Genomic DNA, 288,358 nt, shown 5'->3' on the forward strand with positions numbered 1-288,358 from the left:
ATATGATCCAACAAGAAGCCATCGACAAGAAACTCACTTCAAATATGATGACATTGTTGTAAAGAATGGAAAAAGATATCCCATGCAAACAGTAACTTAGAAATGCAGGGTGGTAATTTAATACCAGATAAAGTAGACTTCAGAGAAAAGAAAATTCCTAGAGACAAAGAGGGACATTACATAATGATAAAAGGATCAATCCACCAGGAAGGCATGATGATTCTAAATATATTTGCACCAAAAAGAGAGGCTCAAAATACATAAAGCAAAAATTGATAAACTGAAAGAAGAAATCAACAAATCTACAGTTATACTTGGGGATTTCAACACTTCAGTTTCAGAAACTGATTGCCAGATAGAAAATCAGTAAGGATATAAAACTGACCAACACACACACACACACACACACACACACACACACACACAAAACTGACCAACACAATCATCCAACTGACCAACACAATCATCCAACACACCATCTAATTGTATACAGAACATTCTACCCAACAACAGCAGAATAAACATTGTTTTTTAAGAGCCCATGGAACATATACCAACAGAGATTATCATAGGTCATAAAACAAACTTCAACAAATATAAAAGAATTAAAATAATACAGATTTTTTCTAACTTCAATAATACATATTTTTTTCTAACTTCAACCTAAAAACATTAACAGAAAAACGACCAGAAGAGTTCCAATGACTTGGAAATTAACACATTTCTGAATAATCCATGGGTATAGAGGAATTCTCACAGGAAATATAAAAACACATAGAATTCAATGAAAATGAAAATGCAATAGGTCAAAATATGTGGATGCAGCTATAGAGGCCCTGAGGGAGAAGTTACAGTCCTAAATCCTTACATTAAAAAAGAGCAACAGTTTGAAATCATTGCTCCCACTTCAAAAAACTAGAAAATGAGAGAAAAATAAACCCGTAGCAAGCTGAAGGTATGAAATTAATAAAACTGAAAACAGAAAAATAGAAAAAACAAAAAACAAACAAGAAAAACAAATAGCTGTTTCTTTTTTAAAAAATCAATAAAACTGACAAAGTTCAGGCGAGATAGATAAAAATAAGTAAGACACAGATCATCAACACCAAGAATGAAACAGAGATATCAGTGTACATCCAGCTTCCACTAGAAAGATAATAAGGGAAAAATACAAACAACTTTATGTCCAAAAATACTAATGAGCCAGAACAGATGGATCGATTCCCCAAACCCAGAAACTATTAAAACTCAATCAAGATGAAATAGAAAACCTGAATAATCCTATAACCATTAAAGAAATTGAATCGGTAATTTAAAAGCTGAAAAAGAAATCTCTAGCCACAGATGATTTTACTAGAGAATCCTAGGCCGTTATACACAAAAATCCTCAACAAAACATTAGCAAATCAAATCCGGCAGCATTTCAAAAAATTATACACCATGACCAAATCCAATTTATTCCAGGTATGCAAGACTGCTTCAGCATTTGAAAATCAGTCAGTGTAACCCACCATTATCAACAGACTAAAGCAAAAAAACCCAAAACAAACAAAAAGTATGACTGTATCAACTGATGCAGAAGAACATTTGACAAAATCCAACACCCATAAATGAAGTGTTGGTGGAAGAACAGATACCAAGATCAGTGGAACAGCTAAGGAACTCAGAAAGAGACCCACACAAATATGCCTAAATGATTTTTTCAAAGATGCAAAAACAATTCACTGGAAGGATAGCCTTTTCAACAAATGGTGATGGAGCAAATGAACTCTCAGGCATTATCTCAGAGAAATAAAAACTTAACGTTCACATAAAAGCCTGCAAAAAATGCTGTTTTATTTGTAATAGCCAAAAATGGAAACAACTCAAATACCTTTCATAGCCTTCAATAGGTAAATGCTTAAACAAACTGGTATATCTGCACCATGGACGACTACTCAGCAATAAAAAGGAATGAACTATTGATACATGCAACAACTTGGATGGATCTCAAAAAAGATATTCTGAGCAATAAAAAGCTAATCCTCAAATGTTACATACTACCTGACTCCATTTAAATACCATTCTTGGACAAAATTATAGAGATGGATAACAAATTAAAGATTAGGGACTTGGGGAAGTGGGAAATAGTGGTAGTCACATCAGTCTACACATGTGATCAAATTGCATGTAACTAAATATATGCACAGCACATACATGAGTGCATGTACAACTGTTGAAATACGAGTAAGGTTAATGGACTGTATCCGTGTCAATTTGTGATACTGTGTAACACTCATGCAAGATGTTTGGAAAAATTTCCATATGGAAAAATTAGATGAAGAGCATATGGGAGTATCTATTATTTCTTAAAACAGGATGTAAATATATAAATGATCTCAAAATAAAAAGTTAAAACAGGGGCGCCTGGGTGGTTCAGTCAGTTAAGCATCTGACTCTTGATTTCAGCTCAGGTCATGATCTCAGGGCTGTGGGACTGAGCCCTGGGTCGGGATTCTCTCTCTCCCTCTTCCTCTGCCCCTCCCCACTCACGTGCGCTCTTTCTAAAAAAAAAAAAAAAAAAAGTTAAAACAAAGGAAGAGAGCTTCAATCATGATCATAACTTTCTGCACTGGAACTTGGCAACTTCAGTTTAGAAATCATCAGTCATTCACCTACTCAATACCTATAGTAGGCACTGTGCTAGGTGAGGGATTCAGAGTGAAAAAAAGCAGTCATGGACCTGGTCTCATGAACTTCAGACTGGGAAAGAGGAAAATCGCTCATGTATGAAAAGGTCATTACATCTCAGTCATACACATGAGAACTGGACTCAAATTTCTAACAAGAAGAGTAAGGTAAAGTAATTTCTAGAGTACTATTTGCTCATTAAAATTATTATGTATACTTTTTAACAGAATGGAAAATTCTTGTAACATTAAAAAGAACATAAAATATAAACTCATAAATCCATTAATATATGATAATTAATGACAACGTGTTTTTATATGAATAAAGTTTTATTGAATTTTAGATAATTAGAAAGAATAAAGAAATGCAAGATAAATGCTTTCTAAACAACATCTGATAGTATCTTTTCTGTCATGGTATTTTCACTCTTCTTTATAAAAAGTATAGACATTCATTTATTTAAATTTTTACAAAGTCAAGAACCATCACATGGAAAAAATAAGTAATGCTAACGTAAATTCAGCATCTCATCAATACCGAAATGGCTGCAATGGTTAGGTTCTGAGCTTAGCCCTCCTGGAAAACAGCGTACGCAGCAGCTGCTGGTTTCCATTTATTAAAACGGGTCTGAGAATCAGGAAGCCGCTCCCTGTGACGACTATTTTTGCAAGAAAAGAGGGCAGAAGGCATGGTGCGAAGAGGGAGTGAGAGACACCCCGGGAAAGAAATGATGCTCTTATCGAACCACGAGGTTGGCCTTGTAAGTAATTCAGAGAACGGTTCTGGGACGAAATCATTTCTGTGCTGCTTAAAGTGTGATTAAGGCGAGACAGTCCCCAATACAAGTATGCCCAGATCCACACAGCACAAGACACGAGTGGGGAGTTTGTAAATTATCTGCTAAACTCCAAGGCCAGCCAAGCCAGGTAATTAATCACAGAAGGAGTCTCTTTACAGTGGTGTAAAATGCATCTGGGCAGAACTGCAACCCTGAGCTGTGACAAACATAGGGCAGACCCTCCCAGGAGCATACCTGAAGGCATCCCTTTTGTCTTAATCTTATCTCTTTTGCAAAAAGAATTATTTTGGAAACAACAACAGAACCACTCCTGCCCTCCCTGTAACAACCTACTAACCTCCACTTGTCAAACAAGAAGAAAGTTATCTCCCTCAGGACAAAAGGCATCAGGTGCTGCCTTCATTAAGGGTAGCCTAGTGTGATAGCCAGGGAGCCCCGGCCAGCCCTGCTCGGAGGCTGCCAGGAAGGCTCCAGTCCCTCACACCTGCCTTCCTGGTCCTACGTGGCCCATTCAACCCAGCTCCTTCTCTCGCGCGATGGGCCTCCCGCAGGGCCCCACAAACACAATCACTGAACGTGCTGTTAATAATAGTCTTTTCTTTCCTAGCCCTATGCCTCTCATGTATTTTTTTTTAAAAAAAAACAATAGTTTTCTTTTAAAAAAATATTTTTCCAGGAAATAATGAACAGTAATTGTCATGGACCCAGAACAGACCCTAGAAAAACGCAGACAGGCAAGAATCTGTCAATATAGCAATATTCCAAATATGAAATTCATGGTTTAGGAAGACATAAATAAATAAATAGGAAGGGGCTTCTCGGAGAAGTTTCTTTTGTTTTCCTCCATTTCTTACTGAATTTTGTTTGTGTAAAAAAGTTTTGATTCTAGGATACAAGAGCCAGCCCTGTTGGGACCAATATGAACCATTCATGCCATTAAGCCCTCTAGATAAAAGAGGGAACCGTGATGATCCCAGGGTTGCTCATTATTTTTTATAAAGACAACTATATTTTTAAATAATTTCATTATTTAAACTTGACCTGGCACTTCAGTCTCTTGAAAAATTATTAAGTTAGGCATGAATTAAAGAATAAGCCCATCTGGACTGTAGTTTGGGTTTTAAGTGCTACTCTGCTCTTATATCTTTTTTCTTGGCTTGGCACATCTTTGAGATCCAGTTTTTTGAACAGAATGCTGGGACATCTGTGATGGGGAAACGAGTCTTCAAGATGAAGAATTCCAGTTCATGTCACAAATTTCACTGGCCAGGTAACAGCATTGCCTTTTCCTTTGTGCTTTTTACTAGTACCCTTATAAGGAAAGTGTTTCTTTCCCAGCACTTGCTCACGAACCCCCCCCCCCCCCCCCCCCCGCATGGGGCACTGCACTGACCCTGTTCTGAACACTCTATCCACCCAGGTACTATACCAGGGACCCAGCCCGACTCTGGGCTGGTACCATGACAGGGACAGCACCAATTCGCTCGAGTGTTGCTTGGCTGACGGTGTACGAGTGTGTGTGCTGAGGCCGAGGCTTCCTGCTGACTGAGCCATTACTCCTGGACACCACCTGCGGGGATGACCCTCTGTTGGCTGTCACTACTAGAGTCTTATGTGGAGCTGGGACCACGTGGGTCCCATTAGCATAGATGGATGGGATGTTGGCATTGCCTGAGTGGAGAGAGAAAGACTGGCGCAAGTCACTGAAGTGGTTGAAGGACTCCGTGTTCCTGGGAACTTTTGGATTGTTGCTCCAGTATCGACTGTTGTAGGTATTGGAAGAGGTCAATGTGTTGTTCTCTGAAGAGGATATCTCGGTGTGAAATGCTTTGGCAGAAGAAGAACATTTAGGTGGAAGATCATCCTCTCTGAAAAGGAATAAAAATAAAGTTGTCATCAGGATTTACTTGAATGTCACCCTACCCTCCTGCCCAGGACTCTTTCGTCTTCTGCTAAGGCCAGTATGTCTGTGAGATACAAACCCTCAGGACAGACCAGACTATCATGAAAGCAAACACATCAGCCCTGGTGGCTTCGGCTCTGACACTCATTCCCTTTGAGACAATGCTCAAGAAAAACGTTCCCTCAGCTTCTCAATAGCCAGGGGTAGAAAAAGTAATGTCAAATCTCTCAGACTATACCTTCCAATATAACTGGAAAAAAAATGTGTGTGAATATATATGTGTGTGTATGTATATATGTATGGGTATCTATCTATATATATATATATATATTTTTTTTTTTTTGCTCTAAATAGGAAAACAGACCTTGAAGAAAGACACTAAGCTTGTTGTGTAAAGAATTACAAGAGGCTACGATAAGTCACTAAATTTAACTTAAGATGTTAACTAATTCATTCAACATTTATTGAGTACCAGGCATTCTACCGGATGTTTCATGTAAAAAAAAAAAAAAAAAAAGACACGCTCCTATACCCCAGAAGCCTATGGCCAAACGTGAGTGCCAATCAATGCAAGAACATCTCCAAGTCTGAAAGGTTGGACAGGGACGAGAGTCAACTTCTGTGAGAAGGTCTTGAATCAGATCAAGTAATTTAGCAAAGAGGTGGATGTTTGGTGCTGGAAGAGGGTGGAGGCTTGAGCAAAGACCCTGAGGCATGAGCAGCTACTGAACAGACTGGAACACCAGTGACCATGGAAGCGGTGAGAGAGGAGCAGGGAAGCAGGGGAAGGTCAGATCCTGAAGGGCTGTGTGGATCATGCTAAGGACACTGGAGTCATTAAAGCGTTTTCGACAAGGATATGATGTGGTGCCATGTGAGACAGAGCCTGAACTCCCCTATCCCCACAATATGCCAAGAGTCACTTTTCTTTAAAGATGATTTTCACATTGTTTTCTGAAGATGTTCGGACTGAACTGTCTCTCACAGCAAGCCATACTGCTTTGGCCGAGCTGTGTACACAGGTACGGGAATGCTCGTGGGGTGTTCCTTCTAGCTTCTGTTATAAATGCCAATGTCAAACACATTTCCTAAACTAACTTTTCTTCTGTGGCAGCCACCTTAACCCCACCCATCTTGGAACTATGGAAGGTGAAGGAATTCTTCACATGTGTCCTCCTAGTTGGGCACATATTGGACCCTCTTCCCCTTTCATGATCCAGTAAATAAAGCTGAGCAGTATCGTGAGGAAAAGCGATATAATATACGAGAAAATATGACGTGGCCACTTGAACTATCTTGGCCATCACAGCCATTGGATTAGCAAAGAAACCTTAGCTGCCAAAATTAATAGAAATACAGACACTGGCCATGTAGGACAAATCGTCTGACACACAAACCTTATTTCATTAGGAATTTCTTCTTCTTCCTCCTCTTTATGTTTGCTTCTCCAGTAAAAGAATGCCCCTAAAATTAGTGCAATGCAAAAAATGATAATAACTGCACCAGTGCCAATGGCTCCAGCTATTAGTCCAATGCTCCTGGGCTGGGCTGCAAAATATATTTAAGGTAGATTTAAAGAACAAAAAAAAAGAGAGAGAGAGAAAGAGAAATAGCAGCATACACTCATGCAACTTCATAAATATGTAAGTTTACCACTGAATCGTCTTAAAATGCACGAAATTGCCTAAAGTGTTGCGTCCTTATAAAAGTAAACCCGGGTTAAGTGTCTGCGTCCTCGGTGGCTGGGACTAACACACAGTAGGCTCACAGAAACTTGCTGAATGAGCAAACAGTGTAGGACTCACCACTCAGTAGAGCCACACTTAGAGCAGAATAGGCCAGAGATGCTCACCTGTCTGATCTGCCCAGAGGAACCCTGGCAATCAGTGGGATAATGCTCACCTCAGCCCACCCAGGTCACTACTTTTTTAAGTGGAATTCAAATAACCCAGAATTCTCAAATAAAGAGAAAATTTCTGCACTGCTTATTTATGACCCGGCCACCTAACAATTAAGCAGTTATAAAGGGATAAGGAGAAAATAAAAGAAGGTCTTGCCGCGGCCATGAGATCATTACAAGTTTTTATAATGTCAATAGTACTATGCAATCACTTGAAGACAAGCGACTGACTTGATTCTAATGACCCTGAGGAGAAAGACATTCTGCCATAAAGATGTCATATTGCTGAGGCTGAAAAGTATACTAATACATTTATAGAACATTTCAATAATTAATAAAACCAAGAGAATTTCTATTTTATCTTCAAACAACCTAAAAACAATTAAGAGAAACTCTTCATTCCCTGGTTTAACAAAGATCTTGGTGTTCCAGAATTTTATATACTCACGTGAAATAACCTGGAGATCCAACAGACAGGTGCTGGTTCCGATGGCATTTGAAGCCACGCACTGGTACAGGCCTGAAGACAGAGCACTGATGTTCCGGATGGTGACTGTCCCCTGGACCTGGTCTGTCACAAAAATCATAATCAAGTGAGCAGGTAGGGGGAAAAAATTTGGAAAACCAAAGAAATCAACAGGAAACTACAAAAATAAACACTGAAGAGTCATCCATAGCCTTTGCCGAAGAGATTCTCTTGGTTCATGAAAAGACTAAAATCACATCGCATGAAAGACCCGAAGACATGGAGGACTTTCCTAAGTAAGTGCAATCTTACAACTTAATCTGACGATTAGTCTGAGGTCCTAATTGTGGGTAGCCCTTCCTGAGGAAACAGTGGCTAAGGCCTGTCCTAGAGAATCTATGATCAGTAACACCAAATTTCAATTCCTAGGAAATGCGACAACCTAAAGATGAAGCTAAACTCATTACAGTCATGTTCACTTTATACTTGATGGAGAAAACATCCACTCTGTGCTCAAGGGTGTCGATTGTTACTTCCAACAACTATTTTAACTATAAGCCCAGAACTTCCATGAAGCAGACACCAAGATAAGCCAAAGGTTTAGTGGAAGAAATTCTAGTTCAGGAAATGGGAGAGGAAGCTGGGGAGGGTGGGAGAGCCTCTGACTGCAATGCAGGTCTGGACCCTGTGAAGGGGAGAGACAAGGAAGGAGGGCCAGACAGGGAACATCTCAGATTGCAGCATCATGTTAGGGAAGTCTCCATCAGGCTGCGGGGGAGGCCCTGCGCTAAAATCACCTGTTAGAGGAGTCCCACACCTTGCAGGAATAGGACTGCATTCGCAGGCTCACTGTGCCCAGTCACTGGTTGGGAGCAGCCCTGGTGAAACCTGGTCTGGGTGCAAAGCAGTGGTAGATTCTGGAGGAAGCAGTTGGGGCTGTCAACTGTGTTCCCCACAGCAGGGGATGAGCAATGCATTTTCAAGACCACCACATTGATATTACTCAGAAATGTTTCAGTAGTTCATATTTTATTAATTCATCAACATTAGCATAGATTATTTATTTCTTGTAAATAAAATGCAAATTATAGTAATAATAAAAAACTAAGATTAATAGTTGCTATTACTATGTGCCAAGCATTGGTTAAGCTTTTATAGTATTAATCTTTACAACAACGCTATGAGGTATTATTACTCATCCCACTGAACAGGTAAGGAGACTGATAAGGTTACACAGCTAGTCACACAAAATGGGAATTAGACGGTGGGCTGTCTTACATCTAAGCTCTAGGCTTCCCTGCCTCCCTCAGGCAGAACATAACACATCCAGTCATCTCAACCACTCAAAATAGCTGCAAATCTAGAAGTGGAAAGCGTCCTGATGGCACGTTTCTGGCACCAAGTCCATGTGCTCCTAGGGCAACACCTGGAGCTCCCCCTACCCAGGGCTATTCTTCCATGAAACTAACATTATCTTGTTTCTGCTGGCAAGCTTCATTTCTATCTAGAGCAAAGGCTGAAGCAGAGAAGATGGGTCAGCAAAAGCAGACCTAACCACAGCACTGAATGCATTTATTGGTTAAGTCATTTAAGATATAATTATGTATTGAGCACCTTTCTGGAATTAACTTAAATAAACAAGCCAAGAACATTTTTTTCTTGCTTTTGTTTCTGGTTTTTAATAGGAACATTTTTTTTTCTTTTTATTTATTTTTTTTAAGATTTTATTTATTTATTTGACAGAGAGAGTGAGAGAGCACAAGCAGGGGGAGCAGTAGTAGGAGAGGGAGAAGCAGGCTCCCCGCCAAGCAGGAAGCCCGATGCAGGGCTCTATCCCAGGACCCTGGATCATGACTTGAGCCAAAGGCAGACGCTTAACGACTAAGCCACCCAGGCGCCCCTCTTTTTAAAGATTTTATGTATTTATTCATGAGAGACAGAGAGAGAGAGGGAGAGAAGCAGAGGCAGAGGGAGAAGCAGGCTTCCCACGGAGCAGGGAGCCCGACTTGGGACTCAATCCCAGGACCCCGGGATCACGACCTGAGCTAAAGGCAGAGGCTTAACCAACTGAGCCACCCAGGTGCCCCTAATGGGAACGTTTAAAGGGTCAAATCCACATTAGATGGGTATCTTATTTATTCAGAACATGACGCTCAAAGAATTTGGACATTTGAATTGTACTGGACACACCAAATCAATATATTTGGTGGTTACTTTGCACTTGTGTATTATTTCCTTTTCCTTAACAAACAACTCTGAGGGCTACCAATGTGTGAGAGCCTTTCAGTGAATTCACTCAATAGTTGGGCCAGTCTGGGAGGAAACTGTTTTCTCCTCCTGTGTTTCTGACTTGCTTTCCCAGGCCTTCATCAAATGCCCCCTTCAGCACCATGTGTTCTCTAGTGCTGGCACTTAACCCCATTTGGTGTCATTTCTTGCCTACTTGTCTCATTAAAAGAAGAGGCAGTGGGGGCACCTGGGTGGCTCAGTCAGTTGAGCCTTCGACACTTGATTTCGGCTCAGGTCATGATCTCAGGGTGGTGGGATTGAGCCCCTCATCGGGCTCTGTGCTCAGTGGGGAGTCTGCTTGAGATTCTCTCTCTCCCTCTGCCTCTCCCCTGCTCTTTCTCTAAAAAAAGGGGGGAGGGCTGGGTTCATCACTGCATCATCATCCTTAGAAGATACCTGGCACACAGGAAGGTGCTCAATAAATACAGGAGTTACCTTCTCTTTAGGGTCTACTGTGTACCGTATGTACTGTACTAAGAGTTTTACATCTGTATCAGCTACTTGTCAAAATCCTAGGTTTTATATAGAGAACAAACTGAGGGTTACCAGAGGGGAAGTGGGTGGGGGATGGGTGAAATAGGTGAAGGGGATTAAAGAGCACACTTAACCTGATGAGCCCTAGGTGATGAAGGGAATTGTTGAATCACTGTATTGTACGCCTGAAACTAATATAACACTGTATGTTAACTATACTGGAATTCAAATAAAAAGCTAAAAAAAAAAAAATCCTGTTTTATATTCCCTACTTTTCAAAGATGAAAAAGCTCAGTGAAGCCACACAATTTGTTCAAGATTACACAGTACAGAAATCTATAAAATCACGTCTCTCTGTGTCCAAAGCTTATAGGCCCTATACATACGCTTGGTTTTCTCGTAAGGCATTTTAAACCATAGTATTCCATAGGGTGCATCGGCAGGATGTTTCCTAACCATGCAGTGTTACACTGCAGCGAGTGTTAAACTAAGCCATCTGCCCAACTCCATCTTCAATACATTACCAGATGTAACCAGGCAAGAAAACCATAATCTCTGGGCAACTAGCCCTACAATTCCAAACACTGTGGTGCTGTCTTCCTAAGCCCTGAAATTCTAGGAATTTGATCAGCTCACACCAAACCAGTAATGTTGTTGACCTTTTCACAGAGATAATTCGGGAAACTTTTAACAGCTGAACAAAGCAGCATTCTGACATGTAGAAAGAGGTAAACTTTAAAGATTCTTGCTTTTAAAAGGTTATTTTTAAAAGGTGAAGTCACTGTTCTTCCTTTTATCTCTATCAACACAGACAGCACATGCAGATTGATGGAACAAATTCTTCCTAACTGAGGCTGACACAGCATGCTAGAGCTAACTCAGAATGTAACCAGGGAAGGAGGCACATTGATAAGAGAGGAGCAGCCAGAAGCAGGACAGGGCTGTTTGTGTAGTCAAGGCAGAGCGGACGGGAGCCCCTCCTGAGCGAGCACCAGGCTGCTTCCAGCCACAAGCACAGGGCTCTTCCTCAAATGAAAAGGACTAATTCTTCAACTCAATCTGTCACTTCACTGCGTCTGCTCTGGTGCAGAAGTAATTTGTTGAACTGAAGTTAGAAAACAAATGTTCTTATAATCTTCTTTCTTTTAAGGATAGAAACTGTGGAACCACAGTTTGGAAAGCACACGTGACATCAGAGCCCACGGTCAGTTCCCAAGAACTATGCAGCTGGCCTAGGATGCCCTTCAGAATTACAGTGGAATAAATACAAGTGTCCATTTCCACGTCCATCCTTTTTCCTTAGGCCAGAACCATATTTCTGACTGCCTCGGGGATGGCGCGCTGACGGAGAGCATGTGTTCTAGGCTCAGACAGCCTGGGCTGGGATCCGCCCTACCACCTACCAGCTGGTTTCCTCACGTGTGACGCAGAGCTACCGCCCTAGCCTCCATACTGTGGGTCACTGTGAGGGGAAATGAGGTAATACGACAACAGGCAGAGTATGGCGCCTGATACAGCTTCGGTACAGGAATGCCGGCGACACTTGGGAAACTTACATGTATTTCTGAATCACATGGAAAATCAGTCAAGAAATTGGGAAAATGTTGGATGTCTCCAAATCCCCAACAGATATTAACACTCAGGATCTGAGGTTGAGAGACAGGAATTCCTAAATCATGAATTATTCTATACTTTTATATGACTTATGTACTTTGGAGTAATGAGTGGCCATAATAATAAACAGTCAATCATTTCTTATATAAAAGTTCCAGAAGTGGGACGCCTGGGTGGCTCAGTTGGTTAAGCGTCTGCCTTCGGCTCAGGTCATGATCCCAGGGTCCAGGGATAGAGCCCCGCATCCGACTCCCTGCTCAGCAGGGGAGCCTGCTTCTTCCTCTCCCACTCCCCCTGCTTGTGTTCCTTCTATGCTGTCTCTCTCTCTGTCAAAAAATAAATAAAATCTTAAAAAAAAAAAGTTCCAGAAATATCCTGTAAGAAAAAAATAATAATGAATACATGATTTATTGTTATTTGAATTATTAGTACAAAAGTATATACTTCAATACCATGTAAAAATGATCTCAACCTGATACATTTAATAATTAAAAAATAGTAAAAAAGGGAACAATATCACAAAATAAATGCCAAATTAAAATCTATTTAAAATTTCAAAGATATCACAAATACTTAATATTTAAACTGTCATTCTAAAAGAAAATTTTAAAACACTATGTAGCATTGAGTGTACTATCCGATAATCTTGATCTTTTTTCATGCCAAATATTCCAGACATAGAAAATTTTATTTCATTTTTGTGTTGATATTTGTTGAATTAAGATGTAGATGAAGAAAGGACAGGGAAAGAATCTGTCCCCATTAAGAGACTATCCAAAGTATCTTTGAGGCACACATTAGGATACATGCTGCTTCCTATTAGCTCTTTTTTTTTATTTAATGATGAAAATATTTTGTCTGTTTGCTCTGCTTTCGCTTCGCCATTGAAACAGATACCACTATTGCCAATTCAGATTTTAAATTCATTTCTGATTTCATGTCAGTGTATTTCCAAACCAACATTCCCAACTTCTTCTCTTTGCATTTCTGCTATTGAAGTATTTACAAAGAACTGAAGTCCACAGCAAATATTCAAACACTGGAAAACAATGATGAACATTACTGGGCAATATGTGAATAATATAATATTTGGAACCCCCAGTATTAACATTACATAGAATCACACATCAAAATTACCAAGCTAAGGACTTCTTTTGCTTTTAAAACTTGTTATTTCCCAAATACCACTCACATGGCATGTGTATAAAATATACTATGTATATAAACTTATTAATATTTACTTGCAAGACTGACTCACCATTAACAACAGACTGGGGCACAACTACACACTTACAACATGGCAACAGCTACAAGCAAGACCGATTAGATCAGATCGTGACTGCTTCTCTCCTACTCACTTCTGTCCAGGTTCCCAGAAATGTTGACTCTGGGTGTTCTTGCTTTTAGTTTGACGTCAGCGGATTCTTTTGAATCAATGTATCTCTATGTTGACTGTTAAGCTTTAATTCTCAAAGAATAGTACTTAGTGCTCAAGAAATGTTACCTTTTATCATTATCTTGGCCCCCAGAGGACCACTAACTCACTCACTACCTTCCTTAAGCAAATCTCTAAGTATTCCTTCTCTGAGTTAATACAGTTGTTATTCATTCAATGGGCCTAAGACAGAAATCTGAGTTAACTCTGACTCTTCTCTGAGTCCCATGTCTTGTTGATTTTTTGTCTTCAGTCTCTCCTGAATCCTACCCCCCACACCACCCCGTCCCTTCTCCATCCCCATCACAAGGGCCTTAGTTCCAGTCCTCTTCCTTTCATGATGGAGCTATTATCAAAGTCTCACATCTATGACCAGGCTATCAATCTCACACCCTGACTGCAGCAGCTGTTTCTAAAATGCAGATCTGGATATCTTTTCTTGCTGGGATGCCTGGGAACACCCACAGTCTCAAAGACAACGTCCAAACCCCCTGAATGCTTTACAATGCCTTTCACAATCTGGATCTGAACTTTCCAACCTCCTCCCTCACCAAACCCTCATGACTCTTTATGTCAGCTTCATATATTTTTCTCACTTAAAAGCATCAAACTTTTACATTTGTAAGATTTTGTATGCATGACTCCCTCTACTAATAATATCCCCTTTTACCTGGTAAAACTTCTACTCATCCTTTAAGATGCATTTCTGTTCAGGAAACTCTTTCCCTATAAAGTTATTCCTAGACTCTTTGGGGGAGAAAAAAAGTTAACAGTAAACACTTTTATAGCATCTGATATTCAGTAGTACTAAAATTATCTGTCTATCTCTGTCTCCCCCATTAAACTGTGAACTCTAGAATAAAGATATGTCTCTATGTTTCTATTTCTCTACTTTCCCAAACACCCTACCCTTAAGTAGTTACACAGAATAAGGGTTGTGTCTGTGTGTACATATGCATACCCAGGCACACATACACTCAAAGAATGGACAACTGTATAAACAAACCAATATAGCTGTGACAATTACTGGTATTTAATTTTTAAAGAGGGAGGACTGAACATTGCACGGGGCCTGCTTCTTTATGTCAGAGGGCAAAAACAAAGACGAAAAATTTGCCTTCAGTCAGAATAACATCTTGATAAGGAGGAAATAAGTACCTATTTATTCAGCAGCTGAAGTGCGTGAGAACTATTTTACTCCCCATGAAAGGATTATGGAAACACTCACTGGGAAGGGAATCAGCAGTGGCAATTCAAGGAGAATCAAGATTCCTGAGGCTTCAAATGTGGCAAAAGAATGGGAGTGCTTTCTATGTAGACCCTGGACAAACTTGGTAACATGACAGTGTTGGACTATAGTAATGTCTGAGACACTCTCCTGCTCCATCTAAGTTCTCCATACTAAGTTCTGCAGAGTTCTCAAGCAAGCAAAAAGCAGGAGAGTTAATCACCTCTCCTCACTGTATTAAATTATGAAAGGATGAGGACAACGGATGATTCCTTAGGAACAATGAAGGAAAAAGGCATGATTAAAAAAAAAAAAAAAACCACACTGAAATAATCAGTAGACAGTATGGAGAAAGGGCAAAAGAAAAAGCTTGGTAGATAAAAAACATAAAATATTAGAAATTAATCAAATTATATCCATTATCACAATTCACATAAATGGATCCAATCAATTAAAGAACGAGGCTCTCAGACTGTAGATTGAAAACCAAATTAAATCCAAACACATGCTGCTTACAAGCAATACACCTAAAACTTAAAATATGGAAACCTGAAAGTAAATGAACCATAAAATAGAAACATACCAGCAAAAATTAACCAAAGAAACCTACTGTAGGAATTTTAATAACAATTAAAATAAGGCAAAAATGCATATTAAGCATAGAAAATCAGGGCGATATAACACTCTGTAAGCAGATAATGACAAATACTGAGGGTACGTAAAAAAAAATTGGCAATAACTGCAAGGACAAAGTGACAAATCCACAATCCTACTGTGTGACTTTTAAACACATCTCTCTCATAAAATAATAACTAAAACAGATAAAATGTTGGTGAAGATAAAGAATATTTGAATAATACAATTAACAAGTTTCTCATTATATACACAGCCATACCTTGTTTTATTGTACTTCACAGATAATTGAATTTTTTTCAAATTGATGGACTGTGGCAACCTTGGGTTGAACAAGGGTATTGGTACCATTCTCCAAGAGCATCCGCTCACTTTGTGTCTCTGTGTCACCTTGTGGTAATTCTCACAATATTTCAAACTTTTCCATTATTATTATATTGGTTATGGTGACCTTTGATGTTACTCTTGTAATTGTTTGCGGGTGCCATGAAATGCACCCATATAAGACAGTAAACTTAATGGACAAAGGTTTTGTGTGTGTTGACTGCTCCAGTGACTGGCCATTCTCCCATCTCTCTCCCTCACCCCAGGTCTCCTTCTTCCCTGAGACAGGCTAATTAATAACCCTACTATGGCTTCTAAGTGTTCAAGTGAAAGGAAGAGCCACACATCTCTACTTTAAATCAAAAGCTAGAAATGATTAAGCTTAGTGAAAAAGGCATGTTGAAAGCCGAGACAGGTCAAAAGTTAGGCCTCTTGCACCAAACAGTCAGCCAAGTTGTTTGTAAATACAAAGGGAAAACTCTTGGGGGAAATTATAAGTGCTACTCCAGTGAACAAATGAGTGACAAGAAAGCAAAACAGCTTTACTGCTGATACTGAGAAAGTTTTAGTGGTCTGGATAGAAGATCAAACCAGCAATAACATTCCCTTAAGCCAAAGCCTAATCCAGAGCAGGGCTCTAACTCTCTTCAATTCTAGGAAGGCTGAGAGAGGTGAGGAAGTTGCAGAAGAAAAGTTGGAAGTTAGCAGAGGTGGGTTCATGAGGTTTAAGGAAAGAAGCCATCTCTGTAACATGAAAGTGTAAGGGGAAGCAGCAGGTGCTGATGGAGAAGCTGCAGCAAGTTCTCCAGAAGATCTAGCTCAGATCATTCATGACGGTGGCCACACTAAACAACAGATTTTCAATGTAGTCAAAATAGTCTTCTACTGGAAGAAGATGCCAGTTAGGACTTTCATAAATAGAAGTCAATGCCTGGCTTCAAAGCTTCAAAGGACAAGCTGACTCTTTGGTTAGGGGCTAATGAAGTTGAAACCAATGCTCATTCACATTCTGAAAATCCTAGCACCCTTAGGAATTATCCTAAATTTACTCTGCCTGTGCTCTATAAAGGGAACAACAAAGCCTAGATGATACCACATCTGTTTACAACATGGTTTACTGAGTATTTTAAGCCCACTGTTGAGACCTACTGCTCAGAAAAAAAAAAGATTCCTTTCAAAATATCACTGCTTGGGGAGCCTGGGTGGCTCAGTCGTTAAGCGTCTGCCTTCAGCTCAGGTCATGATCCCAGCGTCCTGGGATCGAGCCCCACATCGGGCTCCCTGCTCCACGGGAAGCCTGCTTCTCCCTCTCCCACTCTCCCTACTTGTGTTCCCTCTCTCACTGTGTCTCTCTCTGTCAAAAAAAAAAAAAAATATATATATATATATATATATCACTGCTCACTGACAATGTATCTGGTCATCCAAGAGCTCTGATGGAGATAGACAACACGGTTAATGTTGTTTCTGTGCCTGCTAATACAACATCCATTCTGCCAACCATGGATTAAGGAGCACTTTTGACTTTCAAGTCTTACTATTTAAGAAATACATTTCATAAGGCTGTAGCTGCCATAGGTAGTCATTCTTCTGATGGATCTGAGTCCGGAAAGGACTCACCATTCTAGAAGCCATTAAAAACATTCGTGATTCCTAGGAAGAAGTCAAATAGCTTAACAGAAGTTTAGAAGAAGTTGAGTCCAACCCTCACGGACGACTTTGAGGGGTTCAAGACCCCAGTGGAGGAAGTAAGTACAGAGGTGGTAGAATTAGAAGTGGAGCTGAAGATGTGACTGAACTGGGGCAATCTCATGATAGAATTCTTAAAGGATGAGCAGCTGCTTCCTATGGATCAGCAAAGAAAGTGGTTTCTTGAGATAGAATCTACTCCTGGCAAAGATGCTATGAAGACTGTTGAAACGATGACAAAGGATTCAGAATATGACATAAACTTACATGACATAACAGTGGCAGGGTTTGAGAGAACTGATTCCAATTTTGAAGGAAGTTCTACTGTGGGTAAAATGCTATCAAAAGAGCATCACATGCTACAAAGACAGCATTCATGAAAGGAAGAGTCAATCAATGTGGCTAACTTCATTGTTGTCTTATCGTGAGAAATTGCCACAGCCACACTAACCCTCAACCACATCCTCATCAGTCAGCAGCCATCAAGTCGGAGCCAAGACCTTCCAAAAGCAAAATGATAGTAACTCACTGAAAGCTCAGATGATGGTTGGCATATTTTAGAAATAAAGTACTTTTAAATTAAGGTACATACATTGTTTTTTTAGAGATAATGCTATTGCACACTTGACAGACTACAGTATAATGCAAACATAACTTTTACATGCACTGGGAAACCAAAGAATTCACTTGACCCATTTTACTATGGTATTTGCTTTATTATGGTGGTCTGCAACTACACCCACAATATCTGTGAGGTGTGCCTGTATCTCCATCCTAGCACCTGTAACTGGACATCACAGCTCTTACTATCCTCTGCTTCACTTGCTCCACTCAAAACACACTGGCCTCTTTGCTGTTCATCCAAAACATGAGGCGCACTCTGACCTCAGGACTTTCAGATGGCTGTTCCCTCTGCCTGGAATACTCTCCAGCCCCCATATTCACAAAGCTCATTCTTTCATCATTTTTACATCATTTTTAGAGTATCATCCTCTTGGTGAGATTTACCCTAAGCACTTTATTCAACATTGCAGCAGAACTCATGCCCCAACGAATCCATTTTACCTTCCTCCATGTTTCCCCCCAGAAGGCATCATATGGTAATAAATTGCGATTTATTGATTCGTTACATTCAGTCTCCACCCACTAGAAAGTAAGTTCTTGATATCAAGGAAAGAAGCATTTCTGTTCTGTTTTCCACTGCATCTCCAGCAGCTAGAACAGTGTCTGGAACCTAGGAGGTGTCCAGCATATATTTGTTGAATGAATAAATGAACAACAGAATTAATATCAGTATACAAAAGTATAAAATCGAAAGCTTGATTTAACAAGATTGATCCAAAAAATAAAGATGAAAAAGCATAAATAAACAGAATTAATAATGAAAAAGGGAATATAAGTTTTAAAATATACAAGAAAATAATACTAATGATAATAAAAACATTAGTATTTATTAAATGCTTATTCATGCCAAATGCTGTTCTAAAGGTTTTACACGTGTTTTCATTTAATCTTTATTCCACCCCTGTGAGGGAATTAGTATTATTGTGTTCATTTTACATGTAAGAAAACTAAGGCACAAGGTCACATAACCAGTCATCCCCGGAGCCAGGATTCCAAATCACGTCCTCTGACTCCAGAACCTGTACTCTTAAATACACTCTCCTGACTTCATAGAATATATGAACAACTTGATGCCAATATGTATAAACTCAGACAAAAAAAGATGTTTTCTAGAAAAATGGAGAAGAGGGGTGCCTGGGTGGCTCAACCGGTTAAGCGTCTGCCTTTGGCTGAGGTCATGATCTCAGGGTCCCGGGATCGAGCCCTAGATGGGGCTCCCTGCTCAGTGGGGGGTCTGTTTCTCCCTCTCTCCTTCCCCTCCCCAATCATGCATGCACTCTTTTTCTCTCTCTCAAATAAATAAAATCTTAAAGAAAAAAAAATAGAGAAGATACAGAAAATCTAAGTAAACTTATATCCCTAGAAAAATATCTACCAACAGTAGTCAGTAGTCAAAAAGCTACCAACAAAATATAACAGCAAGGCAAAGATTTTATAGGCAAATTTACAAAATCATCAAATAATCTCCATCTTATTCATACTATATCAGAGTATAGAAAAAGAGGGAAAACTGCCTAACTCATTTTATGAGACCCTTATATAATCTGATACTAAAATTGAACCAGGGCAATGGAAGACAGAAAAAAAAAACAACCATAAGCCATTCTCACTTATGATCACAAACGCAAAAATTCTATTAAAATGTTAGCATACCGAATGGAGCAGTTTATTAAAAAATAATCACAATCATATAGACTTTATTCCAGAAATGCAAGGATATTTAACATTAGAAAATATATTAATGTCATTCACTCATTGGCATTTTGGGCCAGATAACTCTTTATTTTTTCTCAGATTTTATTTATTTGAGAGAAAGAGAACGAGTTGTGGGGGAGGGAAGAGCAGAGGGAGAGGGAAAGCAGACTGCGCTGAGCATGGACCAGAAATAGGGCTCAATCTCACAACCCATGAGATCATGATCTGAACTGAAATCAAGAGTTGGATGCTCAACTAACTGAGCCACCCAGGTGCCCCATGGGCCAGATAATTCTTTATTGTGGTGGCATCCCTAGCCCCTACCCACTAGCCGCTGGTAGCAACCCCTCTTGTATCAGTTGTGATAACCAAAAATGTCTCCACCCGGTTGCGAGCCACTGAGGCAGGCGTTGGTGAACTGTGACACGGGCCCAGACACTTTTTTTTATTTATTTATTTGACAGAGAGAGACACAGCGAGAGAGGGAACACAAGCAGGGGGAGTGGGAGAGGGAGAAGCAGGCTTCCCGCGGAGCAGGGAGCCCGATGCGGGACTCGATCCCAGGACCCTGGGGTCATGACCTGAGCCGAAGGCAGACGCTTAACGGACTGAGCCACCCAGGCGCCCCACAGGCCCAGACACTTAATGAAACCTGGGCCAGTTGTGCAGACCTTAGAAGCACGGGCCAAACAGTACTTCATATTTCCTAAGAACAAAGACATTCTTTACATAATCACAGTACAAGTTCCAAAGTGAAGAAATTTAACATCAATACAGTAGTATTATCCAATCTACAGTGTACACTCAGATTCCATCAGCTGTACCAGTAATGTCCTTTATGGCTCTCTCTTCCCCTGTCCAGATTCTAATCCAGGATTCTGCATTGTATTTTCTTAACTCCTTAGTCTCTTTCAATCTGGAACAGTTTTGTCTTCAGCTCTGTTTGATGCTTCCTCATGACTGGATTCAGATTATGTGTTTGTGACATAGAATACCACAGAAATGATGCTGTGTCCTTCTCAAGGCATACATATATTAGTAGGCACAGGATATCAGTTTCTAACAGTATTGGTAATGTTCACTTTGATCACTCAGTTAAAGTGGTATCAACCAGGTCTCTCCATTATAAAGTTATCTTGTAATTAATAAGGAATCTATAGGGGCACACTTTGGAACTATGTAAATATCTAGTTCCTCATCAAACTTTTGCCCACTATTTTGACACCAATGGTGATTTTCAATCTCCACTGTTCCTTCTACAAACATTAGTTGTCATTCTAACTCTAAGAAAACACATTTCCTTCTCTCCCATTTATTTATGCATATCAGCAAGGATTCGGGGATTTTCATTTTATTCAATAGATTATATATTTATTTTAATTTTCAGATTGTCCCAGATTTGGCCAGAAGGAGCTCCTTCAAGCTAGCCCCTACACATAAGGACAATTCTAATCCCCAAATATTATGCCCCTGTCACTAATTTGACTTCTAGAGTGCCCTTCCCTGATGTCAAATATTCTTTTCTCAGAGAATACATGTTGAGTTTATATTAAACACCTGCAAACATATTAGTAAAGTGTTTTTAAAATCTGTTATTTTGGTATTATATACTATTTTGAGATCTCTTTATTAGTATCAGTCCCAAGAGGTAAATTTAAATAAAAAATCTGATTCACTTAATGTGCATTATTATGATAAAGAAAGTTATTCAAAGTAATTCTGATAACTAATCCAGAGTTTGAATTACAAAAGCCAAACATTTTCTTCTTTAGCATTCAAGTTCACTTTCCTACCTAAAGTACTGAAAAATATTTAAGTTGCAAAGAAGATACCAAAAAACTTGACTGATACATTTATTCAGAGACAAAGAGATGTGATAGGCTCTTTCTACAGTGTATTTCTCAACTTACATACAAACAACCACTCTTAGCATTCATTTGTAATTCCAAACTCAGCCCAATATTTCACAGAAATGTTTTTAATATAAATCATAGAATCTTAGTGCTGATACAAAGAACCTTGTAAATGATTATTTAATCCCCTTATTTTAAAAAAAGGCTACACAGGCCCAGAGAGGTAAACTGTCACTGAAATAGATACTGGAAAAATCTGGAATTTAAATATGGTTTTCAGGATTTTAACACAAGAGCTAGATTAAACATGCCACTTACATGTAAATAGTGAGATTAACAAGTTAGTTCACAAAAAAACCTATTTACCCCACAGTGTGGCTGAAACATTTAGCAATTTAGCAATCCATGGGGAACAATGGTATTGCAGTAATCATTACCAGAGTAAGCCAAAAGTTATTATGCCCCTGTCACTGAGAAGTTTTTTTAAATAATTAATTTTGGGCTGAGTAAATTAAAAAATGATGGAAAGGTCCATTAATATTTCTGTTGGGATTCTTACAGAAAATTTACAGGCTCTTACAGGGCTGGTGGCCCTGGTTCTTTCACATGCTACCTTTACCACACAAGTTAGGACTTTGCGTTTCGATGACAGCCATCGACCATCAATACGATTCAAGCTTATCAGCCATAATTCAGGTTGTTTGGGACCCCCCTTATTAACTGCCAACTCTTTAACTTAAGATTTATACACCTGCCCTGAGAATGCTACAAGAAACCTACCCTGTATCACAGATGATGCAACACTCAAGGCCACTATATTTTATTTTCTTGGAATAGAAGATTTTATATATAATTCTATAATTTTCCCTCATTCTATCAGTTTTCCTCAAATTTTCTAGAGTATTTCCTTTATTAACCAATTTAAATCGCTGGATTTACATGTAGAAAATCACTGATGACACTCATGTCTCCTCCTTCTTTACCTGTTTGGTGTGATCAACTCCTGGTTCTCCCATGATCTGAGGTCTTTTCCTGTTCTCTTTCCCATCTTCTTCCTCTAACTAGACTTGAGGCTGAAAACAGGATGACTGACCCCCCATGATCATGCTGATGTTTCTCATACTAAAAGAGGCAACTGTGCCTCAAGAAGAAAGTGGCTTCTCAGTTATAAACTTCAAGGATTATTTTACTTAACAATACAAAGAAGGTACCATTTAGCTATTTTAAATCTTCACTGTAATAGAATGGAATGTCCATACATAGTTACCACTGGATGAGATACATAAAGGCAGCACATGAGAGAGAAAATGTTTTATTCTCTTTAAAGTTGAAAACACAAAATGATTTAGATAGCTTTTTCAGCAGTTACAAACACAGTGTGTTATTTTCAAAATCTATTAAATTTAATTACTTCATGAGTCTTAGAATTTTAATTTGGCATGGTAACTGATCAAATGAGTAAAGCAACACCATACATACCCTGAGTGGCTGTTGGAGGTAGCTTGAGGGTATTGTCTAACTTCTCCCAAAGGTAAGTTGGCCGAGGGATGCCTTCCTCTGAGCTGCAGAGCAGGATGACATCGCTGCCGATATCCTGGGATCCTTGGATTTGGCAGTGTGGGGCAGAAGGGGGAACTATAATAGGAAGAGTAAGGAATAAAGATGCATTTACTGTAAGCCAACTGATGACGGAGAGAACATCAACATTCAGGGCGCTGGAACCTCAGAGAACAATGTTTGTAGGACACATACCAGAAGACTACCTCATGAGGGAAGCCCGTGGCTTGTCAGGTACTATTCACGGGGCTTGGGCACAGGTGCAGGACCCCCAACTTCGGCTCACAGGGGGCAAACATGTAAAAGGGGCTAGACCCTTTCATTCTATTTTCAAGGAATCTTATGGTCTTGGTTTCACTCTCCTTCCTCTAAAGAAGAATGTTTAAGGTCTTTATGCCCACAGATGGCCTTCAGAGACATTAGTGAGCACACACATGTATGCAGCAGCATGATTCACAGAGGCCAAAGGATGGAAACAGCCCAAGTGTCCATGGATGGATGAACAGATAAATAAAATGTGGTACATACATACTATGAAATATTATTCAGCCTTGAATAGGAAGGGAATTCTGACACATACTACAGCGTGGATGAACCTTGAGAATATTATGCTAAGTGAAATAAGGCGGTCATAAAAAGAGAATTATTCTACTTCTGTGAGGCACCTAGAGTAGTCAAATCCACAGAAACAGAAAATAAAAAAGTGGTTACCTACGGCTGGTAGGAGAAGGAAACATTGTTTAATGAGCACAGAGTTTTAGTTTTGCAAGATGAAAAGAGTGCTGGAGAATGGCTGCACGGCAATGTGAATGCACCTAACACCACAGAACCATATGCTTAAAAACTGGCCAAGATGGCAAGTTTCATGTTGTGTGTATTTTACCACAATTAAAAAATATTTTTAATTCCTGAAAGAAGCCACTTTTAGAAAAGATATTTCAAGGAAGAGCAACCACTGACCAAGGCAGCTACTCTCTGAACAAGGTCCTTTGTTACTTTACAAACAAAAACCAGACAGGCCTAATTTACACTATTCTGCTTTGTAGTGGGGGAAGTTAGAGTGAGGTTCATGTATGTCTACTGCTTGGTCGTAACTCAGTGGACATGTTAAGGCAGATAAGGACACAAAGGACACGAAATAAAAAATTACCCAAAAAGGGCAGTAAAGGAAGAAGGTGGTGCTCTGCAGTAAGAATGCAAGCAAATAAAAATATAAACTAAGCCCACAGCTTGGAGTCTCATGCTGGGGTACATAAAAAGTAAAGTTTAAATCCAAGTGATGATGTACTTGCTAATGACTTTTCAACAAATGTGTTCAACCTTTCAAAAATGAATGTATGAATGCATAAAAGATAAGTGCAGTAGACAGAGGAACCAGGAAAGAAAGCGGGTGGGGGCAGAGAGAACAATGAAAGGGTGTAAGGTAGGAAAAGTAAAAAATCTCAGAGAATCATAATTGCTGTGATGGGGTAAACCAATCTCCTCAATTACTGCCTTCATCATTGCCATCATGATGCTGTCAAGGAAACCCAAAATAATTCTTTGAAGGTAGCAGTAACTATAAGATAAATTAAGGCACTTTTTTTCTTCCTTTAAAAATTGAAAAAATAAACTTAGATACTGTGGGAAGATAGTACCTAACTTAGAGGTATAAACGTCAGAAAAACATTGAAATTCCATCAGTACTCTGTATTCAGTACTCAAGTATTTTTAAATCTCCATATTTAATAAAAATCTCTGTGTAATTAAACATTCTATATAATATAAATATACAATATATAAAATATAATGTAACATACATGATATAAAAATAATATAATTAAAAATTCTACGATTTTAACCATATTACAGTATTTCTAGGATAGAAATCCCCAACCTGGTCCTTAGTTTTCTTATTTTGTTTGAAGATTAGGAAAACAAGGCACCAAGGCTATATAGCATATTGTCACCCAAAGAGGGAAAATGGCAAAAAGCCCCAGTACTGATATTCTCAAATAACTCAACAATGGGAGGGAAACGGAAGGGCAAAATTTGCCAAGGAATAAGGGAGTAGATTCTGAGACATGAATAGGTTGGAGGACAATCAACAGCATCAGCCTTCTCTACCACAAGTATGCATTTAGGAGGCAGTGTTTTATTTCAGAGGCAGAAGTGAGAAATAAAACATGTTTAGAATGGACTTAATTTAGTATGAGATAGTCTAACTATACCGTATAATGGGAGAAGTACCTGGTTGAGACAAGAGATCTACATTTTAATCTTAGCTTTATTGTTCATTGTCTATGCCACCTTGAAAAAGACCCTAAATCTGTATGGTCTCAGTACTAAGACCAAATTGATCAAATAACTTATCATTCTTAAACTTTTCAGAGTAAAAGGAGGTCTTACTGAAATTATACCAGGACATTAGGTGTAAGCCGAGAACTGTGGGGAGCCTACTCAGTGTTACGTAGACAATGAAATAATCATTTTCTTCTCACATGTGCTGAAACTTCTACTTCATACTCGGAATAAATGATTCTTGATTTAACTTGCTCTCAATGATAAGTCCTATCTCATAAACGCTGGAGAAAAGCGAGAGGCCGCTTGTGATAGTATTTTACACCCTTTCTCCACTTTCAGAACAAATCATTTAAGAAGCTTTAGAGAGCCACCAGAAGTGGAGAAACGGATGTGAAGATTATGTGTAAAAAGCAGAGAGAAGCAGAGTCCAAAGAGGGCAGACAGGAGAGGAGACTGGAAAAGGACATGATCAGAGCAAGTGTGTAGAAGATGGGCAGAAATAAATATGCTCAAGAGAAAAGTCGTATCATGAACAAAGCCAAGATGCCTGGAACATCCTGTCACTCACCTAAAACTGTGAGACCAGTGACCCCAATGTTTCTGCCCCCTCTGTCTGGAAGGTTATTGACCAAACACTGGTAGGTGCCTGTATCTGACAGTTGAGTGTTATTAATGAAGACAGAGACGTTGGTGGCTGGCATGGTGCCTGTAAATCCTACCCTACCATGGAACCGGGGGGCACCATCAAACATCTGTCCACCCTGATACAGAATGACCTGAAAAAGAAAGCAAAATAAATAAATAAGCCACTACACCCCCTTCTAGACACATAGCACATAACAATAACTAACTGGTAGATAGTAGACTGCACCAAACATTGGAATACTGTATTTCTCATCTTATAGTTGTCACCCGCTTTTTACTATAGCACCAGTGCATAGGTATATTCTGGGATTCTAAATTCTCATATCCCAAGTTGGAATAACACTGTTCCCTTGTCTAAGTCATCACAATACAGAAAATGTCTTGAATGCAATCTTACTATCAGCCCGTAAGTATTTTTATTCAAATAATTCCAAAATAAAAAGTTTAAAAAATCAGCACTGCCATTCTCAGGCTTACTAGGGTGACAAAATGATAGATCATAGTCATAGCCTGAATATAAATGAATGTCATAAAAGGGAAGAAGAGTTGTAGGTCTATGACTCTTCTTTCGTCAATTTCTATTATCAAAGTTAACTATTCATGAGACAGGACTCAGGATGGTGTTACAAAAAGCCTTGTGGGCTGAGAATGAAAACTTGGTTCTATTTCAGCTCTATCTGTAAATGTTTGAGTAACTACAGTCAAGTCTTTCCTTGCCTCCTGAAATGATAAGGTTGAATAAAATGATCTCAAAGGCTCAGTCTAATTATAATAAATTCCATGGTTTGAAGAAACAAAAAAAGCTCCTATTAAATATACATATTTGAATTCATATCAGAAAATTTAGCTTATCAGATATTTTTAGGCAGTAATAAGCTTACAGAAGCAGTAAAGCTTCGTAACAGTAATAAATTATCTTTGGGAATAAAGGTATAATCATGATTACTATTCATTAATTTTCTGAGCATCATTTTCTGCAATGGTTAATACAAATTATGGGCCTTTTACCCGTAATTGGGTAGTAGCTTCTGTTTTCATGTACCCTAATTTATCTGAGACTCTTTGAGGCTGGCTAGTATGCCTGGCTGTGTTTATTTTAAAACACTTGTGAAATTAGCCAAATAAATCAAGTACTACTATCTAATTTTACTTCCTTAACATTATCACTGTCTCTAAAACATACTCTCATCCACCTGTGTCAGTGTCAGTCCCTTCCTGTCAAAGTATACTTTGCTTTTTCTGTCTTGGTATTTCCTATCAGCAATGCCTTTTGATAAAATTCCAGGTTCCTACATAAAATTCTCAGAAGGAGTCCCTTGACATCTGTTAAAAAAAAAAAGAAGTCTCTTAAAAAGAGGATAATCTCTTCTGATAGTTGACTAATAACACAGGAGTAAGATTTAAAACAGCACAGGCTCACTGAAAGTGCTACCTTATTCTAGAAATCAAATATGTACTCAGGATGGTTTTCTACCCACCTCTTCTGAAAAGATCAATGTTTGAGAGGTAGCATGGAATGAAACAGAAGTACCTGCTCAGGTTGGTTAGCATTGGAGAGAGGAATGACCATCCAAATGACATTGAGGTTAATGAGGGCAGCGCTGGTAGTGAAGGTACAGGGCAGGACTGCCGTCTGGCCCCGGGCCACCTGGATACTCCCAGGGCTCTCGGAGACTTCCAGGGAAGCTGCGACACCTGCAGAGGAGAGAAGAAAGGTTATGTGCTCACCCTTTCCCAACAGACCAAACCTCTTGAGAAAAGGTTTGTGTGTTACGTTATTAGGAATGTAAGCAGACTAACATGACAGTCTTACTGAACAACTACTGACCAATCACTGACTCAAAATAATAAAAATTGTTCATCCCTTTATCTCTTAGAAACCACAAATGAAAAATTTTAGCAGCTACTTACTTTATTTTGTAAGAAAGTAGTAGCTGGTATTTGGCCAGATTCAAATACAACATGGAAGAAGATGACTGATAGGGTTTGACCAAAATTGCAATGGTGAGGAGGGATGAGAAATTGATTTTTTTAAGAGCATTACAATAGCACACTTAAAATTAAATGTTTACATATAAATCTAACAAAATATGTGTAAGATCTATATACTAAAAATTATAAAATGCTAATGAAAGGAACCAAATAAGACCAAAAATGGACAGATATGCAGTGTTCATGGATTGGTAAATTCCATTCTCTCTAAAATGATCTATAGGGGCGCCTGGGTGGCTCAGTCGTTAAGCGTCTGCCTGCGGCTCAGGTCATGGTCCCAGGGTCCTGGGATCGAGCCCTGCATCGGGCTCCCTGCTCCGCGGGAAGCCTGCTTCTCCCTCTCCCACTCCCCCTGCTTGTGTTCCCTCTCTCGCTGTCTCTCTCTCTGTCAAATAAATAAATAAAATCTTAAAAAAAAAAAAGATCTATAAAGTCAGAGCAATCCCAATCAAAATCCCAGCAGTCTTTTTGTAGCTATTTACTAACTAATTCTAAAACACATGAAAAGGCAAAGAACTAGAATAGCCAAAATAATATTGAAAAATAAGAACAAATTTGGAGAATTCACACTATCTGATTTCAAAACTTGCTACAGAGCTATAGTCAAGACAGTGTGGAACTAGCATAAAGATAGACCACCAGATAAATGGCACAGGATTGAGAATTCTGAAACAAACCCTTATATTTTTAGTAAAATGCTTTTCAACAAAGGTACAAGACAATTAAATGGGGGAAAATAGTCTTTTCAATAAATGGTGTTGGAACAAGTCAATACTAATATGCAACAAAATAACTCAGACCCTTACCTCAAGCATACACAAAAATCAACTCAAAATGCATCACAGACCTCAACATAACAGCTAAAGCTATAAAACTTCTAGAAATAAACATAGGAGAAAATCTTTGTGACTCTGGTTTAGTCAAAGAAGTCTCAGATAAGTCACCAGGACCATATAGCATAAAAAGAAAACAAATAAAAAGTTGGATTTCATTACAATTTTAAAAACTTCTGTGCTTCAAAAGATTTAATTAAGAAAATAAAAAGCCAAGGTACAGGCTGGAAAAAAGTATCTGTAATTCACACATCTGATAAAGGACTCAAATATAGAATATATAGAGAACTATTACAACTCAATAATGAAAAGACAACCCAACATCAAAATGGATAAAATACTGGAATAAACATTTTGAAAAAGTAATAAGCACATGGAAAGATGCTTAACATTATTACTCATTAGGAAACTGCGTATTAAAACCACAATAAGATACCATTACATGGCACTGGAATGGCTGTCATCAAGACAAAACCAAGTTTTTATAAGGATGTAGAGAAACTAGAATCCTCATTCATCGCTGGTGAGAATGTAACATAACAACCCAGCAATTTCACCCCTAGGAATCTACCCAAGTACAGTGAGAATATACATCACACAAAGACCACGAATGTTCATGGTAGCATTTCTGATATCACACCCCCATACAGAAATAATACAGATATCCATCAACTGGTTAGTGGACAAAAACAAAATGTGGTATACCCATACAGTGAAACATCACTCAGAAATAAAAAACCACAAGCTACTGGTACAACATGGGTGAGCTTCTCAAAACCATTTTGCTAAATGTAAGAAGCCAAGCACGAAAGACTATATACTGTATGATTCTATTTACGTGAAATGCCCAGAAAAGGCACATCTAAAAAGACAAGAAGCAAATCAGTGGTTGCATGGGGCTGGAGAGGAGGGACGAGGGATTGCTGCAAATACGTTCCATGGAACTTTCTAGGATGATGGAAAACTTCCAAAACTGGATTGTTAGATGGTTGTACAACTCTATAAATTTCCAAAAAATAACTGAATTTTAAATGTGTGAATTTTGTGGAATGTAAATTATACCTCAATAACACTGTTAAAATTCAAAAAAGAAAATAGTTATCTGCCAGAGCCAAATCCTGGGAAGTGAAAATCAACTGTTATCTCTTCTAAAAAGAATGCCTGTCCCCCTGGGACTACAGAACAGTATGGGACTAACAGGAGATTAAAATAGGCCAGGGAGATCCAACAGAGAAGCTATTCTAATCATGAAAAATACATTATGCCCATGGCGGTATCTCAAACTGTTTTACTTTGAAGTGATATTATCTTTTTTTTTTTTTTTTTAAAGATTTTATTTATTTATTTGAGAGAGAGAGAATGAGAGAGAGCACATGAGGGGGGGAGGGTCAGAGGGAGAAGCAGACTCCCTGCCGAGCAGGGAGCCCGATGCGGGACTCGATCCAGGGACTCCAGGATCATGACCTGAGCCGAAGGCAGTCGCTTAACCAACTGAGCCACCCAGGCGCCCGTGAAGTGATATTATCTTAATTCTCCAAAAAAAGTAACACAATAGCACACCAGTATGATTACAATTAGTTTAAAGAAATAAATCTACATAACACCTTCCTTCTGTAGAACCTCATGTTCTTCACATATAGTCTGGTGATTTCTCAGGAGTTAAATTTACAGGATAAAATGTTTCATAAAATATGCCATCTGTGATAGGATACAAAGCAGTTGATAACATCAGGAAAAGTCTCTAGGGAAAATAATATTAGGGAAAGTCTCTAAGTTTCAAAAAGGAAAACTGAAAGAACCTCAAGTATTAGGAGGCAGACAGGGGAGGTTTATCATGGAACAGGCAATGAACCCGGGAATAAGCGATCTTAAAGGGTAGAAGAGGGTTAGGGGAGTGAGTCTGTTACAATGATTATAACAAATGCCACTGGAGATGGTTTTAAGAATAAGTGTAGAAGCCAAACTGGCAACCTTCTCCAAATAATACTCCAAGAAGTGAAGGGAATATGTCCCCTTTAAATCAGACAGGATACTGTGTACCCTCCACCCCCAATTCACTTATTTCAAGCTGAACTCATGCAACCTTTCATACAAACTTAAAAAAAAAAAAGGCCAATGTAAACGGAGAACAAAAAAGAAAGATGTTGATGGGAAAACTACCAAAATGTAACAGGAATAAGTAAAGGAAGAGTAAACTCCTAGGCCAGGTGGGAGCTGAGGGGGAGGGAGATGGTCTGGCAGCGGAGAGCAGGCCCTGGGGTGGAAGAAGCTATCAAAGTTTGACTTCATCTCCTTCACGTTTCACAGAAGATGAACTCAGAAATCTCAAGTACTGAGATGGCTATTAGAAGAAATATTCGAGACGAGGGGGAGAGATCTAGTTTGAAATCTGGCACTTTCATCGGCTTAGCTGTGCGGCCCCAAGTACATCACTTCATCTCTGATGCAGGGGCTTCATCTGTACCATAGGGCTAACTGTTCCATCACATCAGCAAGAGGATACGATAAGGGCAGTATCAGATGCCAACAGCTGATGACAACCAGCACTGCAAGTACTGCTACCAGCATGCGCTACATGCAATGCTGCCCGTACGCCTAGCCCCACAGTCAGCACTCTTTATAAACCTATGAGTATGCACATACGTGCACACACTCATTTCATCCACACCCCAATTCCTTTCCTTAGTAACCTCCTACTCATCCTTCTAATCAGCTCAAGTGTTACTTTTCACAAAAGAGCCTTTCCTGACCCCTCAGCCTAGGTCAGGGTCTCATAAGGCAATGTTCCTTCCATCTGAGCACTATCCAAACTTATAATCACACTTTCCTTAGTTTTCATCTTCGTTTCATTTCATTATTTAACATATCTTCACCAGTATACTGTAAATACATTGAGAACTCCTTTATTTTTTTTTTATAATTATGTTGTTAGCCAACATACAGAACATCACTAGTTTCAGATGTAGTGTTCAATGAATCATTAGTTGCATGTAACACCCAGTGCTCATCACCACATGTGCCCTCCTTAGTACCCATCACCCGGTTACTCCATCCCCCACCCCCTCCCTTCTGTAACTCTCAGTTTGTATCCTGGAGTCTAGAGTCTCTCATGGTTTGTCTCCCTCTCTGATTTCTTCCCATTCAGTTTTCCCTACCTTCCCTGTGGTCCTCCACACTATTCCTTATGTCCCACATATGAGTGAAACCAGATGATAATTGTCTTTCTCTGCTTGACTTATTTCACTTACAATAATCCCCTCTAGTTCCATCTATGTGCATGCAAATGGTATTCATCCTTTCTGATGGCTGGGTAATATTCCATTGTATATATGAACCATATCTTTATCCATTCATCTGTTGAAGGACTTCTCGGCTCCTTCCACAGTTTGGCTATTGTGGACATTGCTGCTATGAACGTTGGGGTGCATGTGCCCCTTCTTTTCATTACATCTGTATCTTTGGGGTAAATACCTAGTAGTGCAATTGCTGGGTTGTAGGGTAGCTCTATTTTTAACATCTTGAGGAACCTCCGTACTGTTTTCCAGAGTAGCTGTACCAGCTTACATTCCCACCAACAGTGTAAGAGGGTTCCCCTTTCTCCACATCCTCACCAACATTTGTTGTTTCCTGCCTGGTTAATTTTTGTCATTCTAACTGGTGTAAGGTGCTAACTCATTGTGGTTTTGATTTGTATTTCCCTGATGGCTAGTGATGTTGAACATTTTTTCATGTGTCTGTTGGCCATTTGTATGTCTTCTTTGGAGAAATGTCTGTTCATGTCTTCTGCCCATTTCTTGACTGGATTATTTGTTTTTTGGGTGTTGAGTTTGATAAGTCCTTTATAGATCTTGGATACCAGCCCTTTATCTGTAATGTCATTTGCAAATATCTTCTCCCATTCTGTGGGTTGCCTCTTTGTTTTGTTGACTGTTTCCTTTGCTGTACAAAAGCTTTTTATCTTCACAAATTCCCAAAAGTTCATTTTTGCTATTGTTAACCTTGCCTTTAGAGACGTGTCTTGAAAGAAGTTGATGTGGCTGAGGTCAAAGAGGTTACTGCCTATGATCTCCTCTAGGATTTTGATGGATTCCTGCCTCACGTTGAGGTCTTTTACACATTTTGAGTTTATCTTTGTGTATAGTGTAAGAGAATAGTCCAGTTTCATTCTTCTGCATGTGGCTGTCCAATTTTCCCAACACCATTTGTTGAAGAGACTGTCTTTTTTCCATTGGATATTCTTTCCTGCTTTGTCAAAAATCAGTTGACCATACAGTTGAGGGTCCATTTCTGGAGTCTCTATTCTGTTCCATTGATCTATGTGTCTGTTTTTGTGCCAATACCATGCTATTTTGATGATCACAGCTTTGTAATCTAGCTTGAAGTCAGGCATTGTGATGCCCCCAGCTTTGGTTTTCTTTTTCAACATTCCCCTGGTGATTCAGGTTCTTTTCTGGTTCCATACAAATTTTAGGATTGTTTGTTTCAGCTCTGTGAAAAATGTCAATGGTATTTTGATAAGAATTTCACTGAGAGTGTAGATTGCTCTGTGCAGCATAGACATTTTCACAATGTTTATTCTTCCAATCCATGAGCATGGAATGTTTTTTCATCTTTTTGTGTCTTCCTCAATTTTTTTCACAAGTGTTCTGTAGTTTCTAGAGTATAGATCCTTTACCTCTTTGGTTAGGTTTATTCCGAGGTATCTTATGGTTTTTGGTACTATTGTAAATGGACTTGATTCCTTAATTTCTATTTCTTCAGTTACATTTTTAATGTATAGAAATGCAACTGATTTCTGTGCATTGATTTTGTGTCCTGCCACATTGCTGAATTGCTGTATGAGTTCTAGTAATTTGGGGGCAGAGTCTTTTGGTTTTTCCACATAAAGTATCATGTCATCTGTGAAGAGAGAGAGTTTGACTTCTTCTTTGCCAATCTGAATGCCTTTTATTTCTTTTTATAGTATGATTGCTGAAGCTAGGACTTCTAGTACTATGTTGAACAATAATGGTGAGAGTGGGCATCCCTGACGTGTTCCTGACCTTAAGGGAAAAGCTCTCAGTTTTTCCCCATTGAGAATGATATTTGCTGTGGGTTTTTCACAGATGGCTTTTATGATATTGAGGTATGTTCCCTCTATCCCTATACTTTGAAGAATTTTAATCTTCTATAAAGGACTTATCAAACTCAACACCCAAAAAAGGAAAGGATGCTGTATTTTGTCAAATGCTTTTTCTGCATCAATTAAGAGGATCATATAGTTCTTGTCTTTTCTTTTATTAATGTGCTCTATCACGTTGATTGATTTCCAAATATTGAACCACCCTTGCATCCCAGGAAAAAATCCCACCTGGTTATGGTGAATAATCCTTTTAATGTACTGTTGGATCCTATTGGCTAAGATCTTGTTGAGTATTTTGGCATCCGTGTTCATCAGGGATATTGGTCTGTAATTCTCCTTTTTGATGGGGTCTTTGTCTGGTTTGGGGATCAAGGTAATGCTGGCCTCATAGAACGAGTTTGGAAGTTTTCCTTCCATTTCTATTTTTTGAAACAGCTTCGGTAGAATAGGTATTATTTCTTCTTTAAATGTTTGGTAGAATTCCCCTGGAAAACCATCTGGCCCTGGACTCTTGTTTTTTGGGAGGTTTTTGATTACTGCTTCAATTTCCTTACTGGTTATTGGTCTGTTCAGGTTGTCTATTTCTTCCTATTTCAGTCTTGGTAGTTCACAAGTTTCCAAGAATGTGTCCATTTCTTCCAAGTTGCTTAATGTGTTGGCATACAGTTGCTAGTAATAATTTTTAATAATTGTTTCTATTTCCTTGGTGTTAGTCGTAATCTCTCCCCTTTCATTTATGATTTTATTGATTTGGGTCCTTTCCCTTTTCTTTTGGATAAGTCTGGTGAGAGGTTTATTGATCTTAATTCTTTCAAAGAACCAGCTTCTAGTTTCGTTGATCTATTCTGTTTTTCTGGTTTTTATTTCATTGATTTCTGCTCTAAACTTTATTATTTCTCTTCTCCTACTTGGGTTAGGCTTTATTTGCTGTTCTTTCTCCAGGGCCTTTAGGTGTAAGGTTAGCTTGTACATTTGTGATTTTTCTAAGTTTTTGAGAAAGGCTTGGATGACTGTTTTTCCCTCTTAGGACCGCCTTTGCAGTATCCCTTAGGTTTTGGACCAATGTATTTTCATTCTCATTAGTTTCAATGAATTGTTTAAGTTCTTCTTTAATTTCCTCATTGACCCAATCACTCCTTAGCAGGATGCTCTTTAACTTCCAAGTGTTTGAGTTCCTTCCAAATTTCTTCTTGTGGTTGAGTTCCAGTTTCAAAGCATTGTGTTCTGAAAATATGCAGGGAATAATCTCAATCTTTTGGTATCAGTTGAGACCTGATTTGTGACCCAGTATGTGGTCTATTCTGGAGAACGGTCCATGTGTACTCAAGAAGAATGAGTATTTTGTTGTTTAGGGTGGAATGTTCTGTATATATCTAGGAATTCCATCTGGTCCAATGTGTGCTTCAGAGCTCTTGTTTCTTTGCTGATCTTCTCCTTAGATGATCTGTTCATTGCTGTGAGTGGAGTGTTGAGGTCTCCTACTATTAATGTATTATTATTGATATATTTCTTTATTTTGGTTATTAATTGGTTTATATAATTGGCTGCTCCCATGTTGGAGGCATAGATATTTACAATGGTTAGATCTTCTTGTTAGATAGACCCTTTAAGTATGATATAGTGTCCCTCTACATCTCTTACTACAGTCTTTGGTTTAAAATCTAATTTGTCTGACATGAGGATTGCTACCCCAGCTTTCTTTTGAGGTCCATTAGCATGGTAAATGGTTCTCCATCCCCTCATTTTCAATCTGGAGGTGTCTTTAGGTTCAAAATTAGTCCCTTCTAGACAGCATATGGAGGGTCCTGCTTTTTTATCCAATCTGAAACCCTGTGTCCTTTCATGGGAACATTCAGCCCATTTACATTCAGGGTAACTACTGAAAGATATGAATTTAGTGGCATTGTATTGCCTGTAAAGCCCCTGTTTCTATAGATTTTCTGTTTCTTTCTGGTCCGTGTGATTCTGGGGGCCTCTCTTCACTTACTAAATCCCCCTTAATATTTCTTGCAGGGCTGGTTTGGTGGTCACACATTCTTTCAGTTTCTGCCTGTCCTGAAAGCTCTTTATCTCTCCATCCATTCTGAATGACAGCCTTGCTGGAGAGAGTATTCTTGGCTGCATGTTCTCTTCATTTAGTACCCTGAATATGTCTTGCCAGCCCTTTCTGGCTTGCCAGGTTTCTGTGGACAGGTCTATTCTGATGTTCCTCCCTCTATATGTAAGCAACCTCCTCTCCTGGCTATTCTCAGGATAGTTTCTTTGGCTGTAAAATTTGCAAGCTTCACTATTATATGTCGGGGTATTGATCTATTTTATTGATTTTGGGAGGGGTCCTCTCTGCTTCTTGGACTCGAATGCTTGTTTCCTTCCCCAGATTAGGAAAGTTCTCAGCTATGAATTGCTAGAATATACCTTCTAGCCCTCTCTCTCTCTCTCCACCCCCTTGGGGATCCCAATAATTCTGACACTGGAACGTTTCATGGCATCATTAATCTCTCCAATCCTTTTCTCATGTGCTACTAGCAGCCTATCTCTGTTTTCCTCAACTCCCTTCCTTTCCATCAGCTTATCTTCTAGAACACTAATTCTTTCTTCTGCCTCATTTACGTTAGATGTTAGAGTATTCAGTTTAGACTGCATCTCATTCATAGCATTTTTTTTTTTAAGATTTTATTTATTTATTTGAGAGAGAGAATGAGAGAGAGAGAGAGAGAGAGAGAGCACATGAGAGGGGGGAGGGTCAGAGGGAGAAGCAGACCCCCCGCCGAGCAGGACTCGAGCAGTCCGATGCGGGACTCGATCTAGGGACTCCAGGATCATGACCTGAGCCGAAGGCAGTCGCTTAACCAACTGAGCCACCCAGGCGGCTTGATTAGATCTCATTTCTGCTCTTAGAGATGCTATATTGTCACTAAATGCTTTTTTTCAAACCTAGCTTTATGATTGCTATCCTGAATTCTATCTCTGCCATCTTCTCATGTCCATATCTATTAGTTCTGTGGCAGAGGACATTTTCTCTGTTTCTTTTCTTTGTTGAGAGTTCCTCCTCCTAGTCATTCTGTCAAGGGATGGTTGAGTGAATGAGCAGAGTCCAAAATATCAACCAACACCCAAGCAAGATGCACCCTAGCAAAATCTGGAGTGGTCAGAAGCCACCACCACCAAACAAAGCCAAAATGAAACACAAGAATAAAATTTAAAAATTAAAAAAAATTTTTTTAAGGTGGGAGAGGGACAAGGGTGCTGTAATCTCTCTCAGTGTGGACAAAGCAGGGTGTTTCAGTTGTTCCTGGGTGTATTTTGGTCTGTGTGTTAGAAGACACTACATCCCAAAATTACAAGGAAAGTAAAACATGTATTTATATAAAGGTAAAATTGAATAGAGTGAAAAAGGACTAAAATAAAGCATATATCTATAAAAAATATATGTGTGAAAAAAATAAAAGTTAAAAAGCGACTATGAGATACAAGTTGATATAATAAACATCTAGTTGAAATGAGAAGGTAAAAAGAAAAAAAAAAAAAACAGGAAAAGTGTAAGAAAAAGAAAAAAAGGAGAATTTTTATCTGGGAAAAATAAACAAGTCATGAGGCCACACCTGGAGCTCAATATACAATTTTCCCCTGGCATTGGGATTTTACAGGCTTATGGGATCCATAGGATTGTCGTCCACCTGTTCTTCCAGCCTGTCTTCTGGGGGAGGGGCCTGCCGTGCTGTTTCTCAGGTAACCCTGCCTGTGCGGAGTTGCCCCGCCCCCCGTCAGGGGGATGGGCTCTGTGGAAACGGGTCCTCTATGTGGCTTTTGTTCCCTGGGGGCTTTCCACGCCTCTTCAGAGGACCAGACCAAAAATGGCCGCAGCCAAACCTCTGGCCCAGAGCAGAAAATTCACAGTCTGGCCTCTTCAATAAACCCTCCAGGACAAACAGTCTCCACTTCTGTATGCGCCGCCGAAAACCGCAGTCTCCCACAGTGCGTGCCCACAGCAGCTCTCTCAGAGATCATCCCAGGGATCCCGGAGTGCCACCACCCTTAGAGATTCTAAAACCGCAAGCAGCCGCCGGCTCATGCGCATCCCCGAAGCTCCTGGATCATGCCTGGGTGCTGCTCTAAAGTCCATTCTGGCCGCTACCAGAAGCTCTGGCGAGGTTTTCCCGGTCACAGGCACAAGTTCCAGATTTTTTCAGGCTGCTCAAGAGAAGGGCAATTGCGTTTATGGTTATTGGAGCTCAGAGTCCCTTCCTGGGCTCACTGACCATAACCTGCTTCCTGGCTCCACAACTCAAGCACTCTACCAGTTCAGGAACCCCCTTTTGCTCTGTGGTTCCTCCTATCCCGAGTCCACAATGCCCTACCTAGAATTCTGCCTTTTCATTTCCAGAGCCCCTTTCAGAGAGGGCTGTCTCTCACTAGAGCAGATTTCTAAGAGTTCCAATTTCGTGCTCTGGTGTTATATCACTTTCCAGGAGCCAGCTTATGGAGGCTCCCTCCCCCTTCTGTTTATCTTCCAATATCTCCCCACAGATTCATGACTCCACACATCTTACCTTGCAAAAAGCAGTCGCTTTTTTGCTTGTAGAGATCCAAATATATATTCTTACATCTCAGGCTGATTTCGTGGGTTGAGTTCAAAATGATTTGATAGATATCCAGCTAAATTCAGGGCACCAGTTGAAACAGGGTCCCCTACTCCTCCCTCTACCATCTTGCTTCCTCCGAGAACTCCATTATTTTAAGACCTTAATAAAGAACTCAATAAATACATCTTACTGAATTGATCTAATTCAATTCCTTCAGTTTCCACATAAAAGAGTACATACAGTATCTGTCTAGTCTTGCCAAAGGTCTTAAGGTTAGGACCTCTGTCTTCTGACTTCCAATACAGTATGTTTTGTACTATGTCAAACTCTTCCACAGATCATATCTCAGAAAATAAATGACAATGTTATCACTTCTATTAAGATTAGAGTGAAGGGTTACTTCCTTACCAATAAAACTGATACTGAGCAACAGAAGCTCAATTTACTTATAAATACATCTCTTCTACTCTCAGTCTCTTTTAGATAGAAACATCTAACATAAAAAGGCTGTTACGTTCTTTAGCTACCAGGATTCTCTATGGAACAGAATTTTAAAAGAAAGTCATCCAAGACCCTACAACATCATCTATTAGGATATCAGATACCAAAGCAAGTTGTACAATACACTAGCCTAAAGGACTCACGTAAAGAAAATGGTTGAAAACCGGCTATCTAACTTTCAGAACTACACCACGAATAAAGAGGTCAGGAGTGAACATCTGCAGAGAGACTTTGAGGAGGCTTCCTTGTTAGAGCTTGGTGAGCTGTAAGTCCCAGCCCTTTCCCACCCAACAACAAGGCCTATGTTCATGGAATATGTCAGGGCCAAGAACATCTGAGAGTTCCCAATGGATCAGATGTGAAAACAAGAAGAGCTGGTGCAGGGCCACCTTTGATTCTGTCTTAAGACGGCTGGCTGATGAGACCTCACTAGAAGGAAGCTGGGGGTAGACCTCTGAATTCCTAGAGGGTGGATCACTGGCATTCTGGAAACTACACATATATTTCCGTCTATTAATTGAGATTTTTCTGGTTTTGCTTTATTTCTAAACTCAGAGTGAACAGAAAAGTTGTGTAACCTGCTTAAGTTTTCACGTAGGAAAAGGAGAACTGGATCTTGAATAAATTTAAAGAAATCTGGAAGACAAAGCTGCTTTGGGATTGTGTCTCAGAATTCCTATTTAACATACTGACTAAACTGAGTACAATTGAAAATTTCTTAGAAAGAGTAAGAAGGAGAGAAATGGGTATTTTTCACATTTTAAATGATTAATTTTTTCTATCTTATTAAAGAAACAACTAAAAACCCCATTTCCTTTTAGAGTATATTTCCATGTTTGAAATTCTAGGCAGGAATTTAAACTTTAATGCTAAATATTAGATTAAAAATTCATTTAAAATACCTTACAATTTGCAATATTTACATGATAAATGCGTAATTTAAGAGCTCGTTTGGCAACATTTTTCAGGCTTGCATCTTTTCTTAGTACTCTCACCCAAGAAAAATTAAGTCAACTCATGAATTCTGAATGACGCTAAGCAATTAAATAAGAAAGACATAAAGCACATGGCCCTGTTTCCTCTGAGGAGCCGAAATCATAAATAACAGTTGTCTATACTCTTTCTTTAGGCCCCTGTTTCCCAAGATTTAAAGCCAAAAGAAATTCACACTTTTCTCAGACCAAGAATTACCCGTTAGAGGAAAAGAAACTGGCAGCACAGAATCCTCAAAAATCCTAAGAGGGATCATCCACACTACACTGTAGCCAAGAGAACAAAGGACATTTTACAGTGACCTGCAGACTCAGGGAACATGAAACATCCCTAGCAAATCCATCAGAGCCGGAACACCTGAAGTTCAGGAGGAGGACTGGCACAAGCAATCCAACTGCGATTTCAAAACACTGAGTCTGTGGAGCATGTACTCATGTTTCAGGATCAGCCCAACTGCCAGGCTACTTCCCTTTGAGAATACAGTCAGCAAAGGATCAAAAGGATGTGATGGTATTTTGGGAGGACTATGTTGCCCTGTCACCCAAAATATTAATATCAGCAGTCACAAAATGCTAATTGGCTTATATGATTCCCCTGTGATTTCGTAAGTGCTGTTTCTTACATATAAAAAATGTAATATAAAATTCATTTAACCCATGCAAATTCAGTTCTGTAGTTCCAGGAGACTAAAATAAATTTCAAAAAATAAAAATTCTACACTCCTTGTTTTCTAAAGGAAACTATGGAATAGCACAGATCTTTAATATTGCAGTGATTTTTAAAACAAATCACTTTCCCTTCATACTGTAAGCAAATTCTAATTAGATGAAATAATCTACTATTATAATTGTTATTATATGGTTTTTTAAAACTGCCATCTGAACTAAAAAATAATGTTTGTGTTAGCTGACATTAAATTATATTTTGGCCATCAACACAATGATGAAGAGTAAATATCTGGTTAATTTGATCAATGTAGATGGCTTTATTATACACTGGTCATCTACATTAATCAATTTGTAGGATCACTGCCAAATCTCTACTTCATTTGATGCCATATCAAATGATATACTTTATTGTTGGTATACAAAGGAAAGCTACTGTAAAATTATATATCCTTATCTTCTGGTTAAAGCAGGGAATACTCCTACATAGTCTATGACTCATGGCATTGCGGTCTTGTATTTTAATGGTTTTATGGTTCAGCTTCAGGTATTATTACAGTGCCTTCTCATTAACTTCTCCTTTTCAACCACAAACATTCCTTAGGGACCATACCAAGGGCAAACAGCATGCCAGGAGACCTAGGTATTGAAATTATTTCCTCAGAGCAGACCCCGAGATGAGACAGAGGGAGCCCAAAGCCCTGTACTGAACCAATGCTCATGGTCTACATTATCACTCCCCTTTGTCACTTTGCAAATAATCAAAAAGTATATACATCTGCCTACTTGGCCCCTTCATGCCATGCCGTATCTATTATGTGAGTGATATACTCAACAAGAGCTCCTAACACTTGAGGTGAACTTGATCAGAATCCTCTACAGCAAGTCTCCCATTATTACTGACCTCTCCTGATTTCATATATGGCTTAGGGAATAGGTATTTAAGAATTCTCTTACAGGGGTGACCACAGCCTGGCAAGGCGACAGATCATTTACATACACATTTTGTTTGGCCAATATTATATGACTCAAAGTTTTTCAATACTTTGAATTACTTACAATTAAATAACACAAAACTCTAATAGATTACCACTTATCTTGAAAAACTGTAAACGTTAGTAACATTGGGCCTGCATTTCACATGATAATTAGTGCTGCCCCGGTTAGACAAAGCATGAGCTTTCCACATTGCCAGAATCCCCACAATCCCCAAACCCCTATTACTCTACAATATGGCCCACTTTACTTAGTTAGGATACCTGCCTGACTCCTGTGGGCATCTGTGTTTGCAAACCCTTTTGTAAAACTAAGTGAGTAATGTGATTATAATTAAGTGTTTAAAGAAGCAAGACACAAAAGCAGAACCAGGTTTTGCAATGTTATGATGGGACATGATATTATGACAGCACCAAGACCACAATTCCCTTCAGGGAAAGCAGAATGAGACAATTCCTTACACATGGGTTACCATGGTTTGTGACACAGGATCTCATTCACATCCTGGCTACAAGTGATTGCACCAGGAATGGGCACCTGACCAAAACTGTCACCTACAGCCTGGACAGTTATTTGAGAGATAATTGTCATATGATCCTTGTCAAAAGATACTACCAAATACAATGGTGTCTGGCAAATCCAATAGGACCTTCCTTCTTGGTGGGGAGTTTGAAAAAGCAACAGCATGTGAAGAGAGAAGAGCTAGGTCACTAAAGTAGGAATAAAGAAGGACATTAAATAATGATAAAGGGGTCAATTCATCAAGGACATAATGGTCTTGTGTATGTACCTAAAAACAGGGCCTCAGAGTACATAAAGCAAAAACTGATAGAATTGAAAGGAGAAAAAGAAAAATACCAATCATAGTTGGAGATTGGAACACTTTTCTGTCATTAACAATGACATAGAACAAATTCATAGAATAGATAAAAGTCAGTAAAAAAAATCAGTAAAATACAGAAGACCTAAACACTACCAATAAATAATTTAACATAACTGAGATTTTTAGGACACTCTACTCAACATCATGGAATGCACATTATTTTCTAGCATACAACATTCACCAAGATAGACCACATCCTGAGTTACAAAATAAACTTTAATGAATTTAAAAGAATTAAAATCATACAAAGAATGTGAATTAAATTAGAAATTCAATGATAGAAAGAAACCTAGAAAATCATCAAATATTCATGAAAATCCACTTCTAAATACCTCACTTCAAAGGTGAAATTACAAGGAAAATCAGAAAATATTTTGAATTACATGAAAATGAACATGCAACATATCAAAATTTATGAGAAACAAGCACTACTTAGAGAAAAAATAGTAGCATCTAAATGCTCATATAAAAAGAAGGCTTATAATCAACAATCCAAACATACACCTTACGAAAGTAGAACAAGGGATGCCTGGGTGGTTCAGTTGGTTAAGCATCTGCCTTTGGATCAGGTCATGATCCCAGATTCCTGGGATCAAGTCTTCATCAGGCTCCTTGCTCAGTGGGGAGTCTGCTTCTCCCTCTGCCCCTCCCCCCTCTCATGCTCGCACGTGCGCTCTCTCTCTTTGACAAATAAAATCTTTTTAAAAAAGAAAGTAGAACAAATTAAATCAAAAGCAAATCAAAAGAAGAAAAAGTATTAAGAATAGAATTCAGTGAAAATAATAGAGTAAATCAATGAAATCAAAAGCTGCTTCTCTTAGAAGGTCAATAAAATTGATAAATCTCTAACCAAACTGCTCAAGAATGAAAAAGAGAAGATACAAATATTAAAGAAGGGACATAACTACAGATACTAAAGACAGTGAAAGAATAATGAAGGGATATTATAAATAACTTTATGCTAACATATTTGGTAACACAGATGAAATGAGCAAATGCCCTGAAAGGCACAAAATGCCAAAGCCCACTCTAACAGATATAGATGGCCTGAAGAGCCCTTGGACCATTAAAGAAAATTAATTTCATTTGTAGTTCAAAATCCCCCCCACCAAGATAACACCAGGCCCAAATAGCTTCATCAGTGAACTCTGCCAAATATTTAATGAAAAAATAGTGCCAATTCTATATATAAATCTTCCAGAGAAAAAAACCCTCAATTTATGAGGCTAGCTAACATTACCCTAATACCAAAATCCAACAAAGACAATACATGCAAAGAAAATTACAGACTAACATCCCCTCTAAACATAGACATAAAAGTCCTTAAAATATTAGCAAATTGAATCCAGTAATATACAGAAAGAATTAATCATGACAGGGTGCCTGGGTGGCTCAGTTGGTTAAGTGACTGCCTTCGGCTCAGGTCATGATCCTGGAGTCCCGGGATCGAGTCCCGCATCGGGCTACCTGCTCAGCAGGGAGTCTGCTTCTCCCTCTCCCGCTCCCCCCTCTTGTGCTCTCTCTCTCTCTCTCACTCTCTCTCTCAAATAAATAAATAAAATCTTAAAAAAAAAAAAAGAATTAATCATGACAAAAGTAATGTTTATCCCAGGAATGCAAGGCTCACTCAATATTTGAAATGAATATAACTTACATATCAACATACTAAAAAAGAAAACTATATATATAATTTTTTTCAATAGGCACAGAAAAATTGACAAAAATCAGTATCTAGGGGCACCTGGGTGGCTCAGTCAGTTAAGCATCTGCCTTTGGTTCAGGTCATGATCCCAGGGTCCTGGGATCCTGCCCCACATGGAGCTCCCTGCTCAGTGGGGAGTCTGCTGCTCCCTCTCCCTCTGCCCCCCCCCATGCACACACATTCTCTTTCTCTCTCTCTCTCAAATAAATAAAATGTTTTTTTAAAAAATGAGTATTCATTATAAAATATTCATTTTAAAAAATCTCTTCAAACAAGAGAAGGAACTTCCACAAACTGGTAACAAGCATCCACAAAACAAAACAAAACAAAACAAAACAAAACAACAGCTAATATCATATTAATGATAAAAAGACAACTTTTACTAAATGGCTAAAGTTGCTTTCTTCTTATGATCAGAAACAAGGTAAGAATGCCTGCTCTCACCAGGTCTATTCAACAATGGAGGTCCTGGCCATTGCAGCTAAGGCAAGAATAAGGGGGAAAAGGCATATAAATTGGAAAGAAAAAAAAGTAAAATTGTATTTATCTGCAGATAACACAACCCTACAAGAAAGCAACAAATTCTAATTAATAGCAAGGTTGCAGAAGTCAAGGTCAATATACAAAAAAATATACAAAAATGTTTTTATACAATAGCAAAGAAATTTTGAAAATTAAAAATTTTAAATAATACCACTTATAATAGCATCAAAAGACAAAACATTTAAGGATAACTTTAATGAAATATCTGTAAGATCTATATAATGAAAATTAAAAAACTTTTCTGAGAGAAATTAAAGGACCTAAATAAATGAAGAGATAAAACACAGCCATTAATCAAAAGACTTAAATACTGTTAGATATCAAGTCTCCCCAAAGTCATCTACTGATTTAGTACAATTCTAATCAAAATTCCAGTGAACTATTTTGTAGAGATAGTCAAAATGCTTATAAAATATATGTGTAAAAGCAAAGATTAAAATAGCAAAATTTTGAAGGGCACCTGGGTGGCTCAGTTGGTTAAGCGTCTGACTCTTGATTTTAGCTCAGGTCATGATCTCAGGGTCATGAGATGGAGTCCCACACTTCAGTGGGGAGTAGGTTCGAGGATTCTCTCCCTCTGCCCCCACCCCACACTCATTCTCTACAATAAATAAATAAATCTTTTTTAAAAATAGCAAAATTATGAAAAGGAAAAAAAAGTTTGAGGACTTGTCATATCCAATTTTAAAATGTACTATAATGCAAGGTAGCCAAGATAGTGTGATATTGGCACAAGAACAAACTTAGAGAGTCCAGAAATAGATCTACACGTATATGGCCAATTTATTTCCAACAAAGATGTCACAGATGTTCAGTGGGAAAGGATACTGTTTTCAAAATACAGAGCTAGAATACTGGACCTACAAATACAAAAATATTAATTTACCTTTACCTTATACCTTTATATAAAAGTTAACCTGAAATGGATCAAACAGTTAAGTATAAGAGTAAAAACTATAAAATTTCTAGAAGGAAACACAGGAGAAAGTCCCTATGACTCTGAATTAGGAAAATACTTCTTAGGATACAAAATGCATGAGTTATTTTTAAAAATAATAAATTAGACATTCAAAATTAATAATTTCTTGTTTTCAAAAGATACTATTAAAAAAATAAAAATACCAGCCATATTTTGGTAGAAATTAATTTCAAAACACATTGGGGGGGGGCACCTGGGTGGCTCAGTCAGTTAAGCGTCTGCCTTCGGCTCAGGTCATGATCTCGGGGTCCTGAGATGGAGCCCAGCATCAGGCTCCCTGCTCAGTGGGGAGTCTGCTTCTCCCTCTCCCTCTGTGTGCGCTCTCTCTCAAATAAATAAATAAACTTTAAACACACACACACACACATCAAGGACTTGTATTTATAATACAGAAACAGCTCCTACAATTCAATAAGAACCTAATTTTTTTTTTGAGAGGGGGAGAGAGAGTGAGGGAGAGAGAGGGACAGAAAGAAGGGGAGCATGCTTGTGAATGGCAAGGAGTGGAGGGAGAGGGAAAGAGAGAACCCCAAGCAGCCTCCACACCCAGCACAGAGCCTGACATGGGGCTCGATCTCATGAACCTGAGATCATGACCTTAGCCGGAATCAAGAGTGGGATGCTTAACCGAATGAGCTACCTAGGCACCCCAAAAAACCAATTTTTTAAAGGCACCATAGAAGACATACAAATGAGTAATAAGAACATGAAAAGATGTGCAACTTCATTAGTCAACAGAGAAATTAAAACCACATTGAGATATCACCTCAATGAGTTAAATTAAACTGAGTGACAATACCAAGCGTGGACAAGAATGCAGAGTAACTCAAACTTCTACAGCTTTCTAGAGGGACTGCGAAGTGGTGCAGATCTTTGGGGATATTTTCACAGTTTCTAGGTTAAGTAAACACTTAACCATACTAACCAACAATTGCAATCCTAGGTATTCATCAAGAGATGTAAAACCACAAAAACACCTATATGCAAATTTTCATAGCATCTTTATTCACACTAGCCAAAAAACTGGAAACCCAAATGTCCATCAACTTACAGATGAATAAAACAACTGTGGGAAGTTACTCATCAACAAAAAGGGACAAACTACTGACAAATGCGACACAGATAAATATCAAAGGCAGTATGCTAAGTGAAAGAACCCAGAAACAAAAGACTACAGACAATATGTATCCATTTTTCAAAAATTCTGTATTATGGAAAAGATAAAACTGCAGCAGCAGCAAACCCATCCGTGGTTGGCGGGAGGAAAGTGGAGGCAGAGAGGGGGGCAGGCAGGGAGAAGGACCGCGTGCAGCACGAGTGGAGTCTTTGGGGGTGACAGAAATCTTCTACATCACAACTGTGGTGGTGATTAGAAGACTGTAAACATTGGTCAAAACTCAACAAACTGTACATCTAAAACGGGGCAGATATTGTATATAAATTGTACCTCAATCTGATCTTTTCTTTAATTAAAAAAAAGGATGTTGGGAAGCTCTCAGCATCATTGAAATGGCTAAGGAAACAAGCTCAAGGATAAACTTCCAGGAAAATATCCAAAACTATGCTGTAGAATGGGCTTGATGAGAAAACTGCTGCAGCTGTCCCTGTCACCAAACCCTAAGTGCAAGGACCCTACTGCAGTGACTAATGAGGTCAGCTCTCTATCTGGCACTCAGCCCTGCAACACCATCACCCCCCAAAGCCATACCCTTCTGCAGCTATCCGTGGGGCTCAGTCCAGAGCCCGTTTCTCACACTGTCCTCTTCCAAATCATGGTCTCACCTCTGTGCATCTGACTAGAGAGCCAAAGTCCAAGCTACAAAAGAGGCTGGAAATTTGAGTTCACACTTCTAACAGTGGGAAGTGGACACATGACATAAGAATTTCTCCAAATACAGAAATACTATTCAAAATAGGATGGCCGGACAGTAACAGGACAAACAGTAAGTGAAAACATTAAAGGTTGTTTCTTTCACTCTTCTCCCCTTCCCCTTCTGAGCCTATCTTGGTCAAACCCTCTCTCGTTCCTGCCCTCACAGGCTTCTGCAAGGTGGAAAGCTGAAACTACTGAAGACAACAAGCTTCCTGTCTCTAGTGAAAGCCTGCACTTGGCGAGGAAACTATGCTGGGGGAGAGGAGCTGGGAGGGCCCCCCTCCACACTTGCGAGAGGAGAGAGAGGGCTCCTGGGAAGGGCATGGAAGCTGGCCAAGGTCCTGGAGAAGAGGACCAAGGGAAAGAGCAGTGCTTCAAAGAGGATGGCTGCTCTGGACATCAGGCCCCGTCCTTCCGAGGCTCCTTCTGCTCTGTGAGCACAGAGGCTGCAGGGCAAGACTTCAAAGGACCCTGGTGGTTCAAACGTGAGGAATGTAGTAACTACTGCATGGAAGACCAGAGGGGTCCCCCGTGTTTTGGGTCTGTAGGAGACCTTGCTGTGGGGGGGGGATCCCAGTAACAACTGATAGTAAATTTCCTGCCACAATGGTAAGAAGAGCTTCAGATTTGTATTCAACTGGACCTAAAGAAAGTAGATGAATGGACAAACCTCATAAACCTCTGTGGGTCCTAGGAATGATAAGCATAATTTTAAAATAAATCTAATGCCCTAAGGATTATATGAAGGACTTTTAAAAAAAAATCTCTGCACTTTCAAATTTCAGAAATCCCTGTCCAGAGACAGGGCAGGGCATGGGGAGAGAAAACTGACATTCCGTGGGCTATGTTTTCAGTGTTTCCGGATTGCCATTTATTACAGGGGTAACCCTCTGGCCAAATCTCAACTTGCCAGTGACTAGCCATTTTCAGGGGGGAAAAAATCAAAATTCTTTGTTGTTTAGTTTTCTGAAGAACTTCTGAATATCTAGGTTTTTAACCTGGACAATGACTAGGGTAGGAAGAATGTACCTTTCTTCCCTGGCTTCAGTTTTGTTTTGTTTTCTAAAGAAATTACAGAGTACTTTATATTTTGGTAGGCCTTTCTGACATCATGACACTATAGCTGAATGCCAGTATCAGTCTGGTTAGCAAACTGAAGATTTATACTGGGAAATACTAACTAGAATTTTCAGATGGTGAAAGGCCAAATAAATGGCCTCTACTGTTAAATACAGCCATATACTCTCAACTTCACCACCTAGTTGAACACAGCTCCACTCGGCTATAATGAGCAAGCGCCAGTTGTTTAATGAAGCATTCATGTGATAAAAGAGGCTAAATCAACAAGTAGAGTTATTTATGAATAAATAAAGCCATCTGAAACCATCAGGAAGGATGTTATATTCTGAAACCAATTAAATTCTTTTTAAAAAAAAATGGCTCTACTGAAATATTTTATTCTCATTCACCAATAACACTGCCTCCTTCCAAAACTAAACACTATTTTTTAAAATTTTCTTGATCTTGTGAATTTGTCATTACTAGTTTAACTTTTAACTAGTTTAAAGCATTCTCCAGTGTATACATTCTTCAGGCATGAAAAATAAAAAATGTGAAATATGGAAATAGGAAAAACAAAATGAAAATAAACAACCTCCTGAATGGGAGAAAATATTTGAAAATCATGTATCTGATAAGGGGCTAACATCCAAAATACATAATGAACTCATACCACTCAATAGCAAAAACACAAACAATCCAATTTAAAAATGGGCAGGGGGGGGGCGCCTGGGTGGCTCAGTTGGTTAAGCGACTGCCTTCGGCTCAGGTCATGATCCTGGAGTCCCTGGATCGAGTCCCGCATCGGGCTCCCTGCTCAGCAGGGAGTCTGCTTCTCCCTCTGACCCTAACCCCTCTCATGTGCTCTCTCATTCTCTCTCTCTCAAATAAATAAATAAAATCTTTAAAAATACATACATACATACATACATACGTACATAAAAATGGGCAGGGGCACCAGGGTGGTGCAGTCAGTTAAGCATCTGACTCCTGGTTTCAGCTCAGGTCATGGTCTCAGGGTTGTAGGATGGAGCCCCAAATCAGGCTCCACACTCAGCGCGGAGTCTGCTCAAGACTCTCTTTCCCTCTCCCTCTGCCCCTTCCCCTGACCTGTGTTCTTTCTCTCTCTGCCCCTCCCTCCCTCTAAAATAAATGAATAAATTTTTAAAAATTTTTTTTAAGATTTTATTTATTTGACAGAGAGAGACACAGCGAGAGGGGAATACAAGCAGGGAGAGTGGGAGAGGGAGAAACAGGCTTCCCGCTGAGCAGGGAGCCCGATCAAAATGACCCTAGGATCATGACCTGAGCTGAAGGCAGACGCTTAACAGACTGAGCCACCCAGGCACCTCCAATAAAATTTTTTTTAAAAATGGGCAGAGGATCTGAATAGACATTTTTCCAAAGAAGGCATACAGAAGACCAACAGGTACACGAAAAGATGCTCAACATCACTGATACTGGGAAATGCAAATCAAAACCACTAGGAGATATCATCTCACATCTGTTAGAATGGCTACAATCACAAAGACAAATAACAAGTGTTGGCCAAGATGTGGGGGGGGCGGGGGGGGGGGGAAGGAAACACTTGTGCACTGCTGGTGGGAATGTAAATTGGTGCAGCCACTGTGGAAAATAGTATGGAGGTTCCTCAAAAAATTAGAAATGACCCAGCAATTTCACTTCTGTGCGTTTATGCAAAAAAAAATGAAAACACTAATTTGAAAAGATACATGCACTCCCATGTTCATAGTAGTATACTTGTAAGAGCAACATATGGAAACGAATGTCCATCAAAGGATGAATGGATAACTAAAAAGGGGTATGTTTGTGTGTGGGTGTGTGTGTGTACGCACATGCATGCGAATGCGCACACACAATGGAGTATTATTTGGCCATAAAAAAGAATGATATCTTGGGGTGCCTGGGTGGTTGTCAATTGAGCATCCAACTCTTGGTTTCAGCTCAGGTCATGATCTTGGGGTTGTGAGATCGAGCCCCACGTCAGGCTCTGTGCTGAGCATGGAGTCTGCTTGGGATTCCTTCCCTCTCCCTCTGCGCCTCCCCCCAACTTGTGCTCTCTCTCTCTCTCCAAAGTAAGTAAATAGATAGATAGAGAGAGAGACAGAAAGAATGAAATCTTGCCATCTGGACAACATACATGGACCCTGAGAGCATCATGCTAAGTTAAATAAGTCAGAGAGAAAAAGATAAATACCATATGATCTCATTTATATACGGAATCTAAAAACAAACAAACAAACAAAAAACTGAGTTCATGGATGTAGAAAACAGACTGGTGGTTACCTGAGGTGGTGGGGGCAAGAATGGAGTAGATGGGCAAAATGGATGAAAGGGGGACAAAATGTACAAATTTCCAGTTATAAAATGAATGTCATGAGGATGTAATATACAGCATGGTGACTATAGTTAATGATATTGTACTGCATATTTGAAACTATGAGAGTGAACTTTGAAAGTTCTCATCACTAGAAAAAAAAATCACAACTTTATGTGGTGAGAGATATTAACTGGACTCACTGTGGTGATCATTTTGCAATATACAAATATCCAACCATGACACTGTACACCTGAAACTAATATAATGTTATGTCAATTACACTTCAATTTTTAAAAATGTGGAAATAGGGAGTTTGTTAGCTATCCTGTTAGAAGTTCTTACTAACCTGAGAATGCAGAGAGATAACAGGGCCTCATAATTATACACTGACCCAATGCACTGGAGTACTTTCCATGACCTTCCAGGTTCTGCTTAACCTGGCCTCTGCCTGTCTCTCTAGTCAGTCTTACAGTACTTCCTCCCACAGGGGACCTTTCTCAGGTCCGAGAGTAGACTGGACTCTCCTGGATTGATAGTCATTTCTCCAGCTTGAACTTCTCTCCCTGTTACACACATACACCCTTCTAATTTCTACCTATCCTTCAGATTTCAAAATGATCCAAAACAGGTTACATTTCTCCTTTAAATGCCCGCACAGTACGTATACTTCCTTTAAACGGTAATAAGACTTTATATCCTCTTGGCATAGGTCTTTCTCACCAGATTCTAAGTATGCCCAGGTCCCAGCACACAATGACCATAATACAGTAAATGTCTAATACATATTTGATAATATTCATCAAAAATTTATGTGCCAAATACACTTCTAAGCACTTTCTTTTAGCTTAGTAACAAACATGACTGGAAGGTGATATGATTATTAATCATATTTTATATGTGAGGACACCAAGGCCCAGAGGTATTAAGAAAAATGTTCCTACATAACTGGGATTCAAACCAATGTCCAGCCTGACCCAGGGCCTTCCTAACATCTACCGCATACAGCCTCCTAATTATAGTGGAAAGGGCTCAGGACTTAGAATCCAGAGGCCACTACTTACTAGTTGTGTAACCTTGGGCACACTACTTAAACTCTTGGATCCTTTGTATTTTTGCATTTTTTAGAAATAATAAAAACATCTACCTCCCAAGATCACTTTGAAGAAGTATACATTCAATGCCTGGCAAAAAGGGAGTTTTTAAAGAAGAGTAATTAAATCTGATTTAGGAAAATAGCCCAAAACAGTAATAAATAAGTAAGAAACAGAGAAGAGAAGAAAGAAAGCAGTTGGTATGTATTCACCTACATTCCTATAATTGTCCCAGTGGCAGGAAACTTCTCAAGAAAATTATGGTCATACACTTATTTTGATGCGTACCTACAGATCTGATTTTTTAAATTATTGAGAGCTCTATGGAGTTATGCTTCAGCATATGTTTAAGTTAAGAGAAAACTTCTTTTGGTATGTGGGTGAGTACATATCTATATCCTCCACGCCCCCACCATGGAAAAAGCCAAAAGACTGAACACTTTCCTATGACAAAGCAAAAGTGAAATTCAAAAATGAAATGTGAAGTAAAAATATAAAAGAAACATTAGAAAACAAATAACTGGTAGGAAATAAAAAGATAAATCTAAATGAAACCAAGATAGTACAGGAAGAATAAGCAAGAAAAGAATGGGGACCATCTGGGGATAGAAGGCCCTGTATTGTTGACAGCATCTGATCCACCGATTAATGTTATTTCTAAGCAGATTAACCAAATCCCAACTGTTCTACATCAGGTCCTTTCTCTAAGCTTTTCCTCCCTCCTATGAGCATATAAAGAATACAAATTTTAAACGCACAAACAAAACAGAAGGAAAAAACCCACCCCTATGAACTAGAAGTGTTCTGAGTTGATGATCACCTGAGTACGTCTATTCTTTCCTTCCATTCTGTGCCCATACTAAAATGATAAAGTGATAAAGCTGAAAAGTAAAAAAGAGGAGAATCAGCTCCTCTGTATAATGTTTTAAATAGCGCATCAAGCCGCCCTCCCTTCAGCACGGCAGTGCAGTATGGAGACCGTCACATGAGGGGGTAGGGCGTAAAGAGATGCTGTTGCGGGGCGGGGCGGGGGGGGGGACTGTTATTTCCGTCCCAGATGTAGGAAGAACTTTTAACCTTCTGATGCTTTTCCTTACCATAACCTTCTCCATAGCAACCATGGAATTGCAGTGGCAAGAAACAGAAGGGAAGATGAAAAATATACATGTTATACATATACTCACTTATATATAAATCCTGCAAAACTGCTGAATTCAGTAATTTTTTTTAAAAAATCACATATTTCTCTGAAATCTTATATTGCTGTGGAAGACTAACCCACTAAAAAACATAGTATACTTATTTTTCTATAACACTTAACATTTGTTAACAATTATAGCACTTTACAATAGATTTAATGTACCTTTTGAAGCCTAACAGATTTCCCAGTGTTTGGTCCAGAAGAATGACAACAGTAATGTTAACAAGATTACAACCTTGTGCCCATTGTATGTTATACTTCTGGTGAAAAGTTTAAAACTAGAAAAACTAGAAGGGGCCATTCCACCCACAAGGTCTGTTCTACCAGGTAAAAGCAGCAAGAAAGGACTACAGTCTCTTTTCAGATACTACTTACCCTAGTTTTTGTCACTGTTCCCATTTTGGCTTAACTTTGATGTCTAACTACAGGATCAACAAATATGCATAAAACATACATTTCCACATGAAGAGGTTCTGCAACCAGGCAGGTATGAGGGAGCATGCTTTCATGAGGAAAGCACAGCACCCCACAGCACCACTTTACAGAAAGGAAAAGCACCCCTTAAGGGTGCAGATGGCAATGACAACATTAGATGAATGAGTGTTCCCCATCAAGACTTGCTCTTGCGAGGGAGAAACGATTACAGATCTCATTGTTTCCATTCCTAACCTCTAGGGTGCCTAGACACCACCTCAGAAGGTGTTAGACACCTGTCAGAAGCCCTCACTAGAAGCCAGAAGGCCTCCCCAGTGGGGGACTTTGTGACGTTCACTGCTGAATTATTTATTACATATTATGGTAGCCTCAGTTCTCTCACTAAATGGTGAAGTGTTGTTAAGGGCTGAGTTTGTAAATTTACATCTAGTAATTTGAAGTCACGGGAAGATACATTTTTATAGCTCCCTTTATTAAAATACAGGGAAACAACAGGCAATAAGGAATATGGGTACAACAGTTTAAGTGGAAGAGAAATGGGGAAAAAAATATTTTGATGACAGGTATATGTTAATAACTTAATGAAAAAGAATATACTTCTTTTCAGGAATGGGAAATGAAGCGAGGCCAGAGCACTGGTGTGTGTGTGGTGGGCAGGGGAGGATGGGCGGGAGGACAGAAGGAGGAGGCAATGGCTGGGGGCGGGGGCGGGGGCTGGGAAGCACTGGGACTCTCACTCTATGCTTCTGCCTCGGTCCACAGGCTCACGTGTGCCCAGGCCTACTGAATTTTACACTCATTTATCCAGGCAGCTAAACAAACGCCAGGCACTGGTAAGAGTGGCAAACATAAGTGACACATTTTCTATCCTCATGGAACCAACAATCTAGTGGAAATAGAGCTGTTAATCGATTAAACACAATGGTGATAAATGTTATGCAGAGGATACCCACTTCTACTTCTCTTCTCTCAGGATGAGGTACTTTAGATAGTGAGGTTTGGTTTTAATTTGAGAGGCCTTTCTCTAACACATTTGGCTACTTCTGGAACCCCTGACCTGTCAACAGATGGATGAGTCTTCCTCAGGTCTCAGGAAAACTAATATGGAGTCCAGGCTAGCTAGTGGTCTGTAACTGAGCCACAGGGCTCAGTGGGTGAACGGAGAAGGCAACTCTCCCCTGGAGCCCTAGGACTCTGTCATCTGAAGGGAAGAAGGGTCTGTCTCCTCCCAATCTGCCTGCTAGTCTTTCCAGAGCTGTCTCAGGTTCAGAGAGTATTTCGGTTGAATTCTGATCAAACTGATGTTCAGAAGAAGCCCAGACGGACTGGTAGAGGGATGTTTTCTTTGGCACAAGAGAAAAATGATGGTGAACTGGAGACACCAGGAAGGACAGATAGAACTTTCCACACAGCTGCCACTTTTGTGCAAAAATTTAGCAGCTTCTTGCAAGAGTGTGACTGATGGTTCCAGAATGAAACTTGACCAGCTCCACCCCAGCCACAAGGAAAACAAAAGCTGTATACAATAAAATATGTGTTTCCAACAACTTCTGAGTTAAAGAGCTTTGAAAAGTGTAAAGCACTATCAGATTTAAGGTATAACAACTTATACAGTATCAATATGTTCCTTCCAAATGATTTTTAAAGTTCTCTCCTTTTCTCCTCTCAGCAGCCCTGGCCTCTGACTACTCTTCTCCATACAGTGCACACCATCTTATGTCCTGCTCCCAGGAAGGCCACTCTCCTAGCACCCTGTGAACTAGAGAGAGAATCTCTATTCCGATTCAGTCTCTTCAGACAATTCCATGGCTCTTCAAAGTTGTCTGTAGTTTTCAGACTCAGCCAGATGAAGACAGATTACCAAGTGTGAAATGGCTTCCAACGAATAAACTACCAACTTCAGATGCATCCAACACACACACACACACACACGTACAATCTGAGAAACTGGAGACAAAATCAGCTACCCACACTGGACATCAACAAGAGAACAGCATTAATAAAGTTTCATGAAGAAAATAGCCATTGAGCTGAGGACTATGAGAACAGTAAGATAACCACATTATCCACAATTTTCAAAGGGTCGAATATTTTTTTCATGTTTTCATTTTTTTTCCCAAAAAGAAGGAGAAGTGAGAGGTCACAGGTCTGTTCTCTTTGTTCCAGTTTCCTAATAAAAATATCCTCAAAGTAACAATCTGCTTCCCTCACCTCCCCTTCTCCCTTGAAGCCAGATTCCAGTGAGCACCACCACCTCATCTTCTAGAGAAGTGATCAATAAAGAGGAAGATGATATTGAAGACAAAGGTTTAAACTACCCACAAATGGAGTAATACACTCCTCAGTTATGAGGAATCTCCTATGGTATTTATGACCATTCTAACACTACATCTCAAGGTATGTGTATATGCACGTAAAACACACAGAAATGACTGAAGATGAGATTGAATCTCAGCTCAATTTAAAATTCACTAGTTGTTCTTTTAAAATAATAATTTCCTATTTTTGATGAGGAGTTGGCAGGAATAGCCTTCTCCAGATGCTCACATACCAATATCTAATGGCAAGTACTATGAGAAAACTGTATCTCTGCTGGCTCTGTAACTGAGATGGGAGTTATGTTCTGAAAATAAGTGAGTACACACACGCCCCATTCAGTAAATATCTATGAGTTTTGACAAAAACTAAAGTGATACCTTCTATCCAATCCAGTAGTCAGGTGGTACATTTAGTGAGTTAGCTTTCAAATAAAATAGTGGTCTACAACAAGTTTCTCTATTTTATAAACTAAAGCTTTAAGAAAAAAAAAAGCATTTAAATTATAAGGATTGATTCAATCTTACCTTATTTACTAGCTTTAATTTCCAAGTTGTATTTGGCTTAGGGTACCCTGCAATCAGTATTTCTACCTACAGTGAGTTTTCTATCCCTAAGTGTATCAGTTACCTAAACTGTGTTCAGAAATCAAGTCAGTGAACAGATGGCTTTTACCACTATTGCTCTCTTATTGTGCTTTCATTAAACATCTTTTTAAAAGTATTTATTTTGAATGGTTTTATGTGCTACTCTGAAGATTCCCATAATAGCCGGGTGAATAAATAGGTTATAGTCCCATAACCATAAAGAGGTGAAGGTTTTGAAGAAAAACTTACAAAACTAATCACACACACACACACACACACACACACACACACAAAGAAAACAGTACTTAACAGAGCTTAAGGATTCTTTCACTTTCCTATAAAAATAAAGGTTTAAGGTAAATCCTAGATATGAGAGATCATTTTATTTTTTAATTTATTTTATTTTATTTTTTGAGAAAGAGAGAGCGTGAGAGAGAGCAGGGGGAGGGGGCGGGCAGAGAGAGGGGGGAGAAAGAATCTTAAGCTGGCTCCAGGCTGAGCACAGAGCCTGAGGCAGGGCTCAATCTCAAGACCCTGAGATCACGACCTGAGCCACAATCAAGAGTCAGAGGCTCAATCAACTGAGCCACCCAGGCACCCCGAGATATCATTTTAATGTTTGGGTTTATGTTATTTGGAGCTTTTCAGAATGTTGAAAGAGTACAAAGTGACCTTAAATATCATCTACTCCAATCCCTTTACTTCATAAATTAAAAAAGTTTCCCCCACAACAGGGAAGTCATTGGTCTGAAACCACCACTGTCAGTCCTGAATTCCCAAATGAGTGTTATTTTCACCATTATCAGATCTGTTGTACAAAGGACAGAAACTTAAGTACCCAGGAATAAATCTCAAGTACTCATGAACAGGAAGCCTAAAATCTCTGCTTATCTTTTCCACTGTTATTCATTCTACTACTCATTTAAACACTTACCAATTGGTGGAGGATGGAGAAAAAGAAAATAACTGTGAAATCAATTCATCCTAATAATTTCTAGAAAACTTAGTTATTTTAAATTTTTTAGATGAAAAGAGGTTGAAATTATAGAAGTGAAATTGCAACTGGTGATTTAAGTAATTTCAATTATCTATGTTTTATGTCTCCCTACCTTCTAATACTTTACATCACAATCCAAATGAAAATTCAATAAATATTCTCTAAATTAGAAAATTAAATATTGGTGCTAATGTTTCTGCATTAGCTTCAACTAAATTCAAGAGCTTTAAAAACTTACTCTGTCGGGGGTGGAGCAGGATGGCGGAGGAGTAGGAGACCTGGATTTCGTCTGGTCTCAGGAATTCAGCTGGATAGGGATCAAACCATTCTGAACACCTACAAACTCAACAGGAGATCGAAGAAAGGAATAGCAACAACTCTCTGAACAGAAAAGTGACCACTTTCTGGAAGGTAGGACGTGGGGAGAAGTGAATCCCAGGCAATATTCGGGAGGATAGACAGCGGGGGAGGGGGCCTCCGTCCACTGCTGCTGGCAAGTGATAGAGCCGCAGAGCACAAAATCGGAACTTTTAGAAGTTGGCTGCGCTGAGGGACATCGCTCCAGTGGCTAAGAGGGGGGTGGAACCCTCGTGGGACAATGTGGTCTCAGGAGCCTCGGGGTCACAGAAAGACCGGGGGTGCCTGAGTGAGGCAGAGCTCCCAGGGATCGGAGCGGGGAAGCTGACTGCAGAGACAGAGCCGAGGCGCAGGCTCTCAGCTCGGGGTTGCCATAAACCGTGATCCGCGGCACAGTTGGGCCACTGCTCCTCCAGCAGGGACCCAACAAGCGGCAGATCTGGGGAGACTCCTCTTCCTTCCCCCGGAGGAGCGGCGCGGGAGCGCACTGCAGGGATCTGCTGGGTTTGGAGACTCCACACGGGGTCAGGTGCCAGAGATAGAAACGCTCAGTCACAGGCCAGGTGAGCACGGAGTGCGACTGGAGACCAGGGAGATGGGAGTGACTGGCTGCTTTTCTCTGGGGGCACACTGAGGAGCAGGGCCCCGAGTTCTCAGCTCCTCCAGGGTGGAGATTGGGAGGCCGCCGTTTTCACTCTCGTCCTCCAAAGCTGTACCGAAAACTTGCAGGGAACAAAAGCTCCCGAGAGCAAACCCAAGCCCGGACCCAGCAAGGGCGGGGCAATTCCGCCTCCTGCAAGGACATTTCGGAACCACGGCAACAGGCCCCTCCCCCAGAAGATCAGCAAGAACAGCCAGCCAAGACCAAGTTTACTGATCAATGAGAACGGCAGAACTCCAGTGCTAGGGGAATAATGCACATAGAATCCATGGCTTTTTTACCATGATTCTTTAGTCTTTCAAAGTTAATTTTTTTTTGTCTTTTTTTTTTTTTGAATTTTTCTTTTTCCCTTTTTCAACCAATATCTTATCGATCCCTTTTTTAAAAAACATTTTTATTTTTCATTTTTAGAGTCATATTCTATCCCTTCATAGTAGTTACCCTTATTTTTGGCATATATATACATATATGTTGTTCTCTCTTTAAAATTTTGAGATACAGTTTCTTCTAAAAGATCGAAATATACCCTAAATCTCTAGTGTATGGCTTTGTTCTACTCTCCTGCCTGATCACATTCACTCCCTTTTTTTTTTCTTTTTTTTTAAATCCTCTTCTTTTTTCAAACAACTTCTTGTCAATTCCTTTTATAAAATTTTTTATAATTTTCATCTTTACAGTCATATTTCATCCCTTCATCATATCAGCCCTTATTTTTGTACATATGTAAGTTTTTCTTTCTTTAAAATTTTGGGAGGCACTTCTAACAGACCAAAATACTCCCAAAATCTAGTGTGTGGCACTGATCTAAGCACCAGCCTGATCATATTTGATCATATTCTGGTTTTTTTGTTTTGTTCTGTTTTTGTTTGTTTTTATCTTTTTCTTTTTTTTTTTCTTTTTCTTTTTTCTTTCTTTCCCTTTCTTTTCCCCCAGCTTCAGATCTTTTCTGATTTGTTTAGAGTATATTTTCTGGGAACATTGTTACCCTGTTAGCATTTTGTTCTCTCATTCATCTATTCTCCTCTGGACAAAATGACAAGATGGAAAAAATCACCTCAACAAAAAGAACAAGAGGTAGTACCGACTGCCAGGGACCTACTCAATACGGACATTAGTACGATGTCAGATCCAGAGTTCAGAATCATGATTTTAAAGATACTAGCTGGGCTTGAAAAAAGCATGAAAGTTATTAGAGAAACCCTTTCTGGAGAAATAAAAGAACCAAAATCTAACCAAGTCGAAATCAAAAAGGCTATTAATGAGGTGCAATCAAAAATGGGGGCACTAACTGCTAGGATAAATGAGGCAGAAGAGAGAATCAGTGATATAGAAGACCAAATGATGGAAAATAAAGAAGCTGAGAAAAAGAGAGATAAACAAATGCTGGATCACGAGGGCAGAATTCGAGAGATAAGCGATACCATAAGATGAAACAACATTAGAATAATTGGGATCCCAGAAGAAGAAGAAAGAGAGAGAGGGGTAGAAGGTATATTGGAGCAAATTATAGCAGAGAACTTCCCTAATTTGGGGAAGGAAACAGGCATCAAAATCCAGGAAGCACAGAGAACCCCTATCAAAATCAATAAAAATAGGTCAACACCCCGACATCTAATAGTAAAACTTACAAGTCTCAGAGACAAAGAGAAAATCCTGAAAGCAGCTCGGGAGAAGAGATATGTAAACTACAAAGGTAGAAACATTAGATTGGCAACAGACCTATCCACAGAGACCTGGCAGGCCAGAAAGGACTGGCATGATATATTCAGAGCACTAAATGAGAAAAATATGCAGCCAAGAATACTATATCCAGCTAGGCTGTCATTGAAAATAGAAGGAGAGATAAAAAGCTTCCAGGACAAACCAAAACTAAAGGAATTTGCAAACATGAAACCAGTCCTACAAGAAATATTGAAGGGGTCCTTTAAGCAAAGAGAGAGCCTAAAAGCAACATAGACCAGAAAGGAACACAGACAATATGCAGTAACAGTCACCTTACAGGCAATACAATGGCACTAAATTCATATCTTTCAATAGTTACCCTGAATGTAAATGGGCTAAATGCCCCAATCAAAAGACACAGGCTATCAGATTGGATAAAAAAACAAGACCCATCGATATGCTGTCTGCAAGAGACTCATTTTAGACCCAAAGACACCCCCAGATTGAAAGTGAGGGGGTGGAAAACCATTTACCATGCTAATGGACACCAAAAGAAAGCTGGGGTGGAAATCCTTATATCAGACAAATTAGATTTTAAACCAAAGACTGTAATAAGAGATGAGGAAGGACACTATATCCTACTTAAAGCGTCTATCCAACAAGAAGATCTAACAATTGTAAATATCTATGGCCCTAACATGGGAGCAGCCAATTATATAAGCCAATTAATAACAAAAGCAAAGAAACACATTGACAACAGTACAATAATAGTGGGGGACTTTAACACCCCCCTCACTGAAATGGACAGATCATCTAAGCAAAAGATCAACAAGGAAATAAAGACTTTAAATGACACACTGGACCAAATGGACTTCACAGACATATTCAGAACATTCCATCCCAAAGCAACGGAATACACATTCTTCTCTAGTGCCCATGGAACATTCTCCAGAATACATCACATCCTAGGTCACAAATCAGGTCTCAACCTGTACCAAAAGATTGGGATCATTCCCTGCCTATTTTCAGACCACAATGCTTTGAAACTAGAACTCAATCACAAGAGGAAAGTCGGAAAGAACTCAAATACATGGAGGCTAAAGAGCATCCTACTAAAGAACGAATGGGTCAACCAGGAAATTAAAGAAGAATTAAAAAAATTCATGGAAACCAATGAAAATGAAAACACAACTGTTCAAAATCTTTGGGATGCAGCAAAGGCAGTCCTAAGAGTAAAGTATATACCAATACAAGCCTTTCTCAAGAAACAAGAAAGGTCTCAAATACACAACCTAACCCTACACTTAAAGGAGCTGGAGAAAGAACAGCAAATAAAGCCTAAACCCAGCAGGAGAAGAGAAATAATAAAGATCAGAGCAGAAATCAATGAAATAGAAACCAAAAGAACAGTAGAACAGATCAACGAAACTAGGAGCTGGTTCTTTGAAAGAATTCACAAGATTGATAAACCCCTGGCCAGACTTATGAAAAAGAAAAATGACCCAAATCAACAAAATCATGAATGAGAGAGAAGAGATCACAACCAACACCAAAGAAATACAAACAATTATAAGAACATATTATGAGCAACTATATGCCAACAAATTAGATAATCTGGAATAAATGGATGCATTCCTAGAGACGTATAAACTACCAAAACTGAACCAGGAAGAAATAGAAAACCAGAACAGACCCATAACCAGTAAGGAGATTGAAGCAGTAATCAAAAATCTACCAACAGACAAAAGCCCAGGGCCAGATGGCTTCCCAGGGGAATTCTACCAAACATTTAAAGAAGAATTAATACCTATTCTTCTGAAACTGTTCCAAAAAATAGAAATGGAAGGAAAACTTCCAAACTCGTTTTATGAGGCCACCATTACCTTGATCCCCAAACCAGACAAAGACCCCATCAAAAAGGAGAATTACAGACCAATATCCTTGATGAACATGGATGCAAAAATTCTCACCAAAATACTAGCCAATAGGATCCAACAGTACATTAAAAGGATTATTCACCACGACCAGGTGGGATTTATCCCTGGGCTGCAAGGTTGGTTCAACATCTGCAAATCAATCAACGTGATACAATACATTAATAAAAGAAAAAACAAAAATCATATGATCCTCTCAATAGATGCAGAAAAAGCGTTTGACAAAGTACAGCATCCTTTCTTGATCAAAACTCTTCAGAGTATAGGGATAGAGGGTACATACCTCAATATCATAAAAGCCATCTATGAAAAACCTACAGCGAATATCATTCTCAATGGGGAAAAACTGAGAGCTTTCCCCCTAAGGTCAGGAACGCGGCAGGGATGTCCACTACCACCACTGCTATTCAACATAGTATTAGAAGTCCTAGCCACAGCAATCAGACAACAAAAAGAAATCAAAGGCATCCAAATCGGCAAAGAAGAAGTCAAACTCTCACTTTTTGCAGATGATATGATACTTTATGCGGAAAACCCAAAAGACCCCACCCCAAAACTGCTAGAACTCATACAGGAATTCAGTCAAGTGGCAGGATATAAAATCAATGCACAGAAATCAGTGGCATTCCTATACACCAACAACAAGACAGAAGAAAGAGAAATTAAGGAGTCAATCCCATTTACAACTGCACCCAAAACCATAAGATACCTAGGAATAAATCTAACCAAAGAGGCAAAGGATCCGTACTCAGAAAACTATAAAATACTCATGAAAGAAATTGAGGAAGACACAAAATGGAAAAACGTTCCATGCTCATGGATTGGAAGAACAAATATTGTGAAGATATCAATGCTACCTAGAGCAATCTACACATTCAATGCAATCCCCATCAAAATACCATCCACTTTTTTCAAAGAAATGGAACAAATAATCCTAAAATTTGTATGGAACCAGAAAAGACCCCGAATAGCCAGAGCAATGTTGAAAAAGAAAAGCAAAGCTGGCGGCATCACAATTCTGGACTTCCAGCTCTATTACCAAGCTGTCATCATCAAGACAGTATGGTACTGGCACAAAAACAGACACAAAGATCAATGGAACAGAATAGAGAGCCCAGAAATGGACCTTCAACTCTATGGTCAACTAATCTTTGACAAAGCAGGAAAGAACGTCCAATGGAAAAAAGACAGTCTCTTCAACAAATGGTGTTGGGAAAATTGGACAGCCACATGCAGAAGAATGAAACTGGACCATTTCCTTACACCACACACAAAAGTAGACTCCAAATGGTTGAAAGACCTAAATGTGAGACAGGAGTCCATCAAAATCCTAAAGGAGAACACAGGCAGCAACCTCTTCGACCTCAGCCTCAGCAACTTCTTCCTAGAAACATCACAAAAGGCAAGGGAAGCAAGGGCAAAAATGAACTATTGGGACTTCATCAAGATAAAAAGCTTCTGCACAGCAAAAGAAACAGTCAACAAAACCAAAAGACAACCGACAGAATGGGAGAAGATATTTGCAAATGATGTATCACATAAAGGGCTAGTATCCAAAATCTATAAAGAACTTATCAAACGCAACACCCAAAGAACAAAGAATCCAATCAAAAAATGGGCAGAAGACATGAACAGACATTTTTCCAAAGAAGATATCCAAATGGGCCACAGACACATGAAAAAGTGCTCAACATCGCTTGGCATCAGGGAAATCCAAATCAAAACCTCCTTGAGATACCACCTCACACCAGTCAGAATGGCTAAAATTAACAAGTCAGGAAATGACAGATGTTGGCGGGGATGCGGAGAAAGGGGAACCCTCCTACACTGTTGGTGGGAATGCAAGCTGGTGCAACCACTCTGGAAAACAGTATGGAGGTTCCTCAAAAAGTTGAAAATAGAGCTACCATACAATCCAGCAATTGCACTACTGGGTATTTACCCCAAAGATACAAATGTAGGGATCCGAAGGGGTACGTGCACCCCGATGTTTATAGCAGCAATATCCACAATAGCCAAACTGTGGAAAGAGCCAAGATGTCCATCGGCAGATGAATGGGTAAAGAAGAAGTGGTATATATATACAATGGAATATTATGCAGCCATCAAAAGGAATGAGATCTTGCCATTTGCAACGATGTGGATGGAACTGGAGGGTGTTATGCTGAGCAAAATAAGTCAATCAGAGAAGGACATGTATCATATGACCTCACTGATATGAGGAATTCTTAATCTCAGGAAACAAACTGACGGTTGCTGGATTGGGGGGTGGGGTGGGAGGGATGGGGTGGCTGGGTGATAGACATTGGGGAGGGTATGTGCTATGGTGAGCGCTGTGAATTATGCAAGACTGTTGAATCACAGATCTGTACCTCTGAAACAAATAATGCAATATAAGAAAAAGAAGAAGAAGAAGAAGATAGGAGGGGAAGAATGAAGGGGGAAAATCGGAGGGGGAGATGAACCATGAGAGACGATGGACTCTGAAAAACAAACTGAAGGTTCTAGAGGGGAGTGGGGTGGGACGATGGGTTAGCCTGGTGATGGGTATTAAAGAGGGCACGTTCTGCATGGAGCACTGGGTGTTATGCACAAACAATGAATCATGGAACACTACATCAAAAACTAATGATGTAATGTGTGGTGATTAACATAACAATAAAAAAGTAAAAAAAAAAAAACCTTACTCTGTCATAGGGAAAATACCTAAAAGATATTTGGCAACAATTATTGCCAGGATATCCTATTTGTGATAATTTGATCCACTGTATAAAAAAACACAAATATATTTTTTAAGTTAGTGAAATATTGTGATTTAAATTAGATAAAAATGTGTAAAGCATAAAATATCCAAATCACGTACCACGGCATATACAACCGAAGCTGGTAACATGAAGCATAAGTTCTGCAGAAAACCTACAAGTAATTTACAAGCTGTTTAAGAATTAGAAGTAAATCCTGCCACTTTACTGAATTCCTCTATGAGTTCTAGCAGATTTGGGGTGGAGTCTTTTGCGTTTTCCATATAAAGTATCATATCATCTGCAAAAAGTGAGAGTTTCACTTATTCTTTGCTGATTTGGATGCCTTTTATTTCTTTTTGTTGTCTGATTGCTGAGGCTAGGACTTCTAGTACTATGTTGAATAGCAGTGGTGATAGTGGACATCCCTGCTGTGTTCCTGACCTTAGGGGGAAAGCTCTCAGTTTTTCCCCATTGAGAATGATATTCGCTGTAGGTTTTTCATAGATGGCTTTTATGATATTGAGGTTTGTACCCTCTATCCCTACACTATGAAGAGTTTTAATTGAGAAAGGATGCTATATTTTGTCAAATGCTTTTTCTGCATCTATTGAGAGGATCACATGGTTCTTGTTCTTTCTTTTATTAATGTATTGTATCACACTGATTGATTTGTAGATGTTGAACCAAACTTGCAGCCCAGGAATAAACCCCACTTGGTCATGGTGAATAATCCTTTCAATGTACTGTTGGATCCTATTGGCTAGTATTTTGGTGAGAATTTTTGCATCCATGTTCATCAGGGATATTGGTCTGTAATTCTCCTTTTTGATGGGGTCTTTGTCTGGTTTGGGGATCAAGGTAATGCTGGCCTCATAAAATGAGTTAGCAAGTTTTCCTTCCATTTCTATTTTTTGGAACAGTTTCAGAAGAATAGGTGTTAATTCTTCTTTAAATGTTTGGTAGAATTCCCCTGGGAAGCCTTCTGGCCCTGGGCTCTTGTTTGTTGGGAGATTTTTGATTACTGCTTCAATCTCCTTACTGGTTATGGGTCTGTTCTGGTTTTCTATTTCTTCCTGGTTCAGTTTTGGTAGTTTATACGTCTCTAGGAATGCATCCATTTCTTCCAGATTGTCTAATTTACTGGCATATAGTTGCTCATAATATGTTCTTAAAATTGTTTGTATTTCTTTGGTGTTGGTTATGATCTCTCCTCTTTCACTCATGATTTTATTTATTTGGGTCCTTTCTCTTTTCTTTTTGATAAGTCTGGCCAGGGGTTTATCAATCTTGTGAATTCTTTCAAAGAACCAGCTCCTAGTTTCGTTGATCTGTTCTACTGTTCTTTTGGTTTCTATTTCATTGATTTCTGCTCTGATCTTTATTATTTCTCTTCTCCTGCTGGGTTTAGGCTTTATTTGCTGTTCTTTCTCCAGCTCCTTTAAGTGTAGGGTTAGGTTGTGTATTTGAGACCTTTCTTGTTTCTTGAGAAAGGCTTGTATTGCTATATACTTTCCTCTTAGGACTGCCTTTGCTGTATCCCAAAGATTTTGAACAGTTCGGTAAAGTGGCAGCATATAAAATCAATGCACAGAAATCAGTTGCATTTCTATACACCAACAACAAGACAGAAGAAAGAGAATTAAGGAGTGGATCCCATTTACAATTGCACCCAAAACCGTAAGATACCTAGGAGTAAATATAACCAAAGAGGCAAAGAATCTGTACTCAGAAAACTATAGAATACTCATGAAAGAAATTGAGGAGGACACAAAGAAATGGAAAAACGTTCCATGCTCATGGATTGGAAGACAAATATTGTGAAAATGTCTATGCTACCTAGAGCAATCTACACATTTAATGCAATCCCTATCAAAATACCATCAACTTTTTTCAAAGAATGGAACAAATAATCCTAAAATTTGTATGGAACCAGAAAAGACCCCAAATAGCCACAGGAATGTTGAAAAAGAAAAGCAAAGCTGGCAGCATCATAATTCCGGACTTCAAGCTCTATTACAAAGCTGTCAACAAGACAGTATGGTACTGGCACAAAAACAGACACAAAGATCAATGGAACAGAAAAGAGAGCCCAGAAATGGATTCTCAACCCTATGGTCAATTAATCTTCAACAAAGCAGGAAAGAATGTCCAACGGGAAAAAGACAGTCTCTTCAACAAATGGTGTTGGGAAAATTGGACAGCCACATGCAGAAGAATGAAACTGGACTCCTGACCCCAGGGTTTTGAGTTTGAGCCCCACCTTGGGTGTAGAGATTAATTTTAAAAATACAATCTTCAAAAAAAAAGAAATCTGCTGCATTTCCATACACTAATAATAAAGCAGCAGAAAGAAAAATCAAGGAATCAATCCCTCTTAAAACTGCACCAAAAACTCTAAGATACCTAGGAGTAAACCTAACCAAAGAGGTTAGGAGTTCTCTTAACTCTTTGGCAGAAGACTTGGTTGCACATACAAAGGGCATGAATATATTCAGCTCAGGAGAGAAGAGCTTTTAGGGTGTTGAAGAGAGACACTCCAGGCTGAGATACTGTAGAGGATCATGGCCTCAGGGTCCATGAGAGTCTCTACTTCCAGGAGAGCTCAGTATCTAATGGCAAATAGGGTGGTGCCCAGGAAGGCAAATGATTACATCAAAAGTCTACAGACAAATTGTGGTCATTATGGGTGATCCAGAGATGGCAGGAGACATGAGAGGAAGTGGCTAAGCCTCTGTAGTAAAAAAAGAGTCTTAGAGTAAGAAGAGGGACACCAGTGGAAGGGCTACTGTATTGCAGTGTGGACAGATGTTAGAGCCTTTTGTTGTATAGAGTCCCATTCAAGAGAGGCTGGTTTGCAAGTTGTAGCATAAACTGGAGTAAGTAAAATTCATTAATGTAAAATATGCTACCTCTCAAAGCCAATAAGACCTGAAAGACGTTGAGCCCATTTTAACATTTGCTAAAAGGGTCTTCAGCTGTTTCTTGACATCCCTAGGGATAGAGTGGCCCCCAGATTGCCAAACAATTTTCAGTAATTTAACCAAGGTAGCAAGACCCTGCTCTAGGTGTGGGGCAATGGCTCGTGTCCTTTGTGAATATTATTAGTATGTCCTGAATGAGTCTGTTACGGGAATCTCCCTGGAGAAGAGTGTCACCAATGTGATGTCACTCTTGTGCTTCTGGAGAAGCTGGATGTGATTAAAGATCTTTCCTAGAAAGACTGGATGCAATAATGGGGCTATTGAGGTACCCCATGGATAGCTGGGTAGAGGGTTATTGTGTCCCTTTCAAAGATGCAGGCAAACTGCTGCCGAAAGGCTGTTGAAATAGGCTCACAGAACGTATTAGTGAAATCTCTAACTGTAAAGTATTACCAGTTGCTGATTAGATGATGTCAGTAATTTCAATAATATTGGGAAGGGGCCTTAATGGGTAAGATTATTGCATGAAAGTTATGGTAATCCACTCCTTGGCACTACTCTCTCTTTCCAAGTTTAAGAACAGGTCAAATTGTGCTGTTAAATGCAGAAAGAGTAGAAATAATTACCCCTTCTCTATAAAGGTCTTATATATGGGTTTTAATTCTTGAAGGCTCTATTTCAATTTACATTGGGCAATATTAACTATTTGAGTCATGGAGTAGGGAGGAGGGCAAGGGAGTCCTATTTTTCCAAGCCTATTGTGAGTGCCAAAGATGTAGTTTAAGTTAATTTATTACCCACTGGGTCAGAACACCCATGCTGACTATGGGATATTTTGGGGCAATAAATGGTATGAACATAGGAAATTTAGCATATAATAGTTTAAATGGGGTTAAAATAAGGCATTCCTATTTGTTCTGTTTTATATTTGGTAATTTCCCTGTTGAGTGTGGGGGTAACTTATTAAAATGTAATAGGACCCCCATGTATAGGATTACCTTGTTTAAATTTATTGGGATTCTCAGGTATAACTATAATCTGAGCCCCAGCATTAACTAAGACCACGGTGATGCAGTTCAGCAGATGTTAAAATCAGAACTCATGTAGAAGTGCAAAAGTCAATCAGTGCCTTCTTATCTTTTTGTTACATGAATTCTTCTAGGACACTCTGACTTTCCAATTGAGTCAAATTGTAGACCTCTGATTTGGTACTTTGTTACCTCTCCATATATCCAAGTATTTGTTTGTCTGTTGGGAGTTTTTTGGAGGTTACTACAAATACTTCAGTGAGATCCTCTCTATCCTGCTCATATTTATAAATTTCTTCCTCCAGGGGGCCTCAAATAAGTATCATTAGGGTTAGGGGCCTCCCCCATGGCAATGATGGCTTAATTGGGTCAGCTCTGAATTAACCCCTTGGCTTTGCCACAAAGTACCATGGGTGTTTTTCTCTATAATCTTGAAATATTTGGGATGCAGCTAAACTAGTACTTAAAGGGAAATTTATAGCTCTAAATGCTTATATGAGAATATTACATAATAAAGCAAATATAATTTATAACAGTTGTTATTGCTATAATCAGAGACAAAACTAAAGAACAATACATCTTCTTTAAATTGATGGGTTAGCAAAGAAAACTATTTATGTGCCAAAAGTAAATACATCCAACCCTTAGAAATAAGATTAGCTATAAATTCATATTTTAATATAAAATTTTTGAAGCATAACACATGTATAGAAAAATGTTCACATCTCAAGTGACACGCCTTTGTGTACTTCACCTCTGGGGAAAGGAATACATTCATTTTTTTATTTCGCCAATTAATCTGAAATTAATTTACCACTAAAAGTTGACTGTAGTCCTCAAACTCAAGGCTTGGAATAAATTACATTAGGTTAGGGGGTGAGGAGACAGTTACCAACACAAAAGCTTAGGAAAGAGGGAAAATATAAAGAATTAGCCCTATATTTATTGAGTCAGGAATGGAAATTCAGATTTGTTCAGAGAAAATAGGTAATTCCCCATGACACATATAATATCTGATGTCACCAACTCTTCCTAAAGAAATCATAGCACATACACACGCTCCCACTGTGCTCTATGCTTTCTCTGTTTATGTTGAAACACATGGGCTTTAGCATGAATGGCAAAAGAGATACAATGCCATCCACTAACGTAAACCGTTCTAAGAGATTTGATCTGTTCTATCACCCCACCATCATTTCAAACTTCCTCCAGTTAAGTTTTAACAGTGAAAATTCTTCAAGTCACCATTCTATGATCAAAAGTGTGCTATTTCCCCATTATACATGATAAAGCATTATTCTAGCAATAGCAGATACTGACTGCCACCATGAGATACAGCATTATTATGACACAGTTAAAAAATTTCCAAGGCAATATACATTTTATATACTTAGTAAAGAATATATAAAGGTTCAAGTTTCACATTGATGTACTTCTTTTAGTGGTGAAAAATACACACATGCAAACACATATACACTCCAATTTTCTCCATCATCCCTAGAAAGGCACTAATAATATATTCCTTAAAGTTTAGGGGTGGCAAAAAACCCATCCTTATTATTCCCTATGGAATTTTCTCCTCAAACTGGAGATTCACCCAGTACCAGAAGCCTGGAGTCACCAAAGAGCTTTTTAAAAAATACTTAAAAAACAAATGTATAAGTTGCTGCTAGAGAGTAGATTAACAGCTGTAGGTCAAGCAGGTAAACAGCTCCGCCCAATCCCACACTAAGGTATGTGTAAGTTGGTAGATAGCAATGAGTGAATATTTGTATAAACCATTAGATCAGCTCTGTCTGATGAAGCTTTCTGTAATGATGGAAATGTTCCATATTTGCACTATCCGATATGGTAGCCACTAGCCACGTGTGGCTATTAAGCACCTGAACTGTAGTTTGTGTAACCAAGGAACAGAACCTTAATCTTAATTAATTTAAATTTAAATATCCACATAAGGCTAATGGCCAACATACTGGATAGCACAGTTTTAGATTCTTAAGTCTTTTAATAGAGCTGAACTATTTACCATGCATGGATTCCTCACACCAGGGACTGCAGACTGGTAATACATGGACCAAACTTGGCTGACAAATGAGTTTGGTTTGGTGATCATTTTTACTTTTAATGTAAATTAAATACTTTTAGACAGGTACTCACCAGTTGACCATTATATCTAACTTTTTTTTTTAAAGATTTTATTTATTTGAGAGAGAGAGAATGAGAGAGAGAGCACATGAGAGGGGGGACAGTCAGAGGGAGAAGCAGACTCCCTGCTCAGCAGGGACCTTGATGCGGGACTTGATCCCAGGACTCCAGGATCATGACCTGAGCCGAAGGCAGTCGCTTAACCAGCTGAGCGACCCAGGGGCCCCTAGATCTAACATTTCTTGTTCTAAATTCTTCACATGTATTAGCTCAATCTTTATGACCTTTATATAAGTTCTATGATTACATACTATTTTCTCTAACTTACAACTAAGAAAAGTGAGACACAGGAGGATGAAGTAATTTGCCAACTTACTGCTAATAAATGCTGGAGCCAAATTTTGAATACAAAAAGTCTGGTTCCAGAGTCCCTGCCTGCGCTTCATCACCAGGCTCTCCACTGCTTGCAGACTAGCTTTTTTTCTTCCAATCATCACCAACCTCACTAGCAACATATTTCAAACATAAGTTCTTCAAAGTAATTACTAATCTCCACTTCACGCTTGTTTTAAGGGGTGAAATGAACTTCCACTTCGAAACACCGGCCAGCTACTAGCAAAGGTTACAGGCTAAAATAAAGAGACTGCTGGTTTTGTTACCATTGTGAGCAGCAGTCAAGGAACCAGCATTCCTTTATTCATCTCCAAGAAAGGACATAAACCTCTGAATTTTCTTATCTTTCCTACTCTCTCTGAGCTACTGAGCCTGTTACATATTTTCACTTTGACTAGGAAGACATTAACAAGCTGCACACCCCTCCTCCAAATTCAGCGGTGCTGAAATCCAAAAGGAGAAATTCAGAAGAAAAAGGAAACCCTAAACTTAACACTGCTTATTCTTCAAATCACCTTGTTTCTTGTATTTCTTGGAATCACAGACACTGCTGCAACGTTCTCTATAATATTTCATAGGAGACCTTTAAAAAACTTCAAGTCGTGCTCAAGGAAGTGTTAAAGTTCACAGTTAACATTACCAATAATGAATGCCACTATTGTTCCTTTATAAAGGAGAGAGAGAAATAAATCAAAGCTGACAAATGTGGCAGGGAACCAGAATCCAGAAACCGTCATAATTACCATCACTGTGGCCACCATTCATGCTTTAGAGGGAGACTCAAGGCGGAATGTCGGCCTGTTTTGTGACTAAATTTGGTAGTTTCAGCTCTCCCTTTTCTTACTTTATCACGATGTACTCAGAGATGACTTATATGAGAACTGTGGCCAGGAATCTTCTAGTCATGCATTTTATTTGTCTCCAGCTTTCCTTAGTCATTGGGAAAAAACAAGGATGAAGTTATAAGCAGCAAGATAAAGAAAACCATTACAAAGGGATACATGCAAATTCACTAAAGTAACATAAAGAATTATAAACATTTGGTAGTTTGACTGCTTCTGCCACTGGAATGAATTTAAAAATGAAGAACACTAGATTTAATTGCAGGGAGTAAAAAGCTGAGATAATGACAAGTTCAGCCAGTGGCCTGAAGGATTAATAAGTATATTTTATAATAGATGTTCTTCAACACATAATTATCATGAAAGGCATTATTATTATAATAAAATAAAATAGAAATGTAGATGAACAGAGAAGAGATATTTTATTAAGGGCAAATTTTGTCCTTAGCATTGAGTTAAGTGTTGTGAGGAACACAAAAACAGCAAATGAGACTGCATTAACAGAAGTCATCATCCCATTTCATACATTCCAAGAACTAATGCCCTCTTGGCTCCCAGAAATTTTACTTCTGCTGGATGCTATGGACTACAGAGACACCTGCGAAGTATGTGTGGGGGAGACAAATTGTTTTACCAATAAATAAAGTTGAACACACCAGATTTCACTGGATGTTAAAGAATGCACTCTGGAGGTGCTGTCTGGATCAGGCATGAAGTACAAATAGACTCCCAGCCCTCCAACACGTATAGATTATTCTCTAAACAGGGATCCACTTTTGATGTTCTCTACCATGAACTGCAGGCCACAGGTCTCAGCTCAGAGAAGACCTAAGCCACTAAAAAAGATCCCTGATTTAGATTACATATGCTAATGGATGTGAGAAAAGGATGAAGCTGACATGGCTTAACTCAAAAGGGAAAGACTGTGGCTAGTCTGAGTCCTGAGTGAGACCTGGACAGGAAGGAGAACAATCAAACAGCAAGGACGTAGGACCATACTCCAGACAGAGGAAAGAGTGATGAATTCCTCTAAGAAACATGTCAAGAATTACTCCTGATGGAACAATAGGTAAGTAGTAACACTCTGGGATAACATGACCCTATAAAGAAGTTACTAGCACAGGGGCACCTGGGTGGCTCAGTCGGTTAAGCGGCTGCCTTCAGCTCAGGTCATGATCCCTGAGTCCTGGGATCGAGTCCTACGTTGGGCTCCCTGCTCAGCAGGAAGTCTGCTTCTCCCTCTCCCTCTGCCTGCTTCTCTGCCTACTTGTGCTCTCTCAGTCAAATAAATAAATAAAATCTTAAAAATAATAATTTACTAGCACAGCCATTCCTAGATGGTTTTCCTTGTTGAATTCACAGGAACGCAAATCCTATGAATAGTGAAAGTTGTCTCTTCAAAGAGAACAAACAGACAATAGGTGTCCTAAATTTTTAGAAGAGTAAGGTCGAAAAAGCCTTGATAGGGAGATAAAACAGCTGTGTGTGTGTGTGTGTGTGTGTGTGTGTGTGTGTGTGTGTTTTAATTGTTGCTGTTGTTATTAATAACAAACGTGTGGAATGAAAAGGTGATATCCAGGTAACATAGCCCAGTCCTTTGTCAAGGCTCCCAAAGAATCACTGAAATTAAAACTGTCTGATATCTAATACTTCTTTTAAAATGTTCCTATTATCTGGCCTGTCATACCATTTCAAGGAATCTATCTATCCCCAGGAAACAAGGAAGCAAAGGTTTACAGGAGACAGTCTTTGAGATGCTAGTCTGCTGTCTCCCTGGTGTTGGCCTCACTGAAATAAATTCCTTTCTTGCTTCACCACCACTTGTTTCTCTGCCTTCAGATTTTGCCCGCGGTGAGTGGCCGAACCTGGTCTGTGTGGGACCCCCAGAGCCAGGTGCTCTAGCAGCCCTGTGCGCCAGCTACATCAGGATTCAAACTCAGGCTAGTATGGGAAGGGCCTGCTACTGAGTTAGAAGAGCTGCATGCAAGTCCTGGAAGCTGTGTACAAGTTACTGAACCTCCACAAACCGCATTTTCTTACCTATAAAATGTGGAAGACAGGACCTGCCTCTAAACTCAGAAACTCCTTTCTAAGAAACTCAACTTTGCAGCGATTCAGGCCTTCTTCTGAAGAGAAGAGCCTCTTAATGAGTGACGGAGAACCACCAGACACTTAGAGGACGAGACCTATGGTGATCCAAGGACATTAAATCTGAATTTCAAGGGGCCTGTTGTCAAAAGGAGTTGTACAGATGTTCTGTGCTGCATAATCTTCATACTGTTCATTACTGGCTACAGTCTTTTAGGACTTGTTGCCTGGGTACATGGTGACCCCAGGAGAGTGGCCTATCCTACAGACAGCAAGGGCCACTTTTACGGCCACAAGTTCTCACCCAATGAGAACAAGGCCATTTTGTTTTACTTTAACTTACTCAGCGCTACCAGCGCCTCTGTGGTGGGAAAACTAAAGTGCCCTACCACACAGATCTGTGTCTCCAAGTGCCCAGAAAAAATTTTAACATACACAGAGACACAATCTACGTAAGAACAAACAACAACTACTGGATATACCACAGCCAGTTCCGCAAGGCTACTTTTTTTTTTTTTAAAGATTTTATTTTATTTATTTGAGAGACAGAGAGCATGAGAGGGGGGAGGGTCAGAGAGAAGCAGACACCCTGCCGAGCAGGGAGCCCGATGCGGGACTCGATCCCGCGACTCCAGGATCATGACCTGAGCCGAAGGCAGTCGCTTAACCAACTGAGCCACCCAGGCGCCCTGCAAGTCTACTTTTGTTAAGCCTGCAAAGACTCTCACACAAGTTTTACTGAATGATGATTGTCCAACAGCGATTTTTCCAAGCAAATCATTTCTTCAGAGATGTCTCCCTGAATTCTCTACTAAAAATGGCACTTTGACAGTAGGAAATAAGACAACATTTGAAGATGGGAGTGGAAGGACAAGAAATGCTGTAGAACTCACGGAAGCTACAAATCGTATTGATAAAATCCTGGATGCAAGGGCAATTGGAATGAAAATATTTGAAGACGAAGCAACATTGGTATTGGTATTGGTATTGGATTCTCATTGGCCTACCACCACGCTCTTTAGTTGGATGTTTGTGATACTCATGAGATTCATAGCTGGATTCCTCCTCTGGCTCTTCAAGGTGGGTGTTATCAGAATTTTAAGTTACGGAATATGGCACTGTGACCAGGAATACAGTAATCTTCAGGTACGGCCAAATTGTCACTTAATTATGACATCGGGATTCAGACTGATTTAAACATGTACTATCAACTGAAACAATCATGGTTCGCATTTAGTGAGTGGATTTTAAAAACCATTTTTGTTAAAGTTATAATAATGGAAGAAAATCTTTTTTGTCTAAAGGAAATCTTGGGTACATGTTACATTTGAACTAAAAGAAAAAATAAAACCTTCCTAGTTTCTTACTTGAAAAAAAATAAAGGAAGTCTTGGGTTGTTGTAAACTGTTAAATACACTTATCACTAATGTAATTAAAGTAAATGTGTCTATGATCTTACTAGCTACAGTAAACGGAAAAGTCACTGGGGGAATTTAAGAAAATATTACTTTACAATTATCTCATGCTATTTGTCTTCAACTTAAAATAGTTTGGATATGGATGTTTATAGCCATTAACTTGACATCCTAAGAAGGTGTTTTAAAAGGAAAAAAAGTTTCATTTTTCAAACCTGTTTTGAAAACACACAAAAGGGCACCTGGGTGGCTCAGTCAGTTATGTGTCGGACTCTTGGTTTCAGCTCAGGTCATGATCTCAGGGTCGTGAGACGGAGCCCCAGGTAAGGCTCCATGCTCAGTGGGCAGTCTGCTTGAGATTCTTCCCCTTTTCACTCTCCCTCCCCCTTTGCTCCTTCCCTGTTCATGTGCGCGCTCTCTCTCTAAAATAAATAAAATCTTGTTGCCCACGAGACCAGAGTGTTCCATGGGCCACGAAGAGAACGTGCAGGACAGGTATTCCCGGCGCACTGGGAGGGCTGAGCCGCGAGGGTGCCCTGGCACTGGGGGAGCGCGAGGACCCCAACCACACTGAGACAGCCCACAGAGTCCTTCTCGTGTTTTCTTTCTGCCTCTTCCCCGACCATGTGCCTTCCTGCACCTGTTCCGCGGCTGGGCACCAAATGGTTCCACCGGGACAATCAAAGCCTCTTCTTCATGGTCACCATTACTTGGCACAGTTGGCAGAATTCATAGAACCTGACCTTTGCTCTGGGCACCACTGTAGATTCAAGCAAGGTACCTGCAAGGGTCTAATATGCACTGTCATCTCCCTGGTGACATTTGAAAATGCTTCTATCTTCATCAAAGAAGAATTTAGTTGAAAGATGCTTTCTGATCAGAGGGAGGCAAGATGGTGGAAGAGGAGAGGACCTCATTTCATCTGGTCCCTTGAATTTAGCTAGATAACTATCAAATCATTCTGAACATGCAACTGATAAATTATTGAACACTACATCTGAAACTAATGATGTACTATATGTTGACTAATTGAATTTAAATAAAATAAATAAATATTTTTAAAAAGCACACACACACACACAAAACCCAATTTTTCATAGTAAGACTTTTAAACTGTTAACAGGAATTAGAATAATAAGTAATAAAATAAATTTATGTTTTTGAAAAAAGATGCAAATATTTACAAAGAATTATGTATATTATAGGATTACTTAAAATGGTGATTTTTTAAAATAACCCAGATATTCAGTAACAGAGAAATTATTCATCAACAAACTATTTACAGCTATTTTTTTAAATTAAAAACACATTTAGGGGGCGCCTGGGTGGCTCCTTGGTTAAGCGTCCAACTCTTGATTTCAGCTCAGGTCTTGATCTCAGGGTCCTGGGATCTAGCCCCACATCTGGCTCCACACTAAGTGGGGAGTCTGTTTCTCCCTCTGCTCCTTCCCCTGCTCGTGCTCTCTCTCTCTCTCAAATAAATAAATAAAATCTTTAAAAAAATAAAAATAAAAATAAACACATTTAGGGGAAAGGGGAAATGATCCTGTTAGAATATTAGGTGATAAAAAGCAAAATATAAAATTCCAAAAATATATTGTATGAAATATTTACATGTAAAATGTATATCATAAGGCTTTGTCATAATGTTTATACATCTAATAAATTATTAGTTTTTTCTGGTTGATTAATTTCTATTTTTAATAGCATTTGTTTCTCCTAGCTATAAAGCATATAATTTATTTCAGGCAATTTAGGGGGAAAAAAAACATAAAAATAGAAAAAGAAAATAAAAATCACGTGTAAAGTCACCACTCAGAGATGAAGACTGCTGGTGTACATTATTTCTGATCTTTTTCCCGTGCATTTATCATATTACTCCTATTGTCACAGGGTGACGTTACAAATCTATTTTTGGCAGGGGTTATTTTCTGTGGTAAATAATACAAATTTATTTTTGAAACATTCAGTTGGGCAAAGAAAATGCAGCCTCTTTCATTTCTATAGCTGATTTAATCACCCTCAGGAGCCCCATCAGCAATATTTCAATCTCTTCTAGTTTAAACAAAGCTTCAGCTTAAACATTTACCTATTGAAAATCTGACCTGTCACAATTGCTGGTTTATGACATGGTCCCCTCTGGAAGATTGAGTGTCTTTAGGACAAGTCTCTGGGAGCTCTCTGCCACCCCGTTCCCAACCTTATCCAGGAAGAGTAAGGGAGACAATACATGATGGGGCTCACGAGATCCTTCTGACCCAGACAATGTCCCCTGGACATCACTGCTCTTGTCGGCTACAATGCGGCTCTCTTCCTTGGATTGGTTCCTGCTGAGCTGTGGCTGGTCCTAGGCTTCGTAGGGACAGCTTGCTGGCACCCCTCCTGGCCTGTGGTCCCAGAGGGCTGGCTCCGGCCATGAAGCCCTGCATGCACAGACCTCTGGGCTCCAATACTGAGCTTCTGTAGGGCCACAGGCTTTTTCACACTCCCACACCATTTTCAATCCTCAAAACTCACTGTACTGTCCACTAAAAAAAGAGTCAAGTTTACTATATATAAATGATATCTCAAAAAAAAAAAAAGCTATATATTTAAAGTGGTAAAGGCAGATTTGCCAAAAATGTTCCCTTAAGCAAAAAGGAGAAGTCTCCAAAATAATGAATTAACCACATCATGAAGAAGTCAGAAAAAAAAAATAACAAAATAAATTCCAAAAACATAAAAGAAAAGGAATTCTAAAAATGATTCTAAGGCTTCCAGCTTGAGGTAAATGTGTGAATGGCACGACCCAGTGGTGTAGTAAGGGCATAGGGGCGAATCTGACAACACGGGGTGTGCTGTTTATACCATCAACTTAAAAATAAGAATAAAGCTGACTAAAATCCAGTTGGCTTCTTCTTGTCTCCATGAACCAGCAATTCTACCCAATGTCACTGATAAATTATTCTCTGAAAAAACTGTGTTGGTCTAAATTCTAAACAAGTGCAACAGTGACTATTAAGTTTTAGTAATACATATGTAAACTTGGAGTTAGCACATTTTTTATTTCTTAACCTCTAATAAGCATGGTATTCTACCTGGAAGTTATTTCACAGAAATTATGAATTACAAGAGATTTACATTTATGGAATCTAGGGCCTGGCCTCTAATTTGTGTTTGTTTGAGAGGACTGGGGCTCGCTTCCGGTGTTCTGTCTCCAACCACACAGTCCTGTTTGAAGAGTAGATTCCCCATAAACAGGATGAGCATAGTGGTTGTAAAAGAAGAAACATACCGGAATCATTTCAACTCTGCCCCTCCCCCCACCATGTGCTTGTTCGTGCTCTCTCTCTCTCTCTCTCACTCTATCTCAAATAAATAAAATTTTTTAGAAAAATAAAATAAAATAGGAAATACAGGTGGAGGAAGTGTCTGGGAAAAAATGATTTGGGCTCAATTTTAGACACTGAGTTTGAAGGTGCTGAGGGACAAGCAGATAAAAATGCCCAGTAGGTAGCCAGAAATATAGGAAAAAAGCAAGCTCTAGAAGTCACAGACAAACAGTGGGCCAGTGAAATCATGAAACTGAACAGAAGATCCGTCAAGTAAAACACAAAAATTAAAAGCCAGAACTTCATGGTACAGCCACATTTAGGGGTAGGCAGAGGAAAGGGCACTGGGGAAAGAGAGCAAGAATGAATTAGTGCAGCGGGATGACAAGTACCAAGAGAAGAGTAAGTAAGCACAGGCAGAAAAAACCGTAAAGTCAATTTGTAAGTTTAAGTCAATTTATTATGAAACCCAAATGGCAACCACCCTGCATTTGGCAACCAGGAGGTGTTCAGTGGTCTTTATAAAAGCAGTTCCCAAAGGGTAGTAGATCCGGCCACTTTGCTGAAACTTAAATCTGCATAATTACGACGCCACATTCCCAAACTTAGGTGAGCCAGAGTGGGACTCCCAGGGCTTCGGGGACCTATATAAGGAGGTCCCTGAACCACACACATCAGGATTATTTGAGGCACTTGTTTAAAATTCCTGATTCAACGACCCTATTTCAGACATTCAAATCAGAATCTCAGGAGGCAAAAACAAGACATGTCTTTAATGAGCTCTCCAGATAATCCTTATGCATGCTTAAATTTGAGGACCCCTGGTCTATATGCTCTTCATGGCTCAGTCTACCTCTGCCATTCTGTAGTTCAATAGTTTCTCTCTCTCTGAAAACAGGATGCTAAAGCAAGGACTGTTAAAATCCACCCAGAAGTCAGACATTACTTGATAAACATACAATAACCAGAACTGTACTCAGGGCAGAAATAATATTTTTGCTTTTCGTTTACACGAATCCATTGTGATTATGTGGTCCCATCATTCTGACAATGATCACTCCATGGAGGAAGTGCTCTGGCCGTGTAGAAGAACTATGTCTGTACGTAGCTAGGACACCCCTAGAGATGGGGATTGGGGGCAGGGAAACTATGTAAAATGAGAACGAAAAAGAAAAAGGTCTGTTTGGTGGCACTGAGGTGCTAAAATGGTCATGCAACCTAAAAGCACTACATTACTATTATTAGATACCTTCAAAAGATATTCCGTGTTACCATCTTTCATTTGGTTGGGGGGGGGGGGGAAGCTGTATTTCTGTTCATCTACATATAGAAATAAAGAGTCAACGTTTTTATCATAAAGAGAGGCAGGGAATCAATGTTTTTTCCCTTAGGGAGGCTACAATTTTAATTAATATTCCCTAATTGATATTGACTTGAATTGACTGATGACAGTCTTATGATGGGCCTCTGCCAAGCTTCCCGGGTCAGGAGCATGCTGAGCGCCGTTATGCACAGAAACCTTTTGTTTTCAGTGCTCTCTGACTAGGGCAGCACTTTTTAGGTCTCAGAATATTGGAGCCAGAAGGATGCTTGAGAAGCCATGTAGTTCAGCCTTCCATATACTGTTTTCTAAAATCACTCCAACACCTCCCCAGCCCCCACACAGAGTTTAAAGGATCTGCTCATTTCACTTGAGTTCTTCCAGTTACTTCCTCTTGAGTCATCTGTAGCATTCTAAACATTTGATTACCTTGGAAAAGATGGTCCTGGGGTATCATTGCATTCTGGGTTAGCATGTTTGCTCTGAGGATTTTTAAGTAAAACAGCAAGAACGTGAAGAGAAGTTAAAAATTTAGATGTGTTCTATGATTGTGTATTAACCACAGCATTCCATAAACAGTTAACACACACACGGAGAATGAGTGCAAGTCAGAAGGCTGAAGAATGGACAGAACTAAGGAGGAAAGGAAGGGGGTCAGGGTAGAAGGTGTCCCACCAGTATGTCACAGGCTGGAAAGAAGCTTTGAAAACACTAGCTTAAGGTACATAGACACATTACAGCAAATACACAAATTACTTGCAGGAAGAAAAGCAGGGCAAGGGGAGGAGGTGCAAATGCAAAGAGGGAAAGACATTTTACGCTTTTTACTAGCTATTAGGGTTTTTTGTTTTGTTTTTTTTAGCCTCTGAGCCTACGGGCTCTTTCATAGGTAATCCACCCTATTTTAACTGCAAACAAGATCACTTTTAAACCATCTCACACAAATAAAAATTTAATCCACTTTATGAGGGCTTATAGAAGAGATTACACAAACTCATTCTTGTGTTTGAAATTCTTCATAAAAAATGTTTCCTTACAGTCTACCCAACTCTATCACACTAGAGTATTTAGTCTGTATCTATTTGTTACCCAAATCCCACAGCTTACCACTAGCCACAGAATACAGTAACAATAGTTTATATGGTTCAGATGGGTAGTAAACCATCCCTTGACATTTTTCTGGCCAATAACCTCAATTTGTCATAAACTTATTTCTTTTTTTACAATTCCCATGTACACTGTGCACAAGTAACCCCTCTTCTTTCCAGAGAGGTTATGCGCCTTGTCCAGAGTTGACAATAATTTAAAGACTAAGCCACAACAGATCTTAGATTCAAATCTTGAATCTTTTTTCTGGCAACAGAATCATTTGAAAATCTGATGAAACTCATGGACCAATTCTCTTCCCAGAAAGGCCCATATATAAATACATTTTGGTATATAATTTTCGAGAATGTAGATATCTCCAGGCCAGGAGCCTCCAATTCAGATGTATCAGTACATCTTCTAAGGAGACACAGCACCCCAGAGATCTACCGGGGCTCCATTCCTTAGCTAAATTCATAAGCTGAAAAGGAGTATAAGAAAATAAAAAGAGGGAAACGTAAGAGAAAAGAGAAAGAAAATGAACTATTTGTTGAACATCTAATATGTGTCATAAATTACTAAATAAAAGAGCCCTTATCGCTTCTGATTTCTACTTCAACTCTTTTTTGGCTCAAATAAGAGTCAAAGTTAACGTTCATAGTAATCTTACACAATATGAGCTTTACAAAAAAAAAAAAAAAACAGGGGCACATGGGTGGCTCAGTCGGTTAAGTGTTGGATTCTTGGTTTCAGCTCAGGTTATGATCTCATGGGTCATGAGATCAACCCCCAGTTGAGCTCTGCGCTCAGGGAGTCTGCCTGAAGATGCTCTCCCTCTGCCCCTCCCCCCATGCATGCATTTTTCTTTCTCTCTCCCCCTCTGTCTAAATTTTTAAAATCTTAAAAAATAATAAATAAATAAACAAACAATCAAATCCACTTTCCTACAGAAATGATGGTAATTCTTAAGGAAAAACAGTCCCAAATTATTGGGGATCATTCATAAATATGTCAGTGTTACCTTCTAAATGTAGCAAGTCTATGTGAGTTACACTGAAAATCCAAATGTTTGCTAAATAATTTTTTAAGAGACAGAAAGGATATACCAAAACTTTAACAGATGGGACCTCTAGGTGCTAAAGCATTGTGCATAGTTTTTATTTTCTTCTTTATACTTTCCTATAACCACTAAAATTCCTGAAAAAAAAAGTGTAGATATTGTTTAGAATTAAGGAAGCACCCAGGAACATGTTTACTGCATAGCAACAGAAGCATCATCTTAGAGAGATGGAAGAAAGATGAGGAAAGGCCAACTCACTTTATGCCCAGCAGCTGAGGGGACGAGTTCTGGGTGTGGAAAAGTTTGCAGTATTCAGAAAAGACCAGACCGGAAGATTAAGGGGAAGAAAATGGTCACAGAAAGGAGAATAAAATAGAAAAGTAAGAAGAATTTTATGGACAGAACTGCAGTAGTAGTCAATCAAAGAAACGAGTATGATATAAATATAACCTGAACCCATTTCAGCACACAAAAACACGATCTCCTTTTTTATACAAAATGCATCATGAGTAATACAAAAGCAGTATCAGAAGCCTCCCCTCTTGGTAAATTTTACCTCGCCAACCCCCATGTTCACAGCTCATCACGGTCTTCACCAAACAATGTCCATATGCTGAGTGACTGCTATGTGGTCGTGCAGGCTCTCTTCCACCCTCCCTGATTCTGGTGGACTCACCCCCATCACCAGCCTGGGTAGCAGTCAAAGCAGGACGATTCTCGCACTCCCTGATCACATGTGGTCCAGCAGGGTGGCGATACAGTGAGCTTCCTGTCACGTGGTCCACCGTCTGATGCAGGACCCTAAGAATGACCACCGGTCTGGCCACTGATTTAAAGCATAGAGCAGAAATGGCACCGCTGGTATTTTTCCAACAACAAATGGAGCAACTATTAAGAGGGTCAGTCTCAAAACTAGTGAACTGTAAAGTGCTGAAAGGCAGGGGCCTGGGATAGCTCACCAGCATATTTAACCTTTCACACTTATGTGCTGAACAATAATTAAATTCATTTGAAGGTTAGGGACCACGCACCCTTATGCTGGGCACTTTCACATGTATTGTAATGCTCACAAAAGACCTTAATGAAGCAGGTATTGCCATCTCCATTGCACGGGTGAGGAAACAGCTCAGAAAGGCTAAGCATTCAGTCCAAAATCACAAAGCTACTTTGTGGAAGAGCTAGGTGTTAAAAAGCCCCTGACCCCACACTGCTTTCCCTCCAGCTCCTTTAGATTGAGTTATTATTTATCTTAATTATATTCTACACAATTATATTCTTAAATATAAAATTAAAATATGCTTTAATTAAATATATTATATTATTAATTTAATATATTAAATTATAATTTAAAAATTAAATATAAAAAAAGTTAAAAATCAGAAATGATTGGGTAAATCTACCAAAAGACATCTGACCTTCCTTCCCCTTACTTTATCAAGCATCTGGCAATGTGCTTCCTAGGGAACAGAATTAAAAAGGCAACTTTCACCTCTGTATCATGTATCTCCCATGATGTATATAAGGATTTCCAGACTCAGGTCAGTACAAAGGCAGCATTAAGACAGTATATCAAAGATTATACATTTGCCCAAATCAAAAGCAGCCAGATTACATGAATAAGGACCAGATTTTAATTTAAGACAGTCAACTGAAAAATAATATTTCACTTCTTATCCTTTTTATCCAATTTATCCCTTCATAAACTGAACATGCCACAGCTTAACCAAGCCAGCCCAGTATTCCTGTCCCTTTGTCTGACTTGCCTTCCCAGGACATCCTTGAGTGCACAGGGCTGTGCCCGCATAGCAGGTGCTAAGAGGGCACCACACATGGAAGAGACAACTGCTTCCAACCTCCCCCCCCCCCCCCCCGTAATCCTACCTCACAGAGAAGCTGAGGAAGGGAAAGGAAAACGAAGAAGAAAAAAAGACACATGGTCCGAAGTTAACTCAGGACTGAAGGAGGGCTCTAACTCAGCCATACTATTATATTCTTAGGGAGATAACACGAGTTCTAAAGGTTACTCAACATATGGGAAGCCAAATCAAAAAGACAACTATATATAAGTATGAAATTTGTCAAGTGAATGCCGAGCTATTCCACTCATTACTTGGCAGTAAAAGAGGAAAAAGTTTCTAAAAGCCACTGATCATAGTATGATCTGTGTTACAGCTCTCCTGTGGTCTTGCTTCACATTCTCTACGAGGAGTTAGGTACGACTGCACAGGAATCTACTGCTTTAGCAAATTGTGTACAACAAACTGTTTCACTTGGCACAGCTATTCATCAAACATGAACCCCAAAATCATCTTTTAAAAATTAAATATGGGGCGCCTGGGTGGCTCAGTCATTGAGCGTCTGCCTTCGGCTCAGGTCATGATCCCAGTGTCCTGGGATCGAGCCCCGCATCGGGCTCCCTGCCTGGCCGGAAGCCCGCTTCTCCTCTCCCACTCCCCCTGCTTGTGTTCCCTCTCTAGCTGTGTCTCTCTCTGTCAAATAAATAAATTAAATATTTTTTTAAAAATTAAATATAAGCCTTTCTCAGGGCAGCTCCCTCCGTCTCCTGCCACTCTCATCAGTTGCCGTGCCACGGGTCTGGCCCTCAGGGCCTCCAAAGCGCCCAGCAGCATCCAACCTCCTCAACTCGTTCACTCTCTAATTCCCCCTTACTTTCCAGGGCTCAACAGAGACAGCACTGCCTTAAAGACCCCTCTCAGAAAGGCCCCCTAGGCATTCTGTCTCAAGCACCAGGTGCTTTTTCTCATCAGCACTTACTGAAACACGTGAAATAAATAAGTGAATGAGCAAGCAAGTGAGCAAATATAGTTGTACTGCGTTTTCTTTGTAGAAGCTTTTCTATTTATTTTTTTATTATGCATTGGCAAGCAGCACACTGAATGAGGAAAAGATTCCCCCCCAAAGTTAATGCCTGTTCTTTCTTATTATTCAATAAGGACACACTCTCTAATAACCTTACTGTGACAGACTATCATCAGGGTCACTACCAGTAGGAAAGTGTGTGTGTGTGTGTGTGTGTGTGTGTAATTTTTCGAGAGCTTCTTAATAAAAAAAAGCACCTCTGATAAGATTACCTTATAAGCAGAGTATTACAAAGCTCAAATTACTTGTAAGGGATCATTTCAGGATTTAAAAATATCAGATGCATTATATATTTTTATATATGAAAAAGGATACATGTTTTATAGGTCATCCCCAAAGAGGGACATAGGACCTCCTTCTGCAGAATGGGTTCTGTGTTCTGCAGTGGGACAGGGGAAAACTGATGCATTGTTGGGGGAGGGGAGGACAGAGGAACAAGATAGCATCCCTGGGTGCCTGAAGCCTCTCAGGTTTCAGCTCCTTCCTTCCCCAGGTCTTCTGCCAGCCCTGGGCCTCCAGGGGATCATTACAGCCAGGGAAATAACATGGGAAAAGAAGATCCAGCCTCTCTAAAACCTAACAGAGGAGGACCTTCTATGAAAAGGCTCCTAATATCAAATAAAAAAGAAAGTACAGAACAGAGCAGGAAAACAGCTGAGTTTCTTTCAAGCAAACGAGTGAAACACAGAACTAAAATCTGTGGCAAAATTATTTTTTGAAGTTGTGTCAAAAAAGGACTCTAATTAATGTCAGATAATTTTTCATAATTAAAAAAATTAAACAAGACAGATCATTAGCTTTCTTTATCCCTTCAATAACTTGAAGCAAGAATTAACTAAAGATACTAAACCTGTGAGGCTTATATTCCAAAGGCCTTTTTACCAAAGTACACGACTGCATTAGAAATACTCAGAGTACTTATTTAGCTACCCATTTTTAAGTGACACTTGGAAAAGGAGCACCATCAAGCTTTCCAAAAATAGAGCAAATCAGCTTTGTTTTACTTTTCAGAGACATGCACAGTACATCCACCCACTGCTTGTTTCTTTAACTACCAGAGTGGAAGAGAGATAGAAATACATAAAGAATAAAACATATAAAGATAAAATTCATCTCCTACATTATGTAAATAATAATGGTTTCTATCCTATTAATTAATGAATAATTTTTCACTATCTACCCTATGCCCACCATGTACTAGCCTTCAACAGAATGCAAGAAAAATATGGGTGCCATGGCCCATATTCCTAAGAAGCTTATCTAGTTGGATGAAAAAAAACCCAAAAACTAATGGCTGTAGAACAAAAATCAAGGAACAAATAACTCTACGTAACTAAGTGCTGAGTGGTATTGTAATTTTTTTAAAAATCAACACAATTATGAATCTGAAAATAAAGGTTTTTAAAAGGTAGCCTAATCTGGGCTGAACCTTGGAAAAGGGCAGGATTTAGACCAGCAAAAAAAGAGAAGGGGGACTGTCCCCGTCTGAATGTAAGTAAGGAGGAGAAATATAAGCAAAGAGAGAACGGTTGGGTGGGAGGCTGAGAAGTCATCTGACAGACACAGGCTGATGGGCTGATGAGGAGAGTGGCCTTCCTAAGTGAGAGGTTCCAGTTGGAGACCAATGCAAAACAATGTGGCAGAACCTGACACAAAGAATCTGGATATCCAGGTCGTGTACCACAAACTGCCATGGTAGATTCCTCCACCAAGCAGCAAGACTAGAGAGGCAGCCCTGGAAAGGAACCAGTGCAACAGGTACCCCTGCAAAGCACAAACCTGGGTGTAGAAGAAATCGTAGTCTAGTTCTGTGTAATTGCACTTAATTTCCATTTTAAGGCTCCCATTCTACCAATGGTAAAAACTAAATTACAGTCAATTCAAGGTAATCTCAACCAATTTCTGGTTTCCTCTTTCTCAAGGGTTATGTCTAAATTCCAGAGGATTACAAAATGCTAGATTTGGGGGGTGTGGGGACAGGAGGGGTGGAGGTCGTTTATCCCTGCAAACATCTGAAGCTCTTCCACCAGCAGGTCCCCCCAGGTCCTTCCCTCATCCGCTTCTTCCTCCACAAGCCTCCTGCAAGTCCGGCTCTCTCTGGGCAACATTCATGCCCTTCCGGCACACAGGCATTCCCTCGCTGCCCTAAGTTATCCTTGCAAGAGAAACCGGCAAAGCTGTCTCAGGTCCAATCAGGCAGACAGTCCCCATGGCCATCTCTCCTGTTCTCTAATGTGCCACCATCCCAAGCCCGACTCTTCTGAGGATGGGAAGAAATGACCTGGAATCCTTCAGACAAATTCCCTTTCTGCCTGGAACTCGACTTCTAAAATTCACAAGAATTTGTGGACTCTTTCGTGGTATGGGATTAGAATGTGTTTGTCTTTTCCTTAAAAAATAATTCATACCGCTAAATTAGACAAAGGGAGTATAATAGGAAACAACCGGAAGAGATATTGAGGTTAATATCTCAAACATTATCACATCAAACTAAGCAGGAGGTAAAGAGGACCTGAACCAGGGGATTTGGGAATAGAGAATAAAATAGGTAAGCTTGGAGATACTGAAAGAATAAACTGTCAGGAATGTTTGACAGAAGTAAAGGATACTAAATTTAAAAAGCAAAAAATAAAATAAAAGCAATCCAGCATTTCCAGCCTTTGAAATTAGAAAAATAATGGCATTATCAAAACAGAAGCCAGCTTAGAGTGGAAAGGTTCTAAATCTAGTTTTGAATTATATTCACATAGGTTTTTCTAGTTCAAGGTGATGATTCAAAATACTAGCCAAAAGGACTCAAGACATTCTAGGAGCTGCTACGGCAGGGACTGAGATGTTTCTCGGCAACACATTCACCACTATGGTTTTCAAATACTATCAGATTTCAAACAGTTTATGAAAGAGAAAGCACAACTGATCTTTTTTAAAAAAGTATTTAAAATTTTCAGACACTAAAATACGTCCTTCCATTCACACTTCTCTACTAAATGGCCCCTTCTTCTGTAAGAACAGGTACATAGGTTACTTACAGACGGAGGATAATGCCGCGGTGTGTGTGCAGCACTCGGGCCGCTGGAGCACAATGGGCAGCGATAATGCTGACAAGAACGAGCACCGGGCCCAGCTTTACACACCCGACCAAAGCCCAAGGCGAGCCCGGTGGGCCTTGGAACGGACAGATGCACCTGCTGCCCCCTCACAAACTCACTCTGTGCCCAGATGATAACCGGAAGGAATGTAAGTAGGAGTCAGTCACTGTGTTAAAGGGCAGAAAGCACTGGAAAGACTGAAGGATACCATGGGCACTTAGGGCAGGCTATGTCGTTAGGAGCAGAGAGCAGACAGAGATCTTCGCGTTATAAATTATTAGGTCGGCGTCAGTCAGATTTGCAAACTTCCGGGAGTGAAAATTCAGTAACGGGAAATAAATACCCAAAGGAAAACATTTTAGGTTTATGTGTGCACATGAAAAATAGAACATCAAAAATCCAGAATTATGTCGGGCCATGTTGTTTGATCTTAATTCTGAGATGCATTTCCTCATTTCAGTAACACCGATTATCCTAAAAAGAAGTGACTGGAAGAATACAGTGAAATAAAAGATGTGAGGGGCGCCTGGGTGGCTCAGATGGTTAAGCGTCTGCCTTTGGCTCGGGTCATGATCTCGGGGTCCTGGGATCGAGGCCCACATCGGGCTCCCTGCTTGGCGGGGAGCCTGCTTCTCCCTCTCCCTCTACTGTTCTCCCTGCTTGTGCTCTCTCGCTCTCTCTGTCAAATAAATAAATAAAATCTTAAAAAAAAAAAAAAAAAGAAATAAAAGATGTGAGAGGATAGTGAGTGGATGAAGGAAACCTACTCTTTCTCCACTCACCACCTTTTTAAGCCGTCCCTGGCAACTGAACATTTTAGTGTATAAGTAAAAAGTGAAGAATGGCATGTTTAAAATAACATGTTCCCCGAACAACATTTAAACCTGTTCAATAAGATATTTCATCAAAACCACCTAACACTCAAATTATGATTGTTGTACACTGAAGACAAATACTAGAACAAGATGCATTTCTATCTTTAAGGAGAAAAATCCCAAGTCCGTGAAAACAGAAAGGGAATTCAGTGTTTTCTCTCCTTTGGAGCTTCTTCTCACTAAATTTTGGTTTAGACTGGAGATTTTTCAGTTTATTCCTATCCTTGGCTCCAGCCCCAAAAGGCCAGGACTAAATGGCCAATTATTCCTCTAAGATCTAGAAACAAGAATCTGAATGCCTGACTCCTCGTGGTCCTATAATCTAAAAAACTCATGAAAAGGCACAATCTCTTCAAATTATATTTGCTTAAATATGAGGTTTATATGTATTCAAATGGAAAATATTAAACTACAGTCCCATTCACATATTTTAAGTCACTCCTTTACTGTTCTCAGGTTTTTCTGTTCCCCAGGGTACTTAGCCCCTCCTAACATACTACACATTGCATTTATGATGCTCAATGTCTTCTGTCTGTCTGTCCCTGCTAAAAGGGAGGCTCCATGAAGGCAAGAAACTTCACATTTTTTAGATCAGATACTGTTCAATAAATAGTTGTTGAATGGGTAGATTGCATAGTCTGTGCAAATCCTGACCACCACGTAAACCTGACATTTTGAAGCAACAGAATCCATGTGCCTGAAACATAAAGCATGGGTGTTGGGCTGGAGAGCTATATCCTACTCATTCTGGGCAGATGCCACTATTGAATCTATAAAAGCTATAGCTGAATGCTTAGGGGGGGCTATAATTCAAGGACAAATGGAACAGTTTCAGTTATGTAGACCAGGGTCTCACTGTCATAAACTAAAAGCAAATTAAGGAGTTCAGTAGCCCCTGGAGAACTAAAATATGGATACCTTTAATAAAGAATGAACACCTTCTTCAAGCAGAGTTGGGATAAGGCATAAGTCATGCCATAAATTAATTAAAGATTGAAGTCAGCAGCCTCCAGGTGATGCTAAGACCTAGGTAAAGATGCATTACACTGTGAAAGACATCACAACCCTACTCTCACTGGCCGTTTCCATCAAGAACGTGCATACCTATTCCCTCTATTGTCAATACCTCATTTTCTTTCTGCTCTTACCCTCCCTCTCAGTCCCTCATTCCCAGTGTTTTGTTCCCTCTGCCGCTCTCTAATGCAGGATCTCTCACCCAGGCACATGCCCCACCCCGCGGGAGCTGCACTCGTCATATGCGCAGAGGCAAGCCGGCCTCTCCTGGCCACCAGCATGTGCCAAGCTCAGCAGTGGCCTGGCACACATAAATGAGTCCAAGTCTAAATAGAGTAGAGCATGGACAGCCCCTAGAATTAACTGTTCCATGCATACAGCACTGGGCACAGACCCAGAAGCTAAACACATTCAATGCATCCAGGATAAATCCCCTCAAAACTGGAGAATCAACGGCTTTCTCTGTCAACGGCCTGAGCATGGTAGAATTCAGTAATACCAGGACTCTGAACGCAGATTAAAAAAAGAAATGAAATAAAGACCCAACTTATTTCTTTAAGCTGACTTGTCTGTGTGAGTTCCCCAAGACCCAGTGCTACAACTATTTGGAATTCAAAACAAGATGGGTCATCTTGATCTCTAAAATCTCTTCCACTTCTCCAGGCCTATGGTTCAATCACCACTAGCTTTTCTGCATCCACTGCATTACCAACAACCATTCTGAGCACGGTGAGGACTAGTAAATACAAACGCAAGAGTCAACAGCGGTAGGAAATCATTAGGATAGTGAGGGACTGAGTTACAGCTTAAAGGATTTAGGACTGAGAGAAACAAGGGGGTTTTCAGACAAGAGCAATGGCACGTGCAGAGAAGTAACAGAAGAGACGGACATGAAACACTTTGATTCAGGGAAGACACTAGACTAGTCGGGAATAGGGTGCAAGCAGAGGAGCTATGGGTGATAATGTCGGTGAGGCTCCCTTTGGGGGACCCTGAATGGCAGGATAAGAAGTCTGGCATTTTGGGCAATACAGAGCCTTTACTAAAAGCACGTGAGTAAAAAAGAGACAAAGACGAAGTGATGCTTCATAAAAATGTATTTGGTGGCCAAAGGAAGGTTGAAATGGAGTAAATAATGACTTAAGAAAGATCAGTGGGAAAAAAATGCAATAGTTGAGTTACTGGCAATATGTTAATAATATTATTAATGTATTATTAATTATTACTAATGCATTGGCAATTGTAATGAAGACAAAGAAGGCAGAGAAGGAGACAGAGCAGGAAGGAAGAATGGTCAGCCCTTACAAGAAGCCCCTTCCGGGATGCGGAATGCACATTAATCCCAGTGGGTGTGTGGAGTGGCACTGGCGTCCTATCCAAAGGACCCACGATGGTTCAGCACACTGTGCTTATGGTGCCTAATCCCCTTGCCCTTCAGCAGTGTTCACACCATACATATGTGACTGGATTTCCCTAACAGAGTTTCGCACATCTCTGATTAATGCTGTCTCTCTTCATTCTCCTTGCTCCTTTTCTCCACTCCCTCCTTCCATTGAGCTCATTGTCAAAAATCGCAGAGCTTTTCACCACGATCCCCACACCACACAGCCCATCTCCTCTCTTTCTTCTATAGTTTTTCTTTTCTATCATCTTTTGAGTTAATCTTATTAAAAATTTATTTGTCGAGATACCTAGTTACCACGGTGATAAGGCAATATTACAGATAAGAGAAAAAATTGCCCTTATTCTTTTACTAGCTTAAACCCTTTTCAGTTTCCATCAGTTTACCTAAAAGATTAGGCCATTAATCTCCAGTCTTTCAAAATAAGCCTGCAAATAGCTCAACCCTCATTCCAAGACCAATATATAGTGCAAGCTTCATCCTAATTGCTCTAATTACATGAAGAACATAATGAGATACAGCAGCAGATGGCTACAGATTAAATGTGACAGAGAAGAAATGCTCCTCTCTCTCCTCTTATTGAAGGAAGTTTGCCGTTAAAAAAAAATTATTTTGTTCATAAAGCCAAATCTATGTTTTAAAAAACGTTATCCCACTTTTCTATTTTCTCCACTAGTATCTTTCCTTAAAAACAAAATTTGTTCATTTCATGTTGGTTTCTATTACTATATATAACAGAGATAAATTTGTACCCCTGCTGAACAAAAGAAGATGTGCTCACAGAAAGTTTTTTGTCAGAGTTTATATAATAAATCATACACTTCCACAAACCTGCTCCATAATCTCAAAGATGTATTCTATCGAATAGAGATGGGGCAGGAGTGTCTTTAATTTGGGCCTAACAACAAAAAGTCAATGTCTTACCCTTAAAAATAAGTTTGTTTTCCCACCTTCTGTCTTCTGGCTAATGGTAGTAACTGGCTCAAACCTTGGGGCTATCCTTTCAAACCCCTCATGCTATTATTGGTAGTATCAGGATCTTGTACACAGGAAATCCCTAAGTCATGACCCCAAAAATCACCATCATCACTGAACTTCCAGGGCTCTGGGAGGAGCATCTACCACTGCTGCCATGATCGGGGGGCTCCAAGAAAGCCCCGTGCCACGGAAGAAACTGCAAGCAAGAACAAAGAACAAAAGTTCTGCCTCTAGTGAAACAAGAGATAGAATCAAACTTTTCATCTCGGCCTGAAGATAGAGGATATTCCAAAAACTGGATCTAGGCCACCCCCATTCCCCAAAGTGATAAGCCTCTCACTCCAGTTCTAAGATCAGCTGTATCCAGATTATTAGTGTTTATGAATGTTCCTGCTGCCATGGCACTCCACAGTGGACCAGAAGACATACAAAAACCGCAAATCGTAGGAGGCTCTATGCTTTCTTCCCCCCACAATGTAACACTCCAGTGTCAGGATCAGAAAATACTATTCTCTGTAGAAAAAAAATAGTCACTGAATTTTATCAGCCGCTCCAATGCAGCACTGTACAATCTTTTGTTGTTGTTAAAAAAATTTAGGTCACATTTGTTTGCATGTTATCTTCTCAAAAGCAGGCATCATGCTTTTGAGGGTAACATGACGTGAACATATGTAATATGTGACCACTGATCCAGTAATGCCATGGGTCAAATATTTTTTTCACATATCAATCTCCATTAATAAATGAAGTTGTTCTGCTTAGACCTCCAAGTCAGTCACCTTAATACTTGACTATACTTAATACTATTTTTCTTGTATTTTATTCTAGTATTACTCTGCCCATCTTTATAATGACAATCTGAGAACTACAAGAAGGATTAATAACTGAAAAGGGGAAAATGATACGGGAAACATTTTGAGAAGTACTATTTTCTTGAGGTAGGTGTTTAAAGATACTTGAAAACTTGTTCCAAAAACCAAATCCATTTACCATTTTGTGTGGCATGCCCGGGAAGCAGAGAAACTACCAGAACAACGGCTGGCAAGACTTTGTCACTCTTCAGGCTTCACCTCAAGGATCGCTTCACCCTGTTTACAGATGGCCCATGTTTTATCCTCAGCCTCCATGTAATTCAGTCTCTAATAAAATTATTAATTACCATTCCAGAATACACAACTGCTTGAAGTTCAACAAGATAAAAGAAGGTTTAAAACAAATAAATTTCTTGTATAGGATACGGGGCAAGAAAAAGAAGGGTTAAGAACTGTATCACCTAGACATGAATTTACATGAACCCCCTTTCAAAAAGAAAAATTAATCCTAACCTTGTTTGTTTCCTTAATAAAATCCCCTCTTCTCGCCTTCTTAATATCTTCATTAAAAAGGCCTCTACTAAAACTGACCCCTCAACAGTGTCTTCCACTTGGTGTTCATCTAATCAATAATAATAATAGCCATACTGTACTATTCCACACAGACTAGATTATGCCTCAATAGCAAATCAACTCTGAAACCTCAGCAGCTTTATACAATGTCTATTTTGTGCTCACACAATATCCTCGATGGATCCCAAAGCTCTCTTCCGAACGGTGACTCAGGGACCCAGTCCCATATCACCTTGTGATTCCCTTATCTCAACATGTGGGTCTCCACAACCCACACCCTGTCACCCTCACTAAAGTCTACTGGTTAGAATACATGCATGGCCCCAACCTAACTGCAAAGAAGGCAGGAAAATGCAGCTTTGGTCCGGCTCTAAGAGGAAAATAAAACAGTACTAGGTGAACAAGTGGCACTGTCTCCGTCCAATGAGATGCTTACTCCACACCTAATGAACTATCATGCACCTGGAAGTCTTTACATATACTAACATCTTTAATATCTTCAACCACCATGAAGATAGTTATGACTATCCCATTTTCCAAATGAGGAAATCTAGGTCCAAACAAGTTAAGTAACCTACCCAAGCTAGTAAGTGACCTAGCTGGGATTCAGCAACATGCCCCAGAATACGCTGTGAGATACTGCTTCTCAAATACGCAAGACACAGTGCTAGGCACAGTTAAGGATATTGGTCTTCAAATACCTGTAGGGCTATCACATGAAAGAAGTATTTAGATATATTCTGTAAGTCTTGAGAAGACCAAATAAAAGGTAGTACTGAGAGAAAAAATAAAGTGAAGGAGGGTATTTTTGAGTGCTTATGATAAGCCAGGCATTGGAATAGATCCCTTACATACATCTCCATCCAGGCACTGAAGCACTCCCACAGGTGGGTGTTATTAATCCCCGTTACACAAATGAGAGACACAGACTCAGAGAGATGAAGTAGCCTGGCTAGGATATTAGGCAGAGCCAGGACTGAAACCCACATCAGGCTGACTTCCAAACCTAAGCAATCTACTATATTCAATACAGAGACAGTGAATAGGACTTCATTCTACAAATCACATGGGCAAGGAATATAATTTCATTCTTTTCTAAAAATATTTTATGTATTTATTTTAGAGACAGAGAAAGAACACACGAGCGGGGTAGGAGCAGAGGGACAAGCAGACTCTGTGCTGAGTGCAGTGCCTGATGTGGGGCTCGATCTCAGGACCCTGAGATCATGACCTGAGCTGAAACCAAGAATCGGACACTTAACCAGCTGAGCCACCTAGGCACCCCTAACTCTGTTCTTTCTATTTTTTTCTGTGACTAAACTTCATTTCGTTTGTGACCCCCCCATTTAAAAGTAGGGCAGAAACCTGATCCTTGCATTTCTGCACTGATGTCTCAGGGAGAAGTCCACTCACCTCTAGAACTCATCAAACCCTTTTAAAGTGTTCTTTCAAGCACAATGCCAACACCTACGTTCCCTCAACTCCCTATCTGACTCTCCTTCCTCAACTAGTCTACAAAATCTTTTTTCTTAACTTTTCCAAACTTAGTTTTATAGACACATCAAGACTTTGTAATTTCTGAAATTCAAAAACTAGACCCTTGCCTCTTCTCTACATTCTGCTGAGGTGTCTCTTTCCTCTCCCTGATAACCAGAAAAAAGTATAACTGTCAGAGGGCAACAGGAAATACCAGGAACAGAAAGCACATTGGTTAATGTATCACAATATCACCCTGTTACATAAGGGAGGCCTTTTGATAATTAAATGAGCTTTAGTGCAAGACAGTAAACTTCCCAGTACAAAAATTATTTATGGAAAGGGTGGTTGGTCATGTGGCTAGAGCAATATAGGGATCTAGCTGGTATATTTTGGGGGGCATAGTGATTGGGCCTAGAATATTTTTTACCTTAATGGATAGGAGGAGGGAAGGATGGAGGAAGGGGGAAAAAAAAAACAGTCAAATATAATTTCAAGGAAGCCAGAAAAGAATCACTGATTTTTTATGTATATTCAAATGGAAGAGGATAGGAAGGGACAGATTACCATAAAGCTCAATATTGACATGAGAATATTTAAGTAAAATATGTATAGACCACAAAGGAACAGAATGAGACTATCCAAGAATGTGGTTCCTAAGAGCCTCTGAAGTAAGATGAAGTCTGTCCTCCTTGCTGAGAAAATGTAAGGGAATGGTAACAGGGAAAGGTGATGATGTGGAAGATTATCTAAAAAAATCCTGAGCTCCAAGAACTTTATTTGAATACTGTCACTCAGTAACACCTTGATTCTGATCTAAAACTGCAGAGCCTCCAGGAGAGAGAGAGCAGCAAGTGAAAAGACAAAAAGCCATTGCAGCTGAGACATTTACACTTATCCCTCTTATAGCCCAGGGAATACACCCAGATTTTTCTAATAATTTTCTCTAAACTTTCGTCTGAGAGCTAATGATAAAATAACAATAATAATATTAATAATAATAATAAATTACTTTGAAGCACTCCCAGAGGCATCAGAAGATATGCTGAGCTGCATTAAAATGCAGCTTGAAGTTATGTAAAGTACCACATTAAAGTGTAAGACCCTTCAAAGTCCAAACTTACTTAATTTCAAAGCAGTATTTCAAACGAAAAGGCACTATGGGAATTTAGAGAGAAAAGGGAGATAACAATATTCTATCTCTATTTAGGAGAGAATTGAAATCGAAGGGGGGTGGGAGATCTACCAGACATTTTTAATGACAGCTTCATTTGTGTTATATTATAAATGTCTGTCCCTCTGTCACAATGCAAGGACAAAAGGACTATTTTACTTTTTGTTTCCTACATTACTATTATCAATTAAGATTAATGTGAAAACCTACATTTCTGGCTCTGACCTCCTTTAAACCCTAGACCCATATATTGAATTGCTTGATTTTCTTCCCCTTGGTCACATTCCTCAAGCAGAACAAATTCAATTTGTCCAAAACTGGATTTATCATCTTTTCCCAAAACTAGATCTTCTTCCTTTATTCTCCATTCCAATGCATCCAAGACAAGAACCTAGAGGATCACCCAGGACATTTTTGTCATCCTACAGGACAAAGGAATTTTACCTCCTAAATTGCTCTCAGTTGGTGGCCTCCTCTTTATCCTTTCTGCCATTTGCTCCTTCTGTTCTGGACTTCATCACCTGTCCTCTGAACCCCCTGCACCAGCCTCTCAGCACATCTACCCCTGACTCATCTTGTCTCCCGCGGATACACCCTGTGCACTGCCACCAGAAGACACTTTGAAAATGAAGATGTGCTTATGTTCCACCCTAGATTAGAGCCTGGGGATGAATGGACCTCACTCTCCACTAAGGGATAAACCAAGTCTCTCAGCAGGACGCAAAGTCCTCCCATGAGCTGCCCGTTCCACCACCAGCAAACTGCTACAGCTAAGCGAACCTGAAAACCCAGTTGCACTCCCTGTGCCACTTGACAACGTTTTTGCCTTTCTCCCCGCAGTCCTCTCTGCCCGGAACGTCCTTCCCCTTCAAGAAGCCACAGTTCAAAAATCCATTCCCTCAGGAGCCCCTCCCTCTCTCCCAACCCTCCTCCTCCTCTTGCTTCCTCCCCGTGTGTGCACAGCAAAGCGGCTGTCCCTCCTCGGCACCTACCACACCCTCCGGAATGCCTGCCTGCGTGCCTATGCTACCCATTAGACTACCAGTAGCTCAAGGAAGTTGTATTCACCTCCATTCACAGTGGAGAAGAAATACACAAGAAATGGTCTCTGAACTAAATTTTTTTTCATTAAGTGACTCAATTTCTACTTGATGCTATTTGTAACATTTTCTCCCAGTTTCCAATAGTGCAAGTGAGAGATTTAGAGTAAGGAATATTTTGTATGCTCAATTTACCAGGAATGGAAAGGAGACTTGACTAAAGTCTTCCCCAGGTCAGCAGTACACCACGCCAGGCATACACTTTCACATGATATTTAATGTTTAAAACTGCCATGTAAGCTGAGTAGAGGCAGTATCCTGTTTGTACAGAGAAGAGAGGGTAATCAAGTCTCCCAAGTTGACACAGCTCAAAAATAGAGGGTTCAATACTGAAATACAGGTTTGATGTCAACTCAATAGTGCTCCTCCCATAAGAGAGAGAACAGAGGAAGTCAATGGAAAGAAAAGAAATACAAAAAGTGAAAAAAGAGGAAATTTCCTAAGTTCTCCTCCAGTCTCACAGTTTTCTCTTTTTTTGCACATTTCTCAGCAGAGTAAGTGATTCTGGGTAATGGGGTCATTCTAAGACCGTGGCTGCTACTTAGAACACCGGGTTAAGGAACGTTAAGGTCAGCGGTTCAATAAACTTAAGCATTAATTAGTTTCGTTCCACTAGATATCCATCCACTAAACTTCTAACTCTTGTGAACCTCACAAACACACGGACTAGGAAAATGTGTAGAGGCTCAGATTTAATCCACTGCCATCATTACAAATACAACTAAAAGTACTAACCTTCCTAATGATGCCTGCACGTTGGTACATGAAAGCTACTAACAGAGGCGCAAGGCTTAGCTCCACAAACAGAATGCACAATGGGATGCCTAACAAGAAAAGCTAAATGTGAGGGTTATTTCATATTTCATATACATTCCAGAGGGTGAGGATTTCCCTCCTTCAGCAAATGGGTGAGGAGGAGATGCCTCTCACACTGTACCCACCCACACATACCCTAGGTTGGGGTTCTGGGGCAGGCTGTGGGTACTGAGGAGTATGAGCTCAACGTGTAAGTTCTGGCTCCAAGCAAAGACTAGAACAAATCTAATGCCCCCACTTCTGCCAAGACCTGCCTGGTAGCGTAGTGTCATAAAATATGCTTGGCCTACTCAGCAGAGGTAACGCAGCCCCAGGAAAGATTGCAACTGCTACTAAACAATATTTGTAGCTCACCACTGGGGGAAATAAAAGAGCTACAATCCAGGGACACCAGGCAGAGATCCCAACAACAAGAGCCTTGAAAAAGACAAGGAAGAAAAAATGTAACAGCAACTCACTGGGCATGTGACTTGAGACTCTTGGCAGGCTGCCCTGCTGGGCTGGACGGAATGTGGGCAGAGAATTCACATCTTTCTCCCCACTGCCAGAGGCCAAGAAGGCCCAGACACAGGAATATCAAGTCAGACCCTTCATCAAGCTAATAATCAATGAGAACTTCCTGAGGAGAACAATGAATGAATAACCACATCTCTCATCTGTTTCACACATGCATGTGACTGATCCCCATTACTCTAATGGCTTTATGACTTTAACAACTTCAAACAGTCCTGTAATATATTAATTAGGTATCAAATATGCAACCAATGCAAGGTTTCTCACCTGGTAGGCAGATTGCTAAACAAAGCTCTGAAGCAAAAACAAAGGACAGAGTTCAGCTTAACATGTCACCCAACATTAATAGGGCAGGAATTGAGACACTGGGCCAAGAGCAGCTAAAACAAAGATGAATAAGATGTCTTGGAGGAGGCTACAGTATCCTGGGGGGAGGGGGGAGGGAGGGAGCAAAGAGAATGTCAATATAAGAAGGCACTGTATATATATGATAGTATACGAAGGTCACCAGTCAGAGCTAAAAGACTAAAAGCAAAGCAAGCAAACATCGACCCCCATAAGGACCAAAGGAAAGAATTAAAAAAAAAAAAAAAAACCCTAGAAATAATCTAATCTGGATTTTCAAAGGAGGACCCAAGTTATAAAAGGAGTGTAACTTGTCCAGAGTCATGTGGTCAGTAGCAAAGCCTGGGCTGGAACTCAGGTTTCCAATTCTTTCCACCACAGGAGAAAACTGAGGGGGGGTGGGGAGGGGGTGGCGAGGGGGGCAGGTTCCAGGCTTCTGAAACTGGATGAATACAACTTCAAAAGAGCAGATTCTAAAGACAACTTGACTAATGAACTGTGAATAAGAATGAAGGGAGGGACATGAGGGCTGGATCTCCTCAAGGAGGGGAGACCTGGAGGACAGAAAGGCTGACATGCGCTATGTCAATAAAACCAGAAAAGTTAAAAGCATTTCATTTGTAACTGGCAGTAAACATTCTCCTCAAAGCAGCTATTTGCTAAAAGGTTGCTTCAGTGGTGTTACTAGTTTACTCTCCCCTACTGCAGAGAGCTATTTTATCACTTGTGCTAAAGCTGTAGGGATGTTTTGCATGCAAAATTTCCTAGAGACTGCTGAAATTAAGGCATATCACAACACAACTGCATCTACTTCAGAGTGTGCAAGCCCCTTCCCCAGCGGAACTTCTCCGTGACATCATGAAATTCAAAGTAATACCCACATAAACTAATATAAAGCTCTACCCAAGTTGCGAAATGCAAACCAGTTGTGACTATAAGGTAAGGAGATCAATGCTACACTTAATTCATTCAACAAAATTTACCAATTAACTCTGTGTCATGCACTACTTTAAGACCTGTTTTAGGGGGGTTAGAAGACAAAGGATGAGAAGCCACATAAAGGAAAACACAAGATAATTAAGATAAATAAGACCTAGCCCCTGCCTAGTGAGAAAAGTAAATACTATACATCAAAAACTATAAAACTGTTTGATAAATGTTGTAAAGCAATGCTACTCAAAATGCCAACCCATGAATTGTTTGTTGTTGGTCTACAAGAAGACAGCAAATTCAGAAATTGAAAGTAAACATTTAGAAATTTTATAGCAATTTAACAGTAATTTTAGGTCTGTTGAATCTATTAATCTAAAAATGAGGCTTCTGTTTTGTATGTCTTTTTTACATTTCATTTTTCTATTACTTTATTTGTATTACTTTTTTTTTTTTTTTTTTACAAAATATCAGTCCACAAATAGTTTGAGAAGCAATGCAATAAAGTGATGTAATACAAGTACTACATACTATACCAAGATGAAGAGAAATAACCTAAGAGATTTAAGAGCGGCTCCAGAGAGGAGATAACCTTTAGACTGCAAAGGATAAGTGGGGGTTAACCAGAGATAGTGAGAAGTGAAAGGCACCCCAGGCAAAGGAAGAGCATCTGCAAAAGCCTGGGGGTCATAAAAGTGGATGGCATGTTTGAGGCACAGTAATAAACAGTAAAAGTGCAGGAAGTCAAGCCACAAAGAGACTACAAGAGACTTGTATGACTTTACAGGTTAGGCTTTGGGCCTTTTACATAAAACACAAGAGGGAACCACTGAACATTGTTATTATCCAGAGAAGGATGTGTTTATATTTTCATTCAAGTTATTCTGGTCTCAGATTTGAAGGAAGAGAGAACAGAAGAAAGGGCAGAGAAGTTATGAACATACTGGGATAATCTAAGTGGGAATTGAAGAGAACCTGCATTATGTCAAGGGGAACAGGCAAGAAAGAATGGCTTAGAGAAATGTTTCAAAGGCAGGAATGTATAATATTCCTTACTTACCAATATGTATCAGAATCTGCAATTAGACAGTTGTTCACTTAATTCATAGATGGTCTGATTATACAAGGGGGAGATCAGTAAGCACGAGGATGATGAGCAGGTCACTGAGAGGAGAAAGATGAGGATGAAATGGTAAATTCTAGAAGGAAAATGTTGAAGTTCAGTAAATACAAGTATGATGAGTGTGCTGCTGAGAGACAGGGAAGGTATCTGGGGAAAAATGTGAAATTCTAGAATGATACTGGGCCTTGATAACATGTGTACACACACACACACACACACACTATACATACAAAGAGAGAAGAAGAAAAGAGTTATAGCCAACACATTTATTTTGCACATTCTATGTATAAAGCAGTATTTTAAACACCATGAGAGATAAAAAGGGGAATAAGCATAATCCTTTCACTACTAGCCCCAGGGCAACCCTAGGGTCTCCTGAAACCCCCTAGTTAGTTCTGGACCACAGCAGACCTGAGGTACTTACTCCAATAAGTATCAAACCAAGACTCATTTTCAATCCAGAGAATTCTATGGGTTCAGGGAATCTCTAAAGGGGAGGGGGGGTGTAAGTGCATGCGTGTGTGGGCAGGGTAGGAGGGTTTCTTGGCTAGAAGAAATTATGCCCTGAAATAACCCTAGGGAAAATCTGTCCCTCAAATGAAAACTGTTGAATCAAACCAGCTCCTCTGGAGCTCCCAATCTTCAGGGAAGGTGTAGCCCTCCCAAACCCAGTGTAAACTCCACAGAGATCTAGAGATAAGTTTCTCCTTAGAATAGCTTCTTCTCACAGTTTAGTGAGTCCCTAAAACTCAGTGACTCTTGAGAGAAAGCAACAGTGGTGGAGAACACAGGGCAAGCATCTACCATTTTTCACAGAATATTTGGGGAAAAAGTAAGCCTGTTGTTAGATGTAGTCAGAAATAAATCAAATATTGTTCTATTGTGGATATATATATCCCTGTGAGCCACAGCCAACACACATGGGGAATACCACTTATCTTTCACTGTGGCCATGGGACAGCTCAGTATCCATGTATGGTGGTCTGATTGTTTTATCAGGCTCTCATAATAAGTGCCTGCTGTGTTTCAGGGCACATGATTTTCCCAAAGGATATAATGGACTTAGTTTTATAACAACTTCTACTTCATTCTGGTCATAAACTAGGACAAATAACACCCTGTGCATCTTTAGAGCTGTATCTGTACAAGTGAAATTCAGCAATTAACCTGTGAATTTAATCTAATTATTCAACAAGTATACAAGATTAAATATTAAACAGTTTAATTTACCTAAAGAGTAATAAGCTTTTAATCTAAGATCAACTGCCACTTCATTTTCTTTTATAAAACATAATGTTGCCCATGTCTTTGTAAAATGACACTGGATATAAGACAAATGTTTACATGCAAGAGAACATAAAACTATCTCCCAAGAGCATTAATTGCCATTTTGTTATCAGAAATGAACAAATTCTCAATCAGTGCCTACCCATCTGCAAGACACGACTGGGAATCAACAGAAAACAAAAAGATCTAATTATCCACAAGGTCTGGAAAAGACAGAGAACAGAATCACTTAATACCAACAGTGTATGGAGGTAAGCAGAGGAGAAGCTCTCCTTTCAAAGTCTCCAGGATCCTCGGCAAGCCCCGTACAATGCACCAGCATGGAAAGTGATGAATAAGCTTCATTGAGAATAGTGACTACGTCACGGCAGGCTGAACATTCAGTCCACAAACAGAAGGCTTCTTGTATTTGCTCAAATCAACATAGGAAAGTTTTAGCAGAAAGACTGTGATATTCAAATGGAAATCAGTACTTTCCAGCAAGAATGGACAATTAGCAATTCCTTAAACTGACACTAAGAGGAAGAGCAGGGAAATGTACCAAAAACAATCACAAACAACTTATATTCCCAAATGTGAAATAAATAAGAAAGATTACGACAGTTAGCATTTTGAAAAATGCACACAGGAAACCTAAGCCTGGATGTTAAAGGTCTCCCAATTATCAAACCACTGGTAAGCTTCACTCAAATACTCCTCTTTTGTAAACTGCTTATTACAGGCAAGTTTAAACCCTCATCTAAGATTCCAGGACATAGTTAATTTAAATGGTGTTCCGTGAACATTAAGTAAAAAAGTGCAAAGGCTATCCGTACCTTTGAAAAGCCTTTACTCACCAGATTAACAGATTCTAGGAAATATCTTTCCAAGACTGGCAGGCAAATAGTTACCATCCTTGCCCCCGTTTGCAAGCACACATGCAATTTTGGCCTATTTGACCTATGGATCTGGCACTGTGAGTCTGATCCGGGGGTATAATGAGTCCAAAGTTTCCCAAATAAGTTATGATGGTTTCACGGCCACCTTGGGATTGAAGAAAAATATTCAAGGGAAAAAGACAGGCTTAAAAAATTGCACCAGTGTTAATCAATGGTTTCTTAAATATGATAGCAAAAGCACAAACAACAAAAGAAAAAAACTGATAAATTAAACTTGGTCAAAATTAAAAATTTTATGCTTCAAACTATACCATCAAGAAAGTGAAAAGGCAACCAACAGAATGAGAGAAAATATCTGTATATCATATGTCTGTGAAGGACACAGATCTTTAAATTTAATAATAAAAACACAACCCAATTAAAAATGGGCAAAGGGTTTGAATAAGACATTTCTCCAAAGAAAACACACAAATGGCCAATAACCATATGAAAAGATGTTTAGCATTATTAGTTATTAGGAAAATGCAAATCCACAAGGAGGTATCACTTCAAACCCACTAAAATGGCTACAATAAAAAGACAACAGCAAGTGTTGGTAAGAATGTAGAGAAACTGAAACCCTCATTCTCTGCTGGAGAGAATGTAAAATGGCATGACCACTTTGGAAAATAGTTTGGCAGTTAGAGGGCTACAAGATCCAGCAATTCCACTCTTAGGTATATATCCAAGAAAAATGAAAACAGGTCCACACAGAAACTTGTACAAAAATGTTCATGGCAGTATTCATGATAGCCAAAACATGGAAATGTCCATCAATTGATGAATGGATAAATAGAAATCTGTATATCCATGCATGTAATATTATTCAATTATAAAAAAAGAATGAAGTACTGATACATGCTGAAACTTCATGTTTCGATGAATGATGAACTTCAAAAACATTACGCTAGGTGAAAGAAGCCATTCACGAAAGACCACGTTACATGATTCCATGGGTAAGAGATGTCCAGAACAGGCAACTCTCTAGAGATTGCCCAGCACTATGAAGCGGTGGGAGAGAGTGGAGAGTGACTGCAAATGGATACAAGTTTTCTTTGTAGAGTGATGAAAATGTTCTAAAGTTAGATTATAGTGAAGGATGCACAAATCTGTATCCTGAAAACCATCAAATTACACACTTTAAATTTTTTTTTTTTAAGATTGTATTTATTTGCGAGAGAGAGAATGAGAGACAGAGAGCATGAGAGGGAGGAGCAGACTCCCTGCTGAGCAGGGAGCCTGATGTGGGACTCGATCCCGGGACTCCAGGATCATGACCTGAGCCGGAGGCAGTCGCTTAACCAACTGAGCCACCCAGGCGCCCCAAATTACACACTTTAGATGGGTGAATTTTATGGTATATAAATTATATCTCAATAAAGCTGGTATTTTTTAATTGTGCCAAACTGCAAACCTTTATGCACTCCTAAAAGCTGTCCTTCAAACTACCTGATATCAAATTGGGCAAAGTATATCTGAATAGAGTAATTATACTCGCATCAACCTGTGTTTACAACCTAAGCACGGTCTAGAATTGGACTGGCTCTGGGGGCACCACAGAACCCAGTATATGCATTTTAAACACTGTGAATTTCTATTAATTACCAAAACCTCTTAGCACTTGCTGCCAACTTTGGCTCCATTTATTTCAACGAACAGCGACAGGCCAAGGATTATGTTTAGAATACAAAAACAAAAGGGGCACCTGGGTGGCTCAGTCAGTTGGGCATCTGCCTTTGACTCAGGTCATGATCTCGGGGTTGGGGTCCTGGGATCGAGCCCCGCGGCGTCAGGCTCCCTGCTCAGTGGGGAGTCTGCCTCTCTCTCTCTCCCTCTGTCCATCCCCCCCACTCATGCTCACTCTCTCGCTCTCTCTCAAATAAATATTTTTTTTAAAAAGGAATACAAAGATAAAAGAGTAGGCCTAGCACCCAAGGAGTCATACCCTGTTAAGTCTAAGACCAATATGTATGCACGTGATTCGAGTTTAGGGCTGTGTGTGCAAATTACGGGGATGAGCACAGAGCAGAGAAATAGAGCAGAGAAGGGAGTGATTTCATCTGGAAATGACGCACAAAGCTTTCGCAGGAATGATGACACCTGAGCAGGGCTTCGGAGGCTTGAGTAAATAGGCAGAGAATGGTGTGGGAAAGGGGACAGAGGAAGGAAAGCAAACCACACTGATGGCAATGCAAAGGTGTACATATAACAAAGCAGCTTACAGGAATGAAAGAAATTTGGAAAAACAAAAAAACAAAACAAAACAAAAGAGTGAGACAAGAATGTTAGGTGCTGGTCAGGGTGAAGAGAAATGGTTTCACTGACAAAAGGAAATATACAAGGGATACCTGACTTTCCTAAAGATATTTGAAGCCTAATAATCCCCCAAATGGAACTCTCATCCCTCCACCCCAGACCTGTTCCCCAGTGTCAACTTCCATCATCTCAGTATATGGGACCAGGCTGATGCTGGTGCTTGAGCCAGAAGCCTGGGACTCACCTTTGACATCTGCTGCCTCCAGCCCCCACAATCAGTCCATCACCAGTGCCACTGATTCTAATTCCAAAATGTGTTCCATCCAGCCACCACGTCTTCCTATTACCACTGCCATTACTCTAGCTCATGCCACCAACGTCGCACCTGATTTCCCAACAGCCTCTTCATCAGTCTCCCTGCCACAAGCCCTTGACTCACTCCAATTCATTCTACACACAGGGATCTTTTTAAAGTGTCAAACCCTTTGATAAATCCCAACTGCACTAGAGTCTAAAGATGGGGAACATGCCTTGGGATACTCAGTGCCTCGTACACTGAAAGAATAATCATCTGGGGCGCCTGCATGGCTCCGTCATTAAGCGTCTGCCTTCGGCTCAGGTCATGATCCTGGGATAAAGCCCTGCATCAGGCTCCCTGCTCCACAGGAAGCCTGCTTCTCCCTCTCCCATTCCCCCTGCTTCTGTTCCCTCTCTCACTGTGTCTCTCTGTGTCAAATAAATAAATAAAAATCTTAAAAAAAAAAAGAATACTCATCATCTTGCCCCAACATGAGTACAGGCCTATTGGGTTTGAGCTGTCTAAGGAATATCCAAGTAGTTACCCTGCTGGCAACTGGCAATATGGGCCTGGATCCCAAATAACATTTGGCTTCACTCTTTCAAGACTAACATAAGCAGAATTACCTATGGTAAACAGGACTAAGACTATTTTAGATAATCATGAACTAAGTTAATAAAGCTTGAAGCAGGCTCAACTTCTTAGAAAAGATTAAAGTGTCTCTCTAATCTGAAATTCTGCCGTTCTGGGTCAGGTCTAGGTTAGCATTTCAAGGACAACAGTAACCACGGATCTAGCACTAGATTTGCGGTGGGATCTTTACAAGGGGCAATTTGGTAGCAAACCCTATGATGTGGCCACTTCCTTCAAACTATTTTCACAATACCTCTGCCCCTCTGTTCCCTGATATCCTCACCAATTTTCAAATGACTTCTCTATTAGTTCATTATAAATTGCTCCCGACTCTCAGACACTACATCTGGGGTGGTCCCCGGAAGTACATATTCTGACAAATACACCAGGCAGTTTCTGTCTGGGGATGCCACTACGTTTATAGCTTAGGGAACAGACACAAAGGTTATCTTCCTTCCTCTCTCCTACTGACCCTAGAGAGCTACCTTAGGATGTGGGTGCTGTAAGGATTTTCAGACAAGAATTAAATGATAATTTATTGTGGGCTTCCCATGGTACTGTGTAAAGTATTTAATATGAAGTACTGTACGTGAGAAATAAATGCAAAGAGCTTCCAGAGAGTTTCTAATAAGTAACAATTACTTTTCCAAATGCAGATATGGGAGACAGTGATTACAACCTCCAATATCCTTTTTCCTCCTCAACTTTCCCCAATATCAGTGTTTCTTAACTACTATATACAAACACTTCAAGTTCAATAAGATGGTGATGGCATCTATCTCTATGTTACTTTTTCAAGTCAATATGTAAAATAATCATTCGAATGTCTTAACCTTTAAAACAAACACATTGAGAACTTCTGTCTACATATCCAGAGAGCTTGTACAACAGTTAGTTATGTAAGACTGGTCAGGTTAGGACCTAGTTGGTTGGTGTCTTATTCAGGTGATCACAGTCAACAGCCTGGCGAATTTGATAGTCCTAAGATTTTTAACTCATTCATGTTTAGTCATATATCATTTACTTTATATCTGAAAGGACCATTGGTTAAAAACAGAAAACATAGGAATTATTGAAATATAAGTGAATAAAGAACACAAACATTAAATCCTACAACTTTAACTCACGATGATTTTTACCAGTGTTGTATATTGCATTATCTGATCACGTTTCTGATTGGATCAGATCACGATCTGATTGGAGACAAAAAAGTCTCCAATACTTTAAAATCCAATAGAAACTAAAAAGCAGAAATATGGAAGATAAAATATCAATACTGGCTTTTCATTTACAGGGAATAAGATTGCCTCCATAATGTGTTATTTACCAGAAAAGTACTTTTGAATAGCAGTTTGAAAATTTTTTGTATTTTGAAAGAAAGCCCCAAAATAAATTTTTTTAAAAATAGGACAAAATATTAGACTTTCAACCACTGAGTGATAAACTAAGGTTATTATTTATTTTTTGATGCCTTGACACAACCTTAAATTTCAACCTGCACTTTAATCTAGATACATCCCAAAAAGCATGTCATCTTAAACTTTGACAAGTGGGGCTTTATTTTATGTGATTAATTTAAACTAAATTAAGCAACCTTGGTATACATGCAAAATAATATATGTATAAAGTTATTCATTTTAGCATTGTTTAAAATAGTAAAATATTGGAAACCATCTAAGTATTCATCAGTGGGGGGACAAGTTATGGTACATCAATATGATGAAATGTTACACAGACATAAAAAAAGAATAAGAAAGCATACAGTATAATGTGCTACTGCTTGTGTAAGAAAATGGCGGTGGGTTATAAATGTATTTGATTTTATATGCTTAAAATAACTCAATGATACTTTTTAAAAAAAAAAAACTAACAACATTGGTTACCTGTGGAGGAGACAAATTGGAGGAATTGAGCCAAGAAAAACTTCTCAAGAAGTATTCTTTTATTTTTTATTTTTTGAAATTTGAGCCATGTGAATATATAACCTATTCTAAGAAAGAAATGTTTAAAATAAATATTTTTTAAAAGTAAACCATGTAAAAGAATATTTTAAAAGAAATGAATACTTTCGGGGCGCCTGGGTGGCTCAGTTGGTTAAGCGACTGCCTTCGGCTCAGGTCATGATCCTGGAGTCCCGGGATCGAGTCCCGCATCGGGCTCCCTGCTCAGCGAGGAGCCTGCTTCTCCCTCTGACCCTCCCCCCTCTCATGTACTCTCTCTCATTCTCGCTCTCTCAAATAAATAAATAAATCTTTAAAAAAAAAAAAAAGAAATGAATACTTTCAAAAATGTAGTACTCAGTAACTAGTTTATATATAATCACATAGAGTCATTTTGTAAAAGAACAATCTCAATTATGTCTCTAATCTTAAAACTGCTCAGTACATGTGCTCTTGAATCGCATGGAACACAGCAATCTTAGAGTTAATTCCATCTCAAACCCCTTCCATGTCCCATCAATGGGTGAAATAGCAGCAACAATGGGTTCCTTCATTTTCTCAGAGCTACAAGGAAAAGGCAGTACAAATATGAGCTTCTTGACAAATCCCTGTAACAAGTGACTGAGAACAAAATTTTTGAAAATATTCATTTTTTCTCATACACTATACATCACTTATTAAATGGAAAAGTCAAAATGTCTTTTCATTTATAATGCTACACTAAATCATACATTAAATATAAAATTTATAACACAATACTTAATAATAGAATATCCATTTAAGATCAATTTTGTCTTAATCACATTATCTTTTACAGACCCCAAATGACAAAATGCTTTTTGAGGTTCTCGGGAAATAGGGTCTCAGTTCAAAAAAAGGTGAGAACAAAGCAAAATGTCTACTGTACACCGATGACCAACTACACCCAGAGTTGTTGGAAAACAAAAATCATAAATCTAAAGATATAAAACAAAATGAACAAAGAAGGTTGGCTTTTCTATTCACCATCCAACTTCAAAAGGGTATTCTCGTTATTCATCTCTCACTGAGTTCACACCCAATTGACTTTGACAGTGCTTCCAAAGGTTCACCTTTCTTGAGCTCCTTCTCCTATCCTAACCTAACTCTTGGCAAACACCTCACTTTTCACCTTTACTAGAAGAAATGGAAGGGGGCGCCTGGGTGGCTCAGTCAGTTGAGCGTCTGACTCTTGATTTCGGCTCAAGTCATGATCTCAGGGTTGTGAGATCAAGCCCCTTGCCGGGCTCTGCGCTCAGATGGGAGTCTGCTTGGGATTCTCTCTCTCCCTCTGCCCCTCCCCCTACCTGCTCACACACAGGCATGTGCTCTCTCTCTGTCAAATAAATAAATCTTAAAAAGAAAGAAAGAAAGAAATGTTAGGAATTCTGGACACTGTGCCACACCAGAGTGTCCATCTTCTTGCCTACCCTTTCACCTTTCTCTCCCACCGCAGGAGGCAGGGTAACTCCCGTCCTGCCTTAGAGCAGCTCTCAACCTCCGTCAAGATCTTGTTTGGGCCATCATCCTACCACATCACATGTCAACTGCTCCCTTTTCTTTGGCCCCTTTCTTTGTGCCTTCAAAACAGCAAAGACCTTGTGCTATTGTGAAAAATCTCTCTTGATCCTGCTCCATCCTCTATTTTCCTATTTCTCTCCACTGTCTAGTCAAGCTGCCCAAATACATAATTCACATCCATTACCTCCTCCTCCTTCCCTCAGAAAAGGTATACTTCAGTTTCAAACTCTCTACTAAAATAACTTTATCAAAGTTCCCCAATGTCCTCCTAATCACTGAATCAAAAGTGAAAGGGACCTTCAAGCTTATCTACTCCATGTAGCTTATTATATGAGTAAGTAGCTGAGAATCATGAAAGATTAATTTGACCAACATTATACAGTGAAATCAGTTGGGCTGACACCCTGACGACCTTCCATCCAGAAGAATACACATTCTTTGGTAAAAAACAAACAAAAAACCCTAACTAAAAAAAAAGCAAGATGGATCCTCCTCAAGATTATTTTAGGTATCTCCACAAAAGAAAAAGAAAGAACCATAATTATAATCTGAAATGAAGGTCAATACAAATACAGCAACAGATAATCCAAAGTCCATTGCAGTTAGCTTTAGAATATGGCCTTGCACTTCATGAATTCCTAAGCATCTAAACCAAATAATAAAGTTCCATTGTGGAATCTTTTTGGGAAAAAGCCAATTCCTCTTCCTTTTCTCTACTCCTCCCTCTGCCATGAACTTGCCTGTAGTACACAATCTAAATCTGGTTGCTGAAAGACTCTGCTTCAAAACTGAACAAGCAGTCAGAGAAGGAGAAAGAGAAACAGGGAAATAAGAAGCAACGAGTTTCCAGAAGGCAGAAGCGATCCGTTGACAGCCCCAAATGCTAATAGTGCACATTCTTCCCCCTGCAGACCTCTTTTTGTGCATTCTTAGTCATCCTAAATAAGTCTGAAGTTTTACTGAATTAGGGCTTAGCCTCTTTTACAAATAAACATGCCCAGCTGAGCATGAAGAGTATAGATTCCTTAATCTACTTGTAATCTACTTGTGTTCAGTCTCCCAGACTGTACATTCTAGAGGCCGACCTACAGTCTTAGAGTAAAATATTTGAAATTCTATTACCCAGGTTTCTCCCCATCCAACACCCTCTTCCATAATACTCTCTGAAACATCCATATAACTACCCCAAAAAATTATAATAAATGAGGCCCTTAAACAAAGAACCAATGGGAATTAATAGATAAAAATTATTTAGCTTATACTCTTAGCCTCACCAGGTATTCCATTCCAAATAACTGGGAGGCTTCATAGACTTTTTTTTCTACTGTTTTTTTTTTTTTTTACTGTTTTATCACACTATTTTCAGTTACCCCAAAAACTGAGGAAGGCTGGTACTATAAGAGACATCCACCCAGAAATATACAATACCTATATTTCAAACTAAACAATTTAAAAATTAAAATAATGTACTACTGGTAGGGAAACATGAAGACACTATTTTGTCATAATTTTGAATATTACTTTAATAAAATTAATCAGCAGAATGAGGAGAGGAGAGAGAAGAGTGATGGGCAAACCAGGGGAAGGATAAGATGGAGGGATGAGAGATGAAGGGCAAGCAGAAGAGGCTATGAAGAGAACAGTCATCCTATAGGCTGCCCTCTAGGGCTCTGTGTGGCATCCACTTGTTCTCCTTTCCTTCAGACTCCTATTTCAGAGCCAGCTAGACTTAGAGCTACGGCACATGCCTGCATGGTATACGAAGTATACCTAAGAATCGGGAGGGTTTCCTCTGGCATGAGGTCACGGAAATTCAACTGGGATTCCCCAGCAACCTTGTTTAAAGGGAATAAAGAAGATAATACAACAGGGAAGGCAAGATGCGAGCCATTCCTAGGTTAGCAAACTCCTCAACGCACTTCTGTTAATTCAATCCTCAAGCATAGTAGCCAAAAACAGCCCATCTGGTTACCTTCAAAATAATCTTAAACTCAAGGAATTGTACTAATCAAAAGTGAACTAAGAAGTCATTCAATCCAACCTCCCTTCTTAGAGGTTACTGAGATAAAGATACTTGGATAAAAATCATTGTGAGGTCTACTTCTAGTATGGAAGAATAAGCTTCTAACGAATTAAAATTCCCACAAATAACAACTAAAACTCTGGACAACATATAAAAAACAACTACCTGAGGGCTCTGGCAAGTGAACAAAAGCCAACATGTTTGGAAGGGAAGTCTAAACTTGGAAGAAGCGACCAGCATGGGGTGAGTTGAAAGTCCTCAGCTTTTCCCTGAGAACAGCCACAGTCATGGTGGTGGTGCTAAACAGCTAAACTCCTATTTTAAAAAACCCATCCTTGGGGCACCTGGGTGGCTCAGTCAGTTAGGCATCCGACTCTTGACTTCAGTTCAGGTCTTGCTTGATATCAGGGTCGTGAGTTCAAGCCCTGCATTAGGCTCCATGCTAGCGTGTGGTGGGCATGGAGCCTACTTAAAAACAAAACAAAAAAACAAACAAAAAAACAAAAAACTGGGGCACCTGGGTGGCTTAGTCGGTTAAGCATCTGCCTTCAGCTCAGGTGATGATCTCAGGGTCCTGGGACTGAGCCCCACATCAGGCTCCCTGCTCAGCAGGGAACCTGCTTCTCCCTCCCCCTCTGCTGCTTCCCCTGCTTGTGTTCTCTTGCACTCTCTCTCTCTCTCTGTCAAATAAATAAATAAAATCTTAAAAAAAAAAATACTCTTCATGACTAGAAGAACCTGGGAAAGTACCTCAGGGAAACCGGAGCCACCAGACAATGAGGGAAAACCCTAGAAGGAACAGAGCCAGAGAAGGTGAACATCAAATTCTGTGTAAAAACTCTGCCCGAGCCTCTGGCAGACACTTAAAGCATCTACTCATGCGGCAGACCAAAATTAACCTCAACTGTGATATGAGCCACTGTGCACTGTGGCCACAGCATGTGAAAGCTAAAACTCCAATAGAAAAATTTGCCATCTTTTTGGCAAAAGAAATCAGAGCCCAAAGCAACAAAAGCTACCAGGGAGTGACAGAGAATCCCTGCAAAAATGAGAAGCCGAGAAGCCAGAGTTTTGTATAAATCCTGCACAAGTCTCAGGCTGTCCCCTGAACCACACATGTGCAGGGCAGACCCGAGACCGCCAGAACTAAGATCCGAGCCACTACCACCACAGGTGGGACAGTTTGCTCCTTGAGTCAGATGCCTGCTTACATACTTCAGAGCAAGAAAACAGAAACAGAGTCTATACACATAACATTCAAACGCCAGAAATATAATCTAAAATTTATCCACGTAAAAAGGCTAAGAAAATTTGATCCATTCTCAGAGTTCGAAAAGACAATCAACAGATGTTAACCTCAATATAAAGCAGTTCCTGAAATTATCACACAAGGATTTTAAACTAGCTATAGAAACTATGCCCAAGAAAGAACATATACTTGTAATGAATGAAAATATAGGAAATCTCAGTTTAAAAAAATAGAAAAAAAAAAAAAACCCAGGGGCACCTGGGTGCCTCAGTCGGTTAGTGTCCGACTCTTGGTTTCAGCTCAGGTCATGAGCTGAGGGTTGTAAGATCCAGCCCAGAGATGGGCTCCATGCTGGGTGTGGAGCCTGCTTGAGATTCTCTTTCCCTCTCCCTCTGACCCTCCCCCTTCCTCTCTAAAAAAAAATAATAATAATAATAAAATAGAAAAAAATAAAAACTTTAGTACTAGAAAAAAATCTGAAATTTAAAAATTCATTAGGTAAGCAGAAAAAGGGGGAAAAAGAAGAGAAAAAAAAATCAATGAACCTGAGGCTAGAGTAATATAAATCATCCAAACTGAAGAGAGAAATAGATTTAATACACATGAATAGAATCTAAGGGATATGTGTGCCAATTTCAAAGTGTTAGCATACAGTAGTTGTATTTCAAAAAAAGGAAAGATAAAACAAATGGAGCAAAGAAAAATACTAAAGATAAATGACCACAAACCCCCCAAACCTGGTGAATGACACAAATTTACAGATTTAAGAAACTCAACGAAACCCAAACAGGATAACTTCAAAGAAAACTACACCTAGGAAATGTCACAGCCAAAATGTTTTTTAAACCTAGAGAAAATCGTAAATGCAGTCAGAAAAAAAATAAACATTACATACCCAGGAGGAATGACTCCAATGACTGCAGACTCCCTACCCAAAGCCACAGAAGCCAGTTGAACAGTATCTTTAAAGTAACAAAAGAAAAAACTGCCAGCCTAGAAATACTACTTTCAGCAAAAATACCCTTGTAGAATGAAAGAGAAACAAAGACATTTTCAGATAAAGAAATATAAGGAAATTTGTCATGAGTAGACCTGAACAATAAAAACTGCTAAAGAAAGTTCTTCAGGCTAAAGGGTAATAATGCCAGAGGAAAACGTGAATCTTCAGGAATGAATGAACAGCATCATAAATAGTTATTATCTAAGCAAATATAAAATATCTTTCTCTTAATTTAAAATAAATGACCATTTAAAACATAAACTTCCTTTGGGGTTTATAATACATACAGATGTAAGACATATGACAATAATCACATAAAGAACAGTGGAAGTTATAATAAAATGTACTTCTATGTTTGTACAGTTTGTATTGGTACAATGTTAAATATAAAGTATACCATGACAAATTAAGGAGGCATATTATAATCTCTAAAACAATCACCAAAAAATAGTAATAATATAAAGAGGAACAGCTTACAAGTCAATAGATAATTAACAGAATATATTAAAAATCAAGACCCACCTATATGCTACCTATGTGTGTTAAATATAAAGACACAGATCGAAAAAAAAATGAATGGGAAAAGATAGCCCATACAAATGGTAAGTATAAGAAGTCTGAAAGAGTTATATTAATACCATATCAACAGACTTAAAGAGTACAACACCCAAAGATAAAGAGGGACAATTCATAATGATGGACGTTAATTCATCAGAAAGTCTTAATAGTCATAAATGGGTATGAGCCTAATCACAGACCTTCAAAGTGCATGAACCAAAAACTGATAGAACCAAAGAGAAACACGTAATTCCACAATCATACAAGATTTTAACACCTACTCTGAGCAACTAATAGAAACACTGGACAAAAAATTAATAATGAAATAAAGAGGATCAGAACAACACTATCAACCACCTTGACCTCTAATACCTGCAGAATACACATTATTTTTAAGTGCACATGGTACATTCACCCAGAGAACATGTGTTTGTCAATGAGTTCCAATCAATTTTCAAAGAATGACAACATACAATGTTCTCTGATCAAAAATGAATTAAGTTGGAAATCAGTAACAAAAATATACCTAGGAAAACTTCCAGCTGACTGGAAATTAAATAAGACACTTTTAAGAAACCTATTGGATCACCTCAGTGAGATACCACCTCACACCAGTCAGAATGGCTAAAATTAACAAGTCAGGAAACGACATATTGGCGAGGATGCGGAGAAAGGGGAACCCTCCTACACTGTTGGTGGGAATGCAAGCTGGTGCAGCCACTCTGGAAAACAGTATGGAGGTTCCTCAAAAAGTTGAAAATAGAGCTACCCTATGATCCAGCAATTGCACTACAGGGTATTTACCCCAAAGATACAAATGTAGTGATCCGAAGGGGTACGTGCACCCCAATGTTTATAGCAGCAATGTCCACAATACCCAAAGTATGGAAAGAGCCTAGATGTCCATCAACAGATGAATGGATAAAGAAGATGCGGTATATATATACAATGGAATATTATGCAGCCATCAAAAAAATGAAATCTTGCCATTTGCAACAACGTGGATGGAACTAGAGGGTATTATGGTAAGCAAAATAAGTCAATCAGAGAAAGACAAGTATCATATGATCTCACTGATACGAGGAATTTGAGAAACAAGACAGAGGACCATAGTGGAAGGGAGGAAAAAATGAAACAAGATGAAACCAGAGAGGGAGACAAACCATAAGAGACTCTTAATCTCAGGAAACAAACTGAGGGTTGCTGGAGTGGAGGGGGGTGGGAGGGATGGGGTGGCTGCGTGATGGATATTGGGGAGGGTATGTGCTTTGGTGAGCACTGTGAATTGTGTAAGACTGATGAATCACAGACCTGTACCTTTGAAACAAATAATACATTATATGTTAAAAAAATAAATAAAAGAAGATAGTAGGAAGGCAAAAATGAAGGGGGGAAATCGGAGGTAGAGATGAACCATGAGAGACGATGGACTCTGAAAAACAAACTGAGGGTTCTGGGGGGGAGGGGCGTGAGGGGATGAGTTAGCCTGGTGATGGGTATTAAAGAGGGCACGTACTGGGGGCACCTGGGTGGCTCAGTTGGTTAAGCGACTGCCTTCGGCTCAGGTCATGATCCTGGAGTCCCGGGATCGAGTCCCACATCGGGCTCCCTGCTCGGCAGGGAGTCTGCTTCTCCCTCTGACCCTCCTCCCTCTCATGCCCTCTGTCTCTCATTCTCTCTCTCGCAAATAAATAAAAAAAAAAAAAAAGAGGGCACGTTCTGCATGGAGCACTGGGTGTTATACGCAAGCAATGAATCATGGAACACGACATCAAAAACTAATGGTGTAATATATGGTGACTAACATAACAATAAAATAAAGTTTAAAAAATTAATTAATTAAAAAAAAGAAAGAAACCTACTGGATCAAAGAAGAAATCACAACGGAAATGAGAAAACACTTTGAACTAAATTCAGATTAAAAAGACAACATATAAAAATATGTAGGGTGCAGGAGAAACAGTGTTTACAGGGAAAGGTATAGCTGTACATGCTCACGTTGGGGGGAAAAAGTCTAAAATCAGTGACTTAAGTTTCTACCGAAAGAAGCTAGGAAAAATTAAGACAAATTAAATAGAAGGGAAGAAATAAAGATAAGAGGTAATTCAATGGGGAAAAGAACATCTTTTAAATAAAAAGTACTGAAACAACTGGATATTTGCATTTTGAAAAAATGAACATCTACTCTTACCTCACAACATATAAAAAAATAATTCAGAATGGATCACAGACCTAAATGTAAAAGCTAAAACTATAAGTCTTCTAAATGAAAACAGAAAATGCTGCAACTTCTGGATAGGCTTTTCTTAGAACACAAAAAGCACAAAGCATAAAAGAAAAAATTACAGTGGACTTTTCAAAATTAAAAACATCGGCTCTTCAAAAGACACCATTAATAAATTGAAAAGGCAACCCACAAAATGACAGAAAATATTCCCAATACATACCTGATAATGTAATGGTATCCAGAAAATAAAAATAAGTCTTACAACTCAATAAGATGACAACCCATTTTTATAAATGGGCAATAGAGTTTGAACAAACCCTTCATTAAATTACATGAATAACCACTAAGCACACAAAGAGATGCTCACCATCACTAGACATCAAGGAATTACAAACTAAAACCACAAGAAATCACTACACACCCATTAGAATGACTCAAATTTAAATAGCTTGACCATACCAAGTCTTGGTAATAATGTGAAACACCTAAAACTCTTACACACTGATAATGGGGGTAAAAAATGGTGCAACTACTTTGGAAAACAGTTGGCAATTTCTTAAAAAATTCAACACCAACCATTCCACTTATAATTATTCACCAAAAAAATTCAAATGTGTTCACACAAAGACTCATACAACAGTAGTCCCCAAACCGGGAAATAACTTATATTCTCCTTAATAGAAGAAGGGAGAAACAAGTTATAGCACATCCATACAATAGGGTTCTACTCAGCAATAAAAATCAACAAACTACTGATACATGCAGCAACACAGATGGATCTCAAAATCATTATGCCGAGTGAAAGAAACCAGACACAAAAGAGAACATATTGTGGGATTCCATTTACAAAAGTTCTATAAAATGCTAAACACACAGTAGCAGCAAGTAGATCAGTGGTTACCTGCACCTGGGGGCAGAGGGAGGGAAGGATGCAAGATGAGACAGGTAATCTTTAGGCAACAGCAGCAATGTTCTGCATCTTGACTGACCTGGTGGACTCATGGATATATTACAACTGTCATCAAACTATACACTTTAAGTGGATGCAGATTTTTGTACTTAAACTGCATCTTATCAAAGTGGCTTTTTAAAAAAATTACCCAATGCCCACTGGAGGGCACTTTTTTCTGTGGTCTGATGAGTGGATTCATCATAGGCAACCCCACCATCTTACCACCTTCCACAAAATCATGGTGTCAGCGAAAGCTGTTATTACAACAACCAAGCTAAAAAAACAAATCATGTTTTATTTCCATACAAAAACTACCCTAAATAAATGAAACATTAATTTTGAAAAACAAAATTTTGAAAATTTTGAATTTGCCTGGTGTCGGGGGAGGGGAGGAGAGTGAGTGGGAAGCTATATTTAAGCAGGGCTAACCTAGCGAAATGTGCTTCTACTGGGGAGAAAGTCTAGGGGAGGAGGACAGACAAGAGGGGGCAGTTGTGCAGCGCCCCACTCCAGGAGGGTGGGAGAGGATCCATTACCAGGAAGTGTAAGACACGACTTAATTACAATCTCTGCAAAGAGCCTTGAGGCCAAGAGATTGTCAGAGATTCTAGGAGACCTCTGAGAAATATGGAGAAACTGGCAAACTATTAGCAGTTAGTCTCTCGAGGAAAATTCAAGAAAAGGGAAACTGCAAAGGTCTGCCATTCTTAGAGTTATTAATTCTAACATTTCTCAAACCTTTATGAAATTCCCAAATAAGTGCTACACTATGATTTTACATGCTTTATTCAATGTATTCATAATTTATATCCTCCCCCAAAAGGTGGCCTGATTTAGTCTGCGCTCAGATGAGTACGATTTAAGTGAAATTGAAATTTCTTCTTTTACCACGTTACCTAGATTTCTAAGGTCTGGCCTGGTCACCAATACAAGAACTAGCAAACAGACACAAATGGCTAGATTTTAATCTCAATACAATCACCTTTTAATAATTCACATTTATCCATATATTAATGAATCAACCACAAATTTAATATTTTTTCCTTTTTACATTTGCCCCATTCTGAAAAGAAAATACCCTCTTTACAAGTCTTTACCATTTGGGGTAGAGGTTTTTGCAAAAGCAATTATGCCAAGCTTTTAAAAGATCCATTGAGGGGCACCTGGGTGGCTCAGTCAGTTAAGCATCTGCCGTTGGCTCAGGTCATGATACTGGGGTCCTGGGATCGAGCCCCGCACCGGGCTCCATGCTCAGCGGGGAGCCTGCTTCTCCCTCTCCCCCTGCTTGCTCACTCTCTCTCTCTCTCTCTTGCTCGCTCACTCTTTCTCTCAAATAAAATCTTAAAAAAAAAAAAAAGATCCATTGAGAATATGTCTCTCTTCTTGGACTTAAACTTAATTTATCAACATTTATGAAGAATTTCACATGACCTTGAAACAGCACAACAGCCTCTTAAGTAATCTGCCTGTTTCCCTCCTGGCCCACTTCCTATCCACCCTTCTCCTGCTACTAAAGTCAAATTACTTAAAAGAGCCAAGGTGAGCAAGTTATTTCCCTGTAAAACCCTTACAAGGCTTCCCACTGCTCACCAGATAAAGTCCAGATCTCTGGTGCTTACCTATCCTTGTGGCCCCATCTCTAGCCTCTTCTGCCCTTGAACCCTAACCTCTAGCCATGCAAGGCTATGTATAGCTCCCAGACTATTTTATGTTTCTGTAACTCTGCTTGTCTACTCTTTTTGCCCACAAAGCCTAGCTCTCACAAACCCTCTCCCTTCCACATTACCCCCTTGCTTCCTGGACTCCTACTCATCCCCAAAGATGAAGCTTCTGGATTCACTTCTTCTGCAAAGTTGATCATTCTACTTCCTTTGGCATGGACTTACAGATCATTTTCTGCTTTCCCTTCTGTGACTTTGGAATAAAGGTTGTTCTACCAACATATTCATTTATATAAAATGTGATTCCCCATACAACTCACATTCCAATGAGAGGTGATATGTATATACAAACCTCCTCACTTATCTGGATTTTGCTTTTTTATGTCCTTGGATCATTGTTGATCTCTTCAACTTAGCTATAAGATACCAGAGAGAAATAGTATAGCCTACTAGGGGCAGGGTAGCCATAAAGCACTTAGTTCTTAAACAATTTGCCTAATGAATTTTGTAAATTGAAAATACAAGACTGTACTGATTCTTTTGTCAATGTTTACTAAACATCTACTATGTGCCAGGCACTGTGCTAGATTCTAGGGACACAACACAGTACAAAATAAATTCTAGACAATTTATAGAAACAAAGAACTTTATAACTAACAGGTACATTAGAGACCATTGAGTCTAGTCCACCCACTTTATGGTAGAGGAAGTGTCTTGCCCAAATTTCTACAGCTAGTTAGTCACAAAGGCAATATACAAGGGACTTCTCATCTAATATCTCTTTCTTATCTTTTTCCACCTGTTTGAAGGAATTTTGAGTAATAAGACAGATTAAACACTATTTTGGTTTAAGATATTATATAAATCTCAATATTTTAAAATAATATTAATCCATATGTGAAAAGAGGCTTGAAAGCAGTGACATAAAACAAATCTAAAGGGAATGAAATAGCAGAGACCCAGAAGCAGGAGCTGAGATTCATCTAAGTCAGCAGATGACATCTATTTGCACTCGTTAGCACCGCCTGGCATGTGCTACACCACCCCCTCGGGTAATTTACATTTTTTTAAAGCATGTATTTCTAAATTTAGGAAGTTAGGATAATCAGGGTGGAAAAGCCCATCTGTTTGACGTTCACTCCAGCTGCTGCAGATTCTGAAATGAAATTTGAGTATTTTCTTTTCTGTTTCATCTTATCCAGTCTGGAATCTGAGGACATTACAGTAGCATAAAAGTAGCTCAGGGCAGGGGATCCAATATGTTGTTGTTGGGTTGTTTTTTTTTTTGGTATACACAACACCCCCATTGTGTTTAACCCTACCACAATTACACAAGCATACCCACTATTTATACACATCTGTGTAAACTCATGGTATGTACACATTTCCTTGTACAATATTTTGGATGGTAGGGTGGCAGAGACAGAAAGACCCTAGGAAGAGATCATGTTTGACCCTCATAAGGTTAAATTTCATTTGTACAAGCCAGAAAAAGTAACTGAAATATTGCTTGACTCCATTACTTCCCTTATGTTATTAGAAAGAGCTTTAACCTGGATCCTGGTCCAAACTTTGCCACTTGAAAGCTATGTAGTTTTGAAAAGATGACTTTACCTCTCTGGCTTTCTCATTATATAACCTGAAAGAATAGAGGCAGGAGGGGAAGGAAGAGAGAGTTAAGTGAAGAAGAGAAGCCAGGAGACTGAAGGTGCTTTCCAGATCTCTAATTCTAGGGCTTTGTGACAACTGCATGAATTTTCAAAGAGAAGTCTCTGTTAAGTAGAAGAAGCTTTCCCCTTCTGGTTTGAAATTATCAACATTAAACCCAGAAGCAAATCAATAAACATTAATTTATATGCCTTTTTATTTATCTTTAAAGTATATGAGCCATATATACTGGAAGCTAAATAAATATTTAGTATATACTAAAGCAACTTAGAAGCATTTTTAAAATAAACACAATTCAAACAAGTCTACATTTCTAAAGTACAAAAATACATTAAAAGAAAAAGAGAAGCAAACATTGTCTAGGATGTTTATTACTGGTGATAAACATTAGATGCAACTGTTAATAAAGCCCCAAGAAGAGAAGTGTAAAAGCTCATCTAGAGAAATAAACATTTCCTGTATCCGTAAACCTTTCCTGAATACCTGCACCATGTGAGGTACTATGGTATGAGCAATAGGGGATCGACAGGAACCAAAAACCCTACGGGTCGTGGGAGTCGGTTCCGATTTCTTATGTAAGATCTACCTCGCCCGACACCACCAACCAAGTGCAAGCATTTCAGAGCCAGAGACCCAGCACCGGTGGCAACCACCGTGACCCTGTGACTGCAATTAGCAAACTGTCACATACCTGGACAAAACACCAAAAATCATAAGGCTGTAAAAGCTTTAAAAAGCGTGTTTAGCATGACTTCAGGAGACTTAGATTCTTAACAGAATTTCTCCCTGACAGTTACCTTATTCTCAGCCTACCAGTATCTTAGAGGCGAACAAACATTTTAAGAAGAAGTGGGGACCGGAAAGAGAAACTTGCCAGGTCATCCTGTACCGCCTTTGATGTTGTTGGGCTATTCTTGCCTCCGCTGTCTGCCCAGTACCTAGAACAGCACCTACCACAAAGCAGGCCCTCGAGAAATGCTGCGTGAATAAACAACAAATGTTGTTAAAGGTAGTTTGGCCATATTAAGGGCTGAAGGGAAGGAAGAGACAGACTTTAGCTACACAGCAGGCGTCAGGGCCCTTTCTTCGTCCGATCCAGCCACTCCGTGGAGAGGTGTGCAGGCCTCTCTTTCCAGACAAAGAAAAAGAGTCAAAGGTTCAACAACACTCTGACCAAAGAAGAGAAGAAAGCATGGGACCATGTAGTCTACCTAGGTGAGCTGGGGTGAAGGTGCTGAGCTCCTCCGAGAAAGAGAGAGAGAGAGAGAGAGAGGACGTAAAAGACTGTGGTCTGAGACCAGGCAGAAAAGCTGGGCCGGGAAGGTTAGCGACCCGCTGGGCAGCAGCAGGAAAAGGGCAGGCACAAACACAGAGGTGTAAGTGCCTGGACCAGAGCCAGGCGGGAGGCACAAAGGGCGTCCCAAGGGGCTGCAGGAGTCCCACAAGGAGAGCCGGAGGTGCGGGGACTCCTAGGAGTGAGGGTGTATGGGCCCTCAGGCCAGAGAAAGTGGGGGAACCAGGGTGGTATGGGTCACGTGTTCAAAGCTTCTCAAAGTAAAAACTGCCTAGAAATATGTCAGTGCAAGCAAATAATGGCATGTATGTTAGTAACAAAGATGATGGTCATTTATGGTAATTTATTAGTCAAGCTGTCATTCCTAACCCTTTTTAAAATCATCTTCAGAAATCTAAAGGGAAAAGCCAATTTTCAGCAGAAGGAAGAGAACACTGCAAATATAGAATTATTGACTATGCAGGAAAATGTTTAGAACGCTGAAGCACATAGTTCAATGTGTACAGATTACATGCATAATAGAGCTTCAAATGAGTTACCATAGCTACAAAAAGATAATTAATTTTGAGGAAACAAAAGAAAAGAGATATCATTAGGGGCAGTTTCAAAGAGCTGAAATAATAAACGTGGCATCCAAATTTAACTCACATTACTCCCCAACAGGAGCTAGGAATGCTCCTTTCCACGTGGCCACTTCTGCTGCGGTTCCCCATCCCCTCCCCAGTCCAGTGTTCCAGGCCTCCGCTGTGCCAGTCCAAATCCTATCCAGATGCCGAGATTTATATTCCATAGAGTCTCTGAACTCCAGGTGCCCTTGTAGCCCAAACTGTACAATCATTACCGACTATGTATGAAACACGGGTTGGGCACCGGCTGTGTCCCAGGCGCAGTGTGAAGGAGAAGGAATGAAGAGGGGGATTAAACACACAGGTGAGTGTGTAGGTCACAGTAAACAGGAATGGGCTAAAGTCTGAACAATGTTGTATGGAGACGTGCGGAGGAAGAAGCCAACTCAGGGGGAGACCACGTGGGAGGTAACATCCAGCCTGCACCCAGAAGCATAAGCATTATTTTCCCGGCCCAGAAAAAAAGAGGAGGAAGGGGGATATCAAGTTGAAACAACAGTATTTTCTTGTTCCCTTTCTCCTGAAGCAGGAAGAAGGTAGATTTGAGAAACCAAAAGGCATGAGCTGTTATTTTATTTAACCTTTCTGAACATCAGTTTTCTTGTTTATGAAATGGAAACAATGCAAGAGTTTGGTGAAGATTAATCATATAATGTATATTGAAGGACTAGTACCTAGGACATTTTATTTCATTTTTAAAGATTTATTTATTTATTTCAGAGAGACAGGGGTGGGGGGGCAGAGAGAGAATCTTAAGTAGACTCCAAGCTAAGCATGGAGCCCAACGTGGGGCTCGATCCCATGGCCCTGAGATCACAACCTGAGCCGAAACCAAGAGCTGGACACTTAACTGACTGCACCACCCAGGTACCCCCCTAGGAAGCATTTTAGGTAAGAAACAGTCAAAAAATGCTGCTTCCCTTCCCTCCTCAAAAACTGTAAACTCAGTGAAGGCAGGGATAGAGATTTATACTTCTTTCCTGTCACCAGCACTAACAGAACTTCAAGCATGATTTCTTATTGACATAATAATTTTTCAATCATTCCCATTTGAATTTGACAATTTATAAATCTTCTATCATGCCTACTTATTTGATATAAATAAAAATAAAATTTTAAACTCTTACATCCAGTGCTGTATTACCCAAAAGAGGCAAATACTTAAGGCACCAGCAAGACAGGAACAGGGTGGTGGGAGGAAGAGAGAGAAGGGGGAAACATTTTTAAGGCCGATTGATTCTTGATATTTCAGAACAAAGACGAAAGTAGTCCTCACGAAGGAAAGAACACAACTGTGCTGAACTTGCTTACTCTTTATAGTTTAGTGTCCCATTCTGAGTTTCACAGGAGGGATCACCATGATCTTTTCATGCTTAGGGTTCCAAAGATCTCTACAAGCCTTGCTCACAGATCATATAAATGTTCCCCAAGTTCTTCTCCAGTCAGGCCCTATAATGGAGACAAAACCACCACAAAGTCAAACGGAGCTTAAAAGAAAAAACAGAATCCACTTACCAACTGCCTGAGCCTGGCACAGTATTAGGCACCTTACATACTGTCTTAATCTTCCAGGCACTTAACTCCAGGTACTGAAATTCATTATACTCTACAACTGCACGATTTCCTCACTTGGAAATAGGGATCATAGTCATCTTTTCCACAGACTTGTCTTGGAATTGATGAATAAATATACACAAAATGCCCAGGTAATGCATGGCACGCAGTGGGTACCCAATAATGGCTCTACAATTTTCATGGAGACTTGACAGCCAGCCTGGAAACTGATGACACTCTGAAGTCAGAAGAAATGCATGTGACTTACAGAGGGATCCAGAAGTGGTGGCAGCAGCAAGACTGAGGCTCGTCAGAGCTGGCCCTGGGGGCAGGATGACTTGGCTTACCACCCTTTGGCACATGTGCCCAGAGCCTATTCAACTCCAGTGTTCCAAGCTGTTTAACCACATTCAGTTCACTGTGGGCACCTCAGTATCGAAATGCCTGCCAAAATCCAAGTATTTAAAAAAAGCACTCCAAGTGATCAAGCAAATAAAGAGGCTTTTCTTAAAAGAAAAGATCATTTATCGAGATTCAATAAACCTCTGTAGTATGGTTCTAGCAATTGCTTACACATTTGCTGCCATGTTGGTACATCAGCTTAAGTTGAAAACTAGGACAGAGCTCAAGATTGGCACATCTGGCCAAAGGAGGCCCCTAGATTCTGCATCTAAACCCAACGTTATCAAGAGGACAGCAGTAAGTAAATTTACATTTCTTCATTGATAAATGAGCATATGCATAAAAGCATGGTCTATTTTCTTTCAAACTGATATGTTCTTCTTACTACTTCCTACCTCAACAACCCACCCCAAAACTAGATGGGTGGCAGGGGTCAGGGCATAACTAAATTCAGTCCGATCTGGTCATCTAAGACTGATGGAATAATCTCAACAGCCTTTTTAAGTAATCTTATAGATGTCTCCTTCAGATGGCTCAGATAAATTCTCAGTCTTTTAGATTTCTTTCCCCATGTCCTACTTTTCTTCCAGATGGTATCTGACTGCCTGAGGGAGAGAATCCTCAAACCATCCCAAGGCGGAGAAGAGGAGAGGTGGCCCTCACATCTACCCAAAGTTGCCTGGGTCTTTACTGGATTCAGCTCAAGAGTATCTTGACTGAGGGGCGCCTGGGTGGCTCAGTCATTAAGCGTCTGCCTTCGGCTCAGGTCATGGTCCCAGGGTCCTGGGATCGAGCCCCGCATCGGGCTCACTGCTTGGCGGGAAGCCTGCTTCTCCCTCTCCCACTCCCCCTGCTTGTGTTCCCCCTCTCGCCGTGTCTCTCTCTGTCAAATAAATAAAATCTTTAAAAAAAAAAAAAAAAAAAGAGTATCCTGACTGAGTACCCCCTGAGTGGTAAGTTACAACTGGTCCTGTGGGGGGTACTTGTAGTGGTACTGAATGGGGAACAGGGGCGAGGATATGCCGGTTCCCATCTTTACCCAATGGTCCTGGCCATTTGACTCTGATTTTGAAATTCGTGTACAACACATAGACTTCTTCCTTCCAAGCTCAGACCGCTCTAAGTCCCCTCAGCAGAGTCCACATACACCCCTAGTCTCTTAACACCCCTCATGTTGGGCCCCGAGGAACAAGGAGCACTGCCTCGGACTCCACCTGCTTCTGCCACTGCCTCCGGGTCATCGCTCTAACACATGTTCAGAGTGGCCAGCAGCAGAAGCTGCAGACCCCAAGAACCAGACCACCAGGGAAATGGCATGGATTGCCCAAAACAAGAATGAGAATCAAGCAGGAGCCAACACTTCACTCATATCACTAATGAAACACATTCTATTATAATGAGCTGAGTCATGTTTGGCTTTTAGACTTCACGACAGGAGTCTTGAGGACTGGACCCAACCCTTTTTCATCTTTCTACCTGATTCCTGGAGCATAACGGACCCTTCATTTTTTTTGTTGTTTTGTTTTTCCTTAAAAACTGCTTAATACCGAAGAAACAAAGATGATCTGCCTCATTGGCTGGGATAAAGATGAGACAGGCAGTGCACAAGACCATTAACTATCTGGCTATATCTTCTTCCACCTGACACTTTAACTACTAGATAGCTGCACTTCCTTTTCCTCACACGATCTGACAAGTGTTCCACAATTACTCCTTTTCTGATTCACAAATTATAAGTTTGCTTACAACTTACAATCATAGTTACACGTGTATTAAGCTCCTCAAGACCAGGTACCGTACCAAATACTCCACATAACCCACAATGCTTAGTACAGTGGTATACAAAGAGTGGGTTTCTCAAAGTTTATTGGAAAATGAAAGGATATACTTTAAAGAAGTTGAGATATTCTCCCCCAGGAAAAAGAAAAAAACCAAATGCATACAACACTAAATTTTACATAAAATTTCTCTGGAAACCAATTTTGGACCATAAGTTCAAATTCCTTGTAGAAAACAAATGTAAGGTGGTGCTGTTATGATGCAAGGTACCCAACAATAGGAAAGGCTATTATACCACTAAAATTATTATTTTTAAAGGGAATTACTATATAATGGTAAAGTGAAGATGATGAGATTCAGAATGTAACCTCAGCTCCAGATGATGAAGATGGTATTAATGAAGCAGGAAATGATGATGATAAACAGGGCAGAGGCAACAGGGGCGGAAGAGGGAGATAACAGACCAAAAACAAAATAAAACAAAAGGAGAGAAGAGAATAATGCTGTGAAGAGGAAATGAATACTATTTACAAATAAAGTCAGATTTCACAGCATTCTGGTGGGGTCCCTTGTGTCTTTTGGGAAATGAGTGTTTATGGCTCAACCATTGTTAGTAAACAGTTATTGATCACTTACCAAGTGCAAGGTATTATACTAGACCCTTAAGATAAGATGAAACATACGACCATATCAAAGAACTTATGTAAGCAAAAAGACTGGACATAAACATAAATGGGTAAACCACCACTAAAGGTAAGTTTTAGCCCCTAGCTCCCAACTCTCATCGCACACCCAAAAGATCAATTCTGGATGGACTGTAGCTCAAAATATAAAAGGTAAATAGCACAGCTTCTAGAAGAAAACAGAGAATATCTTTATGACATTGGGACAGGCAACAAATTCTTAGCCAAGACACAGAAAGTGCTAGTCAAAAAGGAAAAACTGTTAACACTGCACTAATTAAAATCAAGAACTGTTCTTTAAAAGACACCAAAATAAGAGAGTGAAAAGACAAGTCACAAAGTAAAAGAAGATTTTTGCAACACATATAAACAAAAGAGTGCCAGTATTCTGACAAACATTTTAAAACCCGTACAAATCAGGGAGAAAAAAAAGATACACAGATTCTCTAATTTTAAAAACTGGCAGGGACACCTCAGTGGCTCAGTCAGTTAAGCATCAGACTCTTGATTTCAGCTCAGGTCTTGATCTCAGGGTTCTGGAATCAAACCTTGTGTGGGGCTCTGAGCTGAGCAAGGAATCTGCTTGAGATTCTCTCTCTCTGCCTCTGCCTCTCCACCCACCTCTCTCTCACTCTTTCAAATAAATAAATAAATCTTTTAAAATAAAATAAAATAAAAACTTGCAAAAACCCAAAGGTTCAGCAACAGATAAATGGATAAACAAAATGTACTACATATAATACAATGAAATATTGTTCAGCCATAAGAAGTTATGAAATTCTGATACATGCTATCACATGGACGATCCTTGAAAACATTATGCTAAGTAAAATTAGCCAGTCACAGAAGGACAAATACTGTACGATTCCACCTGTGTGAGGTACCTAGAATAGGAAAATTCATAGAAATATAAATATACTAGATGTTACCAGCGGCTGGGGAAAGAGGAAAACGGGGAGTTACTGCTTAGTGTTTATAGGGTTTCTGTTTGAAGTGATGAAAAAGTTTTGGAAATAGTGATGATATTTGCACAACATTGTGATGTTTCATGCCACTGATGTGTACACTTAAAAATGGTTAAAATAGCTAATTTTATGTTATGTTTTACCATGATTCTTAAAAATTAATGACACATTATACCAAAACCATTGAATTGTAAAATTAATAATGTAATATACCAAAAACCACTTAATTGTACACTTTAAATGGGTAAATTATACAACATGTGAATAATATCTCAATAAAGTTGTTACGGAAAAAAACCGGCAAGGCTTGAGCAGACAATTTACATTAAGAGGATACCTAAATGGCCTGAAAGGGGAAATGGTGAGCAACCTCATTAGTAATCAGGGAAGAGCAACACACTTACAAACACACACACACAATGAGATACCCTTATTCATCCATCATAATGGCTCAAGTTAAATAGATACAATAGCTTGCGTTCACAAGGATGTTGAGGAAACAAAACTTTCAAACACTGCTAGCAGGCATAAAGATCAACACGACTTTGGAAAAAATGGCACTACCTACTAAAGCTGAGTACCCACGATTTGTTTCTCAGGTATATACCTGACAGAAATGCACTATGATTTGCATCAAAACAACACATGCCCAAGCCTGTTCACTGTGGCATTATTCATTATAGGCCAAAACTGAAGAAAACCCAAATGTCTATCAGCAGTAGGATGGGGAGGTTGATATCATGGTATATTCACACAATGAAGGTCTATACCACAATGAGGGTGAAGAAACCATGGCTACACATAATATGCACAAATTGCATAAACAATGTTGAATTTTAATAGCCAGAAACAAAAGAGTGCATAATGAATATGGATGACTCTACTTACATAAATTTTAAAAACAAGCAAACTAATTTCCAGTGTTAGAAGTCAAAAACTGGCTACCTTTGGGGAGCCTGGGATGCTAGGGTGATTGAGAGGGGCACTGGAAGTCTACGGGGTGTGGGCAATGCTGTCTTTGGTTACACAAGTATGTCCACTCACAATAATTCATTAAATAGTACTCTCAAGGTTTTTACACTATTTTGTGTGTATATTACACTTTTTTAAAAAATTTAGTCCCTGTCACTATTGCCCTTTCTAATAAATATAGCAACTCTGAAATACATTATAATCAAAGAAAAACCTGCCTGAATATAAGTCCCCGCTCTTCAGTGGGATGAACAAAGTATGAGTTAGACAAAGACAGCAGGAGCATGTTCCAAGATAGTGGGAAGCTACTGTAAACTTAGCTCACGTAAAGGAAAAGGGTGAGAAACTATTAACCTTTTCAAAACTGGAGCACACTTGAAATGCAAATTCACTCCACAACCTAAAAGAATCTTTTTTTTTCTCATTCTTTGAAAATGAGAAAGGCCTATACTCTAGCAGAAAACTTTAAAATTTACAGGCATATCTCAATTTCACATACGGAATTTCAATTCTTTGCCTGTGAAACGAGAGAACTGGATTGTCCATTACCTAATACAAGATAAAAGGTGCTGAAAGCAGAGATTTCACATTTATCCATTCCCTCGACAAAGCAAGCACCTGCCATGTGCACGGCACAAAGCGCTCGTCCTTTGGAGCTTGCAAGAAAGCGTAAGAGAATGAGGCAGGCCAGTCTGGAGGTGCGACCAGAGGAGGGGCGCAGACTGTCCTGCTTTAGGAGACAGTGAGAGGAAACCACCCCCTCCTGAGGGGTGAGGCCACAATGTAAGGCAGTCCATCTCAGAGGAAGTGGGCAGGAGCTGGGCCTGGAAGGGCAGGGATGTGGCCATCGAGAGAAGGAGGTGAGGTGTTTCAGATCCACCAGCAGAGGATGGGAAATGTGAGCAACAAAGCTGAAGAGGGAGAAGGACAGGAGTGGCAGAGGGCGCTGGGGACATGCTGAGTGGGGAAGAGCAGAAAGCCACAGAGGGCACGGATGATGTTAGGAACATTTCGGAATTTATCCTTTAAGGGGTTCTGAGTTTGTGTTGTTTTGGTTGTTGGAGGAGGAGAGGAATATAATGAAAGCAGTGTTTGACAGAAAAGCAACCTTGCAGAAAGCAAAGGGTGGATCAAAGCAAAGAGAGGTAAAGGAAACATCAGCCCAAAAACTGTTAGAACAGTGTAAACTTAAAATGACAAGGATAAAAAATACTGAGGGTGGAGAGGAAAGAAAGGAGAGTGAAGGGGGCACCTGTGTGGCTCAGTCGTCAAGCGTCTGCCTTCAGCTCAGGTCATGATCCCAGGGTCCTGGGATCGAGCCCCGCATTGGGCTCCCTGCTTCGCGGGAAGCTGCTTCTCCCTCTCCTGCTCCCCCTGCTTGTGTTCCCTCTCTCGCCGTGTCTCTCTCTGTCAAATAAATAAATAAAATCTTAAAAAGAAGAAAAAGAAGAAAGGAGAGTGAAGTTAAGAAAACTAAGAAGAAATAGTCTCAAGATTCGGGCATTTTCAGATATGAAAAAACGAACTCTTTTGCATAGGAACAGGCCACAGGATCACACATTTGTGCAGCATGATGCCACCACAGTCCACACAGACTCCAGAGTCTGCCCGAGAGCGGAAGCTTGTGCCAGACACAAAATCAGTCTGCCTGAGATCTAAATATATGTATATATCTCCACCATCCGTGAAAACTGCCGTATTAAAATTAGATAATATATGTGTGTTTACCTAATTAGCTGGTATAAATGAAGCAGAAGGGCAAGGAAAGGCTTTGTGAAGGTTAATCTAGACATGGAAAAGCTGAATTACTTCCCCTGCCATGCTCAGTAGGGAAAAAGGTTCCACTACCCTTTACTCAAGTCAAAGAGAAAGCTGGCATGCCAACTTCCACTCTATGTCAAGAGAATCTGAGCTGAGAATTCAGAGGAAGTGCCCAAGACTGCAAATTATTTTTGTGTTCATGGTCTTCATCATCAGTTTATAGAATATTTGTTAGACATTGAAGGAGTAAGCAGATTTGATTTATTTTAATGCAGGCAGATGGCTTGGTCATGGAAATTGTGAAGAGATTACTGAGCGGCTTCCTCAGATCAAGGACATTATGGAATTAAAGCCTCTAAGAAACCGTGCTGGTCCAGGTCTCCATGGCTGACAACCTTACACGTTCTTATTAATGAGAAAGAAAACTCAACCCCTTGAACTGGAAGTAACCAGGGAGGAAGGGGTGGGGTGGAGAGCAATTAATTTGTCCAAAGAAGTATAAATGTTAAGATGGAAACCAGAAATACAGATTGATCAAAGGGCAACTAAAACATGCCTTGCTCTGAGGACACTGAAATCATAAATTAGGAAGCATTAAAAATCACAATTTCAGAAAATATATTCATGAAAACGAATCATGTTTAAGTTGCTATAACTATTTTGGAAAATTTTAATGATCTGAAAACAAACTATACTTACCAAGATAACATAGTAGGCAGTGAGTTTATGAATCTCTGCATTATTTTGAAAATTCTGCCAATGTGACTAACTCTTGTCCATTTTGGAGACCACCGAGCTTTGTATAAAAACATTCTCTTTCGTGAAAATGCAAAGAAAAGAGCTGGGAAACACCATCAATGACATAAAACCCTAGAGTCAGAATCCAGACATGCCCTAACCACACCCCCCAAAGCTTTCCATTTAAGTACCCTTATCTCCCTGACTAAAACTCCCTGGTTTTTGTTTTTAAAAAGTTCACAGGCTTGGGGTGCCTGGGTGGCTCAGTCAGTTGAGCTTTCAACTCTTGGTTTCAACTCAGGTCATGATCTCAGGGTCATGAGATCAAGAGCCCTTCTCTCTCCCTCTTCCTCTGCCCATCCCCCCGCTGGAGCACATTAAATAAATAAAGAAACAAACAAAGAAATAAAATCTTTTTAAAAAGTTCACAAGCCTTCCACTTTCAATCAACAACAGCACTATGAAAATGTCTGTATTTGTCATGTAACCTCATACAGATAAAATTTAGACAAAGAAGAGTCATTATGAGAAAAAGGCAGAGAAAAGTCATAGAAATCAAGACAAAGGACCAGAATACAGTGATTGTGACAAAAAGATTTCTGTCATGTTTAGAGTCTGCTTATCACTACTGACCCTCTCCTGACACATACAAGATCTATGATATAAAGGATTTAAGAGAATAATTATGTACATAATGAAAACAATCAATTTAAATATAAGATTCTTTATATTTGAAACCACTTTTTATAATCTTTCCACAATAGACAAGGATGGTTTTAATTCCTAGAATTAAAGAAAGTCTCATTATATTGATGGGGAAAAGGAGAGAAAAAGTCAAGTAACTTGCCCTTAAATTGGGCAAGTCTTGTAAACATGTTAAAACCAGCCATATATTCTCTCCAACTTATATTATTGCCAATATTCTTAATACTTGGATGCCAAGTCAAAGAATCATGAGATTACAGAGCTGGAAAAGAACAAGAGGTTACCTCATCCAACTCCTTCATTTTTGTAATGAAAGCAGGCCTGGAGAATTGTAGGATGCATCCCAGGCCACACTTCCCGCTGGTACTCCCTATACAGAACTCTTACCTTCTGACTCAAGTTGGAGCTGACCAACCCTTGTAACAGTAACTGCCACTAACCAAGCATTTTTTTTTAATGCCAGACTTTATGCTAGACCTTTAGAAATATATCATTTTATTAAATTTATATGTACAAAGATGTTCACTACATCATCATTAATATCAAAAAATCAGAAATAGGGGTGCCTGGGTAACTCAGGCAGCTAAGTGTCCAACTCTTGATTTCAGCTCAGGTCTTGATCTCAGGATCATGAGTTCATGCCCCAAGTTGGGCTCCACACTGGGCGTGGTGCCTACTTAAAAAAAATATCCAAAACAATATAAATGTCCAACAATGGAGAAATAGTTAAATATATGTGCTGCCGAAGCAAGCACTGGAGAAACAGTTAAATAAACTATGGCATATACATGCTATGATATACTAAATGATCATTAAAAAGAACGAGGTAGATCCATGTAACAGATGGAAAAATACCCATGTTAAATTGTTATGTTTTACAAATAAGTTATAGAACGATACATATGACGTTATTTTTTTAAAAAAAAATATGAGAAAATGAGTGAATTGGGTTCAGTTTAAATAAGCTGAGTTAAAAATTTTAAAAATAAAATTATGTAGAACAGACAAAAATAATATACAGATAGTGTCTGAGATACCAAATATAAGATAAGAGATACCAAATATAAGATAATATAATATACCAAATATAAGATACCAAATATAAGATATGGAAATATCCAGAAATACAGGAAAACAGATCTGAAATGCAGGAAGACGTGAGTAGGCAGATCTGAAAAGATATAATATCTCACAGGAAAAAAAACTGATAAAAACAAACACATCACCATAAATTATAAATAACCTATCGAACTATAAAGATAAAGGAAGGCTTTTGACATCCAGGTACAAAAAATAAATCACCCTCAAGAGAGAAAAATTAAATCTAGACTGATCTCAGACTTCACCACAACAATAGTCAATGCCAGAAGATATGAAGTAATTTCTAACAAATTCTAGGAAATACATTTTGACTCAATAACATACGTATACAAATTCTCCTTCGGTGTGGATAGAAATAGGGAGTGAAAACATGAACTAATTCAGAGAACAAAGTAAGCACCTAAACAGTTCTAAATGATAGGAATTATCTACATTTATGAAGAAATAAATCATAATCATCAAATGTTAAAATGGACATATCTGGGTGGTTTGGAATGATATGTTGAAATATTTTTTTCCTGCTTTGTACTGTTTAACTCAAAATGAACATGGATCTTTTTAATAAAAAACCTGAAGTCTGTACTTTTTAAGCGCAAATAATATGATTTCATTTAGGTAAAATAGTCAAAATTAATGTATACTTACGGAAACAAACTGACATTTGACTAGACCCAAGAGTGGAGGAGTTAACTGCAAAGGCACATGAGGGAACTTTTCAGAAATTTCTACATTTGACTCTGCTTACACAGGTGCATAAATTTATCAAAACTATGTAATATTACACTGAAAATAGGAGCATCTTACCATAGTTAATTATACTTCAATAAAATTGACTTGAAACACAATATGAGTAACTCATGAAAAATTATCTGGTGAAATGGTGGTTGTTAGTCACACACAAAATACACACACACACACACACACACTTTCTACCTAGTGGCTATGATTATTTTCCTACTAAATGCAATCAAACAAACAACTGAATTTTGAACTTAGATTCTAGATAAAGAGGGTAAACAAAAGCTCCAAAAAATGTAAATGACTAGTCCTCTATGTGATCCATCAAGAGCCTCATTAAAGAAAAAAAAGTACATGTACATGCAGACTTTGTTTGTCATTAGAAAAAGGCCTGGAACAATGCACAGCAAAACCAGAGAATTTGGTGGGTGGAGGTAGGGTATGAGTCAATTCTTAAACACTTCTGCATTGTTTGAATTTTTACGCCTAGGATATGTTACTCCTATAATTCAAAACATATATAAAATACAAAAATAAAGAATTTTAAATGAGTTTATTATGCTTAAATAATATATGCATACTTCATTTAATACCATCCTACATAGTATGCGATAATTATTGGCTATCGGTCTCAAAAACAATTCTCAAGAAAAAAGAAAGAAGAAACTAACATCCCATTATAGTAACACCAGAGTTTCGTACAGTCCATGGACCCAAAGGGGTCTCCAAGATCCTTCCAGAAAACCGGTGAGGTAAAAGCCATTTTGTTAATAGCGGTAAACTGTGTGCCTTTTGCCTGTGCTGACCTTTGCGCGGACGCTGCACACACAGCGGCGGGGGAAGCGGCCTCGAGGTCCTGGCGCTGAACGCCCCCCACGGGCACGGGCCTTCACCATCACCGGCTCCCAGTGAAAATGGAAAAATCCAGTTTCACTAACGAATGCCTTTGACGAAGCACTAACAGTAATTTTATTAAATCTTGACCTTTTATAATATCCTGTGTGACAAAATGGGCAGTATGAGCCATAGGTCACTCATGCCGCCTCCGAAGCAAAACGGCCGTCCCCGGAAGAGCGCTGGGCAACTCCTCGAGCACAAAGCTGAATGAACTAGCTGCTGTTTCCGCGAATCAGCATTTTTACTTGAAAGAACAACTCACAGACCACAATTATTCAGACTTAGGTATGTGGCAGGCATTTTCTCAAAAGTGAACAAAATAAGCCTGTCCCTTCAAGGGAAATAAATGACAGCTATGTGTTTCCAATGATAAAATTTGGGGAAATTTTACAAAATCTGTATCTGCCATTGTAGCTTAACAGCTTTCCAAGACTTAAACGCTCTTTTGATAAGATCAATGGCGATATTAACAAATGTGATTTGTTTATATTCTACAATTTAATGTATGCCAACATTTCTAAATCTGTATCGAGGAACCAATATTTTCCAAATTATCAATGCATAGTGTACCAAAAAAATCATGCAGGAATAAAAGACCCACTCAAATTGCAAGATACACCAATGAATTTTAAAATAGCAAGAAATATTTACTGATATGGTTTCTAATTTTTCATGGTAATCAATCTTTAAGAAACTACTATTTATTGAGTTTCGGTAAATATCAAAGAATATCTGAAATTATTTGAAAATGCTATCAAAATACCCCTTCCTCCTCCAACTACATATTTGTGGCAGGCCAGATATTCTTCATATATTTTAACCAAACCAACACATCATAATAAATTGAATGCAGAAGCAGATAGGGGAATCCTGCTGTCATCTAATGAGTCAGACATTAAAGAGATTTCCAAAACTGGAACAATGCCACTCTTCTTGCTAATATTTTTTGGTTTGGGCAAAAATTCTCCCTTGTCATGAAAATATATTACTTATGTCAATATACAATGGATTTATTGTTGTTTTTAAATTGATTAATAAATATTTCTAAACACTCTTAATTTTTAATCCACATAAACAAAAGCTCTTCGTGGTCCTCAATAATCTTTAAGGCCCCAATAATCCTAAGGCCAAAAGTTTGAGGATCTTTGGGGCGCCTGGGTGGCCCAGTCGTTAAGTGTCTGCCTTGGGCTCAGGTCATGATCCCAGGGTCCTGGGATTGAGCCCCACTTCTGGCTCCCTGCTTGGCGGGAAGCCTGCTTCTCCCTCTCCCACTCCCCCTGCTTGTGTTCCTGCTCTCGCTATCTCTCTCTCTGTCAAATAAATAAATAAAATCTTAAAAAAAAAAAGTTTGAGGATCTTTGCAGTACACTGTTAACACATTTTTACATGTTCTGCATACTCTCTCTTTTCTTCTTCTTTCATAAAATGGGAGTAATGACAATAATATTTATTGAACCTTTACCTTACACGAGTCTCATGACAGCCAGATGAGGTAGGCACCATATCCTAATTTTTTTCCCCTGGGATGAAGAGTTTTTATTTAATTCAGTAAGCAATATGGAAACACTGAAATCCTTTAAGTAGGAAATCTTGGGTCATTCTAAAATGTATTAAAGAAAATGGATTTTTTTTAAAGATTTTATTTATTTATTTGAGAGAGAGAGAGAATGAGAGACAGAGAGCACGAGAGGGAAGAGGGTCAGAGGGAGAAGCAGACCCCCCGCTGAGCAGGGAGCCCGATGTGGGACTTGATCCCGGGACTCCAGGATCATGACCTGAGCCGAAAGCAGTCGCTTAACCAACTGAGCCACCCAGGCGCCCAGAAAATGGATTTTTTTTAATTAATTAACATATAATGTATTATTCGTTTCAGGGGTACACGTCTGTGATTCATCAGTCTTATATAACACCCAGTGCTCATTACAACACATACCCTTCCCAATGTCCATCACCCAGTTACCCCATCCCTCCACGACCCCCAGCCCCAGCAACCCTACGGCAATCTGCATTTACACGCAGACAATATGCATAAGTGATATGTACTACAAGCTTTCTTAACCAATGAAAGCCTAAAATGCTAGCCTGACTGCAATGTGTTCTGCAACAAGTGATGTTTATTACACTTCACCCTCAGTTTTTGCCATGTATTTTGTGTTCTGGCAAATGATCCTGACCTGTGGAGCTGACAGAAATTGTGAAACAGGTAGTGACAGACCTGGTACAAGGAAACCAAGATGAAGTATTATAAAAGATGTCTGATGTTACTTAAGGCATCTTTGAGTACATGGTGGAGGATGGAGCTATGATTAGTAGAAGACTTCTGACATTTCAGGAGCTACAAACATCACTGCAGACTGAGAGGACTGTCCAGAGGGAATGAATCCTAGCTGGAAGAAACTCAGGGGGGAAATGGGTAGACTGCAGGAAAAGGGGAAGCTGTGGGAGGGGAGCACAACTGGCAATCTCCCTTGGGAGCAGGCTATGATGCCTCCCCTTGGGGCTCATCTAGCTAATGCTCCTATTTCTAAAAAAGCATTTCCAGTACTTTGTATATATAATGTCAGAGGGTGGGGGGGTGGGGAGGCTGAGCTTAGACTACACAGGTGTTATTTTAATTATCTCCGTTCTTGGGAGACTAGTTTTGACATACAGGCCCTTAAGACGAAAAACACCAGGCATGGAAATGGGAAACTTGATGGCTCTAAGTGAACACCCAAAGGTCCAAGGTCATTCTTTATTGCATGGAGCAACATCTTCAGAAATTCCTTAGGAAAAAATATTTCAAACATAGACAACTTCAAAGTTTTGTGATTAAAAATAAGCTAAAAATCAATGTTGAAAGATCTGTATTATATTTTTAAATTAACTTCCAAAGTCATAGAATCTAAAAAATCTATGAAAATAAATTTCTATCACCTCTGTTCCACAAAATATACACTAAGGTTTAAAGATAAACTGAAGCTGACACAGTCACACTAAATCCCTAAAAAATCCTTAGCAAAAATTCTTTTTCTTTAAAGGGGGGGGCATTCTTTTCGGGTACTGCAGACACACAGGATTACCGATTATATGAGTAACCACTCAGTCATTCTCAAGTATCTACTGAACACTTACTCTGTGCCAGGTATGGTACTGTCTTTTAGAGAAAATATACATATATACATATACATATTATACACACACACTGAATTATATCATATAGTTAACTTCATGGAACGAGGGGAAAATACTAGCATAGAGTTACATCCACATGCTCACATATCCTCAACAATGCCCAGCTTCGAAAGTGACTTCCTGGTCGGCCTGCTGGACTCCAGGGTTGATATATCCTCGAAATAGGTAGGGCTAAGTCATTGGAACGAGCCATGAATGGCTAGATGTATTTACCTTAAAAGAACCTGATGCTAATAGAACAATGTAACATCCTCCAAAAGGGAAGAAGATGAGGAGGAAAGAGGGCAGGAAAGAATCAACATTAGTGAGAATATGGGAGCGAAAGGAAAGACATTTTCACACGAGCAACTACTGTCAACAGGGAGAGGCTTTAGACAAAGGTGGGTAAGGGGCTCTCTAAACTAGGACATTTGTTAAAAATTTCCACTGGTGTGATCTTCAACAAACCTCAGAAAAATTTAAACCTCTTTCCAATTTTTAAAAATATTAGATTAATTAGTCTTTCAAGACTGGCCTAGAAGTGGCCCCATTCTACTTGAGTTACATCCACAATGTCACACTGTGTTATTACACAGTTGTGAAACTTGATGAAAAAACAGCATTGAATTTCCAACCAATCCACTATCATTCACAGTTTCTGATTTTAACCCAATTCTCTGAAGATTCTTCCAAAGAACTCTACATAGTACAAGAATTTCCTGAACTCAGTGCTTCTGGTGTCTCAACTTCTTTACTGGCAACACTTTTCTAAAATAAAAGTGTGCATCTAATACCGTCAGTTTGTTACCTCTCAAGATCAAATGCTAAATGAAGGGAAACCAGTAAGCAGACTTCCTCTAAGAATTTTTTTTTTAATTGAGCAGACCTTTTTCTCACATTGGTAAATTTGTATTTTTTAATCCTTTTCTAAAAACATAAAAATTGTAATAATATTTGCTAAAATATGATCTTTCTATAATACGTATGTGAGGCAGAGTCCCACCATATAGCACCTCTGTGGTATCCGACGATGGTGAAGATGAACTGGTACCAGATCAATGGCTGAGTCTATCATTTGTGAAATTAGGAAACAGATTTTATTTCTTTGGCTGACTTCATTTTTTTTTTAAATCCTCACAAATGTAAACTATTCTTTCTCAGGTGGTAGGAAGCCTGGTACAGAGGGAATCAATTACCCAAATTTTAATAGAAAGAAAAAAAAATCCACAGTTTAGGTAAATCAGCTTAACTAATAAGTAACTAACTTTCCACTTTTAACACCAAATTCACCTCAAATCAGATGGTGTTTTGAACACCACCCAAGAACTGACAACCCCTCCGAAACCTGTTACTCTCAATTATAACTGAAGGAGGATATCAGAGCCTCCAGATGGTCTAAGGGACGTTCTCAAAATGCAAGGGTGAGATATATGCATGCTAGACAGTCCTTATCAAACAAAGGAGGGGGGTACTTGAAGTGAGGGGACTACCAGAAATGCAGCAATCCTACCTCCAATTGCCTAAAATATCACTAGTGTAGATAACATAAATTCAGAATCCCTATTCTAAATGAACTAATGTAGATGAGAATTTCAGTGCGAGTGCCATGATTTCCCCAAACCAGCCAGTATCTCCAGTCCCTTGTTCTGTAGAACTCATCGCAACTAAAGAATCCTGTGTCCCAGCAGATCACCTTGTTTGGCACTAAATCACATGGTTTAAGTATGAAAATCCAAATGAGACTTTTCATTATAAATGCTTCCACTATCAAAGTGTGAAAACACATTTGAAAATGTGCCACATACTGTTACTGGGGGGAAAAATCTTTACCCATTGCATCATTACCATGAGTCTGACAACAGTTCTAAGCATAACATTTTAGAAGCACTTGGTGATTTAATGTTTAAATTCCTTCCTCAATAGTCCGCATTGAAAATACAGTGTATTACGCTTAATTTCTCTAAAGTTTTCATCCAGTGGCTGTCACCTTTCATGTAGGTCAAACTACAGGTTTTTTTACTAAAAAGTGAATCCTGCCAAAGCAGTTACATAATTCAAGTTAGAGCTAAGAAATCGAAGTTCACAAGAAATTTTTCAGAATGCTAACATTTAGGCTCATAATTCTTTTCATTTTCATTTCATTTTTATGTGACCTTTTCTTTCTTTTTACAGATTTTCCCAGATTCTGGAAAGTTATCTGCTATTTCAATGAATCACAAGTAGCACAAAAAATGCTTCAGATGTATCTAACCTATTGGTAGGACTATATAGAAGTCAACTTTTCAGTTCAAATTCCCTTTGAAGTTACTCCACAGAAACGCAAACAAAAATAAAAACAGAAATCTCTTGACATCCATTTTCTTTCAAAAATGTAAGAGACTCTCTACCTTTCGGGCCTCAAGACTTCATAGTAGCCAATGCTACAATGGTTATCTACTTAGCATTCCGTGTCTTTTCCCCCTTCATAATGAAGCCACTTCATTCAGGTTTCCACCCCTTCCCCTCATTCTAAAGTCCTGGGGATGGGCCCTAATTCATTCAAAACAACTTTGCCTTTGACTTGAAGAACTTAATGGCAGTCAGGACATGGTATTCTCCTGGAGACTGTTATGGTAGGTACAAGTAGGCACACAATAGCTGTTCACCCTCCTCCCCCTCTCCATCTTGAGGAAACTGAATAACAGTGGCCTTCCCATGGCCTCCTGAATAAATCCCAAATTCAGCATTCAAGGCTCTCTACTATTCTTTTACTACCTTTTTAGCCCTTTCTCCTTTGCACACATCTCCTGCTCTAGCAGCTACACACTTGGCCTTTCAAGAATATGCCCCTGCACTTTCCATTTCATATGCTTTGCCCAGGCTGTTCCTTTGACTAGGAAAGAAGGCCCAACCACTCCCATGTCAGCCAGTTGAAATCCTACTCAAAGTCCAGATCAAAAGTAAACTTTTCTATCAAGTCTTCCTTGATATCACCATTAATAAATGGTACTCATCATACATTCCTTGTGTCATTAATCATTTTACATGCTTACAGCCTGTTTTAAAACCCCAGACTCCTTAAGGGCTGCAATCTCTTGTGCATCTTTGTCCTCCACCATCCCTCCCCACCAGACACCCAAATTCAGAGTGGCAGGCTCAGTAAACATTTGTTGAACACATGAACATAACTGTTCATTCCTGAGAGTGAAAAGTACTTCTACAGAATAGATTATCATGAAGGCTGAATTGTCCTTGGAAGTCTTTAAAAACATCCTAGGATAGCTGAGGAATAGTTCTGCTGAAGGAAAGGAAACAAATCAGGTGACCTTGTAAGGCTGCTTCTGCAAATTACATCAACTCTTTAAAAGTACTGCCTAATAATTCAAAAACAAACTATACACAAATGCTATTTACAAAAAGAGAGCAGCATTTATTATAATAGATGAAGGTTAAGAACAGATTATTTTTAGCAAAATTTCAGCTGCTCTTATAGTGATATACCATTTTTCAGTTATATCCAAGGAATTGTACAAAAAAGCTCATTTAGTCTAATTATTTCACACTTGAAAGAAGTAGGACAGAGAAAAATGCCGGCCCCTTCAAACGGGTAACCAGACAAAATTAATTTGGAAGCACATACTCATGTCACTTAATTACTGTCTACACATCATCACCAAAAATATACCTACTGAACTCCAAGAAAGTTACCTGTAATTTTGATTATTTCCTTCACTGGCATTTATGGAAAAAGTATATGAAATTTTGTATTCCCTTCTCCCCTACCAAATAAATTTGAAAAATTTAAGTCGACTAAAATGAAGTTACTTCAAGATCCATGGGTACATTATCAGTTCAAATAAGGCCACAAAACTATGGGAAACATACTGATATCTCCAGAAATAAACAAGGTTAACCACAATATTCCATAAACCATTGAGCCTGCTCATTAAATAAAACTTTCAGAATAAATCTCATCAATTAAATGGGACAGAAAACTTGATTCCAAGCACAGTGCACTCACAAAAGAAAAAGGCACTGTATAAGATGAAAATCAGAGTTAAATATGATGGCTATTCATAGAAAATAAAATGTAAGAAAGATTAAATAGAGAGTAGAAAATGAAATAGTTTTTTTTAACCATTAAGAAAATTAAACACACGTTTAGTCTTTTTGTTCCAATATTGTTACACTCTACGTATTTCTGTAAGCCAATTTAAATGCTTTGGGGAAGAAGCTAGAGTACAAAAAATATATTGTTTTCGAACATAATGTAGCACACTGTATAGTTATTTTTAAAGCAAAGATCACATTTTCAGTCAAACATGCCTATGCTTGTTAAAGGTTATGGTAAAGCTACAATTTAAAGTTTTCTCAATTATTTTAAAGGCACCTCTATTTTTCCTGGAGCCGCCGGATAACGGAAACTGATTCTAAATACTGTTTCTCCCTGGACCCAGTAAGTGAGGGAGCGGTTACTTAAAAAGCACAGCGGGGTCAGAAGCCGGTCCGGGATCAGCGGAAACCGAGCAGCGGGTGCAGTTACCTCTCGGATCTGGGACACCTGAGCCGCGCGGGGGGGCGCGTGAGCCCCGGCCCACAGCGACGAATATGGCCCCTGGCAAAGTTGGGCTCGCAGGACCCGACACAGCTCTCCCCGGGCCCGCCGGTCCAGCCTGGCCCCACCGGGAGCAGAGGGCTCGGGCTACTCACCGTGCAGAGAGAGGAGCAGCAGAGGCGCCAACGGAGAGCCCGGAGAAGTCATCCCGGGGCCGCGGGGAGCGCGCCCGCCGCCCGCCCGGCTCCTCGTCGCGACGGCGGAGACGCGGGCCGGGCTCTCGGCGCTCTTGGGGCAGTCGGTCCGCCCGGAGGGGCCGGGACCGTGGGACGCACAGCGGAGGCAAGTGGAGCTCCCGCGCCGCCCCGCTTCGCCGACGCTGAGCTGCGACCAGGCGCGTCCCGGGCTCGCCGGCCTCGTCCCGCAGCGCCGCGGCCACCTCGCGCTGCCCCAGGACCCGACGGCCCGCCGCGCCGCCGGGGGAGCCACTCCCCCCCAACTCTCGCCCAGCTAGTCCGGCAGCAGCCCGGCTCCCCTCGGCTCCGCGCCGCCCACTCGCCCTGCTCCTCGGTCTCCCGGGCAACCGCGGCTCCCGCGCGACGCCTGGCGGCCCACCCGCGGAGCGAGCGCGGCGCGCAGCTGGCGCTGCCGGGCCACCTGTGCGCGGTGCCGCCCACTGCCCCGCACGCCGCTGTGAGCGCCGCTGGGGACCCTCCGGAGGACGCCCTCCTGGCCTGCAGTCAAGGCCTACCCCTGCCCTGAACCACTCTCCAGACAGGGGTGTCAGTCTTGATCCCCAGAGTCCTCTAGGAAGGACTTTCCACAACCTTCGCCCAGCAAGATTCTTTTCTGTTGCCGTTTTCAGATTATTTCTATTTGTCCATTTCCTCTCTTCTGTAATCTGGCAAAATTCTGATTCTGGCAAAATTAAGAATTGATGAGGTTTGTTCTATTCCATAGCTTTTTTTTTTTTCTCCCAACACCCACCCACTACCTTATTTTCCTTAAAAAAGCATAAGGGCTGTACCATGCTCCTTATTCCCCGTTTCTATCAAAGACACTACCATCTTTTCTTGCCCTTTTAGTAAAACTTATCTCAACTTCTAATATTTAAAATTAGCCACTTTAAACGTTATGGCTTTCTTTTTTTTTTTTAAAAGATTTTATTTATTTATTCATAAGAGACAGAGAGAGAGAGAGGCAGAGGGAGAAGCAGGCTCCCCGCTGAGCAGGGAGCGGGATCCTGGGATCATGACCTGAGCCGAAGGCAGACGCTTAACCATCTGAGCCACCCAGGCGCCCTGTTATGGCTTTCTTAAACTAATTTCAACTATTTGTTAACTAGTGAGAGGGTGATTTTATTATGGTGATTGTTACTTTGGGTTTTTATTTTTTGTTTCCTGTTCGTTTTGGTTAGGTGGAAAGAGAGACCTTCTTGGCATCTGAAATTATTTTAAATATCTGCCTTCTTCTCTTCTTATAAAAACTAATCTTCATTCCTTTTCCATTGGATCTCTGGTGTCTTAACAGCCCATAGTCACTTTTTGCTTCAGCCTCCGATGGGAACATACTTTCCCCGGAGGTATATCAAACCATTCTGGTCAATTTCTACAGCAGCATAGATTAGGATTCTTGGGAGTCCCCGGAAATTTTGAGCCCCCATCTGGCAGATATAATACTCCCAGGGCAATTCAGAGTGAAAATAGTATGCACAGGAGAAAGGCAAATATGTAAAACACCCATACATTGGACAAAGATTGGAAGATAAATGTAAAAACAACAGTATCAAGATGGTGGAATTATGGATGCACCTTTTTTTTTTTTTTTTGGAAATTGGTGATGTTATAATTTTAAGTAAAAAAAAAGGGGGGGTGCCTGGGTGGCTCAGTTGGTTAAGCGACTGCCTTCGGCTCAGGTCATGATCCCGGAGTCCGGGGATGGAGTCCCGCATGGGTCTCCCCACTCAGCGGGGAGTCTGCTTCTCCCTCTGACCCTACCCCCTCTTGTGCTCTGTCTCTCACTCTCTCTCTCAAATAAATAAAATAAAATCTTAAAAAAGAGAGAGAGAACATATTAAGAAATGCCAATCACCTTTAACACCAATATCCTAAAAAGATATAGCTTGATTATGAATTGAAGATGCTTCAACTTTGCCCACTACTTCCAATTTGTTAGAATCCTTTACCAGATCTCTAGTGGTAAAAAAAGAATATGACAGTATAGATTATTTGACATTAATAACAGAAATTTTAAATTTCAACTGTGATTTCATCACTGGGCTCATTCTCATTCTTTTAAATTCCACAAGGACTAGATTTTCTTTCTCCATCCAATTCAATTCCTTGTTTTGTCCTGTACATATTCCCACATTCAAATCCAGTCCCAAATAGGGCATGGGTAATATAAAATAGGTTTTTTAAAGGTTTTATTTATTTATTTGAGAGAGAGAGATCACAAGCAGGGGGAGGGGCAGAGGGAGAAGCAGACCCCCTGCTGAACAGGGAGCCCAATACAGGGCTCAATCCCAGGACCCTGGGATCATGACCTGAGCCAAAGGCAGACGCTTCACCGACTGAGCCACCCAGGCACCTGCTTAAGAGTAATATAAAGAGAAAAGCAAGGAAGCTGTCAAATGGCAGGTGCTACTCAGAACAGGTCTTCACTATAACCCCAGGTTTAAATATTGAGACAGAATATTCATTCTTTAAATAAATAATCTAATAATCTAGGATGAAAAGCCCTGATAAAGCAAGTTGCCTGATATATCTCTTAGCACATCTATTCAAGTATTTATGTAAGACACCGTTAACTTGAAGCTTAAACATTAAGTATAAGATATGACCCCCACCCTTTAAAAAACTTACAGTTGTACATGGGATATATACTCAAGGTCATGAATCAGAGAAAGTGAGCTCCCTCTCCTGCCTCTGTGTCACCATAGTGTACTTCTACCTTCTACCAACAGGAGCTGCTGAGTTATTAAGAAAAGTAGCCCTTTTCACAGAAAAAGAAATGTAGCTTCTGAAGGGAGAGTGGGAATGATCTGATTTCAGGCGGCAATCTGGCTGCCCAGAAGCTCGGGGGCAGATGGTAGATGGTGGACTCACAGGAAGCAGATTGGGAGTACTGGAAACTCTAAGTGCCGTTCACAGAGCATTCCAAAAGGACACTCTCACAAGAAACAGGGGGAAAAAAACGTGCTTTTTAATTTACAGAGATAATACCATGGGCATGTATTTCGAGTAAATTTGTTATTAGTAATGATGAGTTCCACCAACACTTTCATCTTAATCTGCTTTATGACCGCAGTAGATTTCTTTAAATCTCTTAAGTATTCTAAGTTCTAAAGCAACAGACAACATCTTACATTTGTATAATACTTTATAAACTTCAAAATGTTTTCACATATATTATATCTTCTGATCTTCACAGCAATCCCAGGGGGTAGGTAAGGCAGGTATTATTACCCCCTCTTCACATATTAAGACACTGAGTCTCAAGGAGATCAAGGGATTGCAAATACCGAGGCAAAACTGAAACCAAGGTCTTCTGACATTCATCCTATAGTTGTTTCCTACCACACCATGAAATCTTTCTCTTTTATCTCTTTATAAACCAACACCTGAAGAAATTTATATAAACCATAGTGTCTTAAAGCTGTCTCTGGGGAACACTGCTGTTGCCACCCCAATATTTTCCCCCCTCCACTCCACCCCTACCACTTTCACCCTACCTGCACATAAGTAGCCCATAAAATTTCGGCCATCTCGGTGCCACCCCCACCTCTAAGGGAGCTATATTTGGTCTATGTGACCAAGGAAGAAATGGAGAGGGGAATGTCTGGGACCAGGAACCCTAGGGTAAAAGACTCTGATATAGTATAATAATAATCTTGGCTCGAAAACATTGATGACATGAGAATATGGTCAATTTCTAAATATCTAAATATGGATTATCCAAATCCAAATGTAATCCTAGACCAGCTTCTATTCTCCATCCATCGAAATGCTGGATCATCTCTACAATCAGTTACTCTGCATTCAAGAATGGAAAATTAATTTTAATATTAGCTTAGGAGAAAAACAATTAAGAAAGAAAAACGGAGGGAATTATAAGGCTTTCCAAAGCCAAATATAAATTATTTTTAATTAGCTACTTTTAAATTATTAATAGCACCTATCCCTCTCCGCTTATGTATATAATTAAAAGTTAATTGCATTTAAGTTTTTGAAGATGTTTGTCTATGGAATATTTTATAAGAATATACGAATAAGAATATTAAAATTAGAAAATACTTTTTGATCCTTGTTTGAGTCAGTAACTCATTCTGTAACTGCCCCCTTCCTTCATCTTCATTTTAACCAAGCTGCTTAGGACCATATATAACCTAGAGTAGAGCTTGGTCCTTATAGAAGTAAAATTTGAAAGGAATTGTTCCCCCTTCCCCTTTGTGAAGAGATAATTAAGGCTCTAAAATAACAATAGGGGAGCCAGGATGGCTCCATCTCATCGGTTAAGCATCAGACTCTTGATTTCAGCTCAGGTCATGAACTCAGGGTCCTGAGATCAAGCCCCACCTAGGGCTCTGTGTTCAGCTCGGAGTGTGCTTGAGACTCTCCCTCAGCACCACCAACCCCCACTTGTGCATGGCCTCTCTCTCTCTCCCCCAAATAAATAAATAAATAAAATAACAATAAAGGAGTAGAGAAGATAATAATGGAATTGTTAGAATAATTAACAAGCCCATAACTGTTAATTCTATGTTAAGATATAAAGAAACCATTTACTATTTTAAAACCTCCTTCTCAATGTTGGATTAGTTTATAACCTAGATATATTGACAGTGTAGTCTTTCTGATATCTGTTTGTTTTGTCAGTTTCTGCCCACTCCTCTGGTAGAGCAGTGCTAGACAGGATTTACACAAAGGTAAGCAGCATTTCCATCTCCGTCACCGTAGCCTAATCCCTATCACCACTGTGAATACCGCTTGAGCAAAATTTCACATCTTCATCCATTTGGGGGAAAGTTGGCCCTTTTCCTTGAAATCCTTTTATTATGGACACATTTATTTTCAGGCATAGTTACTCTCTGAGCAGGGCCCATTGGGACAAAATGCTACTGAATTAATTCTAGTGGCAAATCTAAAATGGTGCCACTATGATTTTTAGGACTTGAATAGGGAAATAGCATAAGATGCATTTTATGTCACCTCAGTTCTTGTATTCTCTTTCTTATAATGCAAGGAAAATAATTTTTAAATGTTCCTCAAAGTCTCTTTACCAGTATCCAGTAATCTAAACTAATCTCTTTGGACCTCTCACTTGAATTTATATATTTGGTACTGGCAATCACTTATTTCAGTTGGTTCCAACTCTGAGTTTTCCATAGAAGTTTTCCATGGGAGTTTAAAGTACAGTTCAAACTTTTATTTCTGGCAGAAAAACAGAATGGAGACCTTGACTTACAAAAGAAATGTGAAACTATATTTTTTTAATCTTAAATGAATTACTGAGACCTCAATAAAATAGGGGAAAGTCAAGCCAAAAGCTACAAGGAGGAAGGAATTCTTCAACAGTCTACTCACAACATAGCATCCAGAATGATCCTATTGAATCAGATCAGATCACTCTTCTGCCCGATGACTTCCTGTCTCACTCACAGTGAAAGTAGATATCTTTACTATAAACTACAGAGCTTGTGTTAGATTTCTATTGCTGCTATAACAAATCACTGCATATCTAGTGGTATAAAACAACACAAATCTATTATCTTATAGTTCTGAGGTCAGAAGTCCAAAATGGGTCTCACTGGGCTAAGATTAAGATGGCTGCAGGGCTATGTTTCTTTCTGGAGAATCCTTTTCCTTACCCTCCCCAGCTTCTAGAGTCCACCTACTTTCCTGGGCTTATGGCCCCCTTCCTTCATCTTCAAAGTCACCAACATCAGGCCACATCCTTCTCACATTGCTGTTTCTCTGACTCTCTCCCCTGCCTTTTCTTCCACATTTAAGGATCCTTGTGATTACAGTGGGCCCACCTGGATAATCCAGGATAATCTTGTCATCTCCAGGTCAGTTGAAGGGCAACCTTTTGCCAAGTAAGGGAACATATTCTCAGGTTCTAAGAATTAGGAAGTGGGCATCTTTGTGGGGTGGCGGCCACTACTCCACTTACCACAAGGCCCAACTTGATCTAGTCCCTCTTTATCTGTCTGATTGCTTCTTCTATTTTCCCCTCATTCACTCAGCTCTCACTACAATGACTTCCTCAATGTTCCTTGAACAAACAGGAACATGTTTGCCTTGGAACCAAAAAATTATTCTTTCCCTAGATTTTGCATAGTTCTCCTTTCACTTCCTGTGGGTCTATTCTCACATGTCACCTGAAGTGAGGCCTTTGCCGACCATCTTATCTAAAATTTAAAATGAGAGACAGAGGGAAAGAGAGCGAGATCTCAAAGAATGTCATAATTAAAAAGGACACATCACTACAGTTGCTATACAGGTTAAAAAGATAAGGAGAATAATGAACAATTTTATGCTGATCAATTTGAGAGCTTGGAAGAAAGGGACAAATTCCTAAAGAAATATAACTTGCCAATACTTGCTCAAAAATAAACAGAAAATACGAACAGTCCCATATAATTAAGGGAATTAAAGCAATAGTTTAAAATCTTCCTACAAATAAAACTACAGATCCAATTTCATCAGGAAGTTTCACCAAAGTTCAGGAAACAAAAAACTCCAATCTTTTGCAAACTACTTGACAATATAGAAAAAAAGGAAATTCTCTTCAATTCATTTTGTGGTGCTAGCATTATATTGATTACCAAATACTGACAAAGATAATGGGAGAAAGGAAGATAGGTCAATTTTCATCACGTAGAGATTTACATCATGTAAATGAATATTAGCAAATCAAATTCAGTGATATATAAAAAAGGGTAATTAATTCATCACACCAATTGGATTTATTTTGGGATGTAAGATTGGTTTAACATGTGAAAATTAATGTATTCACTACACTGAAAGATTAAGAAAAAAATTGTATGATCATTTCATTAAGTGCGCACTGAAGGCAAAGCTTTGAGAAATCTGGATGCCACTCTCAGAGAACAGTAAAAACAGTATGAAGAAGCTTGGGGTAGTCGAATAGTTGTAGGGGTATTACATTGCTTAAAGAAAGAAGATAAGATACTTAAATCCCAAATTTGGGACTCAAGGCCTAGACCGAAACTCAAGTACTTTCTAAGAATGTGCTAAAAGAATGTTACCTCTTAAAGATGCAGAGTTGACATAACTATGGCCTAATAATTAGTTTCAGAAATAATGTCTGTATCCTCTATCTCTATCTCCTTCCTTGCTGTGTCATTTACATATTTACACTTTCAACTAACTTCCTGCTTCTTTCTTCTTCTTGTTTTATTTAAGGTGTGATGGTGGCAGGTAATTTTATAGTCAGTCCACAGACTGAAGAATCTCAAGACATAAGAACAACCTAAAAAGAAGAATGGATATCACCACTGGACTTAAATCTGGGAACCATAAATAATAATAAGACTTTGGAGGCACCTGGGTAACTCAGTCGGTTGGGCATTTGCCTTAGGTCAGGTCATGATCCTGGGGTCCTGGGATTGAGCCCCACATCAGGTTCCCTGCTCAGTGGGGAGTCTGCTTTTCCCTCTCTCTCTGCCCCTCCCCCCCATTCATGTTCCCTCTCTCTCGAAATAAAAGATTAAATAAAATCTTTAAATAATAATAATAATAATAATAATAATAATGACGACTTTGGATTGTCTCCTAAGGTAGAACTGAGTGATTTTACAGTTGTGAGAAGATATACACATTATGTATTTTTAAAATATAAATATAAGGGGAAAAAGTATTGGTAGATGTTGGGCATTTGAAGGAGTAGACTCTGGGGAGGATTGCTAAGTATTTTTTTAATGCTAAGCATCAAGACTATCTTTCAGTGTTTGAGAATTCCCCAGTTTTATCCTCACTGGGAACCAAAGTCTACCTTCCACGGCAGAAGCCAAAAATGCTTCCTGAACTCCTAGCAGCTACAGTGTGCTCATGTAACACAAGGTTTAGCCAATTAGAGAAGCTCATCTCTGGATTGTAAATCTTGAGCAGGTGTCACAAAAATTCAGGGATAAGAAAGGGATAAGAATAAGGAAGGGATACAGAAGAATTAATTCTACTGTTCCCCGGAACAGATGTAGTTGTGGCTATGATGCTAGGTGTGGTATCCAGTACCTGGTGTCAGTAGTGGTTGTCTCTGGACTGTTCCTATGATGTCATTCTGGTGACCTAGCCTCCTTTGGTTGCTGCTTGTTTTCTAACCCTTTAGACTTCCCATCTTTTCTATAAGCTACCCAACATCCTGGGCCTTTCCTGCTTTAATTAACCACCATCAATTTCTGTTGCTTGCGACCAAGAACACTGTCTTCAGAGTTAAAGTGTTCTGAGGTTCTTGCCTTTCTAGAAGGAGGTTAAAGATATTCATGAAGTTCTACTTCAAAAAAGGTGACGTCCTAATTGATCAGAGCCAACAGAGATTATCTTTCTAAAGAGGTAACATCTCAGCTAGTAGTCAAAAAATATGAAGAAACAAGCCATGAAAAGAACCAGAAATTGTAAAAAGATGGCCTCCAGTCTAGTAACACATCTGATCAGCATGTGGATCAGAGCCAGTGTGGCATGTTTCAGATTTGAATTCAGTCCGTGTTTATGCATACTTGGTAGCTATGTGCTGGCACCTTGCTATCTGCTTTAACATACAGAGTCTCATTTAAATCCTGTCAACAACCCTGTGAGATAGGTAGTTTTCCCCTCATTTTTCCAGATGAATAAAACCAAGATTTAGAGGAACTTTAAACTTCTTTGTCAAAAACATACTGTTCTTAAGTAGCAAAACCCAAATGGTAAAATCCAACCTTTCTGACTGTAAGGACAGTATTCTTTCCACTATACCCTAATACCTCTATTTGAATGAGCAACCTGACTGGCAGTTTGGAACTGGTACTATTTCTGCTACTCTTTAGTACTAAAGAATTGTTTGTTCAGATTTTAGCCTGTCTTCTGACTCTGTTAATGGACACTCTTCCTTAAAAGATACTTACACAATTCAGTGGGTACCACCACCCCTTAAAAATTAATATTAACTTTTATAGTTAGTGCACTTGAAAGATTAAATAATACCTGGATTTTATGTGCTATTAATAATAAAATCAGTAATAACCCATAAAAATTGGAACTCAAATTAAAAACAGTGAGCCATGCTGTGTTTCTATGGTGACACAATGAAGAAAATATTAGATGGCCCAAAATATACTTAATTCCAATAAGTTGGTTCACGGCTTTAATATCATTTTAGAAAATCCATATATATCTAATCATTATTACCCAAATCCACACATTAATACCATGTATTCCTGAAAAAAAGAGTACTAGACCCTTCTTTGTGCAGCATTTCAGATCTTCTCAGCCCCACCTCTTATTCCAGCCTCTGCCTCAGGCTCAGATCAGCTTCTCACAGATAGACTCTGACAGTAACTTGCTCCCCTGTGGCCTACACCAAGTAGCTCTCCCCACCCAGGACACTGCTGCCTGGGACACAGACTGGAATCTGGTGGGACTGACGTGTGTAACCTAGAAGCACAGGGATGTCAACACTTATGGGGCAGCTCTTGACCCATGTGGGATGGAAGCCAATGGATAAGCCCACTGCCTTGCATTCTCCAAGGGGAGCAGTTCTTCGTCCCTCAAGCTCCTCGGAAGGCCCTGGCATGACCAACAGCAACCAAAAGACAATGAATACATCCTTGACTGGCTTTTCCTCCCTCTCCTTTTTCATTCCCTCACCAATTAACCCTGCTCCCTGAAATTACTTCCTAATTAAACTAACTCTACATAAACCTTTGTCTCAGGATAAACTTTCAGGGGAACCTAGACTAAGAGACCTACCCTTAGGTAGATTTTATATGCCTGTATATATGGTTCTTACTAAGATTCTATTATAGTTTTTTTTTAATAGCCAGCTCTTTCCAAATTACATATCAAAACTATGGAAGAGTACACTTCTTCTTGTCCTAGAGATTTTGGCAGGTCTCTGTAATGTACCTTTCTTGAAATCTAGAATCAAATAAGGCAAATACAAAACACAGCTTTTGCATTTGAAATTCTAAATGATAAAAGGTTTGCTCAATGTCAGCTTTGCTACATATATTTTTAAATAACCTTTGGAAAGTCACTTAACCAATCTAGGCCTTAACTCTAACCTTTATAAAAACGGAATATAGGGGCGCCTGGGTGGCTCAGTCGGTTAAGCGGCTGCCTTCGGCTCAGGTCATGATCCCAGGGTCCTAGGATCAAGCCCCGCATCAGACTCCCTGCTCAGCGGGAAGCCTGCTGCTCCCTCTCCCACTCCCCCTGCTTGTGTTCCCCTCTCTCGCTGTGTCTCTCTCTGTCAAATAAATAACTAAAATCTTTAAAAAAAAAAAAAAAGGATCCAATAAGGTAATACATGTGAAAATGCCCATTACAACCTCTGACAGATAATCAACCTAGCATGTAATGTTAGCTGCTGTTGTTATTACCATTATTAGTAGATTGTTGACTTTATTATTTATAAATTATTGATTTTATTATTGGTTTTATGTTTGAAAGTCCACCCTCATGGGCATAAAACATCCATTTCATGGACTTAATATTCCACCAAAAATTTTTCATTGCATTCTATTTTGTAGCCATTAAGCAAATATTTGTATTCATTTAATTCTCAGAATCAAGATAACTCCACAGAATAAACTGAAAAGACCTCTGAACAGGTCTTTGAAAGGAGAGACTTTAAGGCATTATTGCTTTAACAAATACCTTTGCCTCACAACCAACCCTACCCTGTCCTTCCGCCTTTAATGAATGTACATAGGTTTCATGCAGTCCTTCATCAATTACACAAGTACAGAGAAACCCCCATGTGACGTGTTAAGTGGAAATGAAGCAATTAGATCATATAAAATGCATGTTTGCATTATTATGAGGTTAATGAAATGACTGGGTTAATAAATTGTCTACCGGTTCAGGAATTCCAGAGGTCCTATTGCTGGATCCAGATCTATTTCTGTCCTAGCTGTGGTTTCGCGCCACCTGGTGGCACATCAAACTAAATCTTGGCTACTGATGGCATTTGTTTCATTACCTTGATGTAAGAATACTTGGCCATAAAAGACAGGGACATGCCCTAGGCTTCCTAAGACATAACTGCCTGCCATTTAACCTTCTAACCTGACCCCACTGCATCCTCCCTTAGAAAGTGAGCACTTTAACCTCCACCCTGGCCCCATACCTCCAATATGCAAAAAGGCTGAACATAGGACAGGAATTAATAGCAAATTCCATTATATGTTAATTCTCATGATTTATGAGGCATATTATAATATGGTTTTACAGTATTTACATATCCCAGGCCCTGTCCAAGACTCTGGTAATACATTAGGTAGCAAAACTCAAAAGATCTTTGCTCCTATGAAACCCCCAGTTTAGTGGAAAATGCAGAAATGTATCACATGATCCTACAAACAAATGTGACAGTGGTATGAAGGAGAGAGTTTAGGTGCTAAAGCAGGACTGTAACAGAATTTAACATAATTAATGAGATCTGGAAAGAATTCTCTGAAGAAATGTTTCCTCTAAAAAGACGGAAGTTTTACTAGCAATGGAGAAGTAGGTAATTTCTGACTCAAGCAACAGAATGTGTAACTGAGATATTTTGAAACAATTAAAATTATGCATTTTTAACTTCCCTTTGTAAATCATATTTTCCTTCAATCTTTCCCCCTTTTATGTAAAGCCATGACTTTTGTTGTGCAGAAGACAGAATAGGCACCTGGGGAGGGAAAGTGTCGTTCTTTTGCTTTGAGAATGATGGCTACGTCTTTGAGCCCATGGTAAGGTCACTTTCTAGTTGCCAGACTTCAAGAGAGGGACAAGTTCTACCTACTTTTGTTGTTGTCGTCATCACTGTTTATAGTTTTATTTGTTTTTAATTCAAATACCTCCTTTTTACGTATTAAGAGACAAGTCAGATGGATTCAAACAAAAGGATTCTATTGTTAAGTCATCCTAAAGACAGGTCAGGTTTACATAAATGAGGTTTCAACCCTATCAAGAAGACTAGGAAAGCTCTCCAAAGAAGAACCAAGGAAGAGAAAGAGAGAGAAGGTGAGGAAGTCCAATTGAAGTGCCCTCACTTTCCCTGACAGGTGCAACAGTTCAAGGAGGTACTACTGCAATTTAGAAAATGAGCGGTGGGAGAGGGATGGCTGGGGAAAAAGTGTTGATGGGTAGAGGCCAGAAGATGGTCACACAGAACTGCACATACTCCGTGACGGTGGTGAAGAAAGGACAGATTAGAGTTATTATCGTGTTCTTGGTTGAGTGAGGTAAGGGAGGCACTCTGAGATGCCAAGAACACTGGCGAGCCCTCACATTGGAATGAAATGCCCACAGACAAAGGACTACAAGGTCAGAAAGATGTTCTACATTTTCTTCTAAAAACGTTATTGTTTTACCTTTCACATTTCTATCTGCATTCCATATGGCTTTGATTTTTGTACATAATGGGAGGTAGAGATAGCCAGGTAACCCAGCACCATTTATTGAAAAGGCTAGCCTTTCCTTACTGAACTACAGTATAGCTTTTGTCATAAATGAGACGATTAAATATGTGTGGGGTTCGATTCCTCTATTCTGTTCTCATCGAACAATTTCTCTATTCTAGTTCCAATACTATACTACCTTAATTACTGTAGATATATAATGGTCATGATATCTGGTAGTGTAAATCCTCCAGTTTTTTTTCTTTTTTTTTTTTTTCAGTTTTGTTTTTCCTAAGACTGCCTTGTCTATTCTTGCTTCTTTGCATTTCCAGGTAAATTTTAGAACCAGCACCTAAATTTCCACAATAAAATCTCCTGGGATTTTGATTGAGATTAGGTTGAAACTGCAGGTTAATTTAGGAAAAATAATATCTTTATAATATTCATTCTTGCAATCCAAGAACATGCCAGATCAAGCAAGGCAGTTAGGGTTCTTTCATTCCTCACAATCATATTTAGTAGCTACTTGTCCACTTTTAGTTATATTCCTGGTTAAATGTATCCCTAAATTTAATTGACTTTAACCCTTTGATGCTATTGTCAATGGTATCATATTTCAAATTTCATTTTCTATTTGTTTTTTCCTGGTATATAGAAAAAAAGTAACTCTTGTACATCTTATTTCCAACAATCTTACTAAATTCACTTATTGACTCTAGGGGTGCCTGGGTGGCTCAGTCGGTTAAGTGTCTGCCTTCGGCTCAGGTCATGATCCCAAAGTCCTGGGATTGAGCCTCGCATCCAGCTCCCTGCTCCACGGGGAGCCTGCTTCTCCCTCTCCCACTCACCCTGATTGTGTTCCCTCTCTCGCTGTGTCTCTCTCTGTCAAAGAAATAAAATCTTTTAAAAAAAAATTCACTTATTGATCCTAATAGTTTGTAGAGTCTTTTGAATGGTCTACATACACAATCATGTCACCTGAAATAATAAGCTTATTTCTTCCTTTTCAATCCTTATTTCTTTCTCTCACCTTATTGCACTTCTTAAGACCTCTGGAAAATGTTGAATGGAAGTGTTGGTAGTAGACCTCCTTATCTCACAACCAATAACAGAGGAAGATTTGTGAATATTTCATCTTTTAATATGATGTCTCCTATAGGTTTTTCAACAAATATATTTATCAAATTGAGAACATTCCATTTTATTCCACGTTTACCAAGATTTTTAAAAATCATTAATGTCTCTTAAATTTGCTGAAATGCTTTCTCTGTATTTGTTGCAATGAGCATGACATTTCCTCTTTTTTTTTCTTGATAATGTATAAGTTACCTTAATTGAGTTATGAATACTAAGCTACCATTGTGTCCCACTGGTCATGTGGTATTACCCTTTTTACATACAACTGGATTTTTTAAAGTGCTTTATTAGGAATTTTTCGTCTACATTCATGAGAAAGATTAACCAATAATTTTCTTTTCTTGTAATTTCCTTGTCAAGTTTAAGAATCAAGGGTATACTGGCCATATATAAAGTAAGAAGGTATTCTTCTGCCTCTATTTTTTAAAAAGATTTTATTTATTTATTTGTCGGAGAGAAAGAGAGAGCTCAAGCAGGGGGAGTGGCAGGCAGAGGGAGAAGCAGGCTCCCCACTGAGTAAGGAGCCCCCCTTTGTGGGACTTATGACCTGAGCTGAAGGCAGACACTTAACTGACTGAGCCACCCAGGTGTCCCTCTTCTGTCTCTATTTTAAAAAAGAATTTGTGAAAGACTTGTTTTGTTTCATCCACAAATGTTTGTGAGAATTTACTTGTGTGTCCATCAAACCTGGGTTTTCATTATGTAAAGTTGTTTCTTCATGGACAATCTTTTTAATAAATATTACACTGTTCAAGTTTACTATTTATTCTCTGGCAGCTTTGGTTGGTTGTTATTTTTCAAAAATCTATCCCTTTTATCCAAATTTATTGGCTCCAAATTCATAATAATCTCAGTGTATATGTGATTTCTATAAAACCCATAGTAATATTACCTTGTTAATAACTGATGCAGAAAATTTGTATTTACCTTTCTGTTACAATAGTGGAAAAATAATAGGAAAATAGTTAGGGCCCACCAGGATTAAATAATCCAGGATGATATACTCATTTCAAAATCCTAATTCCATTACATCTGGGAAAACCCTTTTTCCAAACAAGATAACACTCATAGGTTTCAAGGATTATGACATGGATATGTCACTTTGGGCATCACCCCCCAGCCCATTACACCTTGAATTGCAACAGTATTACAATAAGGTGCAGTATTCTTTGTGTAGTATTCTTTGTATTTATCATGCTTGTAGTGGGCTGAGTTCTTTAATCCATGGCTTGATTTATTTTTAAAGTTTTGGATATTCTCAGCTATAATCTCTTCAAAGGTTGCTTCCACCCCATTCTATTTTCTCTTTCTGGGTTTCTAACATATTTTAGAGATTCTGAGTATGACTCACATGAAGAGTGCAGTACAACTAGCTTGTACCAGCTTGCCAAAGTCAATTGTTAAATATTCAGGTATCTGTGACGTGGCTATTAAATCATTGGTTGCTTGAAATCAGCCACAGTGACAGTATTTATACCATGACAGTAAGTTATATTATTACAAATCAAGACTTTCTTTTCTCAGAGAGCGGGATTACAACACGCATTTGTTACACTGTTCTGTTCTTTCCATTTTTGTGTCTCTCTATGGATATTTTCTTGGATATTTTCTCTTTAATTGTCTTCCAGTTTATTAATTCTGTGTTCAGCTGTGTCCAATCTCATAAAACCTATTTATTGAGTTCTTAATGTCAGATATTGTATTTTTTAGTTGTATATGTCCATTTCACTTTTTTATAGATTACAAATTTCTGGTGAGATTTTCCATCATTTCATCTCTTTGGCCATGTTTTCCTTTATTTTCTCAGAGATATTAATCATAGTTACTATAAATTCCTTGTCTGCAAACTTGAATATCTAGACTATCTGTGGCCCTACTCAATTGTCTTCTTTTTCTCTTAATTATAGGCCTTATCTGTCTTGCCTCATTGTATGCCTAGTAATTTTTTATGGTATACCAAACTCTGTGTGTTATCCTTCACCAAAGAGGGTTTTTCTTGTCCTTTACTAGCATATAGGAGGAGGGGTTGATTGCCTCAATCCAATCAAGTACTGACTGGGTTGGGACTAAGTTTCAGTTTTAGTAAAACTCTGGTCTACCTCTGGTTCCCCTCTTTTCCTCAGGCTTTCCTGAACTGTTTATTGAGAACCTGGTGAGTTTCCATCTCTTCAGCTCTAACAAACTGTGAACGATCCAGCTCTACCTTTCCCAAAGTTCTCAGCCCAGCTTTTCAGTCTCCTGCCCCTACATTTTAAAATCTAGCAAATGTCTTGAAGGGGAGACCAGTTGTGCATTTGAGGCATGTCCCTTCCGTGGCAGGTCTTTGTTTCCTAAGTATCATGAGACTGCAGGGGATTTCACTCTGCCTTTGAGAAGCTTTCAGCTTCGCTCTTCAGCTACCTGTACAAAACCAAAATTTGGCGAATGTCCGGTGAGGGAAACCAGACATGCATTTAATGTGCTTCAAATTTCCTTTTTTCACTCCAGCCCTGCATGACCACTAAAAACTTCATACATTTCTCTTTTTATTAGCAGAGTCTTCTACCTAGGCTGCAATAGATCTGCAGCCCATGCCCAGAGCTGGCAGGTGACTCCTAGAAGAGAAGTGGCTGTTATTCATCCACCTACCTGAGAACAGTTCTTTCCTCTCTGGAATTTTAGTATCATAAACTTGCTTTTACAGCTCTCTGATACTTTTTTTTTTAATATTTATTTATTTATTTGAGAGAGAGAGAGAATGAGAGAGAGAGAGTACATGAGAGGGGGGAGGGTCAGAGGGAGAAGCAGGCTCCCCGCCGAGCAGGGAGCCCGACGCAGGACTCGATCCCAGGACTCCGGGATCATGACCTGAGCCGAAGGCAGTTGCCCAACCAACTGAGCCACCCAGGCGCCCCTCTCTGATACTTTTAGAAATATATTTTTAATTTGTATGGCTTTTGCTACAGAAACACTGGCCTGCCACTATCTGCTACATCATACCTATTAGTAGAAGTCCCAACACCTAATTTTTAAAAAGTATCCTCTGGCAATTCTAAGAAGCAGCCAATCTAAAGCAACAATGACCTCATCAGGAAAACTATTACAAGACTGAGGTCTGAGTTGAGGTCTCTGTGAGGTACCTAGGCTTTCCCTTACCTCTACAAGATAAATAGACCCACATCCATTATGCATTTCATGTTTCATTGGGAAAAAAAGGAAAAAGTCCATAGAGCAGCAAAGGCATACTAACATGGATCACTCACTTTTAAGAAGTATTGCCAAAACTTCCAACCTCAAACTTCCATTTGTACATCATTGAACTGAACTGTATCACTTGCCCACTTCTATTTATAAGGAAGGCAGAGAAAAATAATATTTGTTAACCTGAATACAATATCGCCCCCAAGAAAACTGGGCTTCCCTTACTAAAGAAAAATGAGAGAATGGATATTAAGTGAGCAGCTAGCAATCTCTGCTACAGTTCCATTCTTAGCACTTTTAGATTCTTTCTTATCTAATTCCTCTCTATAATTGCACATGAGAAAAATTATTTTCTGCTCCAAATACCTTACCAAAAGCCCAGAGAGTTCTTCCATTTCGTATTTGCATGCAAGAAGCATGACTTCCATATCTGCAGTAATCCTTTATCAATGAGACGGGAATAATTTTACTGACATGTTTCTTTGTCATTCAGTTCTTTTCTCAAATAGAAAATTTCAAATTAATTTTCAAATGAAAAAAAATCTCATTCACAATTACATCAAAAAGAATAAAATACTAGAAATAAATTTAACCAGGGAGGTGAAAGACCTGTACTCTGGAAACTAAGAAATTGATGAAAGAAATTGAAGATAATATAAATAAATGGAAAGCTATTCCATGCTTATGGATTGGAAGAATTTTTTTTTTAAATGTCCATATTACCCAAATCATTCTAAAGATCCAATGCAATCCCCATCAAAATCCCAATGGCATTTTTCACAGAACTAGAACAAATAATTCTAAAATTTATATGAAACCACAAAAGATCCTGAATAGCCAAAACAATCTTGAGAAAGACCAAAGCCAGAGGTATCACTCCTTAATTTCAAAATGTACTGCAAAGCTATAGTAATCAAAACAGTATGGTATTGGAACAAAAACAGACACATAGATAAATGGAACAGAATAGAAAGCCCAGAAATAAACCCATATGTAGTCAATTAATTTTTGACAAAGGAGGCAAGAATGTACAATGGGGAAAGGACAGTCTCTTTGATAAATGGTACTGGAAAAACTGGACAGCTACATGCAAAAGAACGAAATTGTACCACTATCTCCCACCATATATAAAAATTAACTCAAAATGGATTAAAGCCTTGAATATAAGACCTGAAACCATAAAACTCCTAGAGGAAAACATAAGCAGTAAGCTCCTTGACATTGGTCTTAGCAATGTTCCTTTGGATCTGACTCCGAAGGCAAGGGGAACAAAAGTAAAAATAAGCAAATGGAAATATATCAAACTAAAAAGCTTCTGCACAGTGAAGGAAACCAACAAAACAAAAAGGCAACCTACTGAATGGGAGAAGAGATTTAAAAATCATATATCTGATAAGACATTAATATCCAAAATATATAAAGAACTCATACACCTCATTAACAACAAATAAATAGTCCAATTAAAAAATGGGCAGAAGATCTGAATAAACATTTTTCCAAAGAAGACATACAGATGGCCAACAATCACATAAAATGATGCTCAACATCACTAATCAGCAGGGAAAAACAAATCAAAACCACAATGAAATATCATCTTATAACTGTCAAAGTGGCTATTATCAAAAAGACAAGAAATAACAAGTGTTGGCAAGGATGTGGAAAGAAGTGAACCTTTGTGTACTGTTGGTGGGAACATAAACTGGTGTAGCCACTATGGAAAAGAGTATGGAGGTTCCTCAAAAAGTTAAAAATAGAATTACCATATGATCCAGGAATTCCACTACTGGGTATTTATCCAAAGAAAACAAAAACACTAACCTGAACAGGTATCTTCATAGCAGCATTATTTACAATACCCAAGATATGGAAACAAGCTATGTGCTCATCAATGGATGAATGGCTAAAGAAGATGTGGGGTGTGTGTGTGTGTGTAATATAATATATGATTTTATATACATACACTATATATTTATTTTCATATACATATATACAAATATATTTATTTTATATATACATATAATATATATTTATAGATATTATTTTGTATATAAATATATATTTTACCTATATAATGGAATACTACCCAGCCATAAGAAAAAATGAAATCTTACCATTTGCAACAACATGGATGGACCTTTAGGGTATCATGTTAAGTGAAATAAGTAAGAGATTGACAAATACTGTATGATTTCACTTATAAAAAAACAAAACAAGCAAAACAAAAACAAATAAACAAAAAAACCCAGACTCTTATATAGAGACTAGACTAGTGATTGCCAGAAGTCAGAGGGCTTAGGGAAGGTGGGACAAAATGGGTGAAGGGGAGCAAGAAATACAAATGTCCAGTTATAAAATAAATAAGTCATGGGAATATAATGTACAGCATGGGGCATATAGTAAATAATATTGTATTACCATTATATGGTGACAGATGATAACTAGCCCTAATCATTTTGCAATGTATACAAATGTTGAGTCCCTATGTTATACACCTGAAACTAATATAGTGTATGTCAACTGTAACTCAATAAAAAACATTTTTCATTCAATAACTTCTTTACTGATCTCTGAAGCCTGGCCTTTGTTACAGATCTCTACCAAACTGCTTTTAAGGAATCAGGCTTCCAAAACAAACTTTAAAAAAATATGTTTTGGGGCACCTGGGTGGCTCAGTAGGTTGAGCGACCGACTCTTGATTTGGCTCAGGTCATGATCTCAGAGCTGTGGGATCGAGCCCCCTGCCACGGGCTCTGTGCTGGGAATGGAGCCTGCTTAGGATTCTCTCTCTCCATCTGTCCCTCCACCCCAGTTCATGCTCTCTCTCTCTCTCACTTTCTCTCTAAAAATAAATAAAAAATAAAAATAATAAAAATATGTTTAATGGAACATTGTTTTAAAATAGCTTTGTACTAGAGTGCCTGGGTGGCACAGTTGGTTAAAGTGTCTGACTTTTGGTTTCAGCTCAGGTGGTGATCTTAGGGTCCTGGGATCAAGCCCCCCGTACCGGGCTCTGCACCCTGCATCGGACTCCACACTGAGCTCGGAGCCCGCTTAAGACTCTCTCTCCTCCTGCTGCCCTTTGTCCCTGCTTGCTCTCTCTCTCTCTCTCTCTAAAAATAAATAAATAAATCTTTAAAAAATAAATAAGTAAATAATAAAATAGCTTTGTACTTCACATGACAAAAAGTTAACTATCATAAAGAAAAGACCGTAACTTGGGATCTTTCTTAATTAGAGCAAATAAAAATATATTAATAACAATGATTAGCTATTTTCTATATCTTTGGTAAAAGAGAGAAGAGACTTAAGTCTTAGTAGGTTGGGTTGGTTATTAACACCACAAAAACTATGAAGGAGTGAAATATATTACCATGGAAATTAACTGACTCAACTTTAGGCACGTCAAAACAAAGAGTAGAAAAATTATTTTTGGATATGATTCTATTTAGAGGGTGAAAGAAAGTCTAAATGACCATTGTAACTCTGAGATTTTATGAATAATATATAAATATAGCTTAAAGACATCTGACAAATACAGACATTGATTATGAAACGATCTAATTTTAGATTATAATAAAATCTCAGGTACTTTCCATGATATTCTGCAGGCAGCAGTTAGAAGGCAGGTGATATAAAAGTACTAGATATCATTGCTAATATTTTCACGGTAAGTAGAAAATCACTAACTTCTCCTTTTGGTCAGTTCAGAGTAAATACATAGGATTAGGGAAACTAGTTGAAGCAAAGGGGGAAAGAGAAGGAAAGAAATCACGTATTTGCCACCAATTAAAAAGGTGCTACTTTGTTAGCAGTTGCTCCTGTTTGGGAAGGAAATTTTTCACTGCTCTGATTCTGTTGTCATGGCAATGAAAATTGAGATCTATTTCTTCCCAGCTCTGAAATTCCATACAGCAATGATTTGCTGAAGTACGAGACAACTCTGGAAGAATAGGCACTGTGTAGGAGGAAGTAACAATCGTCGACCCTCTAGGTACGAGGCACTTTGCATCATCTTATTTAACCCAGACATGAATACTGGGAAGTATCTTCAATTTTCAAAGGGGTAAACTGAAGTCCATAAAGCATAATGACCAAGAATATGTAAGTAAGTGAAGTTGGAATTCAGGTGTTTCTGACTTTGGAGCTGATGCTCTCTCACAGTTCTTCTAGACCAAAAAAGGCAGAGACTCTAACTTTTAACCCTAGGCCCTAAGCATGAATTTCAAATGTATTTTTCTTATTCTTTTGAAAATTGAAAGCAAAAATAAATTGATCTCTAATAGAAGGAGCTTACCTCTTTTCCTGGGATTCAGCCTGTAGGATTACTGTATTTATATCCATGCCTGAAACAATATATTGCAATATTGTTCTAGATATAAAACTAGTATATATTTGGAATACTTAAGGGAAAAAATATAAAGTAATGAGCTGGTAAAGCAAGCATACCCAAATAACAACTGACTGATGATATTTTATGCAGATTCTAACATGAATTAACAATTTAAAAAAATTTTTTTAATTGTCCCACAGTACCTTCCTAGACAGCTAAGAATCAGATTGTCTGAAGTATCAGTAGCATCTAAGTATCTATCTTTAGAGAATATGTGCCTTTTGGGGTACAGGGGTTGGCTATTTTCTGCCTTTTTTTCTTTTTGGTTTGGGGTTTTGCTTTTTTAATTTTTGCTGAGAGGAGAAAGAGAGGTAGAGATGCAGCTGTGGAATAAAGACCAGAGGAAATTGGGGACAGTGATGGGAATGCTATGCCCTTTTTTTCATTTCTTATTTCTCATTTCTCATCAGTACGTGGCTGTACTGATGGATGAGTTCAAGTTCCTCTGAGAGCAGTAGTAGGGCAAAAGGCCAAGGAAGTATATTTATGAAAGACTGCAGGAGGCTCTGAACACAACAGAGCCACCTTCTGTCTAGGTGACCAAATGCATATGGAATCAGAGAGATTCCTCTCCCTTTCCTCCAACCCCACCAGGAAACACAGCCTTGGCATAGAGCAGGTCGAGGGCAGCAGTGCCCAGCAGAGAAGCATCCTCAAACAAAAACTCTTTGCCAGGGGAAATTTCCTCTCTGGTGGTTTGCAGTCACGGGGTTATGCAAGAGGGGAAGAGCGCAGACATAGTTATTTATGAGCATATGTGAAACATCAGAATTGTGGAAACTGCCTGAAACAGCTAGAGGAAATCTCTGAGAGGGATTTGAGGTCCCACAAGAACAAGGAGAGCTAAGGAACAGGCTGGGCATAAATGTCCCATGGTCACAGTCATACTCACAGTTGGGTCAAGCCTTGGATGCCTGGGTTACATATTTTCCAGACAGAAAATATTTACACTAAGGAGGGGTGCCTGGCTGGCTCAATCAGTGGAGCGTGTGATCTTGATCTCGGGGTTGTGAGTTTAAGCCCCACGTTGGGTGTAGAGATTGCTCAAAAATAAAATCTTGAAAAAAAAATTACACTAAGGAAAAAAGTGATACATCATGTATCACAGCAGTTGCAATCTTCACATCATCTGTGATCACTGCTTTTGACAAAAGGTGATCCTGCCATGGTTAAAAGAAAAAGAGACTCAGGATGAGGGCTCATAAGTGAGGATATTCATTTGACTGAGGAAGTATGGTAAATTCACTGTGTATCTTACCTGTGGGATATTGTATGTCCTGGAAATTTAAACCCAATTATTTGACACAACTATCAATGTATAGGTACTGATGCTGATTTATTTCATTTACTGTTGAAGTTGAGGAATTTAAGTTCTATTTCTTTTTTTTATTTTTTTAAAGATTTTTATTTATCTATTTGACAGAGAGAGAGACACAGCGAGAGAGGGAACACAAGCAGGGGGAGTGGGAGAGGGAGAAGCAGGCTTCCCGCTGAGCAGGGAGCCCGATGTGGGGCTCAGGAACCTGGGATCATGACCCGAGCTGAAGACAGACGCTTAATGACTGAGCCACCTAGGTGCCCCCTGAGTTCTATTTCTAAGGAATGTTATATCTGATGCGTCCTTTAATCTCCCCAAATCTCAAAACATGTAAGATTGGTCACATAAGTCATCACAGCCAGTACAGTAATACCCTTCTCTGTCTGTTGATTCTGAGGCAGGAGGAGCCCAAAGTTGACAGGTGGCCATATCAACTTCAAGTCAATGAAACAACTGTGTGCCTTGGTGGAAGATTCCTCTCTTTGGAATGAAGGCTTCTAGGCCAGTGGAACCGAAAGATACAGGGCCGAGAAGCAAGACTTTTGTGTGTCACTAGGGGAAATACTGAGAGGAGGCAGTGGTGTGATCACATCTTGATTCTTGGCCCCATGAATCCTGGCTATGGAAGGAACAGTCTCAAATACTATACACTCAATTTAGAATACATACTGCATCCTGGAGGATGCTGTCTCAGTTCTGCAAAGTATTTCTATGCACCTGGCATCATAGCTGGTTATTCAGAGAGGCATTCACTTATTATTTTAAGCCAGCTTCTTGGAATGATGGAAACATGAAAAAACCAGGGAATTCCATGGCCATGGGTCCATTGCTGCACTTCATGTGCTATGAAATTACTTTCTTGGTTGGGAGTGATGCTATGTGGACTACTAGGACAGTGGAAAAGGCATTCTATAAATCTATGTATGGTAGTTCTGGTGGAAGCATTTGTGTACAGAGAAGGAAAATCCATATTGAGAATAAGTTTATATTTTAGTAAGGACAAAGTGATGTATTTTCCATGATGAAAGCTGTCCAATGTAATCAACCTGCCAACTGGGAATCAACTGAGCACCCCAGGAAATGATGCCATAAGGGGGGCTCAATGTTGGTCTCTGCTTCTGGCAATTTGGTCACTGAGCAGTGCCTATAGCTAGGCTGGCCTTGATGAGTGCTCTTCCCTTTTGCCAAGCCCATGCATAACCTCAGCCCTTTCACCATGGCCACTGGTTCATGAGTCCACTGGGTAATGACAGGAGTGGCTGGGGAAACAGGCTGACTGGTATCCACAGAACATGTCATTCTATCCACTTGATTTTTAAAATCCTCTTCTGCCGAGATCACCCTGTGGTGAGGATTCACATGGGACACAAACATCTTCACACTTTTTCCCATTCTCATCCCTCTTCCCCAAACTTCCTGGTTACCACTTTTCTAATCACGTTCCTCCTAAGTCCCTGACCATCCAGCCAAACCATTGGCCTTAGCCCATGAATCAGTATGCAGTCACACACCTGGCCATTTCTCCTTCCAAGCAAAATAAACAACCAGGTGCACTGCTCAGAGTTTAACTCACTTGGAGGATTTCCCTTCACCACTTTCTTTCAGGATGTCCCAGAGAGGGGCTATATATAGTATGGCAGTTGTCCACTTTGGGTTGGTGCCTGAATATCACACAGAAACATCTGTAAAATCAAGGTTGAGTTTTTTCATGCTCAGTCAACTGGCCATAGAGAACTCCTAATGAGGCTGTAAGAACAGGCTGGGAAAGAGAAAGTAATAAAGCAGAAGAGATCATCGGCATTTGGACCACTTCCTTCTGCAATGTGCTTGTGCCTTCACGGTCTATTTCATACTTACTGGGCTCAAGCCCCATCTCACATATACCACTAACCTTCGCAGGCAGGAGTGTAAAGGTGCTTCTACTAGCAAAAAAAAAAAAAAAAAAAAAAAAAAGCCTTTTAAATTTAGGGGTCCAAGTTTCCTCATCTTCACTGGAATCTACCATAGGTTCTTGATCCGTTTCCATCCCAGTAAAGGTCTGTTTTTAACAGAATAGATACTGTAGGGTTGTAAATTCAATTTGTGTCATAATTTAGCCACTTGCAAAAGGAAACTCTGGGTTTGGTTTTAGGAAATCTTGGCCTTGCAGCTAAAGTAAACAAGGGTTTCTTCCAAGAAAGTTAAAGAAGCTTTCAGGTCATTATGTGTAACTTGAACTGGGAATTTGAAGCCCTGAGCTCATCATTTTCGTCCCCTATTTCTTCTGGTGCAGTTCAAAACAACCAAACAATCCCATTAAATTCCTTATTTTGACTAAAACGTACTGAGGTTGCTAATACTTGGTGACCCAGAGCCTTGCCCTCTGTAGTTGATTACGGGTATCTAAACATGATAATTTTAACATTATTGCCACTTCATGCCACTGGAAATAGAGCCAGTTCGTCTTACTCTTGATGTGGGCTCAGGTCATGATCTCAGGGTGGAGCCCCGTGTCGGACTCCACTCTCAGCCAGGAGTCTGCTTAAGATTCTGTCTCTCCCTCTGCCCCTCCCTCTGCTCAGCTCTCTCTCTCTAAAATAAATAAATAAATCTTAAAAAAAAAAAAGATTCTGTTCCTCTGGAACCACAACTTCAGGTACCAACTTCTATATTGGTCACCATTCAACTGGAGAACCAGTAGGGTACACACACACACACACAGAGATCTAGGTCTAGATATAGGTCTATATGTAGATACAGATACAGACATAGACATGGAAGAATTTATTACATGGAACTGGCTTGCCCCATAGTGGGGGCTGGCTCAGCAGTTCTGAAGTCCACAGGGCCCACACACTGGAAGGGGAGATCATGAGCATGCTGGAGCTCCATGGGCCCAAGGTAAAGGTCATCATTCACAGGTAGGTATCTCTGCACTCAGAGAAGGCCCAACCCTCTTTTAAAGGCCTTCCAATGATTAAGTCAGACCCACCCAGCATAATCTCCCTAATTAATTTAAAGTCAATTAATTAGAGGACTTTAATCATACCTGCCAAATCTCTTCTCTGCAGCACCTAAATTAGTGTCTGCTTGAATAACTTGGAAAAGGTGTATGTTGCTACCATCCTCCAACTCTCACATCCTAACTAGGTACATACTAGAAATGAAATTACGGGGACTTTTGTTCAGCCTAGCCAAGTTGAGATGTCAAAAACTACCGCAAGAAGCTACCAGAGGAATTTAAGCAAGGGAGTAACACATTTGGTTATTTTTTTGAAAGAATACTCCAACAACAGTATAGAAAATTGATTGGTAATTGGGCAGGAAGGCAGGAATTTCAGGTCTGTACCACAGTAATTCAGGCTAGATTTGATCAAGGCCTGAACCAAGGCAGTGACAATAGAAAGGAGAGGCGGGGATGGGTCAGCAGAGAGACTACAGAAATTAATGATTCATTGTGAGAAGCGATAGAGGATCTACTTGGCAACAGAGTGAATGTTGGTAACAATCACAGAGATAAGCAGCACAGAAAAAAACTCAGATTTGGGGGAAAGATCAATAAATTTGCCTTTATACCTATTTAATGTGCCTATGAGATACCCAGGTGAAATAAAGATTTGTGTACAAATCTGTAGTTCAGAGAGGTGACAGCTGCGGAGTGGGAGGCAGGAGTATATGCTTGGATGGAAGTCACGGTGAGAATAAGATTGTCCAGAGCAAGTATAGAGAACGAGAAGCTGAGGAGAGGGCTTGGCTCACAACCCTGTTGTGGCTGAGGTCACAGCCCAGTTTTCTATTGATGCTGCATCAAATTACCACACTTTTCGTGGCTTAATCAATACAAATCTATGACCCTACAGTTCTAGAGGTCAGAAGTCCACAATGGGTCTAGAATCCAGGCATAGGCAGGGGGGCTTTTCCAGCTTCTAGAGGCTGTCTGCACTCCTTGCTTTGTGGCCCTCTAGATCCTCCATCTCCAACAGCAGGTTGAGACTTTCTCATGTTGTCATCCCTCTCCTGCTTCCCTCTTCCACTTTTGTAAGGACTCTTGTGACTAAACTCGGCCCACCCACATAATCCAGGATGATCTTCTGATTTTAAGGTCAGCTGATTAGCAACTTTAATTCCATGGGCAACCTTAATTCCCTTTTGCCATGTGACCCAACATATTCACAGGTTCTGAAGATCAGGACTTAGATGTTTTGGGGGCCATTAGTCTGCCTACCACATCTTTCCAGCTCACTCATTGCACGTGTTTCCTAGCATCTTGGCCATCTCTATATCCTCTGCTGACTCCTCCTTTGCTCAACTTTAAATGTTAAATATTCTCTTTTCCATCTTTAAGTGATTCCATCCATTCCTATGGCTCTATATGCCATTTAAATGCATTTCTTCTGCTAGAATATTCTTCTGCTCTTCACACTATTATTGGTTTCTCCTTCAAGAGACCTTCCCTACTCACTATATCTATAGTGGGTCCCCCAACATTCACTCCATATTTCTTTACGGCACTAATCATAATTTGTAACTATTTATTTGTTGGTTTACCAAAGATTTCCCCAATTAGAATTAAGTTCCAGGAAGGCAAAGGCCATATCAATGTTATATTCCAGTGTACTTATCCCAGTACCTAGGACAGAGCCTAGCACATAGTAGGCACTCAAAGAACTGTGTAGACTGAAATCTATCAATAAATGAAAGAATAAGCAGATGAGAGAAAGAAGAGCCTTTAAAGGAGGGTATGATATAAAGATCAGATAAGCAGAAAGAAAACCAGGACAGAAAAATGTCTCAGAAGCCACAGCTGAAGGAGTGAATTGTCAAAAGATTAAATAACTTAAAAGGGTTAGGAAATATCAGGAGAAAAAAAATCCCATTGAATCCTAGTTACTGGAGAAATTCCAATATTAGAAACAAGTCAGATTGGAGTGGGCTAAGGAGTATATAGGAAATGAGAAAGTAAAGAAAATAAGCTCTTCTGGGGAGTCTGGGTGGCTCAGTGGGTTGGGTTTCAGCTCAGGTCATGATCTCACGGGCATGAAATTGAGCCCCACATCGGGGTCTGCTTGAGATTCTCTGCCTCTCCCTCTGCCCGTGCTCTCTCTCTTGAATAAATAAGTAAAATCTTAAAAAAAGAAAAAGAAAGAAAGAAAAGAAACATAAGAAAGGAGGGTATAATTTGCAGGTGTCAGAGGGGGAAATTGAGGAGGAACCTGATGTTGATTTTCTCAGCTGAAAAAAAAAAGGACAAGGTCAAAAGGTCAAATTCTTGGAGTAGGAGATGAGATGCTAGGTATGGTTTGAGAAGAGAAGTAAATGAGAGAAAATAATACTATGTTCAACTTCTGATCTCTGCAAATCATAGCACTGTACGAAGGAGGTTAGGCCTAAGTCACAAGGCAAATGGCCAGTACTCATAGTCTTCTAGTAATGCATTTAAACCATGAGGACATTGCCACCACAGAGGCCTAAGAGACCAAGGAAGCACAAAGGACAAATTACAATTACGTTGTCAAGAACATGGAGAGAGTCTGCGAAGTTACAGAGAGGAGGCAACAATGTGAGCTGGGCCTTAAGGAGTCAGTTCCCCAGTCAGGTGAATTTAGATTCAAATTACCATTCAGCGAGAGTCTTCCTTCTTTGTGCCAGGCACTGTGCTATATGGTTTCATACACACAATCTGCTCCTCACCACACCTTAGTAAGAAGAATTACATTCATTGTACAAAGGTTAAGTGACACATATAAGGGACACAGTTCACACTTGTAGAAATAGTGAGGACTTGATACAAGTCTGGAATTGATACAATACTCTTTCCACTCTCCCATACAGCCTATTGTAACCTGAAATGTTTATAACACCCAGTCTGAAAGCAGCCTATCAGAAATAAACCATGTATACAGCAGACGCAGAAGCACTAATACTGCCTATATTTTTCTACTGCACGCTACTAAGCAACTTTGTATATCCTGAGAAATTATGTAGGATTCAGAGATACTTCTGTTTCTGGCCCTGTCCAAGCAGTTGGTGCCCATGTGTTGATTTCTCTCTAACACCAAGGGAGCCAATCCACGTCTGAGAAAGACTTATTTTATACTCAGAAGTCTTTGAGGACCATGTGGGAGCTGCTACCTCCTGAGGGCTACCCTCTCAAAGGAAATATACAAGAAAACATGAATACTGACTTATATTTACAGTCAACACAACAGTCTGAGAAATCTGTTAAGACTGAGGCTGCAGATCAACCCTTATCTGAAAAATCACATTCACCCAGCAAAAAGTTCTATTAGAAATCCAGAGTATCAAATTCAACTACATAAACTGAATAGCTCACCCCCTATCAAAAATTCAAAACTAAGAATACAGAATTTATAAACAAGTTGCTGTAGGCTAACATGTCACTTGCCATAGATTCAACTTACTTGCATCAAAGAGTGAAGACGGCTGTAGACAGTCCCCTGTTTTAGGGAGGAACTTGGCGTCCCCCAAGAAAACCTTCTGGTATGAATTTGAACTGAGGTGGGTTGGAGAGACTTGCTCTGGTTCACAGGAAAATCCACAATACAGGCCTCAGCTGCACCAGGGTTTGGGGGACACTTGCAGGGCTCACAACCACTGAGATTCACTCAGGGGTTTGAATTCATCACCATGTCCTTTCAGAGTCCTCTGGAGAGAGAACACTGTTCCAGGCGCATTAGATGTGGGAAAGGATGACCCTAGTACCTCGCCAAGCCGGAAGGTTCTGGAGGATTTTTAAGAGCTCAGAACACAGGCTTACCAGGATGGATCCAAGACCTCAGTAACAGACCATAAAAAGTACCCCACTTCCCTGGCCTCTCTGGGCAACTATGCCACGAAGAATTACAAAGGGTGATATATCTAATAATGGTCATTTCAATCTGACAAGAAGTAAAAGGTAAAACAAAATGGTAAAGAGGAACCTAGTTAGATACTTTCCTTGGTGCTTTACATGTTATCTCATTGAATCCTCCCAATTTTGAGGTATATATACAGTATTTTTATATTAGAGATAACCATCAGTTCCTCTCACACCCCATTTTTGAAAAGCTATGGCCCAGTTTGGAGACTTAGGGGTTACATTCAATCCCTCTCCCCTCCCCCAGTAAGCAAGCCAGAGTCACCACAAATCAGAAAATGTGAATCTTTTTTTAAAAAAAAAACAGCCTTATTGAGACATAATTCATCTGTCATACAATTTGCCCATTTAGAGTGTACAATTCAATGGTTTTTAAAAGTCACAGAGTTATACAACCACCACCACAATAAATTTTAAAATATTTTCATCCCTCCAAAAGAAACCCCGTACTCATGAACAGTCACTCCCATTTCCCGCCCCCAACGCCTTCCCATCTCTAGGCAACCACTAATCTACTTTCTCTATATATATATTTTCCTATTCTGGACATTTCATATATATAGAATCGTACAATCTTTTGTAACTGTTTTTTTCTTTCACTTAGTATAATTTTTTCAAGGTTTGTCCATGTTGTAATATGTATCAGAACTTTATTCTTTTTATGGCTGATAGTATTCCATTATATGGAGGGACCATATTTTGTTTATCCATTCATCAGTTGATGGACATGTGGTTTGTTTCCACCTTGGGCTATTATGAATAATGCTGCTATGAACATTCTACATAAGTGTTTGTGTGAACATATATTTTCATTTCTTTTTGCATATAGCTGGTAGTAGAATTGCTGGGTCATAGTAATTCTATATTGAACCTTTAGACGAACTGCCAGACTATTTCTAAAGTGGCTGCACCATTTTACACTCTCCCTAGCAGTGTCTAAAGGTTTCAGTTGTTCCACATACTAACCAACGCTTACTACCTCTCTTTGATTCTAGCTATTCTACTATATATGAGGTGGTATTTCACTGTGGTTTTAACTTTCATTTCCCTGATTCTTAATAATATGGAGCATCTTTTCATGTACTTATTAGCTATGTGTGTATCCTCTTTGGAAAAACGTCTATTCTAGTCCTTGGCCCATTTTTAAATTGGGTTGTTCTTTATTTGAGACTTCTTGAGACTTTCTGTCTTGAGTTATAGGAATCCTTTATATATTCTGGATATTGGACCCTTATCAGATAAATTATTTGCAAATATTTTCTCCCATTCTGTGGGTTGTCTTTTCACTCTTTTGATAGTGTCCTTCCATGTTCAAACATTTTTAGTGTTGATGTAGTCCAATTTATTTGCTTTTTCTTTTCTTGCCTGTGCTTCTGGTGTCATATTTACAAAATCATTCCCTAATTCGAAGCCATGAAGTTTTAGACCTATTTTTCTTTCTAACAGTTTTATAGTTCTGGTTTTTCTGTTTATGTCTTCCATCGATTTTGAGTTAATTTTTGTATGTAGTTTGAGGTAAGGCTGTAACTTCATTCTTTTACACATGGATATCCAGTTGTCCCAGCACCATTGTTGAAAAGACTATTTTTTTTCACATTGAATGTTCTTGCATCCTTGTTAAAGATAAGCTGACCATAGATTTATGGATTATTTCTGGACTCACAATTATATTCCATTGAATATATAGGTCTGATCTCATGCCAGAACCACACTGTCTTGATTTCTGTAGCTTTGTAGTAAATTTTGAAATCAGGAAGTATGCGCTTTCCAACGTTGTTTTTCATGATTGCTTTAGCTATCCTGTGTCTCTGGGATTTCTATATGAATTTTAGGATCAGCTGTCAATTTCTGCAAAAAAACCCAAAAAAACGAAAAACACAAACAAACAAACAAAACCTCCACACTCAGCTGGAATGATGATAGGGACTGTGTTGAATCTCTAGACCAATTTGGGGAGTATTGCCATCTTAACTATATTAAGTTTTTTGATCTGCAAAAAATAGGATGTCCATCTATTTATTTAGGTCCTCTTTAATTTCTTCAGGAAATACAAACCTTGCACAGGAATCATAAATGAGAGACTCTAGGAAAACACTCAGAGAAAAGGAAAAGCTGCCTAAAAACTTTTCAATTTCCGTAAGGCTGGACTATAGTTAGTGCGTGTGTGTTCCATGAGATTCCTTTGTTTCCTTGTAGTAAATCTGCTATGCTTAATCTGGCTCGAATGGGTTTCTACTCTGGGTAATCAAATGACCCTGGGCTAAGACATTACCTATCAAGATCTGAAAAGATTTTGGAAACTTCAGAAAGGGTCTAAAAATCAGAGCACTGATAAATGGCAGAGTTGAAATTTGAACTCAGCTTCAGCTGACTCCAAAATCCATGTTTTTCCCTTCACCATCCTTTGAATCCTTGGATTTAATTGTTTCCCAATGTACCCTTAAGAGTTAGGCCAAACTGCAGACCTACTAAGTAACTATGTATTGAATTACACCTCTGCCTTCTTAAGTAACTTTTCTTAAACCGCACTTCTAATTTTACATTTGGCTCTCTAACTATGCTTATTCTTATCTTTCAGCTATAACCCCTAGAAGTTTCCCATTTTATGATTTTTCTATGCTTAGTGGTTGAAGCTTTGATTCTTCACACTCTGAGGATTATGGGAGAAATTGCTTTATTCTTGAATATTATGCTTCTATTAATATATCTATCCTAACATCATGTTGGCTTTTAATAATAGCACAATTCTATGGTACCTCTCATCTTGCTCCAAAACATTATGGACATTTGCAAACCCCAGCTTTATACCAATCAATATGACAGTGTGGAAAAAAGGAAACACTATCTACACAGTTTCAGCAGACAGATTTTTCTTCTCCTCTTTCTTAATAACAGTGGGAAGTCTTCTCTGGTAACAAATAACATGGAAGAGACAAAGCCCAGAGAGGAGGGGCAGAAGCTGGAGATGGTGTATTTTTAGTCATTTGATTAAATTATGGAGATGTGAAGTTGATAATTTATTGAAGGGGTACAGGGAAGTCTATGTAAATGTTTGCAGATGAATAATTAATGTGACTTTCTGACATCACTGGGCCTTTAATTAAAGCCACCGTGAAACAAAAGAAGAACCAAAGAGCGTATTATTATAGCAGCTAATTGTAACTTTCCTATCCTAAGTAACATTTGAGAGTCCATGCTTAATTTGCATCTTTAAAGGAAGATACACCATACCTAGGGTGACAGTTGTTTTTTTTTTTCAGTTTAACTACTTCCCTGCAGACCAAAAATCTATTCATATATTAATGAATTCCCTCCTACCAAAATTTTACCCAGGAAGTTTTCTGTTTTATTTGTTAGTTTTGCCTTTTTAGATGTTCCATTTAATTTTCATTTTAGGGCAATATATTGTTGCCTCTCAACAACTTAAAAAGTAAAATAAATACTCATTTTTTTTTAACGTTAATCACTTAATGTGTTGTTTCACCTGCTATTTACAATATTTGATGGTGCATCTGACTGCCCACGGGGTGCTCCTCGTCCCTTTCGTGTCTTATTCTTTTTTTTTTTTAGATTTATTTATTTATTTGAGAGAGAGAGAGAGCGCACAAGTGGGAGGGGCAGCAGAGGGGGAGAGAATCTCACTCAGACTCTGTGCTGAGCCGGATTCAGGGCTCCATCTGTCAACCCTAAGATCACGACCTGTGCCAAAACCAAGAGTTGGAGGCTTAACTGACAGGGCCACCCAAGCACTCCTCATGTCTTATTCTTTACTGTATCTTTCTCACTCACTTTTCAGCCTCAGTCCCTTTTTCTCAGCTGTTTTTATTTTGCTCGTTTCTATTCTCTTTTCTGTCTCCTCCTCTTCTATTTTTGCCTCGATCTTTCCCATCTGCTTCTGTTTCTCCTCATAACCTTCTCCTTTGCTTCTCTCCCCTCTCCTCTTTATTTTTTTTAAAGATTTTATTTATTTATTTGAGAGAGAGAGATAAAGAGCACAAGTAGGCAGAGTGGCAGGTAGAGGGAGAGGGAGAAGCAGGTTCCCCACTGAGCAGGGAGCCTGACAGGGGGCTCCATCCCGGGACCCTGAGATGACGACCTGAGCTGAAGGCAGACGCTTCACCGACTGAGCCACCCAGGCACCCCAGCCCCTCTCCTCTTTATTGCCACTTGTTTTCATGTATTCTTTTTCCCAGACTATCTCTTCGTACCCTACTCAACCTCTATTCTCATTATCACGACAATAATACTTGGAGGAACACTGAATCCCGAAGAGCCGGGGGGGTTCTGTGCCAGCTCCAAAGGGACACTCCTTTGGTGGAGCATATAAATAAATATACACTAAATATATATAAAGAACTGTACGATGCCATACAGTTCTTCTAAAAATCTATTTTCTATCGTACACTGGGTTGGAAGTCAGGAGTTCCGGTCTGGTCCTGGTTTTTTAACATTTATACACTGTATGCCCTCGGGCAAAGCACTTTAATCTCCGGGAGTTTCAATGTCCTCTTTTACAAAGTGAGGGTTCTTTGGGCTCTCTAAAGTCCCTTTCAGCTTTTTAATGCTGTTGCTTATCCATACCCACTTGTGGAGGGAAGTAGAAATATCCAATTCTTAGGCCTTCCGTAAGCATTTGCTTGGTGGTTCAAATAAATCTGTGTCTGGTGGAATTTTAGGCAGCAAGAGAAGATGTTTGAGGGAAAGAGGCCTCCCCTTATAAGAACACTCTTGGTCTGTGCTGCTGAGGCAAGCTCTGAAAATGGAAGATAGGGAAGAAAAAGGAGAGAGTTTGAGGTCACAGTCCTCAAGTTTGAGGTGACGGTCCAAATTAAGAGTGGGAGGATCCAACGAAAGAAATTGTAAAGCGTGACCTCTTGCTTCCTCCTACATTATGGGTTGTGGGATCATCATCTAGAGTTCAGAGCAACTTCCTGCTTCGTGCAGTCTGCCCATATTTAGCACCAACGCTGGAGCAGCTGAATTGGACTATGAAAATGCCTACCACTTGTAATTATTTATAAGGGCTAGTCATTTTGTTTATTCAACCTAATTAAATTTTGTTACTTATAAAAAATAAACAATATTATAAGTTATATATAAAAATTAATAAGTAAGAAACAATGGTAAAGTAAAAATTAGATGAAGTGTGAGGTTAAGGCAGATAATATATGCCATGATATCCTCCAAATTTACTATGGGTCAGCCATAAATATGGCTCTGAGCTTCCTGGCAGGCAATGCAAAGAGGAACATAATCAGTTAAAAAATCCTTAAAAGGGTGGTGCCTGGGTGACTCAGTCATTGGGTGCCTGCCTTCGGCTCAGGTCATGATCCCAGGGTCCTGGGATCGAGCCCTGCATCGGGGTCCCAGCTCAGTGGGAAGACTGCTTCTCTCTCTCCCACTCCCCCTGCTTGTGTTCCCTCTCTTGCTATGTCTCTTTCTGTCAAATAAATAAATAAAATCTTAAAAAAACTTTTTTTCTAAAATAATATTTAATTGATATCTAATTTTTTTTTTAGTTCTGGGAGTCAAAATGGAGCAGAATAGGGAAAAGGGAACAAGAATATCGAGACCAAGTAGTATATGTAAACAAAGCCAGAAAGCTCCAGAAAGCAACCACCATATTTTTAACACCATATCAAATAAGGAGCAGTGTACACATAGATCAATGGAACAGAATAGAGAGCCAAGAAATAAACCAACGTTTATATGGTCACTTAATCTACAACAAAGGGACAAGAATATAAAATGGGGGAAAAGTCGTTTCTTCAATAAAGAGGAAAACTGGACAGCTACATGCAAAAGAATGAAACTGGACCACTTTTTTACACCATACACAAAAACAAACTCAAAATGGATTAAGGACATAAATGTGAGACATGAAACCACAAAACTTCTAGAAGAAAACATAGGCAGTATTTCTTTGAAATCAGCCATTCCAACATTTTTCTAGACATGTCTCCTCAAGCAAGGAAATCAAAAGCAAAAATAAACTATTGGAACTATACCAAAATAAAAAGGTTTTGCACAGTGAAGAAAACTATCAACAAAATGAAAAGGAAGGGGTGCCTGGGTGGCTCAGTTGGTTAAATGGCCCACCCTTGATTTTGGCTCAGGTGGTGATCTCAGGGTTGCAGGATCAGGCCTGGGATTCTCTCTCTCCCTCTCCCTCTGCCCCTCCCCTATCCACCCATGCCCATGTACGCACATACACACATACACACACACTCTCTCTCTCTCTCTCTTTTAAAAAGAAAAGAAAAGGCAACCTATTGAATGAGAGCAGATATTTGCAAACGATATATTTGATAAGGAGTTAATATCTAAAACATATAAGGAACTTATACAACTCACACCAAAAAAGCAAATAATCCAATTAAAAAATGGACAGAGGACCTAAATAGACATTTTTCAAAAGAAGACATGCAGATGGCCAACAGACACATGAAAAGGTGCTCAACATCATTCATCATCAGGGATATGTGCATCAAACCCAAAATGAGATGTCACCTTACATCTGTCAGAATGGCTAGAGTCAAAAACACAAGAAATAACAAGCATTGGCAAGGATGTGGAGAGAAGCAAGCCCCTGTGCACAGTTGATGGGAATATAAATTGGTGCAGCCACTATGGAAAACAGTATAGAAGTTCCTCAAAAAATTAAAAATAGAAATACGATATGATCCAGGAATTCCACTACTGAGTATTTACCCAAAGAAAATGAAAACACCATTTGAAAAGATACACGCACCCCTATGTTTATTGCAGCATTTTTTTACAACAGCCAAGATATGGAAGCAACCCAAGTGTCTATCAATAGATGAATGGATAAAGAAGATGTTTATGAATGGAATATATATACGTGTGTATACATATATATACACACACATATACATATATACAGTGGAGTATTACTCAGCCATAAAAATGGATGAGATCGTATCATTTGTGACAACATGGTTAGACCTAGAGGGTATTAGGCTAAAAACTGAAATAAGTCAGACAGAGAAAGACAAATACCATATGATGTCACCTATATTTGGAATCTAAAAAAACAAAACAAATGAATAAACAAACAAAAAGCAGAAACAGACCCATAAATACAGAGAAGAAACTGATGGTTGCCAGAAGGGTGGGGGATAAGAGGAGGGGCCAAATGGGTGAAAAGGAATGGGAGGTACAGGCTTCCAGTTATGGAATGAATAAGTCATGGGGATGAAAGGTACAGCATGGGGAATATAGTCATTGGTATTGTACTGGTGTTGTATGTGACGGACGGTAGCTACGCTTGTGGTGAACGTAGTACAATGTACAGACTTAGGAATCACTACGTTGTACACCTGAAACTAATGCAACATTGTATAACAACTATACTTCAATTAAAAAAAAGCCAACTAAAAAAGTTTAGCTTCTGCATTGAGATGTGCTGTAAGTATAAAATATACACTGGACTTCAAAGACTTAGTATGAAAAAAAGTAAAATACTTCATTGCTAATTTTTAAATATTGATTATATGCCACAGTTAAAATATTTTGGATATATTGGGTTAAATAAAATATGTTATTAAAATTTTTTAAAAAGAAGGAGATCTGTGAAACTAAAGAAAAAAAAGCAAACACAAAAAACTTTTCTGAAACCCACCTTAACTAAAAGTTCAGGAAATCAACACTTCATATAAAAATGAGCTAAGGAAAAGTATCAAATAAACCCCCCCAAAATTATTATTTAAAAATGACACAAGCTGAATCAGTATCTCTCTCTCTCTCTCTCTCTCTCTCACATGTGCACACACACACACACACACACACACACTTCACATTATATGGTTCATGCTCAGGTCTGAGAATAAGTAATCTTTCTTTTAGCTGCTACCCTTTCCTTCACACTAAGAACCATGAACTAGTAAAGATCTACTGCAAAGAGGATGCACATGCTCACTTTTTCCAAGAATTAAACCCATGAACCGAGTAAATCTATAAAGGTCAGAATCAGCAAGATTGCTAAAACCTTCACAGGATAAACTTGCCTGACTCAGTGTTATCTGACATGGTGTGTGTGACCTTCTTGTCAGCCTAGAAAATCCATGTTCATTCCTCAAGTCTCAGTTTACTTCCCCAATGCAGAATACAGTCAGAAATTGTGAAAGGTCTGGGATTTTACCCTACTTACAAGCTAAGAAGTTAGCTTCCTACATTTCATGGACGCTGGCAGAAGACATGAGATTGCTGGATCAGAGACAAAGGACTTTTTTACTTACAGCTAAGTAGTAGCCAAAACTTCCTGTCTGTGCCAGTTCCTTGGGTCCTCCAAGTCTCACAGGGGTGACACAGATGGGGCTAGAAAGTTGTCTACATACGCAGTGGGTTGCATTACAGGAGAGAAACACTTAACTTGGAGATTCACCACTTTTATAGTGAGCAGTAAGCTATTCTTTGGAGAAAACATTACCTTATCCTTGGGGTTGCTTGCTGCAAATCTAACTCTGAGAAATCAACCAGGTAAAGAAAACTTGGGGCCTTTATTCTTGGCATAGCGAGCAGGAGCATGCAGGATGCTCAGAGCTCATGGAAATTGCCTCTTCTAAACATCTTTATTTTTCATTTATATCCTACTGTGTTTTAACTGTTCATTTACATTTCTTTCTTTTTAAGCATATTTGAGCTCCTTGAGGACAGGGCAGTTTGGTTTATATATTTTTTTATCTCTGACAACTACCTAGCACATGTTTATACTTAATAGGGACTCACCAAATAAACAATGGGTGTACTGAATAAAATCTACCATGGTTAGTGACTTTTCTTTCAAGTATCTTTCTTGGTGGGAAAGTACATATTGGTGGGCACACTTATTCTCAAGGCTTTCTTAACTGGCCTACTCTCATGGCCCAGGCTCTGGGGCATACATGTGGATATAGGATAAATAGTTGTAACTCAAATGGAACATATATGTGGCTTTAACTTCTTAAAAGGAAATGCGATCTTTATTGATGACAATAAAGTCCAAAAATCCTAAAGACTCTTCAAATGAAGAAAACAACTAGACTATACTCCCTGACCCTGAATGAGATTCTTCCTGTTCCTTTGGGTCTTCCTGCAGATTACTAATGCCATCATTATATTTGCCTCCGGTTGTAAAGTTGCACTACTTTGCATTTAACTATCTACTGCATACTGTGCAAATATGTCTTTATGTCCAGCAGCTGGGAAAGACTGGACATTCATGCTGTTACTAAATGCCAAGGCATATCAAAAGGGAAAAGAAACGGAGAGAGGAACATAGACCTTGATTGGCTTATATAAATTGTAACTTTCTGTCTTGCAAGCCCCATTTTATCTCATGGGGCTTTAAGCAGGGAGCATGGCCATGGAGTTCCTCTTTTTTTTTTTTTGTAAGATTTTATTTATTTATTTATTTATTTATTTGAGAGAGAGAGAGAGCATGCAAGTGGGGGGAGGGGCAGAGGGAGAGGGTCTTAAGCAGACTCCCTGCTGAGCCCAGAGCCTGACACCTGACATCGGACTCCATCTCACAACCCTGAGATCATGACCTGGGCAGAAATCAAGAGTCAGACACTTAACCGACTGAGCCACCCAGGTGCCCCGTGGAGTTCCTCTCTTTAATCCCCTGAGCCTTACTCCTAATCCATACCATACGGCCTTCTACACCAGGAGTCTCAGATATGTTAGACAAGCATTTTGTCACAAGGTCTGCGTTCTCATACTTTTTGAGCCAAGTCTTTGTCATGTTGCAATCTCCTGGACTCTTTCACATCCTTACTCCACTTTTAAGGGTGATTACATTGTACCTAACTTGTCTCAGTCAGGGCGGGCTACTATAACAAGACACCACAGGCTGGGTGGCTTAAACAACAGACATTTATTTTCTCACAGTTCTGGAGGCTGGAAGCCCAAGATCAATATGCCAGCATGGTTGAGTTCCCCTGAGAACTCTCTTGCTGGCTTGCAGATAGCTGTCTTCTCACTTTGTGCTCACATAGCCTTCCCTCTATGTGTGCTCAGAGAGAAAGAGAGAGAGAAATTTTTTCTCTCCCTCTTGTTATAAGGACACTAATCCCATCATTAGGGCCTTGCTCTCACAGCCTAATCCAAACCCGATTGCCTCCTAAAGGCTCCACCCCCAAATACCATCACATTAGGGGTTAAGGCTTCAACATATGAATTTTGGAAGGACACAAGCATTCCATCCATAACACTACTGGATAATTCAGGACAATCTCCCATTTTAAAGTCAGCAGATGGGGTGCCTGGGTGGCTCAGTCATTAAGCGTCTACCTTCGGCTCAGGTCATGATCCCAGGGTCCTGGGATCGAGCCCTGCATCGGGCTCTCTGCTCTGTGGGAAGCCTGCTTCTCCTTCTACCAGTCCCTCTGCTTGTGTTCCCTCTCTCGCTATATCTCTCTGTCAAATAAATAAAATCTTTAAAATAAATAAATAAATAAAGCCAGCTGATTAGCAAGCTTAATTCCATCTGCAAACTTAATTCCATTTATAACCTTAATTCCCCTTTGACATGTAACCTGACATTCACAGGTTCCAGGGATTGGGATGTAGACATATTTGAGGGATGATTATTCTGTCTACAGCCATGACCTAAAAAAAAAACAAAAACAAAAACAAAAAAACTAGTAAATAGCTGGCAAGAGCTAGAAAATACTAGGGAGGTATGAATCTCCATTACTTCTGATGTTTCCTTCCCAGAAGGAATTCACTAGTTGTAATTACTGGCTTCTCTCTGCTCAGAAGACATAAGGTGATTTATCTGAGTGGTGAATTTGGGAAGAATAAACTGGTCATGTTTGGCTCAGAGCCTCCCTTCTTCCTTTAGGGGGCGAGGTGCTTATAGGAAGCATCCATTTCACTGCTCCTCTACGGACTGTGCCCCTGCTGGGGGCAGGTGCTGGGTGGAGGGTTGGGGGTGAGGTGTACCCTAAGCCTGGGCTTCCCTTCACAGGGTGGGGAGGGGTGAGTGGGGAAGCCTGCTAATTCTGTGGTTCAATATTAGTAAGCCCATTTGGCTAACAGATCTAAAACCAAATGTTCCCGTTTGGCTTCTATCAGTAATAAAGGTGATATTTTGGCCCCATCTCCCATGTCTTCTGTTTATTCCTTAACGTGGTCAGAATCTAGTTGAGAAAGAGGAATCCTTCTATTAACACTTTGTCATAGACCTCAAGAAGAAGCACTTAAGTCATGATGCTGTTTATTTCCCCAGGATGTCTCATTTCTCCACAAGTAACTGTTTTTTGAGAACAGAGCTTACATGGGAAACAGTGGAGTAGTATAGTGATGGAGTGTAGGTGTTGTATTAAGACTGCCTCAGTTCAAATGCTGGCCCCACCACTTAAATGTTGTATGATGCTTGGCAAGATACTTAACCTCTTGTGCCTCCATTTCCCACCTAGAAAACAACAATACTGGTTCCTACTTCTTAGAGGTTTTTTTGAGTAGTGAGATGAAAGAAGTAAAGCAACTTAGAACAGTGCCTAGTGCATTGTATACATTTGATGCATGCTATTTATTATTACGTCTTACACATATCTGGATCCCCTATTTTATTTAGCATAGGAATACTCAAAAAAATTTTTTAAATAAAATAGGGTTCTCTGCAGCAAGGACTATGTCTTCTTCAGCTTTGTATTCCCAGGAAAAGCACAGGGCCTAGCACAGAATAGAGCTTAAATCACATTTGCTGCGTGAACAAATAAAACGAGAAAAGTTGAAAACTAAGGTAAGAGAATTGTTCCGCTACAAAACAATTTGCTTTGTTAAACTTAATGGCTAATACTAGGGCTTAATTTCTACTTGGTCAGAAAGTCAACAAAGTATATGCTTTTTAAACTAGTGACAAATGCATTTTGTCCAATTTTGCGTTGGAGACTGTATTCCAGGGATAATTCCAAAGCATTTTTACTATCGCCTAATGCAATCCTGAGTCATTGCTGCCCTCTAGTGGAAGAAATCATACGGTGCACATAAAGGTCCTTAGCTAAGCGACTTCTTTAAAAATAACTTTTCTACTCATGTATTTCTTTCAAATACTTTTACACATTTTCAAAAACTTTTCCAAAATTTGCGTTAATATTCTAGGTGACAAATTTGTTTGCATTGATCATCTAGTCTCTTTGGGAAATCAGTCATATCAAATACAATGTTTCACTTTTAAAAATCTGCACCAATTGTAATAAATAGCAAAATAAATAGACATGGGAAAATTGCAACTAAGAAAAGGTCACAAGTGGAGAATGCCATTTAGAAGTATAGCAAGTCTCCAGGGTACTTCTATTGTGTTATTACTTAAATATTTGTGGTTAATCCCTCTGGTTTCTAACCTGTTTTCAAGCCACTTTCAGACCACTAAAGTTCTGCACAAATTTCTGATTCACCTGGGGCATCATCTCTGAGCCTATAAAATGTGCAAAAGTTGGGAAAGAGAAAGTTGGTGGAATATACCAAAATGAAAAAGACACAGTCTCTCTATGTAAAGAAAAAGTACATGGACACAAACACCACTAACTAAAAAAGAAAGCAAACCACTGTCAGAACACTATTCTATTGATGGCCCAAACTCAAAGACATGGGGGTAAAGGGAAGATTTGCTCTAGAAAGCCAGATGGTAAATGAACAGCCTCTTGAAGATGGATAAATCTTCAATAAAAATAAACAAAGGAAAAGTTACTTCAGAGTGAAAAAGTACAGATTGAATTTTGGGAAAGATGACTAGTCAGGTACGGCAACAGTGGCAAGTATATTCAGAAATAAAATCAGAAACAAAGGCTAGTTACAAATCATGGAGGCCTTGAATGCCACCCAGGAAATCTGGACTTCGATTTACCTGCTTTGAACAGTTATTGAAAATTTTGTGAGAGGTCACAGTAAGATCCACATTTGTACAAAGTAACATTGGCTGTAATTTGGAAGATAAATTGAAACAGAGAAATGCTATGGACTCTGAGAAACAAACTGAGGGTTTTAAAGGGGAGGGGGGATGGGGGGATGGGTTAGCCTGGTGATGGGTATTAAAGAGGGCACGTACTGCATGGAGCACTGGGTGTTATATGAAAACAATGAATCGTGGATCACCACATCAAAAACTAATGATGTAATGTATGGTGACTAACATAACATAATAAAATAAAAAAAAAAGAAAGAAAGAAAGAAACAGAGAAATGCTAAAGTCAAGATCAGTTTGAAGGCCACTGCTATATGGTCCAGGCAAGAGAATCTGAATTCCAGCTGTAATAATGGCAACAGAAGAAAAACACCAATGTGTTTCAGAAGAAAAACAAGTCATTCAACAGTGAATTGATGCAGGGTATGGGATAGGAGAGTATAATTAAATAAAAGAGAATAAAAAAATCTTTACCTCGAGTCTAGGCAGCTAAAGAGATGTTGAAGCCAATGAAACAGAGATCACAGAGGAGACAATTTGACATTCTCATTCTTTTCTATTTGCCACATGTGGTTAAAAGACAACGGTGTTCTAGTATCCACCACTTAGGTGTGTTATATTATCCTTTAAATAAGGGTAGAAAAGGGAGATCAAAAATATGTGAGTTCATAATCCAATTTATTTAAATTTTTAACAAAAATCTAAATCACGTAATGCCTCTGCCATTAGGGTTTTCATTGGTAAAATAAAATGATGAAACCATGATGCATTTCTAAGGTCCATTTTAAGATTTAAATTTTATGATTCTTTAGTCCTAATTACCTTAATTAGGTAATCGAGAATATGATTTGAGTTGACATCCAGTATGCATCTGATATTCCAGATAATCCTGAGCTTATAAAAGACAGGGAAACTGTCCACAAAGAGGTGAAAACATGTCATGGAAAGGTGGAAAGGCATGAGATAACAGAATTCTACAGAGGAAGAGAAGGGCTGAAGCCTGAGTGTCCCACCTTATGGAATGGTACAACCACCCGCCCAGTGCCCCAAGCCAGAAGAAACTTACATGTTAGCTTTGACTCCTTCTCCTCACTACCCATCATTCCAACTGGTAATACTTCCAATCCATCTGCTTCTCTCCATCCCCACCGTCATTTGTCTAACTCAGGTCACCATCCTCTCTTACACAAATAACTTAAATAACCTCTTTTAAAAAAAATGTTACTTTGTAAAAGTAATGGTACAAAAAAATACATGATACAAAATCTTAAAATTACCATGAGGTATACTATAAACATTTTCCTTTCACCCTTGACCCTCAGTGACACAGTTCCCTTAACAAAAGGAAACCAAGCTAACCAAAGTTTTGTGTGTCCTCCAAGATACATTTTAAACATATACAAGCAGCACATATATATTGGTTTTCCTTCCCCATTCTATTCACTCAGTACCTTGTTTTGCCACTACATAATACATTTGGGAGATGATCCCATATGAATATATAGAGAGCTCATTCTTTATAACAGCTGCAATGTATGGATATACCATATGTTATATATTCCAATATATATTATTGATATACTATATATATGTTACTCCCAACCTTTTGCTTACACAAACAATGTCGCAATGAATATATTTTCACTCACTTTCTCACAATTGCAGTTATACCTGTGGGCTTACTATAAGTTTATAATATGTTTAATCCTCTATTTCTATGGATTAAATGATTCAGTGTTTACATTACTTTATTTCTATTTCCCTTCCACTTCTCTCCTCACTCCAACACCTAATTTTCATGGATTATAAGATTTCTTTTAGTATTTATCTTTAAAGTTTTAAATATATTTATACTTCTATTACTTCATTTATCAGCTTTAAGTAACTTCTGGCTTCCAAATAAAAAAGGTGCTTATGGTACATTCCATTTCTCATCTTTTATTTATTCTATCATTTCCACCTATCCAAGTTTATAAAATAGATTCCATTCTAACCATAACCCCCACTTCTATTTCCATTTTGATTCTACATTTAATCATACTGGCACCTCGCTCCACTCCTTCTGTCAGTTTCTCCACTCATCCAAGTTGTTCAAGCTTTCCTGTTAGAATCTTGATGAAATATCCGGGGCAACTGGGTGGCTCAGTTGGTTAAGCATCTGCCTTCGGCTCAGGTTATGATCTCAGGGTCCTGGGATGGAGCCCCCTTGAGTCTGTTTCCCCCCTCTCCCGCTGCCCCTCTCCCTTGCTCATGTCCTCTCTCTCTCTCAAATAAATAAATAAAATCTTAAAAAAAAAAAAAAAAAAAGTATCTTGAAGAAATCCATCTACTATAGATATTCATGGAAATTACCTTCTCTGGAGTTTTTAATGTTCAAAGATATCTGTTGTCTTTATAACGAGAATGATAATTTCACAGTGAATACATTCCTTGAATCCACATTTTCTTTTCTTGAGGAATTTTAGGCACTGTTCCACTGTTCCCTAGTATTGATTGTTGCTGTGCAGAAGTATCCCTGAGGCATACTTCATCCCAGGAAAACTTGACACAGAACAGTCAGCACTGATATCATACTTTTTAAAGATATAAATGGTCCTTAAAGATTAAGACTCTTGTGCAATGAGGCAAAAAGATCAGATTTCATACATGGAAAAAAAATGTTTTCCTGGGATGAAGTATGCCTTTTCCATAAATAGATCCAAGGCTTTGTTTCTAGGGAAAAATTCTTAAATTATACATTTAAAAATTGATCTGTTCCATTTAATCTGTACCCTCTGATGTATGTTGGATCTTCTTTACCTTTCCTATCAATTATTTTTTAAATTTAATTTAATTTTATTATGTTATGTTGGTCACCATACAATACATCATTAGTTTTTGATGTAGTGATCCACATCAATTATTTCTGTTCCCAATTCTTTCACTTTTTTTATGGATTGTTTCATTTTTCTTGCTTTTCTTAATTCTACCTATCCTCCTTGTCTCCAAAGTGTTTTCAGTTATGTCTAGTCTCCTTTGGGCTAGTTTCAATGAGACTTTCATTTCTATAATACTTTCTTATTTCTTCCCTGAGGTCATTACTCAATTCCTTCTGTGGTCTCAGTATATCTTCCTTGAGTCTTTGGAGCTCTCTGTTTTGAGTTTTAATTTATAGAGAGAATGCAAGATTGAAATTTGCTATTATTTTGTTTTATCCTTTAATTCATGACAACATGCTTGGTCAAAATTTATATCTGATCCATTATGACCATTTTCCTAATGAGAGTTTTCTTTCTCCACTTATTTTGCCTGTTTATTATTTCTATCTTCCTTTTTTGGAGGGTGGGGGATATATTTATAAGATCCCATGCTGATTCCTTTTTGAATTACTGCTCATATTTTAATGTGTTGAGTTCTTCCTGTGGTCACTATTGGTAAGAGGTTTATAAGAGAAAGGAGCCAAGACCATGTTCTAGATTAGCAGAAATTCTTCCTGGTTCATAATGATGTTCCTTACGGTACAGGATTATGTGTGTAAATTTTCTTTGCTTTTAGTTCTTCTTAGTCAACAAAGATCAGTAGCTCTAGGGTGCCCCCAAATGCAGTATCTCTCTTACCAATAAAATCTCTCTTACCAAGAAAATCTCTCTCCTCCACCCTATCTCACCTATAAAATAAAATAGGAAACCCAGATATGGCTTATCAGTGTGATTCTCCATTCACTCTTACTGGCTTGCTTCTCATTTTTCTGAACTACATCTAGGGATGCTCCCACTGGCACACTCCCATTTTTCCAAATAAGGAAATGTTTGGGGATCTTTCCCCCGCCTTCAAAGTATAGCATCTCCTCTGGAGAACTTTTCCCTGCCAGTTTTGGCTGACATATACAGATGCAAGCAGTATCTTTCTCTATCTGTTCATACTCCTTTTAACCATAACTGCTCTCAGGAATCCTTTCTCATATATTGTGGTTCAGGGATATAGATCTCACCTAATTTTTTTTTTCAAAGATTGAATTTGCAATTCTATTTCTTGCTCTTCTTATCTTGCATTGATTTTTGAGAGAAGAGTGTAGTGCCATCTTTCCTTGGCCATTTTATAAATGGAAGTCTCTATAATAGCGTTTTATTAGTCTCCCCACCTCTGGTCTACTCCTTCAGTCTATTTTTCTTTACAACAAAAATGATCTAAAATGCAAATATGATGTCAGTACCTTGCAAGAAACCCTTTCATGACTCTGCATACTCTTTTATCATTTAAATTTCAGTGTAGTTAGCTTACAGTGTTATATTAGTTTCAGGTGTACAATATAGTGATTCAACTGTTCTATATATTACTCCATGCTCATCAAGATGAATGTACTCTTAATCCCCTTCACCTGTTTCATGCATTTCCCCCTTTCCACCTCCCCTCCGCTATCTCTTTGTTTTTTGGTTTGTCTCTTTTTTCCCCTTTGTTTTTTCCCCTTTGTTTCTTAAATTCCACATATGAGTGAAATCATATGGTATTTGTCTTTCCCTGACTGCCTTATTTTGCTTAGCATTATACTCTCTAGATCCATCCATGTTGCTGCAAATGGCAAGATTTCATTCTTTTTGATGGCTGAATAATATTCCATTGTATGTATATACAACATCTTCTTTATCGATTCATCTATTGATGGACATGGGGTCCTTCCATAATTTAGCTGTTGTAAATATTGCTGCAATAAACATAACGGTGCACAGATCTTTTCAAATCAGTGTTTTCATATTCTTTGGGTAAATACCTAGTAGTGTTGATTCCTGGATCATAGGGTAGTTCTATTTTTAATTTTTTGAGAAATCTCCATACTGTTTTCCACAGTGGCTGCACCAGTTTGCATTCCCACCAGCAGCACATGAAGGTTCCTTTTTCTCCACATGCTTACCAGTACTTGTTGTTTCTTGTGTTGTTCATTTTAGCCATTCTGACAGGTGTGAGGTGATATTTCATTGTGGCCTTAATTTGCATGTCCCTGATGATTAGTGATGTTGAGCATTTTTTCATACATCTGTTGGCCATCCATATGTCTTCTTTGGAGAAATGTCTGTTCATGTCTTCTGCCCAATTTAAATTGTATTAATTGTGGGTTTTTTGGTGTTGAGTTGTATAAATTCTTTATATATTTTGGATACATTAATTGGATATGTCGTTTACAACTATCTTCTCCCATTCCATTGCTTGTCTTTTAGTTTTGTTGGTTGTTCCCTGTTGTGCAGAAGCTTTTTATCTTGATGAAGTCCTAGTAGTTTATTTTTGCTTTTGTTTCCCTTGCCTCAGCAACATACCTAGAAAGATGTTGCTATGGCCAATGTCAGAGAAATTACTGCCTGTCTTATCTTCTAGGCTTTTTATGGTTTCATGTCTCATATTTAGTTCTTTAATCCACTTTGAGTTTATTTTTGTGTATGGTGTAAGGAAGTTGTCTAGTTTCATTCTTTTGCATGTAGCTGTCCAGTTTTCCCAACACAATTTGTTGAAGAGACTTTTTCCCATTGCATATTCCTGCCTCCTTTATTAAAGATTGGTCATATAATTGTGGGTTTATTTCCGGGTTTTCAATTCTGTTCCATTGATCTATGTGTCTATTTTTGTGTCAGCACCATACTGTTTTGATTACTATAGCTCTGTAATATAACTTGAAATCTGGAATTGTAATACCTCCAGTTTTGCTTTTCTTTTTCAAGGTTGCTTTTGCTATTCAGGGATTGTTTATTCTAGTTCTGTGAAAAATGCTCTTCATATTTTGATAGGATGGCATTAAGTATGTAAGTTATTTTGGGTAGTATAGACATTTTAACAATATTTGTTCTTCCAATCCATGAGCATAGAATGTCTTTCCATTTCTTTGTGTCTTCTTTAATTTCTTTCATAAATGTTTTATAGTTTTCAGAGTACAGGTCTTTCACCTCTTTCATTAAGTTTATTCCTAGGGATTTTATTTTTGGTGCAATTGTAAATGGGATTGTTTTCTTAATTTCTCTTTCTTCTGCTTCATTATTAGTGTATAGAAATGCAATGGATTTCTGTACATTGATTTTGTGTCCTGTGACTTTACTGAATTCATGTATCAGATCTAGTAGTTATTTGGTGGAGTCTTTAGAGTTTTCTGTATATAGTATCATGTCATCTGCAAATAGTGAGTTTTGACTTCTTCCTTGCCAATTTGGATGCCTATTATTTCTTTTTGTTGTCTGACTACTGTAGCTGGGACTTCCAGTATTATGTTAGATAAAAGTGGTGGTAGTGGACATCCTTATACTGTTCCTGACCTTAAAGGAGAAGCTCTCAGTTTTTACCCATTGAGTATGATGTTAGCTGTGGGTTTTTCATATATGGTCTTTATTATATTGAGGTATGTTCCCTCTAAGCCTACTTTGTTGAGGGTTTTTATCATGAATGAATGTTGTACGTTGTCAAATGCTTTTTCTGCATCTATTGAAATGACTATATGGTTTTTATCCTTTCTCTTATATATACATCAACATGATGTATCATGTTGATTGATTTGTGAATATTGAACTACCCTCGGATCCCAGGAATAAATCCCACTTGATCATGGTGAACGATTTTTTTAATGTATTGTTGGATTCTGTTTGCCAATGCATATGTATTTTAGAGAGGGAGGGGGGTGGAGGCAGAAGGAGAGGGAGAGAGAGAATCTTAAGCAGGCTCCACGTCCAGCGTGGAACATGATGCGGGGCTCAATCTCAGAACCCTGAGATCATGACCTGAGCCAAAATCAAGAGTCAGACACTTACCTGACTGAGCCACCCAGGCGCCCCTGTTTGCCAATATTTTGTTGAGGTTTTTTGTATCCATGTTCATCAGAGATATTGGTTCTCTCTCTCTCTCTCTTTTTTTTTTGTGTGTGGTGTCTTTATCTGGTTGGGTATCAGTGCAATGCTGGCCTCATAGAATGAATTTGGAAGTTTTCTTTCCTCTTCTAGTTTTTGGAAAAGTTTGAGAAGAATGAGTATTAACTTTTCTTTAAATATTTAGTAAAACTGTTGTTCAACATAGTACTGGAAGTCCTAGCCTCAGCAATCAAATAAAAAGAAATAAAAGGCATCCAAATTGGCAAGGAAGAAATCAAACTTTCACTCTTCACAGATAACATGATACTCTATGTAGAAAACCCAAAAGACTCCACCAAAAAATTGCTAGAACTAATACAGGAATTCAGCAAAATCGCAGGATATAAAATCAACATACAGAAATCTATTGCATTTCTATACGCCAATAATGAAGCAGCAGAAAGAGAGATCAAGGAATCAATCTCATTTACAATGGCATCAAAAACCGTAAGATACCTAGGAAAAAACCTAACCAAACAGGTAAAAGATCTGTACTCTGAAAACTGTAGAACACTTATGAAAGAAATTGAAGACACAAAGAAATGGAAAAACATTCCATGCCCATGGATTGGAAGAGCGAATATTGTTAAAATGCCCATACTCCCCAAAGCAATCTACACATTCAATGAAATCCCTATCAAAATAACACCAACATTTTTCACAGAGCTAGAACAAACAATTCTAAAATTTGTATGGAACCAGAAAAGACTCTGAATAGCCAAAGTAATGTTGAAAAAGAAAAGCGGGGCGCCTGGGTGGCTCAGTCAGTTGAGCGCCCTACTCTTGATTTCGGCTCAGATCATGATCTAAGGATTATGAGATTGAGCCCCACATTGGGATCCCTGCTCAGCAGGGAGTCTGCTTGACATTCTTTCCCTCTGCCTCTCCCCCCATTCTCTCTCTCTCTCAAATAGTTCTTTGATTGTTTCTTCTCTTGCTCTCTTCTCTCATGGTTTGCTAGCTTTCTTTAGTGATATACTTGGATTCCTTTCTCTTTATTTTTTGCATATCTATTACTGGTTTTTGATTTGCGGTTACCATTAGGTTTGTATATGACATCTTCTGCATATAGCAGTCTATATTAACTTGATGGTCACTTAAGTTGGAGCACGTTCTTTATTCTTCATCCCTTTATGTTTTTGGTATACAGTATCATACTTTATATCTTTTGATTTTGTGAGTCATTTGACTGATTTTTACAGATACACTTATTTTTACTGCTTTTGTGCATCCTACTTTTCTTACTCTTATTTAAGGCCTTTCCTTTGCACTCAAAGAGTCCTCTTTAACATTTCTTGTAGGGTTGGTTTAGTAGTCATGAACTCCTTTAGCTTTTGTTTGCCTAGGAAATTATCTCTCCTTTTATTCTGAATGATAGCCTTGCTGGATAGAGTATTCTTGGCTGCAGACCTTTTCCTTTCAGCACTTTGAATATATCATTCCACTCCCTTCTAACTTGTAAAGTTTCTGCTAAGAAATCTGCTGACAGCCTTACGGGGTTTCCCTTGTATGTAATTGTCTTCTTTTCTCTTGCTCCTTTTAAAGTTCTCTCTTTATCACCACTTTTTGCCATTTTAATTACTATGTGTCTTGGTATGGACCTCTTTGGGTTGATTTTGTTGGAGGCCTCTTATATTTGGATATCTGTTTCCCTCCCCAGATTAAAAAGTTTTCAACCATTATTTCTTCAAATAAATCTTCTGCCACCTTTCCTCTCTCTCCTCCTGGGATCCCTATAATGCAAATGCTATTACGTTTGATGGAGTCACTGAGTTCCCTAACTGTATTCTCATTTTGCATAATTTTTTCTCTAACCTGCTCAGCTTGATTAGTTTCCATTATTCTGTCCTCCAAGTTTCTAAGTCATTCTTCAGCTTCCTCTAGCCTGCTATTTATGCCATCTAGTGTATTTTTAATTTCATTTATTGTGTTCTTCATCTCTGATTGGTTCTTTTTTATGTTTTATATGTCTTTGTTAAGGGTCTCACTGAGGTTCTCCATTTTTCTCTCAAATCCAGTGAGTATCTTTATGATCATTACTTTACATTCTCTATCAGACATCTTACTTACAACCATTTCACTTAGGTCTCTTGCTGTGGTTTTGTCCTTTCTTCCATTTGGGACATATTTCTGTCTCCTCATTTTGTCTAACTCTCTGTGTCTGTTACTCTGTGTTAAGGGTATCAGCTCTCTCTCTTGCTCTTGAAAGTAATGGCCTTATGAAGAAGATGTCCTGTAATGCCCTGCAATGCAGTGGCCCCTGTTCACCAGAACCTGATGCTTCAGGGGTGTCTCCTATGTGTGTGGTGTGTGCCCAGCTGTTGTTTCTTGGCCACTTTTCCTTCAGTCCAGTCATTTGCAGAGGTTCTCTTTGCCTTTTATGGACAGTGTTTGGTCCCTTGCCAGGGTGGCACATGCAGTTTTAACAAGGTGAGCTCTGGTATGCTTGCAAAATGAGACCTGCCACCACCACCACCACTGGGACCAAGGCCACATAAAATGCATGTGTCAGGAGATGCAGCGTTGGCAAGGTTTGTACTGGTCTTCTGGGGGAAGAGAGCTGCAGTGCTCAGACTGAGGCAAACATGACCAGAAGGGGTGGATCTGCGGGGGGGCGAGGGGGTGGTATAAGCAAGTTAGGTAGTGAATGTCAGTGCCCCACTGGTGCCCATATGGCACTTGCCAGTTCCTTTGTTCCTGGAGAATTCCCTCCAGGACATGCTCTGAGATAGGTAAATAACTCTGCCTCCCATGTGCCCTAGGTGTTTTCAAGCTGTTACTGCTACACTATATCTCCAAGAGCTGTTTGTTGTGCTGTTAATTTAAGGTTGAGGACTCAACTTCTTGTCACCCTCAGGGCTCTCCCAGAACTGAGCCCACTGATTTTTAAGATTCCAGGATTTAAGTACCACTGGTTGTAAGAACTCATGAAATTCAGCCCCTCCAATTTCCAAGCCAAATGCTATGGGGATTCATATTCCCAGTGCAGGATCCCATGTGATAGTGTGTTTCTCACCTTTTCCTATGCCTGGGGCTCCCTCCCTGCAGCAGATGGCCACATCTCCACCCTTCCTACCCTATTCTATGTGGCGTCTTCTCTACTTTAGTTGTGGAGTTTGTTCTGCCAGTCTTTGGGTCATTAATTACACTAATTTTAGTATTATCTAGTTATTTACACTAATGTGAGTATTATCTAGCTGCATCTGTGGGAAGATGTGAGCTTAGGGTCCTCTTACTCCACTATCTTGGCCCCCCTCTCAACTCTGCATACTCTTGGCATAAAGACCAAACATCTCTCTGATCTGGCCCCTGTCTATCTCTCCTGTCTCATTTATTTTTCTCCAGCTCCCTCCTACTCAGTATTACAGCATAATAAATTTCATTTAGTTATTCAAACTCTCCATGATCTGTTCTGCCTCCAGGCATACAACATGCTCTTCTCTCTGCCTGAAATATCCTCCTGACATTGACCACACCATTTACTTCTTAACTCTTAATAACCCTTCAGAATAATAATTCTTTCAGAATCATAATAATGAGGGCGCCTGGGTGGCTCAGTTGGTTAAGCGACTGCCTTCGGCTCAGGTCATGATCCTGGAGTCCCTGGATCGAGTCCCGCATCGGGCTCCCTGCTCGGCAGGGAGTCTGCTTCTCCCTCTGACCTTCCCCCCTCTCATGTGCTTGCTCTCTCTCATTCTCTCTCTCTCAAATAAATAAATAAAAATCTTTAAAAAAAAAAAAAAAGAATCATAATAATGAGTTACCTTTTTTATTGTTTACTATGGCACTATGCTAAGCACTCGATAATAACTCATTTATTTTCTTTGAAAACCAATGAGATGAGTACTATTATTGTCCCTATTTTATTTTTTATTTTTTATTTTTTTTAAAGATTTTATTTATTTATTTGAGAGAGAGAGAATGAGAGAGAGCACATGAGAGGGGGGAGGGTCAGAGGGAGAAGCAGGCTCCCTGCCGAGCATGGAGCCCGATGCGGGACTCGATCCAGGGACTCCAGGATCATGACCTGAGCCGAAGGCAGTCGCTTAACCAACTGAGCCACCCAGGCGCCCATATTGTCCCTATTTTAAATATGAGAAAACTAAAGGTACTAAAGATGAAGAAATTTGTCTAAGGTGACAGAACTAGTAGATGTTGCACCTGCAGCTAGACTCTAGCACTCCAAAGGTCCTACAATAGCAAACTGACTATACACTACACTACTTCTATGTCACTGCTCCTCTCCCTTCAACTTTGATTCGAGTGTCTCACTTATATGCACCAATACCTGTTTGTACTTCTCCTCTCATGGCTCTTAGCACATTGTATTATAGTTGCTTCTTTTCTTATCAGAAATCCTTTCTAGAATATGAGATTCTTCAGGTTAAAAACTATCTGTCTTGTTTCCTTTTGTATCCCCCTTGCCTGACACATAGCAAGTGCTCAAAAAATATATATTATTGAAATTTAAAAAATATTTTTTCCCAGGATCGAGAAATGGGAGAGTATAAGAGGTCAGTATCATAAAAAGCCCTTCTTTCAGCTAGGTCATCAGAGATAATAACTACGAATAGTTTTAAAATTTAGTATTAAGTAACTCACCACTATTAGAAAAGTAGTCCCACCAGAGCAAAAGTCCCACCAGAGACATCTCCTCTTCTTACCTGAGAGAGGTGAGGAAAAGAAGAAGAAAAGATTCTATGTTTTGATAACATGATAATAAACAAATCCCATATTTTAAAATTAAAAAATAATCGCTTTTAATAAGACATCTTTGGATACATGATTTGAATACAAAATATTAGGGTGGGAACCATTTCATTAGACTACTAGTCACACAGAAACATTAAAAAAAAAAAAAAAAAGGTTTATCTGAAGCTAACCCAGTTTAGATTTACATGAGATCACCTAATGGGATGGGAGCACCATGCAGGAGCTCTGACCTTGCTTCTCTCCTGTTTTACTCCTTATAGTAAGTCATCTGCATCAGTTTCAACAAGTTATCAGAATAGTAGCACACTCAACCAATCTTTCTTAGTAAATTATGGCTTCTCTGCCATAATCAGTAAGGAGTTAAATGTTACAAGCTCTTTGCAGATTAAGAAACCAGATACATTGAATCTCTTCACTAAGAAGATGGCACTGACTGGTTTTCATCAATAGATCTAAATCTTTGAGATCTAGGATTAGACAATGTTTTTTTAAACATGACAACAAAAGCACAGGCCACGGAAGATCATTAAAATTTAATACTTCTGTATGTCAAAGGATACCATCAGGGAAGTAAAAAGACAACACACAGCATGGGAGAATATATTTGTAAATCATATATTCCATATGGGATTTATATCTAGAATATATAAAGAATTCTTACAACTTAGTAATAGATAAACAACCCAATTTAAAATGGGCAAAGACTCTGAATAGACATTTCTCCAAAGCAAATACACAAATGACCAATAAACACAAAAAGTTGTTCAACATCAGTAGCCATCAGGGAAATGAAAGTCAAATCCACAAAGATATACCACTTCATACCCACTAATAAGGCTGAAATAATAAATACATAATAATAAGTGTTGATGAGGATGTGGAGGAATTGGAATACTCATATACTGCTGGTGGGAATGTAAAATTGTGCAGCAATTTTGGAAAAGAGTTTTGGTGGTCCTCAAAAGATTACACAGAGTTATCAAATGACCCAGTAATTCCACACCAGGTATATAGCAAATAGAAATTAAAATATACATACACATAAAAACCTGTACATGAATGTTCATAGCTGCATTATTCATAATAGCCAAAAAGTAGAAACAATGTGAATGCCCATCAGCTGAAGAATGGATAAACAACATGTGGTATATCCAAATAATAAAAATCATTTGACACTAAAAAGAAAATGAAATACTGATACATGCCACAATGTTGGTAAACTTTGCAAACATTATATTAAGTGAAAGACATAGGTTATATTTTTTTTATTCCATCTTTGTGAAATGTCCCAAATAAGCAAATCCACAGATACCAAAAATAGAATGGTGATTACCAGGTTTGGGGTTGAAGTGGGGGGGAATGGGGAATGACTATTAATGTGTATAGGATTTCTTTTTAGAGTGTTAAAATACTCCAAAATTAGATTGTGGTGTGGTTGTAAAACTGTGAATATACAAAAAAACCACTTAATATGCACTGAATTAATCTCATAGTATGTGAAATACATGTTAATAAAACTATTTTTTAAAAATACATAATTAATTATGTTTAAAACACTTAGCCTTGGGGCGCCTCGGTGTCCCGGTCGGTTAAGTGTCCAACTCCTGGTTTTGGCTCAGGTTGTGATGATCTCAGGGTCGTGGGATCAAGCCCCACGTCAGGCTCCGTACTCAGCACAGAGACTGCCTAAATTTCTCTCTCCTATCTGCCTCTGCCCTTTCCCCCGCACTTTCTCTCTCTCTCAAATAAATAAATAAATAAATCTAAAAAAAAAAAAACTTTAAAAACACTTAGCCTCATGCTTAAAGAACAAGAAATTCCCGGACACCAACCAAAAGGAATAAAACAAAGCAAAAACAAGAAAAAATTATCTTCCCTAGTCCAAACCATAGATTCTTAACTAGGTTTAAGGATAGGCAAAAACGATACCTTGAACTCAGCTCGAAGTTGCTTTCACTTTGGTTTACTCACAAAGCAATAAATAAGTAGGCTACAGAATATAAATGAGAAAAGATGCAGGAGGGTCCCCACTAATCCCTTTGTACATCATGGACACAGACTTCAAATCTATTGATCTTGGTAGTCCATACAGAGATATTATCGGTCAGAGGATCATGAAACTATAAACTCACTGTCTAGTATATTATATCCTCAACACCCAAAAACAACTCACAATATACCTGATAAACAAAAGAGATGTTTCTTTAAAAAGGCTGTTTAACAAACATTAAAAGAAACACACTAGGAAGAAAGTATAACTGAATCTAATCAAGAAAGAATGCGGACTTAATATTGGAAATTTAAAAGGAAACATAAACATATATGGGGATTGAAATAATATTCTAAGAAAATATTTATGCTCAATAAATTTTAAATTTGAAAGGAAATGCAACATTTTTCTAAGTAAAGTTGAATTTTCCAAAATTGTTCAAGTAGGAGAAAATTTAAGTAGACCAATAACCATAGAATAAATTGGAAAACCTATAAAAGACCTGTACACAACCATAACCCCCACACCCCAAGAAACCAGATTGTGTGATTTTATAGGTGAGTTTTAACAAATCTGGAAGAACAGATAGTTCATATATAAACTGTCCCAGGTCAAAGAAGAAGATAGTAGGTTTCTAAAATCATCTTATGAAGCTAACATAATGCTGATACCAAAAGTTGATAAATATAAAACAAGAAAAGGTAACAACAGACCAATCTCACTTGTTACTAAAATATAAACATCCTAAAGAAAATATTAGCATAACTGATCCCAGAATTGTACTAAAAGACAAATACAGGATGACCAAGTAAGGTCTATTCTAGGAATGGATTACTGATTTAACATTTAAAAATCTATGGATGTAACATGAATAAATTAATGGATACAATCATATGATTATTTCAATAGATTCTACACATTATTTTATAAAATTCAAAAGCCAATTAAAATCTTTTGTAAAGTGGAAATAGAAAGAAACTTCCTTATCATAGAAATTATTTTGTGATATATTCTTATTCATATATCAGAAACAAAAATTAAGCATTGTACTTAATGGGGCATTCCCATTATATTCAGGAATAAAATGAATCTGTAATCCTAATTATTAAACATTGTTTGGCAGTCTTATTCAATATTAGGAAAAAAAGAATTAGAGAATAAATATTATAAACATAGAGGAAAATTATCATTACAATGTCTATTAAGAAAAATGAAACTATTATGAAAATCTATTTAATCTAATAAGAAAATAAAAAAGATGGCAGGAGGAAAGAGAAACATGATTATCTTTCCTACATATTAGCATTATCTATTTAGAAAATAAACTAGGAAAAAATATCCAATTCACAGCAATAAAATTCATAAATTACATAAGAATAACATTTTTAAACAAATATACTCAACATATAAGAAAAAAATTCCAAACATTACCAAGGGACATAAAAAATGACTTTAATAAATTTACATTAAAACTCATGACAACTGGGGCGTCTGGGTGGCTCAGTCATTAAGTGCCTGCCTTCGGCTCAGGTCATGGTCCCAGGGTCCTGGGATCGAGCCCCACATTGGGCTCCCTGCTCATCAGGAAGCCTGCTTCTCTCTCTCCCACTCCCTCTGTTTGTGTTCCCTCTCTCTCTGTGTATCTCTCTGTCAAATAAATAAAATCTTTAAAAAAATAAAATAAAATAAAATTCATGATAACTATATTTACTTGCTGAATGTTAGGCACTGGGCTGAATTCTTCATAAATGTTATATCATTTATTTATCTGAATAACTCAGTTGAGTAATTATGTTTCTCTTCATTTTACAAATGAAGACATTAGGGGCGCCTGGGTGGCTCAGTCATTGAGCGTCTGCCTTCAGCTCGGGTCATGATCCCAGGGTCCTGGGATCGAACCCCGCATCGGGCTCCCTGCTCAGAGGGAAGCCTGCTTCTCCCTCTGCCACTCCCCCTGCTTGTGTTCCCTCTCTCGCTGTGTCTGTCACATAAATAAATAAAATCTTTAAAAAAAAAAATGAAGACATTAAAGATCACAGAGGACAGGTCACTTTTCTAAGAACACACAGCCTTTAAATGGTGAGGACAACATTCAAATCCAGTTCTATCTGGCTCAAGGCCTAGGCTCACAGTCACTATGTAATACTAAAGAGACTAAAAATTAAAATGGGTGAAGGAACCAATGAGGTGACTTAAATGATTAAGGAGCAGGAGGGAAAGTGCAGGGAAAATGAAGAATGTATGTCCTGCCTGAACTGGGCAACCACTACTCACCAGGCAACTGTTGATCTGTGGCACTGTGGGCTCAGTATTGACATATTTTCCAATTCTTCAAAAGAAGCTAGACATCTGATGTAAATAGACAAGTTGCCATTTTCAAAATTAAGGGGGAAGGGTAGGGAGTGATATCAGTGAAAGTGGCAGAGTAGCTAGCTCCAGGGATTCATCCTTCCATAAAAATAATGATGATGAATTCTACCAACAACTTACAGAAAAATTAACAGCAAGCCTTCTCAAATTCTTTCAAAAAATAGAAGAGGAGGGAACACTTTTTAGCTCATTCTATAAGCCAGCATTACCCTGACACCAAAACCAGACAATAACAAGAAAACTACAAACTAATATCTCTTATGAATATAGATATAAAAATTATCAACAAAACACTAGCTAATTGAATCCAGAAACATACTAAAAGCATCACATTCTTTTTTTTTTTTTTATGTGCAGAAAGTTTATTTGGACATGCTCAGTATCAACAGTTATGAAGTGAAGAAGCAGAACTGGGCAGAGGGAGAATCTGAATAGTGACATAGTCTCAACAAAGACCTTAGCTGATTTCATAGCTAACTTTAGAGCTGGGATGGTTCTTCAGAGATGTTCTATACTGTGGCATGGGGGAAGACCCTAATGCTTCTGTATGACCAATTATTGAATTGAGCTGTCTCTAGGAAGGGGGCATGACTTTAGGTAGGTAGAATCTCTTCAGCTAAGACAAAGTCTTGGACAAGAATTCAGTTGAGAACAGCTGGTTGCCAAGACTCCTAGGAGCAGAAGAAATGAACACTTGAGTCTTAGAGGATAGTCACTGGATCATGACCTCTATACAGCCACTCTAAAAACATCACATTCTGTGACCAAGTAGGATTTATTCCAGGAATGTAAAGGTGGTTCACCATACAAAAATGAATCGATGTAATACATCACATTAATAGAATGAGGGAGATTAAGGAGGGAACATGATGTAATGAGCACTGGGTATAATATAAGACTGATGAATCACTGACCTCTACCTCTGAAACGAATAATACATTACATGTTAATTGAATTTAAATAAAAATTAAATAAATAAATAATTCAAAAAAACAGAATGAGGGAGAAAAAAACACATAATCATCTCAACTGATATACAAAGAGAATTTTAAAATTCCAATACCCTTTCCTGACTAAAAAATATACTCAGAAAACAAGGAACAGAGGGCACTTCCTCAATCTGATAAAGGGCTTTGATGAAAAATCCATATCTTATTCAGTGGTGAGAGCCTTCTCCTCATGATCAGAAACAAGACAAGAATGCCCACTTTCATCACTTCTATTCACCATTGTCCTGGAAATTCTAGTAAGAGTAATTAGGCAAAAAAAGAAATAACACGCATCCAAATTGGAAAAGAAAAATAAACTATCCTTTTTCACAAATGACATGATCTTGTATATAGAAAATCCCTTAAAACCCAATAAAAAAGCTATTAGAAATAAGCAAGTTTAGCAAAGTTGAAGAATAGATCAACTCACATAAAAATTAGCTGCATTTCTATATACCACCAATGAACAGCTGAAAAAACAAAATTAAGAAAACAATTTCATTTACAATAGCACCACCCCACACAAAAAAAGAAAGACAGAAAAGAAAGAACCCAAACCTGATGAAACCTTGATCTTAGACTTCTAGCCTCTAGAACTGTAAGAAAATTAACTTCTGGGGCGCCTGGGTGGCTCAGTCGTTAAGCGTCTGCCTTCAGCTCAGGTCATGATCCCAGGGTCCTGGGATCGAGCCCCACATCGGGCTCCATGCTCCGCAGGAAGCCTGCTTCTCCCTCTCTCACTCCCACTGCTTGTGTTCCCTCTCTCACTGTGTCTGTCTCTGTCAAATAAATAAAAAAATCTTAAAAAAAAAAAAATTAACTTCTGTTGTTTTAAGTCACCCAAGCTGTGGTATTTTGTCAGGGCAACTGTAGCAAACTAATGTAATGGCCAATTGGATAGGAAAAAAAAAAGTATTTTCAACAAAATACTCAGTGCGGAGACAATTGAATATCCACATGCAAAAGATTGAAATTGGACCCCTACATCATACTACATACAAGAATTATATCAAACAGATAAATATAAAAGCTAAGGCTATAAAACTCTCAGAAGGAAACAAAGGTTTAAATCTTCACAACCTTGGATTAGATAATGGTTTCTTAAATGAGACACCAGAAGCAAAAACAACAAAAGAAAAAATAGATAAACAGAAGTTCATCAAAATTTAAAACTTTGTGCATCAAAGGACACTACCAAAGTAAATATAGCATGGAAGAATATATTTACAAATCATATATCTGATAATGGCTTAGCATCCAGAATATATAAAGAACTCTGACAATCTCCAAAAGACGAATGACTCAATTTAAAAATGGGCAAAGGACTTGAATAGACATTTCAGCAAAGAAAAAACGCTCAACAGCCTTAGTCATTAAAGAATCAAAACCATGAAAAGATACCACTTCACATTTAGTATGATAGCTATAATCCAAATATGGAAAATAACAAGTATTGGTAAGGACATGGAGAATTACATTACTGATGGTAATATAAAATGGTGCAGGGGCTGGGGAAAACAGTCTAGTAGTTCCTTAAAAGTCAAACATAGAAATGCCATGATTCAGCAATTCATTTCTATGTATATACTCCAAAGAATTAAAAATGAGTACTCACATACCTGCACACTAATGTTCATAGGTGTACTATTCACAATAGCCAAAAGGTGAAAACAACACAAATGTCTATCAATAGAAGAATGGATAAAGAACATGTGTTATATACATTACAGTGGAATAGTATTCAACCATAAAAAGGAATAAGTTATTAAAACATGCTATAATATAGATGAACCTCAAAAAACATATGCTAAGTAATTCAAAATCCAGTCACCAAATACTATAAATGTATGATTCCATTTATTTGAAATACCTAGAGGAGGCAAATCCATAAAACAGAAAGCAGATTTGTGGTTTCAAGGGACTGTGGGGAGGGGATAAAGGGGAGCCACTGCTTAATGGGTATGAGGTTTTCTTTGGGGGTGATGAAATGTTTGAATCTTGATAGAAGTAGTTGCACAACATTGTGAATGTACTAGATGCTACTGAATTGTATACTTTGAAATGATTAATTTTATGTTATGTGAATTTCATCTAAAAAAAACCAATATTCATTTAAAATGTATTCAATTATTAGATCCCTCTCTCTTCTCCAATAATGTTAAAATAGCTACTAAGCATCAAATGTTAAAAAAAAATTAAAAACTTAATGGGAGCTGTATTAGTCTCCTAGGACTTCCATAAGAAAATACCCAGACTGGATAATTTAGAACAAAAAGAATTTATTTTCTCACCGTTCTCACAGTGAGAAAAATTCATTTCTCACAGGCTAGAAGTTCAAGATCAAAGTGTTAGCAAGTTTAATTTCTCCTGAAGCCTTTCTCCCTGGCTTATAGATGGCTGTCTTCTACTTGTGTCCTCACATGGCCTTTTCTCTGTGTGAGCACCTCTCTTCTGTCCTTTCCTCTTCTTGTAAGGTCAACAGTCAGATTAGATTAGGGCCCCACCTCTATGTCCACCCCTAGGCTTAAGGTTAATTACCTCTTTAGAGGCCCTATCCCCAGGGGCCTTTGCAGGGGTTAGGGCTTCAACACATGAGTTTTGGAGAAACACAGTTCAGTCCATAACAGAGATCAATGCAACAACATCAGCAAGTCAGACTCACACACATCCTCTGCCTAGAAGTTTTTCCTTAAATTAATATTTAAATTTAAACAGTTCCAACAACTGTTTTTGACATTTTTTGTTGATGTCATTGTTGGAATTGAACAAAATTATGCCAAAGTTACTTGGAAGAACAAATATATGAAGAAGTCGCAAATTATTTTTAAAGAAAACAAATGAAAGAGAATTTGCTGTATGAGATATTAATGTATAGTACATTAATGAATAGTACAGTAATGTATACTACAACAATAAAAACAGTCTGAGAGAAACACCAGAACAAGTCATTTTTTTCTTGATAAAACAGGAGTGAAATGTCCAGAAATAGACTCAAGTATGTACTAGAGAGTGTTATATGGAAAAGCTAGTATTTTAAATCAATAGAGAAATAATTTTTTTTCAAAAAAAAAGGCACTGGAATATCTAGATAACCTTTTACAAATACGATTAGGTTAGATTTCTATCACAAACCATCTACCAAAATAAAATACAGAAAGCTTAAAGCTTTAAGTGTTTAAAAAATATACACATACCTACAAACACATACATACAAGCATGCTACATAAAGAAGTCCTACAAATCAATAAGAACAAGACAAACAATCCAACATAAAAATGGGCAAAAGATATGAATAGGCACTTCTTTAAAAAGGATATCCAAATGGCCAAAAAATATCTGTAAAAGGCCTTAACATCATTAGTCATAAGGGACATACAAATGAAAACTCCAATGAGAACCAACTAACTGGAAAAAGGCAAACATGCAAAGTAACTTGAACTCCTTTATGCATTGCTAGTGAGAGTGTAAATTGGTACTACCATTTTGGGAAACTGTCTGGCCGAATAAGTCTATCCTATGACCCAGGAACCCTATACTCTGGTATATGACCGAGAGATAAGCATTTATGTCCACCAAAGACACACACAAAAAAGTTCTTCATAGTTGCAAGCTGTAAACAATCCGATGTCAACCAACATCAGAATTGATCAATAGTTTGTGGTATAATCATACAATGGAATACTGCTCAGCAATCATAAATAATATTTACTACTACACGTAAGAATATAGTTGAGTCTCACAGACATAGGCCAGAACAAGAGTCATACTGTCTGATGTTCAAAAGCCAGAAAAACTAAGCTATGGAAGCAAAGATCAGAACAGTACTTAACTTTAAGAAGGGTATTCACTGGGTGGGGACATGGGGGAAACCTGCTAGAGTACTGGAAACAGTCTATCCTTGATCTGGGTGCTGTATGTGTGGATGGACACATACTTAAAAATTCATCAAGCTTCACACTTTTTTGAGCACTTAACTCTATGTAAGAAAAAAGGAAATACACACATACTGAAAAGTACTAAAAGAAAATATAGATGGGGAACAGTTACATAATCTTAAGAGATAGGGAAGGTCTTTGTAAACATGACCCAAAGATAAAAACTAGAAAGAGAAAAATGAATTTAACTTCATAAAAATAAAACAAATAAAACCTTTACATGGCAAATAAGCTAGGAAACTTTTTTGCAATTATATAACAAAGAATTACAATTTTTATATAGGAAGAATTAAAAAATTTAATATATAGGAAGCTCTCAAAAATCAATAAGGAAAAGACAAGGGCACAGCAAGGACATTTACCAAAACAAAAATAAATAGCCATTAAACATATAAAAAGAATACAAATTAAAACAAGATACTATCTTTCACTTATCAGGCAAAAATAAAAATATATTCAGAAGTGGTGTTGGTATAGGGAAATAGCACTCTCATATATTATTGGTGGAGCCATAGAATGGCAACTTCTCTGAAGGGTATTTTAAAATATAGTACTTTCCGAAGACCAGAATGAGCACATTTCCTTAGCCAAGCAATTCCACAACTAAAAATTCATCTTAAGGGAAAAAAACATGACAAGCTTGTAAAATTTCTGTACAATGATGGTCAATGCAGCACTGTTAAAAGCAACAAAATAAATTCATATAATAGATTACATATAAATTTTAAAATAGCTACTCTTTATGAAGCACATATGAACTAATTACATATATTATCTCATTTGGTTGTCACAAGAACTCTGAGAGCTATTATGCTATTCCCATTTTCATCTGAAGATGAGAAAATTGAGGTTCGGAGAAATAATGAGATTTGCCCAAGCTCAACAATCTAGTGAGTGACAGATACAGAATTAGAACAAACCTGGTCTGACTCCAAAAGCCAGTGTTCTTTAATTTAGATTACATTTATTGATAAGGAAGAACATTTATAACACAGTGTTAAATGAAAATGCAGTTTATAGAACAATTGCACAGTTTGATTCTATTTTGTAAAATATACACATAACTATAGCTATTAGACGCACAGACGTGAGTGGGGAGATTCTAGAAGGATATACATTAAAATGTTAATAAAGGTTCTCCTTTGGGTGTTTGGGGAATTTTATTTTTTTTTCTTTATGTTTGTTTTCTTTACTTTTCTACAGTGATTAAATTTAATTTATAAATAGGAAAACAAGTCTACAAAACCAATGCCTCTTTGAAATTGTAAACCATAGCCTATCACCTATTTTACTACAAATGCGAAGTCCATTTGCTCCACACATTTTAAATAAATAAATAAGGCAGATCCTTCATACATTTATACTCAGCAAACACATCTTGAGCACTTACTACGTTCTGGGAACTATTACATAAATGATTTTGCTTCAGTGTACCTAGATTCTCCTATTTGCGCCTAAGTATGGCATCAAGGGTATCCACTCTCCCTCTCATATCTTGATCACAACTATCTGCATTTGGATTTTAAATGTTATGTCTAATTATTGAGGGCAATTAAACCCATATTAAAGGCATATCTGATATTATACTACCAATGGTTGGCTTGCCTCAGTGATTTTAGGCTTTGAAGAGTCAGACAAATAAATGTCTCATCAATCACCTCTGTACTGCCCTACTCCTGAAAGTAGGGGGCATGCTGGCCTGAAGTGGATTCTTAAAGTTTATTTCAAAAGGGGAGGGCCACCTCTCAAAACCCAGACCACAGCGGCCACCACCATCAGGTGCAAATTCCCCACTTGTTAAATATTCCTTCTCCTATCTTCCCCCCACCTTTCTTACTCCCTTTCTTTCTGGAACCCTGGGTCCTAACCCTAACCCTCCCTTCTGCTATAAGCCCATCAAATGGGGTGATTTTAGAACCCATTCTCACTGGATCTCCTCTCTTTCCTTTAGACTTCCATGTATGTCTCATTCAGAAAATAATAATAATAATAATAATAATAAACAAAACAAAACAAAAAACACACACACCGTGGGGCTTTCACAGCCAAGACAGCTCTTCCCAAAGGGGAGGAAAACAGCTGCTCACCTGTCCCTGGAGACAGAGAAGGGGATGATCCCGCAGCAGTGAATGCCCAGGGGTGCGTGGTGGTGAGGGTGGGGAAGAGAGCAAATCTCTCCCCTCTACACTCTTATTGTGAGGAAGGATCCATCTGATTTTGCTAAAATGAGTGTTAGGAGGATTAAACTCTTCCTGGTACCACTGAAAAACAGCACGGGCACTGTTTGTACAGGCAGGATTTTTCAAATGGGTTTTGCAAAGTAAAAGAACACACACACAGAGGATTTGGCCACATCGCTACAATACCGATTAGAGTCTAAAGCAGACGAGCAGTTATTAGCAGCATTCACTAGCACAGTGCCCAGCACTAACACCGTACTGCCGGCACGACTGCGATTAGACAGGACTCGGTGGGACGAAGCGTGGATCTGATTGGATGGCAACAGTGAGCGCCGAGCGGGGGTGCTGCCCTCCCGTGGTCGGCCGCGGCTTCCTCGGCTAACACTTCGGTGGCGATTAGAGACTTGCGGTACCTGAGCGAGCCCGGTTCACGCACCCGCTGTGAACCTCCACAAGAAAAGGCGGCGGGTACCGCTCTGGGGCCCCGATTCACAGAGCCCGGAGCCTAGTGGCTGGGCGGTGGCGACCGCCGCGTGTGCGCATCACCTCCTCTCACGGGAAGGGCGCTCGCCCTGCGCTCGCGTCCACACTGAGCGTCAGCGGATTGGGCACTCTTGGCGGCGCCCAGGGCCCGAGGCAGCCCTGACCCGGGCAGGGGTGGCGCCCGAGCACCCGCAAGCGCCGGCGCACTGAGGCCCGAACAAAGCGTGGGGGCGGCAACGTCGCGCACCCTGTGGAGGTCACCTAGGAGACCAGGCCGGCCCCGCCCACGGCGTCGGGCAACCTAGACCCGCCAGGGCAGAAAATGGAAGAGCCTCCCGAAGAGGGTCCCGCAGAATCCTTGGCACCTGAAAGCACAGCCAAGTCCCCAGATGACAGCCACACAGATGGCCAGGAAGACAACTGGCAGAACCAGGATGAAGAAGAGGTAGATGACCAGACTGATCCCAGAACGGCTGAGCAGGCTGCCCAAAGAATGTCCGGACAGACTGACCACAAAGGATCTGAACCCACTCGGCGCCAAACATCTGATCAGGCTGATCTCAGAGCCTCCGACCACGCTAATGTTGCTCAGCGTAGTACATCTGATCAGGACGACCAAAGAATGTATGAACAGACAGACAGCAGGACATCTAGCCAAGCCAGTCATGTACAGTCTGAAGAGACTGACAGCCAGATGTTTCCTCCACGTGAACAAAGAACTTCTGAACAGATTGAACGCAGACGGTCCAGCCAGGTTGAAGGAAGAGATTATGGGCAGACTGACCACAGAATGTCCGACCAGACTGAGCCAAGAGCTTATGAGCAGAGTAACCGTAGATTGTCTAGCCAGTCGGACAGAAGAACTTCTGAACAGATTGACGGTGGATTGTCGGTCTCATCCGAACAAGGAGCCTCTGAACAGATTGGCCGCAGAATGTCCAGCCAGGCTAACAAAAGAACTTCTGAACAGATTGACAGCCGGTTGTCTGGCCTGGTTGAACGAAGAACTTCTGAAAAGACTGGTCACCAAGTTGACCCCATAACATCTCTAAAGACTCAGCAAAAAGTGGATGAGGAAGCTGCTGAAGGAGCTGAGCAGCAAGCTGACGGCAGTGCTGATCACCTTCCCGTGGACAAGGCTGACTACAGTGACCAGATGGATCACTTATTGGCTGAAGAGAATCACTACAAAGACTACCTCGCTGACTATGGAGCAGCTGGCCAGTATGACGACAGAATATTTGCCCAATTTGGTGACATTAAGGGGTACAGAGAGGCTGAGCCCAGAATAGAACCCTGCGAATTTGAGACCAGAGAAATCGACCGCGACAATTCCCCAGTTTCAGAGGAAACAGACACGGAAAGTGCGACCAATGTGCAAGTGTTTGACTCATTTGGTGCCAGATTCGCCAGTAATTTGCAAGCAAAAGACCAAGTCTATTCCCAGAGATTCCCCTGTATCTCATCCAAGTTGGACTATATCATCCGTCGAGAAAAAACTGAAGCCATAGAAACCAAGCCTGTAGGTTAAAGGGGCATTTGATAACCACCTGGGGGATTGGAGGCCAAACCAAGGGTTTGTTGTGGCGGTATGGGGGCAGGAAGAGGGCACGTGTTGAATCAAAGATGAGGAATAAACCTACCTGTTACAGTTTATTCAGGAAGCGCAGGAGATTCCGAAAAGGCAGGAGAAGGGTGGTGGGAACTAGATTTGTTGCCCTCTCTGCTACAGGAAGGCCATTCAGGAAAGATCAATGAGCCAGGATTCAGGAGACCTGGGTTTCAAGTCCTAGTTCTGCTGCTTACTCTGGGACACTAAGTCATTTCCCCTCTCTGGGATTCCTCCAGAGGAAAGTCATTTGGAGTCAGTTGGAGATCCCTGTGAAGGGAAAAGTATTTGAAGTAGATTGGACATGCATAAGGTGCCTCCCGAGACTTGAGGCACATTATGTTGCCAGGAGGATCAGTCAGGTTTGTCATCAGAATGTGTCTTTTCTCCAAGTCCTGGTGTTCAGGTCCCATCAACACCAGATTCCACTGATAATAACAACAATAACAACAAAACTTCCTGGAGCTTTTGAATTTATTAAAGACTCTCTGCTGGGGTTGGGGGGGTATTTCTATTTCAGGATGATATTCCAGAATACCAAGAAGGAAGGAAATCTTTTGGATACAATCAAACTTACAGGAGGCAGTTCCCTCCCATTGTATATGAAGATCCTTATCAAGTTTCACTACGATACATGGAGAAGCACCACATTCTGCAAATATTCCAGGTAAACCTCTCAACCCTGTTCTTTAAGAGTGAGTTTTACAGTGATTACAATGTAAAAAACAAACTTGGACCTGGCTTTTAAGAATGGGCCTTTGTATAAAAAGGATATAATCTCATTGGGGAGTCGGTAAGTGCACTGAGATGTATTAAGCAAAAGTAGTAAATGAGAAACACCAAAGAATGGAGGTGCCTGGGGGGCTCAGTCAGTTGAGGATCTTCGGCTCAGGTCATGATCCCAGGGTCCTGGGATCGAGCCCCGCATCGGGCTCCCTGCTCGGCGGGAAGCCTGCTTCTCCCTCTCCCACTCCCCCTGCTTGTGTTCCCTCTCTCGCTGTGTCTCTCTGTCAATTAAATAAATAAATAAAATCTTTTTTAAAAAAAAGTGTGACATTTCCTTGGTCGATAGAGAATTAGAAGAGATTATCACATTTACACCATGTTTTGTTATTTGATGGGTTGTTTTTGCTTTTGTCTGCCTGACATAGTTATTTTTATGTTAATATCATTACCCAGCAAGGCACAGGTATGTATATTATAACGTGTACATGTAGTAACGTTGTAGTTAGGAGGGTATAAAATAAAAATGGCCCACCTCAAATGAAAATATGCAAACTGGGAGAAAAAAAAAAAACATTTAAACTGGGAAAGTTTAAGTTTCAAGAAGTAGGGTATAGAGGCAAGAGCACAAATTATGCAATCTGGTAGCCTGAAGCTCCAGCCTAACTTTGCCACTTCTCATCTTTGTGATTTGGAGAAAATTAACTTCAGTGAATCTCCGTTTCCTCATATAAAACAGTGATTTTACTCCATTAACCCTGCTCTATGCCTTTTCTTTCTTAAAATGTCCTTTTGTGGGAGAGTGCTAATGGCTGGGTTTTCTGGCTTTAATCAGAGAACTACTAATTATTAAACTGAAGGATGAAAGCTATTGAAGAAAGTAGAAATCAAATCATTTTATAAATAATTTTCTTCATCTGTCAAGGAAAAACAATACTTGAGAATACAACGTTATTATGAGAAAAATTAGTTATCAAATATGTGTTCAATAGAAACATATATGAAATATGTAATTGGCATGGGTGCGTTAAACGGATATTAAATATTTTACACCTGTAACTTGCCCCATTGTTATTCCCTGCAAATGAGAATTCTGCTTACTTTATTATAATGTTTTGGGTTATTAAACAACAACAAAGTATGGAAGTGAATTTCTGAAGTTTTGTGTATGCTTTCTCATTTATTATTATAAACATGAAACATCTTTTTCACCTTTTAGAATCAAATGCCTCACAAGGAAGTTTCTATGTAAAGACACATCATGTTTTTAATTTACTCAAAAGACTTTTCTTTTGAATAAAGATAAAGTGATTAATTCATTAATTTCTCAGTCTAGCAAAATCACAATTCTCAAAACAAAAACTTTGTCCAAAACTTTCTCATTACCTGTTTGATCTTGGAAGCTAGGAAAATATCCATTGCTATTTATTACTCAATTTTTATTCCTCTAAATTTTACCTTAATTTGCTTAATTTTATCAGTAGTCAGAAAGTAATTTGTCACTTTGTAGAGATACATAAATTTCTTTAAAAGACTATGGTGCTAGGTTAGTGCAAAACATGGCTTCAGCTAGAACCTGACCACATAACTTTAGCTCAGAACCATAACACGATGCCTCATGCTCTCTCTCAGCAGATCACTGAAAACTTAGTCTATGAAAAACCAGAGGACCCCCTCAGTTTTATGCTGTACCAGGTATGGAATAGGAGAAAGAGAACAGCTTTTAATTCTGTTTATTGTAAAATACAGCACACGTACACGCACCCAAAACAAAACACATCCAACTCCGTGGGTTATCATGAAGCGAGCACTTATAAACTGTTGAATGCTAATGTCTTTTTAGCATTAGCCACATATTGACGGGTGAATAGTAATCTCTGCAGCGTCCATCTGCTTTTTCCTGGTGACTAAGGCAGCTGCATACCTTTTGTTTATTGGCCATTTGGAAGTACTTCTTTTTCTATTGTATTGCTTGTCTTTTTCTTACTCATTTGTCACAATTTTGTATGTATTCTAGAAGGTGATGAGCCCTTTGTTGCGTTTCTTGCAGGTTTCTTCTTCTGCTCTCTGCCTTCCCTTTTTATCTCTTAAAGGTATCTTCTGATGAACAGAAATTCTTAATTTTGATACAGTCACATTTAACGACCTTTTTAATTTATGATTAGTACTTCTGGTGTCTTCTTTTAGAAGTCTCCTTACTCCAAACTCCTGACATAGCCCCTTATATTATCTCATAGAAGTTTGTGGATTTTTTTTTTTTTTTTTTTTGGTGGGGGGAGTTAAATTTAGTTTATTTTGCCTTTCACATTGATACCCGGTCACTTCGGAATTGATTTTGTGTATGGGTGTGAGGTAGGATCAAGTTTCATTTTTTTTCCTAATCAGACATCCAACTGACCAAGCACCTTTTATTAAAAAGACCATATCTCCCATACTGCTTTTTATTTGATTTTGATGGTACATTGCTCCATACAAGACTGTCTTAATTAGTATGCCTTAAAATAAGTCTTAATATCAATCAGAGCAAGTCCTCACATCTTACTTTTCTTTAAAAATATCTTGTTTATTCTTAGGCCTGTGCATTCCCATATCAATATTTAGAGTTACTGTCAAGTCACATACACACACAATCAGAAGCACACCCTGGTGGGATTTTTATTAGGATTGCACTGAATCTGTAGATCAATTTGGGAAGAAGAGTGGCTTGAAACAATGAGTATTTCCAATCCTTTATCCTCTACATTTATTTAGGTCTTTAATTTCTCTCAGTACAGTTAGTATTTGCATGAAGATTTTACATATTTTTGATAGATTTATTCATAGGTATTTTATAATTTTGATGCTTTTGTAAATAGAAATTTTTAAAAATTTCAGTTTCTATTTGCTGGCATATAGAAATACAGCTAAGTTTTTTGTTGATCTTATATCTAGCAACCTTACTAAATTCAACTCATTAATTCTAAACATGTATATGTAGATACTGTGGGTATTTCTACATATACAATCATATCATTTGCAAATAGTGACAGTTTTATTTGATCTTTCTAATCCTTATCTTTTTTTTCCACTTGTCTTATTCCATTTATTATGTATCTTCTCTTTGCCTCTTCAGATCCACCTTTTGCTCTTTTCTACCCTACAAAGTAGCTAATCCATATGGACTAGATCAACAGGCTCTCCTACCTTCTGACTTCTGGTTGGGTTAAGCCAGTGGAAAACCCTGGAGGAAGATTAGGAAGAAAGAGAGTGAGATCAGGTTTATTTCCCTGGTCTTTTTCCTTATGATCTGTCTTGAGTTTTCTGGAAGTCCCTGCTCCTCTCAAGACATCTCTTTACTTCTGAATTCCAGTAATGTCCCCTCCTCTTGACCTTCAAGGTTAAGGGGTTAGCTCCCTTTTACTAGCTTTGGATTATTGTGTTATCTTCTGTGACTCCCTTATGCCTAATTCTTTTTTTTTTTTTTTTAAGATTATTTCTTTATTTATTTATTTGACAGAGAGACCGTGAGAGAGGGAACACAAGCAGGGGGAGTGGGAGAGGGAGAAGCAGGCTCCTGGCTGAGCAGGGAGCCCGATGTGGGGCTCGATCCCAGGACCCTGGGATCATGACCTGAGCCGAAGGCAGACACTTAATGACTGAGCCACCCAGGCGCCCCTGCCTAATTCTTTTAAATGAACCCTTTCTGAATGAACCTTCCTTGAATTCTTCTATTTTGAAAGTGCCGTCTATTTTCTGTTGGGACACTGACTGATACAGTACACTGGTTAGGGATCTCCAGTCGAATTAATATTGAATAGAAGTAGCTACAGTGGTTCACTTTGCTTGCTCTTGATCTTTAAAAAAAAAGTTTTCCCTATTTAACCGTTACGTATGATGTTTGCGCTGTTCTATAGATACTAGTAATCATATTAAGGAAGTTCTTGTCTAATCTGTTTTCTGAGAGTTCTTCATCATGAATCATTAACTTTATCAAACTATTTTTCTATAGCTTTTGAGATGATTGCATGATTTTTCTCCCTTATTCTGGTGATGTAGTAAAATATGTCTATTTTCATTTCTAAAGCTTTTCAAGCATATATACAGGAAATTATACAGATCAAGACTGTACAATTTGACTAATTATCACTAATTTAATAGACCCATGAAACCACCCACCAAGTCAAGAGACAGAATGTTACCAGCTCCTCAAATCCCACATGGTGCCTATTTCCAATCACTACCCTTTTTCTTCCACAAAATAACCACTATTCTGACTTCTAGTTTAGTTTGGCTTTTTTAGATTTTCATATAAATGAAATCTCAAATATTATGTACTATTTGGGGGCTGACTACTCTTGATCAACAGTATGTTTATGAGATTCATTCATCTTGTGCATATTCATTCCTTTTCATTTCTGTATTCTCTATTCTGAGTTAGACTTTTGGTTGTTCTGAATAATGCTGCAGTGAACATTTGTGTACTTACCTCTTGGTGCATATGTACGTGCATTTCTGTTGCATTCAGACCTAGAAACGGAATTGCTAAGTCCCAGGGTATTGACATAAGTTCAGCTTTAAAAGATGGCTGCCCAAAAGTTTTCCAAAGTACTTGATCAGTTTATACTCTCACTTAAAGTGGCATTGTTCTAGTTTTCTTCACGTTTCTTGTGCCATGGTACTTTGAACTTCTAGGAACTGTAGGCTCATGGTTTTCATCATATTTGGAAAGGTATCAGCCACTATTTCTTCAAACATTCTTCTGTCCCAGCCTCCTCCTCTAAGAACTCAATTACACATATAATGGGCTCCTTGAAGTTGTCTCACAGCTCACTTGATTCTCTTTATTAAAATTTTTTTCCTCTCTCTGTATCATTTGGGATACTTTCTATCACTATGTCTTCAAGTTTACTAATCTTGTCTTCTGCAGCATCTAAAGTATTTTAGATTCCATTAATAATAAAGTGCCAGTGTGTTTCTCACTACATACATCATAATTCTGTAGTTTCATCCCTAGGAGTTTAGTTTGTGTCTTTTCTAGAGTGAAGATATCTCTACTTTACTTTTTGCACATGGAGAATACAGTTATAGTAACGGTTTTAATTTCCCTGCTTCTTTATATGTCTGGTAATTTTTTTTATTGAGATATAATTGACACATAACATTGTATTAGTTGTAGGTATATGCCTGGTAATTTTTGATTGGTGTAAGATCAATTTTTGATTGGTGTAAGTGAATTTTGCCTTGGTGGGTACTGGATTTTTTTGTATTCTTGTAAATATTCTTAGACTTTATTTTGGGGCCCAGCTAATTTATTTGGAAACAGCTTGGTCTTTTGAGATTTTGCTTTTAAGATTTTTTTTTAGAGGAGCAGAAGAGTTTTCAGTCTAGGGCTAATTATTCCTATATACTGAGGCAATTGAGTATTGAGTATTCTACCCAATGCCCCATGAATCATGAGGTTTTCCAGTTTGACTGGTGGTAATAGGCACTATTCCTATAGATCAATTTTCCATGGCTTCTGCTAGTTTTCTCACACACATGCACTGATGGATTTGCAGAGGACAATTTGAAGGTGACTTTCTGCAGCTTTCCAGAGTGCTTTCTGTGCCATTCTCTCATCTCTGGCACTCTGCCCTGTGAACTATAACTGCCTTGGTTTCCCCAGGATCTCAGCTCCATCTTCTCAACTCAAGGGTCTGCCGAGTTCCTCTTGGGTTCTCATTCCCTACACTAACACCAGGACATTTTCTGAAAACAGCAAGGTACATGCACATTTATGATTATTATGTCTTTCTGATTAATTGACTCTTATCATTATGAAATGTCCATCTTTCTCCTTGGTAATATTCTTTGCCTCTGATATTAATATAGCCAGTCCAGGCTTCATATCTTACAGCTTACTTGGTATATTTTTTTCATCCATTTATTTTCAACCTATCTATGCTTTATATTTAAATTGTGTCTCTTGTAAGTACTACATAGTTGGGTCTTTATTATCCTTTCTGATAATCTTTCCTTTTTAACTGAACCATTTAGGACAAGGGTAGGCAAACTATGGACCACCTGGTTTTAAATGGCCCACAAGGTTAGAAAGAATTTACCCTTTTAAAGTGGTTGAAGAGGAAGGAGGAGGAGGAGAAGGAAGGAGAAGAGAAATAAGTGCAAGGGGGAGGGGGACTCATCAACAGCAACAGATAGTTTGTGTCCTGCAAGGCCTAAAATGTGTACTATCCAGCTCTTTTCAGAAAAAGTTTGCCAACCCCTGGTTTAGACTATTAACATTTAACCTAATTATCAATATGGTTGAATTTAGAGCTCTCATTTTATTATTTTTCTTTTTGTCTCTTTCATTCTTCTGTTCGTCTTTTATCGCCTTCTGTTGGATTATTTGAATAATTTCAGTATTCTACTTTAATTTGTGTATTGGCTTTTAGCTGTACCTCTTATTATTTTTTAGTGATTGCTCTAGGGATTGCAATATATATTCCTAGCTTTCCACAGTATAAAATTAATACTTGTATCACTGCACATGAAAAGGAAACTTTATAATCATATAGGGTCCTTTACTCCCATCTGTTCTTTTATGTTAAACTTGTCGTATCTATCACTTTCTACATAAGTGAAAACCCCCACAAGACAATAATTTTGGCTTTAAATAATCATATGTATTTTAAGGAACTTACAAGAAAAAAGTCGTCTTTTACATTTATCCAGATAGTTTCTGTTTCTAATGTTCTTCCTTCCTTAGTGAATTTTCATGTTTCTCTCTGAAGTTATTTCCTTTCAACCTGAAAAACTTTCTCCAGCATTTTTTGTATTGCAGCACTGCTGGCAAAGAAGACTCTTGGTTTTCTTTTACCTGAAAATCTCTGACACATTCCTTCTCGTAGAACATTTTTGCTGGCTAGAGAATTCTGAATTGACTTGTCCAGCTCTTAAAAATGTGGTTTCACTCGTTCCTGGCCTTCATAGTTTTGGATGAGAAATCCGTAGCCTTCCAAATTGTTGTTCCCCTGTACGTACTGGGCCATTTGTCTCTGACTGCCTTCATCATCTTCTCATTTTCTTTAGTTTCCAGAGGTTTTACCATGATGTTCATTGGAATTTATGATTTTGGGGGTTAGCTGAGCTGCTTAAATCTTATAAATTTTTACCTTTCACCAAATTTTGGAAGTTGTCTGCCAGTTTCTTCAGATATTTTCCTGCCTCATTCTTTCTCTCTCCCTCTTTTCTTTTTGATACTCAAATTAACCTTATATTAGACCTTTTAGTATTATCCCACAGATGCCCTAAAGTTCTCTTCATTTCTTTCAAGTTTTCTTGCTCTCCAGGTCAAATAACTCCTTGGCTCTATTTTCAAGCTCACTGATTCTTTCTTCTGTCATCTATATTCTCTATTAAGCCCATCCAGTGATTTTTTTTTTTTTTTCAGTTCTGAAATTTCTGTTTGGTTCTTTTCTTTATTTCTATTTATCTTCTGGGATATTTTATATTTTCTTTGATTTCCAGTATATTTTCCTTTACTTCATTGAGCATAGGTACAATAACTACATTAAAATGCTTATCTGATAATCTCAACATTGGATCATCTTGGAGTTGGCTTCTGTTGATTGTCTTTTCCATTTATTTTTAAAATTTTATTATGGTAAGAGCATTTTACATGAGATCTACCCTCTTAACAAATTATTAAGTGTATCTTACATTATTATTGACTATGGGTACAATGTCATATAGTAGATCTCTAGAGCTTATTCATCTTGCTTACCTAAGACTTTCTGTCCATTAATTAGTAACTTTCCATTTCCCCCTCTCCCTAACCATTGGCAACCATCCTTCCATTCTTTGATTCTGTGAATTTGCACTTTAGATACCCCATGTAAGTGAGATGCAGTATTTGTCTTTCTGTGACTGGGCTATTTTACTTAGCATAATGTCCTTATTCATCCATATTGTCACATATTGCGGACCTTTGTTCTTTTTTGAGACTGAATAGTATTTTATTATGTGTGTATAACACATTGTCTTTTTCCATTTATCTGTTGACTGACATTTAGATTGTTTCCACATCTTGGCTACTCCGAGTTGTGCTGCAATGAACATATCTCTTCAAGATCCTGATTTCAATTATTTTGGATAAATACAGCAATCCCAGAAGTGGAATTGTTGGATCATATGTAGTTCTATTTTTAATTTTTTGAGGATTCTCCATACTGTTTTCCATAGTGGCTACACTATTTTTGCATTCCCACCAATAGTGGGCAAAGGTTCCAATTTCTCCACATCCTTGCCTACATGTATTGTCTTTGTTGTTTTATAATAGTTATCCCAACTGGTATGAGATAATGTCTGGTGGTGGGTTTTGATTTGCATTTCCATCATGATTAGTGACACTGAACATTTTTTCATATACCTGTTGGTTATTTGTATGTCTTCTTTGAAGAAATGTCTATTCGAATCCTCAGCCCATTTTTAAATTAAGTTATTAGTTTTTTTACTATTGAGTTGTAGGTATTACAATATATATTTTGGAGATTAACCCTTTATCAAATATATGGCCTGCAAATATTTTCTCCCATTCTGTGGGTGACCTGTTCACTCTGTTGATTGTTTCTGTTGCTATGTGGAAGATTTTTAGTTTGGTGTAGTCCCACTTATTTATTTTTGTTGCGTGTGCTTTGGGTGTCATATCCGTGAAATAATTGCCAAGACAGTGCCGTGAAGCTTTCCCTCTACATTATTTTCTAGGAATTTTACAGTTTCAGGCCTTATGTTTAAGTATTTAATCCGTTTTGATTATTTTTATTAAGGGTCCAATTTCATTCTTTTGTGCGTGAACAGCACCATTTGTTGAAAAGAGTTACCTTTCCCTCTGTGTATCTTCGGCACCCTGTTGAAGATCTGTTGACTGTGTATGTATGGATTTATTTCTGGGCTCTCTATTCTGTTCTATTGGTCTGTATATCTGTCATTATACTGGTACCATATTATTTTTATTACTGTAGCCTTGAAATATATTTTAGAATAAAGAAGTGTGATGCCTCCATCTTTGTTCTTCTTTCTCCAGCTTAATTTGGCTATTCAAGGTCTTTTGTGGTTCTATAAGAATTTTAGAATTTTTTTTTCTATTTCAACATTCACTGGAGGAATATGACAGAACTCAGTCTATATAACATACTACTCACAATATTCATACTATGATCTAAAATTATGCTACTTACAAAAAAACCTAGGAGATGCAATCCATTTTAAGTGGAAAAGATGATTTTACATCTTCCTTTTTGGTTTGGATACCTTTTATTTCTTTTCCTTGCCTAATTGCTCTGGCTAGAACTTCTAGTACTATGTTCAAGTGGCAAGAGTGGGTATTTTTGTCTTGTTCCTGAACTTAGAGAAAGAGCTTTCAGGTTTTCACCACTGAGTATGATGACAGCTGTAGGCTTTTCATAGATGGCCTTTATTATGTTGAGGTAACTTCCTTCTATTCCTTCTTTTTTGAGAGATCTTATCATGAGAGGGTGGTAAATTTTGTCAAATTTTTTTTGATCTATTAAGACAATCGTGTGATTTTTATTCTTCATTTTACGAATGTGGTGTATCACATCAAATGATTTTTGTTCATAGTATACAGGTGTTATTTGCAGGCTTCATTTTGTAAGTGCTTATTCTTGCGTATAGGAAGCAGCTCTTACTTTTTTGTATAAAACATATGCATTTAAGGTTTTATCACATAAGTCTAACTATGTGGTATTTTCACTTATTTAGTTCAAAATCGTTTCTAATTTTCATTATGTTTCTTTTACAACTCATGGGTTTAGGGACATTATTTATATAAATTACCAAATACTGGATTTTATAATTGCCCTTTGGTTAATGATTTTTAAGTCAATTGCACTTTATTTATAAAACAAGATTTCAAATATTTGAAATGTGTTGACTTGCTTTATGATGCAACATATGGTTAACTGTGAATGAACTAATTGGGGTTGAAAAAGTGTAACTGCAATTATTAGAATATATCCATTAGATCAAGTGTTCTAAATATATCCATTAGATCAAGTTTGCAAATTATATTGTTCAAGTCTTCCAATATGATTGTGAATTTGCCCGTCTCCTTTAGTTCTGTTAATTTATGCTGTGTGTATGTAGTTAAGATTATGTTATTAGGCACGTATGAATTAGAATTCTTATCTTTGTCTGGTGACTTGAACTTTTTTATCATTTAGAGGTATATCATGAATCCTAATGACTCTTTTCAGTATTGTTATAGCTACATCGGATTTATTGTAGTCAATGTTTAAATGATATAATATCCTTATTACTTTTAACTTTAAGTTTTAGATGCCTTTCTTATAAATAGCATATAATTTTTATCATTATTCAAATCTGACAAGTTTTTAATTTTAACCCATTTATATTTGATGTTATTAAAGATTATTTGGGTTTACATCTAAAGTCCAACTATATGCTATTTTTTCTACCTGTTCTGTTTCTTTTTCTACTTTTTACCTCCTTTTATCACTCCATTTTTCTATTAGTTTAGAAGTTATGCACTCTGAATTTTTTTTGTTGGTTTCCCATTAGGGTAATTTCAAAAAATTGATAGGCTTTCTATTTTTAGAGTAGTCTTTAGGTTTACAGAAGAACTAAGCAGAAAGTACAGTGAGTTCTCATGTACTCCCTTCTCCTTTCCCCATTTTCTACCCCTAGTTTCCCCTGTTATTGACACCTTGAATTGGTGTGGCACATTTCTTACAGTGATAAGCCAATATTGATATATTATTATTAACTGAAGTCCATGGTTTACGTTAGGATTCTGTCTGTGTTGTGAATTCTATAGGTTTTGGCAAATGTATATGATATGTATCTGTAATTACAGTATCACACAGAATAGAGTCACTGCTCTAATAATTACTTTTAATATTTTTAATGGGGGTGCCTGGTGGCACAGTTGGTTAAGCATATGACTCTTGGTTTTAGCTCAGGTCATGACCTCAGGATTGCCCAAGATTGAGCCTTGGGTGGGGCTCCACACTCAGCACAGAGTCTGCTTGACACTCTCCCTCTGCCCTTCCCCCCGGCTCTCTCTGTCTCTGTCTCTCTCTCAAATAAGTAAACAAATCTTTAAAATATATATATTTTTTAATGGTTCCCCTGCAATTACAACAGGTATTCTTGACTTATCAAAGTCTGAATTATTTGTACTAGGTCAGTACAAGGACTTTTGTATTTTAAATTTCTATATATTTTAACCCCTCAAGTTATGGTAATTCCAAGTTGACCAAAATTGCAAGTGGAAAAAAATTCTTTTTCATTCTCTTCAGGTACAGGAAATGATAGAAAGCAGAGACAAAAGTGAAACCTACAAAGAATGAATTTCTCCTCAACATTGTTTACAACCCTCAGTATCAACACTATGTTCTGTCTCTCACTCCGAAAAATGATTTTTGAATGGTCATTGGTAGTGACTCTGCCTAAATATGTTCTTAATTTTTAAGTAAAACTCTATAGGGTATCTACTTCAAGAATTCACATGATAGTTACAGATATCTCTGACTAATCATACAAAATATATACATGTTTTACTTATCCATGCATTGGTATTTCAGTACTCATTCCTCCAAAGCACTGCACAATAGTCAGTTTACAAATCTCAAGGAGGATCAAGAAAAGAATATGAACAATTTATACACAGGTCTCATAAAGCATACAAATCTATCGTATCTCCAAGCTGTTTATAAAATTTTCAATCAGAAAATATGTGGAAAATAATTTTTAACAGCCCTTTTTTCCCCTCTCTTAATGGAAGGTGATTGTCGTAATCTCTTTTTTCTTGTCTTTTAATACCTCCAACGTATTTTTACTATTTTCCTCTTTGATCCTGCCTGTTATATTCTGCTATTAGTAGAGGGGATTTAATCTAATCCTAGGGATAGCAATCTTCTGATTTTTAACCTACAGCAAAATTCAAACACATTATACTGCTGTGTACACACCTGTGGGAGAGGCAGAATCACACTTCCTCATTACCTTTATCCCCTGAGGAGTATCGACATTGTATGGACTCTGTAACCAGTGGAACTGGTATTTAAAAGCAAAAAGCCTTAACATGGTCTGTCTGGTATGAGAGTATCTGCCCAGCAATCATAACTGAGATGATCAGCTAATACTATTTTTGGAAGCTGAACCTGTTGTTTAATTTCTATTTGAACATTAAAGCAGACTTGATTTTTATACTGGTGACTTGGTGTGATTATGTGCCTGCATCACAATGAATTAAGTTTCTATTTGAACGGTCAAGCACAAATCCTACTTTTTTTATACCTGAACTTCATTTCTAATAATTATACCAAAAAATCTCCTGCTGACAACTTCAGAGTTTATTTAGTTCCTTCAGTTGTCCACAAAATGTGCATGTGCTCAGACTCAATAAATGTTCTCCGCTCGGATAGGCAGCTTGTCTGTTGATTGTGGGCTAGCAAAACCAAGTGAAAGCTGGATAACTTATGGGAAAAGTTTGAGTGACATGACTAAGGTTATAGTCAGTTGGTTGAACAAAATAACCCAAAGATTATTAGTGTTTGAAAACTTGGATGTTATTAGTAACATCTGAAATTAAGTATTAAATTTAGTTCACTGATTTTCAGCCCTAACACCAGACAGCTTTAATATACTTCTCAAAGCAGAACACTTCAGACCAGACCTCCCCAGTCATTTCAGCCCTTCTCATTGGCGTTCTGTGATACATTTCACAACTGTCATTTTGACCTTTTGCCAATGAGGCAGTGGACCAGAGGGGATGAGCTTAATGTGGCCCCATAACCCTATACGAACACATGTGACTGAAAGGAGAAGGAAGATGGGAGATCAAGGCTCACTTTCGGTGACTCAGGCTGTCTACTAAAAGAGCTGTCTAGACGTAGAAGATCAATCAGCTAAAAGTATATTCAGTTCTTAGTCCCTAAGTGGTAAGAAGTAATCCCAGGCCCAGAGTAAACACTAAAGGTGAGAATCTAGGCGGAACGAGCTGTCGGCTAACAGGGGAAGTGGAGTCTCAGAGAAGGCCTTTTGCAAGTAGAGCTGACAGAGGACACGGATGGCCATGTGGAAGAAAATGTCATGGGGAGTAAAAGTTACAGTGTCAGAACAACCAGAGATCAAAAGATGTGATCCACCTTGAGGGAATTCAAGGATTCTTCTGAAGAAGGAGTTACTCCTACAGCTATGAGGTGTGAGTGTTCCAAGTGTTAAATGAGATAACATGTAAAAGCACTTAGAACACTGCCTGGCACTGTTAGCTCTTATTATTTTAGTGCTATTCTTATCCACAATATTAACATTCCATTTTACTTGAGCAATTGCAATGACCTTCCCTCACTGCATTCCCCACCAGCCCAATCCCACTGAAACAGAAAGGAAAGCTACTAGACCAGTTTTCCTGGACCTCTCCCCTCCCCTCTTCCATTTAAAGAATAAATGTGAGACATCATTTATCATTAGGGAAATGGAAGTCAAAACCAAGATGAGCTACCACTTCACACCCACTAAGATGGCTGTAATCAAAAAGACTAACCATAACAAGTGTTGACAAGGATGTGGAAAAATTAGAATACTATACGCTGTCAGTGGGAACGTAAAATGATACAGCCACTTTGGGAAACAGTCTGGCAATCCTTCAAAAAGTTAAATGTCATATTATCATATGACTTAGCAATTCCACACCTAGGTATATACCCAAGACAACTGAAAATATATGGCCTTACAAACCTTGTACACGCATGTTCCCAACAGCATGTGTAATAACCAAAAAGTGGAAACAATGCAGGTGTCCAGCAAGTGATGAATGGATTTTAAAAATGTGATAATCGCCAGATGAATGGAGAAAGAAAATATCATAAATACATACGAAGGAATAGTATTCAGCCTTATAAAGGAAGGAAATTCTGTCACAGGCTACAATATGGGTGAACCTTGAGGGAATTATGCTAAGTGAAATAAACCAGCCACAAAATGACAAACAGTGTATGATTCCACTTATGTAAGGTATCTAAAGTAGGTCAGATTCATAGAAACAAAGTAGGCTATCAGGGACTGGGGGGAGGGAAAATAGGGAATTGTTTAGCAGGCATAGAGTTTCAGTTTTGCGAGATGGAAAAGTTCAGGAGGTTTGCTGCACAGCAGTGTGAATGTACTTAATACCACTGAGCTGTATATTTAAAAATGGTTATGATAGTCAATATCATGTGATATGTTTTTATCACAATTTTAAGAAATGAAAAATGAAAAAAATGTGATATATGTATACAGAATATTACTTAGTTATAAAAAGGAATGAAGTACTGATACACAACTATGACTTGGATGAACCTTGAAAACATTCTGCTAAGTGAAAGAAGCCAGACACAAAGGCCACACATTATATGATCCCATGTATGTGACATGTCAAGCATAGGCAGATCCATAGAGATAGAAAGTAGATTCGTGGATGTCAGAGGCAAAGGAGGGAGGGTAATGGGGAATGAACGCAACAAGGATGAGGTTTCTTTTGGGGGTGATGATAATGTGCTGGAATCAGATAGTGCTCTAAAAACCTTGAATTATGCACATCAAAAGGGTGGACTTTATGGTATATGAATTATATATCAATAAAGCTGTTATTTAAAAAAGAATAAGTGTGGACGTTAATATTTTTAAGTCCACTTTATGACAGAGGAGAGTGAAGGAGAAACTCAGAATCAGAAACAGGAATATCTGAGCCTTCCAGGAGAATTATCCTATATCCTCCATTCTTTACAAATTCCCTTCTTTTACTCTTTGGTCTCTTGCATATGCTTTATTTTTTTGAATTAGCCTCCTATTACTTCACACACATGCACCTGTGTGTCCAGCTTTCTTGAGATCTAATGGACATATAACATTGTGTGAGGTGTACAATGTAATGATTATAAATACATGTATATACTGTGAAATGATTTCCACAATAAATCCTATTATTTCTTGACTAACTTACTCTGTTTTACTCACCCAGTCTCCTCCACTTACCTTCTTTTTTTTCTTATGTAATCAATGTGAATATATATATAAGTAAGTATATTAGTGCAATTATGTCTGTTTTTGTGCTCGTGTGTCTAAATATATTTTTGTTGACAGAGGTGTGACCAAGTGTGTTTCCAGGGATCTGTGTATCTATGCTGGAATCTTCGTGTCAGTTGTTTGGGAATAATGTAAGACTAAAACTCAGAATTGTGGTTTTTTATGTGTGGCAAACAATACTAGTGCGCCGGTGCCTTATTAGGCTCTCAAAAGGCTATTTTTTTTCTTGTAGCATTGGCAGAATTTGCAGTACACTAACATCAGAGAGAGAGTGGTAGTTTGGCCTGTTGTTATGAACGGAGGGGATTCGCATAGACAGAGTTAAGTTGTCTGCCTAATTCTGTGTTGTAATTTTGTTTAAAAAAGAAAAAGCAGTTATTCTCAAACTCCATTAAAATTACAGTAAAGATTTACAAAAAGAAGGAAATCCATCTTGATACTCAAAGCAGGAGAGACAGAAACCAGATATTTTTGTGATTTCTGAAAACAGAAAGCAGATGGGACAGATAGAGCAGGGCCGAAGTTCCACCTCAAAACCCACAAAGGAGGGAGATGTTTTTCCAGGCAGAGCTTCAGAGGCCCCAAATGCAGTGTGGGCAGACGTGGGGGAAAGGAGTGAGCTGTGAGTAACAAAGGACTCCTCCTTTCTCGTGACCTTCACACTCAGTTTTAGTCACCTACCCCCAGAGCCACATCGTGTGATCACCAAAACTGCTCCAAAGTGAAATCACTCATAGAGTCAAATGACACATCCAGAAAGGACACAGAACCTGGAGAATTTATAGGGAAGATCTGTGTCAAATTTTTATATTGAGAAAAAAGTGGGGATAATTTTCCAACCTCAAAAATGTCCAACCCCAGATTGATCAAATAAATTATGACACATCTATGTAATGAGATTCTATGCACCCAATTAATGTTGCTGGACTAACTGTTTAATTATGTAGACGAGTATAGTTGGATCTACTCCATACCACATAGCATACATACGCATACATAACTGTATACATATACACCTAAAGAGTTAAGTAGAGAAAGACAGACTGAAAGAAATAAAAGAATTGGGAAATACAAAATCTTGAGTTGGAAAGCCCTTTTTAAGCATAATGCCAAAGGTAAAAATCATTAAGGGAAGTATTTATAAAATTGACATGAAAAATTAAAATATGAAAGAAAGTTAGCAAAAATGCAAATGATTAATCAAGAGTAATAGTTGTGGTGAACGTGGCAGGTCAATATCCTAAAGATATGACAAGTTTCCACAAATCAATTTTTAAAACCGTAAATGCTCCCAGTCAAAAAAGAAGGCCAAGAACATGAATGGAACATTTATTGAAGGAAACATGTAAATAGCCAAAGAAATATAAATTTAAAAAAAATTAGATATCAATTAAATATTATTTTAGAAAAAAAGTTTTTTTAAGATTTTATTTAGTTATTTGACAGAGAGAGACACAGTGAGAGAGGGAACAGAGGCAGGGGGAATGGGAGAGGGAGAAGCAGGCTTCCCGTGGAGCAGGGAGCCCGATGCAGGGCTCCATCCCAGGTCCCTGAGATCATGACCTGAGCCGAAGGCAGACGCTTAGCCAACTGAGCCACCCAGGCCCCCCGACAAAAAATTTTTTAAAGATGGCACCTAACCTGGCTAAAAGTGCAGATAAATGGGCCTTTTCTTACACTGTTGTGGAGTATATACATTTTATAACCTTTCTGGAATTCAGTTGGATCACATAATTCCAAACATACTCTTTAGTCAGAAGTTCTAATTCTAGGAATTTATACTAAGGAAATAACAAAATGTGTTTAAAATTTTATGTATAAGAATATTCACAACATTATTTTATAATATTGAAAAATTGCAAATCTAAATTTTCAACCTTTGGGATTCAGTTAAATACATAATAGCATATTCATATGGCAGGATATAATGTGTCCATTAAAATTATGTTGTAGAATAATCCCAGAGGGAAATGTCTGCACCATATTATAAGTGAAAATAACTGGTTTAGAAGACTTTAAATAAGTTATGATCCCAATTACGTGGGGGAAATGCAAAGAAGAAAGATCAGAAGTGCCATAAGGGCAGGGATTGCATCTGTTTAATGCCTGCTAGAACTGTGCCTGACACATAATAGTACCTCAAATAGTTCCTGAATGAATGATTCTGCACCAAAATATGTATTGTATTTATCACTGGATAAGGAAGTATAGTGATTTTTATTTTCTGCATAGCACATGCATTCATTTTGTTATCAGAATAGAATAATGAATATTTTAAAAGCAGAGAATAATTTAGAGCAATACATAAAGAAATGCAGATCCCTTCATAAAACTGGCACTTTGGTCACGCACTTTTGGCTCTTCTCAAGCATTATTTAATGCAATGGATTTTTTTTTTTTTTTCCGCCAGGACAAATTCACCCTAAACCTTCCAAATCAGAAACTCATTCATTCATTTTATTTATTTTTTTTTTTTTTTAAAGATTTTATTTATTTATTTGAGAGAGAATGAGAGACAGAGAGCATGAGAGGGAGGAGGGTCAGAGGGAGAAGCAGACTCCCCGCTGAGCAGGGAGCCCGATGCGGGACTCGATCCCGGGACTCCAGGATCATGACCTGAGCCGAAGGCAGTCGCTTAACCAACTGAGCCACCCAGGCGCCCCTCATTCATTCATTTTAAACTATTCTAGTTTCAGTGAGGCAGCGAAGGCAGAGGAAGAAAAACAACAAATAAATAAACAAGGTAATGCCAGCCTGATTATTTTTACGAAGGAAATAAACCATGTTTATATGAGCGAGAGTAACTGGAGTGGAGAGGGCAGGCCACTCTAGAAAGGGCCATCAGGAAAGGCTTGTCAGAGGAAGTGAGGGTAGAGTGGCACCTGAAGGAGGACAAGGAGGCAGCCCAGAAGCGCCAGGGAAACGGATTACCACTCACGGGAATGGCAAGTGGGAAAGCCATGTGTTTGGAGCACACATAGGATGAAAGTCGTGCCCAGTGAAGTTGGTGAATACATGAGCCACTTATAAGCCACAGTGAGGAGCTTGGATCCTACTCTTGAGCACAAAAAGAAGACACTGAACCGTTTTCAGGAGGGGAACCACAAAGTCTGATTTACATTCTTAAACGTTCTCAGGACACTTCTGATTAAGAGTATAGCTTTACGCCGCATCACAGAATTTTCTGCCCCCAATATCTAATAAAATAAACAAAAACTTTACAAAATCAGAGGCATATATTCTTACTAAATATCAAATTAAGAGAGGCCACAAACTAATTCACTATTCTTCAAGAGCTGGTGGCCAAGGAGAGAAAAAGAAGGTTCCAGGAGAAAAGCAGAGAAACACACCTGTACTTGTAAGAAGACAAAGATCTGGAATTCTTATTATTGTCCTTAAATCTAGACAGTGTTGCTTTATCCTGTTGAACCTTCTAACCAGGAAGTAGTGGGAATGAGTGAAAGGTGAGGAGGGAGGGGCTGAGTCCTAATGGCGGTACAGTTTCAGAGCCAGATTCAGAATTGAGAGCTGGACCCAGTTCTGGAGTTTTCTAACGCAACTGGTCAGGCCCAAGAGGAGACAGCAAAGGGGACTGGGAGGGAGCAAGCAGAGAACTTGGTGAAGCATGAAAGAATATGGTATCATGGAAGCCAGAAGAAGAGAGTAGTATGAGAAGAATGGAGTCATCAGCTATACGAGTTGCTTCTGAGTGACCAAGTAAAATGAAGACAAAGAAGTGTCTCCTAGCATTGGCAAAATAGAGATTATTTGTAACTTGACAAGCAGTTTCAATGGAAGAATGATAAGAATGGAGGCGAGATTGAATTTGATTGAAGATTTGTAGTGTTCAGTAGTTAAAAATAGTTTAAAAATAGTTAAAAAAAAGAAACTAGTTGATTAGGAAAAATATAATCATCCCAAATGCTGAGACCAAAGGGAATATTTAGAACCTCTTAGACCCAACATGGGTGATTGTGTACAACATCCTCAACAATATCTCTGCAGTAAACACAACAAGTTTCATAGACTTGCCCCTTAATACTGGCTATCAGAGATGTTACAGAGGCATTTCTTCATTGGGTGAAAAATTGGGCTAACTGGTTATTTTACCGGAAAATAGTTATTCCCTATAATCATTCCATATAATAACCATAAGTGGTTATTGAAATGGGCTAATGTCCTGTCCAATTATAAGAGTCTATTAATAATGGCACATCCCTTTCCTGGGAGAGGGCTAGGTTTGCTTTAAGAAGTCATCTTGTGGTGGCCATAATCTAAAATATGAAAAAAATAAAAAATAAAAATAAAATAAAATATGAACTAAGTTAAGCATTTATCATCTACAGGAACTGAAAAGAATATGAGAATGTCAATTAATGTTGAGCAAGAGGAGGGCTGAGTCAGAGAGAGGACCCATTAAAGGTCAAAAAGCCTGAATTTACATATTTCAGTAAAGTTTGCAAAGAGAGTCAAGACCTATTGGAGAAAAAGCAGTCTTCAGAGGCGCTAGAGAATTGGCAGATCTGGGCACTTCGGGCACATAGTCTGCAAGTTTGGTTCAGTTATTTCTAATACAGAAGCTGAGCTCTGATTGGTGACCTTCACTCCCCAAGGAGTGGAAGGGCTTTGGTGCACTTACTTGTGAGCCAGTTTTATAGACCATGGCTTCTCACATATCCCAGGAACAATATTCTACTCTCTATTCACCTTATTAACTAGTTAATAGAAAAAAATCACATTAACAATTTAAGATTTTAATGTCATTTTCAAAGTTACACCAACTGTCTAACTCTACTCACATATTATAGCCTAGTAGTTAAGAGTGCAGTCTATGAGGACAGACTGAGGGGGGTCTTCATCCCTCAATGGCTCTGGAACCCTGGGCAAGTTAACCTCCTCGATCCCCGCTTCCCTCGTCTATAAAATGGAGAGTCGTAATAGTATATACTTCACAGGGCCACTGGGAAGGGTAAATCTTACAGTGCCTGGGAGTTTTAGAAGAACTGAAAATATGGCAGACAAAATCATGGTTTGAGACTTTTCCCCTGAAACTGGGGACGAGAGCAAAGGCCGTTAGGTAACTTGCATTCCTAACTCAGAACTTCCAGGTGGGGCCAGTTGCTTTCCCATCCAGTTGACACTGCAACTCCCTCCCTCTCCCATAACAAAGTGGATTTGAAGGGAGAGCAGTGATTGTGAAGAGAACTATTCCAGCGGGTCCCTGTCCCAATGATGAAAGAGAGAAGCCCCATGAGGGTTGGAAAGTTTGAGGGAGTGTAGAGGACCAACGTCCTATAGCTCAGGAGACATGGCATTAGTCACCAGGTTTGTTAACTTACCTTGGAACTACCACAGAAAAGGAAAAGGCATTGGAGGGTGATAGTGCAGTGGGATGGCCGGGCGGAGAGGGGTGTGCATACTCCTCTTTACTTCCAGATGCCGGATGAGTGGCGATTATTGTCTGGAAAGTCATCTTCCTTTTCCTAGCTGGTCTTTTGTTTCTTGTTATGGGCTTTTGTGTTCACATTATCTATTTTGAAAAGATTCCTGTTTGTTCTCTCCCCACATAATCCTAGTAATAGAACATAAAATGCCTAGGATATGAATGGGAACATATGTGCTTGTTTGCTTCCTTGCTGCTTTATCACAAAGATTTCCAAAAGAGCACACTTTTAATAATTTACATGTTTCTCTCTCTATAATTGTAATAGAGATCCTTTGTACGCATAGAAACTATGAAAAAAAAAGAAAGGGGCGCCTGGGTGGCTCAGTCGTTAAGTGTCTGCCTTCCGCTCAGGTCATGATCCCAAGGTCCTGGGATCCAGCCCCGCATCGGGCTCCCTGCTCAGCGGGAAGCCTGCTTCCCCCCTCACACTCCCCTTGCTTGTGTTCCCTCTCTCGCTGTCTCTCTCTCTCTGTCAAATAAATAAATAAATAAAATCTTTAAAAAAAAAATGGGCGCCTGGGTGGCTCAGTCGTTAAGCGTCTGCCTTCAGCTCAGGTCATGATCCCAGGGTCCTGGGATCCAGCCCCGCATCGGGCTCCCTGCTCAGCGGGAAGCCTGCTTCTCCCTCTCCCACTCCCCTTGCTTGTGTTCCCTCTCTCGCTGTGTCTCTCTCTGTCAAATAAATAAATAAAATCTTTAAAAATAAATAAATAAATAAATAAAAGCCATCCATATCACATCATCCAGATATAACCCTGTTGATATTTACTTTACATTGTTCCTAACTTTTTAATTCATATATATGAATATGTGTATATATATATGTGTGCATATCCACATATGCACACATATACATGTCAAATTGTACAAACTATTTATAACCTGCTCTTTTTATTGTTAGCACTTAGAAGAGTGCCTGGCACATCGTTAGTTCTCAATAATTATTTGCTGAATAAATGAGTGAACATCTTTCCACATCATTAAAATTTTTTCTATGGCATCATTTTTCACAGCTGCATAGAATTGCATTGTGTGAATTATCATGCCGTATCTAACCAGGCCCTGGAGAGCTGAGGCGGGATAAGGCGTGTGATGGACGCACAGATGCCCCGTGCAGGCCCCCTCGACAAGGGGGAGTGCGCTGCCCAGCTGCTGGGAGTAGTGGCAAGCCCAGCCTCCACTGTTAGCCCCGCTCAGGGATAGCTTCAGCTACTGCAAGCCACCTTCCCAGGGCGACCTAAGGACTGATCACAGAGGGGCCCAATGCAGAACAACTGGGGCAGGCCATTTTCTTCTGGTGCTTCCTGGCTGGAGGGAGGGGGGGTGCCTGCGGCTTCCCACCTGCTTGACAGCTTGTCTTCTCTGTCTGCCCAATCCTATTTCTTCCCTCTCCTTCCAAGGGCGTTAATCGCAAGGGCTTTCCCTAATAAATATATTGCACACTAAACTTCGTCTCAGAGTCTGCTTCCTGAAGAACCTAACCTGTTAGAGGGATGATCCAGACCCAGGAGAACTCCTGAGTCTATTGATGAAAGCACTCAACAAATTCTAACATTACTGCCATCACCCATTCCTAACTGCAGGCTAAATAAACTACCGTATGCTTAGACCATGACCTGTTACGCAGACATTAACAGAAATGTTGTTGGTGCTGGGTATGACGCACAGTGGCTCCAGGGGAAGGGTAGGGAAGGGAAGAGAAGGGGAGGAGAGGGGAGGAGGAGAAGGGGGAGGGAGAGGGAGGAGGGGGAGGGGAGGAAGGGGAGAGAAGGGGCAACATTAGTCTTACAGTCTTTGGCCCACCTACGGTATGAGTGTTGATTGGGCGATCACTCTCCCCCTAAATGTAGCATATGCAAGTTATAAAAACTGAAACTAGACATGACCTTGGACAGACAGACATGCACCAGCATGACTATGAGCAGTCAGGACAATAGATAGGCCTTTAAAGGCACAAAAGCAGAAATAAGGATCAAATAGTTTAAAAAAAAAAAAAATCAAATCAAAACAGGAAAGCCCAGACCTAGGAGAAATCCAGAGGAGTGATGAGCTAAGCCCTGTCAAGGTGCTCCCATCTGTCAGAATCACACATTCCAAAGTGGCAGAAATCTACTGTCCAAAAACGTCCAGTTACTTCCGGCCTCAGCGAGGCAAGCTCAGGCAGCACCAGGCTCAGCCCATGTGAGATGCCTCCTCCCAATCACAGGCCACTGTTCCCTGGTCCAGGAGCTTCAAAGAATTGGTGCTGGGCAGAAAAGCACCTCAGGCCAGAGCAGCTTGCAGAGTGGGCCGGCACAGCACGAGAAGGAGGAGAGGGCAAGGTGAGTAGACTGATCTCCCTCTGCAAGGAAGACAACTGCATTCTCAATGGCTAGGCTGCTTTCCTGGGAGGCCAGCTGGGGTCTGAAAGGGCAAAGGGGAGAAGATCATTTCCTTGGGAATAGATCCGTCATTTTCTGTAACTTAGAATATTATAACAATTTTGTTCTCTTTTACTTTAAATGGTACAAATTGCTTTCTTAAACCATTTGATATTGCCCAATTCTCAGAACCGAGGTTACAATTCTGGGAGTATTATTCACCCACCCTGATTCCAACCTCCAGTTTCCTGACAGAAAGACCAAGAAAAATCCAAGTACCTTGGGAAAACCTTTATCTCCTGATTAAAATTTCAGACAGACCCTGTGGACCCCAATTTCCTGGTGAAGTCAGAGAAGCAAAAAGAAAATTTAAGGAAACGGGCCATGTTCTTTCTTAATAATGTAGTAGGGAGCAAGTTCCCTGGTTGTCTTGTCAGAAATCATTTGATCCTGCCTACTCGTAATGGGATTTGTGAGGCAATTTACTCATGTTTCTTCTCTGCAAACAGTTCTGTTTAATAAATGTGTCAGTCGAAATTAAGTCAACAAATTAGCTTTATCTATGCAATGTTATTTTTACATAATTTATTTTTACTCTTCACCAATTAGTTGATCTACAGGATCCCCAGGTCCTAAATATATTTTTCATTCTAACAACATTTCTACACATAATATGAATTAAGTTTCAAATAATGCTAGTATTATTCTGTGTAAGTTTAAAACCCCACTTATAACTAATTTCAAAGATTTTGAACACATTTTGAATTTCATTAATTTCAATGTCTTTTTTAAATTAAAGACAATGTTGGTTGACCGTTTCTCGATATATATACATATTTTTACATACTTAAATAGTTTTCAAATCTTGTAAAGAAATGATTTTCCTTTTGATTAGCTCTTCTCAACGAGGAGAAAATTTTCTTATTTTGCTTTCTGCTGCAACAGACTTTTTTTCTTTTCTGCTACAATAGGCTTAAAAATCAACTCACCTACTTTTTTTTATTATTATTACCTGGAAAGAATATAGACTTGTAAATCCAAAGGGGAATTTACACACCATTTAGTCAAGAAAAACAAATGAAATCTCAGAATTTCTTTTTGACCTCTCCTGCTTACATTCTTACCAAGAGCAAACATTGATCAGCCCATGCAGGCTGCCCACACCCCTGATGTTCCCTAACTGGGGCAAAGACCAAACTCGTGAAGAGGTGCCCTAATCTTACCTCTCCCAAGGAGTCTCCGTAGCATTCGTGCCTCGGCGCCAGGCTTCCTGCCGGCATTACCCACACCTGAAGTGCTCACTTGGCTGAGAAAGCCCGAGCCATTGCTTCTATCTTCGTCCTGACTTCAGGTGGGTGACTGACTCTGAGGTCAGCATGGCAAGCATCAGGAGTCTAGAACTCTCTGTGATGATGGAAATGTTCTATACAATAGCCACTAACTACCTATCTGTGGCTATTGAGCACTTAAAATAGGGTTAGTGTTACTAAAGAACTGAATTTTAAATTTTATGTGATTGAACTAGTTGGAATGAAAATACCTACATGCAGCTACTAGTTACCATATTAGAGAGAGCAGGTTTAAAGCTTTAAAGCAAGAAAAACCAATGGAGGCTGTGAGCCCTGGGCGTCATGACCATGGGAATAAGCACCATTTTTCATCATTCCCAGGGACTCATCCTACCCTAAACTTAAGCAGACAGCAATTGTTCTGATCCAAAAATCCTCACACCCATCTTTCTTCTCCCCTCTAAGTCATACAACTGTCTACTCTTGTTCTGGGTTTCAAGGTCAGGGCTAAGGCAACAGCATGGTGTGTTTCTTTTTCTTCCTCCTATTTCTCTATTTTTTTTTTCTTTTGTTAATCCAAATTTCTCTAGCGTGAGCTAGAGTTTGAGGTGTGGTTTGCATGTTCTCTGGTCCAACAAATTTGAGTGAGGAAAAGAGGTAATGAATTTGAAAATATGATCTCATGCTTGGTGGGAGAGTCTCACTTCTTTTTCTTCTGCATTGAAAGTGGTTTGTTTAGTGAGCAATGGTTTTTAGACCTATTCAATGTGTCTGGAAACATCAACACTGTGGATATGAGTAATTTTGATAAGAAAACAAACTGAATGAGGGCACAAGAAAAAAAAAGAAATGAAACTCTAGCTTTTTGAAATGTTTCATTCCTCAGAGCAAAGGAGCTCCTGGGATGTTGAGCAATTTGAGTATATCATCATGGTGCCAGGCCACTGGGCAGTTTTCCACAGGGTGGGGCTCACAGAGGCTATTCTTGAATGTGGAAAACATTTTGAGGCAAGCTGCATACTTTCAGTCAGGGGTGATAACATTTCTGCAGTGGACAGCCGCTACTCGGCTCTCTGCCCTCTACCAATCCCACCTTTTAAAATTCACCTCACCCCATTTGCTTCTTTGCTATCCCTGCCAAGTTTAAGAAGAAATCTAATACCTATGAGGGTAGTGCTACTTTGGAATAACACAGGAAAGTTTCCACAGACCCCATATTTGAAATAGCTGATACATACTGGAGGCTACAAGGGAAGGTAGGAGGGGAAGACACATCATATTGTCAGGACTCAGTCTCTATCCACGGAATACAGACCCAAGACTCCAGATCATGCATTAGGTTAGTCCACTGAGGCTCTACACTCCTTGGGTCTCTTTCTCGCTCATGCGTCTTTCCTTTCCCTTTGGAAATACAAGGAAGGGATTTGATAAAAATCATTCACAATGAGGCATTGACATTGATGACTCATAAGACTCACTGTGCCTCTTTTATATGGTTGTGCATTCTGATCAGGAGCAAAAGAGTAATTCTCTTGTGGGATTTCAGAAATTAGGGTAAAGAGGGAGGAAGACTGAATGGAGGGCAAAGACAGAAGGCTCTCTCTTTGCCAGCTTTGTTTATGTGACTCCCTTCATGGCTTAACCTGTAAGAGAAAAGAGCAGGGCAGGGCATGGGACTTTCTCTCAACTTTAAAGAAACATAAAGGGAGGTGATTAGTGACAAACTCAATAAAAGGCTGTGAAGAGTCAGGAGAGCTGGACTTGAATCTTGACTCTGCAAACAACACATCCATGACCTTGAACAAGTCACTTTGCCTCTGGGAGCCTCAGTTTCCTCATTTGCACAATGAGAGGACTGACTACAAAGCCTCTACATCTTCAGCCAAATAAAGAGAAATTAGTTTTACAGAAGTGGTTCCCGTGGCTGTAGGGGCTCACAAGCCCGAAACCTGGAGGGCAGCCGCAAATTCAGGAAAGAAGTTGATGCTGCAATCTTGAATCTGAAATCTGCAGACGAGCTTTCTGTTTTGCAGTTTGGGGGCAGAATGGCTTCTTCCTCGGGAAATCTGTCTTTGCTCTTAAGGCCCTCAACTGATTGGAAGAGGCCCATCCATGTTGTGGAGAGTAATCTGCTTTCTTCCAAGTCTATTGATTTAAATGTCAATCACATCTGTAAAAATGTCTTCCAGCCATAGCTAGACTGGTATTTGACCAAACAACTGGGCACCGTATCCTAGTCAAGGCCCTAGAGAACACCACAGTTTATAGTCTGTATGGAGAGTGCTACCATCTGTCCTTACCTTTTGTTCTTTCTCCAGGCCTGTCCTCTCCGGTAAGGGCAATACATTCATAATGTCTTTTTTTTTTAACAGCCATCAGTGTGAAAATTTGTCAAAGTTTTTCTTGTTTTAACTTAAATTAGTCTGCCCTGGTGCACAGGCATTCAGAGCCTTCAGAGAACTCTGAAAGATGAGCCAGGCCTGATGGTTTCCTTTCATGGAACTCATGTTGCCTTCGCTCCAAGTTTGGCAAGAACCCCTTCCCGGACGCTCCTCCAGCTGTCTATTACGGAAGTCACCTGTTTTCCAGGGAACTTTCCTAGAAGTGTTCCACTCCACACAGGTCTCTTTGACACAGAGACTATGTAATATCAACGTTCACATTTTGACCAGGGTTTTCCAACTTCACTCTTGAGTGTCTCCTAACTCCCTGGGAACTAACTTTCTAGCTCAGTACTTTTCCTACATCTTTCATTCCTCTTAGTTCTAGAAGAGTGGTTCGTAGCCACTCTGGGGCTCACCATGTGGCTCAGAAATTCAGAGTTGATGAGGGAAAGCTCTCCACTCTTGCTTCAGCCAAATTTTGATCTGGTTTTATATATTAGCATCCCATATTAAAATCTTATGTCCTTTGAAATGTGGCTCTGTGTTTTAAAACAAAATTAAATCACTAGTTTTAGGTGCTTTCACCATTCAAGTCTGTTGGCTTGGTCTATCTGCTTCAAGAAATTGAGGCAAAAGTAAAGAAAATGAATATTAGTTGAGGAACTAATATTGTGTTAGTATTCACCTATATTCTCACTGAATTTTCACAGTAACCTTTTGAGTTAGTTACTGTGATACCCATTTAGAGATAAAGCTCAACAAGATTAAGAAACTACCTGAGCTCATAAAACTGCTAAGCAGCAGGGACGCCTGGGTGGCTCAGTCGGTTAAGTGTCTGCCTTTAGCTCAGGTCATGATCCCAAGGTGCTGGGATCAAGTCCTACATCGGGCTCCCTGCTCAGCGGGGAGCCTGCTTCTCCCTCTGCCTGCCACTCCCCCTGCTTGTGTGCTCTCTCTCTCTCTCTGACAGATAAATAAATAAAATCTTTAAAAAACAAAAACTGCTAAGTAGCAGAGCAGAGATTCAAACCCAGATCTGTCCAAATCCCTTGCTCATCCCATTTCACTGTACTTTCTAACCCGATCTGCAACAGAGGTCTCAGCGAACAAGTCACTCATATGTTCATTCATTCATTCATTCATTCAAATACACATTCTAAAATCTACTTTATCTGCCTTTTATTTAGCAAAATAATTTATTGAGTGCCTACCATGTGTCAAACACTGTGCCACCTTGGACCTAGAAAGACAAGTGAAACAGAGTCCCAGCACCTTCTCCTGCTTCAGAGACTCTTGCAATAATAGAGTGCAGGGAACCCTTTGTACATTGATACCAGAAGAAAAGAATGCACAAGGGGAGCAGAACAGAGTCCCCCCTAAGTAAATTCTGCAGCCCGTGCACAGAGGAAAATCTCAAGTGTCAGCTTGACATCACCTCACCGTCCGGAGCAGAAGCACTAGAGCTAGCCAAAGCCAGAGGGATGGAGCCCAGTGTCTGGGTGTTCTGTTCAGGAATGCGGATGGAATGCAGAGAGGGTCCCTCCCATACAGACGTGCTGCTTGGTACCTGACTCTGGCCACACCCCACACACAACTGGGAAGCTTTTTTCTTGTCCCAAAGAGATTATTCACCCCCGCCCCCCATGAATCCTTCCATGGAAAATAAGAGGCAGCACACATGGGTAAGGCCTATAGATCCCTACAGCAGAGCACACCCTAGGCAAGGGACAGAGGGAAGGTGGAAGGGGCTGCTTCCCCTCAACCTGGAAGACGTTACCTCCTGGCTAGGCACCGGGTGTCACTGGTGCATAAAGCCAAGCCACAGCCCAATTTTCTGCCCTTCCTAAATATGCCCCTGGTTATTAATCATGATTTCTTAGGTTTATAAACAAACAGTATTTGCCAACCTCTTCCCCATCTTTTTTCTCAGCGATCACAAAGGCCTCATCAAACACACTGTGTTTTACCCATTTTATAAAGGGGAAGCAGACAGTGAGTGGCATTGCCCAGGGGTACACAGAAAGGCTGGGCAAGACCAGGGTTTGAAGCTCGGCATTCTGACACCACGTCCAGTGGGCTCACAGTTAGACCACAGCCACTAGGCCACAGCGGGAGCCACGAGGAGCCTACACTTGGCTTCCTAACTGCCATCTCTCTTGACATTTGTGGCTGTTTGGCAGATGCAACAAATGTTTTAGGTTCTCTACACACCGACCTAGTCTAAAATACAGGTGACCAAGGAGAGGCCATGAAAAGTCGACTCTCACATTAACCTACACATGTGCACCTTTTCCTTCCAAGAATTTTGGTCCCAAGGAGTGGGTGAGAAAACTGCAGGTTTGGGATACATCTAAACAAATTTTCTGGGGAAACATGTGGGTGCAGCCCTGGGTCTGGGGAAAATGTGCAAATATGAGTACAATGTCAAGGAGCCTAGGAGACAAGAACCTGGAGAAGTGAATGAAAAGAGGCCCAGTGATTCTGACCTTGGCAAAGGCAGATCATCTGAGCAGCAAAATGGACCTGTTCTCTCTGTTTGAGGGTTGGCAAGGAAGTGAGCCAGGTATTGCTTTTTAGATTAGCTCTGTGACAGGACTTTATACACTGCACGGTGTTAAGGAAATGATCCGAAACCAGACAGACCTGGGTTTGAATCTCAGCTTTTTATTTTAAGATTATTTATTTATTTATTTATTTATTTTAGAGAAAGGGGAGAGAGAGAGAGCATGAGTGGAGAGGGGGGCAGAGGCAGAGGGAGAAGCAGACTCCCTACTGAGCAGGGAGCCCAATGTGGGGCTCGATTCCAGGACCCTGGGATCATGGGATCATGATCTGAGCCAAAGGCAGATGCTTAACTTACTGAGCCACTGAGGCGCCCCTGAATCTGAGCTTTTGCATTTTCTGGCGATGTGGCCTTGGCAAAGTAAGCAATCTCTCAAGCCTCCCTTTCTTCATCTGCGAAATGGCAAGAAAACACATTCTCCCCTAGATGCTCCAGGAGGGGCAGCTCTGCTGACGCCTTGATTTTAACCCAGTGAGACTGCTTTCACACTTCGGACCTCCACTTCAGATGTTAACATTTGTGTTGTTTAAAGCCACTAAGTTTCTGGTAACTTGTTACAGTAGCTGTAGGAAATTAATACAGATTTCGGTAAAACAAAAAACAAAAAAACAAAACACACAAACAAAAAAAACATCTCTTGGATCTGTTGAGAGATGAACATAAGTGCCTAACGTGCTGAGGACATCAGTGTTTAATAAATGAGAGCTCTCGTCATCGTTTTGTTATTTTGGAAGACGGGAGTGACTTCCTAAGTTATTATGCACCACTGATTCCAGAGGCCTGAAGGAGAGGAGAATGCACCGGGCAAACAGAGAAAAATCTAGTGATCAGCAACTGGAGCAGGTCTTGCCCATCACTATATGTCTGCCCTTCCATAAATCAGCCCGCAGTCAGGGTGCCTCCTCGGCACTTCCTACTGCATGCCTGGCTAGATTTCATCCCTTCACTCTTCTTTTTGCTCAAAGCAACCCCTCATCTGCCTCCTCCTTTTCTCCCCCTCTTGTCTGCAGGGTTCCCCCTTATCCTGATGGGCAACCTTCTCACTGAGTACTCAGTTGTCTCTTCCCCGCTTTATAAAACTGTGTGGCTGGAAAAGTGTGTTTAGGGGGTTGATGAGTCACCCGGGACTAAATCCCATGTTCAGAGTCCCTTCAGCTCCTTTCTGGCCCAATAAAGCCCCTCTTTGGAGGCCTGCCCACCCTCTGCCTTAAATCCCTAGTCCTATCTCCCCCTTTATTTGACCACATACAGTCACTTTTGCTTGAATCCATGTTGCTGTAATCACACTTTAAATTCCTTAGAAGAGCAAAGTGCTTTCTTTCTGTTCTTTAAACCTAACTAATCAACACAAGTAGGCTGCTACCCAGCAAATGGGTGCATAATCCATACTGGTGGAAATGGCACTGCCCTTGGCTTCTCCAGATTTTTGCCCTTTACTCTCTATACTTATGTTGTCTGAACTTCCGCCTTTCACTGTCTATTTATTTTTGTCTCTAGATGGTAACTCAACTGGTCAGGAGCAGTGTCTGCGCATACCAGTCATGAACTTTACAATGTGGCTGGTCCGGGCACAGGAGCAAAGATCTCCCTCAGTGGAGTTTGTGCATTAACTCCTTCAGGGCCCTCGGGCTCCACTCAGTCTGGTGTGTGACAATTACTGGAACAATTGCAGGGAAGAATGAATGTCACTTCTTTTTTTTTAAATTTTATTATGTTATGTTAGTCACCATACAATACATCATTAGATTTTGATGTGGTGATCCACGATCCACTGTTTTCATATAACACCCAGTGCTCCATGCAGTATGTGCCCTCCTTAATACCCATCACCAGGCTAACCCATCCCCCCACCCCCTCCCCTCTAGAACCCTGTTTGTTTCTCAGAGTCCATAGTCTCTCATGGTTCATCTCTCCCTCCAATTCCCCCCCCCCCTCATTTTTCCCTTCCTTCTCCTAATGTCCTCCATGCTATTCCTTATGTTCCACAAATAAGTGAAACCATATGATAATTGACTTTCTCTGCTTGACTTATTTCACTTAGCATCATCTCCTCCAGTCCCATCCATGTTGATGTAAAAGTTGGGTATTCATCCTTTCTGATGGCTGAGTAATATTCCATTGTATATATGGACCACATCTTCTTTATCCATTCATCTGTTGAAGGGTATCTTGGCTCTTTCCACAGTTTGGCTATTGCGGACATTGCTGCTATGAACATTGGGGTGCATATGGCCCTTCTTTTCACTACATCTGTGTCTTTGGGGTAAATACCCAAGAGTGCAATTGCTGGGTCAGAGGGTAGCTCTATTTTTAATTTTTTGAGGAACCTCCACATTGTTTTCCAAAGTGGCTGTACCAACTTGCATTCCCACCAACAGTGTAAGAGGGTTCCCCTTTCTCCACAACCTCTCCAACATTTGTTGTTTCTTTCCCTGTCCATTTTTGCCATTCTAACTGGTGTAAGGTGGTATCTCAGTGTGGTTTTGATTTGGATTTCCCTGATGGCTAATGATGAACATTTTTTCATGTGTCTGTTAGCCATTTGTATGTCTTCTTCAGAGAAGTGTCTTTTCATATCTTCTGCCCACTTTTTGACTTGATTATTTGTTTTTTGGGTGTTGAGTTTGAGAAGTTCTTTATAGATCTTGGATACCAGCCCTTTATCTGTAGTGTCATTTGCAAATATCTTCTCCCATTCTGTGGGTGCCTCTTTGTTTTGTTGACTGTTTCCTTTGCTGTGCAGAAGCTTTTTATCTTGATGAAGTCCCAAAAGTTCATTTTTGCTTTTGTTTCACTAGCTTTTGGAGATGTATCTTGAAAGAAGTTGCTGTGGCCGATGTGGAAGAGGTTACTGCCTATGTTCTCCTCTAGGGTTTTGATGGATTCCTGTCTCACATTGAGGTCTTTCATCCACTTTGAGTTTATCTTTGTGAATGGTGTTAGAGAATGGTCGAGTTTCATTCTTCTGCATGTGGCTGTCCAATTTTCCCAGCACCATTTATTGAAGAGACTGTCTTTTTTCCATTGCATGTTTTTTCCTGCTTTGTCAAAGATTATTTGACCATAGAGTTGAGGGTCCATTTCTGGGTTCTCTATTCTGTTCCATTGGTCTGTATGTCTGTTTTTGTGCCAGTACCGTGCTGTCTTGGTGATCACAGCTTTGTAATATAGCTTGAAATCAGGCAATGTGATGCCCCCAGCTTTGTTTTTCTTTTTCAACATTTCCTTGGCGATTCGGGGTCTTTTCTGATTCCATACAAATTTTAAGATTGTCTGTTCCAGCACTTTGAAAAATGTCTTGGAATTTTGATCGGGATGGCAATGAAGGTATAGATTGCTCTGGGTAGCATAGACATTTTAACAATGTTTATTCTTCCGACCCATGAGCATGGAATATTTTTCCATCTTTTTGTGTCTTCTTCAATTTCTTTCAGGAGTGTTCTGTAGTTCCTAGAGTATAGATCCTTTACCCCTTTGGTTAGGTTTATTCCGAGGTATCTTATGGTTTTTGGTGCTATTATAAATGGAATCGTTTCTCTAATTTCTCTTTCTACAGTTGCGTTGTTAGTGTATAAGAAAGCAACTGATTTCTGTGCATTGATTTTGTATCCTGCCACGTTACTGAATTGCTGTATGAGTTCTAGTAATTTGGGGGTGGAGTCTTTTGGGTTTTCCACATAAAGTATCATGTCATCTGCGAAAAGAGAGAGTTTGACTTCTTCTTTGCCAATTTGAATACCTTTTAGTTCTTTTTGTTGTCTGATTGCTGTTGCTAGGACTTCTAATACTATGTTGAACAATAGTGGCAAGAGTGGGCATCCTTGACGTGTTCCTGATCTTAAGGGAAAGGCTCTCAGCTTTTCCCCATTGAGGATGATATTCGCTGTGGGTTTTTCATAGATGGATTTTATGAACTTGAGGAATGTTCCCTCTATCCCTATACTCTGAAGAGTTTTAATCAGGAAAGGATGTTGTATTTTGTCAAATGCTTTTTCTGCATCAATTGAGAGGACCATATGGTTCTTCTCCCTCCTCTTATTAATGTGTTCTATCACATTGATTGATTTGCGAATGTTGAACCACCCTTGCATCCCGGGGATAAATCCCACCTGGTCGTGGTGGATGATCCTTTTAATGTATTGTTGGATCCTATTAGCTAGGATTTTGTTGAGGATTTTGGAATCCATATTCATCAGGGATATCAGTCTGAAATTCTCCTTTTTGATGGGGTCTTTGCCTGGTTTGGGGATTAAGGTAATGCTGGCCTCATAGAATGAGTTTGGAAGTTTTCCTTCTGTTTCTATTTTTTGAAACAGCTTCAGTAGAATAGGTATTATTTCTTCTTTGAATGTTTGGTAGAATTCCCCAGGGAATCCATCAGGCCCTGGACTCTTGTTTTTTGGGAGGTTTTTGATCACTGCTTCAATCTCGTTACTGGTTATTGGCCTATTCAGGTTGTCGATTTCTTCCTGTTTCAGTCTTGGCAGCTTATAGGTTTCCAGGAAGGCCTCCATTTCATCCAGATTGCTCAGTTTATTGGCATATAGTTGTTGATAATAATTTCTAATAATTGTTTCTATTTCCTTGGTGTTAGTCGTGATCTCTCCCTTTTCATTCATAATTTTATTAATTTGGGTCCTTTCTCTTTTCTTTTGGATAAGTCTGGCCAGTGGTTTATTGATCTTATTCTTTCAAAGAACCAACTTCTAGTTTCGTTGATCTGATCTACTGTGTTTCTGGTTTCTAATTCATTGATTTCTGCTCTAATTTTAATTATTTCTCTTCTAATGCATGGCTTAGGCATTGTTTGTTGCTTTTTCTCTAGTTCTTTAAGGTGTAGAGTTCATTGGTGAATTCGGGGTTTTTCTATTTTTTTGAGTGAGGCTTGGATGGCTATGTATTTCCCCCTTAGGACCGCCTTTGCAGTATCCCATAGGTTTTGGACCGATGTGTTTTCGTTCTCATTGATTTCCATGAATTGTTTAAGTTCTTCTTTGATTTCCTTGTTGACCCAAACATTCCTGAACTGAGTGGTCTTTAGCTTCCAAGTGTTTGAATTTCTGCCAAATTTTTTCTTGTGATTGAGTTCCAGTTTTAAAGCATTGTGGTCAGAGAATATTCAGGGAATAAGCTCAATCTTTTGGTATCGGTTGAGACCTGATTTGTGACCCAGTATGTGGTCTATTCTGGAGAAAGTTCCATGTGCGCTCGAGAAGAATGAGTATTCTGTTGTTTTAGGGTGGAATGTTCTGTAAATATCTATGAGGTCCATCTGGTCCAATGTATCATTCAAAGCTCTTGTTTCCTTGTTGATTTTCTGCTTAGATGATCTGTCCATTGCTGAGAGTGGAGTATTGAGGTCTCCTACAATTAACGTATTGTTATCAATATGACTCTTTATTTTGGTTAACAGTTGGCTTATGTAGATGGCTGCTCCCATGTTGGGGGCATAGATATTTACAATTATTAGATCTTCTTGTTGGAGAGACCCTTTAAGAATGATATAGTGTCCTTCTGTGTCTCTAATTACAGACTTTAGTTTAAAATCTAATTTGTCTGATATAAGAATTGCTACCCCAGCTTTCTTTTGAGGTCCCCTGGCATGGAAGATGGATCTTCATCCCTTCACTTTCAGTCTGGATGTATCTTTAGGTTCAAAATGAGTCTCTTGTAGGAGCATATGGATGGGCCCTGTCTTTTTATCCAATCTGCAACCCTGTGCCGTTTTATGGGAGCATTTAGGCCATTCATGTTGAGAGTGGTTATTAAAAGATATGAATTAATTGTCATCATGTTGCCTGTGAAGATGTTGTTTTTATAAATTGTCCCTGTAAATTTCTGTTGTAGATCACTCTTGGGGTCTTTCTCCTTTTATAGAACCCCCCTTAATATTTCTTGCAGGGCCGGCTTAGTGGTCACATATTCTTTCAGTTTCTGCCGGTCGTGGAAGCTCTGCATCTCTCCATCCATTCTAAATGAAAGCCTTGCCGGATAAAGTATTCTTGGCTGCATGTTCTTCTCATTTAGTACCCTGAATATGTCTTGCCAGGCCTTTCTGGCTTGCCAGGTCTCTGTGGATAGGTCTGACGTTATTCTGATGTTCCTCCCTCTGTACGTAAGGAATCTCTTCCCCCTAACTGCCCTTAAGATGGTTTCCTTGGTTCTAAGATTTGCAAGTTTTACTATTACATGCCGGGGTGTTGGCCTGTTTTCCTTGATCTTGGGAGGGGTCTTCTCTGCCTCTAGGACACGAATGTTTGTTTCATTCCCCAGATTAGGGAAGTTCTCAGCTACGATTTGCTCAAATACATCTTCTAGTCCTCTCTCTCTCTCTCCACTCCCTCCAGGATTCCAATTATTCTGACATTGGAACGCTTCATGGTGTCACATATTTCTCTGATTCTGTTTTCATGGATTCTGAGTTGTTTTTCCCTGGCCTCCTCTTTTCCCTTTTTATCTATTATATTGTCTTCCAGGTCGCTTATTCACTCTTCTGCCTCACTTACCCTAGCTGTTAGATTATCTAGATTGGATTGAATCTCACTGATAGCATTTTTAAGTTCTGCCAATTCACCTTTCATTTCTGCCCTTAGAGACTCTATGTTGCCATTAATTGATTTCTCCATCCTAGCCATTGTCTTCACAATTGCTAGCCTGAATTCCATCTCCGACATCTTGGTTATATCTGCATCCATTTGTAAATCTGCAGCATAAGTCATAGTCTCTGAGTCTTTTCTATTTTGGGGGCTCCTCCTCCTAGTCATTCTGTTGATGGGTGTTTGAGGGAATGTATAGAGTCCAAATTATTGACCAGAACCCAAGCAAGATGCACCTGTTTTCCTGGGACCTTAGGGTTGCTGGCCTCTTGTTTTCCCAGCCTGTCTTCTGCGGGAGGGGCCTGCCGCGCTGTTACTCAGGCAACCCTGTTTGGGCGGAGTTGCCCTGCCCCCCTGTGGCGGGGGATGGGCTCAGCGGGAATCAGTTTTGGGGGCTTTTGTTCTCTGGCGCCTTTCCCTGGCGGCTTTCCGCATCTCTTCCGCGAGTCAGAGCAGAAGAGACCGTTTCCAACCCTCTGCCTCAGAGCAGAGAGACCGCAGTCTGTTCTTCAGTGAGCTCTCCAGGCCACACTGTCTCCGTTTCTGTCCGTGCTGCTATAAACTGCAGCGTCCTGGGTTGTGCGCCCCTCCGCAGCGCTCCCAGTCCTGCCTCCAGGTCGGGGCACATCTCTGCCCTTTGTGCTTCTAAAACGGCCAGCCGCCCCCAGTTTGCGCGTGCGCGACCCCACCGCTCCGGGTTTCCGCCCCTGCGGCTGCCCTAAAGTCCTTTCCCTGCCGCTACCGGTCTGCAAGTCTGTGCCCCGTCCCCAGCGTGCAAGGCTGTCGCTCACCGAGGTGTAGGATCCCCACGTCCAGGCACCCTCCCGCCGCCGTTTATCCTCCGATATCTGCCCGCAGAATCACGGCTCTCCACTTCATACCTCAAAACCAACCGCCTGCGATATTCTGTTTGTAGAGATCCAGATCTTCTTACATCTCAGGCTGGTTTCGTGGGTGCTCAGAGTGGTCTGATAGATACCCAGCTCAATTCCGGGGGCCAGTTGAAATAGGGTCCCCTACTCCTCCACCATCTTTCCCCCCTCTGAATGTCACTTCTAAGCAGAAACTACACATAAAGATCTTGTAACAATGGCCTGGTTTCTTCTATTCACTCAGCAAACACTGATGGAGGACCCTGATGCACCCAATTCTGGGCCCAAAACACTTATGGATTTTAACTCCTTCAATTCCCACAGCTGTCCAGGCAAACGAGTAAGGGAAAATAGAGAAGTTGAGGTTATGTGGAAGGTTGTTAATGCTTACAGTGTAACAATGAAGTTAAATTTTAACAAGGTCTGAGTCAAGCAGAAAGCTTGCATCCCTTTAATCCCCTATACAAACTGGGATTTTAGCCGAACTGCCTCAGTTGCTATCTCATGGTCACCTTGCTCTTCTGGGTCTCTGCTCCCTGATTTTTCCTTTCCCTGGAATGTCAGCGACCCCCACCTTCCTCCCACATCGCCCTATATCTCTAGTCTACTTACCAAAACCATACACATTCTGCAAGGCTTACATCTTCCCTACTCAGAACTCCCGCAGCACTCAGGGTCTTACTAGACGTATTAAAATACGCTACTTAGGAACTATCTTAGCTTCCCTACTAGAGCATAAAATCCTAGACTACAGCAGTCTCCCTTATTATCTTTGTATACCTCAAAACTCAAGTTGTATCATTTAATACATTTTGATTTAGAGCATGAATGCAGAAGTGATTAGTCACTTAAATCAATACCACAGTAAGAGATCTGGATGGCTTTTCTGAAGGTATTTTAAAGTACAAAAGCTAAAGGAATTGACCCATACACTTACCCTCATGTTCCTTCCAGAGACTCCTCAGAAGGCAGAGGCCCACTTATTTTTAGTGCCATACAAAGCACTAAACCTCGTAAATAATTCCTGGGAGCCAGTGTGGGCTGGAGGATGAGCTTGGGCTCCCGAGTCACACAGACCAAGGTCTCCAGCCTGGTTCTCCCGCTTACTGGTTGCATGACCCCGCAGATCTTAATTACCTAAATTAAAGCTCTAGTTTCCGCATCGGCAGGATGAGGCTCCTCACCTTTTTTTGTTTTCTACCTAATCTTGGGCTATGAGAATGAGATGTGTGTGTGAGAAGCACCGAGGAGAGCCGCGCATGGAAGGAACTATAGGTCAGCCCCTCTTCTCCCACTCCCTGCCTTGTGCAACAGGGTACTTTTTTATTTTTATTTATTTATTTTTCCACATTTTTATTTAAATTCAAGTTAGTTAACATATAGTGTAGTATTGGTTTCAGGAGTAGAATTTAATGATTCATCAGTTGTATATAACACCTGGTGCTCACCACATCACATGCACTCCTTAATGCCCATCACCCAGTTACCCCATCCCTCCACTCCCCTCCCCTCCAGCAACCCGCAGTTTGTTCCCTATAGTTAAGAGTCTCTTATGGTTTGCCTCCCTCTCTGTTTTTATCTTATTTTATTTTCCCTTCCCTTCTCCTATGTTCATCAGTTTTGTTTCTTTAATTCCACATATCAGTGAAATCATATGATAATTGTCTCTCTGATTGATTGACTTATTTCGCTTAGCATAATACCCTCTAGGTCCATCCATGTCATTACAAATGGCAAGATTTCATTTCTTATTGATGGCTGAGTAATATTCTGTTTTATATATATATATATATATATATATATACACACCTCGGTGAGCGACCCTATTTATATATATATATATATCTCACATCTTGTTTATCTACTCATCAGTCAGTGGACACTTGGGCTCTTTCCATAGTTTGGCTATTGTTGATAATGTTGCTGTAAACATCGGGGTGCAGGTCCCTGTTCGAATCTGTATCTTTGTATCCTTTGGGTAAATAAGCAGGGTACTTTTTAAATTGCCAATTATTTTTGAAGGTAACAAAATATTCTGATAATAATGGTTTTTAACAGCTGCCTGTAGCCCATATGGGCCCTATCTGCCAACTTTGGCCATGGGTTTACCTTTTGGGTTTTGGTTCACCGCAACCAAGGGCAGGAAGAGCCATGCCAGGACCCCTGCCCAGTCCTCAGCACCCCATGTCTGCACTTGTCGACGTGCAGGACCTCAGTTCATCACACAGTTGTGTGCAGTCTGCATATTCCACACCTTAAAGGACCACTGAAAGTCACTGATCAGACTCCAGCAAGCTTCCCTTTTTCTTCTTCTTCTTCTTCATAAAATTATGGTAAAAAAAAAAATTATAGTGATTCCTGAGCTTAGTAACCAAATTCTCACCCTTGCTAAATGATTGCCTGAATTTGGTTTGGATGCCTTGGAATGCAAGAAGATGATCCGCGATGGTGTGAGGTAGTCATGTCATGGAACATGGAGCAGCATTTGTCACCTGGTCCTATTCAGTTGTACTGTTCTCCACTGTGTCTCCAGCTTGTGCCAAATCCTGAAGATGGCCAAAGATGACTCGACCATTCGTTGCTTCCAGGGCCTGCTGATTTTTGGAAATGTGATTGTTGGTGTAAGTAACGAGTATTTTTCAGGAAATTCTGTTCCTTCTGTAATCACAGTCTTTGGATTAATCAAAAGTGAGAGTTTAAAGGAAAATAATGATATAATTACTGGCTTCCTCTCTCTTTTCTTCATTCCAGGAAATGTGTTAGTAAAATATGTTAGCTAGAACTTATATAAATAATCATATATAACTATGCAATATGTTGAAAGACCATGGTTTAAAAAAAAAAAAAAAAAGATATTTCCCTCCCAACTTTAAAACACAAAAATCTGAAAGAAGCCATGTCCACCATGGTCAATGTCCAAACATTCCCACCACACACACACTTTGGTGTTTCTTTCCTATTTCACCTTGGTTTGAGCTCCATGGAACTGTTCTGTTAAGGCTGTTGGGGACAGATGTTTGCATTTACATGTCCTTATCACACGGAGGCCAGTGCCGGGAAAGTCAGAGTGGCTTGGAGTCCAAGCTGTGTGGGCTCGAGAGTCAGGATCGCTGGCTCTAGGCTCAGCCCCACCACCAACTGTACTCTGGACAAGTCATCGGCTTTCAAGGCCAAGAGCCCTCGTCTATAAAATGCAGAGTGTGGGAAAGATAACCACCAAGGTTCCTTGGTTCTCTGGCACTGATGAGTATGACCAGGACTAGTTCAAATATTATAATCCAGGAATTTGGGCAGAGGGCAGTGGAAGTGGGGCTGGGAGGTTATCTCCCTACAAGAAGATATTGTTGAGTGGTTCATGCCCCAACGACTCTAGATGGTCTAAAATTGCCTGGGTCTTTTCCCAAATAGCAATAAGACAGAGTGACGTGCGGGAGGAAGCGTACAACTTATTAATAGAATGGAAGGAGCTGTTTGATTTCCTGGTAATGAGTTTAAGTCCATGGCTTTGAGCCTATGCAGGGACGGAGTGAGTCTCTCTCATAGCCCCCTCCCCACTGTTCTGCATCCCTTTCCCAATGCTGCTCTCCTGACCACCGGCCTGATAGAACGCCCTCTCCCCCAGATGTGTGGCGTCGCCCTGACCGCAGAGTGCATCTTCTTCGTATCCGACCAGCACAGCCTCTACGCGCTGCTTGAAGCCACTGACAATGATGACATCTATGGGGCAGCCTGGATTGGAATGTTTGTCGGCATCTGCCTCTTCTGCCTGTCCGTTCTAGGCATTGTAGGCATCATGAAATCCAACAGGAAAATTCTTCTGGCGGTGAGACCTTAAAACTCTCCATAGTTGCCTCCTGGATCAATTTCGATGGACTGTTTCTTCCTCCCTGAGCACAGTGATTTGGCTTGTAGTGGGGTAGGTGGGAGCAGAGAGCCAGGGGAGGAGTGACAAGGAGGCTGAGACTCTCCCTGCAGTGAAGCTTGTCCATGTGGGGGCAAGGATGTCCTCCACTATTGCAAGTCCAGAAGATTCCAGTATAGAGAACCCACAGGGGAGAAACCTGGGGGTGACCCTGGAGCACTCTCCAGCTCTGTGCTTCTCTACCTGGTGTCTGCACACCTCCAGCAGGTTCAGCCAGGAGCTACACAGGCCAAAGAAGAGACAGAGTGAGAACATGATCATTAGATTTTGTTCTCTTGACAATAAGTAGTCTAAAGCATTATTTTAATATTAATCAGTCGTTGACATTTGAGGATATAAAATACAAAATATGCACGAATTTTTAAGAGAAAACATGATCTTTTTCTGACATTTTTGAGCTCAAGGCCGATGATTTTGTATAAAGACCTGCATTTCCCATATTTTGCATTCATTCTATTCTTCAGGGACCCTAGAAAACCTTGATGCACAGCACTAGAGAGGATAGAGGACAGCTTCAGCTCCCACGTGCCTGTGGATCTTGAACACCATGCACGCACAGAGAGGCTTCTGTCCTGAGCCACAGACCGCTAGGTCACGCCCTGCCTTTGTAGATGGAAGCAGACTTGCAACCAGCAGAGCTAAGAACCCTTGGTATCGGACCTAGACCTCTATTCTCTGCCCCCATGCTTAGGACAATTGTTTCTCACACGGTGATGGCGTCCCACCCCCACTCCCCACCCTAAAATAACTCTTCTACCCAAATGCTGCAGGACCTGAGTTACATCTTTATGGAACAAGCCCAGCAACTTAAGATGCTTGTTGGTTTACTTTTCCTGCGATCTAAACATTGTCCCGGCACCCAGAGAATGCAGAACATTTACATTCTCTGATTCCTTTAGCATGAGTTGGTTCCAGGGCAAAAGCACCCACTTCTTCAGGTGGAGAAAAGAATGCAGGGAAAGGGAGAGGAGGGGCAGGTGTCCCCAGAGACAAGTTTCACCTGCATCCTGGTCTCATTTTGGGCCAGCCACGTGTGCCTGACGCAGCCAGGAGGGAACATTCTTCACCATGTCCTGCAAAGGGAAGGAGCAAGGCACCTTCTCAGGGGCTGATGGAGAAAACCCCTGTACCCCAGGCCTCCTTTCTGGAGTGTCTTTAAGGGGTTTCCGAGCCCCTTTAAGAAGAACCATCAACGCTCTTTTTTTTTCTTTCCTTTTAAGGATTTTATTTTTAAGTAATTTCTACACCCAATGTGGGGCTCGAACTCACAACCCCGAGATCAAGAGTCGCATGCTCTATGGACTGAGCCAGCCAGGTGCCCCCAACCACCAAAGCTCTTGACAAAAAACAAGGCAGCAAATTTTATGAGGCCTCTGACGGTGCTCCTGCTACTGACTCCCCAGCCAAAGCCCTTCTGTGAGCAGTAGCTGAGTCGTTAGGGCAGCCCAGGGTCCTGCTCAGAGAGCCGACCCTGCCCAGGGAGAGAGCACAGTTTTCCTTGCCTTCCCCCACCTACACTGACTGCAGCGCCCCTTCCCTAGAAGAACGCAGGGACCCAAAGCAAACATGCAAGACTGAGGAAAGCGAAGACAGACCCTCGCAAATAGTTCCCATCCCAGATTCAGAGGCAACTTGCTGTTCAGATATTTCTCAGTCATAAATAGAGGCAGTGTGGTGGGGAGGCATCGTGCGAAAGTGTGTGTGCCCATGTGCGAGCGGGAACACACAGACACACAAGGGCAACACACAGTGAGGTGTGTTCCGCTCGCCTGACCCATACCTGCAGGGCTGGGGGCTAAGAGAAGAGTGCCGGCGAAGGGCTGTGTACCTGGAGGCTGCCCGCTCCTTTCTGGTGAGACTGGACCCTTGTCAGGATGGACGATGGATGTTAAACACAATCCGGTTCATCTTCTTCTGACCTCTGTAATTCTAAAGTTTCAATAACCCATAAAGAAAATTTCTCTCACCGAGAGGGGATTTATAAAGCTCTATACAGTGTCTGATCCCCCAAGACTCTCTCTCCAGCCATTGAATGAATAAACACACGCACAGACACGCGTGCACACGCATGCACACGCATGCATGCACACATCAGTTCATTCTCTTGTGTTTGTTTTGCTCAGTTAAAATAGAAATGTAGGGTACTGGGCTGAGAAAGCTCTGTATTCAGTAGTCATTTGTTCTCTGGGGCTAAGGAGGGAATTGAGCTGATTAGCACCTAGCACCAAGTCTTGCTCTAAACAGCTGATCAATGAGGGTTTGTTGAATAACTTCATTAATGATTAGATGGTTTTACTTAGATGAATATGCTGAAAGAATATGACAATTATTTTTTTAATTCTCTCTTTTTTGGAGATAAATGTAATTCCTTTTTTCCCCATTTGTTTCCCTTCCAGTATTTCATTCTGATGTTTATAGTATATGGCTTTGAAGTGGCATCTTGTATCACGGCAGCAACACAACGAGACTTTGTGAGTACAATCACAAAAAGCACAGAGCGAAAATGACCATAGGAGTCTTATCATCGTAACAATACAATAGCTGACATGTATTAAGCCCTTACTCTGTACGAGGCACTCCAATATGTGCATTAATATTAAATATACAAGTTTACTTAATCCTCATAACTTTATATGTATTATCACAATGGTCACTTTATAGATAAAGAAATGAGATTTAAAAAGGTGAAGTAACTTGTCCAAGTTTACACAGCTGGTAAGTGAAAGAGGAGAATCCTGAGTCCAGGCCGAGCAACTCCTGGGGCCCAAGCTAATACTGCTATGCTCTTCACACTAGGCCGTGGCCACCGGCCCTCCCGTAGGCTGATCAATAATCCACCACATCTAAGATTTCCTCTCAATTCAGCATCCTGCTTTCTCTCCTTTTCTCCACTTCCTAGCCTAAGCCACCCTAAAATGCCTGCCCACCTGGTCTCACTGCGATTTCTTTGAAGATGGGGGTGGGGGGTGTCTTCTCCCTTCATGGGGACTTCAGCCATCCAGCCTCACACCCACCCCACCCCTTCTCGTGGCCTCTGCAAAGTTTTACTCCAGGAGACGATGTTGAGTGCCCCTAGCAAATTTGCTGAGCAAATCATTTTGCTTCCTTGGGGATGAGCATGCTAACTCTCCTTTTGTTGTCTCCTCCCACCGTAGCTCACACCCAACCTCTTCCTGAAGCAGATGCTAGAGAGGTACCAAAACAATAGCCCTCCAAACAATGATGACCAATGGAAAAATAATGGAGTCACCAAGACCTGGGACAGACTCATGCTCCAGGTAATGCCTGCAGTTTTGGCATTCTGTGCCTAAACCAGTATCCAGGAGTGAAGGTATGGATGGGACTGAAGTCAAAGAGTGGGGACCACGGCCTCTAGGATGGTTTCATTCAAAAAGAGACTGGACTGGGATGCCCGGGTGGGTTAGTTGGTTAGGTGTCTGACTCTTGCTTTCAGCTCAGGTCGTGATCTCAAGGTCGTGAGATAGAGCCCTGCATCGGGCTGGGCATGGAGCCTGCTTAAAATTCTCTCTCTCCCTCTCCCTCTGCCCCACGCCTGCTCACAGAGGCTTTCTCTCTCTCTCTCAAAAAAAAAAAGGAAAAAAGAAAAGAAAAAGAGACTGGACATAGGCAAGTTCATTTATTCTTCTTATCTATTCCTCTTGTGTGCACATCACTCAATGGAACCCGTAAATCTATATTTTATTTCTGAGCCATGACGTTGATTAATTTCCATTGAGGGATAATGACATTGGTAAGAAATTGAGATCAATCACACACACTGACTCTTAGAACTCAAGCATCACTTACACTGAAAGAACAAGTTTGCTTCCTCCACATCACAGTGAACTCAAGTGGCAAATATTGCCTATTTTGCTTATTTAGTACCGACGGGCTAGTCCTGCCAAGGACCATGGGCTATGACCTGACTTGATTGCCCACTTGTCTGTAACTGGCCATCATACCTTATATGCAAGTTTACCTTAAATATCATCAAAAATCCAAGTCTTTCAGAATATCCACTATTACCCCTACATTGCCTTGTGTATGTGAAAGTCTATCCCTACGTAAGCCCTAATCTGACCCAACTCTCACACTGCCCCCTGCCTCCCTCCCCCTCCACTGGCTCACAGTGCATCATCAGCCAACTCCCTTAGCCTCGGCCCCCTTCTTGATGTCTCTTTACCCTCTATCCTCTAGCACTTCCTTCATTTATCTAAATATTCCCATTCCAACCATTCTTTTTACCCCATTAGGACCTCCAATTCACTGGCCACTTTTTTACTTTCTGTCACTCTTCTGACTATAGGTCATGTTTTTTTCCACTTTTTCCACTCTCTTAGCAAGAACTAAGCTCTTCAGATGAAAATGCAAATGGCCACACATCTGAAAAATCTTCTTACCAACTTTTAAAAACCCAGTCTGAACTTAACCATTTTCCCCCAAAAAGGCTCAGATCAAAATATAGGATAATTATTTTCCTTCACAAGGTATTTTCCATAATCCAGTGACAAAATAGGATATGCTTTAAAGACAGCTAATTTGGGGCGCCTGGGTGGCTCAGTCGGTTAAGCATCTGCCTTCAGCTCAGGTCATGATCCCAGGGTCCTGGGATCGAGCCCCGTGTTGGGCTCCCTCCACGGCAGGGAATCTGCTTCTCCCTCTGCCCCTCACCCTGCTTGTGCTCTCTCTCCTTCTCTCTCTCTCAAATAAAAGACAGCTGATTTACCATCAAGTTTGTTTGAAAGTAATTCATTCTGAAAGTTGAGGGGGGTCTATAGTTTTATTTATTTTATTTTTATTTTTTTTAAGATTTTATTTATTTGCGAGAGAGAGAATGAGAGACAGCATGAGAGGGAGAAGGGTCAGAGGGAGAAGCAGACTCCCTGCTGAGCAGGGAGCCCGATGCGGGACTTGATCCCGGGACTCCAGGATCATGACCTGAGCCGAAGGCAGTCGCTTAACCAACTGAGCCACCCAGGCGCCCGGGTCTATAGTTTTAATTTCTTCCCTTGAAACATTTTAGCAGAATTTCTACAAAGGAAGGAAAGCGATATGAAATATGTTTTATCCTCTATCCTCTACTCTATCCAGAGTGTGAGGATATTAGCTATGTGTTCCTTGATCTTCCTCTCTTATGTAGGGGCAGAGCTGTGTGCCACTAGGTTTGGGTTATTTTTTTCCAGTTTACTCTAGAAAATGTTAAAAGTACAGAAATGTAAAATAAGAAGAATTACTCATCACTTCGTCACTACTAAAAATTTTAATTTTCTGACTCTCAATTTGCTCATATGTCATAGGAGAATAATCATACCTCCCTCACATTGCTGTATCAAGATATTAGTATTAATAATAATTAAGGGTTTACCGGGGCACCTGGGTGGCTCAGTCGGTTAATCGTCTGCCTTCGGCTCAGGTCATGATCCCAGGATCCTGGGATCGAGCCCCACATCGGACTCCCTGTTCAGCGGGGAGTCTGCTTCTCCCTCTGCCCCTCACCCCGCTCATGTTCTCTCTCTCTCTCTCACTTTCTCTCACTCTCTCTCTCAAATAAATAAAGTCTTTAAAAAATAATAATAATAATTAAGGGTTTACTATGGGCGAGGCAGCGCACTAGACAGGTCGGGCACATTAGCTCGTTTAATCCTCACGGGAACTCTGAGGACCATGGACGGCGTGAAGGAAACAAGGCCATATTTTACAGTGAAGGAAAATGAGGCATAGTAGGGAGTTGAACTCATCAGAGGCTACAGAGCTCATTAGTGGCTAATAGAGTAACAAATGCTGAAGTATTTTGTAAGCTCTAAAATGTAGGTTATCGATACCCTCAGCTCTCATTTGGGGAATTCTGGTAAACGTAAGATACGGTATACTTTCCATATCTTCTTTCTCCACAAAATCTCAGTTGCTACATTCATGGCTCTAGCAAGGAGCATGGAAGAGAATTTTGTATCTCTCCTCTGCTGGCAGGACCATTGCTGTGGTGTAAATGGTCCATCAGACTGGCAGAAATATACGTCTGCCTTCCGGACTGAGAATAATGATGCCGACTATCCCTGGCCTCGCCAGTGCTGTGTGGTGAACAATCTTAAAGAACCTCTCAACCTAGAGGCCTGCAAACTAGGAGTGCCTGGTTACTATCACAAGCAGGTGAGTCCTCTCTGTCCAATACCTGCTCTTTATGAGGGAAATACTGATTAGGGAATAATCTCTCATGAAGAATTCTGCATCCTTTTTCCCTAAACCTTATGTCAACGATTTCCTTCTCTGTCAGTAAAATGCAGATGCTAATCTAGGGCTGTTCTGGGGAAATCTACCTTTTAATAAAATCAACAGAACATGAGAATTGCAATAGCAAAGTCCAACTTTGCTTAAATGCAAACTATTTGTACAATAGAATATAGGCTTGGTATTTCAAAAACTATTTCCATTAAACAAAGATTTATTCTGTTTTTGCAAACTGTAAATTGGAAGGGGTATGTACAAAAAGGGTGTTTTGCTAGTGCCAAAGCAGTGGCAAGTGCTGACAGTAAATGCAGCAATTATATAACCACCTTCATTATTCAGTGGTAATATAGGATGGTCTTAATAGAATATTAAGTTGATGATTTGGGTAGAAGGCAGTTTACATACAGATGGTTTTTGAGAAAGTGTTTCCAGCCTGATTAGAATGATATAATGATCCTGAAAACTAGCATTTATTGAGTACTTACTAAAGCCAGATACCGTTCCAAGTGCCATACATATATTAACTCATTTAGGGCTCAAAGGTAGGTGCCAGTATGATTCTTATCTTATGGACGAGGAACTGAGACATAGAGGTGTAAGAAGTACCTTGTTCAAGGTCCCTCAGCTAGTAATTGGTTGAGTCAGGATTCAAACCCAAGCAACCTGGCTCCAGAGCCCAGACTGTAAGCCAAGAAAGAACTTGGAAATATTCCCAAAAAGCCTGAGGAGAATTCTCCTATACTTGTAGTCAGCCTCCGAAATGCTTCTACCGCTTTGCGAGTTACCACTTTGAGGGAAGCTGGTTGTGTGCCAGTTCATTAAATATTGAGAAATGTCAGACTCCTTTAGTCTGGGAGTAAATAATACAAAGCGCTCTTTCAAAATGAAGGACACCAAACAGCTGATCATCATGCCATACCTGGAAGGGTGCCTGGACTAGGATCGGTTGCATTCATCCAGAAAAGGGCATGGGAGTGATGCAGATTATTTTTCAGAGTCCTTCAAAGCAACCCTTATTTAGCTTTTTGGCAATGTTGTTTTGGTGTCATTTTAACCAGTTACTTTCAGACTGCTCTAAAAATTAAATGTATTCCTTATAATCACAATATGCAGTATAATGATCACTCTCAGGAATAATAAATGCTTTCAGCATTTCAACCCTGGCACGGGCCCACACAAACGTATCTTGATTGGATTGGATTGTGTATAAACTGTATCATCTCTGTAAAAGGGACAGAAAAAGGTATTTGCCCTGAGATAATCAGCTGATCTCCCTAGGACATGTAATGTGTCTAGTAGCAAGGGACCTCCCTGTGAGTCCTGACAACCCTTCCCACCTCCTCCCTTGAGGTTCCTTGGCCTCACCTGTCCTTAACATTTCTACCTCCTCTACCCGCTAGCCACACCACAACTACAAACTTACCATCATGTAGCCCTACTCCCCTGCCAAAGTTCTTTCTACACCTGAAACTCCTCTCTCTGTCCCCAGCTCTCTGTGCTCCTACTCTCTCAATCTCACTCATTCTTCACCCTCGACACCTTTCCGCCTCTCCCTCTCCCAGTCCCCCAGATTCGCACACACCACCATTCTTTCTGAGTTACAGGTCCTGCTACTTCTCCGACAGCAATCCCTTTCTACCAAGTAAAATATGCCACCCAGTACTTCCTATACTTTACTTCTATTATTGCAGTTGCTGCCTTGAGTCATATTGTAAGTATTTGCTCACAAATCTATTTTTTTCTGAGTCTCCTCGAGGACCAGGCATTACTCAATTCTGCATCTTCAGTACTTCACATATTGCCTAGCTCAGAGCAGGCACTGAGAAATGGTTGGTGGGTGAGTGACTGAAGAGGGGAATGACTCTCTTTTTCATATCCATATTGCAGCTTTTCAAAATCTACATTGCATAAATGAAGGCTAACAAAATTAGGGATGTCCTCATAAATGTGGGGAAATAGAAGAAAACAGAATTTCACATAGCATGTCAGATGCAGATATATGTATTCTTACACGTGGTCCATCGGCCCCAGAAATGCTACGGGCAAATTCTGATCATTATACCTCAGGAACATTATCACAGAACTGAAGATCAAGGGAAGCACCACTACAATGAGAAAACAAAACAAAACAAAACAACACAAAACAAAAAAACCCCACCATGAGAAGGAACTAAATTAGAAGAGGTGGAAAAACTGGGGCTTTTGTCTGTGAGTTCCATGAGAACAATGCCCATGTCTGTCTTGTCACTGCTGAATGCCCAGCCCAGCGCCTGGCACCTGATGTAAGTGGGTTCTATGGGTACATATTAGGACAAACGACCCCCTCCCAAGATTGGCATGAGGATCCGTGAGTAAGGGATACAGGGGTGTTTGTGAGTTACTGTGTCATAGATGATACTGTTGTAATCATTACTTCGTATCGGGCTCCATTCATTCTATCAATGTTTATTAGGTGCCTATTTTGTGCCAGGCACTTGGGCTGGGTTGCAGAGATTCAGCAATGAGCACAATAAGATCCCTGCCCTCGTACTCGTATTGTAGTATGGGAGAGAGACACCAAACAAATACATGATAAATTCCAGGTAGTGATAAATGCCATGAACAGAAGTAAAGCAGGGTGAGTATATAGGGAATGACAGGGGAAAGAGTGTTTTTCTCTATGGTGGTCAAGGAAGGCTTCATTGGGATAATACTTGCACAGAGTTCTGAATTAAGTGAGGAAATGAGACACTCACTTAAAGAAGATTGGAGAAGAGAGTTCTAAGCAAAGGAAGCAGCAGGTGCAAAGGCCCTGAAGTGGGAGCATTCTTAGCTTTTTAGAGGAACATCAAGGACATCAGCATGGCAAGGCCAGAATGAGTGAAGGAAGAGTAGAAGGCAAGGATGATTTAGATTTCGTAGGGCTTGACTCTGCATGGAAGGATCCCCTCCTTAGGAAAAACGATTAAAAATATGCATACAAAATTAGGTACAGGGCCTTGAAATGGTCTTGTACATAAGCAGCCCCGAAGCTTAAGTTCATTAGCTTTACAGGGAAACAGCCTCTGGTAGAGGATGCTGGGCTCATAGAGAGAAGCAGAGCCACGTCAGACAGGGCCCCATAGGTCACTGGGAAGACTCCGAATTTCATTTTAAGGGTGGTAGAAAGCCATTTCTTTTGAGCAGGGATTTGAAGTGATCTGATTTATGTTTTACAAGCATCCCTCTGGCACTGTATAAAGATAAGTAGGGTGCCCACAGTGGACTCAGGCCCCAGGGAGACCAGTTAAGAGGTTGTTGTAGTAATTCTGGAGTGAGACCATAGTGGACCAAGATGGTAGCAGGAAGTAATAAGTGTTTGGATTTGAGATATATTTTTAAAGTAGACCCAAAAGGTTTTGTTTAAGTATTTGATGTTGGATAAGAGAAGAACAGTTAAAGATAATTTCAAAATTTTTTACTTGAGCACATAGGTGAATGGAGATGCCTATAACATAGATAGAGAAGAGTAAATGGGAGGGAAATAAAGGCTTAGCAAAGTCAGGGTGTGTAAGTGGGTTAACAAGGGCCTCGAGCAGGGTCAGAAAGATGAAACCTCTAGTGTTCACCTATAGCCACTGGGCAGGGTCTAAACTTCAAGGTCAGCCTTTTGAGGACATTTCCCTCTGGACCTCAGTGGTCCCTGGAACCACCTGGCTATTGCATTCCCTAGACTTCTCCCGGCGCTTTAGCACAGGACACTCAGAGGGCAGCTCTAACTCCATGCACTTTTCATGGTGACTGGAACAGAGTGTGCTGCATATAAAAACTCACTGGATTATGGCATGCATGAATGAATGATTTGATTAATAAAAAATGAAACGCTTGCACGCACACCATGGCTTCTCAAGGTGTCACTAGAATCCAATAAAGATATGTTAAAATATGATAGCGAATGAGAATTTAGACAGCATGAAATAGGGGTTCCTTTAATGGTTAAAAAATCCCTTTGATTTTTATAGATCAGAAGCACTTTTATTTAAGAACAAACGAATCAAAAGGTACCTCTGCCCTCAAAAAAAAAAAAAAATCACCAAAAAAATCTCTAAGGAGAGAAAAAATACTCAAATTTTATTAAGACTACTTTATATTGTACTTTATACTACAACTAGAAAAAAAAGAATACACTGCCCATGTATTCAATACGAAAAAATGTTAGCCTAAAATAGCAGCACCTTTGTTAGACTGAGTGGTAAAGACACAAAATAATGTGATTTAGAATAGTTGTTGAACAGGACTATTTCTATTCCCTCAGCAAAGCCCCATTAATACCCAGCTCTCCAGGGGATGTGGAAATAACCTGGTTATGTTAACCTAGACTTTGAAATAGTATTGATCCAAGTGGAAATCCGCTATCCCGCCCATCCCTTACATCTTCTTTTCTGGTTCCTCTCACACCCACGTGGAATCACCTGCTCCTCCAGGGATGCTATGAGCTCATCTCTGGACCGATGAACCGACACGCCTGGGGGGTGGCCTGGTTTGGATTTGCCATTCTCTGCTGGACTGTGAGTATTTCCCTGCACTTGATAAGGAGAGAACTTGAGATTGCCCCTGGTTAACCCAACCACACTAGACAGTCTGGAAACAAAACCTCAGACCTGAGGGCTAGTCAGGAAGCTGCGGGCACCAGGCCAAGGACAGTGGATTCGGTTGGCAGGTGGGGCGTTTATATCCCCTCCAGGGGAAGGGATGTGCCCTACTAGCCGGTTCCCCTAGCTGATGGGGGAGCATTTGTCTGCTGCTCCAGCCCTCTGGATCTCATTAATTCATTATAGTTAGATACCAAAGAAATCTAAGTGGTTAGATACCACTTCCTGGGGAAGCTTGGAGAAAAAAAAATATGCCTGGGCCCTAACCTCTGAGATTCTGATTCAGTGGATCAAGGACCCAGGCATTAAAAAAAAATTTTTTTTCCATATGATTCTGATTTGCTGTCAGGATTAAGAGCCATTATATTGGGGAAGCAATTCTAAACTTTTGGTTTCAGAACCCCTTTACACTCTCAAAAATTATTGAGGACTCCAACAAGCTTTTATTTATGGCGGCTATATCCATTTATATTTACCCTATGGGAAATTAACCCAGAATTAAAAAAAAAAAATACTTATTAATTCTTTTGAAATAACAATAATAAACTAATTACATGTTAGCATTAACAATATATTTTTGTGGAAAAAGTGACTATTTTCCAAAACAAAAAATAGAAAAGTAGCTTTGTTTTACATTTTTAAAAGTATCTTCAGTGTCTGGTTTTAACAGAAGACAGCTGGGTCCTCATATTTGCTTCTTCACTTAATCTGTTAGAGTATGTTGCTTAGGTTGAAGGATTTGAAGAAGATCCACCCTCACGCTGATAGGTAGCTGAAAAAAACCAGGAATGTTTTGATAGCCTTATCTAAAGATAATTGTGAATATTCTTCTTTGGTACTACACAGAACTTGACAACGAGCAGTTTCTTAAAGGTTAGTTGCAATGTGGAATCTAAAACTATGTCAACAAACTTTTCAGACTCTATTATATTAAAATACATTTACATCGGTTTGTCTTACAATTTGCATAAATCTTTTACCCATTCATGATTCTATGACATCATGCATTGGTCATTTGGGAAAATACTGGTTCACTGAGTTATGCTGATCTTCCACATGTTGGCTGAATTCTTTACTCAATACCAAGAAATCACATTCGTTGCTATTGCCACATTGGAAAGGACCTTTATTGTGGGGATGCTATCAACCCACCATGACAGAAACAAGTGGCCTGATTTTTGCTTGAGCACCCAAATTTATCACTGGCAACAATACTGCCAGTTGTTTTCCTCGAAGAGACAGGCTCACTTTGTAAATTTTTGAGAAAATGTCTGCCAAACATCCAATCTGAATAACTGTAGCTTGTCTATTAATCATTTTTTCAAGTAAAAATCATGTTTCATGAAAAAATGGCTAGTTCAGGGGCGCCTGGGTGGCTCACTCATTAAGCGGCTGCCTTCGGCTCAGGTCATGTTTCCAGGGTCCTGGGATCGAGCCCCGCATCGGTCTCCCTGCTCAGTGGGGAGTCTGCTTCTCCCTCTCCCACTGCTTCTAACCACAGCCCCCCCACCCCAGCTCGTGTTCTTACTCTCTCTCAAATAAATAAATAAAATCTTTTTAAAAAGTGGCTAGTTCAGTATACAATCAAACAATCACACAAGTGCTTTTCCTTAAGGCAACCATCAGATTTCAGTATGCAACAAAACTACTTTACGCATACTCTCTGTTGCAAGAATATTAAAAAGATGTATATTCAGGGGCGCCTGGGTGGCTCAGTTGGTTAAGTGCCCACTCTTGATCTCCGCTCAGGTCGTGTGATCTTAGGGTCTTGAGATCGAGCCCCCCATGTTGGGCTCCCCACCCCACTCCTGTGCAGGAGCGCACGTGAACTGTCTCTCAAATAAATAAATCTTTTTTAAAAAAAAATATTTTATTTCTTTCTTTGAGAGAAGAACAAAAGAACACAAGGGGGGAGAGGGGCAGAGGGAGAAGCAGACTCCCCTCTGAGCAGGGAGCCCGATGCGGGGCTCGATCCCAGGACCCCGGGAACAAGACCTGAGTCAAAGGTAGACGCTTAACCAACCGAGCCACCCAGATGCCTCAATAAATAAATCTTTCCAAAAAAAAAAAGATGTATATTCAAAGGCAAACATTTAATAAAACTAGCCATTCTTACTGTTTCATCAAAAACAATCTCAAAATTCTAAAACTCTAAATCTCTTAAAGTGCCTTTTTTTTTTTAATTGCAAGTACATAGCAGTGAAGAATACACTGACTCCTAACACAGTTCAATGCCTCTACCTCGAATCTTGCTAAGATGCCGGCATTTTTACCTTCTCCAGCTTTTGCACCATCAGTGCAAATGTGGAAAACAGCGAAAAGGGCAAATAAAGTCTTAATATTATTATGCAAATGGTCTTGACATCAGGCCCACCCACAAGGGTCCCTTGGGTGTTTGTGCACCACACTTTAGGCAATGCTGGGTTCAGGGTGAGAAGCTGAGTGAAGCAGGAAGGGAAAGTGAACTCCTCTGAGAGTTCACGCTCACCCACCCTCAGGAAGTCCCACGACACCCCACACACACCTCTGTCGTGTCACCGTCACTCCGCTACAATGTATTTGTCTCTGCCAAAAGCCTGGGAACCAGCTGCCCTCTGTATCCCCAGGGCCTAGCAGAGCACGTAGCAGGTGCTTGATAGTTTGTTGAATGAATGGAAAATGGTAACAGTGAAGTTTCTGTTCGTGCAATGCTAGCAGGAACTGTGGGATAATGTTAAAGGCTCCAAACGATCTTAGAACTCCAGACCAGTTGAAACTCTTGACATTTCCTCAAGCAACAAATGGACTCTGAATCTAGTAAGTCCCCCTGAAATTCAAAAGAGGGAAGTGAAAGGAACTAAATGTATTGAAGGCCTGCTATGGACAAGACATTATATCCAATACTTTTAGCATTAAATCCCCACAATAGTAGCTAGGTAGGGAGCCAGTCTCCTTGGGTAAGTACCTTACCTTCTCTGTGTCCTTGGTCTCTTCATAGAGTTCTGGAAGCATTCACTGGGGTTGTATGTGTAGCACTGAGAACAGTGTCTGATGTATAGTAAGTTGTCAATAAACACCAGACATTAGTGGTCATAGTATTTCTTTCTCATTCCATCATCTGACTCTGGGGTAGGTGAAGAATATTACCATTACCTTCCAGATGCAGGGAGGAGTGGTAGAGCTGCAACAGAACCAGAACCCAGAAATTCTCACCCCTCGCCCGAGTCAAAAACCTTGAGTTCTGTAGCATTCTTCAGGGGCAGCCGTTTCAGGTCACAGTTTCCCAGCATTTCTGGGAAAAGAGGGGGTTGGTGGGAGGAGAGATTCAATGCTAGAAAGCAAGAAACTTGTACCTCCAATTGGTACATACAAGAAATAGGAATCCACTGGAAGGTCATTAGCCCTGATGGGAAGAAGAAAGAATTTCCCCAGGGGGCTGCTTTAGCACAGACGTGAGAGGTGCAACCCCAGCGGACAGGGAAGTCTAGGTCAGACTGGTGCAGGAAAGGGGGAACGGAGACGCTATCGCTGAGTGGCAGGATAGTTAGCTCTGCCCCATGAGGTTTCTTAAGGCAAGATTACTCTTAAAAATTCAGCATCATCTAAGCCTGAGTGAACCTAACATCCTTTTCCCCCCAAGTATGAGTTGTTTCTAAAACAATTCCTTATTTTTGTTTTCTTCCTTTGTATTCTAGTTTTGGGTTCTCCTGGGTACCATGTTCTACTGGAGCAGAATTGAATATTAAGAACAAAGTGTCACCACCACACCACCTTCCTCCAGTGACTCTGGACCCGGTGCTGCAAGCGAGCTCTCCTAGTAGAGCCCACATCTGCGCCCCGCGGGGGCCCTGTGCCTTCCTGCTCAGACTGCCAAGTCAGTTGCTGTGGTGTTTGCTGGGCTCTCAGCCTCTCAAAATTATTCTCACTAGTGTTTTCAGCCTGGTCTAGGGTTCTGCAACATTCTTACAGCCAGTAGGAAAGGGAGACTTAAGGAAGTCGATAACTACTTCCATCCCTGCTTATTTTTAGTTTGGGGGCATAAAGATTTCCGCAAGAACATGTTACCACAGCAAGCCAAGTCTGTATTTGGACAGCAAGGTTGCGTGTATTTCTCACTGCTTTCTAAAAGAGACTTGCAAAGGCTTTCCTTCTTCTCAGTCTTGCCCAGGTGAGAGAACTGAGGAAAAGGTTGCTGAGAGAGATCTTTGGCCCTTGTTCTATGGTGGCTCTCAATTACACAGACTCAAACGATTCCCTTAATGCCACCTTAGGACCCTTTTATTCTCCAGGACAATGCCCAAACTTGAGTTAACAGTGGTTGAAACTTCCTCTCAGACATGGCAGGGTGACATGCGTGTAGTAAGCTCAGTTCTCCCATTAATTTCTTTTACTGTCAAAATATTTCTCTTCTGAACTATGTTTCCATTTGTGGTCCTGAAAGAAATTCTTATAATTCAGTATTTGTCTAAGTCTCATAAATAAAGAGGGCTTTTAAATATGTTCATTTTCTTTTGTTTTTACCAGTGGCGTAACTGGTCACATACAAGTGTAACAAAATGAGTGTTCCAACAGAAGAGCCTTCTAGGCTCATGGGAATTACCGTTTAGGAGATGGAAAATGCAACTGGGCGAGGTTTCCTGCCGGATGCCCTGTAACCTTGCTGTACAGTTAGATGGTTGGAATTTCTAAATTTACTTTTACTTTTCACTCCTGCTGCACTTAACCAGTAGTGGTGATGGAGCTCTGGCTCTTCAATCCTTTTCCTCCTGCAATGGAAGCATCTCGAACTTCCAGCTGTGAACTATGTCCCCTATGAAGGAAATGTAGGTTTTCTTCAGGGTCCTACTCACAGCCAATTCAGTCACAAGGAGTCACAAGGAGTGCCCCAATCCCACACCCTGGTGCCCTGGTGAGTTAGGCTGAGCCCCGGGGTTGGGAGGGACAAGGGAGGAGTGGGGTGGGGGCACACTTGCTGGTAAAGCTGGGACAGCAGCCTGATCCCTAATTCCCAGCACAGGGGGGCAAAGGCTCCTGTCCTGACTCCCAACCAGCTTGCCCCACCCGTGCCTCACCTTGTGTCTCCCGGAGAGTGCTTCGGGTGTCAGGATAAATGACACCTGCACTTAGCTGAGAAGGTTCTCTCCATGGTCTTTTAGAAGAAAGAAAGAGAGGGAAGCAGACTTTGAAATGCCTCCCATGTGTTCTGATGCCTTTTTCTTCCATTGCTAACCGGGTTTTCCAGTACCTCATGCTCTCTGCCGGCTGAGCTAAGTCTGCCCCAGATCCACTTCTGACTTCCCCTCTAGGGCTTTGTGCATGCCCCAAGACTCTGTCTACCCACAAAATTCCATTCTCCTTGTGATTTGATCTCAGCTAGGTTAAGGGAAAGGCTTTGTGCAGACTAATTCATACTAAGGGGTGAGGGACAACTAGTTTCCACTCTCTTAATCTTCCCTGTGGATTTTTCATTGATAACTAAATTGATCTCTGGTTAGTGGAATCCAAGGCAGCAGTGGGAGCAGGAAGCGCTATTGTGGGGCAAGATGGCCCTCCTGCTGCTCTCTAAATCTTACCTCCTGCCTTCCCTACCAAGAAGTACCTAGAAAGAACACAGGCCTTTAGTCAGTGCCCCTTGTTCCCTCTCCACCTAGATTCCTAGTGGAGCCTCAGCCTCATCTTCAGAGAAGGTGCAAATTCCACTATAAATATGGACAGGTTTTTGTTATCCCCAAAACCAAATAAAGCCCTGAACTCAGGTACCCATTATGTCCAGGCCACCAACACTTGAGGAGGACATACCTTTCAGCTGAGACAAACCCAGGCCTGAGGACTCCTCTGCAGAGAGTCAGGCCATTCAGAACCCCTGTGCTTTCTGCTCCAGAGCTCTTCAGTTTAACCTCAGAGCAATTCCCACTCTGCCTAGTTCCTGCTTCCATCCCTCTCCACCTTCCATGAAAGCCCAGCCTTCCCCCTTCTTCCTTCTGGCTTCTGGGACTGGAAGTGGGCCTCACAGTGGGACTCAAACCACCATTCAGGGTGCGGCCCAGGTCCAGCCTCACCAAAGCCACCTCCAGCCCCACTAGGCCAGGGAATGGAAGGAGAGCAGGGGCATCTGGCTCTTGGGAGCTGGCAGGTTGCTGGGCTCAAGATCCACCCAGACAAAACCATCCTGAGAAAATGCCACTTCTCCAACAGACCATGGGCCTGCTTATCAGGTGCACAAAGAACAATTACTACCTAACACCAAAAATGAGTCAGGCTAACTCTGGGGTAGGTTTTACTTGGTTGCAATGCCAGATGGGTCATCATGGTCTCTTGGTTGGCTGATTCCTCCCAGGTGGCCACTCAGGCTCCTGGTGGGCTGTGTACGGGGAATGTTAGAAAGCCTACTGCTCAGGGGCACCTGGGTGGCTCAGTTAGGCAACTGGCTCTTGGTTTCAGCTTGGGCGGTGATCTTGGGGTCCTGGGATTGAGGCCCCTCTGGGCTCAGTTGGGGAGGGGAGTCTGCTCGGGATTCTCTCTCTCCCTCTCCACCCCTAAAAATAAACACATAAATCTTGAAAGAAAGAAAGAAAAAGAGAGAGAGAGAGAGAGAGAGAGAAAGAAGAAAGAAGAAAGAAAAAAAGAAAGAAAGAAAGAGAAAAAAAGAAAGAAAGAAAGAAAGAAAGAAAGAAAGAAAGAAAGAAGAAAGAAAGAAAAGAAAAGAAAAGAAAGAGAAAGAAAGAAGAAAGCCAGCTTAATACTCGGGTTTGTAAGCCCAAAACTTTTTTCCTACATGAGCTGGAATACACAGAAACTGCTCCAATTCTAAGCGGCCGATCAGGTACTTCCTGGCTACTGATAAAGAAGAGAAAGAACAAATAATGATTGATTTTGAAAATCCAATCGTCTCTCAAACCTCCACCCCACCCCCAGCCCCACCCAGCCCCGACAAGCCAGGTGGCAGCTGAGGATCTGGAAACTCAGCTGCTTTCTTATCTCTACTGACTGAACAAGTATTTTTCTCCTCCTGTATCTAATATTTCCTTTCCTTTGTCTTTTCTGCTTCACTACACCCAGATCCTTATCACCTTCACTGCATGAGGCTGAATCAAAAAAGAAACCCAGCGAAGGGTAGTTGTAAGGTACAGAGTTTGCTTTCATGTGTGACAGTTTTAGAAGGCTTGAGTAGCCCCGTCTAATGAGGACATGCACAAACATCTTGGGAAAAGGCAGCATTGCTGAGAAATGCACAGTTCCCAGACCCTCTTCCAAGCAACCTTCCCCCCAGTCCCCAGCCAACTCCCAATACACACACACACACACACACACACATGCACGCACACACACACACACACACACACACACTGAATTTTGACAGAAAAAAAAGCCAAATTCTGCGGTTACAGAGAAAGGGTGCCATCATGCCCTATTTTCTAGTGGCCTCCACCCTGAGTTCCTGCTAAAAAAGAAAACAGAGCAGCCCCCGACATTCAGAAACTAGGCTGCACTCACACCTAGGCTATTAGATGTAAACAATCTCACAGAATACCAAACTCAGATTAAGGTCACACAAAATGAGGCAAAGTCAGTCCACTTCCTAATTTTGTCCAAGCACAAATATAAGGTCACTGTGCCACCTGTGAAATACCAAACATACCCTCTTTTGGCTAAAATAAGTGACTGCTGTGAGTTTACCAATTACAGCTCTACTCTCCTGCTAGTCCAGATGAATAAAATGTATTCACACTCAGAATTGTCTCCACTTTCCGACAATGTCCAACGTAGAGCACACCCTGCTTGCTTAGGCCCTCCCCAAATGACCCAACAGAAACCCAAATGCTAGAATAGGTTCTAACTCCCTTTTCCTAAGACACCTCATGGTTCCCTATGGTGTGTTCTCTCTCATTGGGAGTCATAATCCCAACTTATTTAACTGCAGATGTGTTCCCGGGGGGGGGGAGAGGGGGGCTTTGAAGGGCACAGCCCCTCTCCAAATAACTGCCCATCCCTATTTCCTCTCTTGGTGTATTTGTTGGCTGGTTAAGAACATGAGCTCTGGGGTGCCTGGGTGGCTCAGTCGTTAAGCGCCTGCCTTCGGCTCAGGTCACGATCCCGGGGTCCTGGGATCGAGCCCCGCATCGAGCTCCCTGCTCCGCGGGGAAGCCTGCTTCTCCCTCTCCCCCTGCTTGTGTTCCCTCTCTTGCTGTATCTCTGTCAAATAAATAAATAAATCTTAAAAAAAAGAAAAAAAAAAGAACATGAGCTCTGGAGTCAAATATCTGGCTCCAAATCCTAGCTCTGCAGGACTTTGGCAATTTATTTAGCTTCTTGGAACCTGCTTCAGGAAAACAGGTCTATCCTCACAGGGGACTGGGAGGGTTCAGTAAGATATATGTCAAGTGCATCAGAATGGAAAGAGGCTATGAGACACCAATAAGAAGTTATATACTGTAAATCTAGAGTGAAGGACTCTGCTTGGCCCATAATCTTTGGCAACATGCCAACTAATGTCATGTTGCTGCAATTTATTCCAGTAAGCTTGATGACCAAATATACTGGTCTAGATTGACTGGCCCGCAAACAATAACTGAGTGATAGCTTTTCAGCAAAACTTCTACTCCATAGAAGAATGTACTAGGGTCATCAAAATAAGACATTTTAATGGATACATCTCATGTTCTGTGTATTATTTCTAGAGTCCCCGCTACAAATGAGATCTCTGCCCTTGCTGGTCTCACAGAGAAATCTCATCATCTCCTGACGATGTGATATTCAGGGTGGGGGGACACAAGGTATTGGAGAGAGACTCAGTTCAAGACTTATCTCTTCCTTTTACCAACTTTGGTAAGTCACGTAACTTGAAACTGTTTTTTCTTTGTAGTATATACATACCTATAGGGTTATTGGAAAGTAAAAAAAACTCATACACACACAGGTAATTTGGCTAATGCAGAGCAAGCATTCAATTATTGTTATGACACACCCTTCACCAATCTCTCTTCTAAGGCCTGAAATCACACACACACACACACACACACACACACGGTTCAATTTTGAGTTTTCAACTTCAATAGCCATCAGTGGAACAAGGGAGCGTTGCCTGTGCAGTCCTGTTCCCTGGGGGTGGGACTCTCAGCCACTCCTTTGTGAGTATCTCTGAGACCTATCGGACCCTCTCAGCAGGTGGAAGGTGGTCTTCAGTGTACTTAACCCCAGTGAGGGTGGCAACAGCTTAAATATCTAAGGTACGAAGGGATGGACTTAAAGTTTGGAATGTGATTGGCAAAAAAGTACTTATGAGATATATCTGAATATGCTCCATCTAGGAGGATGTGTTAATGGCTTTGCACAGGAACTGTATGTATGTATAAAACATGGAGAAAGTGGAGGTTTTGAGTCTAGCAGAAAATATCTTTCATCTCTCCCAAGAGCCCATCCACAGAGCATTTGGGGCCCTTGGGACACCTGTCCAATCGGGGCTTGAGTGAAAGTCAAGGGGCTAGGGGCAGAAACACCAGGGAAGGAGTCTGGAAAAAAGTTCCAAGACCAGATGAGAATGGAACATACCTTTTAGATCCCAGAAGATACCAAACTTCTCTAGGAGCTAGAACAGGGATATAGATTCAGGAAACCTACCTTTAAAAATCAAAGAAGCCCCCACCTCAAAAAAAAATTAAAAATTAAAAAATGAGAGAAGCGACGATGATGGCAAAATGATGTCATGGCCTTGAGGTCAGAAGACCCGAGTCTGTACCCTGACTCTGCCAGTTACCAGCTGTGAGATTTGTGGCAAGGCCCCCACTGTTCAAAACCTCTACTTCCTCATCTACCCTACTAAACTCGAGAGTCAACAGGACCAATAAAGTGTGTGTAAAAACATCACAAACCACACAGCACGGTAAAACTGAGTGTCAGGGTGAGAAAAAATCAATAAAAACACGTAAAGTAGCACGCTGTTCACGTATTTGTGATGTCCAAATAGATCGCGCTCCTACAATCCTTAACAATTACAGGAGGCCTGTCTACAAAGCTCAAAAACCTTGGCCTCTTTGTAGCAGTTGACAATGAAAACACACAGGGCAGGAACACTTGGTTCCTTTGAGGCCAAACTCCTCTGCCCAGCCGAGAATGGAAGCAGGAGGGCGGGAGCAATAAGCAAAGGTCTTAAAAAATTCTCTTCCACCCTGGGAAGTTTCATGATGAGTCACTGAAACGACTTGTACGTTACCTTGGTTGAAAGAAAACCTGAAGAACAGTAATTGGCATAGAGCAGTGGTTTCTAAAACATTTCCCCCAAAATGCAGATGCCTGTTAGTAGCTGAAAACATGCGGGGAATTTCCACATGGTAGGAGCTGTATTTTGTTTCCATTTACTAAGAAACTGAATTCTCAAATATGGATCCTCAAATTCCTTGCACACAGTATTCTCTTCCTTGACCCTCCCAACCATGACCAGGGACCCACAGCTCCAAACTGGGGATCCCTGGCATGGGCTGCTGGCAATCACAACAGTCCAGTCTGTATAGGATTATAATTAAGAGAATTTGGGGCAGAATGCTCAAGATTCTGCAGAAAGAGAGAGAAGAGTGAGGCGGGAAAGCTGAAAACCATCATTATTTCTTTGCTAAATGAAAAACAACACAACAACAAAAAACAGCTTTTACTTGTCCCTACTGAGTTAAAGGTAAACCAGGCCAGCCCTAGGTAAACCTGTTCTGTCTATAAAATGTATTTTCCTTTCAAATTCTCCTTCCCTACTTGGGAGGTGACTGCCGCCTTTCTCGGGAGCCCCAAGCCCTCCCTCCCCTCCCTTGCCGTTTGGGAAGGACATTAATTACACTCATTGGCTGGCACTCATTCATGTTCAAGTGGAACAATTAAAGTGTCATATAGTAATGATGGCTTGGGAGAGCCTGGGGCAAAGTGCCACAATGCTTGCTGAAGAACGTCCACATCTGCATTATTTATGTGTCCATTCACCCATGCAAACACAGTATTATTTCTGTATCCAAGTATCCATCTCTGAATATTTCTGTGTTCCAGTATCCACCCCCTATTACCTTCCTGAGAATATCCTCCCACATCCCTGCCCCCCACCCCAGGAAGCTCAGCAGTACTGTTCTCTTCTCTCCCAAGTCACAGCCACCGGGGGCCCCATCTTCCTCCCAAATCAAAGGCTTCTGGGCCCTGGCCTCCACCCTTTCCTATCCTATACCCAACCAGGCGAGCCCCGGAGGCCAGCCCCACGGCAGCTGGTATTGATGGGGGGAAGGAGCAAGCACAAGAGGACGAAGAGAAGAGAAGCATGATGCGGCCCAGGAAATGAGATACAGATGCACCTGCCACAGGCCTGGAGCTGGTTATTCAAAGGGGCTGCACACAGGAAGAACAGGAGAAAGGAACAGGAGGACCAAAAAGAGAGGGAGTGAGGGGGCTCAGTCCAATGTGTGTTTCCAAACCGCCGAGGATTAAGAATGCTGAAATGAACACATCCATAGGCCTCAAACAACAGTGAAAAACCAAGATGGAGCACCCAAAGCTTTTTTCATTATTTTACTCCAGAGGTACTTTCGATCTATGACTAGTTAATAGGTAATTTGTAAACTGCTAATTCACATCCTGCAGGTACAAAATCATTTTACAAAAATACTTTAAAAACTAGTAGATAACGTGTGTCCTGCTGGGCTATTCCTGGGAGGTGTATGTGGGCAGGTGACACCCGCCACAGAGCAGGGCGCCCAGCACACTGGGGGTTGCTCCTCCAACCCCAGCCTCCTGCCAGCCATTTATGCCCAAGTTCACTGCGTCTTGATTCTTCACCTTTCTCCTCCCTTCTGTGGCCTTCTTCTCACCAGTGACCCACCCCTTCTCAGATGACCATGCAGGATAAAAGAGTAAACAGACGGACTTCTTCGTACCTTTCTACCTCAGATGAGAACAATTCCGGTTCTCTGGAACATTCAGCAACCCTACTTCCCGTGGGCTTTTCTGATCCCATCATGTATCACTTCAAACTTAAATCTCCTTCAGTCCAAGTTTTCAAGTAGCCTTCATGTTATCCCTTGAGTAGTCCTTTCAGACTCAGCCCTTCAAGTATGTGTATTACAGTCTTTAATAACCCCCAGGAGCAAACCAACCACGAAAGCTGTCTTCTTATAACTGTTTTACAGTCCGTATTACTTGGAGCTCTGCTAAGAAAATACAGAAAGGAAAAATTCAGCTCAGTAATTAGCTGCGACCAGTTCTTAACATGTGCTACTAAGGAAAGTCTCTAGTCCAAAATTATTGCAATAAAATATTCAGTTCTTCTGAATGTCACCAGAAGATCCAGGGTCATGCACCAGACCAGAAATCCACTGTGATGTTGGTATACAAAGGATTATAATCCACAGAGAGTAATTTGTAAATACAACTGGTCAACCCATCTGTTCTCCAGACTCGTGACACCTGATGTAAGAGCTTCATCCTAAAGATAAAAAGAACAATGTAAATCGTAATGCAAGAATTTAACATATATTTCCATTGCTTTTTGCCTTGCCCCCAAATTTGACAAAAGCATCTTTGTAAATTATTGTACCTACTGGGTTTCCTACTGCAAAAAGTTAATTTTCCCCATCTGAAGTAACAGACACCAATGATAGCCACGTGGTCATGTGTCAGACCCCATGTTAAGACCCTAGGGACCAATGCACCCAGTCTACAGGACAGAGGATGCCCAGGTAACACCAATACAATGTGGTATGTGCCATCCACTGCTAACAGGGCTGGGGCTAAGCTTCAGGGGATCTAGGAATCCTCCCATGTTGTTGTCTGTAGGCAGGAGGGTACATAGCTCAGAGTCTCAAGCAAAGTTAGAATTTATGTAGAGGATGAATGAAGCAGCACCTGACTTCATGAGGGAGTCGAGGAAGGGGTGCAGAGAAAGGGAATATGGCCGAGGCTTAGAAGAGGAGAAAGGTGAGGGGAAAGGACACGAAGGCAGGGAAACCACCCTGTGCCAGATGCAGAGACATGCAAAGTAGCAGGATGCATTTCAAGAAGCAGCAACAACTCCATGGCTGGAGGCCCGGCACGTGGGGAGTGGAGCAGGTGGTGAACCAAACTGGTCTCTAGGAACTCTGGGTGAAAAGCAATACATTTCGGTTACAGTATCAGTGTGGATGGAGATCAGAAACACGGTGTTGAACTAAGTAAGGTCAGAGAAAAATGCAACAGTATGATTTCACTTATATAAAATTGGAAAACATATAAAACTAAACAATCTTTTGTACAGGGATACCCACCTATGGGAAAACAACAAAAACAAAGAAACAGCAGAAATAATTATCATCATCACAAGTAATTGTCACAAAAATCCAGGAAAACGTGACCTCTTGGGGTGGGAGGAAATGGGATTGAGGAGGGTTACACGTGTAACAAACAAATTGGGTGGGGGACACTACCACTGTTCATGGTATCAAGAATCTTCAGACTTTTCAAACAATTTATAAGTATCCTTCTGTATCTATTCCATAATTACTACTATTATTTTTTATTTTTTATTGTTTTTTTTTAAATTAATTTAGGTATTTGTCAGAGAGAGAGAGAGAAAGAGAGAGCACAAGCAGAGTGAGAAGCAGGCTCCCCGCTGAGCAAGGAGCCCAACGCGGAACTTGATCCCAGGAATCCGGGATCATGACCCGAGCCGAAGGCAGACGCTTAACCAACTGAGCCACCCAGGCGCCCCTTTTAATTTAAGAGAAGAAAATGCACCCCTATGGACAAAGACTAGAAAGATGCATGGAAAACAGAAGTTTTATTGAAGTCACAGATTCTAACAAAAGGGCTAAAGCCTTTTAACATTGTTTTAAAATATAAACTCTGACAAAGCCCTATAATATTTTAATATTGTTTTAAAATGTAGATTCCAACAAAAGGGCTAAAAGCACTTTAATATGGTTTTAAAATTTAGAAGGAAAAATCAGAACAAAGAATTGCAGATTCTTCAACTACGGCCCCAAAAAGAAGCGGCTTATCTGCCAGGATTCTTTGGTCAAAGGGCCAATTCCTGGGGCAAGAGAAGCACAGGATGGGCCTAGAACAGCTCAGCACACAGGAGCCCAGGGAAGGGGGCTCTCAAAACTAGTGTAGTTATGTCAAAGGATTGAGGAGGCAGCTTGAAGAAGATGCCCCTCGCCAAAGATGAGACAAACTGAGCACTGAAAGGAATATTAACTACATCCTGAAGGATGCTGGAGAAGAGCAACTCATCATTTTGAAAAATGAAAAATCAGTACTGATTCTGCCCCTTCATTCTGCCCTTTCTATAACAACCATACCTTGGTGTACTCAAGTAAGAAGGCAAGTCCTTTGCTGAAAAATCTATCTAATAAATGCAGAAGGCATGATAGAATATCAGAATTTTGCAATCTCTAACTGAATAATGAATTTATGCAATGAGCACCAATGGCTGCTAAGATCATTAGACGCTGATGGGGAACCTGGATGGGGCTGACAACACCTAAACCCAAAGATCAAAGCCAGAATCACAAAGACCCGACCAGACATCGTGTCTTCCTGTCGTGATACAAGAGCTACGTGGCACCAGACATGAAGTGTTCTTGCCCCCAAATTGTCCTGGATTCCGTTCAAGCCTCCAGGATCAAACTCCCAGTTTACAAGGTCAGAGGCACATATGAAGTTTTACTGCAGGGATGCAATTCACAAGATCCACAAGGTAGCAAATTCCAACAGACAAATGACCTGGTTTGTTCAACAAATAAAATGCCAGGGGAAAAAAAGTAGGGGAGAGGTAATGTGCAGATTAAGAGATTTCAGAGAGTTCATCTAAATGCAATGTGTGGAACTTGTCTAGATCCTGATCTGAATAAACCAACCGTCAAGGGGGGGAAGAAAAATTTATGAGATAATCAGGGAAATCCAAACACTAACTGGATATCTGATGATATTGAGGAAGTACTGTTAATTTTATTTTAGGAATGATAATGCTATAGTGGTTCTTCCTTTAAGACTTCCTATATTTAAGGATATATACCAAAGTATTTACACATAAAGTGCTGTGATATCTGATTTGCTTCTAAAAATCTAGTGGGGGAGGAGAAGAAGGTGGGAGAAAGAAGAGAGGACATGAGTTGGTAACTGTTGAAGCTAGGTATGTGGTACGTGAGGGTTCAATATACCATTCACTCTACTTTTGTGACTGTTTGAAAATGACCTTAATGAAAAGCTTTGAACAAAACAAACGGACTCATCTGATCGAATTCAGCAGAGTCCTTATTGACAAAAGACACTAAGCAGGTGCAAGCCTGGCATGTGAATCCAAGACTTACCGTTCTATATTCACCTCATTGCCTCTGTCTCTAGTATGGAAGATCATTGTATATTTACCCACTTCAGGCATTGGCCGGATTATTTTCATTCTATGAAGCTCAACCCTAGAAGAATAACAGAGTTCTTTTTTTAAAGTCTATCCTACTTATCTACCACCAGGCTCTTAAAAAAATCATTTGCAAAAATTTACACATATGCACACACACACAGTCACACAGAGTTTGATTATTACAATATTTAAAAAAAAAAAAGAATCTTCTTATGATGTTGGGCCTCAGGCAGTAAGTCCATAAAAGAATCACATTTAACATTAATATTGGGGTACAAAGGAGATGTGTCAATTTATAGTTTGTCATTTTCCAAAACACCTGAGAAAGTACTCATTCTAATTATTTTAAAAACATCATGACAAGTAGGAGAATCAAGTCTCTTCGGATGCCTAATTTACTTAGTGTTTCCTTTTTTTTAACAAAGACAGTAATGACCATTTAAGGTCCCAAGCTTAAAAGCCCACAAACGCAGGTATAAATCTAAACTTTGTTATTTACAGTCTGGGTAAGTCAGTTCATGATTCCGGGTCTTGGTTGCTTCTTTGTAAAATGGCAATGGTGTTATAGAGGTGATATGATAGGCCCAAATCAAACAGTCCACATGCAACATGCTTTGCAAACAGTAGCATAATATGGAAGTCCAGACAAGGGTGGTGCCTGTTGCCCAGGGGAGTAAATTAATGTTTAGTAAATAAATCTTAGCCAACTTTTATGCTCAAATCATTGGTTTATTCATAGCATTAGTCAAGAACCACGCTGGAGGTCAGGATGTTCTTCTCAAATGAAAGCAAAACTGGGGTCTCCCCTCTACCTTGCAACTGAGGAGGATCAAGAAGATAGAGAAGTTACATGAAATGTGCAAAATTCTATTAAGCATCCCATCTGGACAGTGAAATGGATTTGGGGAAGACAGTGGATACTGTTTATCTCTAGTCCTTGCTACTCTCGCCCTGAAACCCATCAGGTACCCTCTGTCTCCTTCACAAGCCAAGGCCACACAGGCTGCTCATGGGCTGGGCCATAAAGTGCTGTTGCCCATCACTATGACTATTCCTGTGGAGCCTTTGGTGAGGGAAATCCATTCTCTCCCGCCAGAAACATTCCAGAGACTCTCAGCCTAGACATGGGAACAAGACCAACATGGAACCCTGGCTCCTACATGCTAAAGCGATGGAAAATTTCTGGCAGTCACACATCTATTAATTCAGAATCCCAGCTAGGAAATTTCCTTTCTTTTTTTTTTTTTTTAATTTTTTTATTGTTATGTTAATCCCCATACATTACGTCATTAGTTTTAGATATAGTGTTCCATGATTCATTGTTTGTGCATAACACCCAGTGCTCCATGCAGAACGTGCCCTCCTCAATACCCATCACCAGGCTAACCCATCCTCCCAACCCCCTCCCCTCTAGAACCCTCAGTTTGTTTTTCAGAGTCCATCGTCTCTCATGGTTCTTCTCCCCCTCCGATTTCCCCCCCTTCATTCTTCCCCTCCTGCTACATTCTTCTTCTTCTTTTTTTCTTTCTTAACATATATTGCATTATTTGTTTCAGAGGTACAGATCTGAGATTCGGAAATTTCCTTTCTAAGAGGCAACAGTAGGAGGAAAGGGGGGTCTCCTAATAGCCCAAAGGGCCTTGTTATTAGAAGTCTGAAGATACTAGCCTCAGGCTCTTGCATAGTTATTTTGGGGAGTTAGGGATACCCATAACTCTCTAGTCACAAAACCCAAGGTGGGGGGGGGGGTGAGCTGAGAGAAGAGGCCAGATATGCTCCCTTTGAGCCCCCCGAGCAGAAAGTAGTCCAAGAAAATCTGAGGGTGATGCCAACAGCCCCAAGTCTGGCCCGGGAGCCAGGCCAGCAACTGCTCCCGGTGTGTGGGGCTGGCTAAGGCATAAGCACGAAAGAACCTCTTGGCCTGAGCCTGGGGGTGCCACTCCTCACAGGCTGTTGGCACTCTCTGCTCTGGAAACTGAGAACCGAGCCAGGATTCCCTTGGGTCTGGGGAAAAGCACGGCTTACAGCAGGCTCTCCGGCCATTTCCCTCAAACTGCAGTTTTGCAGCATTTTGGACCCTGTCTCCATAAATAATACCCAGCAGCAAGTCCAGAGACCTCCATCAACACTTCTGGTCCCTAAACACCCGGGATCCAGAAACAAACGACCCTCCATCATTTCTGAACTGCCAGTGGCGAACAGCAATCTGGGCCAGCCTGCCCTCCCCCTGCCCCCACCCCCTTCCTGCCCGACTCTGCGGCCTCAAGACCTGCCGGCCTGGCATCTACGGGAACTATCGGTAAGCGCAGGTTGCTAGAGCCACCAGTGACAGCAGAGCCCCGTGAAGGGGACCTGCCCCTGTTGTTCACCTGAGTCTGAGGTCATCGTCTTCGCCTCCCCATCCCCAGTAGTTGTTAGAGAATCCATTCACCTTGAAAAATTGCTCTCTGCTGAGGGCAGTGACACCCCCAAAATATCCGTTGTAACGTAACCTGGAGCAGAAGAGAGGAGAGACACGGTAACATTAGCACCAGGCCGTTTTGTTCTCCACACACTCTTCAGAAGTCTCTCGTGTCAGGGCTGGCATTCTAGGAACACGCTGAAGACCGTGCACTTTCATCCATCCACTCCTGCTTGACCTCCACCTCCCAGGGTTCCGGCCCTCCCTGTTGGCCCTTCTTTCCTCTGTCTAGATAAGCGCTCACATCCGCTCACTAAGCAAAGTGCTCCCCACCTATGACTGTGAATGTTTGTGTGCAGAGGCCTACAGAGGTACCTGTAAATGTGTACCACAACAGAGCTGAATGACAGGTTTCATCTCATGTGCCAATCCAGTGAGGAGTGATGGCGACCAAGGGCACTGGGTCAGGAAGGATCCTGAGGCTGCCTCCAGGTCCAGCATGAATGAATGCCCTGATGAATATACTGGTTTTTTACTTTTACTTTTTTTGGCGGGGTGGGGTGGAGAGGAGACAGCTCGTGCACACACTTTGTGTGCAAACTCCACTTCCGTGCATGCAAAGTTCCATCTCTGAGTCTGTGTCCTGGAGAAGCCAACACACCTCAGCAATCTTGAGGCTTCTGGCTTGGGCGACAAGATAGATGATACAGTCTTTCAACAGAAATAGAGTATATGGAACAATAAGAGGAAGACAGTAAATTATGTTTGGGGTAAGCTGAATGTGAGATACCCCTAGTGCTTTTGCTGGTGGGCAAAAGGACGTAAGATCCAAGTTCAAAGGAGAAAAGCGACAGATATGGCTTTGGAAAGAAGATGTCAAGAGGTGGTGGGTGAAGATGTAGGAGCAGGAGAAATTGCCTGAAGACCACACAGTAGGTGAGAGGAGGAGAGTGCAGAGGGTAGAGCTGTGGGGATGCCGATAAGCAAAAGGGGGCGGGGAAGAGATCAAGAGGAACGAGGCAGAGAGCATCTTTCAGTCGTATAGGACTCTGATGGATTATTGGCTGACAAATTAGCAAATCTGAGAAAAAAAGACAACCCTTGAATATAACACTGTAACAGTTTAGAAATGCAAATGAAGGCAGCTTAATAACTTGGATGTTACTGAATAAAAAGATACACACATATGGAGGATTTCTAATTTGAATTAACTTCAGTTCCAAGTGTTCCAGGACCAATTAAATATTTCCACTTTTCTAGACAAGAAAAACCAAAAGGAAAGACGAATAAACACGTAGACACTTGCCATCTAACAGGTGGAGTCCCAAAGGCTAATTTGTAGTTCAGCTGTTTGTTTCTATGTTCTGAGTATAGACAGGGAGGCCCTGTTTAACCCACAATGGAAATAGACTTACTTGTAACCCCTCAACCTAAAATTCTAGAAAATGGTATCACAACAACCTAAAATAAGCAAAAGGAACAAAGTGTTCAAAAGGCAGCTGTTACCAGCCAAGACATCATTCTTTTTTTTTTTTTTTTTAGAGATTTTATTTATTTATTTGAAGAGAGAAACACAGTGAGAGAGGGGACACAAGCAGGGGGAGCAGGAGAGGGAGACGCAGGCTCCCGGCCGAGCAGGGAGCCCGATGCGGGAGACTCTGGGATCATGACCTGAGCTGAAGGCAGATGCTTAACCGACTGAGCCACCCAGAAGCCTCTGGGAAGGCATCCTTAAGGCCCTGCCGACCAGAAACTTCATCAGAACACTGAATAGCAGCCCTGCCCAGACACAGCCTGCCAGGCACCAACAGTGGGTCACCAGGAGAGAACCGCCATTACTGATCTGGCCGTGATCGATTAAGGAGCCACTAGCCACCATGTGCAAGACAGCAAGCTAGACGTGGGAACAGCTGGGCCCTGCCCTCCAAGAGCTTCCGGTCTAACACAAGACACGAGCGTCATCAGGGTTCTGAGGAAGGAGATGGCGTGCGGGGGGGCAGGGGGGGCCTGTGAGGACTCAGTAGGTAGGAACATGGGGAAACTCCTGGTGGCCAGAACTCCACGAGGAAGAATGAAGAGAGAGACGAATGCGAGCCGCCTGGGAGCACCTGGAGAGCTGTGTAGCCGCAGTGGGAGGCACAGAAGGACACCGGCCAGAAAGAAGGGTCGAGGAACTCTCAGTTTCGCAGCTGTTTCTCAAATGGCAAATGTCTATGTGTTTGTCGATCTTTGCTTTTGGTTTTTCTTCATATCGGGAAAAGCATGACCACTTAATTGGCCCTGGAACAGTCTTATTTATTTTTAAAGGGCTGTAAGGCCCAAGGGGGTGGGGGGAATGTAGCGCTAAAATGACAGCAGTGTCCTTGTAGAAAGCAGTTAGGTACCAAAGGAATTCTTGGCAGTAAAATGTGCCACAGGCTGGACCAGGGCTTTATCACTGATCCACAGTCGTGAGATAAACAAGATTTATTTCTGGCCTCATCAGAGTCTGAGACAGCAGGGGCAAGTTCCTTTAAGTTCTTTCCTCTGCATGTGCATGAAGTGAAAACTTTTCTTGCACTTCTCATCACACTCCTGGGGCGGCAGTCACAATGATCAAAAGCATGTGCGTTTCAAGCTCTGTGACACAGTGTAACATAGTGACCAGCAGAGAGCAGACATTTAGCTGCCTGCAACCCCACTGCCCTCCGGCCCGCAACTAGAGGGATTTTGCCCAAAATAGCAAAGGTAAGAAGTAGGGGAGGGGGATGAGGGCAACTCCTACGTTACTTGGGACACAGAAGATGAGGCAGTTTACACGATACATACAATAAAGTAGAAAAATAGGAGGCACCTGGGTGGCTCAGATGGTTAGGCGTCTGCCTTTGGCTCAGGTCATGATCCCAGGGTCCTGGGATCGAGTCCCGCATGGGGCTTCCTGCTCGGCAGGAAGCCTGCTTCTCCCTCTCCCACTCCCCCTGCTTGTGTTCCTGCTCTCACTATCTCTCTCTGTCAAATAAATAAATAAAATCTTTAAAAAAAAATAAAGTAGAAAAATATAAATGACAAATATCCAGGACCAGAGGAAAAGTTAAAACAGAAGATTAAAATAGGAAATATATTAGAACTCTGATCTACAATTAAGATTCTTTTCAGCTTCTAAAAGAACCCAATGGATTTGGCTCAGAGCTTCCCACATCCAGATCAAAAGAAGAGACACACTCAATCACCTGATTCATATTAAGAAAACCCTGCCAGTTACTCAAAGAAGACAAAGGCTTTCTGATATCTAGTTACAGAAGAAATCACCTGATTCATATTAAGAAAACCCTGCCAGTTACTCAAAGAAGGCAAAGGCTTTCTGATATCTAGTTACGAAAGAAATGTCTGGCCAGTGACAATAGCAAATCAAAAACATCAAGATTCATGCAGGGGCTGTTTTTAGAATGAGCAGCATCTGATGAAATTGCTGCTTGTGGCCCTGAAGTTTTATTCAAAATTAATTTCTAACAGGAAACCCCAAGAACTTAGTTTCTTGTGGTCCAGCTGAATACAAAAAAAAATGAAAAATAAAAATCTAGAATCCCAATAAAAAGCCTTTAAACAATCCCTTGTGTCCACACTCCAAAAATAAACAACAAAAACAATCCTGTGTGGTTGTAATTTCTCATCACAGATGTGCAGAAAGAACTGGGCCACAGAAAGTTATCTATAGAAGGGTCCAAAGTACAGGTGTTCTGTGTTCTACACGGTGATACCTTATTAATTTTATGTAGACTGTTGACATGCTTCTGAAAACACCAAGGTACCCCAATATAATACGTTGCTCTCTTTCATGCACAGGTGGTTCAAGGAGACCAGAAAGCAAAACCTCCAGGAAAGGATCATGATAAAATTCCCCAAAGGAAAAAATCCTGCAATTCTCTTCCAGACTGCTCCCCTGCCCTCTGGTCCCACTGTCCCCTGCCAAATTCGGGAGCATGGCATCTCCTCTCTCAGCTTCTCCCCTTCGGCCTTGCTCCACCCAGTACACTAAAGGCCAGCCGTACTGAGCTTTTCCTGTCATTCTTCAGCTGTATCCAGGTGTCAGAAGCCCCTCAGTCCCTTCCATAAGAAATTCAAATTCCTTAGCAGACTGAACGAGGCCTGCCTAATCTGGCCCCTGCCTACCCCCATCTCTTGCCTCTCTTTCCTCCACCATCCCGGACATTCATTCTTGAGCACTAATAAACTACATGCATTTCCCCAAAACCATACCATGCTCTCTCATTTCCATGTCTTGGAATTCTACTGGGAAGCTCCATTGTTGCACATGCTAGAGGGGCCACGTTCCCTGGGGAAGAGCTTTAAACCCTTCCGTAGGTGTTTCTTAAAGACCCTGTGTGCCCACCCATTGTGGCTTATTCTAGGTATTTGTTTATATCCCACAATTTACATAGGGGTTGGGTTTAAAGCCAGTACCTAAGGCAAAAATAACCTGAGATGTAACTTTTGGAAATCTCTTACAGTCCAAAGTGAGAGACCTACACAATCTGAGCAGCACGGAAACGGAGATTAAGTGCAGTATCAAGGGACTCGTGGTTTCCATCTCATGTTCCCTTCCCGGAGTAGACAATGGTGCAATCGCCCGTGTTATAATTGTGTAATTCTCTCCCTGCCTCCTCCTCTTTCCCCATCATGACCAACTGCTTACAGTTGGATTTGTAGAAGTGCCAAACCGACGCACCTCCATGGCAGCTCTGTCTCCCTCAGACCCTGGGAAGACACCACAGTCTGAAAAGAAATGTCATGATCTCATAGCAGAGACCTAAAGTTCGACCTAAGGGGCACACTCTTGTTGCCTCCTGGAAGGGGAAGTCAGGATAGCCAGGCAGGTGACTTGAGTTCTACTCAGTGTGGACTTACTGGCAAAGTTCCACCAGGGGGGCGCCGTGGGTGGGGCTGGCTGTCATTTGCAATGCTTGGCCTGCTTTCCCTCTCCTGTTCGTCCCCTGTTGTCCTTCATCCTCTGCCAAGACTGTTGTGATTCCTGTTTTGAACTTAAGTGATAGGTCATGCATCATTTTTCCTATTCCTCATTTTTCTGTGATAGTCTGGACACTACGTCCCACACAGCCCTGATGACAACAGAGCGAGCTTCTCAGCCTGAGCAAGCCTTGGGCGGCGCCGCCTTCCCGCTTACCTGTACCCCGTGCTGTTCCTGCCGACCACCAGATGCTTGGGCTGCTCCTCACACTTATAGAGGTTCAAGTCGTTCTCGGGCACCAGGTCCACATCGTGGAATATAAAGCAGTCCCAATTTTCATCCTTGAGAGCTTCCAGATAGCCCACATTCAAGAGCTTGGCTCGATTAAACTTTTTGCTTCCAGCCTATAGATACAGAAATTAAAACTTGGAAAGCTCCAGAGATAAGGTTTCACACTGTGCCCCTCTCCAGCTCAGAGGCAGGAGTTGGAATTATTCTTCCCAAGTAAAAATCTGACAGAGTAGATGCAGTAACAGTAAAAAACCATTTGGTTTCTTTGTGTTCTTTCATATATACTTATATTCCAAAAGTGACAAACATGCCTTAAAATGGAGAGTTGTTTAATGGGTACAGAGTTTCAGTTTTGCAAGATGAGAAATGTCTAGAGACTGGTTACACGATAATGTGAATATACTTCACACCACTGAACCGTATACTTAAAAACAGTTAAGATGCACTCTTAGTGACTATGAACCGGGAGAGATCCTGGCAGGGCTGAGGACGTCGGAGCTCATCGTTCTCCCAGCCCACTGACTTTGCCCTGAAGCCCCTCAATAAAATGGTTTGATCAGAAATTTAAAAAAAAAAGTTAAGACACTAAATTTTATATTTCACAATTTTAAAAAAGGTCATGGCTTTAAACTACAAATAAAAATAACTCAGAATTTTTTTAAAAACATACATTTATTTATTCCACATAAAAGTATAAACCTTCTTTATACATTAGTCATACCAATTAGTGTCCTGCTTTACTGTCTAACTTCCAGCTGATCCCAATCTTACCGTATGTAACAAACTTACACTAAGCTTCCAAAAGACATTGCTTACAAGAAAAGACCAAGAAATCTGGACCTATAAACAGAGGTTATTGCTAATATTTCTAAGCTACTTAAAAGTTTCTTAGAATCACTGTAAGAGAATCCTGTTTTAATCTTTAATGGCAGAAGGTAATCCTTGAGGCACCTGAGTGGCTCAGTCAGTTGAGTGTCAGACTCTTGATTTTGGCTCAGGTCATGATCCCAGCGTCATGGGACTGAGCCCCATGTTGAGCCCCATGTGGAGCCTGCTTGTCCCACTCCCTCTACTCCCCATCCCTCCCCCCACCACTTGCATTCACTCTCTCTTTCTCTCAAATAAATAAATAAAATCTTAAAAAAAAAAAAAAGGAGGCAATCCTCATAGTGACCTTACAGAAGGGATTCATCACTGAGTAAGAAGAGAACACAATTCAAACAGTTATATGAACAAAGCTATAGTATGAAAAAGATTTTACAGAATTAATTTTTTCATGGCTGTTTGGATCATAACCCTTAAGAACAAATTCCAGTTTAATAAAGAGTTTATCATAAAGAAAATACAAGCAGTTCTCAAAAGTTACCACAGTATTTTCATGAAAAGAGTAACACCAAGCAGACATATTTTTCTAGTCACAAATATACTATACATTGGGGGTGCTGTCCTGAGTAAGAACTGAGAATGACCAATAATGTTAAAAAGAAAAATAATTATAGGGGTGCCTGGGTGGCTCAGTCAGTTAAGTGTCTGAGTGTTAGTTTTGGCTCAGGTCATGATCTCAGGGTCCTGAGATTAAGCCCCACTTCAGGCTCTGTGCTCAGTGCAGAGTCTGCTGGAGATTCTCTCCCTCTCCCTCCCCCTCTGCACCTCCCCCCCCTTGCATGCACTCTCTCTCTCTCAAAAACAAACAAACAAATAAATAAATAATTTTTTTAAAAAATTATAAACCAGTAATAGTAAAATTTTGTTTCAAATCCTAAAAAATGGGTGTATTATATATGCACATTGATTTCAAGAGCCCCCGTTTATTTTAAAGTATATACTGCAGAACTGCATCCTCTGATTTGTCA

General features: G+C 39.8%; 4 protein-coding genes across 9 annotated transcripts in view; 2 read left to right on the forward strand and 2 right to left on the reverse strand.

The window, feature by feature from the left end:
* Positions 1-2,980: 2,980 nt before the first annotated feature.
* IGSF11 (immunoglobulin superfamily member 11) lies at positions 2,981-144,547 on the reverse strand. Of its 3 annotated transcripts, none has more exons than XM_032406604.1 (7): positions 144,107-144,547; positions 27,613-27,776; positions 26,005-26,212; positions 23,076-23,231; positions 7,721-7,843; positions 6,770-6,920; positions 2,981-5,337 (listed from the first exon to the last, which is right to left on the reverse strand). In XM_032406604.1, exons 1-7 carry the CDS (start codon positions 144,156-144,158, stop codon positions 4,893-4,895), a joined length of 1,299 nt encoding a protein of 432 aa, XP_032262495.1. In that variant the 5' UTR covers positions 144,159-144,547; the 3' UTR covers positions 2,981-4,892. The 3 variants fall into 3 exon arrangements, with proteins under 3 accessions (XP_032262495.1, XP_032262496.1, XP_032262494.1); XM_032406605.1 differs by lacking the exon at positions 144,107-144,547 and adding an exon at positions 103,369-104,279 and having other exon boundaries at positions 6,770-6,836; XM_032406603.1 differs by lacking the exon at positions 144,107-144,547 and adding an exon at positions 103,369-104,279.
* A 65,220-nt stretch (positions 144,548-209,767) lies between these two features.
* Positions 209,768-212,297, forward strand: TEX55 (testis expressed 55). Its single transcript, XM_032406141.1, has 2 exons — positions 209,768-211,382; positions 211,990-212,297. Exons 1-2 carry the CDS (start codon positions 210,183-210,185, stop codon positions 212,215-212,217), a joined length of 1,428 nt encoding a protein of 475 aa, XP_032262032.1. The 5' UTR covers positions 209,768-210,182; the 3' UTR covers positions 212,218-212,297.
* A 22,666-nt stretch (positions 212,298-234,963) lies between these two features.
* Positions 234,964-269,867, forward strand: UPK1B (uroplakin 1B). 3 transcript variants are annotated; one of them, XM_032406607.1, is made up of 8 exons: positions 234,964-235,028; positions 251,305-251,392; positions 252,394-252,594; positions 255,090-255,164; positions 255,849-255,971; positions 258,661-258,840; positions 263,361-263,444; positions 267,203-269,867. In XM_032406607.1, the coding sequence occupies exons 2-8, from the start codon at positions 251,324-251,326 to the stop codon at positions 267,251-267,253; spliced, it is 783 nt and encodes a 260-aa protein (XP_032262498.1). In that variant the 5' UTR covers positions 234,964-235,028; positions 251,305-251,323; the 3' UTR covers positions 267,254-269,867. The 3 variants fall into 3 exon arrangements, with proteins under 3 accessions (XP_032262498.1, XP_032262499.1, XP_032262497.1); XM_032406608.1 differs by lacking the exon at positions 263,361-263,444; XM_032406606.1 differs by lacking the exon at positions 267,203-269,867 and having other exon boundaries at positions 263,361-263,625.
* A 4,753-nt stretch (positions 269,868-274,620) lies between these two features.
* Positions 274,621-288,358, reverse strand: part of B4GALT4 (beta-1,4-galactosyltransferase 4) — a 27,269-nt gene continuing 13,531 nt past the window's right edge. For both annotated transcript variants that reach the window (XM_032406610.1, XM_032406611.1), the window contains exons 4-7: positions 286,431-286,618; positions 281,238-281,360; positions 278,819-278,923; positions 274,621-275,955 (exon numbers count right to left, since the gene is read on the reverse strand). In XM_032406610.1, the coding sequence (XP_032262501.1) occupies positions 275,823-275,955; positions 278,819-278,923; positions 281,238-281,360; positions 286,431-286,618 (549 nt within the window). In that variant the 3' untranslated portion in view covers positions 274,621-275,822. The remainder of the gene's footprint in view (positions 275,956-278,818; positions 278,924-281,237; positions 281,361-286,430; positions 286,619-288,358) is intronic.

This window comes from Phoca vitulina, unplaced genomic scaffold (assembly GCF_004348235.1).
Source record: "Phoca vitulina isolate PV1807 unplaced genomic scaffold, GSC_HSeal_1.0 scaffold8, whole genome shotgun sequence".
NCBI classification, from domain to species: Eukaryota; Metazoa; Chordata; class Mammalia; order Carnivora; family Phocidae; genus Phoca; species Phoca vitulina.

What these genes read in the sequence shown, in the direction of transcription:
- IGSF11 (XM_032406603.1), bottom strand. Translation starts at nt 103,450, where the DNA reads ATGCTGGTGCATTGTACGGGGCTTGCCGAGGATCCTGGAGACTTTGAA. An exon ending in TCTGCTTACCTCCATACACT is followed by an intron (nt 27,777 to 103,368) that starts GTTGGTATTAAG and finishes TCTCCTCTGCAG; the next exon opens with GTGTCGCAGCTTCCCTGGAA. An exon ending in ACCTCCAACAGCCACTCAGG is followed by an intron (nt 7,844 to 23,075) that starts GTATGTATGGTG and finishes TTTTTGTGACAG; the next exon opens with ACCAGGTCCAGGGGACAGTC.
- TEX55 (XM_032406141.1), top strand. Translation starts at nt 210,183, where the DNA reads ATGGAAGAGCCTCCCGAAGAGGGTCCCGCAGAATCCTTGGCACCTGAA. An exon ending in AAGCCATAGAAACCAAGCCT is followed by an intron (nt 211,383 to 211,989) that starts GTAGGTTAAAGG and finishes TTTCTATTTCAG; the next exon opens with GATGATATTCCAGAATACCA.
- UPK1B (XM_032406606.1), top strand. Translation starts at nt 251,324, where the DNA reads ATGGCCAAAGATGACTCGACCATTCGTTGCTTCCAGGGCCTGCTGATT. An exon ending in CAGCAACACAACGAGACTTT is followed by an intron (nt 255,165 to 255,848) that starts GTGAGTACAATC and finishes CTCCCACCGTAG; the next exon opens with CTCACACCCAACCTCTTCCT. An exon ending in CTGGTTACTATCACAAGCAG is followed by an intron (nt 258,841 to 263,360) that starts GTGAGTCCTCTC and finishes CTGCTCCTCCAG; the next exon opens with GGATGCTATGAGCTCATCTC.